This window comes from Engystomops pustulosus, chromosome 10, assembly GCF_040894005.1.
Source record: "Engystomops pustulosus chromosome 10, aEngPut4.maternal, whole genome shotgun sequence".
Lineage (NCBI taxonomy): Eukaryota > Metazoa > Chordata > Amphibia > Anura > Leptodactylidae > Engystomops > Engystomops pustulosus.
In genome coordinates, this window is record NC_092420.1 from 78638954 (window position 1) to 78915024 (window position 276071).

At 44.3% G+C, this 276071-nt stretch overlaps 1 protein-coding gene across 4 annotated transcripts; it reads right to left on the minus strand.

Annotated features, from left to right (window-relative positions):
* Positions 1 to 538: 538 nt before the first annotated feature.
* On the minus strand, positions 539 to 189433 carry PAPPA2 (pappalysin 2). Of its 4 annotated transcripts, none has more exons than XM_072126779.1 (23): positions 189291 to 189433; positions 147564 to 149218; positions 120453 to 121503; positions 108854 to 108999; positions 102713 to 103006; positions 85643 to 85835; positions 84721 to 84842; positions 80194 to 80683; positions 77172 to 77300; positions 75698 to 75789; positions 75423 to 75607; positions 65837 to 65926; positions 62490 to 62625; positions 52883 to 53066; positions 52199 to 52337; positions 50943 to 51117; positions 46625 to 46838; positions 33743 to 33905; positions 12580 to 12712; positions 11817 to 11926; positions 10633 to 10704; positions 3066 to 3164; positions 539 to 1154 (listed from the first exon to the last, which is right to left on the minus strand). In XM_072126779.1, exons 2-23 carry the CDS (start codon positions 148261 to 148263, stop codon positions 1008 to 1010), a joined length of 5064 nt encoding a protein of 1687 aa, XP_071982880.1. In that variant the 5' UTR covers positions 148264 to 149218; positions 189291 to 189433; the 3' UTR covers positions 539 to 1007. The 4 variants fall into 4 exon arrangements, with proteins under 4 accessions (XP_071982880.1, XP_071982882.1, XP_071982879.1 ...); XM_072126781.1 differs by lacking the exon at positions 189291 to 189433 and adding an exon at positions 159530 to 159681; XM_072126778.1 differs by lacking the exon at positions 189291 to 189433 and adding an exon at positions 159505 to 159680.
* Positions 189434 to 276071: the final 86638 nt, after the last annotated feature.

Here is a 276071-nt window from a genome sequence, read left to right on the forward strand (position 1 = left end):
TTATTACCATATTGTATTTATGTTGTAACATGTTATATTCAATAAGCAAAGGAAAGTCCAGCTCACCTTCCCCAGGTTCTCCCGATGCACAGAAGCAGCACCTCCAGCTGTATGAAATCTTTCAAAAAGGCATCCAGCACTCGCAGGAGAAATTTTTCCAGTTCTTTATTTTTTAAAAGCACATCTTATCATGGTGCAAACCTTACAGCCACAATGGAAACAGGTACAATGACCTATGCATTATTGTACCTGTTTCCATTGTGGCTGTAACGTTTGCACCATGTTAAGATGTCTTTTTATTAATTTCTCCTGCAAGAGCTGGATGCATTTTTGAAGGATGTTATATTCACAAGAATATTATATTATCTAAATAACTTCTTAGCCAAATTCAATCAAACGCAAGGATGGGCACACCTACAGATGGATTGGTTGTTGTATAGAATCACGGAACTCTTGGTTCATATGTCAACACATACAAGGGTCAGATAATAATGAGGAATTCATTTCCAAGAAACATCAGAAATATGTTAATACCCCTCTATTTATTCATATATTATCATCTTATAAAATATCTTGGACTGCAGAGATAATGAGGATTGCTAATCCAATACAAATCCAATATACACAACATACGGTGGCCATGCAAATGATCGGACAAAACACGGAGACGGGTACGGTATGATATCTGCCTTGGATTACTACGTCTTAGTCTATACTGGATGGGCAGATGATGGAATGAATAAAAGTGCTCTGGAATATCAGTCTACATTTGGTAAATAACAGTTGGAGGTAAGGATTACATAAAGTTTCTGTGCGTATGTCTCAACCGTGATGCGAAAAAACACACGTTTGACAGTTCTGTTAACACTTCCATATTCTCCCTGGGTCATCTGGATTCATGATCTTCTTGGAAAGTTTCAGCAGCGAAGACTCCCAGTGTTGATAGGAATCATTGATGAAGATGACAAATCTGATGACCATGAGATTCTTCTTTTCGTAGAGGTCTATCAAGTTGGTGGCAAATGCATTATTTCCCCAACTTCCGGTGGAGGGAGTCCAGGCCATGTAGATCTTTGAGATCTGTTCTCCTCAGCTTCTGGGTCACGACATGTACACTCGTCCTTCTCACATTCCCCAAAAGTAATAACTTGACCCTGCATCATGAAACAGAAGGAGGATAGGTTGGCAGAGGTCTATAAACAATGTGGTAAAAGTATAATTTAAAAACTTGATTCTTGTTTTTATAGCAGCTGATATCTATGGGGTACAAAGAGCTGGAGGTATGCCAAAAATGTAACCAGAAGGGGTTATCCATGTAGAGCATCCCACTTCACCATGGCCACTGTTCCCTCTAACATGTTTGGTAGAGAAGCTCAGGTAAGGATGAGTAGGATTCTAGTAATAGCCCACTCCTTAATCACTAAAGCACATCATGGAGAAAACTGTGCAGCTTTACAGATGCACAATCCTCTCTATCTCCTATTTGCTGTTATCTTTATGAGTAGTGCAAGAAGGAAATAGGATGCTGATCAGAGCTTAGTTTTCTGTTCAGGTTGGACCTGGATGATGCAGGGTCCTAGAAATCTGAGTAACTAGTGGATTTGATGTTTGAATGATCACAGCCTTCCACTACTTTTTGGTAGTTTATACCACGGTGATCATAAATCACCAGAGATCACTACATTAACATTTTTTGTGCCCCACATCTCAAATCATTCTGTAATAATATTCTCCTTTGCCCTAGACCACCTGGTATATTTATCATCACTCATCACTGTCCTAGAGCACCAGTGTGAGGAAAATTTAAATGCACCATTCTGTTCTGGATGCTGTGTTATACTATTAACCCCTTTTTCTGCCCTAGACAATCAGAGATACATATATAAAGCCCATTCACTGACCTGGATCACCAGAGATGCACACACCAACCAATTATGTTCCTGATGTTATAATATTAGCCCCTTTACTGCCCTAGACTATCAGAAGTACAGAAACAAACCCCATTCCCTGAGCCGGACCACCAGGGATGCAAACAATATCCCATTGTGTTCTGGATGCTGTGTTAGTCTAGGGCAGTAAAGGGGCTAATAGTATAACATAGCATCCAGAACACAATGGGGGTCATTTACTAAGGCCCCGATTCGCGTTTTCCCGAGGTGTTACCCGAATATTTCCGATTTGCGCCGATTTTCCCTGAATTGCCCCGGGATTTTGCCGCACGCGATCGGATTTTGCCGCATCGGCGCTAGCATGCATGCGACGGAAATCGGGGGGCGTGGCCGAACGAAAACCCGACGGATTCGGAAAAACCTCCGCATTTAAAACAAAAAATGTGTTGCGAAAATTACACTTACTTTCACCAGGTATAGGCCGGTGAATTTCAGGGCACCTGGTGGACGGCGGAGGAACTACCTTAGTGAATCCCGTCCGGACCCGAATCCACCGCAGAGAATGCGCCGCTGGATCGCGAATGGACCGGGTAAGTAAATCTGCCCCAATGGGATATTGTTTGCATCCCTGGTGGTCCGGGTCAGTGAATGGAGTTTATATCTGTACCTCTGATAGTTTAGGGCAGTAAAGGGGCTAATAGTATATCAGAGGTACAGATATAAACTCCATTCACTGACCCGGACCACCAGGGATGCACACAATAACCCATTCTGTTCTGGATGCTATGTAATACTATTAGCACTTTTGGATCAGTTGCTGGTATATTATAAAAACAGCTACACTCAGAATTCCCTTTTGGCTGCTGAGATTCTTGTATTATACTGTGAAAACTCATTTAGCTGTAAAAAAAAATGTGCGCAGATAACTCACTCATTCCCTCTTTAACAAAATAATGGCCCAACCTAAAACTTGTTGACTTCCCTCTATACAAGTGTTTCTACATAATCAGGAAAGCAAAATGCAGCAACCCGAATTCTAACTAGGTCTAACAAGAGACGCCGATTTCCATCTTCTACCTGCTGAATGCCGACTGCGGCACAATGATGCGACTGTGTGCGTCCAGAAAGGCGACATTGTGGAATGTATATGAGCCGCCAGCCGAATTGTTTCCTTACCTTGTGCGAGGACAAAGTAGAGACGCAGCAGTCCCCTCCGTCATACTGACAATACGCTCGGTTATTAATTGTGTCACACCAGCCATCTGCCTGAAAAGGCTACACAGGAACACAGAGTCAGTCACCACAATACACCAAGGAAATCAATAGAAAGTACGTAACCTTTACAGCTCTGACTCGAAGGGTAACACAGAACAATATTTTTTTTTTCCCATTGCTGGCGGGAAAATTGTTGAGATGAAATGCTTTGTCTGCCGGATACATTCTTGATGTGTGGGTGGGTAATGGAGAAACGGTGTTAGCGGACTAGGAGCATCGGCATCTGTTATGTCGCCTTCCATACGAGAGCTTAGGATGGCCATTTACATAGCGTCCACACAATAGGCAAATCCAAATTGCTTGTCAAAGGGAAGGTAACATTGTGGATGTGGAGGGACCCAATGCTCTGCGCGCCGCAATCTGTTTTTATAGAGATAACGGGAGACTTTGCAGCGGAAAACATCGGTCTAAGCAACAAGTAGAATATATATTGTATTCCAGAGACGGAACCATGGTCTTTTGTTCCAAAATGAGACAGTACTTCACCAGAGAAACCTCAACTTGTACTGACTTTTTTAATCGCCAACTACCGGGATCAGAAGTTTTTTTTATTAACCCAAGGTGGTACAAAGATAATTACCATACACTCACCGGCCACTTTATTACTATTATGTTATCACCTGTCCAACTGCTCGTTAACACTTAATTTCTAATCAGCCAATCACATGGCGGCAACTCAGTGCATTTAGGCATGTAGACATGGTCAAGACAATCTCCTGCAGTTCAAACAGAGCATCAGTATGGGGAAGAAAGGTGATTTGAGTGCCTTTGAACGTGGCATGGTTGTTGGTGCCAGAAGGGCTGGTCTGAGTATTTCAGAAACTGCTGATCTACTTGGATTTTCACGCACAACCATCTCTAGGGTTTACAGAGAATGGTCCGAAAAAGAAAAAACATCCAGTGAGCGGCAGTTCTGTGGGAGGAAATGCCTTGTTGATGCCAGAGGTCAGAGGAGAATGGGCAGACTGGTTCGAGCTGATAGAAAGGCAACAGTGACTCAAATCGCCACCCGTTACAACCAAGGTAGGCAGAAGAGCATCTCTGAATGCACAGTACGTCGAACTTTGAGGCAGATGGTCTACAGCAGCAGAAGACCACACCGGGTGCCACTCCTTTCAGCTAAGAACAGGAAACTGAGGCTACAATTTGCACAAGCTCATCGAAATTGGACAGTAGAAGATTGGAAAAACGTTGCCTGGTCTGATGAGTCTCGATTTCTGCTGGGACATTCGGATGGTAGGGTCAGAATTTGGCGTCAACAACATGAAAGCATGGATCCATCCTGCCTTGTATCAACGGTTCAGGCTGGTGGTGGTGGTGTCATGGTGTGGGGAATATTTTCTTGGCACTCTTTGGGCCCCTTGGTACCAATTGAGCATCGTTGCAACGCCACAGCCTACCTGAGTATTGTTGCTGACCATGTCCATCCCTTTATGACCACAATGTACCCAACATCTGATGGCTACTTTCAGCAGGATAATGCGCCATGTCATAAAGCTGGAATCATCTCAGACTGGTTTCTTGAACATGACAATGAGGTCACTGGACTCAAATGGCCTCCACAGTCACCAGATCTCAATCCAATAGAGCATCTTTGGGATGTGGTGGAACGGGAGATTCGCATCATGGATGTGCAGCCGACAAATCTGCGGCAACTGTGTGATGCCATCATGTCAATATGGACCAAAATCTCTGAGGAGCTTCCAGCACCTTGTTGAATCTATGCCACGAAGAATTGAGGCAGTTCTGAAGGCAAAAGGGGGTCCAATCCTTTACTAGCATGGTGTACCTAATAAAGTGGCCGGTGAGTGTATATACTCAAGTATAAGCCTAGTATTTCAGCACAAAAAATGTGCTGAAACCCCAAACTTGGCTTATACTCAAGTAAAAAATATATAGGTTTTACCAGGTTTTGTGGTAAAATTAGGGGCCTCGGCTTATACTTTTTATACATTTGTGCTCAGGTACAGCTGGTGTCAACTCACCAGGCTGTGAGCTCTGTGAAGGAGCAGGAGGGAGAAGCTGTACAGGGACACAAAGGTGGGGGCTGAGAGCTGTGGAGTGAGTAGCGCAGACAAGTCACATGTTGTATTTTGAAATGCATCTAAAGCAGGGGTCCCAAAACTACGACCCACATGTGGCCCGTGGACCGTTTCTATCCATCGAGCGCCAGCACCGAGCCCCGGGATAGGGATTTATTGTTTGGGCCCCCGGGCTGGCGCTCTAATACCGTCAATGATTAGGCCGTGGCCTTCGGCAGTTGGGCAGGGGCTTCTGTCCATCCAGACAGGAAGCTCCTGCCCATCACTGTATAGTGCTCGATACGGTCAGAAACGGGAGCTCGAGCACTATTATTGCAGGTGGAGCGATGTGGTTGGAAGACAACCCCGGCGCACATCGCTCTTTGAACCCTTCCTGTCCGGCAGTAGCCAGAAGAAAGAAGACGCGAGAGCCAGAGGTGAGTAGAGGGTTTTTTAAAAAATTTTTAAAACAGCAGTAAAAAGATTGTGGTGGCCGGGGGCCCAATATATGAAATAATTATGGGGCCATTATAGAAAATAATTAATGGTGGGGGGCAGTATAGGGAATAATTAATTATGAGGGGCAGCATATGAAATAATTAGTTATGAGGGGCAGCATAGGAAATAATTATGTCATTAAGCAGCTAAAGGGACTCTAATGGAGATAAAATCTGATGATAAACTACTAGCATTCACAGCTAGAGAATGAAATGTCCTTTCTAGAATTCCCTCTTGTATGTGAATTCTCAGCTATTTACCTGTAAAAACATAGCTGAAAATGTGAGCTGTAGATAAAGAACTACCTGTATCTATGGTTCTGTAGATCACACAATCACAAGTCTGATGCAATCTGAAATATGAGATTCTTATCTTTGATATAACACCAGAAGATTATAGGTTTTACAGAACCAAAGATGAGGGGGATAAGATAGCTGAACCCGGACCCTAACTTCTGATTAAAGTTCAGGTAGGGGGATCCAAACCCATGCAGTTCGACATGAATTTGAACTTTGAAGTCGGGTCCGCTCAACACTAGTCTTGGGCTACATTGCAGCATAGCCTATGGAAAGTAAACGGACAGCATTGAAACTCTTAGACTTCAATTCAGCAAATTATAATATATTTGAGAACCTCACTCGTCTAATTTCCCGATATTTCAGCCAAAATGCTTGAAAACTCTACGTATACCGTCATAAAATAATAAAACCAATAAAAACCTCATAAACTATTAACACGGCCGTGCAATCCGGTTGTTTATTGAACAGCCAATACAGTAAATATCTATAAGCGTAAACATTCGGAAAAATAGCGCTCAACCCACAAAAGACTCCGGTATTAAAGATTTTAAAGTAGTAGCGACTGCTCTGAATAAAAAAATACATTAATGAAGGAAATATCTCACATTGGTATGCAGCGCGCACAAGATCATTTGCGATGGAACAAGTCGATTCCGCTTCGGGCTACAGATGTAGAAAAATATGGTTGTACCAGTGAGAACACTAGTGGTTTCCAAACAAAAATACTTTTATCACCACTTCCACAATTAAACTTGTTTACTGAGATTAGTGGGGTAATAAATGGAAAATTACAGCTGGCGCCGCACTGGCACATACATTAATATTCCAAATCAACATCTAAAAGTTTAAGTAGTTTGGAAAAAGTTTAGATCTACATGTTGTGTGAATACAACTATACTGGGAATGAGGGTTTCTTACTATAATAATAATTCCTTTATTTATATAGCGCACACAGATTACACAGCGCTGTACAGAATGTGCCAAATCAGTCCCTGTCCCCAATGGGGCTCACAATCTAATCAACCGACCAGTATGTTTTTGGAGTGTGGGAGGAAACCAGAGGACCTGGAGGAAACCCATGCAAACACAGAAAGAAGATACAAACTCTTTGCAGATGTTGACCTGGATGGGACTTGAACCCAGGACCCCAGCACGGCAAGGCTGTAGTGCTAACCACTGAGCCACCTTGCTGCCTAATACTAAACATAAGATGCATTATAAGGAGAGATCCTAGTGTATGTGGAAGTAATGTGTTTATGTATGTGTTTTATGAGCAAAAGCAATCGCTTCAGGGATATGTGTCTGCAGGATATGTTTCTGCATCAGTGTAGCTCCAGCAAGGTATGTTTGGTTCATAATGCATAAAACCAAATGGTAGGTTTCCTTTAACACGGTAAGTAAAAGAACCTAAAGGGTCATCAATATTATACTTACCCTTAAAAAGTTTTATGTCCGTCACTAGACGCTGCAGGTCACGTGACCCTAGGGCAGCAGGACTCGGGACTTCCTGCGATTGCATGGCTCCCTCTATCTGCCAGAAGTCAGTGGGACGTCATAGGAAGTCCTGAATCCGGTTTCCTAGAGGTCTCGTGATCCACAGCCCCTGGTGGCGACAGGAAACTTTACCAAAGTAAGTATATTATGGGTGACCCTCTTAGTGTCTTAATAAGTGACCAATCACTTTATGGTTTGTGTTGTAGATCCTACCAGCTACTCGCTGACCATCTCCTGTCCTGTATGTGCTTCATGTAAATGACTTTGCCATCCGTGGCTGATCCGTCCCCATTAATAACAATACGACCTAGATTGGTGTCTGCAACTTACGTCCCACATGACAACCCCGGCCGGACATGATGACTGCCTGACATTTAAAGGGAAGCTAAGTTACAGATGAACCAGACATAAAATTCCATAATTATGATTTGGGGTATTTTAATACGTCCCTTACTCTTGCCTAAAATTCAATATAAAAACATTATATATGGCCCAAGTCAAAATCAAAATGATCCCCCCAATCAAAATCTCACCTAATGTTCTCTATCGGCCAGGAATTTATTATTCTCCGAAAATGTTGCGAGATTTTTTTTTACTTAAAAGAGATGGTCGTGTTTAATTTCCTTTTCAAAGATCATTCGATCTCTTTGCAGGAGTAAATCACTCTCGGCGGAGCAGATTCGCCCGGCACTAATGAGAGATATCACACCCTGATTTGGAAATAAATTGCCACTGAAGTCATTGACACTTAGTAAATCCCAGAACATGTGCTTATAAACCCGTCACTTGGGCTGACATATGGCTCCGCACTTTCCGAGCTGTATTATTGCCAGAAAGTCTCATCTCCGTCAGCACAGAGGATTTTTGGAGTTCAGCAGCTTCAAGAGCACAAAAATAAAAGACTTTCTGGTGGAGCTCATGTCCTGCCCCCCCCCCCCCCCCCGAATTAACTAAACATAAATCCTACAAGAAAATATTAAAAATAAATTTTAATTTAAATGAAGCTCAAGGGGCGCGCGTGTCGGCTTAGAGGGGATTGTTCAAGAGAAAAGCGCAGAAGTTTAGGGAAAAGGAACAGTAAACAGCCTGTGGTGCAGAGGATTGTTGTTGGATCAGAGGCAGGTGATTCCATTGGATTTTTTTGTGGACGTGTCTCGCAAGGGAAGACATTTTCTTGTAGGCCTTGAAATGAGAATTGAGATTTTTTAAAGTGCCGTCTCCTCCTCTTATTTAGTTAAAGAGGTCATCCATTTTCGGCAAATAACTTATATTGTTTGTGACATTAAAACGTTATAAAAGCAATTTTCATCTCAATTCCTTGCTGCTTTCTAGAACTCTGCTTATTCAACAGGAAGTTTCATTGTTTACTTCCTGTGTATGAACACCGGTCCCTGGTCATGTGATGTCATACAACTGCATGGCCCCGTTATTTGCCTGGTAATTTGAGGTCACACAGATGCACAAATCGTTATATGCCTGGTCATGTGATGTCACACAGGTGCACAGCTTGTTGTATCCCTGGTCATGTGATGTCACACAAGTGCACAGCTTGTTATATGCTTGGTCGGGTGATGTCACACATGTGCACGACTCGTTATATGCCTGGTCATGTGATATCACACAGGTGCAAGACTCGTTATATGCCTGGTCATGTTATGTCACACAGGTGCAAGACCTGTTATATGCCTGCCTTTAAAACATTTCCCTTTTGTGTTTCATATTTTGAAATTCATTAGTTTTAGGAGCTAGATAAGGTAGACCGGTAGACACATTCAGGTTCAAGTTTGCTTTTGGGTACCTGAAGGCTCAAACCCACCGTTAACAACTTCAAACATTGCTGGTACCAATAGCAGGTTTTACCCTTTAAATGCCGCTGCGACATCATAAGGGAGTGATGATCCATGGGAAAAGGCTTTGCTATTGGTATTTGAAGGGCTAAACCCACATGCGGTGCCAGCAGCGATCGTGGATGTTATCAGCGGGGTTGGGCTCAAACGCTGAACCCAAACTTCTGGCTGTTGAACATGGATTTGTGCATTCTATTGTTGGTTCTATTGTGGGTTTGGGTCCACTCATCCGTAATCATGGATGCTCAAAATTCCGAAAAATGCCCCATTTTGTTGCCGTTTTGCCCCCAGTAATTTTAGCCTGTTTTATTTCTTTAATTTTCTAATCATTTTAAAAAAATTTTAAAAATATGGCCTCTGTAAGTTATGTGTGTACAAGCCTATGCAAGCCAAGGGGGCAGTAACTTTTACTTCTCTCTAGTAGGGTGTCTCTGTACTGTATAAATACAAAAGGTTAGCATCCCCTTATCTAGTATCAGCCCATCCACATATATACTTCCGGATGCCCTACCTTCTGATCACTGCACCCCAATTTGATCGGGGGTGTAGTAACAATGAAATGTGTTTCATTTAGCATTTTTGCCTCTTAAACACTCATGGTCGTCCAGAAACATGGAACAGTCAGCAAAGGAGAACCGTCTCACCTGGATAAGATCGGAGAATAGTACCCCAGGTATAGGCAAATAACAGTACTACTGAGAACACTGCTTTAAGGAAAGTGTCAGCAGGGGGGGTCAGTGTGTCCACAGGGGGGGTCAGTGTGTCCGCAGGGGGTTGGTGGGGGTCAGTGTGCCCACAGGGGGATGGGGGGGTTCAGTGTGTCCGCAGGGGGAGGGGGAAGGGGGGTTAGTGTGTACACAGGGGGAGGGGGAAGGGGGTCAGCAGGGGGGGTCAATGTGTCAGCAGTGAGGGGTCAGTGTCTCCTCAACAGGGGGCTCAGTGTGTCAGCAGGGGGGTCAGTGTGTCCACAGGGGGAGGGGGGGTCTGTTTGCCCACAGGGGTATAGGGGGGGGGGTTGAGTGTGTCCGCAGGGGGAGGGGGAGATGAAGGGGTCAGTGTGTCCGCAGGGGGGGGTTGGGGGGGTCAGTGTACCCGCAGGGGGAGATGGGGAGGTCAGTGTGTGCGCAGGGGGAGGGGGCAGTGTGGCCACTGGAGGGCGGCCCACGAAGGGGACCACTAAGTATCTGTCACCTAGGGGCCCATTAAAGCTGGAGCCGGCCCTGTATAAACGTCAATATAAATTTGAAAATATAGCTTTAAAAATGTAACAATTCATCAGTTAAGCGTGACCTACAAACACCAGACTCACCTCACAGGAGGGGATGCAGTGCAAAGTAGAAGGGTCTGGATACCAGTGAAGAGTTCCTGTGCACATAATATCCTATTGGAAATAACAAATAATTAAAGGAAGTCTTGTCATTGGGAGGTTTTGGAAGCCACAGTTTGGAAGCCACTCTTCCAGGCGAACATGCAATAGAGGACCGAGTTTGATAAGGACTGCCCTATAGAGGGTGATATTTAATCAATGATTTCAAAGGATCTCCCACACTTTAGAGGGTTATTTAGTAGCTGTAGTATCCCTGATCGCTTTTGCGTCACATAGAAGTTTTGGGGTGGGGGGTGACAGCCAATGGGTGGCCTCCTCGGACCATAAAACATCACTTGTGATATAGGAAGTGGTAGTCCTAGATGGCCACTATTTGGTTGGAGCAGGTCCTGTGATTCTGAAGGCCAGAAGTACTGGATCTACCCAGGAAAAAGGAGCCACAGTAGTGTAAGTATACCTTTTTTTTCTCTTCCCTCAGGGTTTTACAGAATTTAAATTTTAATACTAGTCTTTAAAGAGGTTTTCCCATGAAGACAAAATTCTTAAATATACTCAGGATAACAAAATATCACATTCTCTAATTCAATGTTATTAACAAAAATACAGCATTTCACAGATATAATTGCAACTTGTCTATCAGTCCTGTGGTTTACATTTTGGTTGTCCTTGGATATGACCATAAACTGCTGACTATGGTCAGGCAAATTCCTCTGGCATGAACAGTTTCTCTTATATGTCAGGAGGAGGGGCCTGTTCAGCAGCAGCTCTACAGACAAGATAACCTCTGGATCTGAGCCAAGGGGGACATAGGAGTGAGGTAGGTGAAGTAGAAGAGCTGGGTGTGTCATTGTGTGTTACATCCTCATGACTCTGATCTGTCTCATCTCTCTTTTTATAGATGTCAGATACTAGTAAAATGTTCAAAAGCTAAATAAAAGTGTAGCTAAACCCTGTACCCTGATAATCTAAGCACATTGTCAGTGACAGCACCTCATAGCACAGAGGAATCATTAAGTGTCTGCTCAGCTAGTGCCCATTCACACTGTTTAATCTTACACTGACAATCACTGAGTGATAGGACCAAAAACAGAATTAAAGTAAAGTAAGGGGTTAAAAACATCACAGCTTTTTGTAGATGGCCATCTAACCAGGCCACCATATCATACCTGCACCTTGGTGGGATTCATCCAGTGCTCTACCAAATCTGCCGTCATGTTCTTGGGTAGAATTACCGGGTCATTGGGTGGAGAGTTACAATAGGCCGTACAGTTAGCCCCTGCAAGAGAATGATTACCAAAAAAACATCACCATCTAAATCACAAATTCATCTTCACGGTAATGTTGCCACTATTTTTTTAAATTATTAAAAAAAAACTTTAAATTTAAATTTTAAATTTACTGGAGTCAACTGAATTAGTTTCAGTAAAATGTTCAGAAGCTAAATGAAAATGTAGCTAAACCCTGTATCATGATAATCTAAGCACATTGTCAGTGACAGCATCTCATAGCACAGAGGAATCATGAAGTGTCTGCTCAGCTAGTGCCCGTTCACACTGTTTAATCTTACGCTGACCATCACTGAGTGATAGGACCAAAATCAGAATTGTAAAGTAAGGGGTTAAAAAGTATCTTTATAATATTTTTTCAAATATTTTATTCAAATATAATTGAAAAATCAAACTGATAATAAAAAGGACAAAGAAGAAGCAAACAGTGATTCATGTTTGCAAAGGCGTGTTATTCTTTGATTTAGGCTCTGGCAGCAGAAGCCCCTCTGACGCACATGTACCATGTTACAAGTAAGATGTAAGAGCGTGATATTAAACATGAGTCAGCTTTTTAAAAATAATATTTGAACACAAGCCTTGTTATGATGAGCTGTGAACCCCCCCCCCCCTCTTGTGAAAGGACCTCGAACCATCTCCTTACCGATTGCATGTCCATGGTCACACATATAGTGGATACCATTAACTTCTGAAGGTGGAGGACACGTCCCTGTTAGATCTCTGCACAGGCTAAGTTTTTCAGTCCAGGTACCATCTTTGCTGCATACTGTAGACACCTACGGAATATGGAAACAGATTGAGTTTTAATTTTTTTTTCTTTCAAGAAAAATAGAATTCAAAACTACGTTTACAATGTTATAGGTTCACGGAACATCAAAAATGGTACATCTCGCACCTCGATCAGAAACCCTTACATGACAGGGTTAAAGAGAAATTTCACAACCTTAACCAACACAATCTCTTTGCATCGATAAATAGACCTAACTACAGTGATTCCATCACAACTGGTTTTGGATCCAATGGGGCAGATTTACTTACCCAATCCTGTCGCGATTCCAGATGCACGTTCTCCGACGAGGATTCAGGGCTTGCCGGGATTCACTAAGGTCGTGCGCCTGATATCCACAAGGTGTCACTGCTGCGCCGAGGTCCGCCGGAGTTCACCATCCTCTTACTGGTGCATGTAAGTGCATGTGAAGCGTCACTTTTTTTAGCGCTATTTTTCCGAATCTGTCGGGTTTTCCGACAAGCACGACCCCCGTTTTTCGTCACATGCAAACCGGTGCCGATGCGACACAATCCGATTGCGTGAACCAAAAACCAGGGGCAATTCAGCACAAAACGGTAAAATTTGGAAAACCCAGCGGAAAAACGCGATTCAGACCCTTAGTAAATGTGCCCCATTATGCGATAGGTTACCAATATGGTAATAAGCTAACTTGCTGTCAAGTTGATATTCCTGGGCTACAGCAGACAGCCTGGGATGATGAGGTAGGTAAGAGAAAAAAAACCTTAAATGGTTTGCTTTGGTTCCTCTCATGCACCTCATTAGCTGGTTGTAAAGCTGTCCAAGGGACTGGATTTCTCTGCCAGTGATTTTGGTAACTTATGCAGGCTTGTTTTTACTGTCTGATCTGAATTTGAGTTGGTTTCCTGACCATCCCTTGCCTCCTCGATCGGTACCAATTTTCCCTCTGGCTTTGTCTACCCTCTCCCTTTACTTCACTATCGTTCAGTGTAGAAATCGTTGTCCAGTTAGAGACTATCACATAGGACGGTCGTCGAGTAGTTAGGAACAGCTCGGGAGGTGGAGAGTTTCTTACGTGACCTTCCGCTTTCTTTCCTCACTATGTACGAGGTTCTGTACTGATCTGCTATCTGTCCTTTGGCTCATACCTCAACATTATTCAGTGTACAAAATGTCACCCATTTAGGGGAAATCTTCCAGGGTGTTCATAAAGTAAGCAGCTGGGGAGGTGGGGAGTTAGTACTTGTCAGGTCACTTAAAAATATGATAATTTGCTAAGATGCTGGGAACCAAGAAATAACGTAAGACCTATAAATAAATGTTCAGATACAATGATGCATTTTATACTATCCATTCAATAAGTTCAATTTTTTTTTTTAATTAAATCTCAGGGAGGGACCGTTACCATTACCAAGACATATTCAAAGAAGAGTCATCCAGGATTGTCCGCATAATATTTAAAATGAAAATGCTAACAAAAAACCTAGGAGACTGAGACACAGACTGGTGCAAACACCCTCCATCTTTCCCCAGGAATCACCACACACTGCTGGCAGGTAGACAGGTAATGTGAAAGACAAATTTTGTACAGTACTGAAATGATTTAAAATGCTGATAAAGGCATTTTTAAAATCAGCACTGCATAGGCTATTGGAACCTGTCACCAGCTAAAGATGACATTCCTGGTGACAGGTTCTCTTTAAAGGAAATCTGCCATTTGTTTTAATACATTGTGAACCGCACATACCTTGAGAATGCTGTAGCTACACTGAAGCAGAAACATATCTTATTTAATCCCTGAACTAAGTGTTTTTTCTCGGAAAGACAATTCTAAAATTCAGGACCTTGGGAAAGCTGGGTGCTGCTGACTGCCGTACATAAACACATTAAACGGAACTTCCTGAACAGTCCAGATAGGGCTAATAAACCTGAGCTGGATGACTCATACACAGCAGCTGGGGGATGGTGCAGCGATTGATTACTTCTGCCTGTCAGGGACAACACAGTGATGACATATTCTCAGATTACGCTGAGCAGGACAAGGCTGGAGCAGTGCATAATTAGGGTAAGAGGAGAAGCGCCGGGCCAGCTACAGGAGCATAAGAGCCTTATTATCCTAATATCATAATTGTTTTTTCAGCTAAACCACTCAGTTCAGGGATTAAACAAGATATGTTTCTGCATCAGCATTCTCAAGGTATGTTTGGTTCAAAATGCATGAAATCAAATGGTAAATTTCCTTTAACTGGTCACAATACTCATATATCTGGGCACTGCAGCCACCATTTATGTAGAAACTCTACATATATCATTTTTTGGGAACTATATTCACTATTTTTGCTGGCAATTTATTTGTTTAACAGTACTATATCTAAGAGTATTTTTCACTCAATATTAATATTTCAAGATAAAATTAGCTAAGAAATAGCAGTAAACCACCTTGCCGCAAGGTTGTCCATTGAGTACCATGAAGCCGAAAGCCAGAATCTGCACTGTACACACATCAGTATCGTTTCATATATCTCTCCACTTCCTTTTTGTTGACAGGATGATAAAACAGCACTAAATTATCCCACAGTTCAGATATGTCAAGCCGTGGTGACACTTGAGTGCTAAAACTGTTATATTAAAATCATATCCTTTTGAACACCTCCCCCCCGCTGTTATTAAGTGGTCCATGTCAGAGCGGCGCCATCACAAGATGTGACAGTCAGACGGTGGAGAGATGCTGATCTCCGCGCCTCGCCGCGTACGCCCGTCTCCTGCTGACCTTCATCCCTCCACCAATATGTCGCCTCATATACCGCCGTTTCCTATCGATAATATGTATTTATAATTCGCATCGTAAGATTAAAACCGCCGCGACAAAGGTTTTTAATGGCTCATCGACTGAAGTGCGATCTGAAGCTATTACACTTCCTGACGCCACCTACTGCTTTCCTGTCACGAGAAGATCAGAAGCAATCTTCAGATAAATTAGCTCCCAATTAGCAGGTCGTCCTCATTTAGGAAGTGTATCATTGTTGTTCCCGACAAAATTGTACTTGAATTGGATTTTTTTTTCTTCGTCTTGAATATGAATAACTTTATTTTCATTTGTGTGCAAAAATATGGGTCTGAATCCTGCACCAGGCTATGGTAGGGGTAGAGGTAGGTTGTCTGTGGTTCCCATTAAGGAGTTGCTAATGGGAAAGGGAATTTTACTAAATTTGTCATGTCTATTGACTAAGCAGTCAAATATAACAAAGGCGTCTTTCTTAGACCCCATGCACATAACAACATGGTGGCCGATGATACAGCTCCATAATTTGGGGCCAGATCATGGCTCTCAAAGAGGTCTATGACACATTGGGGCAGATTTACTTACCCGGCCCATTCGCGATCCAGCAGCGCGTTCTCTGTGCTGGATTCGGGTCCGGCCGGGATTTATTAAGGTAGTTCCTCTGCTGCGCTGAAGAGCATCGGAACGCACTGGAATACACCGAGCCGGGCTGAGTGAAGGTAAGTGCAATTTAAACGACACATTTTTTTTTTTTTAAATGCGGCGGTTTTTCCGAAACCGTCGGGTTATCGTTCGGCCACGCCCCCCGATTTCCGTTGCGTGCATGCCGGCGCCGATGCGCCACAATCCGATCGCGTGCGCCAAAATCCCGGGGCAATTTAGGGGAAATCGGCGCAAATTGGAAATTTTTGGGTAACACGTCGGGAAAACGTGAATGGAGCCCTTAGTAAATGACCCCCATTGAGCACACATTGGGGCTCATTTACTAAGGGCCCCACGGACCGCACTTTTGTCGGACATCCCAATGATTTCCATTTTGCGCCGCTGGAACAGGGATTTAAAAGGGGTTATGGGCGCACGTGATCGGATTTTGGCGCAAACGCGGCGGCTTTCATGCTAATTGGGGGCGGGCCGTCGGATGATCTGACAGATTCGGAAAAAACGTGGGATTTCACCTAACAATTGTGTCGCAAGCCATGCACTTACACACACCTAGAAGAAGAAGGTGAACTCCGTCGGATTGGGGAAGCGACACCTGCAGGATATCGGGCGCACGATCTTCATGAATTGCGGCAGAGTTCATCGGACAGTCCGGATTGGGGATCGCGCAGGGACCGGGTAAGTAAATGTGCCCCATTGTCTCACCACACAGTGACCAAGCTGGTCAAAATTTCTAAGGAGAGGGGAGGGGTGAGAAAAACTCACCTCTCACCTCCTCTCACCTGCACCCGGCCACATGCTCTCCAGGGTTACGGCACACGTATTTGTGAAAGGGGCTTGATGCTATTTCACACTGTCTTTCTCATTTGTGATTCTGTGATTTTCATCTTACTGAACTATTTTTCTTTATGAGTGTTTTTACATTTCAGTTTTTTTTTTTCACTGGTCCCTTGTCAGAAGTACGGGAGTGATAAAGGAGCCAGATCAGGATACCTATGCTTCTTTTATTCCCATCCAGACCACTGGGGGTTATAAAATTCCTGGAACACCCTTTTAAAGGGAACCTGTCATCAGAATTTGGCCTGATAAACCACTAGCAGTATGTTGTCAAGCAGCTGAGCAGCTTCTAGATGATGTTTCTTTCATGGCCCGATGTGGTGGTATCATCCAGAAAATCAACGTTGAAGTGAGATGTAAATCTGTTTTATGAAGTCAAGGAAGCGGAAAGTTTAACAATGAAGTCAAGCTCTCCATGCCTAAGAACGCCCCCTAAGCTGTAATTGATGATCCTGCATCAAGTGACATCACTGATGAGACCTCCTGAAGTCCAGTGCATGGTGTCAATCACATAAGAGGATGTGTTTAGAGGCATGGAGAGCTTGACTTCAGTGCTAAACTCTCCGCCTCCCTGACTTTATACATTTAACTTACATCTCACTTTAAAGTTGATTTTCTGGATGATGCCACCAGACTGGACCATGATCTGGAAGCTGTTCAACTGAATTGACAACATTCTGGGAGTAGTTTATTAGGCCAATTTCTGATGACAGGTTCCCTTTAAATGATTATGGCACCTTAAACCCCACATTATAGATGCAAAATTCCCAAAGTCAGGGGTTGCTTTGAGGGTATTAATCAGCTGTGGGTCTTACAAAAAGCAGCTGAGCAAAGCTGTTAGTGAGAGAACTAAGTCCAGCAACGGTATTTAGTATAATCCACGGCACAGCTGCCAGATATCAATCTAGCACAATGACCCATACATGGAGACAAACTCGTCCTGGCAGCCTGAAAGTTTTATTAAAAAACACTTCCACAACAGGAAGCCATTTCACTTCCTGCACATAGTGATGTGTAGAGTCCACATGACTCATCCATGATCTGTCACCCATCAATATACTATGGATTTAACTCCGAAGAGCTGGGATAATCTAATCGCTTCCCCACCTCACATTGGAGATGTAGATACATGGAATAAGAAGCTGTTTTGGTGCATCCCTGTTGGATTCCAAACACGTCTCCAGGAATCAATACTCCGCCAGAGGGAAACACGGACTGAGAGATGGAATCGGATCACTTGTGTCCTGTGTTTAATTGGGCCCATAATAATTTCTTGTATTGGCGCTGTCTGTTTGTGCGGAGACAATGATGATTTTTGTGTAGGGTTCAGTTAACATTCTGCAGATACGTTCCCTCACTGCACAGAAGAACATCTTTGCATCATAGACCTTCATTTATTTGTTAAGCCTCTATAACATTGCGCCCCAGGATGCACTGTATTTAAAATGGAAATCTATACCATATTATCAAAGCTGGAAGCCGCCTTAAAGGGGTTGTCCATTTTAAGCACATTGCAGCATATAATTGATATTGTTTGTCCAATTAAACGTTCTGAAATTTTTCCAATACAATTTCTGAATCAATTCTTCACATTTCCCAAGATCTCTGCTTGTTGTCTACAACAGGAAGCTTCATCGTTTCCTTCCTGTAGATAAAAAGGTGGCTCAGTGGTTAGCATTACAGACTTGCAGTGCTGGGGACCTGGGTTCAAGTTCCATCCAGGTCAACATCTGCAAAGAGTTTGTATGGGGTTCCTCTGGTTTCCTCCCAAACTCCAAAACATACTGGTAGGTTGATTAGCCCCATTGGGGACAGGGAGTGATTTGGCAAGCTCTGTGCAGCGCTGCGTAATCTGTGTGCGCTATATAAATAAAGGATTATTATTATTATTATTATAAACACTGATCCTTGGTCTTGTAATCAAGCTCATTATAACACGCAATGTAATCAAAGCTGTGTGATCTTAACGAGCCGTGCACCTGTGTGACATCACATGACCAGGGAACAGTTTTATAGCCACAGGAAGTAAACATAGAAGCTTCCAATAGAAAGTCAGCAAGCAGAGATCTAGAAAAATGCGAGGAACTGATACAGAAAGTAAATTGGAAAATGTAATAACTTTTCCTTACACAAACAATATTAATTTGCTGTAATGTGCTTAAAGTGGACAACCCCTTTAATGGAAATAGACAGAAGCCTTTAGAGAAGGGGATACATTTCTAATTCTCAGGGTCGACGCAGGTCACCATGTTAACACTTCCTTAAAGGGACGCTTCAGTTAGGATTGTGGTCTTTTTGCATTTTTGGTATTAAAACTAGTGCTACTTTCTTGAGAAAAGATTTTAATTTTGTATCATTTTTTTATTCTGTATTGTGTGTATTATGAATGGCAGTCATCTTGCCGAAGCTCCTCTTAAAGTGTATTTAAGCTGTCTATGCTTCTCTGGAGGAATCAGTAGTGCCTTGTGCTCACATGAGGAGTAACACTGTTTCTGGTCATTATGTGACTGGTATTCTGCATTTTCCAGCCGCTCTAATCCAATGTGTGGAGGAGACCTAGCTGCTGTGACGCACTTCTCCCCTCCCCCATTGAGTTTCTATGAAATCTATAAGCGTCTGTCCATTTTGCTAGCAAGTTAAAATTCCCAAAACTTTCACAGTGCAAAGTAGATTAAAAGGGAGGAGGATTGTGCAGCTTCACACATGCATTTTAACAGCATTTGCAAGTGAAAGGATGTTAAAAAAAATTACAAGATACAAATGACCAGTGACGAGTGGACCCAAACAATTTTAACATCCCCAGAAACCAAAAAAGTTTGTATTTAGCAGTCGGACTAACCCACTGCTGTTAAAGGAAATCTACCATTTGTTTTCATGCATTATGAACCAAACTTCTTTGAGAATGCTGTAGCTACACTGATGCAGAAACATATCTTGTTTAATCCCTGCACAGAAAAATATAATTGCTGAAAAAGCAATTATAAAATTATGACAATGAGGCTCTGTCATTCTTGTGGCTGTCTCGGCTCTTCTCCTCTTACCCTAATTATGCACTGCTCCAGAGAACGTTATTCACTGTGTTGTCCCTCATAAGCAGAAGAAATCAATCGCTGCAGCATCCCCCAGCTGCTGTGTATAAGGCATTCAGCTCAGGTTGATTAGTCCTATCTGGACAGTTCAGGCAGAATTTTGTCCTGAATTTTATAATTGTTTCTTGAGCAAAACCACTCAGTTCAGGGATTCAACAAGATATGCTTCTGCATCAGTGTAACTACATCATTCTCAAGGTATGTTTGGTTTACAATGCAATACAACAAATTGTAGATTTCCTTTAACACCCTCAATCAGACCAATCAGCTCATCCCTACAGATGACATTAGGCACAGATACGATTGTACCAAACTCTGAGAGTGCAGTCTGGGTAAGTTAAATGAAATCTGCCCGCATGACTGTTAACCCAACACCTCAATGACTTGATAATTTTATTAAGACTTTATACTCAGACGCCTTATAATAACTCAGAATTATAACTAGCTTATAAGTTAATATAAGAAACATAAATCTAATTATGTTAGAGTAATACCCAGGATTTCACCTAATGTAGAGAGCACTCAGAAAATTGTCAAGTTTGGCTACACAATTGTAAAAACTTAATTACTTTAAGAGTAGAAGGAGACAGGGAAATAAAGTAAGAAGAAGGAGATAACATAGAAAGAGAGAAGAAAAGGCCGAGCAAGAACAGGATGTTGTTAAAATCCAGATTAATAATTAATGCTTATTGTTAGGATGATTTATATAATATTATACCTTATATACTCGAGTATAAGCCTAGTTTTTCAGCACAAAAATATGTGCTGAAAAACCCAAACTCGGCTTATACTCGAGTAAACAAAATATAGGTTTTACCAGGTTTTTGTGGTAAAATTAGGGGCCTCGGCTTATACTTGGGTCGGCTTATACTCGAGTATATACGGTATATGTTATATACGTGTGTTAAAAAAAAAATTATTAAGGGGAATTTTTTTAGCTCAATCATTATTCTTAGGATCGGTCATCAATATCAGAAAGGAGGGGGGTACCAAACTAAAGAGCGGCCTTAAGGGGAACCTGTCATCCAGAACAGGCACAATAAACTGTATTCAACCCCTGGCACTGTGCCTTTGTTGAAAAGTACAGTGTAGGTGGCCCGGCTTAAATCTGCCTCCTCCCACCATTAAAATAGTTCCCAAAACTTTTTCTGCCTGTGTCTATGTTGGCTTCTTCTACCGTTGCTGGACCCAACCCATTGCGGGGTGCATGAAATGGTGACAAGATCCGCAGTTTCCCACACAGTGCTCACTGCTAAATTCACCATGGAGTGAGAGGGGCATCATTTTGGTAAGGACAGGAAGTGGAGAGCGAGAGGATTTCCTGTCTGCTCTGGCTGAGATTTGAAGAAACACTGAGCTTTCAATCAAAAGAAGGAGGCGTGTGTCACGGGTGGACCCGCGACCCACATCGCGGGTCGCGGGCTCACCCGTGCCTCTCGCTCCCCGCAGGCGGCACGCCAGCGCATCTCACCTCTCCCCGCTCCCGAGTCCCGGCCTCGCTCCGTGCGCGGTCCCGTGCCTCTGGGCGCGCGCGACACTTCTAGGAAATTTAAAGGGCCAGTGCGCCATTAATTGGCGCTGGCCAAATTGTCCAATTCTATTTAAGCCTGCCTCTTCCTGCAAGCCCTGCCGGATCTTTGTGCCTTGCGCCCTAGAGAAAGCTGTTTTGATGCCTTGTGCTGTTCTTGAGATTTCCTGTTGTGACCCCTGCTCCGTTTCTGACTACGCTCCTGTGCCGCCTGTCCTGACCTGTTGCTACGACTCTGACTACGAACCTGTGCTGCCCGTCCTGACCTCCTGCCTGACCCCGACTACGAGATTGCCTGCCGATTCTGTACCACGACCTTGGCTGCCACTGCGGACAAGTCACGCCTGCGGAACGACCTGGTGGTACCACGCCGCAGCAAGTCCAACCCGCTTTGCGGCGGGCTCTGGTGAAAACCGGGTGCCACTTAGACTCCGGTCCCAGGTAGTGGCTTGTGCCATCGTCCGCAGTGGTTCAGAGGATCCACAACCTCTAAGCCTGACAGTAAGATCCGGCCATGGATCCCGCCGAGGTTCCGTCTCCTAGCAAGCCTGACCTCGCTACTATTGTGATTCACCAATCCCGGCAGATTGCTGCGCAGCGTGACCAGCTGGAGCAGGTCACTGCCATGTTGCAGCAACTATTGGCCAACCAACAACCGCAACAGGTCCCGGAAGCTGCTCAAGCGATTTCTTCAGCTCCGACTCCTCTCCCTGCTGTTGAACCCAGGATGCGCTTGTCCATGCCCAGCAAATATGATGGTGATCCTAAGATGTGCAGAAGTTTTTTAACTCAGTGTTCCCTGCATATTGAACTTATGCCGACCCAGTTTTTTTCGGAACGATCAAAGGTGGCGTTTTTAATCAGCCTACTCTCAGGGAAAGCCCTGGCCTGGGCCACACCCCTGTGGGACAGAAGCGACCCGGTTACAGCTTCTCTCTCAGCCTTTGTGTCCGAATTTAGGGCCGTGTTTGAGGAACCAGCTCGGGCCTCCTCCGCTGAGTCTGCCTTATTGAACTTGCGCCAGGGGAATTCCTCCGTGGGAGAGTATGCGGTCCAGTTCCGTACTTTGGCGTCAGAACTTGCCTGGAATGACGCCGCCTTGTCGGCCGCTTTCAAGAAGGGTCTCGCCTCTCATGTGAAGGACGCTCTGGCCGCTCGTGATCTTCCGTCTACTCTGTGTGGTCTCATCTCCTTGGCCACTCGGATAGACGTGCGATTTAGAGAGCGTGCGGAAGAATCTCGCTTCGAGCAACCTCAAGTCCGTCCTCGACGCCTTCCCCGCCTGGCCCCGGTCTTCCAAAGACCACTCCAGCCTAAGGACTTACCATCCGCAGAGGAGCCTATGGAGGTGGACAGAGCTAGACTCTCCTCCCAGGAACGCATCAGAAGGCGCCAGGGTAACCTTTGTCTTTATTGTGCTAGTCCGGAACACTTCATCGGGTCCTGTCCTATCCGTCCTCAGCGTCCGGGAAACGCCAGCACCTAGGGTTCTTGGGAGAAGCGTCCCTAGGTGTCTGCCAAGCTTCTCCACGTCTGTTGATTCCGGTGCTTCTCAGCGTTGGCGCCAGTCCCCAGATCCAAGTCTCTGCATTCCTGGACTCCGGCTCTGCAGGGAATTTCGTGGATGCCGCTCTGATCTCCCGGCATCACATCCCAGTGGTTCGCCTTGAGAAGCCGTTGGTCATCTCATCCGTAAGTGGCCAGATCCTCTCTGACCCGGTCTTGTACCGCACCAAGCCTCTGACCTTGCAAGTCGGAGTGTTACACAAGGAGAGACTGTCCTTTTACGTGCTACCTCGCTCCACGTCCTCTATCCTGTTGGGTCTTCCGTGGCTGCAGCTCCATGCTCCTGTTCTCAATTGGATGACAGGGGAGATTCTTCATTGGGGTCCTGAGTGCCGGTCCCGCTGTATGGGAGCTTCCCTGCCTGTACCTGTATTGGCCTCCTCCCTGTCTAAGAAGCCTTTGGAGGGTTTACCCGCGTGCTACCAGGACTTCTCTGACGTCTTCTCTAAAAAGCAGGCTGAGACCTTGCCACCGCATCGACCCTACGATTGCTCTATTGAGTTATTGCCGGGCACTTCTCCTCCCAGAGGTCGAGTGTATCCACTCTCCGTTCCTGAAACCACAGCCATGTCAGAGTATATCCAGGAGAACTTGCAAAGAGGTTTCATACGGAAGTCCTCCTCTCCTGCGGGTGCAGGATTCTTCTTTGTCTCTAAGAAGGACGGCTCCCTGCGTCCTTGTATTGATTATCGTGGACTTAATAAGATCACGGTTAAAAACCGCTACCCTCTGCCACTGATCACTGAACTGTTTGATCGCCTGCGCGGTTCGAAGATTTTCTCTAAGTTGGATCTTCGCGGGGCCTACAACCTTATTCGTATCCGCAAGGGCGACGAATGGAAGACAGCATTTAACACCCGAGATGGTCACTTCGAATACCTTGTGATGCCTTTTGGATTATGCAATGCTCCAGCTGTCTTCCAGGAGTTTGTCAATGACATCTTCAGGGACCTTCTGTATACGTGTGTAGTGGTCTACCTGGATGATATCTTGGTGTTCTCCCCAGATCTCAAGACTCATCAATCTCACGTACAGCAAGTCCTAGGCCGCCTTCGAGCCAATTGTCTCTACGCTAAGCCCGAGAAATGTCTCTTCCATCAACGGAGTCTACCTTTTCTTGGTTACATCATCTCCGACAGGGGTCTCCAGATGGATCCTACCAAGCTGTCTGCCGTTCTTCAGTGGCCTCGTCCAGAGGGTCTTCGCGCCATTCAGAGATTCCTGGGCTTCGCAAACTACTACCGTCAGTTCATTCCTCATTTCTCTACCCTTGTTGCCCCCATCGTGGCACTAACCAGGAAGGGCGCTAATCCACGCCTTTGGCCTCCAGCGGCTGAAGAGGCCTTTGCAAGGTTAAAGTCCGCCTTTGCTAAAGCTCCGATCCTCTCTAGACCGGATACTGAGAAGCCTTTTATTTTGGAGGTGGACGCATCTTCTGTCGGTGCAGGGGCTGTGCTTACCCAGAAAGGACCCAGGGGGCGAACTCTTACGTGCGGTTTCTTTTCTAAAACCTTTTCTCCTGCAGAGAAGAACTACTCAATTGGTGACAAGGAACTTTTGGCAATCAAACTTGCCTTGGAAGAATGGCGATATCTTTTGGAGGGTGCTCGCTATCCAGTCTGTATTTATACGGATCATAAGAACCTTTCGTACCTCCAGACTGCCCAACGTCTTAATCCCAGACAAGCCCGTTGGTCACTATTCTTCTCCCGCTTCAATTTGATGATTCACTTCCGGCCAGCAGAGAAGAATATCAAGGCAGATGCCCTTTCCCGTGCCTCAGATGTTGTTGGAGAAGAGCCGGTTCCTCAGTATATCATCTCTCCGGAACAGTTGGTTGCAGCCGCTCCTGTGGATCTTCGGCAGCTTCCCCCTGGCAAGACGTATGTCCGACCTGCTCTGCGGAAGAGGATTTTGTTTTGGGGACATTCTTCCCGCCTGGCTGGGCACCCTGGGGTGCAACGCTCCGTGGCCCTCATCTCCCGCTACTACTGGTGGCCTGACTTGGTCAAAGATGTTCGGGACTTTGTGGGATCCTGCACCTCCTGTGCTCGAAATAAGCCTTCTCGTCTAAAACCGGCTGGTCTCTTGCTTCCGTTGCCGATACCCAGTCGCCCGTGGTCTCACGTGGCTATGGACTTTGTCACGGATCTTCCATCTTCTTCGGGCAATACTGTCATCTGGGTGGTAACAGATCGGTTTTCGAAGATGTCTCATTTCGTTCCTCTTCCAGGTCTACCGTCTTCTCCACGTCTTGCCAGTCTCTTCTTCCAACATATATTCCGGCTACATGGGCTTCCTCTGCACATTGTCTCTGATCGCGGAGTTCAATTTGTCTCCCGTTTCTGGCGCTCACTCTGTGGCCAATTGCAGGTGAAGTTGGACTTTTCTTCAGCCTACCACCCTCAGTCCAATGGTCAAGTGGAGAGAGTTAACCAGAGTCTGGGCTGCTATCTGCGTCATTTTGTCTCTGCCCGTCAGGACGACTGGTCCACTTTGTTGCCCTGGGCAGAGTTCTCCTACAACTCTCTGGATTCTGAGTCTGCTGGTGCTGCTCCATTCTTTGTTGTCTATGGAAGAATTCCACGCCCTCCACTCCCTCTCTCAGTTCCCTCGGATGTTCCCGCGGTGGAAGAATTGGTGCAGGACCTCAGCTCCGTATGGAGACAGACTCGTCTATCTCTACTTCGGGCATCTGCTCGCACTAAAATCCAGGCCGACAAGAAACGCAGATCTCCGCCCGTCTTCTCTCCTGGAGACAAGGTCTGGTTATCTTCCAAATACATCCGGCTGAAGATACCTGGTTACAAGCTCGGTCCTCGTTTCTTGGGTCCTTTCGAGGTCCTGACCCGTATCAATCCTGTATCCTACAAGTTGCGCCTTCCTCCCACCATGCGCATCCCGAACTCCTTCCATGTCTCCCTGCTCAAGCCTGTCATCCTGAACCGCTTCTCCCGGCAAGTACCTCCTCCCTCCCCTGTGGCTGACTCCACCGACACCTATGAGGTAAAAGACATTCTCGATATGAAGACTGTAAGGGGGAAGCGGTTCTTCTTAGTCGACTGGAAGGGGTTCGGTCCAGAAGAAAGGTCTTGGGAGCCGGAGGACAACATTCTGGACCGTGATCTTCTGCAGAGATTTCTTCAACCCAAGAAGAGAGGGAGGCCGAAGGGGGGGGGTACTGTCACGGGTGGACCCGCGACCCACATCGCGGGTCGCGGGCTCACCCGTGCCTCTCGCTCCCCGCAGGCGGCACGCCAGCGCATCTCACCTCTCCCCGCTCCCGAGTCCCGGCCTCGCTCCGTGCGCGCGCGGTCCCGTGCCTCTGGGCGCGCGCGCGACACTTCTAGGAAATTTAAAGGGCCAGTGCGCCATTAATTGGCGCTGGCCAAATTGTCCAATTCTATTTAAGCCTGCCTCTTCCTGCAAGCCCTGCCGGATCTTTGTGCCTTGCGCCCTAGAGAAAGCTGTTTTGATGCCTTGTGCTGTTCTTGAGATTTCCTGTTGTGACCCCTGCTCCGTTTCTGACTACGCTCCTGTGCCGCCTGTCCTGACCTGTTGCTACGACTCTGACTACGAACCTGTGCTGCCCGTCCTGACCTCCTGCCTGACCCCGACTACGAGATTGCCTGCCGATTCTGTACCACGACCTTGGCTGCCACTGCGGACAAGTCACGCCTGCGGAACGACCTGGTGGTACCACGCCGCAGCAAGTCCAACCCGCTTTGCGGCGGGCTCTGGTGAAAACCGGGTGCCACTTAGACTCCGGTCCCAGGTAGTGGCTTGTGCCATCGTCCGCAGTGGTTCAGAGGATCCACAACCTCTAAGCCTGACAGCGTGATTTATAGGTAGGAGGAAGCATGACTCTTCTCTTGAGAAGTTGACTCTTCTATACAAATTTGTATACCAAATGGCAGTGATTAAGGTACAGTGCCACAATGACACATGATTTTAGGTGATATGGGGAGGAATTTTAACCCTTTACTAGCAGGTATTACTGGTGTGAGGGGTAAAATTGGGTGATACATGTGATGAACATTTTTTTTTTTTTTACGAAAGCTAGTAACACAAAGGATACTGTATCATTGTGTCACTAGAGAGTTTGTAGATTTGGTAAGAATCTAGAGGAAGTTATAAACAACTTCCAGAACAACTGGAGTAGTGTTGCTTTGTACCGAAAGAGATGTGGAAAATGAACAAATCTTTTGAAACATTAATAAAAGCTTCTGTGATGTGACTCTCATATCTAACCCAAAATAAATTCTGAAAGCTAGCTCACACAACAGTTTGTGACATATACTTTTCTACATGGAAATTAGCGTTGAAGATTACCTGTAAGATGAAATCCACTTTCAAGCGCTACAGAAGCCCATTTCGCAGCTTCAGGCCTCCACCCAAAACCAGGTCTGGCCAAACACACGTAACAGGTGCAAGTCTTTCCAGCGACTCTACAGAGGTAAGGTGTAATGGGAAGAGTTGCACCTGTTCTGTGTGTTTTACCACACCTAGATGTGGCTCATAATAACTGATGGAAATTAGTAAAGACCTAATGGGGATGTGAGCTGCCCCTAACATACCCAAAGGGTGTGCACATTTGATTTGAATCACTTTTTCTTCATTACTGGAAGTGTAAGCAGCCGTGTTAACATTTTCACAGCTGCCTAAACTTCCACAGATGAAGAAAAATGGATTCAAACCAGCCAAAGGCATGGTAAATATGCAAAAATGCACAGGTTTTGGACAGACCAGGAACGCACCATGTGACCGCACCCTAAATGTCTCATAGAATCCATCCCAATTTTGCATGGAACATATAGAATGTTCCTTTTTTTCGGGTACTTTGCACAAAGGAAAAATACCTGGTGGCCCACCATAGAGGAATACTGTTGTGATCCTCGGAGATAGATCTGACTTGCATCTGGGCCAAGAGAAGAGCTTTAGAAGATCATCGCCAAAAAAAGACAGACAGAGACAAAGGGAACAAAAAGAGCAAACCCTAATGCAGACTGCAAAAGATAATGTTAAATTGTTGAATGTGGGGACTTTCACCTGTTTTCCCAAGAATTTGGGCATTGATTATGAATGGTGTCTGGTGTCCTTCATATTGCTCTTCATGTTCCAGGGAAGAGATGAAACTGTATAGACCAAGGACCTCAGAAAAGAAAAGGGGGAGGGGAGGTATTGGGAAAAAGAAAAAGTTGTGAGTGTAATAAAAATTAACTTTTATTTTTATATTAAAATCTAGAGTCTGAACTCTTATTCATTATTTATAACCTAACAAGCGACGCAAAGATTCTCATTGCTACGCTGTTGCCCCATCCACAATTTGTACAGAATGACTCCTAGGGATGCAGATACAGGTGGGAATCCCCTTATGTTTGCTTAGTTCCCTCCTGTAGAATGACTGAGTCCCACTTAAATTAAATAGTGGGAATCTAGGACAGTGTTATATAACTCTCTCTTGATATATAATGATTAGGAACTTTTATTGTAACCCAGCGTGACACCGCTGTGTGCGTGTGTCAGCTGTCAGTGACACCGCTCGGTGCGTGTGTCAACTGTCAGTTGTGACGGGATCGCAGTGGTGCGAAACACTGCGTCTCCCCTCTTTAAATAACTGCGCCGCTTGTCTAGTTTGCAGTGACACGCGTGCACAGGAGCAGGGCTAATAGTAAGTCCTAATATATATTGAAACAGCGATCTCACTGTTCGTGAGTGTCGCTACTGCATCTGTCCCTTAATAGATCTTTCCCTAGGTTGTGGCTGCGGGCATAGATAGTGTCCCGACACGTGTTTCGCCGGGTCTCCCCGGCTTCTTCTAGGGGCGGGGGCGGCCGGGTTCGGGCGCCTTTTGCAGTAGCCCTGAAAGAGCGCCTACGACAGAGACAGTATTCGGGACGCTCTATAAAGAGGGCCTATAATGTTGCATTACATACTGATAGATCATCTTTACTACAGGTTAAAACTAAGGTGACAGACACTCAAATCAGGTTCATCACCACCCTGCACGATAGATGGGATGCTATGAACAACATTATGAACCGCCACTTGGGGATCCTTGCATTAGATCCGGATTTGGCCGAAATTGTAGGCAACAAAATATCATGTGGATATAAGAAGGGTTCCTCGATAGGTAACATACTGGTGCGGAGTCATTTCTGTAAGGGGAAGAAGGATGGATGCCAGAAATACGCAGGTTTCTATCCCTGCGGTTTATGCACAGCATGCCAAGTGCTGGTGAGAAAGACGACATTTGAAGATAAGGATGGTCACAGACAGAAAATCCAAGAACATATCACTTGTTCCTCTTCAGGAGTGGTATATGCTCTCGAATGTCCTTGTGGCCTATTGTACGTGGGGAAAACCATTCGAGAAATGAGAACTAGGGTGAGAGAACATCTATATTCAATAAAGAATTTTGATAGGATGCAGAGGGAAGCTTTAAAACAGAACAAACCATTCCAGCCAACCCCTATTGCAGAACATTTTAAAAAATGTCACAACTGCAATCCGAAAGGATTGAAAGGTTGGGCGATTACCCGGATTACCTTGGGAATCAGAGGTGGAGACCTAGACAACATGCTTCTCCAAAAAGAGAGCTTATGGATATATAGAATGGGAAGCCTCAAGCCCAGAGGGCTGAATGAGAGCTTTGGATTTGGGTGCTTTCTTTAGAGGTCACCATTATGAACCTCCACTGCGACCCTCACTTCTCTCACAACCCCCTCGTCCAAAACTGTCACCCTGGGGGACCCATATTGGAGTTTGCGCTATCAGCAAATCTAACTGGGATCTCCCATTGTGTGTAAAAATGACATTAACTAGGCAATATAGGAACCTACTTCTATTTCTGAATTAATATTTGTATGGAACAAAACTTGTCCTATTCAAGCATCTATTATGATTCCCTAATATTACCATACGTTTATTTATTTATTCTCTAATTGCTGACTCTTTCACAAAGAATAATATTGATGACTAAACATCATACTTTAAGTAAAGACATTGTGACTACATCAACAAACATATGGATTTGTGGCAACAAACTGGCCATTTCTGCTATTCCCAATAATGTAGGATAAAATTCTCCTCATTATACATTACTGTAGAAACACTAACTTAGTTTTCCTTGCAAGCATATTTAAAATACATTCCTACTATGTTACAATAGCAGAAAGACACTTTCGATACAATGTTGCATCCCACTAGATCGATAGTGGCTGTGCATTGGCTAATTAAGCTGTCACTCCTGGATTTGGAAACAAAAGGCGCCCGAACCCGGCCGCCCCCGCCCCTAGAAGAAGCCGGGGAGACCCGGCGAAACACGTGTCGGGACACTATCTATGCCCGCAGCCACAACCTAGGGAAAGATCTATTAAGGGACAGATGCAGTAGCGACACTCACGAACAGTGAGATCGCTGTTTCAATATATATTAGGACTTACTATTAGCCCTGCTCCTGTGCACGCGTGTCACTGCAAACTAGACAAGCGGCGCAGTTATTTAAAGAGGGGAGACGCAGTGTTTCGCACCACTGCGATCCCGTCACAACTGACAGTTGACACACGCACCGAGCGGTGTCACTGACAGCTGACACACGCACACAGCGGTGTCACGCTGGGTTACAATAAAAGTTCCTAATCATTATATATCAAGAGAGAGTTATATAACACTGTCCTAGATTCCCACTATTTAATTTAAGTGGGACTCAGTCATTCTACAGGAGGGAACTAAGCAAACATAAGGGGATTCCCACCTGTATCTGCATCCCTAGGAGTCATTCTGTACAAATTGTGGATGGGGCAACAGCGTAGCAATGAGAATCTTTGCGTCGCTTGTTAGGTTATAAATAATGAATAAGAGTTCAGACTCTAGATTTTAATATAAAAATAAAAGTTAATTTTTATTACACTCACAACTTTTTCTTTTTCCCAATACCTCCCCTCCCCCTTTTCTTTTCTGAGATCATATTATTAGGTGGTGCACACCGTGAGTGCTTGATTATTTGAACACACCTGTGTATTCATAGACCAAGGACCCCAATGTGGAAGATGAAGGCATCCGGAACGCGAGGCAGACAGAACTCACCATTATTAGGGGTGACATTTTGGCGACACGTTTCAGCTTAGAACTCTATTGTCTGATGCTTGAGTTCCAAGCCGAAATGTGTCACCGATATGCCAATAAAGTGAACCAGGTAACCCCTTCATCATGGTGGTCACTGTGTATTACCTGCCTTGCGGGCCGGATACCTCCATCTAACACATTGGAGTCCTTGGGGGTCCATAGAGGAATATGTTCCACATTGAAATAATATGCTCAATCTCCATGTGAACAAGTCCTAAAAGTGATTACTTATGGCTAAAGCTTTGTATAGAAACATTGGAGAAATAGGGAAGGAAAGCAGCGATGCAACGCATTTAGTAGAAGTTGCATCAGTGCACATACTATAGCGGCGATTCCATGAAGGTCATTGGAAGGTGGAGCGCGACTTAACTGAAAGGATAAAGCGAAGAAGATCTGAAGTCAAAGCGCTTTTGCAAGTCGATGGTAAAAAAAACAAAAAACAAAGGTCCATCTGCTGAATGTTGTGATAGACTTCCCTTTGTGGGTGCGCACCTCTCGTAATCCAATTTAAAAGATTTAAATGACTGATCGCTTTAAAACAGACAAGGGACACAAAGTTCAATTAAAAATCTCGTTCAGCACATTGTGAACTAAGCACTTCTAGCAAAGGTGTGAAAAACAAATTTATTCCAGCACTCTCATCACTGTCACAGATAATCAACTTAATTAGGTGTTAATTATGTTTCACTGTTAAAATGAAATGTGACTATATCCGCACACAATCAAAATTAGTTCTATTACCCCCGCCACCAAAATATCCCTCTTGCATTTTCGCCACCGCTATTTTAAAATCATGCTGCACGCGGAAGACTCCATCAAAGTATCCTTCTCCGAATAAGAAAAAAAAAAAGTCATATTTTGTGCTGGATGAGCAATTTGGGAAAAGAACACGTTTTGTATTATTCTATTTTCCGCACCTGCAGAATTGCAAAACCCAGGGGCCATACAACTCATCCCTATTTAACGTAAACTGTTCGGGAGAGAGAGATGGGAATATTAAGTTAGCTGCGTGGCTGGGGTTATGGGTTCAATGTATTAGAGCTAAGCTGTTTTCTCAGCAAAAGGATAATATTATAGATGAGTTGTACTACACACTCCTGGCACTGAGCTTCAAGGTGAAGGATGACCCCTACAAATCCCATAAACCTTACAAGAGTCATGGAGCTATGGAGGAGTGAAGGTTGACAATTTATGGACCTGCTTTGTTTGTCGGCCGTGAGTCGGGTCAAATGGCAAACTCGGTAACACTACAATTGTATCACATATATGTGCGTGTGAAAAATTAAGCAGTGTTTATGGAGAACCTGACACATGTCTGTTTTACTAAAAGTTTTATGCTGTAAGAAGAGAACGGAATGAAATTGTTTACACTGGAAGTTCTGTTGGCAGTGCTGGATTAAAGGGACCCCTTCTCTATTACTAAAAGTTAGTTGGATTCATCAGAATCTGATAATTTTGGGGCATCTTTTCCCAAAACAGTGTCAGCTCCAGGTTTCAGTAGGGCTTTGGACGGCAGAACCTCAGTGGGTCCCTTTGCAGTGAACTCAAGTGGTGGCATTAAAAGTTCATAAACTAAAACATTCTGAACAATTACAGTACTTTATAAAACTTTATTTCACATTACCTTGCTCCCTGACAGCAGAATATGGAGAGTCACATGGGTGGAAGGGGACATCTGCAGCAGCCAGTTTCTCAGGTTCCTCGTGCATACATCCTCTACTCCACGCCGTACCCTTCCCTCCTCTGCCTGCTCAATGTATTTGACAGGAAGTGAGGAGGTAGCAGTATGAGTGTGAAGGGGAGAGGAGACAGACACAGGAACACCCACTGCTGTAGCTGCACAACCCCCTCCTTCCGGGACATGCTACACGCTGCTGGCAGGAATCCAGGTAATGTGAAATAAAATTTTATAAAGTACAGAAATGATTCAGACTGCTGACAAAGGTGTTTTAAAAATCAGCATAGGCTATTGGAACCTATCACCATCTACAAAATGACATTCCCGGTGACAGGTTCACTTTAAGCGCTAATATAACTTTACAATATTTTGTTACTTTAGGTGTAAATCCAAAACAATGAAATTAACAAGTATTCAAAACTTTCTCAAAAAACACAATTGTATAACCATTTTTGGCATAATATGTGTATTCGTGCTTGAACATGAATTTCTAGCACTTTATGGTGAGAATATTTGTATGCCAATGAGCTACTATGTGGGTGTAACTATGTTCAGCTTAAATCAGTGGCACGGAGGCTGCGAATATAATCACCACGTATTAGCATATGAAACTTGGAAACGATAGAAGCTTATTAAAACCAGTGCCATGCTAAATGAATTATTAGTTATCATATGCAAATCATTAATTTTTGCAAAAATGTTAATAGACTACAAGAGGCACATTTGCATTACTGGCACAGGAAGGATGTTCAGTCATATATTGTGATAAAATGGTAATAGAAAAGTCATACTGTGTAAGATCTGCAGTACAATGTACACTTGCTGTCCACCTCCACACCACGGGTACAGTTATACATTCCCCGGAGGATGAGGGGCAATGGTTCACACGTTATAGGAATACATCGGCCGGTAGCCCAGTGTCCTGTCTGTAGGCAGTGTATTTTCAGGAACTTCCTATAAAAACATACAGATATAAGTCATGTTAGGCATATGTAATGCATTATACACAACAGTAACTCAAATCGACATAAAAAAATCGGCCATTTTGAATTTTGACATGGCTATTCTTATTACCCCTGATAGTCTGTATCTAAAGTTGACCACACACGTTCAATAACTGCCCTTGATAGCTGTTCATTTTGACTCCCCAATATATAAAGCCCAGTTCAGTGATGAATGTCATGAAAGCTGTTATCAAATATGTCTGGCAATGGATTATCTCTTGTGAGAAGGATGATTGCCCTGACATCATCTTTGGAGAGAAGAGTTGGGACACCTCCAGACACACAAGAAGTCTGCTGGGCCTCCTTATGGTGTATGGCCTGCCTAAGTTAGGAACTTCTCCCCGGTTATTGAGTTATATTTAGAGATGAGCCAGCTCGATTCAACCTATTTGGGAAATTGTGAGGTCGTCGAAGCCCTATCTGACCAGTATGGTCTGGTGTCTTTCCCCGGTCACAGCAGAATTTCTGTGAACACCAGTAGGTTGACTTGGCCTAACGGGATCGGGTCCTTTCACTTCTAGACTGTCAGATGCTGTCTGGTTCTCTTTGGTTCCCCCAGGTCAAGTCAGGGTTCAAGAAGGGCGGTAACCAGGGCAAAGCGCCAGCCCATGCCCAAAAGGGATCCACAATCTTCTGGTTCCAGGACTTCATCAGCCGTAATCACCAGGAAATTCAGAATCATAATTTATTTCTTTTTCCACGAAATTGTGATTCAATCAAATAACAGTGTCATATATAGACTAAACAAACTTTCATTCAGTTGTCTAAATAACATTACAACAATATGGGTCTTCAATAATTCACACAAAAGTAACCAAAGAACTTCTTAATACAAAATATTATAGTAATCTAATATTGCTATAAACTTAAAACTATTACTTATATTTAAAAGGAACCTGTCACCAGGAGACCCATTTTTAGCACTCCCCCAGTCCCTACAGAGAATAGTACATACACTGCCAAAGTGTTTTTGTATTAAAAATTGGTTTTACAGAAAAAAATATATGTTATATTGTACCTTTCATTAGTATCTGCGGTGTGACTAGGCAGTTGCCAAATGGGAGGGGCTGGAAAGGAGCAGTTCCCCCCCACCCTTGGGATTCAGCTTCTCCATGTGACCTTTTCAAATATATGAAAACACCCATCACTTGGCTTAGCGACGCCCCCCGGCTCCCCTGAGGGGAGTTATTCATATATTTGAAAAGATCACATGTTTCCCAAGGGTGGGGGTGGGGGGAACTGCTCCTTTCCAGCCCCTCCCAATTGGCAACTGCCTAGTCACACAGCAGATGCTAATGAAAGGCACAATATAACATATCTTTTTTTATATACAAAAACACTTGGGCAGTGTATGTACTATGCTCTGTGGGGACTGGGGGAGTGGTAAAAATGGGTCTCCTGGTGACAGGTTCCCTTTAAACCCTTCCCGACTGCCACATCGCAATATACGTTATATTTGCACATGCAACATGTACACTTCGTGAAGTGCTGCATCTACCATGAGGCAGGCTGAGATCTCTGCCTCGGGCGGCAGCAGGTTCCATCTCAGAGGGGGCGGCACTAGAGCAGTTTTTGCTCAATTCTCATGATCTTTTATGCTCATGGGGAGGTATACGGCTTCCTGTCCCTCCCTGCACATGTGCAGCCATATTCTCTATGCTGCTTTCGGTCTTAACCCCTGCCCCCTGTCCATGTATGACTGCATATGCATAAATGTGCAATATGTCATTTACTGTAATATTATGAATACAGTATATGTGTATTTTTTTTTGCATATATATATATATATATATATATATATAAATATATGTGTGTGTGTGTGTCATATGTGTCATGTTTACGTATATGTGTGTGTAATATTCTCCCTATTTATGTGAATGTGTCTGTAAAATATGTCATATGTTCATATGTATGTGACATCTGCATGTAAGTGATATGTGTTTGTTATCTGTGTAACTTTTTCCCATTGGTCCACATTTAATAAAGTGTCTGCACCAGTTTTCTGTCTGACTTTGCACTGAAAAGAACATGCAAACTTCTTGCTCATGTATTTCTAAAGTGTCTGCGCCAGTTTTGTGTCGTGGCTGCAATGTGTCCGACAAGACCTAAAATTGCGCTTTTACTGCTTAGTTGGACCTTGCACCAGATTGTTTGTGTTGTTTGTTATTTTCATACTCCCATAGGAAAAAAATTATTAACCCAGACCAACCCCTTTTAATATATAGAAATGTGGAACATGTCTCTAAACACACCTCAACTTTGTACACCACAATTATTTTCTTACCACCTCCACCAACCCAACTCTGCACTGTTGAATAGGTCAGAACAGTTTGATTTTTTTCCTTTTGTTTTCATTATTATTCATTTCGGCACCCAACATGCTATGACAATATCCCTATTGTCACTTGGTCCTGGCCAGGTGCCAATAGAGTCCAAAGTAATAGAATTGATGGTTCAAAAATGGACTACCAAAAATTCTATGGAGTTGAGATTTGCCCAATACATTAAAAGCACATGTTGGTGCTTCTTATGCCATGCCTAATTTTGGTAAAGCAAACCAATCTTATGCCATGCCAATTCTCTTGTAAGATGGCCCTTACATAGCAAACATAGCATGTTGAAAATGTTCATACTTTTGTGTGGGGGCTTATGGTTAAAGAAAGTTCTCAAATTTTAATCCCCTACTGATGTTTACACAATAATGCAGTTTTTCTCAGTTTTATTGCTGTTTTAGCTCTTATAACTCAGTAATATACAGTGTGGGCAGGGACTCTCTAATCAGACACTTCATGATTCCTCTAGTGCTGTGAGATGCTATGTACTGACAATGTGCTTAGATTATCAGGTTTATCTACAATTTTAGTTAGTTTTTGTAGTATGTGACGCATATAAAAAGAGAGATGAGACAGATCAGAAATGAGAGATCCATGAGATGGATATAGCACACAGTGACACGCAATCAGCTCTGCTACATCTCAGCTATAACAAACAGAGAATGCCTCCCTTTCCTGGATCTTTTCTTATCTTTAGCTTGTAGAGCAAACTCCACACAATGTTTGCCGACAGGAAGTTCCCATGTCTGATTTGGTCTTGTAATGCAGGGGGAGGGACAGGATTTAGAGAGCAGACAGGAGAAGCTATTCATACGAATAATCAAACCATAGTCAAAAGATTTACGGTCTGATCCCAGGGCAACCAATGTTGTATATATCAGGATACAACAGGTTAGAATTATATCTGTGAAATGCTGTATTTTTGTTAATAACATTGAGTTAGCGAATATGTTATTGTGTTGTCCTGAGTATATTTAATCTTGTCTTTGTGGAAATAACCCTTTAGGAACTCCTTAGACTTTGCTTCTTCATTTATCCCTATTGTAAATTTATTTTCAACCCACTGGGTTCCCATCATCTCCAGTTTTTTTTCCAGAAGTTACCAGCATAGGATGGCAATTGAGAAAGAAGAGACGTGCAAAGTGATTTTTTAACAATTCAAAAAATTTACACGGGTGCAGTTTAAACGTCTACTAAAGGACCATCATTATGAGTCATGTTCATCAAGTCCCTTGGGTTTCTGTAATTGCAATGGTCAAGACATCATTAGAGATGAGCGAACACTAAAATGCTCGGGTACTCGTTATTCGAGACGAACTTTTCCCGATGCTCGAGTGCTCGTCTCGAATAACGAACCCCATTGAAGTCAATGGGAGACTCGAGCATTTTTCAAGGGGACCAAGGCTCTGCACAGGGAAGCTTGGCCAAACACCTGGGAACCTCAGAAAAGGATGGAAACACCACGGAAATGGACAGGAAACAGCAGGGGCAGCATGCATGGATGCCTCTGAGGCTGCCTAATCGCACCATTATGCCAAAATTATGGGCAACAGCATGGCCATGACAGAGTGACAGAATGAAGCTAGATAGCATCTAAAACATCCAATAATTGACCCTGACACTATAGGGGACGGCATGCAGAGGCAGCGGCAGCAGGCTAGAGAGTGGCATGGCGACATACCCTAATTGGACTCAGGCTTCAAACCAATGGGTGTCAGAGAGGAACCAAAGGAGGTGAGCAAGAAGCGCTCAAATAATATCGGTACATGATAAAAGTTTGCCAGTATATTTTGTGGATTACACAGCAGGGTGGCGACAAAGTTAACATGGAAGCCATGAAAACAACCCAAAATTCTGCCTGACACAGCTCGTTTGATAAGGGGACCATGTATGCTTACAGTTCATGCCAGTCGCTGCACTGGCTGCCAGTCTCCTTTCGAATACAGTTTAAAATAATAATAACCCTCATCCATAAAGCTCTGTATAATGCTGCACCCCCCTACCTCTCCTCTCTTATCTCAGTCTATCGCCCAACCCGTGCTCTTAGATCCGCAAGTGATCTGAGATTAACCTCTACCCTAGTGCGGACCTCCCACTCGCGTCTCCAAGACTTCTCTAGAGCTGCACCAATTCTATGGAATGCTCTGCCCCGGACTATCAGACTAATACCTAACCTCCAAAGTTTCAAACGTGCTCTTAAAACCCATTTCTTTAGGCAAGCCTATAACACTCATTAACTGCATGAAGTTTTAACTCTTCTACTAACCCGTCCTGTGTCGTCCTCCCATCTGTTATCCAGCAACCAACAGGCACCAGACTTCTCTGCAGTCCCATTCACCCTGGACCTGGTATATAAGATGACGGCTGAGTGGTTCAAGCGACAGCAATTCCATTTATTATATTTTTTTCTATTCCCTAAGAAGAATGGCTTGACCATTAAATATTCTTTTACCTCGTGTTACCCCATCATCTTCATAAACCGTAAGCTCTGGCGAGCAGGGACCTCACTCCTGTTGTTCCATACAAATGTTGTGCTCTGTTACATTACATTTGTATTTGTTTCCTATGATTTGTAAAGCGCTACAGAATATGATGACGCTATATAAATAAAGATTATTATTATTATTATTATGGAGGCAGTGAACTAGTAGTAGATTAAAGGTGCTGCAACTATGTTAGTTGGATCTTGGGATGGAGCTGGCGCTCTGCAGCCAGGCGAGCTTTCGCCAATCCAAGCCCCTGTCTCTAGGCTACTCCCCAAACAGCACTTCTAAGAACCTTTTGTATAAGATCAAGTGTAGTAGTGTTCTTATAAGTTTAGGATATGGCGGGTGAGGGGAATGTAAACAGATGCGCAAGAAGCGCTGAAATAATATCCCTAAATGGTAAAAGTTTGCAAGTATATTTTGTGGATTACACAGCAGGGTGGCGACAAAGTTAACAACTTTGATGTGGAATGCCCTGTAATAGCTCTTGGGCGGTGTGCCTTTTATCGCCTAGGCTCAGCAGTTTCAGCACCGCCTGCTGTCGCTTAGCGACGGCACTGCTGCTGTGCCTAGAGCTACCGACTGATGGCGCCATGCCCACGGATGGTAATTCGGAGGAGGAGGAGGTGGAGGAGGGGTGGGAGGAGGTATAGTAGGCCTTTGAGACCTGGACCGAGGTAGGCCCCGCAATTCTCTGCGTCGGCAGTATATGACCAGCCCCAGGGTCAGACTCGGTCCCAGCCTGCACCAAGTTAAGTGTAGTAGCGTTCTTATAAGTTTGGGATATGGCGGGTGAGGGGAATGTAAACAGATGCGCAAGAAGCGCATGATGCGCATGGAGCTGGCGCTCCGCTGCCAGGCGAGCTTTCGCCAATCCAAGCCCCTGTCTCTAGGCTACTCCCCAAACAGCACTTCTAAGAACCTTTTGTATAAGATCAAGTGTAGTAGCGTTCTTATAAGTTTAGGATATGCCGGGTGAGGGGAATGTAAACAGATGCGCAAGAAGCGCTGAAATAATATCCCTAAATGGTAAAAGTTTGCCAGTATATTTTGTGGATAACACAGCAGGGTGGCGACAAAGTTAACAACTTTGATGTGGAATCCATGAAAACAACCCAAATTTCTGCCTGACACACCTCGTTTGATAAAGGGACGATGTATGGAGGCAGCTATATGGACGACTTTTGGAGGTAGCAATGGAGACAACGTGTGGAGGCTGCTATGGAGACAATTTAATTTGGATAGTGCCTGTATGTGGCAGTCCCAAACATTTTTCAAACCAGAGGAGCAGGTAGGTGGCCCTCCAGTAAAATGGAATAGATTGAGTGCCTGTATGTGGCAGTCCCAAAAATTTTTCAAACCAGAGGAGCAGGTAGGTGGCCCTCCAGTAAAATGGAATAGATTGAGTGCCTGTATGTGGCAGTCCCAAAAATTTTTTAAAACAGAGGACCGGGTAGGTGGCCCTCCAGAAAAATGGAATAGATTGAGTGCCTGTATGTGGCAGTCCCAAAAATTTTTCAAACCAGAGGAGCAGGTAGGTGGCCCTCCAGTAAAATGGAATAGATTGAGTGCCTGTATGTGGCAGTCCCAAAAATGTTTCAAACCAGAGGAGCAGGTAGGTGGCCCTGCAGTAAAATGGAATAGATTGAGTGCCTGTATGTGGCAGTCCCAAAAATTTTTCAAACCAGAGGAGCAGGTAGGTGGCCCTCCAGTAAAATGGAATAGATTGAGTGCCTGTATGTGGCAGTCCCAAAAATGTTTCAAACCAGAGGAGCAGGTAGGTGGCCCTGCAGTAAAATGGAATAGATTGAGTGCCTGTATGTGGCAGTCCCAAAAATGTTTCAAACCAGAGGAGCAGGTAGGTGGCCCTCCAGTAAAATGGAATAGATTGAGTGCCTGTATGTGGCACTCACAAAAATTGTTTCAAACAGAGGACCGGGTAGGTGGCCCTCCAGAAAAATTAAATGCATGAAGTACTATAGCAAGAGCCAGTGGGCCCTGTCAAAAAATAGCCATTTTCCTCTGCTTTACTGTACAAAGAGGAGGAGAAGGAGGAAAATGAGGAGGAGGAGGAGTGGATCAATTATTCAGGTTGAGCTTCCTTCACCTGGTGGAGATTGGAAATTCTGAGAAATCCAGCCTTTATTCATTTTAATAAGCGTCAGCCTGTCAGCGCTGTCAGTCGACAGGCGTGTACGCTTATCGGTGATGATGCCACCAGCTGCACTGAAAACCCGCTCGGACAAGACGCTAGCGGCAGGGCAGGCAAGAACCTCCAAGGCGTACAGCGCCAGTTCGTGCCACATGTCCAGCTTTGAAACCCAGTAGTTGTAGGGAGCTGTGTGATCATTTAGGACGATGGTATGGTCAGCTACGTACTCCCTCACCATCTTTCTGTAAAGATCAGCCCTACTCTGCCGAGACTGGGGACAGGTGACAGTGTCTTGCTGGGGTGACATAAAGCTGGCAAAAGCCTTGTAAAGCGTACCCTTGCCAGTGCTGGACAAGCTGCCTGCTCGCCTACTCTCCCTCGCTACTTGTCCCGCAGAACTACGCACTCTGCCGCTAGCGCTGTCAGAAGGGAAATACTGTTTCAGCTTGTGCACCAGGGCCTGCTGGTATTCATGCATTCTCACACTCCTTTCCTCTGCAGGGATGAGAGTGGGAAGATTTTGCTTGTACCGTGGGTCCAGGAGAGTGAACACCCAGTAATCGGTGCTGGAATAAATTCTTTGAACGCGAGGGTCACGGGATAGGCAGCCTAGCATGAAATCTGCCATATGCGCCAGAGTACCAACGCGTAAGAATTCACTCCCCTCACTGGCCTGACTGTCCATTTCCTCCTCCTCCAACTCCTCCAACTCCTCTTCTTCTGCCCATACACGCTGAACAGTGAAGGACTCAACAATGGTCCCCTCTTGTGTCTCGCCAACATTCTCCTCCTCTTCCTCCTCATCCTCCTCCACCTCCACCTCCTCCGATATGCGCTGAGAAACAGACCTGAGGGTGCTTTGGCTATCAACAAGGGAATATTCTTCCCCTGTCTCTTGTGACGAGCGCAAAGCTTCCGACTTCATGCTGACCAGAGAGTTTTTCAACAGGCCAAGCAGCGGGATGGTGAGGCTGATGATGGCGGCATCGCCACTGACCATCTGTGTTGACTCCTCAAAGTTACTCAGCACCTGACAGATATCAGACATCCACGTCCACTCCTCATTGTAGACTTGAGGAAGCTGACTGACCTGACTACCAGTTCTGGTGGAAGTTGACATCTGGCAGTCTACAATCGCTCTGCGCTGCTGGTAAACTCTGGATAACATGGTCAGTGTTGAATTCCACCTCGTGGGCACGTCGCACAACAGTCGGTGAGCGGGCAGTTGGAGGCGGCGCTGCGCTGCCCTGAGAGTGGCAGCATCTGGGCTGGACTTCCTGAAATGCGCACAGATGCGGCGCACCTTCGTGAGCAAATCAGACAGATTGGGGTATGTCTTGAGGAAACGCTGAACTATCAGATTTAACACATGGGCCAGGCATGGCACATGTGTCAGTCTGCCGAGTTGCAGAGCCGCCACCAGGTTACGGCCGTTGTCACACACAACCATTCCCGGCTTGAGGTTCAGCGGTGCCAGCCACAGATCAGTCTGCGCCGTGATGCCCTGTAATAGCTCTTGGGCGGTGTGCCTTTTGTCGCCTAGGCTCAGCAGTTTGAGCACCGCCTGCTGTCGCTTAGCGACGGCACTGCTGCTGTGCCTAGAGCTACCGACTGATGGCGCCGTGCCCACGGATGGTAGTTCGGAGGAGGAGGTGGAGGAGGGGTGGGAGGAGGAGGAGGCATAGTAGGCCTGAAACACCTGGACCGAGGTAGGCCCCGCAATCCTCGGCGTCGGCAGTATATGAGCAGCCCCAGGGTCAGACTCGGTCCCAGCCTCCACCAAGTTAACCCAATGTGCCGTCAGCGATATATAGTGGCCCTGCCCGGCAGCACTCGTCCACGTGTCCGTGGTCAGGTGGACCTTGTCAGAAACGGCGTTGGTCAGGGCACGGATGATGTTGTCTGACACGTGCTGGTGCAGGGCTGGGACGGCACATCGGGAAAAGTAGTGGCGGCTGGGGACCGAATACCGAGGGGCGGCCGCCGCCATGAGGTTGCGAAAGGCCTCGGTCTCTACTAGCCTATAGGGCAGCATCTCCAGGCTAAGCAATCTGGAGATGTGCACATTAAGGGCTTGGGCGTGCGGGTGGGTTGCACTATATTTGCGTTTCCGCTCCAGCGTCTGGGGTATGGAGAGCTGAACGCTGGTGGATGCTGTGGAGGATCGTGGAGGCGACGATGGGGTTTTTGTGGCAGGGTCCTGGGCAGGGGGCTGACTAGCAGCTGACACAGGGGAAGGAGCAGTGGTGTGCACGGCCGGAGGTGAACGGGCTTGTTGCCACTGAGTGGGGTGTTTAGCATTCATATGCCTGCGCATACTGGTGGTAGTTAAGCTAGTAGTGGTGGAACCCCTGCTGAGCCTGGTTTGGCAAATGTTGCACACCACAGTCCGTCGGTCATCCGGTGTTTCCTTAAAGAACCTCCAGACTTCTGAAGATCTAGCCCTCGCCGCAAGAGCCCTCGCCACGGGAGCTTCACTAGTTGACACATTTGGCGCTGATGCACCAGCTCTGGCCCTGCCTCTCCGTCTGGCCCCACCACTGCCTCCTTCAACCTGTTCTGGTCGAGGACTCTCCTCCGTCTCAGAAGCACTGTGTTCACCCGGCCTCTCAACCCAGCTTGGGTCTGTCACCTCATCATCCTCCGATCCCTCAGTCTGCTCCCCCCTCGGACTTCCTGCCCTGACAACAACTTCCCCACTGTCTGACAACCGTGTCTCCTCATCGTCGGACACCTCTTTACACACTTCCACTACGTCAAGAAGGTCATCATCACCCACAGACTGTGACTGGTGGAAAACCTGGGCATCGGAAAATTGCTCAGCAGCAACCGGACAAGTGGTTTGTGACTGTGGGAAGGGTCCAGAAAACAGTTCCTCAGAGTATGCCGGTTCAAATGCCAAATTTTCCTGGGAGGGGGCAGACTGGGGGGGAGGAGGCTGAGGTGCAGGAGCTGGAGGAGTGGCGATTTCGGTGACATGGGTGGACTGCGTGGAAGACTGACTGGTGGTGGACAAATTGCTCGAAGCATTGTCAGCAATCCACGACATCACCTGTTCGCACTGTTCTAGCCTCAACAGTGCTCTACCACGAGTCCCAGTAACTTCAGACATGAACCTAGGGAGTGTAGCTCTGCGGCGTTCCCCTGCTCCCTCATCAGCAGGTGGTGTCTCACCCCGCCCAGGACCACGGCCTCTGACCCCTGCAGTAGTTGGACGCCCACGTCCCCGCCCTCGTCCTCTACCCCTAGCCCTCGGGTTAAACATTTTTAAAATGAGAGTTATAACTTTTTTTTTTTTTTAACTTTTTTTGGGGTTTTTTTGTGTTTTTTGTTTTTTTTTGTGTTTTTTGTTTTTTTTGTGTTTTTTGTTTTTTTTTGAGTTTTTAAAACCAAACAATGCTATCCTATTGCTATGGCTATTTTCTAGCCAAGTATCAAAGCACACTACTATGCCAGATGAGATGACACTGAGTTAGTGCCTAATTGAAATCCAACCCCTACTAAATTTTCCCACTTCGGTCTTTGCTATGGATATGTGCGTCACTAAGCGCAGAACACAGCGGTCGCAAGTCTCACTACAAATTGCTCAGAATTGGCTAGTACATGCACTGCAGAAAGTACAGCCACCAGCAGATCAACCAGAAATCAAATATATAGAACGCTACTGTAGGCGTAAGTAAGCTCTTTGTATTCTCCTATGGCTATTTTCTAGCCAAGTATCAAAGCACACTACTATGCCAGATGAGATGACACTGAGTTAGTGCCTAATTGAAATCCAACCCCTACTAAATTTTCCCACTTCGGTCTTTGCTATGGATATGTGCGTCACTAAGCGCAGAACACAGCGGTCGCAAGTCTCACTACAAATTGCTCAGAATTGGCTAGTACATGCACTGCAGAAAGTACAGCCACCAGCAGATCAACCAGAAATCAAATATATAGAACGCTACTGTAGGCGTAAGTAAGCTCTTTGTATTCTCCTATGGCTATTTTCTAGCCAAGTATCAAAGCACACTACTATGCCAGATGAGATGACACTGAGTTAGTGCCTAATTGAAATCCAACCCCTACTAAATTTTCCCACTTCGGTCTTTGCTATGGATATGTGCGTCACTAAGCGCAGAACACAGCGGTCGCAAGTCTCACTACAAATTGCTCAGAATTGGCTAGTACATGCACTGCAGAAAGTACAGCCACCAGCAGATCAACCAGAAATCAAATATATAGAACGCTACTGTAGGCGTAAGTAAGCTCTTTGTATTCTCCTATGGCTATTTTCTAGCCAAGTATCAAAGCACACTACTATGCCAGATGAGATGACACTGAGTTAGTGCCTAATTGAAATCCAACCCCTACTAAATTTTCCCACTTCGGTCTTTGCTATGGATATGTGCGTCACTAAGCGCAGAACACAGCGGTCGCAAGTCTCACTACAAATTGCTCACAATTGGCTAGTACATGCACTGCAGAAAGTACAGCCACCAGCAGATCAACCAGAAATCAAATATATAGAACGCTACTGTAGGCGTAAGTAAGCTCTTTGTATTCTCCTATGGCTATTTTCTAGCCAAGTATCAAAGCACACTACTATGCCAGATGAGATGACACTGAGTTAGTGCCTAATTGAAATCCAACCCCTACAAAATTTTCCCACTTCGGTCTTTGCTATGGATATGTGTGCCACTAAGAGCTAAACACAACGGTAGCAAGTCCCCCTGCTAATTCCTCACAAAATGGTACTAGATGCAAATTAAAATAAAAAAAGTAGAACGTTATTGTAGCCCTAAGAAGGGCTGTTGGGTTCTTTGAGAATCACTCCTGCCTAACAGTAAGCTAATAGAACACCCTAACGCTTTCCCTGACCAGCAGCAGCTCTCTCCCTAGCGGCATCCAGACACAGAATGATCCGAGCAGCGCGGGCAGCGGCTAGTCTATCCCAGGGTCACCTGATCTGGCCAGCCAACCACTGCTATCGACGTGTAAGGGTACCACGTCATGCTGGGTGGAGTGCAGAGTCTCCTGGCTTGTGATTGGCTCTGTTTCTGGCCGCCAAAAAGCAAAACGGCGGGAGCTGCCATTTTCTCGAGCGGGCGAAGTATTCGTCCGAGCAACGAGCAGTTTCGAGTACCCTAATGCTCGACCGAGCATCAAGCTCGGACGAGCATGTTCGCTCATCTCTAGACATCATCATTTCCAGTCCGACTAGGACCAGCACCAAAGTCCAAGCAAACACTTCTGGAATGGAAAGAACTTTAGGAACTTTTGGCTGTTTGTGTTTTGCTGCATATTTTTTTTTTTAAATACCAGAAAATCCCTTTAAGTGCAATACTTCAACTGTTTCTAGAAAGTTATTAATTTGGCATAAATGACAATACATATGACACATAGATCTGAAGACTTGAGGTGTGGGTGGAGTGATGAATTCTTGACGTTAGTATATTGTGGGAATGGGTAAACCGGATTTAGAAATTATCATCTTGTACGTGTTAATGTGTCCTCAGTCATAAGTTCTAACAGCTGGTGGTAGAGAAGAAGAGAAGAAGCCGGGAACTGTTACTTATGTGAGAAGTCTAGACGTGATAGCGGAAGGTGAGAAGCGTTTAGCATAAGAATATGTTTCCATATTTTGTTACATTTCCTAATACTGGAGATCTTGGATCACATATAAAAATGATAGCAAACACATTTCATCACAAACCTCCTAGGTCGCCTCTCTGAAACTTCCGCTACATGGTAGCCCAGCTTACATCTGTATCTGCATGCTGACCCTACATCGTGGTTATTTAGGTGGCAGCGTGGCGTCAGTAGTCGGGCATTGGCTATGGCCGGTGGAGAGTCACATTCAATCTTGCAATAGCCTTCGGGAAGAGACCAATGTCCATCACGAGTGCAAGTCACCCACTGGCTAAGACCTGCAAAGCACAAAAGTTTTAGAAAAAAAAAAAAATTTAAGCTACTAATAATATTTTTAAGTATAAAAAAGTATGTACAGGCGGTCCCCTACTTAAGAACACTCGACTTACATACGACCCCTAGTTACAAACGGACCTCTGGATATTGGTAATTTATTGTACTTTAGTCCTCGGTACAATAATCAGCTGTAACAGTTATCACAGGTGTCTGTAATGAAGCTTTAGTGTTAATACTGATTCTTATGACAACCCAACATTTTTAAAATCCAATTGTCACAGAGACCAAAAAAGTTCTGGCTGGGATTACAATGATAAAATATACAGTTCCGACTTACATACAAATTCACCTTAAGAACAAACCTACAGACCCTATCTTGTATGTAACCTGGGGACTGCCTGTATTATATAGAATTTTTCATATGATCAGTCATTTTGATCAGTGGTTCTATAGTGGACTCATCCCATATTCAGTAAATGTTCAGTCAGGGGTCAATTTAGCCAAAATGCAACCCATGCCATTATCTTGAAATTTGGAGATCAGGGAACGTTAATTCTGCTGGATCAGTTTTTAAGAAAACAACTAGTTATAAGATTTGAGAAAGAGCTGTAGCTGGCCTTCATCCATTCATTGTGGTTTAAACTGTATTGGCCTCCACAGGACGACAATATAATTTTTTAAGAAAACTGTCGGGTGTATTTAAGACACTAAACCAAACATAGGTCAACTTTATTGGTGTCCTGTGGGGGTCAATATAGTTTCATGTCCAAAATTGCCCAATATGAGCTCTGTCTGTACGTGCAATAGAAAAAAGTTCATATTTATCTAGATAAGGACCTGTGGGTGGTTTATTGTCCCAAGGTTCCCATTAAAGTGTGATGGAGCAGGAACCAGCTCTGCTATTGTGGGACTCCATAACTTTGCATTGGGCCCACAAAATACTAAATTGACCCCTGCAACCTTGAGTTATCTCATTATTTATTCCAAGTATTTTACCTCTGTGCCCATCTTTACACACACAAATTCAGTAGATTAGCAACTCATAAAAGATTGCTGAACAGAAATATGATCTGACTATACAGGGTTTGTTGTCTGTAACCATGGATACACATCGTTTAGCAAAGTTGCTGTGGGAAGTGAGCAATAGAAAGTTTTTATTCAGTGCTATCATAGATTGCTTCATTTTTCTTTTAAGGTGTACAGGCAGTCCCCGGGTACAGGATAGGTTCCATTGGTTTGTTCTTAAGTTGAATTTGTATGTAAGTCGATTGTAGATCCAGACAAAAAAATTTTTTTACCCCAGTGACAATTGGAGTTTTTTTGCAGGAATGGGACCAAGGATTATCAATAAAGCTTCATTACAGACACCTTACAGCTGATCATTGCAGTCTGGGACTATAGTAACATCCAGAGAGCTTCACCAGAGGTCAGAGGAGGCAGAGGGGTCCGTCTGTAACTAGGGGTCATCTGTAAGTCGGGTGTCCTTAAGTAGGGGACCGCCTGTATTGGTAAAATAAAAATAAAATCTATAGTAAAGGGGGTGGGGGGATAGTGCTGTATTCCCTATGGAAGGTGTGTAGCAAGTCATGGACACCTCATGTAAATGAGGGAGAAGTGCCAATGTCTATTCCTAAATCATCCTACATCGTTCTAGAGGAGGCAGGTGAGTAATTGCATTTTATATGTGAGTTATATTAAAATAAGCAAATCATTTAGTGATCCTGGAGGCTACGGGAAATTATTCTTAAAGATAATGTCACTTGTGTAATGGTGATCTTTGTGATCATTACAAGGCAAGAACTTCAGGGCTGGAAATGCTTGTTTTGAAAGTCGTAAAATAAATTGCCATTGTTTTGCAGAAATGTCACTGATTAAATGCAGCGCGCTGTCATAACATACAGTACATGCCGCATGCCATTACTGTCACCGCCGATATTTCTCAAAAAGCAATCAAATGCTTGTGCACACTAATAGCAAAAGTACCATCTACAGGCCAGGAACAGCGCTGCAACCAGCCTGGCCGCTACCGGGACATGTATAGATAACACACGTAGCATACAGAGGTACAATACATCATTGTTACCTGGAGACTGGGGTGAACATATTAGAAATGATTACAGATGAGCGGACCTGATGGTCGGGTTCAGCGTTCAGGTTCGGCCGTGTGACCTGGATACATTGCCGGATTGGAGTCAAAACAGCCAATCTGGCAAATTGACCCCCCTAGCAACTAGCCAAAGCTTTGATTGACCAGGGGGTGTCAGCCGCCCCTCGCTTGGATACTTTGCCAGATTGGTTGCTTGGCCACCAATCTGGCAAAATGTCCAGGTCACCCGGCCTAACCCAAATACTGAACTTAACCATTGGGGTTCACATATCTCCAAAAATGACATCTGGCCTGAATCATTGCCCACTACAGTTTGTTAGGGACTGGCAGGCATTTGAACAATTACATGTGCTTGTTTTACTATAAATCTGTTGGATCAAGTGGGCCTGCTCCTTCTGTTGATCAAACTGGGCCTGCTCCTTTTGATCCAGTCCTGCTTTGTTTCTGTGTGGATTTTGATATTTTAGCATCACAATTTTGTAAAGGACAAAAAGCTCCATGGTCTTGTATTTTGCAAGATGTGCAGTAACAGGGAACGGGAACAAGGAACCAGGAAGCTTTCTCTTAGGCTAATCAGTGCAAGGATCCGACGGGGAGTGATGGAAGCCGTCGATCTTTAAGGATAACCCGGAAGTGTTAGCACTAATCAGTGGTGCGCTGGCGTTTAAATTTTCAAGTGCTGCATGCGCTTCCTAGGGCACGGCCAAGCCAGGACTGGAGCAGGAGCATGGAGAGGTGAGGGGCACAGCGCCGTGGAGAGGGGCACTGGTGTGCCCGTGATGTGGGGGCACCTGTGACACACACTTGCCTCATCACTCACTTAAAGGGCTTTTCCCACCAATCAAGGTAAGCCATATCCACACAGCCTCACTTGCTGATCGGTGGGGGTTCCAGTGATTAGACTCCCACAGATCATGAGAACGGGGGGTCCAAGGTACCTCTGACGGACCCCTTGTCACTCCCCGAGATGAATGGAGCAGATGGCCGAGCTTGGCAATCTCTGTCAGCTCCATAGAGATGAATGGAGCAGAACAGTCATGTGCAGCCATCTGTTGCATTCATCTCCAGAAGCGTCACCCGGTCTCATCACTGAGACCCCCACCAATCAGCAAGTTAGGCCCTATCCTTAGGCCCTATCCTAGACTACCATGAGGAATCGAACATTAGAGGTAGATCTGATGGTAGATTCCTCCTGCCACCTCTGCCCTAATCTGTAATTTAATAATCCTGGAACCTAATCTAACTGGTTAAAAACTTTACATTAGTAATATGTAAATTAACTGCAGAGACTACTGGGGCATGGATTAGCCTTAGCTCCCAAATTAGATTAGGTTCCAGGATTATTATATTACAGATTAGGGCAGAGGCAGGCAGGAGAAATCTACAGTTAAGTTGCAGAGGCTACTAGGGCGTGGAGTAGCCTTAGCTCCCAGTGTCCGCCCATGCTAGTACACGCCCCAGTAGCCTCTGCAGTTAATTTACATATCTAAATAAAGTTTTTAACCAGTTAGATTAGGTTCCAGGATTATTAAATTACAGATTAGTGCAGAGACAGACAGGAGGAATCTACCATCAGATCTACTTCTGATGGCAAGTTCCTCATGGTAGGTTTCCTTTAAACCCCTTTAGGTGTAAATACATCTGTAGGTTGAGCTAGTGTCCAGACATGGTGCAGGTAATGTAATAAATTATATGCTATTTGCTCAGACATTTTCTAAATTAAACATGAATCTATACAAGGTTAGCGCAGTCACTACAATCTGGAGGAAAATTTAGGTCAGAGCAAACATATCATTAGATCCATCACTTCATTCACCACCTGAACTGCACAGTTTCAGTTGTATCACTGAATGTGCGACAGTCATGAGAATAAAATGAAAAATCTAATTTCAGAGAAAAAAATCCTGGCTGCTTATGCACACATCATCACTACGATAATTATCGGAACAACCCGCTGTTTCAGAATAAAATTCATGGCATCTCTAGGTGCTGTGTATACCTTGGAATTTGGCAGGAGGCAGGCACGTGAAGAAGCAGCGGTGTCCTAGACCTGTTCCATCTGGGCAGAAGAAGTTGGCATGGAAAACCAGTGATGGAGGAGGAGGTCCACAATCCAAAAACTCACATGTTACATTAAGGTTCCAGGTCCCAGATGAGCATTTTAAAGAAGAATCCTGATGTAAAGATTTCAAGAAGACATCATAAATGACGCTTTCTAGTAAAATCTATACATTTTAATAAATAGGGGTCTTCTAGTATTCCAAAAATAACACTCATGGGGAAGCTTTTGAGTTAAAAGGGAACCTTTTTGAGGTGAATCCCAGTTCCAACTTCTTCTATATAGGGGCAAATTTATCAGGACCGTCAGTGGCGCAGAGGCTCTGAGATAATCGCAAATGCTCGCTTATTGATAGCACTTGGGATTATTTGCCCCAATCCGCCACCTTCACGCCAGTGGGACTGAAGGGGCATGAAGGGGGGGGCACGGGCGGCCGAGAGGAGGGCGCGGCCGGCCGGGAGTGGGCCGGTGCGGTGCGTTATTGTCACCAAGCCTGAGCACTTGCTGCCGCTGGCGACTTTGAAAAGTCGCCAGCTGCATTTTTTTCTACGCCAGGCCCTGCCCGGCAAAGGATAAACGCTTTGCAGCCTCCCGCCCCGATATATCAAGAGGCGGAAGCCTCTTGATGTATCCCGCTGCGAATATGCAGCGGTGGGGCTATCATACGCTGGCGCACGAGTGCCAGCGTATGTAATGTCACCACTTTGGGGCATATTTATCAAACTCTACATATACATGACTGCTGGCACAATCATTGGCCTCAGTAGCCACAAAGACAATGGGGGTCATTTACTAAGGGCCCGAATCGCTTTTTTTTCGGCGGGTTTCCCGAATTTTTCCGATTTGCGCCAGACTGCCCCGGGTTTTTGGCACCCACGATCGGATTGTGGCGCTTTGGTGCAGGCATGCATGCAACGGAAATTGGGGGCGTGGCCATTGGAAAACCCGACGGAATTGGAAAAATCGCGATATTTAAAAAAAAAAAGTGTCGCTTGACACGCATTTACCTGCACCAAGAAATAGAAGGCGAACTCCAGCGGACCTCGGCGCAGCAGCGACCTAAGTGAATCCCGGCAGACCCGAATCAGTTTCGTAGAACCCGCCGCGGGATCGCGACTGGCTGGGTAAGTAAATCTGCCCCAATGTCTCCTACTCTTACAACTAGGTCTGACATAGTCACCCTACAAAGGTCTTACCTGTAAGATTTTATGTCCCAGCTTGCTGACCGTGTGGAGAACATAACCCTTGTCACATGTCACCGAACACAGGGTCTCACTAGCCAGGTCTGTAGAACATTGGGTAGTCCCATGTAGCACATGCAAAGGTGGACATGAGCTGTGGGTCAAAGGGACACAATTATAATATTTTTAACCAAAAAATATTCTATACTTGAAAGCCAAAAATCTATTATAAGGAGTTTCCATATTTAATCAAATGCCACAATCCGATTTGCAAAATCCTTGTGGTTAATAATAATCAACACAGAGATTCTCCTTAGATTGAATCCTGTGCCTTCAGCTCTGTGTTCAGCACCATGGACAACATGTAAAGTTCCCAATTAGTGTTGCAACTTTCTGTGCCAACTTTTGAACCACAAGAAACATTGCAAATCTGATTGTGGTTGGTCTTCGTTGATGCTACATGACCACCTTTCCATTCCATTGGGAAAAACTTGCCATTGATTCAAGATGGCAGCCATGATAGGGACATAGCGTAAAAGATAGACACCCTCACTAATTACTTCCTGAGGTATCAGATATGTAACTTTCCCATTTGTGTCAGAAATAAAATGGTGTTTTGATTCAACCTGTACATCTATTATTTCAGGGACTCTTCCAAGAAGCCACAACCCTAGTGTGAACGTAGCACTGGATTAATACCTGCAATTCTTTCCTTTGGGGAGTGGTTGGTGAGGGGCGTCACTGGCCAAGGACCTCAAGGCAACTCCGTAGACCCCAATGAGAGGTGAGGAGAACTTCAAGGTGAGGGCCATCACTCTGTACAATGGGTTCTTGGGACACTTCAAAACCGTTGGATTATTCTCACAAGAAAGTTGGTGCGTTCCTAGGAAATTACAGATATTGAGTTTAGATGGTTGTTTTATACAATATACAGATTTCAAAGTGATGGCATATACGTGCTGGGGTTTATATCTGAATGGATGAAGTTGTGATCCATTCCACTGAGATTAGTGCTGTCATCAATGGGAGAAATATAAAAAGCTTTAAAAACAGGATACATTGAATTGATACATTGAAGCATTTGCTTTACAAATTATTATTTTTGATGTAGAAAGCAATTTTTACGGCCGACTAATGTCATTTCCCTTTACAGGTGACCTCTGAATCTAAAGGGTCACTTTATAACGGCAGATATGGGGCCTCCACGCAGAGCGCGCTCCTTTGTTCTGATGATGCTATATACTTACCTGCAGAGCATTCACTCCCATTCTCCACCTTTGGGAAGTACTTTGCAAATGCTCTTAGTGATTATTTTCAGTACATACCATCCGCCGAAAATAATAGAGATTTCACTGCAAATTGCAGTCACTTAGAAAACATCTTTGGACAAGTGACATTAGTACTTTCTCCTCATTTGATCCTCAATTTAACTCTTTAACCCCTTAAGGACGCAGGGTTTTTTCGCTCATTTCTCGCTCTCCACCTTCAAAAATCCATAACTTTTTCATTTTTACGTGTACAGACCTGTGTGAGGGCATATTTTGTGCGTAACAAATTTTACTTTCCCGTAATGTTATTTATTTTAACATGCCGTGTACTGCGAAGCTGAAAAAAAATTCCAAATGTGGAAAAATTGAAAAAAAAAGTCACGTCACGTTCTTGTGGGCTCAGTTTTTACGACTTTCACTCTTCGCTCCAAATAACACGCCTACTTTATTCTTTGGTTCGGCGCCATCACAGTGATACCAAATTTATATAGGTTTTATTGTGTTTTAATACATTTTCAAAAATTAAACGAATGTGTACAAAAAAGAAAAAAAAATGTTGCCATCTTCTGAAGCTAATAACTTTTTCATACTTTGGCGCACGGAGCTGTGTGAGGTGTCATTTTTTGCAAAATGAGCCGACGTTTTCATTGCTACTATTTTGAGGTCTGTGCGACATTTTGATCATCTTTTATTTCATTTTTTATGTGATGTTATGTACAGGCGGTCCCCTACTTAAAGGAAACCTACCACTTGAAGTGGCAGGTTTCAGAAGAAAACACCGAGCACCAGATCAGGGTGAGCTGGTGCCAGAGCTTATTTTTGTTAGTGTTTTAAACCGCGGTATCGCGGTTTAAAACACTTTTTAAACTGTATAGCCGGCGCAGGGAGGTACATGCTCGGCGCTTACCGTGCGCGCGGCTACATAGGAAGTGAAGGAGAGCCGCGCGAATGGTAAGCGCCGAGCGCGTACCTCCCTGCGCCGGCTATACAGTTTCAAAAGTGTTTTAAACCGCGATACCGCGGTTTAAAACACTAACAAAAATAAGCACCGGCACCAGCTCAGCCTGAGCTGGTGCTCGGTGTTTTCTTCTGAAACCTGCCACTTCAAGTGGTAGGTTTCCTTTAAGAACACTCGACTTACATACGACCGATAGTTACAAACGGACCTCTGGATATTGGCAATTTATTGTACTTTAGTCCCAGCCTAAATCAGCTGAAACAGTTATCAAAGGTGTCTGTAATGAAGCTTTAGTGCTAATACTGATTCTTATGACAACCCAACATTTTTAAAATCCAATTGTCACAGAGACCAAAAAAGTTCTGGCTGGGATTACAATGATAAAATATACAGTTCCGACTTACATACAAACTCAACTTAAGAACAAACCTACAGACCCTATCTTGTATGTAACCCGGGGACTGCCTGTATATGCATTTCGGACATTTGGGCGCCATTTCCCGCCTCGGAGGTCACCGCCGGCCGTAACCGTTTTTATATTTTGATAGATCGGGCATTTTGGGATGCGGCGATACCTAATGTGTTTTTAGTGTTTATTATGTTTTATATCAGTTCTAGGGAAAGGGGGGTGATTTGAATTTTTAATATTTTATACATTTTTTTTATTTTTTAAACTTTTTTTTTTTTTTTTTCTTCACTAATTCTTAGACCATCTTGGGTACATTAACCCTAGATAGTCAGATCGCTCCTACCATATACTGCAATACTTCTGTATTGCAATATATGGCAATTTTGCAGCTCATTCATTACAATGAGCCACTGGCTCATTGTAACGAATCTGCAGAAGCCAGATAGTCTCGTGTCAAACAAAGACCCGAGGCTACCATGGCAACCCATGCGCCACCGTCTTTTAAATGCTGCTGGCGACTTTGCCGGCGGCAATGAAAGGGTTAATAGCCGCGATCGGTGCAAACCCTTGTTCTTCATACAGTCCCTGTACCTCTGCGCCGTAGAGCTACGGCGCAGAGCGTTAAGGGGTTAAAGGAAACCTACCATTGAATTTGATGTATTATGAAACAAACATACCTTGAGAATGCTGTAGCTACACTGATGCAGAAACATATCTTGGTTAATCCCTGAGTTGAGTGGTTTTGCTGAAAAAACTATTATAACATTCAGGACCTTGGGAAAGCTGGGTTAGTCTGGCTGCCTAGATAAACACATTACACATGGAGCTTGTCATTACACACAGAGCTTAGTCAAGACATGACTAATCAACCTGAGCTGGATGACTATTACACAGCAGGTGGGGGCTGGTGCAGCAATTGATTATTCAGCCGCAATCCAGGGATTACATCATCCTGTGAAGCAGTGAATAACTAATGTGCTAGGAGAAGCACTGAGCCAGCCATTGAAGAGACAGCTTCATATCATAATTTTATAATTGTTTTATCAGCAACACCACTCAGCTCAGGGATTAACCAAGATAAAATCCTGCATCAGTGTAGCTACAGCATTCTCAAGGTTTGTTTGCTTCATAATGCATCAAATCAAACGGTAGGTTTCCTTTAAGCACTAAACTTATTTAGCAGTTAAAGGAAATCTACCATCACCCATGGCCTGAGGGCGAACTCTAACCCCTCAGTGATCTGGCTGTAAGGACTGTTACACTGTGAAGGCCGACTCTAAATCAACCTTTATAAGACAGATCCTAGACTCTAAATTTGGATGTCTTTTGCTTAACCTCTGGAGTTAGGGGGTAGAGCCTTGGCCCATCGGAGGATTCTCCACTACTTTTGTGGGCCAGTCTAGTAATAAGAGGAGGTCTTAACGACTACTGAGACCTGGGTTCTTATTAGCACTCCATTCAATCTCTAGGGAACTGCAACTGTCAGGCAAACACTAAGACCCACATTTACTAAAACCAGCGCAGTCTTTACTACATGCAGTTTGCCTGTGTGGTGTGCAGGGGGCGCCAGATTTATAAAAACTGGAGCCAGGTCTTCTTGAATCTGGTGCCTAATGCACAAGTCTGACAGGATGCACCAACTTCTATTTTGTTGCACCTTTAACATGGGCTGCGTGACTCACTTCTGTCGAACTTTGCATGATAAATGCGGCCCACAGTCTGGCCGAGCAGTGGAACACAGAAATTTGTGAAGTTTAGTGAAGCTGCGCCACAAAAGGGTCGCGTGCGACACAACTGTGGCACAGGCACTTCTTATATACCTGTGCAAGCGGTTTGCACCTAAAAGAATGTGCAAAGAGCGACTGAAGTGCGACTGCCAAAGTGTGACTGGCGGAAGGACCTTAGTAAATGTGCCCCAATTACTTTTAATCCAGGGCAATATCCAAGAAACATGGAGAAGATGTCTGTGCAAGGTTGCCGCTCTGAGGGGAGAGGCTCTACTTGCCTCATGCTAAGCAAAACTCTCCAACTTTGGTTGCTGTTTTTTGTGTGAAAGAATCATTTGAAAGATAAACAGATGCCAGATATAGGGACGTCGCTGTACATAGATTACAATAATAATTCCTATCTATGAAATGACACATTTCGGCTTCTTCAAGAATTCGCCAAAAGGCTCGCTTCTGCCCTTAGTAATAGTGCAATTACTTAAAAAAACATTTTGCATTTTCAAAAATAATCCTGTGAGGTTCAGGTCAGGATTCTGTATTTCTTGTTCTGTATTTTGGTAAATCACCTGCACAATAAAGTTATGTCATTTGCTCAGTGAATACTGATGGGGAATGATTTATTGTGTAATCTCGTGATATTGATTTCATTTCCGTAATGTAAGACAGTGTGACATCAAGAGGCAGAAATGATAAATAATTACCTACACAGAACAGGGAGCGAGGACTGCGTATGACAGGTAGGAGAATAACACAACTGACAGATCGGAGAATATCTGAGCTCATTCTCTGATCACCTAGAAAAACCATTAAAGGGCTCTGGATGCAATGACCTGTGTAAGCTCCTCTCTATAAGTGATCCCTATGTGAAGCACTATGCTGTGGTCACTTTTGGAGACATATATCAAGCCCTGACTCCAGATTTCGGTCTTTAATAAGGTACAATTTGCAATATTTTAACTCAAGGGCAACATTTTGGATGTTTGCACCATTCACATTATCAACTGCAACATTTTTGCAAAACATACACATATTGGGGCACATTTACTAAGGGTCCGCAGACTGCATTTTCGCTGGGTTTCCCGACTTTTTCCGTTTTGCAACGCATTTAACTCTCTTTTTTGGCGCACAGAATTTTAGCGCATTCATGCGACACAAATGACATTCATGCGACACAAATTGGGGGAGCGTGGCATTGGACAACCTGACGGATTCGGACTAAGCGCGGGATTTAACATTCAAAATTGTGTTGCAAGCCATGCAATTACATGCACCGAGAAGAAGAAGGTGAACTCCGGCGGACCTCAGCGGGGAAGCGACACATGCAGGAAATTGTATGCACGATCTTAGTGAATCGTGGCAGCTCAAAATCCTCGTCGGACGACGCACCTCAGGGATCGCAACAGGCCGGGTAAGTAAATGTGCCCCATAGATGCATTGGAGCTTGACACCAGTTAAAATGGTAAACAAATCAGGACAGATTGAAAGGGGCATAAAATCTAGTAAAAATTTTATAATTTTGGGGCATCTGAAGTCAAGCTCTCTACATATCAGAAGACCAACTGTGCTGTAGTTGATGTCTTTTCATCCAAGGACATGACTATCTGACTCTCCTGAAGTCTACTGCATGATGTCAATCAGAGGGATTTTTCTGAAGCAGGGAGAGCTTGACTTCAGTGCTACACTCTCTGCCTTTTGAGACTTAATACAACTAATTTAGATATCATTTGAAAGTTGATTTTCTGGATGAAGCTACCATGCTGGGACATAAAAGAAAGGTGTTATGGTGTAATGGTCTGGAAGGTGTTAAGTTGCTTGACAACATACTGGTACTGGTTTACTGGCTTAATTGCTGCTGGCAGCTTCACTTTGAAGCTAATTTGTCTTTTTTATGCTCTCCTATACAAAAATGACATGATTAGGACAAGTAATTGGGCTTCTAGTGCTCAAATATACACTGGTCTCATAGTCTGAGTCTGCATTCATAATGTAGTAAATTATCAAATGGATGTTACCCTTTCAGGGAGTGTCCCTGCACAGTCTGACGCTCATTGCTGCACGTATTAAATTGGGTAGGGCCATGCCCTTTGGAAAAAGAAATTAACACCAACTTTTACATTTTGAACAATGAAATCAAGGTAGGGTTCTTAGAATGCCGCCTGCTCTGTGATTGACATCACATGCATAGGACTTCAGGATATGTGGTCAGTGATGTCTCTGGATGCAGGACCATCAATTACAGTGAAGGGGATTTCTGAGGAAGTGAGAGCTTGACTTCAGTGTTAAAATCTCCGCCTCCTTAACTTTATACAACCAGTTTACATCTCATTTCAAAGTAAATTTTCTGGATGATGCCACCACACTGGGTCATCAAAAAACATGATCTGGAAGGTGTTCAAGCTGCTTGGCACAATACAGGTAGTGGTTTAGTAGGTCACTTTCTGCTGACAGGTTCCCTTTAAATAATCCCTAGAATACATCTGTAATAATCTGAAGAATTCAGATTATCTTCACAAATTCTACAAAATTCTTCCAACTGAAATGTCTATTATATACAGGCGGTCCCCTACTTAAGGACACCCGACTTACAGACAACCCATAGTTACAGACAGACCCCTCTGACCTCTGATGAAGCTCTCTGGATGCTTTACTATAGTCGCAGACTGCAATGATCAGCTGTGAGGTGTTTGTAATGAAGCTTTATTGGTAATCCTTGGTCCCATTACAGCAAAAAATGTTTAAACTCCAAATGTCACTGGGGCCAAAAAATTTTTTGTCTGTATCTACAATTATAAAATATACAGTTTCGACTTACATACAAATTCAACTTAAGAACAAACCTCCAGACCCTATCTTGTATGTAACCCGGGGACTGCCTGTAATCATCTTTAGAATACACTGAGAAGAGGCTTTTGCCAGGAGAAGAGTGTGAATTATTTATTCCAGCAAGGAGAATGCTTTGTGCTAGAACATACCAAGAGACTCGCTATCCCTTGTAAGGTCAAGAATTTCACTGCACTTGGACATTTCCATCTGAAAGCCAATAGACTGATCATTTCAGAAAGGAATGAGAAGATGAGGTTATTGTCCTATTTTGTGTTAACATTTAGGGCAACTGTGATCCTATATGTTATTCTGGGAATCAGGTTATCCTGTTATTACCAAGAACAGAACTGGAATAGACAATGAATGGCAGTGCCGGGCAGACACAACAGAGCAGCAATTTCCAACAGTCCCTTACTATGGAATGGGGTGGTGGGACGCGTGCTTCAACAAGTGCTCATCAATAAGTGAGAATGAGGCCCTTTTTCTTGGGTTTGGCACCCAGTGGATAGAAGATAACCATATAGTTTGGTACCACCCCTCAGATTTGACCTTCCAATCAGAAACAAAGTTGTATACAATAGAGCAGGAATAGTCTAACGTTGGTCCCTGTCTTGCTCCAGTTGCCTCCAAAGGTTTGATCACTTGTGGTACTTCCTAAAACGTATATACAAGTCCTATGTCAATATATGAGACCAAAGAAGCCCTGCATATTCATGAGTTACTTGCATTGCTCTGCCTCCAAGTTCCTGATTGACAAGTCTCAGTGTACTGGTATGTGGAAAATTGAGTTAGAGCTGTGTTATTTCATTGGCCACTTCATGTCATGTGACCATCTAAGGTCCTGTTACATTTGCACAGTCTATCCCATATATGCATCTGATAACATGAAGTAGCAGCCTCTATGGAAAATGAGGACAAGTAGAAGTGCTGTAATCATGCCATGATACTGCCATGTGATCAGATATATGCATGGTGTACAGTTTGGTAATGCTAGGAGGCTAAAGGACCTGTGATGATGTACCACTGCTCACATGACATGCTGAGAAAAAGTATGGGACATGGGGAGTAGATGGGAGGGACCTCTGATGCCAGGTAATATAAGATAACGTTGGTTCATGGGGATGTGGCGGAAACAATTTTTAGATAAAAGAAGGGTTTCATTTAGTTAATAGGGCTCTATGGGAACCTGTCACTAGCTGTATCTGTGAAAATGTAGTGACAGGTTCCCATTAAGGTGAAAGTTAGCGTGGTAATATTTGCATTCAGCATTCTTAATTGTTCCCGTGCACTCTGCCTGGCCATGGAAAGGGACCCATATTTATAGATAAATATCCCTTTTTCAATAAGATATATTTTTATAAATTTTTCATTTTTAGGAACACATATGCATTCGTAACATAGTATATAGATATTTTCTGGAGCAGTGACAGATCCCCACTATTCCATTAATCCTAGACCATATACTGTACATCCATTCTGTTGGATTTTCCGGTCACCGCTGGAATCTGTGTAATATTTTACACTTTTCTGTATCCACGGGGCTCATACATATAATCCGCAGAGCATTCGCTTCTCAATCCTTATGGATACACCAGTTTAATAGGCTGATAACATTAGAAACTTTGCCCAAGTGTTCGCCATGTGACTGTAAACAAATTGCTAGACCCGAAGCCCTTTCCAAGGAACAGATGTCTCCCCCATGTTAGCGATTCGCTGACAATGACACAATGCTTTGTTATTGCCTTTATATCTATAAACACCTTCACGAGTTGTTAAGTAATAAGTAACGTGACACTAATGGAGCCAAAATAACTCGGGCAGATGGCGTGACTTAATCATTAAAAATACCGCAGAGATCATATGATAACACCTATGACATGCGGGATGTGCGGAGCCGGGGAAGTTGCTACGCAACAATATCTTACTTCTGATTACTAAGCCTGAGGTTATGTGTTACCGCGAAATTTATTCATCCAGATTTGGGACAGTTTTTTGTATTTGCCATGGGGAAATGCGCATTCATTACAATATATTTATCTTTTAATGGCTGCAGATTTATGAAATGCTGAAGCTGCTTATGGCGTCTGCTGTAAGTTTTAGGCTGGTTTGTAATTTTTTGGGGGGTCCCACTGTAATGTGTAAAAGATGTGACCTGGAATCATATCAACTAATGCAAGTTAACCATATTTTAATGTAGTTTTCATAATTAATCCCTTACCCACAGGATATGAAGTGACCAACTACCTTACTGGAAATCTCCCATCAGAAATCAACATCATGATAAACCAGGGTCACTTACTTTTATATCCAGAGACGGTGACTGTACTAATCTTCTTATACTTGTTATCCATGACCTCCTTCCTTCTAAAATCAACTCTTAAATTTATGCTAATGTGCTTGAAGGGCTCCTGGGGGTGTTACCAGAACCCCTCTGTACAGCAGCTTCACAGGTTGTTACACTGTCTCTCATTTCCCCTCTGCTCTGTCAGCACTACTACCTACTGTGCATAATGTAATCTCACTGCAGCAGAGGAAGAGTGAAGTGCTCCTTGCACACTGCCGCACCCCCAGGAGCCCTTCTGGCTTAAAATTGATTTAAAAAGGAATGAGTCCATGGTGTAGGACAGCAGCTGGAAAGGTAATAGATGGCGTATATATTCCTATATACCTGTGGTAAAGGGTTAATGCACTGACCAGAGACTGCAGAAATCAAAGGTGCACCTTATAGTCCATTGTGCCTTGTATATGAACTGTACTTACAGACAACAGCTGCCTTGAACTGTGCATAGTTCTGCCACCTACTGGTCATTCATCCTTATAATCAGGTGCGCCTTATAATCCGGTGCGCCTTTAAGTCCAAAAAATGCGGAACCTACTTTTTTACTAACAGTGTGGTTCACATAGAGTTTCTTACCACCCAGAAACAAAGGATATAGGGCCATGGAAACTGGGCCACTTACTCTGAGGTAGAATAGGCAACATCTATGATTCGCCCTTGATCTGGTCCTCATACTAGCTTTGCTGAATATCAGTGAATTTTCAGTAATGTGATTTCTCATATACCTTCTACTACATAGCACCTCTGTCGAAAATAATCCTTCCTTCTATCCACTTTACTTACCAAGCGAATGGTTCTGTCCTGTCACATCTGTCAGATGAGCAGTGACTGTGGCCTTCAGGGCGCTGCGAGGAAGACTTCCATCAGAGGACAGGTAAACGAGGACTGAATCTGCAAGACGGGGGTTATCAAAGCTGACCTAAACCGAGATGGATTAATAGTGAGAAGGTAAGAGTTAAGTCACGTAAAATCACCTACTCATATAATAGGTGGACAATGCTGAATCTGTCATACAATTGAAAGATTGTGACTGTATAGGTATAAAATGAACAGTTTCGTTACTACATGTAATCTCCAATGTCCGGTTGGGTCCATCATTATTTAGTAATTTAATTATTTTTAATACAATGGGGGTAATTTACTAAGGGCCCGATTCGCGTTTTCCCGACGTGTTACCCGAATAATTCCGATTTGCGACGATTTTCCCTGAATTGCCCCGGGATTTTGGCGCACGCGATCGGATTGTGGCGCATCGCGCTGGCATGCACGTGACGGAAATCGGGGGGCGTGGTCGAACGCAAACCCGACGGAATTGGAAAAACCGCCGCATTTTTAAAAAAAAATTGGTCGCACGCGCCATACTTACATGCACCAGGAAGAGATCAGTGAACTCCGACACAACTCGGCGGACCTCAGCGCAGCAGCGACACCTGGTGGACATCAGGCGCAGGACCTTCATGAATCGCCAGAAGACCCGAACGCTCGTCGGAGAAGCCGCCGCTGGAACGCGAATGGACCGGGTAAGTAAATGGGCCCCAATGTATCCATCCACACTGGTTGGTTTGCCTGGGGAAGAAATAACTCTGAAGTCCCACTGATCACAAGAACAAGTATTCTTTGTCCCCCATGTAAACATCCATATGATCATCCATATTTGCTGTCCATGTTGATTATTTCTACGGTACTTACAGCATTTTTAATAAAAGTAAACTTAACTAGCCCCTCTATTCCAGTTTCGGGGGTAATCCCTACAACTCACGCTCATATGTTGCCTTTCTGGGGCAGGTTACAGTCAGTAATGTCTGTTTGAGTTAAGAACCCCATTAAGATGAACGCTTATTTGTCATGGGGTTAGCTTATAGGGTTTGGACACTTATAGCAATCGCAAACAGGTTAAAGGACATCGACCACCAGGATGAAAGATTGTGAACCAAGCACACTGACATACTGGTGTGCGCCCCCTCTGGTAGGATCTGCTCTTCTTTAACCTTCCTATGCCCTTGTTTTTAAGAAAAAAAAAGGCTTTAAAAAGCATGCAAGTAAGCCTGAGGGGCTCCAGGCTTCATTAACACTTATGGAGTCTAGAGCCCCACACGCTCATCTGCATAGTTTTAAAGGCCTTTTTTGTAATAAACCAGGTCATAAGAAGCTTAAAGAAGAACAGATCCTGCCAGAGGGGGCAAACACCAGTATGTCAGTGTGCTTGGTTTATAATCCTTCATCCTGGTGGTAGTTGTACTTTAAGTACCAAAACGTAATAGGGTCACCCATATTATACTTAACCTGCAAGGAGCCCCGATAAAAGTAATGACAGTAATAAATGCATGGCCCCCTCAATGTGTCTGAAGCCAGCAGGACACGTGAAGTGACAGGAAGTCCTGAGTCCTGCTGCCCAGGGGTCATGTGACCTGTTGCATCTGGCAACAAACAGCAAACTCTAACAGGCTAAGTAAAGTATGGTTATAGTCAGCACTGCCTGTGATGTCCTGTGTCCTGTAGGCTTCTGATGTATAAAGGGGGCCGTAGAGTCATCATCACCACTCCCATAGCAATGGTTGGTGAGGCATACATTTAACAGGACTGCAATAACCCTCAACCTGCATGCAGCCCTCATCATTCTGGTTCAGCCGTCTGTCACTCAAGCCACAGCTGATACTAACTCACAAGTTCAGATGATACCACCCAACTCTCCAGAGGAACACACACCCAGCACCAAGAATTGAATTCCCTCCGTGTCTCACCACACCGTGACTGAGCCACCCAGCTTTTTATGGAGAGGAGTGAGGAATGGTGCTCCCTCCTCCACCCAGCCATGTGCCCTCCTGGTTTGCGGCCTGGGGGATATCACGGCCGTCTGATTGTGGCCTTACCCTGTTAAAGTTTGGTATAGGTGGCAGAGGATATCACTGGCTCGGGACTTATCTCAGGCTGCTTCTCCTGTAAGCAACTTGTGTAGGAAAATTGTGGGATCTGATGACAATTTTACACAATATTTTGTAGTCTCTAATCCTTTTTTTACTTGTTGTTATTAGCAAAGCCACCCACAAAAAAAGAGCACAGTCATTCGGGAATTTTCTGCCATTGGTATAAATTTTGTTTAAAAGAAACCTAGCACCGCGGATCTACCAATTATGGTAGATCCGGTGGTAAGGCCATCTATTGTATGTAAGGATAGCCCTTTATCGCTTATCGACCTTCATAGCGCTTATCCTTTACTCCACTATATCTTTATCTTTAATCAGGGAATATGCTAATTTTCGAAAGAGGCCACAGGGGCATGGAGTAGCCAGAGCTGAGGCTACATGGCGCGACTACTCCACGCCCCAGTAGCCTCTTTGATCCTCCTACCAGATAGCTTCAGTAGCTCAGGCTTCGGAGCCGAGATTGTGCAGCCGCCGGCCTGCGTTCTGCGCATGCGCAGAACTCCGATTTGGCTGACGAATGCGTGCAGCTCCTCATAGCTGCGCACTGAAGCTACCTGGTAGGAGGATCAAAGAGGCTAATGGGGCGTGGAGTAACCCCGCCTTGTAGCCTCAGCTCCGGCTACTCCACGCCCCAGTAGCCTCTTTAGAGAATTAGCATATTTCCTGATTAAAGATAATAAAAGATATAGGGGCAGATTTACTTACCTGGTCCTGTCGCGATCCCTGAGGTGCGTTCTCCGCCGAAGATGAAGTCCGGCGCGATTCACGTAGCTTGTCCATCCAAGTTCCTGCATCCGTCTTCATCCCGGTGCTTCTAAGTGCATGTCTTGTGACACAATAGGAAATGTTAAATCCTGCGCGTAGTCCGAATGCAATGGGTTGTCCGACAGCCCGCCACCCATATTTTTGTTGCGTGCAAGCCGGCGCCGTTGCACCACAATCCGATCACGTGCGCCAAAATCCCCTGTTAAATGCGGCGCAATTGTCGGGAAACCAGTCCAAAATGAGCTCCATAGTGGAGTAAAGGATTAGCCCTAAAAAGTGCTTTTCTTACATATATAATAGGTAGATCCGTGGTGGAAGGTTTCCTTTAATGATGTATTACCAACATTTTTTTTTAAATCTATACAGCTTTACCCGTATGAACACCAAGGGCCCTTTTAAAGTTTTCCTAATTTTCAATACAGTTTAGAAGAGCAAAATTACCTTTAACCATACAGTTTCTTCAGGAAAGGCATTGCAGGGAATCCATGAAAGCATCCTATTTCCAGGTACCGCACTGAACAGCAGGCAACTCTACAAACAAAATACAAGACATGTCTAGAAAAATAATCTTCCTTTTTTCCACCTCAATTGCCAATAGTTTAGATTTTTTTTTCCAGGGACACTTCAATACTGTACAAAAGCATCCAAGCACATAATGAGCTGTAATATCCAGCGATGGATCATGGTGTGCTAAACTATCCATCAAAACATGTTTACCAACCCGATGGTATTTTGCATTTTAAATTATCCTGTTGAATAAATCTTCATTTACAAAACCCAAATAATTTGAGAAATAGAACAGCCGCCAGTTTATCTATTGGATAATTACATTTCGCAACATTTGTAGCACAAAAACTGGGAATGTTGATGAAAACTGCCAAAAGTTTGAAACAAATATATTGTAAGGTTCTACAGAGAACGGGTCAGAGGAGATTACACAGAGCAGAGGGCTTCTGTGTACAAAACAGATGCAGGAACCTTCCAGTCCAAAAGTTAATTTGTCAAGAACATGGAGTTCCCCGTCAAAGTCCATTGTCGAATACAATACTTCATCGATGGGATAACATCACCGGAAGGCCGTGGCTACGAGCCTTGGGAAATCCAAGACTTTCAAGTAACATAGCCAGAAGTTCACATAAAACAGATGATGGACAATATTAAATTATAAAATTGACCCCCCCACTATTAAAGTGCTTGATTTTGTTTTCAAGACGGAGAGTTGGGCAGAAGGCTCAGGTGTCTCTGGTGTGGTCAATGGTTGAGAATTTTCATATTCCTCTCTGAGCTGATTTTTCTCTTCTCGGGTTAAGGAGCTTCTACTCCTGGGCGGTCTGCTATGCCCAGAGGCCCACCTACTTTCTGTTTTTTATGCCCTTCTTAGTGGAAAATAAAAAATATCATCACTGATTACCTGCATTAATATTATGTGTGGTCCTCTTGACTTAAGGTTCCCAGTGCAGTTGATTTATTCTTCTAATACAGGCAGTCCCGGGATTACGTACAAGATAGGTTCTGCAGGTTTGTTCTTAAGTCGAATTTGTATGTATATTTTATCATTGTAACACAGCCAAATTTTTTTGGGTCTCCGTGACAATCGAATTTTAAAACTTTTGGATTGTCATAAGAACCAGGATTAACAATAAATCTTAATTACAGACACCTGTGACAGTTCTTACAGCTGATTATTGTAGCTAAGGCTAAAGTAAAGTAAATTAGCAACATCTAGAGGTCCGTTTGTAACTAGGGGTCGTCTGTAAGTTGGGTGTTCTTAAGTAGAGGGCCGTCTGTTTTGTTAGGATGCAAAATGTTATCTTGTGCAATCTGATATATATATAAGAGAGGGAATGATAACTAACTTCAGTACATAACATGTATCCAGATTCACCTAAATCAAAATTCAATACGCAGCGGAAGGGAAGAATATTTTGTAATTAACATTTATTTTTTAAATTAATTGATATAAGTAAAACAAACATTGTGCCCACACTGACAACCCAACACAATTATGTTGTATTGTCAGTTTGGGAACAATGTTTATTTTATTTACTTTCATTAAAAGTTAAGTTTTAGAAGTTTTAATTACAAAATAATTATGCTATTAAGTTTTGTAAAAGAGTCGTATTATGTGTAAATTCCAGATATGTATGTTTTTATCTTTTTGTATATTGAAGGAAAAAAATAAAATGGTTTATAAAAAAGGAAAAAAAAAAATTATAAGGGGGGCTCTGCTGTGAACATATCATTGATTATGGGGTTCTGTTGCTGTGGGCATATTATAAAATATTAAAGGGTGCATGTTCCACCCTAGTTTTATACTCTAGTTAACAAGTTTTCCCAGTTTTTTTGTGGTAAAATTAGATGCCTCGGGCTCATACTGCAGTATATATGGAATATTAAAATCCGTAAAGAATATGTAAATCATATTTTAATGCAGGATAAGAAAAACTATGCCTCCAGTGCCATCTTAAATAAACCAGCTTCCTCTTCATCAATGTTTGACTTTCAAGAAGCCTAGTGGCGGGAAATGGAAAAATAGCTAAACCGAACAGACTCCCAACTAGTGCAGTTGTTCAATTATTGGTTGTTATATTATTACACCTTGTTAGTACAGTAAAGGGAACTGGTTTGGCTAGGTGACAGGACATCGATATGGGTCAGGAAGCTATTCATTTTTCTAGTATTTTCTATGTTGAATGCAGCTAATCAATACCAGAGCTCACAGTCAGATGATATTGTATTGAGTAGCTATTGGAACTGAGTATAATTACTGCATTTATATAAATCCTAATTTATATTGTGCATTTTTTACTTCTGAGTTACAATCAGTCTAGAATAATGCAGAAACCAAGCGTATATAAATGTAATTACAATAATTAGAGAAAAATGCTTAATACAAAGATCAAAAACTTCATTCTCCACAGGGGTCCCTGGAAGTCTTTGCTAATGACCTTGGAAGTCATAGTCATCGGGGGCATAAGAAATGTTGAAAACTGTGGATCGCCTTACAAGAACTCAATCAATGTGCTGTGAAGTCACATTAAAATGTATCGCAGAGAAGTGCTGCAAACATGGAGAAACTTGTGACCAAAACTAAGAGCTGCCACATATACAAGACGTGGGTGATAAGCATTTGTTATGCTTTATCTGCTATCTTTTTATTTGTTACTTTTGCCTAAGTTTAGAAATTACTTACCATTTCTGAACAAACAAACATGTCAGGGGGTGTAGAGTTCTACGTAATTTACCTTTTATGAGCATTGATAAAAAGGAGAGAAATATGTTCTCCTGCAACATCCCCCACTGGGGCCTAACCTTTTCTTGAGGCCTGGAGGCAGCCAAGGCCCAGAATACCGGAGTGGCTAGCTATTACGGCCTTGGGCATGCTGTGGTCTTGGTGCTTGGTATGGGGACCGGAGGGCTGACCTACAGCTTGGTGGTATTTGCAAGAAATATGGTTTCTCCCTGGGGTGACCCCTGAGGTGTCTGCAGGATGAATCCCTGGGTGATGGATGGGGAAGCCCATGGTGGTAAGCAGCCTAGATCCAGGGATTAGACAGAGGCAGCGTTGTGCAAATCAACTTACAGTGCAAATCAACAGCAGGCAATGGCCAAACGATTAACAGCAGATTCTCAAGCTGGAAGAGTCATGGAAAGCTAGTCCACAGGAAGGTTACACGCAGCCTAGTGTTAGGTACAGATGGCTGGGCTAGTACAGATGGAGTCCAGGGGGTGGATCTCGGCTCTGGGCTTAAGTCTCCTGACTTTCCCTGGGTGCTAATGGCTTGTCTGGGGGCGATGGCATGAGACACCTATAGTTCCTTGAATTAGGACTGTGGCTGTGGCAGACAGACCATAAGGTCTGGTTCTGTCTGTAGACTCTATGCTCTGACCAAGACATAAGACCATGTGCTTCCACCCAGCAGGGGTTCATATGCTTCCTTGGTCAGATGGTGGCACACCTCCAATCAGCTTCAGGCTCGTTTTACAAAAACCTAATTGGACAGTAACATCTCACAGTGTTAAATCTTGCCTATCCAGGTAGTGGCTACAGCTGCAATCATTCAGTTCTCCTAGAGGTAGCTTCTGGCTGAGTTGTGCATGGTCACCAGATAGATCATGACCAGGGGAGGGCGCTATACACAACTTCCACCTTGCCTATGCATTGGCAGGGGTATTTCACACACATGTCAATGTTTGCTAAGTGCCAGGCTGAGATTTTATTTCATACTTTTTCAGACCCCCTTATATGTGGTTTGCCTCTTGCTAGGCTCAGACTTTTCTCAACAATAATATTTGTGTAATGTGAGGTCTGGGAGGTGAGTATACTGGTTCCTTAGATATATCTCGCTTTTATCTTTGACCCTTTGCTGACAGACAATGATGGATTAGACTGTGTGATTCCCCCTCTCTTATCACAGAAAACGTGAACACTTTCAATACTCTCTGGTCATCCATATCCTTCACCTTCTCCCTCTTGCCATCTGGTTGACCACTTATAGCAAACATTAACAGGGTAAATAAAAGACCCTAATAAGGTCACCCATGTTATACTTTCCCTGGTAAAATTGCCCATTCACTTCCAGGAGATATAAGTCACCTGACCTGAGCAGTGGGACTCAGGACTTCCCGACTTTTCCTGTGTCCTACTTGCATCTGGTGGATGGAGTTGGTTGTGCAGTAACTACTGACAAGGACACCCACACAACCCTTCCCACACTGATATGTGTGTTAGGACGAAGGGGGCTTTCAGAAAGTAATTGTTGCTTGGCCTCTTCCATCTGCTGGAAGCCAGAAGACACAGGACACAATTCTGCTGCCCGAGAGGAAGGGGTGGAGGGAGGAGTATAGTATGGGTGACCCTATAAGGGTATTTTACTATCCATGTTAAAGGGGATGCCCACTATACCTTTTTTTTTTTTTATGTGTGTGTAAGTGTGGGGGGGGGGGGAGAATAAAAAGTTAGAGATTACATGACCCTCCAACTGCGGCCATTTTATGGACAGGAATATTTGGCTGATGAGGTAAAAGACAGGAGGCTTCACTTTACATATCAAGAAAGAACTTCTAATGGATGCCTATTGGTAAATGATCAAATATTCTCTCCCCCACACTTACACACACATACAAAATACATGAGCTAAAGTGTCCAACCCCTTTAAGCACCTTCCCCTAATTTTGAGATCTATGGTAAGGGCAGAGAGTTGCATTGGGAGTGCACTCTCTCCACCTATTTGCAGGTACTCAAATTCTGTCCTCAGGCTTTGAGATGCCCCCAGGCACTGGGATCTGGGTGAACCATTGCCTCTACATGTAGTATATCCAAGTCCTCTTTATAAAATGTTACAAACATTACTTAATATAGAAAGAAAAATCAATTATTTTCTCCGTCCTTGAAAAGTACAACAAAATTTTATACGGCCGCTAAGTACAGTAAATTGTGAGCATACGCACAGCAGGAACGTAGACCACTCAAACTAATAAAGAACAAACCCGCACGTCGAGATTTTCAGAATCAGCATCCAACCCAGTGCGACTCATTTATTTCACTTTAGGATTTCATGATCAGTGATATTACTGCCGTGTTCACCCACGGCTGTCGAAAATTTCTGCTGGAGGTCAATATATTGTATGCGGCAAATATGGTTCTATTAAATCAATTGTGTCACAAAATACAGACTATGAAGCCGGTTTGGCGGACACATGAGAGCGTTGGCGGTTACCAGCTGGGCACCAATGTCTTAGCTGTAATTTGATGAAAGACGTTATAGATCGCAGTCGTAACATCACCGTGGGTAACCTACACAAATGAACCAGAATGTTGAGACGCGCTCAGTTCCAATACCTCGAGTTTTGTGACAAGATGAAAGATTTTACATCTGTGACAGCTTGAAAATATTTAGCATGGAAGCTGAGGAAGTCTATAGATAAATATTGTAATAAAATAAATCCTACGCGCTGGTGTGATGATTTTATGTCCTAATTCTTGTATCGCGTGTACAGCGGGAATAAGACAATAGCTTCTCTTCATCCATTGCTTGTTTTGTCTTAGGTTTAACTTTGAAATTCTTTTCATCCAATTATAGGTCTATTCATAAAAGTTATCTGCGAGACTGGCGTAGAAGCTCCGAAATAATCGAAATGCCTTCAGAACTGCCGGGCATAGCTATTACTATCCCCTTTATTGTACCCTTGGAGGGGCATGAAGGCAGGGGCAGAGTGGGTCGGCGTGGGCGTTTCTTCTCCACACCAAGACCAAGCGAAAATTCACATGGTTTTTGCGCAAAACGACACCAGCTAAGAGCTACCGGTGCAGCCCTCCGCCAGATACATCAGGAGTTCTCCTCATGTATTCGGCAGTGCCAGAGGGGTGGGGCTTCCATCATAAACCGAGGCTCCCCAATGATTTTATTTAGATCCCCCCTTCCTATTCCCATTACTGTATTGAGAATTTTTAAATAAAGACCTCACACTCACTTGGATGGCTTATTAGTATAGACTCATTCTGAATACCAAAATTTTCAAGGTATTCATACTAGTAAAGTTTTATGAATACATTGTTACCTTCAGGATCGGCTACAGGTCTCAGAAAGCCCCTAGCCAAAATAGCCTCAGTGGGCACCTTTGCAGTGAAATCACATAGTGGCATTAAAAATGAAAAAATGAATGCAGTCTCCTATTTTTTTTAAATATTCCCTTGTTTATCATACCAAACAGCCCCCTCACAGTCATTTTTGTATACAGCCCCTTCATGGTTATTTTATATACAGCCACCCTCATTAGATACAACCCCCATGGATTCCTTATGTACAGCTCTATGTGGGCCCCCTCAGCAGCTCTTGACCCTGACACTTCCCCAGTGCTAGCGCCGGCCCTGGTTACATTCACTTCTAAATTATAACACCAGCTGCCAAAAGGGGTAGCTCAGTACATAGTAATGTATACTGTTGTTAGTGAACTGTATATGGGCTGTCTATATAGAGGGTACTCAACTGCATTTCAATAAGGTCCATAATCACATTTGCTGCTAGACAAATAAAAAATTGGATTGGATGGGGTCTCTAGTACTGACCCGCCAAGTACTGTCATATGATGCCACCATAAAGCACCAAATTGTAACTATCGTGTTACACTCAGTGGCCTATTCATTAATGTCATCTGTGGCTATTCGGGCTTGAGCACAATCCTTTGCCTGTACAGTTCAGCAAAAGATGCACTTTTGCGATATTGTATTTAGTTTGCATTGTTTCCTTTGCTAGTCTGAACACTGCAATATTTTACTCCTGTCTTAATTTGATTTCCACCATGGTGGTCTGTCTCCTGTTGACTTTGTTCTGGGCTGCAGACGGTTAAGTTAGCTGTGAGAGTTCTCCTCCACTCACATTCCTTTCCTGCTAGTCTGTTTTATTTGGATGTTAGGGGACTGGTCCAATAGGATAGGCAAAATGCCAAGTAGTTAGGGACAGCTGGGTGGGTTTAGGGCTCACTGTCCATGTCTGTCGGTTCCTTTTCCATCCAGCAATACACCAAGTAATACACCAAGTAATATATGGGTTTAAATGTACTGTATGAGAAATGTTATGTGCAATTCCAGTTCTCATGTACATGGATTAAAGTATGTATAAAACAAATATTTCAAAGTGCCACCAAGTACACCCACCGTTTCCTAAAAAGTATCTACGTGTATCCCATCCCTATCAATTGTAGTGTAGCATACACACTGCTATACAAATAATTCCTCTGTACCACATGATAGAGTTGCTTCTATCAACTTATAAAAAATAGCTCTGGGTGTTGTAACATTCTCTAGAACAGAATCAGGACTAGAGATGAGCGAACATGCTCGTCCGAGCTTGATGCTCGTTCGAGCATTAAGGTACTCGAGACAGCTCGTTGCTCGGACGAGTATTTCCCCTGCTCGAGATCGAGCATTTAATTAAAAAAACACAGTGAAGAACAATGAAGAATAGAATAAAAACAGTGAACACAGTGAACACAGGATCATTTAAGTGAAAAACACAGTGCAGAACACAGTGAAGAATAGATTACAGATGTTCGGCACATCTGCTTACTTGTCGGGAGATACGCGCGGAACGGCGCGAACAAAATAGCATGTGAAGAACAATATATATGTGTGAAGAAGACATTGCAGAACACGGTGAGCAGGACGGAGACACAAGGGAGCAGCACAGAGACACCGGGGAGCAGCACAGAGACATCGGGCAGCGGCACGGAGACATCGGGGAGCGGCACGGAGACATCGGGGCACGGAGACATCGGGGCACGGAGACATATGGGCACGGAGACATATGGGCACGGAGACATCGGGGCACGGAGACATCGGGGCACGGAGACATCGGGGCACGGAGACATATGGGCACGGAGACATATGGGCACGGAGACATCGGGGCACGGAGACATCGGGGCACGGAGACATCGGGGCACGGAGACATCGGGGCATGGAGACATATGGGCACGGAGACATCGGGGCACGGAGACATCGGGGCACGGAGACATCGGGGCACGGAGACATCGGGGCACGGAGACATATGGGCACGGAGACATCGGGGCACGGAGACATATGGGCACGGAGACATCGGGGCACGGAGACATATGGGCACGGAGACATCGGGGCACGGAGACATATGGGCACGGAGACATCGGGGCACGGAGACATATGGGCACGGAGACATCGGGGCACGGAGACATCGGGGCACGGAGACATAGGGGCACGGAGACATATGGGCACGGAGACATCGGGGCACGGAGACATATGGGCACGGAGACATCGGGGCACGGAGACATATGGGCACGGAGACATATGGGCACGGAGACATCGGGGCACGGAGACATATGGGCACGGAGACATATGGGCACGGAGACATATGGGCACGGAGACATAGGGGCACGGAGACATCGGGGCACGGAGACATCGGGGAGACTTCAGTGGAAGAAGAGCAGCGGATCCCGGGACAGCGTATCTCCCGACAAGTAAGCAGATTTGCAGAACATCTGCAATCTATTCTTCACTGTGTTTTTCACTTAAATGATCATGTGGTCACTGTTTTTATTCTATTCTTCACTGTTCTTCACATCTGTTAACTTGTCGGGAGATAATATACGCGCGGAACAGTGAAGAATAGATTGCAGATGTTTGCATACATCTGCTAACTTATCAGAAGACATTCTTTTTCAATTAATTAACACATTTTATTCCTGAACCATGGTCCCTTTGAAAAATGCTCGAGTCTCCCATTGACTTCAATGGGGCTCGTTATTCGAGACGAGCACTCTAGCATCTGGAAAAGTTCGTCTCGAATAACGAGCACTCGAGCATTTTAGTGCTCGCTCATCTCTAATCAGGACGTATATGGTGGCCGTACAAACAACAGCTAGCATACTGCGCCCGTAGAAGAAGCTGCAGTGCTCCCTATGGAGGTTGGAGGGATGAGGAGCGCTCCCGTTCCTTAGCCAGCCATTTCCTATAGGGGTACTGTACCGGATATAGCATACGTTTGGTTGTGTAAGGCCATAAGGAAAGAGAAATGGAAGAACGCCCTACGTGATTGTGTGTTCCCCTCTACGTCTTTGCCTCAGTTAGGACTAAAGCACAATTTCCACGGCTTGGCATTATGAAGCATGTGAATCACAGTTTGGTATCTCAATGCATTTTGTCTGAAGCATTCCATAATCCATGACAATTTTCGAGGAAAAACCACTGCGTCCCTTTTTACCAGTAATGGATGGCCTGAAGTAGTCAGGGCTCATGTACACGAAAGCTGCTTTAGGCCATGGGCTAGCTGCTGTATCAATGGCTGGCACACATTCCCATAAATTTCCACGATCCTGTGTATGAGTCCTTTGAGTAGGCTTTGAATGCACTTGTTCGTTTGCAGGTAGCCTAATGGAGCTGTATAACCAAAATCAGCCATGAGAATGTAGCTCAAAGTTATTCTGGGGCAATTTCAGATGGATTTGGTGTATGGGAACCATAGATCGCTAAATTATTAGTCTAAGCAATGTTTATTACCTTTTGGGTGGGTTCTCCAATAACTGCCGAAACTGGACAATTCTTCAAGTCTTCATGTGAAGCAATAGCATGACTAGCCCACTGTTCAATGTATCCTTGGGATGTGACCTCATCAAAATAAGAGGACATTTCCGGGCTGTCATTGAGAAAATCTTCATCGGGTATAAAACATAGACTTGGATTTCCTGTAAAAAAAAAAAAAATAACACGTAATGGACCACGGCTAGAGATGTCCTACAGAATTTTCTTCTCCAAGTGCAATACACAGCACTCACCTCTGCAAATATAATTGTCTTCTAGTTGACATTTTTGAGAACAGCCATCACCATTTTGCAGCGCCCCATCATCACATTCTTCTCCGAGCTCCCTGAAATCATGACACCATCAAAACAGAAACGATGCGGCCCTTGTTATAGGTCCCATGAATTACAGTTCCTATATCCCCGTAACGTAAATTATTCATCAACTATATGTTTATTGAATTATTTATAGGCATAAAAATCACTGCAAACCACCACTAAGGCAAATATAGCGATGAAATCAGGCTCCAAATCCTATTCTATTATGTTACATTTTAATACTGCTCAATAGTCTGAAAGGCTCCAAATGTTTGGCTGCTCTTCAACACCAAGAGGTAAATGTTTTGCAGGAGGATTAGACAAATATGGATAGGTGTGAAGACCTGCTGCAATGAATCTGCTAAAAACCTTTTTATTAATTGCTTGCTTAAAATACTGGTGCAGATAGAATATAAAGCCATGCAAAACCACTCAGTATATTTCATATCCTGAAATGTACATGATAAATGGACCCTGGTGGCTGCAGCTACAATCTTTTTGTTATTCTAGAAGGAAGAAGAACTTTTCTCAATGAAATTTTCTAATTTATATTTGGATTCAGAGTTCGTTTGCAGATGGACATCCGTAGGAGATAAATTGTACAAAGGTTTTGCCCTTGGGTACAGCCACCCGAATTGTACAAAGGTTTTGCCCTCGGGTTCGGCCACCCGAATTGGCTGCCAATTTGCCGAATGAACGTCCCTAGCTACTAGCCATGGCTATGGCTTGCTAGTTGGAGTTCGCTTGGGAAAATGGTGTAGCGACCATGCAGGGGCATTTAGAGGGTAACACTCGGGATCGGTGCTATTGGAACCCAAACCACAAAAGTACTGCCAGGTTCCCTTAGAACAGACTCCAAACCCGGACCTAAATCGGTCTGCCCATCCCTAGCTATATGTTTACCACAGAAAATATATTGGCTTCTAAGTCTACCATGTTGAGATGTTTACAGGTGAAAACTCACTTTGGATTTTGCAGTGATTTCATAGAACAAATATATGGTCTAAGGCCATGAAGCTTCATGGCCAAATTCTATTAAAACCATTGCCCACATCATTTATTTATAATACTGATCTCTTCATAAGTGACAAAGGGACCACATGGTCTATATCCGTTGGCTCGACCCCCAAGTGTGAATACAACCACTGCCTATGAATAGAGACCATGTGATTTCTTTGTCACTTATCAGTAGTACAAATTAATAAAGTGTGCAATGGTTCTAATACATTTTCCATTATGGCCCAGGAGCTTCACCTTGGCCTTAATATGATTTTTTTCTATGAAATCACAGCAAGATCCAATTTTTGCCTGTGAACATACCACCCCGGTAGACCAAATTTGTGTTTTTGTCCAATGGTTCCTTTTACCCCTGACAAGTCAGAATAACATTTATGGTTATATAACTACTTACTGATTTACATCTCCATCTCCACAAAATGGAGCCCCGTGTATGTGAGTCAGCGCAGGGGAAGGTTCTCCTATTGAGGTCCCACCAACCACATGGACCTGGTATTGATATCTATGTCCTAATTTTACTTCCCTGTAGAGGGGACACAACATAGGTTAACATAAGAACTGTGGAAGAAATGAATATTCTCAAAATGACTTTAATCCAACCAAAACTCAACCAAAAAGTGTCTAAAGGCTGGTTGGTTTCTGTTCTTATCGCATTTGATGGACTCCTGTACACATGTTTTAGAAGCTTCCAATGTGATTTACTATATTATACAGTGGCATACATCATTCATAGAATAAAATATACAGAAGGAAATGATTCTGCGGAGCCCCAACACTAGTGGTAAGTGCTTGACACCAAAATCCCCTTCAAATGAGGTTGCCTTCTGCTAGACCTTTGGGACTCATCAAAGTTTGGCCTCAACAGTGGATCCTTATGTGCTCTTGATTCGATGCGATCCTGGTCAGTAGAGTTTTTGTCAAGTATTCTCTGCCAAACAATCAGACTAAAGGCTGTTTCAGTAGTTACATTCACAGACTACAGACTGCCATAACCATAAGCCTACGTTTTGCTACATTCAACTAAATCTGGCCTTATTACAGTTAGATTTTTGGAAGTCTTGTTCATCATACTTGTTACTTCTGTAACAATACCATATGTTAAAGGAAGAACTAACTAATCAATCACTGCCATTATGAATTCTTTTTCATAGATCGACTGAATATCTGTCATCATGAACTAATTTTAACTCCCTTCAAAAGAAAATCCAATCTCTGTGGAACAAATTTTTGACACATTTCTGGAATTTGCCAATTTCTAAATCAATTGCGCGATATATAAAGCCAATGGTTGACGGTAAATAGTCTTTCTTTTCTAATCTCAAATCAACGCGGACTGTTTCATAATCCCAGATGTAAATTGACAGGTTCCAATATTAGCATCACATTAATGATTTCAATTCATACCACTCCTCAACGTGTCCCTCAAGGTTCACCTCAAGTGAACTTTAACTCAAAGCTCAGTTAAATGTCTACCCACCAAGGTATCATGAACTGAACTGTCACAAGGTATGGGGTCGAGCACACGTTTTAGCCTTCGGTTTCAGCCACATTATTTAGGAAAATGCAATTACTAGATCAAAGTGAAATTAATCATGGGATTTACTTTAAAAAATATCCCACCCACATTCAGTATGGTTCATTAGCTTCAAGGATAATGACTTATTATCTTCATCACAGATCCCCACCCACTGTGTCCTACACTATTCCTCACACGCAGAGGCATTAGTCATTCACATCAGTCTAATAATGGGCTGGCATTTGTCTCTGTCACATGTCCTACATCTCGCACGGCGTCTGATATGGTAACACTCTGTGGTGAGAAGGTCTGCGGTCAGACCCCTAATATCTCCATCCTTCATACCTGTTCACATATGGATGTGCAGGAGATTAAGTAGCTAAATCTGTATCAAAACAGGACATTGACCTTTTATTGCACATGCACAAAGTATTAGCTAAGCTCAGACATCGTTAAGAAAGGTTATTACACTTATAAATATACATGTTTATTCAATATATACAGTACAGACCAAAAGTTTGGACACACCCTCTCATTCAATGAATTTTCTGTATTTTCACGACTACAAAAATTGTAGATTCACACTGAAGGCATCAAAACTATGAATTAACACATGTGGAATTATACACTTAACAAAAACATGTGAAACAACTGAAAAAATGTCTCATATTCTAGGTTCTTCAAAGTAGCTACCTTTTGCTGTGATTACTGCCTTGCACGCTCTTGGCTTTCTCTTGATGAGATACAAGAGGTAGTCACCTGAAAAGGTTTTCATATCACAGATGCTCTGTCAGGTTTCATAAGTGGGATTTCTTGCCTTATAAATGGGGCTGGGACCATCAGTTGTGCTGTGCAGAAGTCAGGTGGATACACAGCTGATGGTCCTACTGAATAGACTTGTAGTACTTGTATTTTGGCTAGAAAAAAGCAGCTAGGTAAAGAAAAAAAACGAGTGGCCACCATTACTTTAAGAAATGAGGGTCAGTCAGTCAAAAAAAATTGGGAAAACTTTGAAAGTGTCTCCAAGATCAGTTGCTAAAACCATCAACATCTCTAGTTGTATCCCTTCTAAGAGTAACTCATTTCAGATGATTTTTGATAGTGTGTATTGTGAACATTTTTCTAATATAATTCATCAAGATATTCTGCTTTGTTTGTAAAGAAACCGACTGCTAAGTGCTTCTTAGTAACAATGTTACTTCTCCGCTGCTATGGGAAATCTGTCTACAGGATGAAAGACTGGTCTCTCTCTCCTCTCCTGTTTGTTACACAGCTGTGGTGTTAACCCTTTCTGCTCTCTCAATGGCTGCAGTATGCTATGAGCATTATTTTCATTAAGATGAGTTCTGTTTAACCAAACACAGGAAGAATTGGATATAAGCACATGCAGCCTCCATAGACACACACTGTACACACACTTTTACAGTTACAATTCGCTACTTGATGGAGTAGCTTTATTTTTTTTTTACAAACTAAGCAGAATTTGTTAATAAAGTATATTAAGAAATTGTGCAGCACATCCCCACACACACAATATAAAAAAAATTTTTTTTTCTTTCATGTCTGCAAAAATAGAAGCTAATACTACATCCTTGTGCATATTCTAACTATCTATTAATATGAAAAGAAGATCAACAAAGATGAAGACCAACGTAGACCAACGAAGAGAGACTGAAACGTGTCCTTCAGTGGTCTCACAGCAGCAGCCACATTGGCTGAGATATGGATAGTACTCCTGATTTTGCTACATTTGTTACATGAACCCAAAATATACTCCAAGGAAATAAGACCGCACTCAACATCCACTTGTTTGCTTACCATGAAGTTCATGAGCTATTCCTCCTTACGAATGTAAACAACACATCTTTAAGAAGCAGCCATTACTGTTGGTTCTACTCACGTGTCCGTGAAAGTGCGCTGTGATTGGGGCTTTGTAGCTTGGGAATCTCGTTGGAAAGGAGGGTTCCTGACTATTTTGTATTTCACAGGTCTGCAGGATGAGCAAAGTGGATCATGAGGCATGGACACAAGGAGGGCGGCATCTATCTCCATGCTTGGGTCAAACGTATATACACAGACTCTTGCAACTTTTTGATCAGTGGACAGTCTAATGGTCAATGGAGTATCACAAAAGGCTTCCATACTTCCCAGGTGTAGAGATTCATTATGTTCTGTTATCAGCTCAATATCTGAGATTGGGTTAGGTACATTAGGGGACAGGTACGTTATCCATATGGTAAGGGCCAGAGGTCGAACAGGTTTTAAGAAATGAAGCTCCAGCATACATCCATGAGGCTCAGTACAGGGGACAGACATATTGTGAAACAAATGAATTTCGGGACTCCATGCCTGTAAGCTTGGCTGGCAAGGCTGGTCCACATCTGGAGGGCCTGGATAAAAATACAGAACTCTGTGAACATAGGCCCCCACTTTATACATAGTAAACTTTAATTTATACATATAGTTTGAACAATGGTTATGATAGCAGAGCTAAATTTATATTGGGAACTTGACATTTGAAACTATTAAAAAAAAACAATAGTTCCAGAAACTTTGTGATATGTTTAATAAAAAAAATTCTGCTGTGCCCTATTATTTTCTATCCTCCCTTCCTTGAATTGGGCAGTTCACTCTAAGGGCTGTTCTGGAGTCTAGTACTGAGCAAATAGATAAGGAAAGGAAGCTAAAGCTTAACTACTTACAGACATAATAGAATAATTCATTTGATAAATCTGCTCTGAAAAGAGAAAAGTCCATCAAGTCTGTAAGGAGTTAAGTAATATGAACGTTCAACAACTTCTCCTATCAAGCATCCGTCTGTGTAAATATATAGAGGGGAGGCTGATTTAGACACAATGCTGAGTGCAGTTAGAAAAGGAGAAAATATAGGACACAAAAATTGTTACAAAGTTTTTACGAACTGTAACTATTCTAATAGTCACCACTTCTATCAATTTCTGAAAGAAAAAATTATTGTTTCAAATTTTTGGTTGGACTTTCATTATGGCTTCTCCGACAATTTTATAGCAAATAAACCTCATGAATTTCCTTGTCCGCGCCAGTTTCTCACATTCTCCGACCTGCACGCCTCTATGGGCAAGTCGGAGCGAAGACAGGGAAGAGAGCAGGGCAGGCAGAGGGCAGGCCAGGGCATGAATGACGGGCTGTCATATTTACTATAGTCTCCACCAGAAAATTGGCAGACGCTATAGCAAAAATTTCCTCCAGTTCTGATCTAGTCTTCAGGTCGAAACTGGCAGAGTTTGCGCCAATATTCCCTAGAGGCCACAGTTTGCTCGTGAACAGGGACGCATGAACATCTGCAGAAAGAATTTCAAGCCGGCTGTTCTAAACGCCCGTCTTAATGAATTTACCCTAATGTACAGGCAGTCCCCGGGTTACGTACAAGATAGGTTCTGTAGGTTTGCTCTTAAGTTGAGTTTGTATGCAAGTCGGAACTGGATATTTCATAATTGTAACCTCAGCCAAATTTTTTTTGGTCTCTGTGACAATTGGATTTTAAAAATGTTGGATTGTCATAAGAATCAGGATTAACAATAAATCTTCATTACAGACACCTGTGATAACTGTTATAGCTGATTATTGTAGCCTGGGACTAAAGTACAGTAAATTACCAATTACCAGAGGGCCATTTGTAACTAGGGGTCGTCTATAAGTTGGGTGTTCTTAAGTAGGGGACCGCCTGTATTTCCCAATGGCTTTGCAATGTATTTAAAAATAGCTTGAATTTCGATTGTTTTGAAGCTACAACATGAATTATATGGAGTAAATACTTTAGTAGATGTAGAAATACCTTTTGAGTTTATTGATTTTTTTTTCTTTTTAAATTTGAAACGGTGGTGATTTGAATTTTTTTTTTTTTTTTTTTAATTTTTGCGGCCCTCAAAGAATTTTTTTTTTTTACCATAGAGTGTTTGATTGTTCATTAGAAATACTGTAATATTACTGCCTCTTCTCCGCTTATTAGCATTGTCACCGCCAGCCAGTCTATTTCTTTGCTCAGCCGCACTGTTGGATAAGAGGTCAGCTGCATTCCCTTTTGTGAACTTTTTCTCACTAATAATCCTGTAAATGAGCTACAATAAGGGATCGCCAGAGAAACAAAACAACATGAAATGCCAAAACAATTACACATATGACATTTCATAAAAGTTTTATTGGAAAGCGAGTACATTGGTCTGCATTCCGCCCAATGAGTCAGATTTCCTAGAAATCTAGCCTCGTGAATTAACCTCAATATTATTTGCTTAGCACTTGTAATTATTTTCGATTGGAGTACTGGATACTGTAAACTTTTAGCCCCCAGTTACAATTGCATTGACATTAATAACATCTGTATCTGGAGGCTAAAAGTTTACAGGATCCAGTACTCCAATAGAAAATAATTACAATAAGATGCAGGGAATAAGATGCAAGGAAGATACCACGAAACCCGTTTGGGACAACCAACCAAAATTTCATTAAAAGTGTTTCTAGAATGGTGTAGTCTTTTCAAAGGAGATGGACATAATGGGGCATATTTACTTACCCGGTCCTGTCGCGATCCAGCGGCACGTTCTCCGGCGAGGATTCGGAGCTTGCCGGGATTCACTATGGTCGTACACCCAATAATCACTAGGTGTCACTGCTGCGCCGAGGTCCGCCGGAGTTCACCATCCTCTTCCTGGTGCATGTAAGTGTGTGTCAAGCAACACTTTTTTTTTTTTAAATAGCGTGATTTTTCCGAATCCGTCGGGTTTTCCGATGGCCACACCCCCAATCGCGTGCACCAAAATCCCGGGGCAATTCGGCGCAAATCTGAAATATTTGGGGCCTCCGACGGAAAAGCGCGATTCAACCCACTTTCGTTGGGTTTCCCAAGCTTTTCCGTTTTGGGACGAATTCCGCCGGGATTTTGGTGCACGCGATCGGATTTTGGCACAGCTTTCACGCAACAGAAATGAGGGGTCTGGCCTTCGGACAACCCGACGGATTCGGAAAAAACGCAGAATTTAAAAAACAAAATGTGTCGCAAGATCAAGCACTTACATGCACCGGCGCAGCAGCGACACATACTGGATATCAGGCGCACGACCTTAGTGAATCCCGGCAGAACCCATATCCACGTTGGATTACGACAGGACCGGGTAAGTAAATGGTCCCCAATATGGCGGTACTAAAAATGTGTAATTGTAATAGGCATATGGACTGGATAAGAGTATGGTCTCCTCAAAGAGGTGGCCTGTTGGTGAGATTTTAATTAATGTTATTAATGAATTAAATATGAATAATATTAAAGGGGTTTTCTACTTTCAGCAAACAATTGATATTTTTTATGTAATAATATAAATACAATAATTGTCATTCTATAGGAAGCTTCATTGTTTGCTTTCTGTGGATAAAAACTGGTCCTTAGTCATGTGATGTCACACAGGTGCAGGACTCATTATATTGCACAGCTCTGATTACTGTAATGACGTGTGCACCTGTGTGACATTGCATGATCATGAACCGGTGTTTATCAACACGAAGTAAACAATGAAGCTTCCTATAATATGAAAGCAAGCAGAGATCTAGAAAACAGTCAGGCTTTGATATGGAAAGTTTATTAGAAAACTGTATAACTGTTCATAACCCAAACTACATCAATTATTTGCTGAAAATGGACAACCCCTTTAATGAATTATTAAAGGCTTTAGTACAACTTGTGCTAAACACTCAGAAAAATACCTTAGTGCAAAAACCTTCAGAGCAAACCTTTTAAAATAAGGTCCATTCAAGATCCAAGATGTTCATCTACAACTGAGCCTTTTTTTTAATCTGACCAAGAAAATTCTTATTAAAACTGGTTTTGTAGGTTCAATCCTTCTCTATGAGGGCAATAAACAAGAACATCTGATGGCCCAGTAAAATGAAGTGGACCTATACTTTTGCACCATTGTCTCCATTCCACTATATGATTGATTAACAGTAGGGACCAGCGGACCCGACCTTCCCATTTGGCAAATTGATGCCCCCAGTAACTAGCCATGGCTATAATTGGCCTGTGGTCTCTCGCAAATTAAGGTCAAAAGCAACTAGCCATGGCTATTACACGGCCACCAATCCGGAAATATGTCCAGGTCATGCAGCCGATCCCCGAACAGAAACGTTGGATTGGCTCATCACTAGTTAACAGTTATCATCAACTTCTTCCCTTGTCCCTCCCCCAAAGGACATACATTTGGAGAGCCTATGTCTAGGATCCATTAACCAAGATGGACTTTTAGTGAGAGGCTGCAATCATTGCTAATGTAGGAAGCATCCGTCGGTAATGGGTCAAAATGACTTGTGGTTGAGGAACATTCAACAACAGAGGACTCTGTAATGACATTATTTAAGCAGTGGGAATCTACTATAGTATAATGTATATGTGCAAAATCCATACCCACTGCCTCGTCAGGAGTCCAGTATCCAGAATTGTCGCAGGCACGAGGTGAGGAGGCCTGATGTGCGTATTGTAGGATAGATCCATCAGCTGAACAAGACTCACAAAAAGATCTGGAATCCCTATAATAAAAAAAACTTCTCTGTCAAACAAAATAGACATAACGGGGCACATTTACTAAGGGTCCGTACATCGCATTTTTGTCGGGTTTCGAAAATGTTTCAGTTTTTCACTGAATTGGCCTGGGTTTTTGGCGCACACGATTGGAGTGTGGCTTGCATGCGACACAAATTGGGGGCTGTGGACGTCGGACAACCCGACTGATTTGGGCAAACCGCAGAATTTAAAAAGCAAACTTTGTCGCAAGATCAGCACTCACATGCAACTCTGGAGGACCTCAGTGGGGGAAGCGACACATGCAGGAAATTGGACGCACAATCTTAGTGAATCGCGGCGGCTCCCAATCCTCGTCGGACAACTCACAGCGGGGATCGCGACTTAACAAGTAAGTTAATATGCCCCAATAGGCTTATTGAGTAAGCAGTAGATTTGTAGAGCTCTAACATTAGTTCAGAAGGATGTATGTCCATAAATCAAAGGTGACTTTCCTAGCACAAAGAGCGTACATAAAATGATGGAAGTTCGTGTGGCTTCTAGGGGACTTTTGGGAAGAAAAGACATACTGGTAGTTTGTCTAAAGTGAGGAACAGTGTATTGACACCAGTACAAGGATAGTGGTATCAGCCAAAGCTATGTGGTTATGGGGTTGGGTATTGGCCCAGTTCATTGCAAATGACAAAGCACGGACTTATGATGTGGTTGGGTATCGGCCCTGTCCATTGCACAAGACAAAGAATTGACTTATGACATAGTTGGTTATCGGTCTAGTCTTTTGCATTGGTGTTGGCGAATTAACAATTACCTTTCATATAGTTCTCCACTAATCGGGGGCATCCACTGAATGGTGAGAAAGTCTGGACCTTGTTTTATTACTATTGGGGCCAAAGGAACAATGGAAGGCTTGTGCGATCTAGTCCACCCTTGATATTTGAGATCAAGGTAACAGTGCATCCGAGCTACTTGGTTTGGAGTAAAGCTATTGGCGCATTCATCATCTGTTATTGAAAATGAAAGAGATAATGAGGTTAAAACACAATTTAGTTAGATCTATTATACATACAGTGTATATAGTCCGTGGAACATTAGCCATTCAAAAAGATTTCTCCAGCCGTTTACTGTCATTCAACATGAAGTCATACAACTTTTTTTGGTCATGCTACACATCTGTAACTTTTTCTTATACTATACATTACATTATTTACCCATAAACTAATGAATGTGGGGTTCTTAACTTTTTAACTATCCAATTTTAAGGACATAAGACAATTGTCTCCTATACCCTATCCAGAGCTCCATCCGGCGTTCCAGAACTCTGCGTCATGTATGGCCAGTCTCGAAACTCCCAGTCAGTATGGGGCAGGGCAGGGCAAATTGCAATTCTCTATTCTGCTGGTCACTAGGAGTCTTTTCTGATAAAACCAACTTAGAGGGAACCTGTCAGCAGAAATTGACCCAATAAACCACTACCAGTATGTTGTCAAGCAACTGAATACCTTCTAGATCAGGTTTCTTTCATGGTCCATTGTGGTGCCATCATCCAGAAAATCAACTTTAAAGTGAATCTAAATTGGTTGTATAAAGTCAAGGAGGCGGAGATTTTAATACTGAAGTCAAGCTCTCTCCTCCTCAGAATGCCACCTACATTGGTCATGCACCCAGAGAAATCACTAACCTTATCACCAGAAGTCCTGCACATTATGGGGAGGAGGCATTCTGAGGTAGGGAGAGTTTGACTTCCATGTTAAACTCTCTGCCTACTTGACTTTATACAACCAGTTTGTATAAGTTGATTTTGCTTTGACGTTGGAACCAAGCTTGGCCATGAAAGAAACATGACCTGGAAGGTGCAATGCTAGACAACATACTCATAATCGTTTATCAGACCAATTTCTGATGACAGGTTTCCTATAAGTGAATTCACTCTTGGATTAAAATTAGAATACTTTGGGTGAGCCGATCACATTTCTATGCACGTCGTTGGTTCATGACATCACCATGAAGACATCCTTGTGTAAGCAAGAACACATATAGGGAAGACTCCTGGATCTTGGCTCAAGAAGTTGAATTGGCATGAAGAACATTTCACAAAGTTTCAGAACTTAGCCGTGATCAATCCTATTGTTTAGTCCCAGACAAACCCTTTAAGGATAGAGGAACTCGAGCATGTGAAAAACACAAAGACTTGGCATAATAACTAGGTCAGTCTACGATGAAATATTTGCGTGGTCTGTTCATTCGCACCCACCATGCAGGTAGATGATAAGAATTATGATGTGACATGGAGGAACAGTTGGTGGTCTACACACCATATGTGGAACCCAAGGCGATTCATGCGCTACTCTCCAAAATCCATATTTCAAGGCATCATTTTTACGACTCTCCCACCATGAACATAATGTTAACATATTTCATCTATAAGACCTTCATCATATCCCAACAGCTCTGATTTAATACGTCTATACTAAATACAATTCTGAGACACAGCAGGGGCACCGTTCTGTCCCAAAAAAATAAGACTAAGGGGCAGAGAATCTAGGGTGGCAGAAAGCCCGGATTCGGCAATATCTAAATAACACAGCATGGCAAATTAAAATAGCTCAGTGAGGTAATGAAACTATTATTGCTTGTTGTGTATCACTAATGGGAATGTGTAATGAAAGTCACGTTATTGCATAATAATCTAGAAAAATGTCATATAGTTCAATGATATAATATAGAAGAGCGTCAGCTCTATTCTTATTAACCAGTGTATTCATTTGAGATGTTGGCGCCTATGGATTTAGTTTAGAGGAAACTGTCCCCGAGTTCCGTACAAAATAGGTTCTTTAGGTTTGTTCTTAAGTTGAATTAGTATGTAAGTCGGAACTGTATATTTTATAATTGTAGAACCAGACAAATTTTTTTTAGTCTCTCTGACAATTGGATTTTAAATCTGTTAACATAAGAACCAGGATTGCAGACACCTAATAACTGTTACAGCTGATCATTGCAGCCTGGGGCTAACGTACAGAAAATTACCATCATCCAGAGGTCATCTGTAAGTCGTGTGTTCGTAAGTCGGGGGGCTTATCTCCTCATGCCACATTCATGTGCCATCACAAATGTCATGCAATGTGCCCAGCCATGAAATCTTCCTTTTGGTCCCTTCCTAGTTATGCCTCTGCATCTATTTATGGAGTTACTCTTAAAGGCCTCATGTAGATGAACCTATGTGCAAAGAAGAGCACAAATAGGTCATGTTTGCAGCCTGTGGACATCGGTGAGGGGAGTGCCATTGTTTAAAAAGTTGCAAATTACATATCAATAAGGAAAAATTGCTAAGATAGCAAAAAGGGTAGGCACACAAAGCCAGACAAAATACATGTGCCCCGATCTGCTCCTGCTCTATGATATGCTGCCTGCAGATAAGACACAGGGGGCTCATTTACTAAGGGTCCGCGGAGCGCATTTTCATTGGGTTTCCCGGCGATTTCCGAGTTGCGCCACATTTAACAGGGGATTTTGGTGCACGCGATCAGATTTTCGCACAACGGCGCCGGCTTGCACGCGACACAAATTGGGGGGCAGGCCGTCGGACAACCCAACGGATTCGGACTACATGCAGGATTTAACATTTCAAATTGTGTTGCAAGACATGCACTTACAAGCACCGGGAAGAAGAAGGCGAACTCCGGCGGGCCTCGGCGGGAAGCGACGGTTGCAGGAACTTGGGCGCACAAGCTATGTGAATCGCGCAGGACTTCATCTTCACCGGACCGCCCGAATCGGGGATCGCAACAGGACCGGGTACGTAAATTTGCCCCAATGTACTATCTATTCAGTTCCTCTCACTCTATAACATGCTACCTGCAGATAGGACACTATATAGAATCTGCTCAACTCCTCCTGCTCTGTAACATGCTGCCTGCAGATAGGTCACTATTAGAGATGAGCGAACATGCTCGTCCGAGCTTGATGCTCGGTCGAGCATTAGCGTACTCGAAACTGCTCGTTGCTCGGACGAATACTTCGCCCGCTCGAGAAAATGGCAGCTCCCGCCGTTTTGCTTTTTGGCGGCCAGAAACAGAGCCAATCACAAGCCAGGAGACTCTGCACTCCACCCAGCATGACGTGGTACCCTTACACGTCGATAGCAGTGGTTGGCTGGCCAGATCAGGTGACCCTGGGATAGACTAGCCGCTGCCCGCGCTGCTCGGATCATTCTGTGTCTGGATGCCGCTAGGGAGAGAGCTGCTGCTGGTCAGGGAAAGCGTTAGGCTGTTCTATTAGAATACTGTTAGGCAGGAGTGATTCTCCAAGAACCCAACAGCCCTTCTTAGGGCTACAATAACGTTATACTTTTTTTTTTTTATTTGCAGCTAGTACCATATTGTGAGGAATTTGCAGGGGGACTTGCTACCGTTGTGTTTAGCTCTTAGTGACACACATATCCACCTTAAACACCAAAGTGGGAAAATTTATTAGGGGTTTGATTTCAATTAGGCACAGTCTGCCATTTACTTTTTATTTTACGTTTATTTTTTTAATAACTCAGTGTCATCTCATCTTGCATAGTAGTGTGCTTTCATACTTGGCTAGAAAATAGCCATAGGAGAATCCAAACGGCTTACTTACGCCTACAGTAGCGTTATATATATTTGATTTCTGGTTGATCTGCTGGTGGCTGTACTTGCTGCAGTGCATCTACTAGCAAATTGTGAGCAATTTGTAGTGAGACTTGCGACCGCTGTGTTTTGCGCTTAGTGACGCACATATCCATTGCAAAGACCGAAGTGGGAAAATTTATTAGGGGTTGGATTTCAATTAGGCACAGTCTGCCATTTCCTTTTTTATTTTACGTTTATTTTTTTAATAACTCAGTGTCATCTCATCTTGCATAGTAGTGTGCTTTCATACTTGGCTAGAAAATAGCCATAGGAGAATCCAAACGGCTTACTTACGCCTACAGTAGCGTTATATATATTTGATTTCTGGTTGATCTGCTGGTGGCTGTACTTGCTGCAGTGCATCTACTAGCAAATTGTGAGCAATTTGTAGTGAGACTTGCGACCGCTGTGTTTTGCGCTTAGTGACGCACATATCCATTGCAAAGACCGAAGTGGGAAAATTTATTAGGGGTTGGATTTCAATTAGGCACAGTCTGCCATTTCCTTTTTTATTTTACCTTTATTTTGTTTAATAACTCAGCGTCATCTCATCTGGCATAGTAGTGTGTTTTCATACTTGGCTAGAAAATAGCCATAGCAATAGGATAGCATCGTTTGGTTTTAAAAACTAAAAAACACAAAAAAAAACAAAAAAACACAAAAAAAAGTTAAAAAAAAATTAAAGTTATAACTCTCATTTTCAAAATGTTTAACCCGAGGGCTAGGGGTAGAGGACGAGGGCGGGGACGTGGGCGTCCAACTACTGCAGGGGTCAGAGGCCGTGGTCCTGGGCGGGGTGAGACACCACCTGCTTATGAGGGAGCAGGGGAACGCCGCAGAGCTACACTCCCTAGGTTCATGTCTGAAGTTACTGGGACTCGTGGTAGAGCACTGTTGAGGCCAGAACAGTGCGAACAGGTGATGTCGTGGATTGCCGACAATGCTTCGAGCAATTTGTCCACCAGTCAGTCTTCCACGCAGTCCACCCATGTCACCGAAATCGGCACTCCTCCAGCTCCTGCACCTCAGCCTCCTCCCCCCCAGTCTGCCCCCTCCAAGGAAAATTTGGCATTTGAACCGGCATACTCTGAGGAACTGTTTTCTGGACCCTTCCCACAGTCACAAACCACTTGTCCGGTTGCTGCTGAGCAATTTTCCGGTGCCCAGGTTTTCCACCAGTCGCAGTCTGTGGGTGATGATGACCTTCTTGACGTAGTGGAAGAAGTGTCTAAAGAGGTGTCCGACGATGAGGAGACACGGTTGTCAGACAGTGGGGAAGTTGTTGTCAGGGCAGGAAGTCCGAGGGGGAGCAGACTGAGGGATCGGAGGATGATTAGGTGACAGACCCAAGCTGGGTTGATAGGCCGGGTGAACACAGTGCTTCTGAGACAGAGGAGAATCCTCGACCAGAACAGGTTGGAAGAGGCAGTGGTGGGGCCAGATGGAGAGGCAGGGCCAGAGCTGGTGCATCAGCGCCAAATGTGTCAACTAGTGAAGCTCCCGTGGCAAGGGCTCCTGCGGCGAGGGCTAGATTTTCAGAAGTCTGGAGGTTCTTTAAGGAAACACCGGATGACCGACGGACTGTGGTGTGCAACATTTGCCAAACCAGGATCAGCAGGGGTTCCACCACTACTAGCTTAACTACCACCAGTATGCGCAGGCATATGAATGCTAAACACCCCACTCAGTGGCAACAAGCCTGTTCACCTCCGGCCGTGCACACCACTGCTCCTTCCCCTGTGTTAGCTGATAGTCAGCCCCCTGCCCAGGACCCTGCCACAAAAACCCCATCGTCGCCTCCACGATCCTCCACAGCATCCACCAGCGTTCAGCTCTCCATACCCCAGACGCTGGAGCGGAAACGCAAATATAGTGCAACCCACCCGCACGCCCAAGCCCTTAATGTCCACATCTCCAGATTGCTTAGCCTGGAGATGCTGCCCTATAGGCTAGTAGAGACCGAGGCCTTTCGCAACCTCATGGCGGCGGCCGCCCCTCGGTATTCGGTCCCCAGCCGCCACTACTTTTCCCGATGTGCCGTCCCAGCCCTGCACCAGCACGTGTCAGACAACATCATCCGTGCCCTGACCAACGCCGTTTCTGACAAGGTCCACCTGACCACGGACACGTGGACGAGTGCTGCCGGGCAGGGCCACTATATATCGCTGACGGCACATTGGGTTAACTTGGTGGAGGCTGGGACCGAGTATGACCCTGCGGCTGGTCATATACTGCCGACGCCGAGGATTGCGGGGCCTACCTCGGTCCAGGTGTTTCAGGCCTACTATGCCTCCTCCTCCTCACACCCCTCCTCCACCTCCTCCTCCTCCGAATTACCATCCGTGGGCATGGCGCCATCAGTCGGTAGCTCTAGGCACAGCAGCAGTGCCGTCGCTAAGCGACAGCAGGCGGTGCTCAAACTGCTGAGCCTAGGCGATAAAAGGCACACCGCCCAAGAGCTATTACAGGGCATCATGGCGCAGACTGATCTGTGGCTGGCACCGCTGAACCTGAAGCCAGGCATGGTTGTGTGTGACAACGGCCGTAACCTGGTGGCGGCTCTGCAACTCGGCAGACTGACACATGTGCCATGCCTGGCCCATGTGTTAAATCTGATAGTTCAGCGTTTCCTCAAGACATACCCCAATCTGTCTGATTTGCTCACGAAGGTGCGCCGCATCTGTGCGCATTTCAGGAAGTCCAGCACAGATGCTGCCACTCTCAGGGCAGCGCAGCGCCGCCTCCAACTGCCCGCTCACCGACTGTTGTGCGACGTGCCCACGAGGTGGAATTCAACACTGACCATGTTATCCAGAGTTTACCAGCAGCGCCGAGCGATTGTAGACTGCCAGATGTCAACTTCCACCAGAACTGGTAGTCAGGTCAGTCAGCTTCCTCAAGTCTACAATGAGGAGTGGACGTGGATGTCTGATATCTGTCAGGTGCTGAGTAACTTTGAGGAGTCAACACAGATGGTCAGTGGCGATGCCGCCATCATCAGCCTCACCATCCCGCTGCTTGGCCTGTTGAAAAACTCTCTGATCAGCATGAAGTCGGAAGCTTTGCGCTCGTCACAAGAGACGGGGGAAGAAGATTCCCTTGTTGATAGCCAAAGCACCCTTAGGTCTGTTTCTCAGCGCATATCGGAGGAGGTGGAGGTGGAGGAGGATGAGGAGGAAGAGGAGGAGAATGTTGGCGAGACACAAGAGGGGACCATTGTTGAGTCCTTCACTGTTCAGCGTGTATGGGCAGAAGAAGAGGAGTTGGAGGAGTTGGAGGAGGAGGAAATGGACAGTCAGGCCAGTGAGGGGAGTGAATTCTTACGCGTTGGTACTCTGGTGCATATGGCAGATTTCATGCTAGGCTGCCTATCCCGTGACCCTCGCGTTCAAAGAATTTATTCCAGCACCGATTACTGGGTGTTCACTCTCCTGGACCCACGGTACAAGCAAAATCTTTCCACTCTCATCCCTGGAGAGGAAAGGAGTGTGAGAATGCATGAATACCAGCAGGCCCTGGTTCACAAGCTGAAACAGTATTTCCCTTCTGACAGCGCTAGCGGCAGAGTGCGTAGTTCTTAGGGACAAGTAGCGAGGGAGAGTAGGCGAGCAGGCAGCTTGTCCAGCACTGGCAAGGGTACGCTTTACAAGGCTTTTGCCAGCTTTATGTCACCCCAGCAAGACACTGTCACCTGTCCCCAGTCTCGGCAGAGTAGGGCTGATCTTTACAGAAAGATGGTGAGGGAGTACGTAGCTGACCATACCATCGTCCTAAATGATCACACAGCTCCCTACAACTACTGGGTTTCAAAGCTGGACATGTGGCACGAACTGGCGCTGTACGCCTTGGAGGTTCTTGCCTGCCCTGCCGCTAGCGTCTTGTCCAAGCGGGTTTTCAGTGCAGCTGGTGGCATCATCACCGATAAGCGTACACGCCTGTCGACTGACAGCGCTCACAGGCTGACGCTTATTAAGATGAATAAAGCCTGGATTTCTCATAATTTCCAATCTCCACCAGGTGAAGGAAGCTCAACCTGAATAATTGATCCACTCCTCCTCCTCCTCATTTTCCTCCTTCTCCTCCTCTTTGTACAGTAAAGCAGAGGAAACTGGCTATTTTTTGACAGGGCCCACTGGCTCTAGCTATAGTACTTTATGCATTTAATTTTTCTGGAGGGCCACCTACCCGGTCCTCTGTTTTAAACAATTTTTTGGACTGCCACATACAGGCACTCAATCTATTCCATTTTACTGGAGGGCCACCTACCTGCTCCTCTGGTTTGAAAAGTTTTTTGGACTGCCACATACAGGCACTCAATCTATTCAATTTTTCTGGAGGGCCACCTACCCGCTCCTCTGGTTTGAAAACTTTTTTGGACTGCCACATACAGGCACTCAATCTATTTCATTTTTCTGGAGGGCCACCTACCTGCTCCTCTGGTTTGAAAACTTTTTTGGACTGCCACATACAGGTACTATCCAAATTAAATTGTCTCCATAGCAGCCTCCACACGTTGTCTCCATTGCTACCTCCAAAAGTCGTCCATATAGCTGCCTCCATACATCGTCCCCTTATCAAACGAGGTGTGTCAGGCACAAATTTGGGTTGTTTTCATGGATTCCACATCAAAGTTGTTAACTTTGTCGCCACCCTGCTGTGTAATCCACAAAATATACTGGCAAACTTTTATCATGTACCGATATTATTTGAGCGCTTCTTGCTCACCTCCTTTGGTTCCTCTCTGCCACCCATTGGTTTGAAGCCTGAGTCCATTTAGGGTATGTCGCCATGCCACTCTCTAGCCTGCCGCTGCTGCCGCTGCCTTTGCATGCCGTCCCCTATAGTGTCAGGGTCAATTATTGGATGTTTTACATGCTATCTAGCTTCATTCTGTCACTCTGTCATGGCCATGCTGTTGCCCATAGTTTTGGCATAATGGTGCGATTAAGCAGCCTCAGAGGCATCCATGCATACTGCCGTTTCCTGTCCATTTCCGTGGTGTTTCCATCCTTTTCTGAGGTTCCCAGGTGTTTGGTCAAGCTTCCCTGTGCAGAGCCTTGGTCCCCTTGAAAAATGCTCGAGTCTCCCATTGACTTCAATGGGGCCCGAGCATTTTAGTGCTCGCTCATCTCTAGTCACTATGTACAAACTGCTCCGCTCCTCCTGCTTGGATTCTATATACAAGATGTTTAGTTTCTCTATTACATTCAACCAGCAAATAGGACACGCATGCTCATCTCCTTCTGATCTATAACATTCTACTTGTACTGGTTATTATATTGACATGTCCCCTTTAATTTATTTTCTATGCCACTAGAAGCAATCTATCATTATTAACATGCTGCCTGCAGATAGGACACTATGTGCAATCTCCTCAGTTCCTTTTGATCTTTAACAGGCATATAAGGACACTAAGTATTCTCTGTTCAGCTTCTTCTGCTTTATAAAAAATTTCCTACATATAGGGAACTTTGTACAATCTACTCAGCTCCTCCTGCTCTATAACATGCTGCATGCAGATAGGACACTGTAAAATTTGCTCATTTCCTCCTGCTCTATACCATGCTGCATGCAGATAGGACACTACTTTCAATCTGTGCCGCTCCTCCTGCTCTATAATATGCTGCCTGCAGACAGAACTACATACAATCTGCTCAGCATCTCCTCCTCTATAACCTGTTGCCGGCAGATAGGACACTATGTACAACCTTTTCAGCTCCTCCTGCTCTATAATACACTGTCTGCTGATGTGACACTATTAGAGATGAGCGAACACTAAAATGCTCGGGTACTCGTTATTCGAGACGAACTTTTCCCGATGCTCGAGTGCTCGTCTCGAATAACGAACCCCATTGAAGTCAATGGGAGACTCGAGCATTTTTCAAGGGGACCAAGGCTCTGCACAGGGAAGCTTGGCCAAACACCTGGGAACCTCAGAAAAGGATGGAAACACCACGGAAATGGACAGGAAACAGCAGGGGCAGCATGCATGGATGCCTCTGAGGCTGCTTAAACGCACCATTATGCCAAAATTATGGGCAACAGCATGGCCATGACAGAGTGACAGAATGAAGCTAGATAGTATCTAAAACATGCAATAATTGACCCTGACACTATAGGGGACGGCATGCAGAGGCAGCGGCAGCAGGCTAGAGAGTGTCATGGCGACATACCCTAAATGGACTCAGGCTTCAAACCAATGGGTGGCAGAGAGGAACCAAAGGAGGTGAGCAAGAAGTGCTCAAATAATATCGGTACATGATAAAAGTTTGCCAGTATATTTTGTGGATTACACAGCAGGGTGGCGACAAAGTTAACATGGAAGCCATGAAAACAACCCAAAATTCTGCCTGACACAGCTCGTTTGATAAGGGGACCATGTATGGAGGCAGTGAACTAGTAGTAGATTAAAGGTGCTGCAGTTAAAACTATGTTAGTTGGATCTTGGCATGGAGCTGGCGCTCCGCTGCCAGACGAGCTTTCGCCAATCCAAGCCCCTGTCTCTAGGCTACTCCCCAAACAGCACTTTTGTATAAGATCAAGTGTAGTAGCGTTCTTATAAGTTTAGGATATGCCGGGTGAGGGGAATGTAAACAGATGCGCAAGAAGCGCATGATGCGCATGGAGCTGGCGCTCCGCTGCCAGGCGAGCTTTCGCAAATCCAAGCCCCTGTCTCTAGGCTACTCCCCAAACAGCACTTTTGTATAAGATCAAGTGTAGTAGCGTTCTTATAAGTTTAGGATATGGCGGGTGAGGGGAATGTAAACAGATGCGCAAGAAGCGCTGAAATAATATCCCTAAATGGTAAAAGTTTGCAAGTATATTTTGTGGATTACACAGCAGGGTGGCGACAAAGTTAACAACTTTGATGTGGAATGCCCTGTAATAGCTCTTGGGCGGTGTGCCTTTTATCGCCTAGGCTCAGCAGTTTCAGCACCGCCTGCTGTCGCTTAGCGACGGCACTGCTGCTGTGCCTAGAGCTACCGACTGATGGCGCCATGCCCACGGATGGTAATTCGGAGGAGGAGGAGGTGGAGGAGGGGTGGGAGGAGGTATAGTAGGCCTTTGAGACCTGGACCGAGGTAGGCCCCGCAATTCTCTGCGTCGGCAGTATATGACCAGCCCCAGGGTCAGACTCGGTCCCAGCCTGCACCAAGTTAAGTGTAGTAGCGTTCTTATAAGTTTGGGATATGGCGGGTTAGGGGAATGTAAACAGATGCGCAAGAAGCGCATGATGCGCATGGAGCTGGCGTTCCGCTGCCAGGCGAGCTTTCGCCAATCCAAGCCCCTGTCTCTAGGCTACTCCCCAAACAGCACTTCTAAGAACCTTTTGTATAAGATCAAGTGTAGTAGCGTTCTTATAAGTTTAGGATATGCCGGGTGAGGGGAATGTAAACAGATGCGCAAGAAGCGCTGAAATAATATCCCTAAATGGTAAAAGTTTGCCAGTATATTTTGTGGATAACACAGCAGGGTGGCGACAAAGTTAACAACTTTGATGTGGAATCCATGAAAACAACCCAAATTTCTGCCTGACACACCTCGTTTGATAAAGGGACGATGTATGGAGGCAGCTATATGGACGACTTTTGGAGGTAGCAATGGAGACAACGTGTGGAGGCTGCTATGGAGACAATTTAATTTGGATAGTGCCTGTATGTGGCAGTCCCAAACATTTTTCAAACCAGAGGAGCAGGTAGGTGGCCCTCCAGTAAAATGGAATAGATTGAGTGCCTGTATGTGGCAGTCCCAAAAATTCTTCAAACCAGAGGAGCAGGTAGGTGGCCCTCCAGTAAAATGGAATAGATTGAGTGCCTGTATGTGGCAGTCCCAAAAATTCTTCAAACCAGAGGAGCAGGTAGGTGGCCCTCCAGTAAAATGGAATAGATTGAGTGCCTGTATGTGGCAGTCCCAAAAATTGTTCAAACCAGAGGAGCAGGTAGGTGGCCCTCCAGTAAAATGGAATAGATTGAGTGCCTGTATGTGGCAGTCCCAAAAATTGTTCAAACCAGAGGAGCAGGTAGGTGGCCCTCCAGTAAAATGGAATAGATTGAGTGCCTGTATGTGGCAGTCCCAAAAATTGTTCAAACCAGAGGAGCAGGTAGGTGGCCCTCCAGTAAAATGGAATAGATTGAGTGCCTGTATGTGGCAGTCCCAAAAATTGTTCAAACCAGAGGACCGGGTAGGTGGCCCTCCAGAAAAATGGAATAGATTGAGTGCCTGTATGTGGCACTCACAAAAATTGTTTCAAACAGAGGACCGGGTAGGTGGCCCTCCAGAAAAATTAAATGCATGAAGTATAGCAAGAGCCAGTGGGCCCTGTCAAAAAATAGCCATTTTCCTCTGCTTTACTGTACAAAGAGGAGGAGAAGGAGGAAAATGAGGAGGAGGAGGAGGAGTGGATCAATTATTCAGGTTGAGCTTCCTTCACCTGGTGGAGATTGGAAATTCTGAGAAATCCAGCCTTTATTCATTTTAATAAGCGTCAGCCTGTCAGCGCTGTCAGTCGACAGGCGTGTACGCTTATCGGTGATGATGCCACCAGCTGCACTGAAAACCCGCTCGGACAAGACGCTAGCGGCAGGGCAGGCAAGAACCTCCAAGGCGTACAGCGCCAGTTCGTGCCACATGTCCAGCTTTGAAACCCAGTAGTTGTAGGGAGCTGTGTGATCATTTAGGACGATGGTATGGTCAGCTACGTACTCCCTCACCATCTTTCTGTAAAGATCAGCCCTACTCTGCCGAGACTGGGGACAGGTGACAGTGTCTTGCTGGGGTGACATAAAGCTGGCAAAAGCCTTGTAAAGCGTACCCTTGCCAGTGCTGGACAAGCTGCCTGCTCGCCTACTCTCCCTCGCTACTTGTCCCGCAGAACTACGCACTCTGCCGCTAGCGCTGTCAGAAGGGAAATACTGTTTCAGCTTGTGCACCAGGGCCTGCTGGTATTCATGCATTCTCACACTCCTTTCCTCTGCAGGGATGAGAGTGGCAAGATTTTGCTTGTACCGTGGGTCCAGGAGAGTGAACACCCAGTAATCGGTGCTGGAATAAATTCTTTGAACGCGAGGGTCACGGGATAGGCAGCCTAGCATGAAATCTGCCATATGCGCCAGAGTACCAACGCGTAAGAATTCACTCCCCTCACTGGCCTGACTGTCCATTTCCTCCTCCTCCAACTCCTCCAACTCCTCTTCTTCTGCCCATACACGCTGAACAGTGAAGGACTCAACAATGGTCCCCTCTTGTGTCTCGCCAACATTCTCCTCCTCTTCCTCCTCATCCTCCTCCACCTCCACCTCCTCCGATATGCGCTGAGAAACAGACCTCAGGGTGCTTTGGCTATCAACAAGGGAATATTCTTCCCCCGTCTCTTGTGACGAGCGCAAAGCTTCCGACTTCATGCTGACCAGAGAGTTTTTCAACAGGCCAAGCAGCGGGATGGTGAGGCTGATGATGGCGGCATCGCCACTGACCATCTGTGTTGACTCCTCAAAGTTACTCAGCACCTGACAGATATCAGACATCCACGTCCACTCCTCATTGTAGACTTGAGGAAGCTGACTGACCTGACTACCAGTTCTGGTGGAAGTTGACATCTGGCAGTCTACAATCGCTCTGCGCTGCTGGTAAACTCTGGATAACATGGTCAGTGTTGAATTCCACCTCGTGGGCACGTCGCACAACAGTCGGTGAGCGGGCAGTTGGAGGCGGCGCTGCGCTGCCCTGAGAGTGGCAGCATCTGGGCTGGACTTCCTGAAATGCGCACAGATGCGGCGCACCTTCGTGAGCAAATCAGACAGATTGGGGTATGTCTTGAGGAAACGCTGCACTATCAGATTTAACACATGGGCCAGGCATGGCACATGTGTCAGTCTGCCGAGTTGCAGAGCCGCCACCAGGTTACGGCCGTTGTCACACACAACCATTCCCGGCTTGAGGTTCAGCGGTGCCAGCCACAGATCAGTCTGCGCCGTGATGCCCTGTAATAGCTCTTGGGCGGTGTGCCTTTTGTCGCCTAGGCTCAGCAGTTTGAGCACCGCCTGCTGTCGCTTAGCGACGGCACTGCTGCTGTGCCTAGAGCTACCGACTGATGGCGCCGTGCCCACGGATGGTAGTTCGGAGGAGGAGGTGGAGGAGGGGTGGGAGGAGGAGGAGGCATAGTAGGCCTGAAACACCTGGACCGAGGTAGGCCCCGCAATCCTCGGCGTCGGCAGTATATGAGCAGCCCCAGGGTCAGTCTCGGTCCCAGCCTCCACCAAGTTAACCCAATGTGCCGTCAGCGATATATAGTGGCCCTGCCCGGCAGCACTCGTCCACGTGTCCGTGGTCAGGTGGACCTTGTCAGAAACGGCGTTGGTCAGGGCACGGATGATGTTGTCTGACACGTGCTGGTGCAGGGCTGGGACGGCACATCGGGAAAAGTAGTGGCGGCTGGGGACCGAATACCGAGGGGCGGCCGCCGCCATGAGGTTGCGAAAGGCCTCGGTCTCTACTAGCCTATAGGGCAGCATCTCCAGGCTAAGCAATCTGGAGATGTGCACATTAAGGGCTTGGGCGTGCGGGTGGGTTGCACTATATTTGCGTTTCCGCTCCAGCGTCTGGGGTATGGAGAGCTGAACGCTGGTGGATGCTGTGGAGGATCGTGGAGGCGACGATGGGGTTTTTGTGCCAGGGTCCTGGGCAGGGGGCTGACTAGCAGCTGACACAGGGGAAGGAGCAGTGGTGTGCACGGCCGGAGGTGAACGGGCTTGTTGCCACTGAGTGGGGTGCTTAGCATTCATATGCCTGCGCATACTGGTGGTAGTTAAGCTAGTAGTGGTGGAACCCCTGCTGAGCCTGGTTTGGCAAATGTTGCACACCACAGTCCGTCGGTCATCCGGTGTTTCCTTAAAGAACCTCCACACTTCTGAAGATCTAGCCCTCGCCGCAAGAGCCCTCACCACGGGAGCTTCACTAGTTGACAGTGGCGCTGATGCACCAGCTCTGGCCCTGCCTCTCCGTCTGGCCCCACCACTGCCTCTTCCAACCTGTTCAGGTCGAGGACTCTCCTCCGTCTCAGAAGCACTGTGTTCACCCGGCCTCTCAACCCAGCTTGGGTCTGTCACCTCATCATCCTCCGATCCCTCAGTCTGCTCCCCCCTCGGACTTCCTGCCCTGACAACAACTTCCCCACTGTCTGACAACCGTGTCTCCTCATCGTCGGACACCTCTTTACACACTTCCACTACGTCAAGAAGGTCATCATCACCCACAGACTGTGACTGGTGGAAAACCTGGGCATCGGAAAATTGCTCAGCAGCAACCGGACAAGTGGTTTGTGACTGTGGGAAGGGTCCAGAAAACAGTTCCTCAGAGTATGCCGGTTCAAATGGCAAATTTTCCTGGGAGGGGGCAGACTGGGGGGGAGGAGGCTGAGGTGCAGGAGCTGGAGGAGTGGGGATTTCGGTGACATGGGTGGACTGCGTGGAAGACTGACTGGTGGTGGACAAATTGCTCGAAGCATTGTCAGCAATCCACGACATCACCTGTTCGCACTGTTCTGGCCTCAACAGTGCTCTACCACGAGTCCCAGTAACTTCAGACATGAACCTAGGGAGTGTAGCTCTGCGGCGTTCCCCTGCTCCCTCATCAGCAGGTGGTGTCTCACCCCGCCCAGGACCACGGCCTCTGACCCCTGCAGTAGTTGGACGCCCACGTCCCCGCCCTCGTCCTCTACCCCTAGCCCTGGGGTTAAACATTTTTAAAATGAGAGTTATAACTTTTTTTTTTTTTTTACTTTTTTTTTTTTTTTTTTTGTGTTTTTTTGTGTTTTTTGTTTTTTTTTGTGTTTTTTGTTTTTTTTTGAGTTTTTAGAACCAAACAATCCTATCCTATTGCTATGGCTATTTTCTAGCCAAGTATCAAAGGAAGCACACTACTATGCCAGATGAGATGACACTGAGTTATTGCCTAATAGAAATCCAACCCCTACTGAATTTTGCCACTTCAGCCTTTGCTATGGATATGTGCGCCACTAAGCGCAGAACACAGCGGTCGCAAGTCTCACTACAAATTGCTCAGAATTGGCAAGTACATGCACTGCAGAAACTACAGCCACCAGCAGATCAACCAGAAATCAAATATATAGAACGCTACTGTAGGCTTCAAGAAGCTATTTGTATTCTCCTATGGCTATTTTCTAGCCAAGTATCAAAGGAAGCACACTACTATGCCAGATGAGATGACACTGAGTTATTGCCTAATAGAAATCCAACCCCTACTGAATTTTCCCACTTCAGCCTTTGCTATGGATATGTGCGCCACTAAGCGCAGAACACAGCGGTCGCAAGTCTCACTACAAATTGCTCAGAATTGGCAAGTACATGCACTGCAGAAACTAAAGCCACCAGCAGATCAACCAGAAATCAAATATATAGAACGCTACTGTAGGCTTCAAGAAGCTGTTTGTATTCTCCTATGGCTATTTTCTAGCCAAGTATCAAAGGAAGCACACTACTATGCCAGATGAGATGACACTGAGTTATTGCCTAATAGAAATCCAACCCCTACTGAATTTTCCCACTTCGGTCTTTGCTATGGATATGTGTGCCACTAAGAGCTAAACACAACGGTAGCAAGTCCCCCTGCTAATTCCTCACAAAATGGTAAAAGATGCAAATTAAAATAAAAAAAGTAGAACGTTATTGTAGCCCTAAGAAGGGCTGTTGGGTTCTTTGAGAATCACTCCTGCCTAACAGTAAGCTAATAGAACACCCTAACGCTTTCCCTGACCAGCAGCAGCTCTCTCCCTAGCGGCATCCAGAGACAGAATGATCCGAGCAGCGCGGGCAGCGGCTAGTCTATCCCAGGGTCACCTGATCTGGCCAGCCAACCACTGCTATCGACGTGTAAGGGTACCACGTCATGCTGGGTGGAGTGCAGAGTCTCCTGGCTTGTGGTTGGCTCTGTTTCTGGCCGCCAAAAAGCAAAACGGCGGGAGCTGCCATTTTCTCGAGCGGGCAAAGTATTCGTCCGAGCAACGAGCAGTTTCGAGTACCCTAATGCTCGACCGAGCATCAAGCTCGGACGAGCATGTTCGCTCATCTCTAGACACTATGTATAATTTGCTTATCTCCTACTCTATAATGTTTACTACTTGGGGCCAGATTTATCCACCTAAACTCAGACCATTATATGTAAAGAATTCACTATTGAATTAAACATAAGACAATTGTCAGCCTTCTCACCCGTGTAGCTCATAAAGTTGTTATAGGGAGTTCCAGTGTATAACATTGGTCCACAGGTATCATTTGTCGGGTCGGGATCTCGGCAAAGCTTATTTTTTGGTGTGGGTGCGGTATCTGCACAGAGGTCTCCAGTTTCCATAGAAGGTTCTGTTTCACTGCAAGGATCATCACAAGATTCCCGCTCACTGACTCCTTTGAACACGTGATAGAGTCCCAGGGCGTGGCCCACCTCGTGGATCATTGTGTTGGTGTGGCCTGGCATTCCGTAATAAGATGGGTTCAAGACTATTCCACCTGCAAAGAATGACATCAAATATTGCATAAAACTTTCATACATTAAAGTTACTAATATATAGGTGAACAAGTCTAATAACTAATGATAATTCTTTATTTATATAGTGCACACAGATTACACAGTGCTCCACAGAGCTTTCCAAATCAGTCCCTGTCCCCAACGGGGCTCACAATTTAATCAACATACTTGTATGTTTTGGAGTGTGGGAGGAAACCAGAGGACCCGGAGGAAACCCACGCACTAACCCTGGGACATAAACCCAGGACCACAGCACTGCAAGGCAGTAATGCGAACAACTAAGCCAATGTGCTGCCTAAATTTTTAATGGATGTGCTAATGAGCCTGAAGGGCTCTAGGGGGTGTATCCAGTGCCCCTCAGTGCTGTAGCTTCACAGGTCTCCCCTCTCCCTGCACTATCTACCTCTGTTATATGAAGAGGTAGGAGGGAGAGAGTACCTGGTTGGGTGAGACGTGTTCTGCTCCTTGAAATAGCTTATGAATCTGCAGCACAGAGGGGCTCTGGTAAAGCCTTTGAGAGCCCTTTAGACTCATTAGCATAATTTTTAAAAGAGGCCATGGATAACAAATATAAGAAGATTAGTAAGTGTCATGATGGATTTTGTTGGTAATTTCCTTTAAATTAATGGGAGCTGATCCACTATAACCTGACCACTACACAAGCCATGGAGCTGTCTGCCTTCTGTTTCATTATTTGTATATCTGTGAGGGGGCTGATTGTTTTACCCCAATCAATGTGATATTAATCTCTTATTTTGCCATTATATTATCAATATATTTAGCATCTTAAAAGAAATATATCCTTTTATCCTTTTGGAAAATGGTCGGAAATTTTTTACTGCATGGGGCAGAGAGGGCGCCATTCTATAACTCCCCTCAGACAGCAGTGAGTTTAGGTTCACCCCTGCATGTGTAATATACCAGAGGTAGGTAGCGGAGGTGGAGGGGAGACATGCTCTGCTCATGGTAACAGCCTGTGAAGCTACAGCACTGAGGGGCACTGGATACACCACCCAGAGCCCTTCTGACACATTGGGGCACATTTACTTACCCGGTCCTGTCGCCACCCAGTGGCGCGTTCTCAGACGAGGATTCGGGTCTTCCGGCGATTCACTATGGTAGTGTGCCCGATGTCCACCAGGTGTCGCTGCTGCGCTGAAGTCCTCCAGAGTTCATCATTCTATGCTGGGTGCAGGTAAGTGCGTGTCAAGCGACACTTTTTTTTAAAAAAAATACGGCAGTTTTTCCGAATCCATTGGCTATGCCCCCCGATTTTCGTCCCGTGCATGCCGGCGCTGATGTGCCACAATCCGATCGCGTGCGCCAAAAACCCGCGGCAATTCAGGGGAAAATGGCGCAAATCTGTAATATTCGGGAAACCCTCGAAAAATAGCGATTCGGGCCCTTAGTAAATGACCCTCATTATCATAATTGTAAAAGTTGATTTCAGCAGGGACGAGGCCATGGATATCAAACATAAGCAGATTACCACAGTCACGGTGCCTGGATCTATGACTGTCCCTGGTTTAACATGATGGATTTTGATATAAGATTTCCTTTCAGTGGTCGATTTGTGACTCTGATCTTCTCAAAAAATTGTGTTTGGGCTCAAAAAGTTTTTTTTCTAAAGACTAAAATAACAAAATGGGCCTTATTGATAAATTATAAAAAAAAGGAAAAAATGATCAAAGTTCTACCAGAAAATCAGTATTCTACTTCTTCCCTTGACAGGGTGGACACAAATTGGCGAGCCGGCAAGATCTGACCATTCTCCTAATAAATCTAGATGGGGACACTACATATGATATTGAAGCTTCATGTGCTGTAAACCTGCAGCATCCTGATGGTCATTTAGTGCAATACAAAGCGACTTTTAACCACAATGAAATGCTTAATGTCTCGAGCATCCATCCCTCTTGATGTAATTAAATTGGCTCTACATTGTCCACTGATCTGGTCATATTCCAGTAACTTCCCTTCCAGCTGTAATTACAGAAGAGTCAGTGTTTTTTTTTTTTTTTTTAGAAGTGTGAAATTAAATAGCGCGTCTATAATTTAAATAGGGACATTTCCAAAAGAAGACTGAATAATACAAAGAAATAAATCAGCCGGCACTTAGAAAACCATTACTTATTATAGGATGAAATTTACCCATTACTTAAAGAAACAGCGTTTTGTTTGGCCTGTTATCTCGCCTGCCAAGAAGTTTCTGTTACTTTTTACTTAAAATGAGAGGGAACAAAGTTGCATAAAGTGATCGCTATGTAATTAATATGTCTGGCACTTAAAAGAAGGAGCCCAGGCTAAATTAGCATCTGATGAAAGGCTTGGGAAAGCAGACCAGACCGGCGACTGATATATACACCAAGATGGAGCCGGCAAAACCAGGAGTTACAGCAAACAAATATATAGAAGAGGTAACTATAGACAATGGATGCTCTATTGGCGTGAGAGCTATGATTAAATTGTCATTCTACTTAAAGGACATCTACCACCAGGATGAAGGATTGTAAACCTAGCACACTGACATACTGGTGTGTGCCCCCTCTGGCAGGATCTGCTCTTCTTTAAGCTTCCTATGCTAGGTATATAAACCAAGATGGAGCCGGCAAAACCTGGAGTTACAGCAAACAAATATATAGAAGAGGTAACTATAGACAATGGATGCTCTATTGGTGTGAGAGCTATGATTAAATTGCCATTCTACTTAATGGACATCTACCACCAGGATGAAAGATGGTAAATCAAGCACACTGACATACTGATCTGGCAGGATTTGCTCTTCTTTAAGCTTCCTATACCCTGGTTTTTAAGAAAAAGGGTTTTTAAAATGATGCAAATGAGCCTCAGGGGCTCCAGGCTCCTTAATTGTTAATGGAGCCTGGAGCCTCTCAGGCTCATTAGCATAATTTTAATAGCCTTTTTTTTCTTAAAAACCAGGACAGAAGATATTCTGCCAGAAGGGGTGCACACCAGTATGTCAGTGTGCTTGGTTTACAATCCTTGATGTCCTTTAATATTAAAAACCATAACTGCATCAGCTCAACCGTGCGTTGGATTAGTGAACCCAACAGGAAACAGTCCATGTCTCCTTTTACAATTGTAGAAAAAAATAAAAAAAATTAGGCAACCCGAATACCCTGAGAACTTACAATGCAGCATATACCTGAAATAGCCTAGAATACAATATTAAAGGGGTTGTCCAGTCACAACGTGTTAGCCCCAATCGGCTAACTTGCCGATCTGTAGGGGTGTCATGGATGACAAGAACGGAGGTCCATTGCAGCCCGATTATACTCCATATAAATAGAGCATCCAGTCACGCACAAGCCCTGCTGCTCTATTCATCTCTACCATGCTGAGCTCGGCAATCTCCATCAGTTCCATAGGCAGGGAATGGAGCGGCAGTGCGTCCAGCCACTTAATTTGGAGTACAACAGGGGTACAATGGCTCTCATGATTCTTGAGGACCCCTTACTGAGTTAGCCCCTGTGCGTACAGGCAAACTTGTTGTCACTGGACAACCCCTTTAAGAGGCAAATATTGTATGTAGTTGATCTACCAAGGGCCATTTACAAGTAGTACACCAAAAATGTTTGACAGGGTCCTTAGTTACACATTACAATCCAATAGTTACTATATAGTAACCAAAAGATGGAACCCATTGGTCAATTAAAAATGAACTTTTATTAACGTGTCTTTAAAACGAAAACTTAGTCCAACTTTTTTTGTTAGAAAACTTTTTTGTATTAAAGACACGTACAAAGAAGTTACATTTTAATTGACCAATGGGTTCTTTTTGTCACTATATAGTAACTATTGGATTTGTAAGATATTAAAGAAGTCACAACTGATTTTTTCTTTCCAAGCTGCATGGAGGTGCTAGCCTTGCACCCCAGAAACCAAAGCAGGGTCATAACAACCCATTGATCCATTTCCATTATAATAGTTTATGACAATACATGTGGGTTTTGTTGATTAGAGTTTGGTGGGTTTGATTCTTAGGTAGACTACAGGCCCAAAAAAGGACTAAACCTGCTGTTTCAGATCAAACGGACAACAATTTTATGTGTATGGAGGATTTCCAACTTTCCTATCACAATCATTAGCAGATGAAGTGTAGCATGTTTGTGTATGGGGTAGTCAGGACAAATCAAAGTTGGTGTAATGAGTATAACGCCAATATTTTATGTAGGTGCTTGGACTTTACCACATTAAAAGGGTTTTCCCACGAAAGAAAATTCTCATATCTTAATCCCCTAGTGATCCCCTAAAAAAATAATTTTAACCCCTTACTTTACAATTTTACTCAGTGTTTTGCTGTTTTTTGCTCCTATCACTCCCTAGGCTGGTCAGTGCAAAACCCCAGAGTGTGGGTGGAGACTCTCTAAGCAGACACATTATGATCCCTCTAGCTCTATGGCGTGACAATATGGTTACATTATAAGGGTACTGGTGTATATACACTTTCATCTGGCCTCTGACATTGTACTAACTGTGGGGAATTGCTCTGGTAGATGCTTTGTAGCAGTGCAGGAAGCAGGGACACACGCAGAGTTAAAGTCCAAAAATCAAGTGTTTATTCACACTTCCTTGCCAAAACACAAATTCAGCCTTGGCTTAGGCACATACAAAATAAACCCTGCCTGGCTGGGCACTGCCTAATACAACAATTACAGCACCTAACTATACATGTACCCAGCTGCCAGGCACACGCTCTCGGCCAGCAGAATATCAGGAGGCACTCAGTTACCTTTGCTGTGTGAACACGGTCCAGCTTTCAGCTCTCCAGGTGGTGCCTCTCCTCCTGCTTCTGGCCAGCAGTCTAAATTAGGTTCTAACGAGGTCTGTGACCCGCACCTGTGGGCTATACAATAGCCCAGGAGCGAAGCCCGGATGGAGTAGGAGTCCCACTACCAGCCTACCCCTACATAATAAGCAGGCCCAGTATGGACATCACAAAGGTGTCTATGCTAGCTAGGCCAACACAGACAAAACAGACTTCTCCTGCTTACCACATGTCTATATTAACCCTTGGGTTACTGCAGACAAATCCAGGGCTTTTACCATGTGCTTTTTATCTGCCTGTAGGACAGATAGCGGTTCTCCCAAATGACACCTCTCATTTTCTCACATAACACACTAACATATAGAGAGATAGATGAGACAGATGAGAGATGCATGAGATGCCTATTACACAAAGGCATGACAGACAGAGGGTGACAGACTTTTTCACTGTCAGAACTGCTACATTTCTGTTCTCACAGATATGTGACTGCCTCCCACTTCTCCCAGATCATGTATTTGCCTGGAGTTTGTAGCTTCTCTTTCCTCACCATGTGGTGCTGGCGGGAAGTGAATCAGTTAGTGTCAGTGTGAGCTCCGTGCTGTACTGCTGGGGAGGCATGGTTACAGGCACAGAGCAGAAGGAGACAGAAGTCTCAGCAGCACAGAGTCACACAGGAATCCAAGATGGCGGCCACCCGGCCCTAAGTCAGAAGTTACAGGGTCGTGTCTGGGGGCAACTGAAATTGTGTACAGCAGAACTGATAGAGACAGGTTGGACTTATAACTGTGAAATGCTGTATTTTTGTTAGTAACAGTGAATTAGAGAATGTGTTATTTTGTTATCCTGAGTACATATAAGAAACTTGTCTTCATGGGAATAGCCCTTTACCCTAATGGACGTCAAAAATCCAGCAGAAAACAACTCAATTCTGGACGAGTCAGTAGAGCATATGTTTTATGGACTGATCCTCAAATAATGTATGAAAATGACCGATAATGTTTATTGTGTGAGACAGTCTAGATTTTTTGCCACCACCTACCTTGAACACCGAGAGCGTCCTTGTCCCATGGCCAAGTTGCAGCTCCAGCTAACTCCTCCCCTGCAGAACCAGCAAAGAAAATATTCAGGAACAAAGTGCTGTTCAACTGCAAGGCATCTCTCAGCTCCTTTACACTCATATATGCCCTATTAGGATGCAAAAGAGAAGATGAAGCAAATTATCATTAACCATAAACTTGTCTCTAAAGAACAGTTTTTATTTAGTCGGCAATTAAGAAACTTGTTTATTAGGATCACGGGATGTAGTGACAATCTCTCAAATGAAATCAAGCCGTTCCCGATAACAACGACAGCCAGCAGAACAGTCAATATGGTGTCATTTTTCTATAATAAATATGCTAAAAAGGAGCATTGGAGCTAAAGAAATGCAGTGAAGTGATGTGGAAGCAATGTAATGAGGACGTATACTGCCGGCCTGGGAATCCGAGGCCGAGTGTTTGGAATGATATCTATTCACCATTGAGTACACATTCAAAAAACACTTGCTTAATCAAAATATCCATTTACATCCCAAATGTTAGAACCCCCCCCAAAGGGAGAGAACTTTATCCTTATATAGGGAATTAAGCCATTTCCAGTTTTCTGAATGTATGGATCCCCCTTTGGAGTTTATTAATGAATTGTATTAATAGATATTTTTTAATATAAGAAGACACATTTTTTTCTTCCCAGCACATCAACTAAGGGGCAGCTATCAGATATAGGGGCACATTTACTTACCCGGTCCTGTCGCGATACCCGATCCGGAGGGTCCGACGAAGGCGGCGTCCGGCGCGATTCATGTAGCTTGTGCGCCCGAGATCCTGCATGTGTCGCTTCCCCGCTGAGGTCCGATCACCTTCTTCTTCCCGGTGTATGTGGGTGCATGTCTTGTGAATTTGAATTTTAAATCCCGCGCTTAGTCCGAATCCGTCAGGTTGTCCGACGGCCACGCGCCCTGATTTGCGTCGCATGAAAGTCGGCACCAAAATCCGATCATGTGCGCCAACACCCCTGTTAAATGTAGTGCAACACGGAAATTGTCGGGAAACCCAACGAAAACGCGACCCTGAGTATATGAGCCCCATAGGGTTCAAAATGTGTAAACTCTAAATGTACGTTTACCATTCTACTCTATAGATTGAAATACATGGAAATTCTTAAAGGAAATATACCTTCAAAAACAAGCATAATAAACAGTGGCATAACAAGACTCCAGGGCTCAATGTGAACTTAGGATCGGGGCCCCATAAACCCTTGCTGTCGCCCCCAATCCCTCATATTTTACTTTAGAATACACATTTATAATATACAGTATCTGCTCCATAGATATATGCACACATATACTATATATGCAATACATATATATAAACACAGCACCATATACAAGTATATGCTCTACACACATAAATATACAAAACAAATACACAAATGAACACCAGACATACACAGATCATATATAGGTGCAAACTCAAGGCCGATATAGACATAAGTTACTGTATAAATCAGTCGTAGCCCTGGCCTTCTACCTCTCTGCAGACCTGGTCCATCCTGGTCATCTCCTCACAGATGACAATTCTTCTCTGTCATGACAGAATACACTACCAGATGTCTTCAGCTATGTGGGTCACATCTCCACAATGAGCCTCTAAAAATACTACAGTCACTTATAGTATAATGTCCCCCAAAATAAAACTATGTCCTAATTTATACAGGGAACCCACTAATTTCAAAAAGGCAAGGATATCCCTTCATTTATGTGCAGTACCACCACCCCATCACTAATTTAAATACAGCGCTGGCATAAGCAAACGGGCTAACAATCCGGATTGTGTCAGTACTGATCATAGGTGTTAGCCTGGGATGTTTGCTGCAAAGTGCAGCAAACACACAGACAGTATGACGTGTGCTGAGCCTGAAAGACCTATTCCAAATCACAATGCTCCTTTTATAGCTACTACCCTCTGCTTGTCCCCTCCATCTTATCTCACGATTGATGGCCTCTTTCTTAGTAAATTCCCACATTCTGGCCCTCCAATGTTTCATGCTTCCATTCTTCATAAGCAACTCTTTTTGGTTATTGCTCATTTTTTAAATATGTGTCCTATTTTTACCCCTATGTGCCCTATTTTACGTCCAGTTTTTCCTCCATTCTTATCACATCTCCTCTTTTAACCACTTTCTTATGAAGTGCCCTTTTTACCCCTCATATCTTGCCCTTATTCTTATTATGTGCCTCTTTTCTTGACCCTTATTTTATTATGTGCCCTTTTCTTTTTGACCTCCACAGTTTGTCTTGCTTCTATCATCCACCATCAAGAGTAGCCGTGTAGTTACCAAAGTAAAAAAAAAGATACTCACTTCAACTTCCCCTCTGTTATCCTCCCGCAGGTGGTGAACCGTATCAGTGCCGGCAACCGGATCGTATCATTGCATCCATTTTGTGCGCTGCTTTAAAAAGTGGTATAGCAGAAAGTGTATCACCTCCTTCTCAGTCTCAGATTTTAACTGCATCAGAGGATACACTACCAATACAGTTGAAACTGCAATAGTGTCACAGCTGCGGGCCCAACAGCCGGATAACAATATAGAGCAGGCAGCATAGTGGTGGACTGACACGAGGGACCGTGCCACACATGTCCCACAGTTCAATATATTGTTGTGCACATTAGGGAGTTATTCTTTAACTGCGACCGCCACAGACGTGTACACGTTCTCCATGAGGCAGGTAATAGTCGCACCCTCTGATACCAAGATTGTTACACCCCTGTGACAAACCAGGGACACTTACTCATAGATCCAGACACTGTGATTATCTTCTTATAATTGTTACCCATTGCCTCCTTCCTTTCAAAAATCAACTTTTAAAACTATGCTAATTGTGGTGAGTGTTACTAGAGCCCCTCCATGCTGCAACCTCACACTCCCCTTGTTACCCCAGCACTTCTCTCCTCCCACTGCCTGATGGGAGGAAGTCTGTGTATGCGCAGCAAGGAGGGGCTTTGGTAACACCCACAGGAGCCTTTCAGGCTCATGAGCATAATTGTTAAAGGTGCATTTAGAAATAAGGATTCCATGGATAAGGATTCCAATATAAGGAGATCACCACAGTCACGACGTCTGGATCTATGAGTAAGTGTTCTGATTGATCATGATGGATTTTGGTGGTAGATTTCCTTTTTTAAATACATGGCTTTACCTAGTCTGATGTAATTGATACCTGAAGAACCTTTTACTCTCTGGAGCTAAATGCATAGTTCTGCTGGCTGGAAAGTAAATAAGGTAAACGATTTTCTAAAATATGCCACCATAAGTATAAAAAAAAAACTGAAAAAAAACTACTAAATAAAAAATTGCCTTTACTTTTATGCTTTTTCCCCTAAATAACTATATGTATGTATATTTATCCCTGTATACATTGCAGAGGAACCAGCAAAATATTGAACATAATGGCAAGAGAACAAACCTTGTGTTCTCCGGATGGGATCCATGAACAGTGTGTGTTCTCAAGCAGAATAACACCTTTCAGTTCATGCTTCTTTCATGGTCCAGTGTGGTGGTTTCAATCAGTAAATTTACTTGAAAGTGAAATGTAAATTGGTTTTATAAAATGAAGAAGGGAGAGAGTTTAGCGCTGAAGTCAAGCTCTCCTCAACTGAAAATTCTCCCTTTGCTGTAATCACAACAAGGGAGTGTTCTGAGGCAGAGGGAGCTTGGCCCATATTTACTATGTTGGCTATGACCAGTTGACATCAATGCTGGCGCACCCTACACTCCTCGGGAAGAGGACACCAATATTTTTGGGTGCAACTCTAACATAGAGCACAATTCTGTTGATTCCCAGTAACAAATATGGTGCACGGTCCGACTCTGACCCGGAACGCACCTCTAGTTGTAGAATTTTGTGATGCGGTGGACACAGAGCAGCCGCAACACGAAATTGGCACTGACACTTCTAAAAATATGTGTCACATATACATACAGTGCAAATTCAGACAGAAAACTGGTGCAAAAACTTTAATAAACGTGGGCTTATGACTTTAGACAACCAATTTACATCTCAATTTAAAGTTGATTTTCTGGATGATGCCCCCATAACTGGGTCGTTACAGAAACATAATGTGGATGGCGTTAATCTGCTTGAAAACATACCAGTAACGGTTTATTAGGTCACTTTTGACTGACAGGTTCCCTTTAAGGAGCATATAAATTTAATGTAGAAGACCAACAAAGAATATAGAGAAAGAGCTACTATACAGGCAGTCCCCAGGTTACGTACAAGATAGGTTCTGTAGGTTTGTTCTTAAGTTGAATTTGTATGTAAGTCGGAACTGTATATTTTATAATAGTAGCTCCAGAAAGAATTTTTTGGGTCTCTGTGACCCAAATTGGATTTTAAAAATGTTGGATTGAAGTAAAACCTGGGGGGGAGGACTGGGGCTGAATAGGCAGTAGATACTCAGACCCCAAGTCTCAAGGCAGGGGGAGGGGGAAAAAAGGAGACAGGAGCGCTCTCCTCGTGAGATATAGTAAAAACTTTTGCAACTGATCAGTACAACGATAAATGGGTGCTCACCTTGAAGCACAAGGTAATGTGCATATAGAGTGAAACGGGAGGTTTCCGGCGCCAATGTTCTTTCTACCTCTATCTGTCCAGGAGGAGACGGATAGGTAGTTTCATGCAATCGGATTTTGGCTCTGAGCTCCAGCAATGGAGCGGGATGAAGTAGCGCTTGTAACGGAAGCTCCCGACACACGGTCTTAAAAATCCATTAGTTTATTGCTACGCGTTTCGGTCCGGTACCCGGACCCTCGTCAGGCAAAAATGTTGGATTGTCATAAGAGCCAGGATTAACCATAAATCTTAATTACAGACACCTGTGATAACTGGTACAGTTGTTTATTCTGGCCTAAGTCTAAAGTACAGTAAGTTACCAACATCCAGAGGTCCGTTTGTAACTAGGGGTTGTCTGTAAGTCGAGTGTTCTTAAGTAGGGGACCGCCTGTACTTCTTATTAATTTTAGATCAACCAATTTTGTGCTCCTTCAACAACATAACTGAGCTGGTACTAAAGTTTTCTTATATGATTGCAAATCCTGTACAGATTGTAAATCCTGGATAACAAAAGTATATTGTGCTTGAAAGAATGCCAACCTATACCATCATGTACTGAAAAGTCAGTCCTTTAAATTTCTGAGACATGGTTTCAAATGCCCTGTAATGGATACTCTACTTGGAGCCTTATTAGGAACCTTCCAAAAAACTTTGAAGCTGATATTTAAAGGAAATCTACCACCAGGATGAAGGTTTGTAAACCAAGCACACTGACATACTGATGTGTTCTCCCTCTGGAAGGATCTGCTTTTCATTTATCTTCACATTCCCTTGTTTTTATTAAAAAAAGCCTTTAAAAATTATGCAAATTAGCCTGTGGGGCTCCAAACTCCATAGCTATTAATATAGCCTGGAGCCCTTCAAGTTCATTTGCATAATTTAAAGCCTTTTTTTGTTAAAATTAAGGGAATAAGAAGCTAAACAAAGAGCGGATCCTGACAGAGTGAGCACACACCTGCATGTAGGTGCACTTGGTTTACAAACCTTCATCCTGGTAGTAGATTCCCTTTAAAGGGGTCCATTTACAATCTCCTTCAACTCTAACTCTTTGCTTTTTTGATACAAAACATGTTTCTGTTGGTTCTGTAAATTCATTTTGAAGACCTTTAATGAAGCACATTCCTACCATTTTATTACACAATATTTAGATTTGTATCCATATTTTTGGTACAAAATAATAACATATTACACATAACAATGGCTTTTTGCCTAATGTTGGGTTTGGGGCATCTTGTTTCTTAAAGCCTAGAATTTTTCATTGTTTGGTTGTATCTAGAGGACTATGCCAGGTGAGCTGGCTCCAGGAGGTCTGCTGTGGATTTGTGGGTCAGATGTACTGTAGTGGTATTAGAATTTGGTCAGATTTTCATTACTTTTTATGTTACAAAATTCTTTTAGATGCTGGTTTTTGCTCCTTCCAGGGAATTGTAAGAAAGAGCCCCGGGCCCCAACCCAAACCCTAATCCTACCACAACCCTGTGGACCAAAGAGCAGACTTCACGGAGCCACCTTTGCCAGCCTGGCTAACGGAGCACCAGATGCATATTTGTGACGTTCCCAGGATTTTGGACAGGAATTAGAAGACATAGATGGGATTTCAAATGGCATTTTCAAACAAAAGAAAGATTTCAGATTACCATAGATGTTCTTTAAATCAATTCAGCTCTGAGTACTTTAGTTACATGGATTCCGCTTCTGCTCTATCGCTAGAATATTATTAATTCATGTCTGTAGGAAAGAGTCTTCTTTTTAATTATATCCATAAAATATTGGAACTTCTTTTTCGGCAGATTGTAGAAATGTGAAAGAGGAAGATCTGAGTTTAACTGTTCAGTGACTGCTAGTAGGAATACAGTATTTCTGTATCCAGGGTTGCACCAGCCATAAGGCAAGTTGAACCTCTTGCCTCAGGCAGCACCGCCTGCAGAAAAATGGGGACGGCATGAGCGGCGCAGACATCTGCTACAAAGAAGGACCTGTTTCTTAAAAGTAATGTCTCTTCGCACCCTATGTCAACATTGGTTTGTTAGATATTGCATGGAGAACCCACCTACTTAAAAAAAAAACCTGATACATTACTCATGGATGGGTCACCCTGGGTACAGTTCTATAGCTTGCCTCAGGCAGCAGATAGTTTAGGTTTGCCTCTACCTGTATCCATCAACTATAGTATGATCTCCACTTTAAGGACAGACTGGCCCACAAAAGTTGCTCAGGGTAAAACTTTGGAACACTGTTCCCATTTTGAGGACCACATCCTTCTTCTGTAAAAGCATCTGGTGCTCCATGTCTTTGTACTTTTGAATGCATAATATATAGGGAAATATCCTATTATCCCAAAACATCCTAAGAATTTTTTAGATACTTAGACAATTGGACTTAAGTAGTTATGTGTGGACACGTTCAGATTCGGGGAAACATTGAAGAAGGCTATCCAAACCCAGACCCAATAACGCTTAATAACACACGGTAGGGTGTTAACGTTTCAAAAATTGCCTAGGGCCATTTAAATGCTGGAGGTGCAGTCCACTCATCACTATTTAGCACCTGCGTTTGGTGCTGGCGCTGATTGGCTATGTTAAGCCATTAAGCGCACCTCCATTTTCCCAAGTATTGTCTTTCCCAGTGACGTCAACATGGATCGATGAGCCTTGGGAAAATGCCAGTGTACATGTGGCTTTGCCAGCAGCATTTAAAGGGTTGGCTAGTTTGGGTACGCTCATCGCTAGATTTAAAGGTGTTGGACACTTTACCTTATGTATTTTGTAATGTGTGTGTGGGGGCAGGATACTAGGTAATTTACCAATATATAACTACTAAAAGTTCTGCTCCGATTTCATGATATGTAAAGTGAAGCCTCCTGTCTTTTACCTCATCAGCCAGAGATTCCTGACTATAAAATAGTCGCAGATGGAGGGTCATGTGATCTCTATCTGTCCATAAACAATCACCCTGCCAGGATCTGAATCTTATATTCATAATACTATCATATCCCAAAGGGCAATTTCTCATGGACAGAGATTCCATGATCCTCCATCTGCGGCCATGTTATGGTCAGGAATGTCTGGCTGATGAGATAAAAAACAGGAGGCTTCACTTTACATATCAAGAAAGCAGCGCAGAACTATTAATAGATGTATATTGGTGAATTATCTAATATCCTGCCCCCCACACATTATAAAAGACATGAGTTAAATTATCCAACCCCTTTAAGGTCAACACTTCGGCCAAGTTTCCAATAAGGTTTCCACAATGAGAGCTCTAAAGATTTGTCTTGAAGATGGAGATATTAATTTATTAATATGATGTCCATTGATAGCCACACTGATGTTCTACCAATATTTGTAATTTTATAGACAGCCTCATTAATATCCAGTAGTTCTGAGATTTTCCACAGTGTATAGTTTCCTTCTAGGAATCTGAATATAAGAAATCGAGGATTTGCCATCTATACTACACTAACCCCTAGCCAGAGGGCTCATTGTTATTCAAAACTTGTGAATTTTCAGCAATTGGCTAGAAAACTATTGCTGACTTGATTAATTTATTTCTTGGTTCAGCTGAATTAATAAATGCCTTAAATTTAATAAATGGGAAAATCAGTGAAATAGCATCCGGCAAAGGGGAAAAAAACCATAACCGTCAGCATATTTGTCATATAGTGTATATTCATTTCATGCAAGATTGAGATTCTCTTAAAATATGTTTAAATTAGCAATTCAAATTGTTTGTTTATATCTTTTTTTTAATGTGTATATGTTTATCTTTATTTGTATGTCAGCGAACAATGAACGGGACGTGGTACTAATGCAGCATATCAAGAAGACGTGCAGGGATTCTTGAATGTCGAATGACCCCCTTACTAGGATCTTTCCAAATCCTAGTAAGTTCTACTGGTGCATTGTGGTTCACATGGAAGATTTCTTAGGCTAGATTCACCTCTTCACTGGTGGTTACTTTATGAACCTTTATTGTTAAATTTATTGAAAATGTAATTGGTGTCCACTCTGCCTCCGGTCTTAGGACTTCATTATTTAAATATTCTTCGTTAGAGATGAGTAGACCCACAGCGGCTTATTTACTAAGGGCCCCATGGCCGCATTTTTGTTGGGTTTCCGACTTTTCAGGGATTGTGTCGCACCCGATCAGATTTTGGCGCATCGGTGCCGGCTTTCAGGCAACAGAAATGGGGGGGTGGCCCGTCGGATGATCCGACGGATTCAGACTAGGCGCGGGATTTAACATTTAAATTTGTGTCGCATCCAATGCACTTACATGCACCGGGATGAAGATGGTGAACTCCAGCGGACCTGATCGGAGAAGCGACACAAGCAGGAAATCTTCTTGAATCACGGCAGATGTGCATTCTGGCAGACATTCCGGATCGGGGACCGCGCAGGACCGGGTAAGTAAATGTGCCCCATAGTTTCAGTTTGGGTTTCTAGTTCAGGTACGGCTGCATAACCTGGACGTATTGACAGATTGGTGGCCGAACAGCTAGTCTGTCAAACTGACACCCTTTGCTACTAGACATGGCTATGATTGGTGGCCAGGGGGACAATTATGACCATGGCTAGTAGCAAGAGGCATCAATTTTCAGGATATGCCGGAACTCAAACTCTGAACTCAAACTAAAATTATGGGTCCACTTATCTCTATTCTTCATCTTATAATGGTGGAAAAAAACAGAACCCTCACTAGGGTACTGAACATACATAACACTATACCTATTACAACAGGCTATATCTTACAACATACTACACTCAGAAACACCTTCCCTTAAGAACCTTCAGTGGAGATGCCTCTTAGTATTAAATACAGGATAGATTGGGACTCCAACCCCAAACTGTTAGGGTTGCATCTGTTTTCTGTATTTGTTTGGTCTACCCAAAGTTTTCAAGAATGACGTACACTGCAATAAATGCTAGATAACAGAGGAGAAGTTTCCTCTGCGACTGTCCATCTGTATGCGTTGAGCAGTGAAGATTGTGAAGCAGAATAAGATTGGGTGAGGCTTCTGATAGAAGAGGAGGGGTCATGCATAGTGCTTGACCAGATAGAGGACCCTGTGCGTGCACAACCCCAAACTTGCCTGTTACGCACCTGCAGAAGACGTCTAGAGTAAGGTAAGGGAATGCTGACTGTGTGTACAAGTCTATACACAAGTGATCACAAGTAGTCATAGAAAAGTAACCATTATGACTATGATAGAGAAGATATCTGGGAATTGGTTGACCAACCAGTGTGTGCCTTGGCTAAGGTCATGGAATAGTCACAGGTCACGGAGCAGCTGGGGTTTTTTTGTGTCCTTGGGTGCTCCCAATGTGGGACATAGAAGTCTAATGAAGAAGCTACTGAATGTATTGGCTGATGAGACAAATAACCAACCATCACCTACTGTAAGATATACTCCATATAATCAAGGATAATTGTTGGAAAATACTAAAATGCATCCTCAATTTATATATGCATAAGAGGAATCAAAGCATCACATGGAATTCCATCACCTTATTGCCTTTCATTGAAACAAATCTGCTCCTTATCAGACCTTCAGTTCTTTTAGAAACACATAACTTAAAGGGGTTGGCTATTTTAGATCAAGATTTTCGCAGAATATTAGGTAATCTACTAATATATATCTATTACAAGTTATGCTCTGCTTTCTTGATATGTAAAGTGAAGCCTTGTGTCTTACCTCATAAGCCAGGTATTGCTGTCTGAAAAATGGCCACAGATGGAGGGTCATGTGATCTCCAACTGTCCATGTACAATTGCCCTGCCAGGACCCTATGATAGTATTCATGAATATAAGTTCAAGGTCCCGGCAGGGTGATTGCTCATGGACAGTTATAGATCACATGACCCTCCATCTGCAACCATTTTATGGTCAGGAATGTTCGACTGATGAGGTAAAAGACAGGAGGCTTCACTTTACATATAAAAAAGTGGAGCAAAACTATTAACAGATGTATATGGGTAAATTACCTGATATCCTGCCCCCCACACACACTTACACACACATTACTAAATACATTAGGAAAAGTAGCCAACACCTTTAACCCGATTACATGTAAAACTCTGCTCACATTACTACTATGGCTTTCATTGATAACAAAGCTGTGTACAGTGTGATTGATCTGTTTCCAAATGGATCCCAATGAATCGGGATTGATTCCTCCTTTGACCACCACATTTCCATGGGGGTTTTCACCTTTTTTATAGCATTAAATTGGGGTTCTCAACTCATATTCCTTAAATTATTGTTATCTGAATTAGGTGAGCTGTTTTCTTGACTCCGAATAGAAATGAAAGCACATACAATGGGGGTCATTTACTAAGGGCGACGTGTTACCCGACGTGTTACCCGAATATTTCTGATTTGCGCCAATTTCCCCTGAATTGCCCCGGGATTCTGGCGCACGCGATCGGATTGTGGCGCATCGGCGCTGGCATGCACGCGATGGAAATCGGGGGGCGTGGCCGAACAAAAACCCGGAAAAACTGCCGCATTTTAAAAAAAAAAATCTGTCGCGGAGCTTGCACTTACCTTCACTCAGCCCGGCTCGGTGAACTCTAGCGCGTTCCGATGCTTTTCAGCCCAGCAGCGGAGGAACTACCTTAATAAATCCCGGCAAGACCCGAATCCAGCGCAGAGAACGCGCCGCTCGATCGCGAATGGACCGGGTAAGTAAATCTGCCCCAATATCTCTCCAATGCATAGGAGGTTGGGGGAACCCATGCTGGTGTGGACTATAGAGGTGGAATTATCTATTCTATGCATATTCTGTGGATATGCCATAAATATCGTAGTGGTCAATACATCTATTAGTACAAATAGTGTTACATATAAGTAAAGGTGTAACAGTGAGGTCTTTTTTACTTCAATGTCTTTATCTTAACTTGGCGAAAAATTCGGAACATTTCAGGAAAGTCTGTGAACATGATGAACCTACCGATCAAGTAACAGCTGGTAATTATTCCTTACCTTCCCCTTGCATCAGGATCAAAGCATGTCTTTGTACTATTTCCGGATTCTTTGCTTGGGCAACAGTCTCCATCATCATAGTAATCCCTTGCTGTGTTGCATTCAAGGTGGCACACCCCATCACCCTTCTTACTGGAGCTACAAGGCCTGAAGAAACCACAATCTCCACCGTCATAGCCAGTAAGGGGGTGCTTACATTCAGGGTCACACTGCTCATTGCCAACTCTGCCTGGTTCACATCCAGGCAACACTACTCGATTCCGTAAGCTGGAATTATGCATCTCTACTACATTAAGTTGCCAATGGATGCCATGAGGACTGTAAGCATTGGACAAGGCCTCATGCTGTCTTTGAATCTGTTCAGTGCTTACCAATGGTCTGGATCCATCATCTTCACACACATTAACCACCCGGTAATGGACCACTTTTTCCCATTTTACGCCCGTCCTGCTATACCCTTTAGTCACTTCAGGCAAATCACAAAGTGTTCTACCACAAGGAGGCAGGGAAATAGTGGAGATGACTTCCTTTTCAGGCAGAAGCCCTGGTATGTGATCTGGATAAACTCCATCTTTATATGGGATCCAAATATGACTGGACAGTATTGAGTGACTTTGTATTAGTGGTAAAGTTTGAGACGTTCTTCTCGACACTTCTGATCTTAACTGATGTTGAGTTCTAACCTCTGACCACAGGCGTAAGGAGAAAAGATGACCTCGATAGTAGTTACCGCTTTCCGAGTTGTCTCCTCCAAGCATAAGGGATCTACATAAAGAAATGAATGGACTATGGAGGGGACCCAGTTGACCCTTGGCCGTAGAAACCTGAGCTCCATCAATGTAGAGCAAAATATGTTGTCCATCATAAACGGCAGCAAGATGAGTCCAGATACCAGGCTTGTAGCGATGTGGAGACATCAAGACCGTGGCACTGTGAGAGCGATCAGTTCGGATTGAGAAGTAAAAACGTGCGTCTCTCTTTGCATCAGCTGGGCGAATCCCGATAGACCAGCCACGATCACTGGCCACATGTGAGCAGTTATCAAACATGCCTGGTAGAGGAAAGAAAAGGTAGAAATGGTAAGGAACGAGCTAAATGCATGTATTTGTTCTGTTTATTAAAACTTATTCTGAAATATATATCCTTTCTAGAATGCGTTTTTTTTGTACTAGTTATTCTACATGATAGAGGAGCAGTAATCTTGAATGTACTGTTTCCCTGCCCTGTTAACAGCATTGGGTAATATGCTTTGCTGCACTCACATGACCCTTGGAGCCTAAAGTTATTGGGAGCCATGGGCATGGGAGGAGCAAAAGGTAAGCTTTGACCACCAAGGCAATGGAGTGATCCTGTGTTATCTACATATCCTGATCTTCAAATATTATATAAGAAACAAGTGTTAGTCTCAGTAGTGGATTATAATATAGGCGGTTTGGGTGGTAGCCCGGACCCAAGCCTCCTAGGGGGTCATTGGCTATGCAAACTACACACCAAATTTTATATTCTGATGGACCTTCACCCACAAAATCCTTGCACATCTGTTCTTGCTCTTAATATACATATATCCATAAGACATTTCAGGACCTTTCATGGTCCTCCAAATGTCCTGACACCCCAGATTGAAAGCAGGCTGAAAAGACGCATCCTCCATTCTCCAAGAAGTTGATTCTGGTACCATATGTAGGAGGTGATTCTGGACTTATAGGGGCTTTAATATTCATACAGCCCAGAGCCCATGGTAGTCGTATTCTATGGCTGTTAGTCTATATATAGATGATCAAAGGCTGCCCTCAAACAACTAAGGAACACAAATGAAAAAACAAGTTTGTACTTCACAATAAATCCACATAAAACAGTTTACCCCAACCCCTAAATAGACATCCATGGATAATGTGATATTAATAGCATTGATAAATTGATGATGTATAAAAACAGAAAAAATAAAAATATACAGACAGTCCCGGGTTATGTACAAGATAGGTTCCATAGGTTTGTTCTTAAGTTGAATTTGTATGTAAGTCGAAACTGTATATTTTATAATTGTAGATCCAGACAAAAATTTTTTTGCCCCAGTGACATTTGGAGTTTCAAAATTTTTTGCTGTAATGGGACTAAGGATTATCAATAAAGCTTCATTACAGACACCTTACAGCTGATCATTGCAGTCTGGGACTATAGTAACATCCAGAGACTTCACCAGAGGTCACAGGGGGCAGAGGGGTCCGTCTTTTACTAGGGTCGTCTGTAAGTCAGGTGTCCTCAAGAAGGGGACCGCCTGTATTACCAATCTAGGGTTTTTTGCATTGGAAACCTGAGTATCCAGTTGATAAAAAGAGCAAAACATATAATTTTCTTTTTTTCTTATTGGTGTTATTATTCACTGTAATGACTGAGAAGTGATCTCTACAGAACAGGAAGCTTAGTGGTCAGTCAGTGCTAGTGGGTTTTCTGCGTTCCCAAATAAATTTTAAGCTATATACAGGCAGTCCCCGGGTTACATACAAGATAGGGTCTGTATGTTTGTTCTTAAGTAGAATTTGTATGTAAGTCGGAACTGTATATTTTATCATTGTAATTCCACCCAGAACTTTTTTGGTCTCTGTGACAATTGGATTTTAAAAATTTTGGGTTGTCATAAGAATCAATATTAACACTAAATCTTCATTACAGACACCTGTGATAACTGTTAAAGCTGATTATTGTAGCCTAGGACTAAAGTACAATAAATTACCAATATCCAGAGGTCCGTTTGTAACTAGGGGTCGTATGTAAGTCGAGTGTTCTTAAGTAGGGGACTGCCTGTATACGTAAATGTACTTGAATGAAATAATTGGTCATTTTAGTGGGTACATTCCCTTTAAATACATTACTGGTGAAAATCAGAGTCAGTCCTAGACAGCAGAGTAATAAAGTCAATTTGATTTTTAGTCCCAGCAAAAAAAAAAATAAAGATCTCTTTACTGTGAATTGTAATTATCATGTAGTTTCAGGTAGTCTCCAGGATTCATAGTATCATTAGTTTCTCAAGGACCTAATCAACACATTGTAAAAAGTGCATTTCCAGATTAACAGGGGGAAAAAAAGTGCTTTTTCAATCAGCTGATTTTGATAAACATTTTCCTAGCAAGTCAAAACAGCACGACAATTGACTTCCTAAAAGCGATTTTTCTATTCTACACCTCTCCTTTATAATTAAGGCAGAGGCGCAAGTTTACACGACCGTAGGATAAGCAGACAAGTGAAATTCACAAATTAAGTGAGAAACAAAACTAAACTGCAAGATAAAAAAGTGATGTTCTACCAACATAGGTAACGTCCTTTATTATCTATCTGCTGGTAGAGGAGGATGTGTTAGAACTTTATATAGGTGCTGACTGCAGGAGAAGTCTACAGCATATTTTATATGGTTATTATTCCTGCCACATCTCCATCATATAGATAGATTCCTGGTTACATAGATGGAGGCATATGAAACGCATAGATAGATAGACAGACACATAGATAGAAAGATAGATAGACAGACACATAGATAGATAGATAGATAGATAGGAGATAGATAGATAGATAGATAGATAGACAGACACATAGATAGATAGATAGATAGATAGATAGATAGATAGATAGATAGACACATAGATAGATAGATAGATAGATAGATAGATAGATAGATATGAGATAGATAGATAGATAGATAGATAGACAGACAGACAGACAGACAGATAGATAGATAGATAGATAGATAGATAGATAGATAGATAGAGATAGATAGATAGATAGATAGATAGATAGATAGATAGATAGATATAGATAGATAGATAGATAGATAGATAGATAGATAGATAGATACTGTAGATAGATATGAGATAGATAGATGAAAAAAGTGTGGGAAAAAGTGGTTATGCACCTGAAATCCTCAAATGTATCAATATTTTGCAGCATTCTCGTTATGTAGCTGCAATGCTGCTGTTGGTAACAGACAATGGGGCAGATTTACTTACCCGGTCCATTCGCGATCCAGTGGCGGGTTCTCCGACGCTGATTTGGGTTTTCCAGGTAGTGGAAGTGCACCCGATGTCCACCAGGTGTCACTGCTGCGCTAAAGTCCGTCGGAGTTCACTGAAGTTCACGATCCTATTCCTGGTGCAGGTAAGTGCGTGTCGAACGACACATTTTTTAAAAAAATACGGCGGTTTTTCCGAATCCGTCGGGTTTTCCAGCGACCACGCCCCCGATTTCTGTCGCGTTCCGGCGCCGATGCCCCATAATCCCATCGTACGCGCCAAAAACCCAGGGCAATTCGCCGCAAATCGGAAAAATTTGGGTAACCCGACGAAAATGAGCGATTTGGGCCCTTAGTAAATGACCCCCAATAAGTTGGAAAAGGAAAGGATAGATGCAGACAGTGAGCCCTAAGCTAGACCAACCCAGTTGTCTCTACTTATTTGCTTATCCTACCCTAGACAGTAGGTTCCTACTGGTCGACGTTCCCTTCCTTCATCTAAGTTAAAACACAAAGACAAAAAACAGGATAAACAAACACAGAATGGTCCAATAAATACAGGTTAAACCAAGAGGACAATGCAGTACAGAATCAAGAGACAAACAGATAGTCAGAAGATAAGCACGGGTCAAAAGATCAAAGAAAATAGAAGTCCAGAAAACGCTAGCAAGCTCCAAAGAAGTCTTATAGAAAACACTGGGAAGTGAGCAGTGGAGGAAGGATCTGTCCATCATAGCTAGATTAACCGTCTGCAGCTTACAACAAAGTCAACAGGCGACATACATGTTTGGTGGAAATCAATTAAGAAAGCCAGGATTCAAATAAGGCACAAGGTGGGGGATTGAATATAAACTAAGTATAAACTCACAGTCAGCAGGGTATCTTCTGACATACGTTATGGGCAAAGGATGGCACTAATATCTGAACAAGCACAGACGTTACAGCAAACTAAGTCAATAATAAAAGGTGCAAAGTTCCATTTGATACTCTTAAACTCTTAACAGCTGTTTACAATAACTTTAATGAAAATATACAAATCTAACCAATTATGCTATGTACTAAGCACCAACTGTTTGTGACATAGACCTTCCAAAAGTATAACAAGGTTTTTGAGATCAGGGAAAATATTTAGCTGTGGTCAGTGATGGACAGGAAGCCAGAAATGTATCTACTGGAGAGCAAGCTAAGTCATATATTGGGATTGTGTTTGTTTTTTTATTGAGCACATGATATACACTCACCGGCCACTTTATTAGGTACACCTGTCCAACTGCTCGTTAACACTTAATTTCTAATCAGCCAATCACATGGCGGCAACTCAGTGCATTTAGACATGTAGACATGGTCAAGACAATCTCCTCCAGTTCAAACCGAGCATCAGTATGGGGAAGAAAGGTGATTTGATGCCTTTGAACGTGGCATGGTTGTTGGTGCCAGAAGGGCTGGTCTGAGTATTTCAGAAACTGCTGATCTACTGGGATTTTCACGCACAACCATCTCTAGGGTTTACAGAGAATGGTCCGAAAAAGAAAAAAATATCCAGTGAGTGGCAGTTCTGTGGGCGGAAATGCCTTGTTGATGCCAGAGGTCAGAGGAGAATGGGCAGACTGGTTCGAGCTGATAGAAAGGCAACAGTGACTCAAATCACCACCCGTTACAACCAAGGTAGGCAGAAGAGCATCTCTGAACGCACAGTACGTCGATCTTTGAGGCAGATGGGCTACAGCAGCAGAAGACCACACCGGGTGCCACTCCTTTCAGCTAAGAACAGGAAACTGAGGCTACAATTTGCACAAGCTCATCGAAATTGGACAGTAGAAGATTGGAAAAACGTTGCCTGGTCTGATGAGTCTCGATTTCTGCTGCGACATTCGGATGGTAGGGTCAGAATTTGGCGTCAACAACATGAAGGCATGGATCCATCCTGCCTTGTATCAACGGTTCAGGCTGGTGGTGGTGGTGTCATGGTGTGGGAAATATTTTCTTGGCACTCTTTGGGCCCCTTGGTACCAATTGAGCATCGTTGCAATGCCACAGCCTACCTGAGTATTGCTGCTGACCATGTCCATCCCTTTATGACCACAATGTACCCAACATCTGATGGCTACTTTCAGCAGGATAATGCGCCATGTCATAAAGCTGGAATCATCTCAGACTGGTTTCTTGAACATGACAATGAGTTCACTGTACTCAAATGGCCTCCACAGTCACCAGATCTCAATCCAATAGAACATCTTTGGGATGTGGTGGAACGGGAGATTCGCATCATGGATGTGCAGCCGACAAATCTGCGGCAACTGTGTGATGCCATCATGTCAATATGGACCAAAATCTCTGAGGAGCTTCCAGCACCTTGTTGTATCTATGCCACGAAGAATTGAGGCAGTTCTGAAGGCAAAAGGGGGTCCAACCCGTTACTAGCATGGTGTACCTAATAAAGTGGCCAGTGAGTGTATGTCACTTATTTATTGTATTCTACACTCTGATATAATTATAGGAAGACTAAATATTTAAAGGTGTTTTTTTTCAGGTTCACAAAATAACTAATTCCCCATAAAATTACCCCATCTGTTACCTTAACAGAATGGAGTGGGGCTTGTTTTTTGTAGAACAAATTGCAGTTTTCGTCAACACCATTTTTTGCAGATGAGCTGTCACTTTTATAGCTGTTTATTCCACTTTATTGTAAACAAACTAAATAAAAAATGCATCATGGGGTACAATAAAATATCATTATCAGCACCCAAAATTGTTCATTATATTTCCAATATTCTATACACTGGGTCGTACTCTTACCCCACCGGTTTGCATACGAATATATTTTTAAATAACTGCAGTGAAAGAAAGTCCACATTAAATTGTTGTCCTAGAATCCAGGATTAAAACATCAATGTGAATGTGTCTTCTATGGGTTATAGAACTTTCTGCTCTAAGTCCTTTATAATTATAGGAGGCTATTTGCATTTTTTGCCGATATTCATGGAAATCTGCAATGTTCTCTTCTAATCTTTAAAGACATGAACAGCTAAGACGCTATCACTGCAGAGAAATTATTATAACTAATAAAGCTAATTCCAGGATGATACATTTTGTAGCTGAGTAAAGGAACATCACCTTTGACTAACGAATTGTAACTTTTTACAAACGTAAGGGTTTTCCAGGAATCTAGGAACCCCTAGGACAGTGGTGCGAACCTATGACTCAGGCCATTGCCCAAAGACTGAGTTCACCAAACAGGACAAATCCACCGAATCTTCCTCCAGTCCCAGGCATCTTAAGAGATGCTATTTTTAAGCCACACTTAATTGACTGTTTGGAATTGCTGAAAAAGGGAGAAGGTTTTGACAGAAGTACATTATCTTTGGAGGTCATCCTGCTGGACCCACCATTCTTCCTGTACAGAGAGACTGTGGAGAGAAGCTACAATGATAGTCTGAATTTGCCCTCCTACTTTCAACTGTATTGGTGGCCGATAAAATTGACAGATGTGGAAGAACAGGTAGCAATAAGTTACTGCTTAAAATGCCGTGTTGGCACCTCGCGATAAATACGTGGATTTTGGTTGTAGTTTGGGCACTAGTTTGTAGTTGGACTGTTCACGGTTTTCTGGACATGTATTTAACAGGGCATTGCGTTGGAATTGTGTCGCATGTGATCGGATTGTGGCTTTCATGCGACAGAAATTGAGGGGGCGTGCCGTTGGATGATCCAACTGATTTGGACTGAGCGCGGTGATTTAAGTTTCAAATTGTGTCGCAAGACAATGCACTTACATGCACTAGGAAGAAGAAGGTGAACTCTGGCGGACCTGAGCAGGGAGTGCATTATCGCCAGACAATACACTTTTGTGAACTCCGCAGGACCGGGTTAGTATATTTGCCCCTCTGTCTCTAAAAAGTTTGCCATCACTGCCCTAGGAGATGGGGGGGGGGGAAACAATGATACCCCACTCTGCATTCCAGTTCCAACTCTTTTCCGCTACTTCTGGTGTTTGGTTTGCTCCTTGGCAAAAGTTCCGAGGGTTGATTAAATCAACAATGGCCAATGAGTGGACTACACAATGTCCCTCCTGTTTAGGTAACTGTCTTTGTTGTCACCTGGTCCCAAGTGGCACCAAAGTAGCCATAACAGGCGAGTCGTTTAGTATAAGATTCATCATCAAAATCAGATGGGTGAGGCTCTAATGCTTGGAGCCCATAACCATTTGCTGATTCTGGCAAACAGATCCTTAAGTCCATCTTCATTCTCTATGTTATGGTCTCCATTGACAACTACAGCTGAAAAGAGAGTTCGACTTCTGTTTCCGTTATCTGTGTGCTATGGGATCCGAGACATTGGCCCCAACTGAACTGATATTGATGACCATTCCTATGGAAACGTCATCAATACCTTGAAGGAGGAAACCTCTTAAGTATATCAAAGGGTGTGATAAATTATGGATTTTGATGCACCCTATCCCCCAGTTAAATTTTGAAAGGAAATCCCCTCTGCCTTGTAAGATAACTTAATTAATCAGGTAAATGCTTCCTGTGCTCTGTTCCATGGATAGAAATGTAAATGAATGCAGACTCCTTCATATATGTGTTTGCCATGCCCCTTAAAATGGCTTCTTAAGATTATGGCAAAATGGTATTTCAAAGCACCATAGATTTCAGAGTCATGACGCCAAAAAAAAAAGATATTAGGCAATTGGCTAAATATTTCATAGTGGTATGGCTGAATTTGTAACTTTGTATCTTCTTCTTAGCATCGATGGAATATGATATGACATAATTAGGAAATTAGTTCCCAACATCCCATCTTAATCCAGGTGTAGCCACAGCCGTCTCACATGACAAAGGCGGTGAATTAGGTGATTATTCAAAAAGAGCATACCAGCATTCAATGACTGTCAGTTACAAGGAGATGCAACAAGTTTGGTAAGCTGTCCAGGATTTCATCGGTTCTCCTCCAGTTATATCTTTGCCAATTGAATTGGTAAGAGATCTGTTTTTCTTTTTTTATCCCTTTTTGTTATTTTGCTTTAATGTATGTCTTTTTATTTCACCATTTTTGTAACCTATAAGCATTGTGCCTTTTGCATATGAAATTGTCCTTTAATAAGTTTTTCCTTATGCCTTATACGTTCCCATAGCTCTGGCAAAGTGAGTTACGGCTAAGCCGTATTACCCTGTGAGCATCTGTGTGCTAGCAGTGTCTATAAGCAGCATGTGATCTGTAGGCACCTAGAAGAGTGTGTATCTGGGTGTATGTGTGCGGTCCTGGTGTAGGCATCTTATAAGCCTTAATTACGTGTGGTGACAGCTGTGATAAGTGTTACTGTATCGGGGAGTCACTCCTGACTCCTGCTGCAGTTACAGACACCCAAGGATGAGTTGCTTTAAAATAGCGCTGAATACTGCATATGCTGGGCTTTTTGGGACTGTAGGAGGAGGTCCTGTCTGGCAAACTCTGTGCTGAGGTGATGACCTGGGTGCACAAAAAGAGTGGGCAGCATGGCCTCATTAGGCCCCGTTTATGTGAATACAGGTGGATGCATTAAAAATTCAGTAACTACAACAGTCCCCTGTTCCCTAAAATATTCCCTAGTTTATCATCCCAAACAGCCCCTTCGTGGTTATTTTATATAAAGCCCCCATCACCCCCTATGGATTCATTAGATATAGCCCCCCTCTCCCCCATGGATTCCTTATGTACAGCCTTTAGTTGCCCCCCCCCCTCCCTAGCAGCTCTGGGCCCCGGCACTTGCCCAGGTATGCCCAGTGCTGGCGCTGGCCCTGGTGCCATAGGTTTGCTACCTCAGACCTAGGGGGTTTGTATCCACCTTGCAAGGGGTAACTTAAACATAGAAATAAGATAGAAGTTTATACAAATGTGCAATAAAGGTCATATGAAATCTTTAACGGAACTAGAGTCCCCCTAATACAGCCTGTATGTGGCCTCTACATCTGTGATACATTCAGTATTACATAGGCGCAGCTCCAGAACAATGGGCCACATGTATCACTTTTGCAGTTGCGCCTAAATTCTGGCGCACTGTTGCGCCATAATTATCACAAGCTACAACCATCTGTGATAAATTAATCTCCTGCCTCTTATTAATCACTTTACTTTAACACAGTTTAGGCGCAATTTTGGCGCAGTTTCGGCGCAATGTTAGATTTGGGCACTTGCAATTGATCCTGCTACAAGCTCCTCTCTGCTTCTCCCACATCCCAGAATGAAGAAAACACTCAGAGCAGAACCCAGGTGTGTGACACCCTGCACCCAGTGACCTCCTCAGCAGGGGCTTCTCCTGGAGGAGATCCCCCAGTGCTGGTCTTCTGCTTCACCCCTGTAATTCTGCAGTGTCCCCCTTAGACAACAGTGTGATCATCCTGCTAGACGGGGGGACACTTGTCTGTACTATCTGTACAATTCTGCAAAACTTCTCTCCTGTCCTGCTTTGAGCTCAGGATTTTGCAGAATGTTTTGTAAATAGAAGGTGATGAACTGTAAATAGAGTCTGCAGCTCCTGCCTGCAGTGTATGTAATGTCTTTACTAGTGTCTGCAGTGTCTGTATTATCTGTACTAGTGTCTGCAATGTCTGGCTGAGCTCTGCTGCTGGGGATGAGCTGCTCTGCACAGGGGCTCAGTGTTACTTCTCAGTTAACGCCCCTTCGGGCTGGAGTGTTTTTGCGCCTGTTTTTGCGCCTGAATGAAAAGTCGCGAGTGATGAATATCATTAGGTACAAGAAAACATCTGGATTGGAAGGATAAATGAGGGAAACATGGTACTTTTTGCTGCATGGCTAGTTTTAATCGCAAAAATGGTGCGCCAGTATGAAAAGGCACAAAATCACCAGAAAAAACTAATGATACATGTGGCCCAATATCTCTGTAATGTGTTGCTTAAAGGGAACCTGTCACCAGGGACCTAATTTTCACTAAATACAGGTTGCAGAAGCCCTTCACACCATCAGTGCAAATATACCGTATATACTCGTGTATAAGCCGAGATTTTCAGCACAAAAAATGTGCTGAAAAACCTCGCCTCGGCTTATACACGAGTCAGTGATAAAAATAAATACATTAATACTCACCCTCCGGTGTCCCCGATGTTCCTCGCGGCTCCCGGCGGCTCCCGATCCCTGTCGCGGCTCCCGGCGGCTTCTTCACTCTTCACTGGCCGGGAGATCGCGCTGGCCGTCGCACACTGTGATGCGCCGCTGTCGCCGCGGATGACGTCATCAGCGGCGACAGCGCGGCATCACAGTGTGCGACGGCCAGCGCGATCTCCCGGCCAGAGAAGAGTGAAGAAGCCGCCGGGAGCCGCGATGGGGATCGGGAGCCGCGACGAACATTGGGACAACGGAGGGTGAGTATTAAGTTTATTTCTTTATCTGTATAGGGGCTGCTGTTTACTACTGGGGGCTGTGCTGTATACTACTGGGGGCTGTGCTGTATACTACTGGGGGCTGTGCTGTATACTGCTGGGGGCTGTGCTGTATACTGCTGGGGGCTGTGCTGTATACTACTGGGGGCTGTGCTGTATACTACTGGGGGCAGGCTGTATACTACTGGGGGCAGGCTGTATACTACTGGGGGCAGGCTGTATACTACTGGGGGCTGTGCTGTATACTGCTGGGGGCTGTGCTGTATACTTCTGGGAGCTGTGCTGTATACTACTGGGGGTAGTGCTGTATACTACTGGGGGCTGTGCTGTATACTACTGGGGGCTGTGTTGTATACTACTGGGGGCTGTGCTGTATACTACTGGGGGCAGGCTGTATACTACTGGGGGCTGTGCTGTATACTGCTGGGGGCTGTGCTGTATACTACTGGGGGCTGTGCTGTATACTACTGGGGGCAGGCTGTATACTACTGGGGGCAGGCTGTATACTACTGGGGGCAAGCTGTATACTACTGGGGGCAAGCTGTATACTACATGGGGGCAAGCTGTATACTACTGGGGGCTGGCTGAATACTACATGGGGGCTGCTGTATACTACTGGGGGCAAGCTGTATACTACTGGGGGCAAGCTGTATACTACTGGGGGCTGGCTGTATACTACATGGGGGCTGGTTGGCTGTATACTACATGGGGGCTGGCTGTATATTACACCCTCGGCTTATACTCGAGTCAATAGGTTTTCCCAGTTTTCGGTGGTAAAATTAGGGGTCTCGGCTTATACTCGGGTCGGCTTATACTCGAGTATATACAGTACCTTTCTGCCTTTTCTAAGCATTTGCATTACAATATAATTGTGTGTTATAACTTGCCTTGCTCCCTGACAAAATCCTGGGGTAGCCACAGGGGCTGGACTTTGGTTTGGATGCATTTCAAAAAACAACATGTGACTTGTCTGTTACTCACTCCTCAGAGCTTGGCCCCCACCTTTGTGCTCCTGTCTAGCTCCACCTCCTGCTCCTTCTCAGAGGTCACAGCCTGGTCAGCCTGACATCAGTGGGGGAGGGACAAGCTGTACAGGAGCACAAACATGGAGACAGCCTGCAGCTCAAACAGGTTACATGTTGTTTCTTGAAATGCATGCAAACCAAAGTCCAGCCCCTGTGACTACCCCAGGATTTTGTCAGGTTGCAAGAGTAAGTTATAGCACAATTATATTGTAATGCAAATGCTTAGAAAAGGCAGAGAGGCAGATTTGCACTGCAGGTGTCATGGGCTTTTACAATCTGTCTTTAGTGAAAATGAGGTCCCTGGTGACAGGTTCCCTTTAATCCTCACAGATCTATCATGTCAATGGTGATAACTTCCAGTTAGAGGATCTACAGTAATCTATAGTCTGCACCTGCTCCGGCCACGTACAGTACAGTCCAATTCTATCCCAGTGTTTTCCAGTAAGCATTACCTCTATCCAGATGTGACATGCATCACCTCAGATTGGGATTTTCATTATTCGGAGACAAACACTAAATTTACTTTGAAAAGCATTTTTTTTTCGTGGTTATCCAGACCCCTCCAACTATCGCCACTATACAAATTACAGACCTGATTGAAAATCCTGGGTCCAGATACCTATTCTATATAAGTCACATTTCCTTTAAAAGTGATGTGCAATAGCAGAAAGACAGAAAACACTAAATAAAATGACTCTATACAAAAAAAAAGAATACTAATACTGCCCCCTGGAGGTCTCCCTTTAAATAGCAGCATCACCTATTGATGAGCCTGGAACAGGTTAGACAATGACAAATATTACTGCCTGTACAATGAAAGTCACAATATGTCAGAATCTTCAAGAGATTCCCCCAAATGTCCATTTCGGCAGCGCAGGAAGCCCACAGGAGCCCGGCTGGCAGTAGCCGTAATGTGATGTCTTAACAAGCCAGGGACCGGTGTCAATTTTCATGCATAATTAGAACTGGCGAAAAGGTCACAGCAAAGCAATAGATATCAGTGTCCCAGAATGGTGGCCGTGCTTCATTACTGCCTGTATGAGCTTCCCTTTCATTAACAGAAAAGGAAAAAAAAATCTAATTTGTGGAAATATTAATTTCTCAGACCCAAATTTTTAAAGCAATAATTCCCTCTAGTGGTTACAGATGGGTATTGCTCTAGAAGTAAGGGTTAACCAGTGCACAGCTGCTAAATAAAGTTCAGTGGATGGAGGCTGGGAAGGAGGTTATAGATTTCAGGGGGTTTCTGTAAATTATCTGTAAAATATTAGTTTTCATTTAATTTAGATAAAGGGAACCGGTCATAATATTAATAATCCAGATATAGATCACAAGCAGATGAGAAAGTTATAGAGCAAGAAAAAACAGAGAAAAGAGTATTAAGTGTCCAATATGGGCAGGCAGCATGTTATAGAGCAGGAGGAGCTAAACAGATTGTACATAGTATACTGTCAGCAAGCAGCATGTTATAGAGCAGGTAAAGCTGAGCAGATTGTACATAATGGGGCACATTTACTTACCTGGTCCAGTCGCAATCCAGCGGCAGGTTCTCCGGCGCTGATTCGGGTCCGGCCGGGATTCACTAAGGTAGTGCGCCCGATGTCCACTAGGTGTCGCTGCTGCGCTGAAGTCCGCTGGAGTTCACGGAAGTTCGCCGTCCTATCTTGGGTGCAGGTAAGCTTGCGTCAAGTGACAATTTTTTAAAAAAAAATACAGCGGTTTTTCCGAATCCGTCGGGTTTTCCGACGGCCACGCCCCCTGATTTCCGTCGCATGCATGCCGGCGCCGATGTGCCACAATCCGATCGCGTGCGCCAAAAACCCGGGGCAATTCAGGGAAAAACGCAAAACGGTAATATTCGGGAAACCCAAGCAAAAACGTGATTCGGGCCCTTAGTAAATAACCCCCAATATCCTATTGGTAGTCAACATGTTATAGAGCAGGGGAAGTTAAGCGGATTGTATATAGTGTCCTATCTGCAGGATGTATGTTATAGAGCAAGAGGAGCTGAGCAGATTCTACATATTATCCTATTAGTAGGCAGCATATTATAGAGAAGGAGAAGCTGAGCATATTAATCATATTTTCCTATCTGCAGGCAGTATGTTATAGAGAAGGCAGAGCTGGGCAGATTGTATATAGTATCCTATGGGAAGGCAGCATGTCATATAGCAGGAGGAGCTGATCAAATTATGCTTAGTATCCTATTTGTGAGCAGCATGCTGTAGAGCAGGATGAGCTGTGTTGATTGTACATAGTGTCCTATCTGTAAGGAGTGTGTTATAGAGAAGGAGGAGCTTACCATTTGTACATGATGTCCTATCTGCAGGTAGCATGTTATATAGCAGGTGACCACAGCCATTCACTGACCACAGAGAAAGTCATTCTTGCTATTTATTGTGTGTCACTGTGGGCATAGTACATGCTGAACAGCAGTTTTGTAGCCAGGAGCCAAAGAGACTCTACCCCAAGTTTCCTAAAACTAAGGAACTTACTAAATGACAATTGCAGGTCGACATATATCTTTATTCCTGGAGTCTGCCAGGAAGCTAAAACCACCATACTTTTTACCCACGTGTGACTGTAACAGTCAAGTTAAGTGCCTTTCATTGCAAACTGCAAGCATGTGCCTTATGTGCCTGTGTGCACATCACTGTCATGTTATGTTGAATGGGTTCTCATGTTAGGATCAAGAACCACACTTATCTGGTCCACCAGATAAAATTATTATCTATCAACCCCAAGGAAATGGATACTTGTAGCCTCCAAACTTGGTTGTATTCTACCTGACACCTGGAGTCCAGTATTTTGTTAGAGCCTGGGCCCACCGGAGGATCAGAGGATTCTCCGGTGGGCCAGTCCGACAATGTTCACACTTTATTCAGTCCTGCTCCATGTGTATTATCAGGACATATGGAGTAATGGGGACGGGATCTATTACTCATATAGTCAAGAAGTGACTGTAATATCAGTAGGAAATCCCTTTAAGTGTCCTCAAGTGTAAGGCTATGAAGGCCTGTGTCTGTAAATAATGTGCTGTCTAGAGGGATCTATTACCGTTACATTCTAGGAAACTAAATTCTAAGTCAAACAATAGAACTAAGTAAAAGTACTTTTCTACAGTTAATTCCCTACAATTTACTGCTACCTGAGACAAGTACCTCCGTCCTCATTATTATAGGATCCCCACCGCTGTCAACATTCTCCGTTTCCATGTTCATCTGTCCTAGAATACTGCGAAGTCGGCCAACTTTTTCATGTAGTTTTGGCAAAAACCACAAAATCAACACACGTGCAATGTTACTAGACAAATATTGTGCTTCTGCTCCAAAAGTTTCTGTTGTAAAGTAAAATTAGAATTTTGTGTAAAAGGCAAAGATCAGTTCAGTTTAAAACGAGTTCATTGCCAACCTACAGCAAGTGTCATTTCGGAGAACTGATGCTACAGATTGGTTCACCAACCTTTAGGTTCCATTTGACGTTAGAAGCCATAAGTAAAGTTGAAGAACCAATGTTTATGTATAGAAAACCTACAGTACCTGGTAAGTTTTTGTCTCTTGGCTCACCTATTTGTACAGATTTGATTAGACAGAATGGGGCAGATTTACTGCGATCCCGCTTTTCATTGTCCGACGTGGATTCGGGTCTGCCACGATTCACTAAGCTTGTGCATCCGTCGCTTCTGCGCCGAGGTCCGCCGGAGTTCACCTGCTTCTTCCCGGTGCTTGGAAGTGGGCGTCTTGTGACACAATTCTAAATGTTAAATCCTGTGCGTTGTCTGAATCTGTCTGGTTGTCCGACGCCCCCCCCCCCATTTCTGTCGCACGCAAATCCGATCGCGTGTGCCCAAATCCCGGGTCAATTCAGCGCAAAACGGAAATCGTCGGGGAACCCGACGAAAATGCATCCGACAGTCCCTTAGTAAATGAGCCCCAATATATTTGGTTCCCTTCGAAAAATTTTGACTTTGAAACAAGACTAGTTGGGTCAAGTTAAAAGTTTCTCAGTTTGTGATATTAATTACTTATTCATAGAATTGGTTGGAGGCCAACAATTTGGACCCCCTTCATTTCAGTAGCAACTGAGCTTCAGTTCCTGGAGGTGGCCACTACGTTGGAAGTCCTGAGTGATAGACTATAGACTAGACAATCTCATTGAGTAACCCAGTGATGGCAAACCTTTTAGAGACTGATTGTCCAGACTACAACCAAAGTCCACTCATTTATCACAAAGTACCAATATAAGCAGTCATTTTTTTATTTATTGAACTTTCAATCATACCTGCCTCCTGAGGACACCAATAAAATTGAAAGCCACTATCTGTGTAGCTTCTCTCCAGGGTCCCGCTGTACAGGAAGAGTTGTGGGGCCAGTATGAGGACCTTCAAAGATAATCCTGTCCTCTCCACACCTTCTCGCTATTGCTCCAGTCCCAAGCTGTCAAGAGATTATAGGTGCCAGGGATCTAAAGTTATGGCTCCACGACGTATATCATACCTGCTTGGCCACTAAGGTTCCACCCTGTGAGGGCATATGAAATACTTCCTTGGCGATTATAGGGTTGAAATAGCACTGAGATTAGTGAATCCTGACTTGTGTGGAACTGCAGTTCTTTTGAGTCCTGTCTGGTGAACTCTGTGCTGAGTTTGAGTGCCCACAGAGAGCACTGTGCCATAGTTTTGCCACCACTAACCTAACCTATAGGTACTCAAAAAACTGGAATGAACAACCCTTAAGGGGGTTCAGGTGAATCATGAAGTTTCTTTAATTCTGTTTTGTGATGATATATCTAAAATAAACTCATCTGACTACTGGTTTTGGCATTGGGGAACTGGTGCTGGCTCCTCCACCGACCATTCAGTTGTTAGTTGTCAAGTCATTTGGAGACAGTTACTCCAAGAAGAAATCATTAACCTCCCTGAAAACATCTACACCAATGGCACATATAGTGGTCATCGCTGAGGTTGCTTGACATGGCCTTCACCAACCGACAGAAAATGTCTCATGAACTTTGTTGGTGAGACATCACACTGAATTTGCCCTGACGAGTGGAACTACTTTAATTATGAAGCTAATGGCTTTCCACCTAGAATGGTTCACAGTGGCGTTCCCATTAAGATTCATTGCAAGATGTCTACCCAACACATTAGGCATATAAGATAAATCACCCTCGGGACAGATGTAGCTTGTGTCTTAGAAAGACTGTGGCATCGACAACAATGTTAATGATGACACTGACCACTAGACCCAGTTCACATGACATTCACACGTTGCATTTGAATTGTGTTCATAAATACAATTCAAGCACAACAAGGAGGAGCTTGGCCCGAACACAGATGCATTTACAGCAAAAAAAAAATTTCAATCGGAAATGAGTACTGTATTATACAATATAAAACTCATCGCTTCTCCATGCTGTGCTTGAATTTACAATAACAGATGCAAAGACCTAACGGAGACATGACTTGGGCCTAAGATGTATTGATATCTTAACAGTATAATTGTCACCTTCCCACCAGGCTCATACTGAAAGCTGAAGGAAACGGATACAAACATGGATCCCATCATTTTTATATGGAATTTGTTTTTGGCATCCAGTGTTTCGGATATAAAACCTCTGCCTACAGGTATTTTGATCCGCCTACACTCTGCCTATGGGGCACCGGTTGAGTACATTTGGTAGACCAAAGTCATCTGTTCTATCTGACTCTGGGATAAAACTGCCGGCCATACACAACTGATATATGTGAAGTATCCTACTACAGAAATAGTAAAGAATCAAAATATCAAATAGTAAAACTAAAAATTTCATCCACCAGGAACATTAGGTATTAATGTCAGAGTATACAAACGCATCAGAACTGGATCTATAAGCATATTTATATTTTGTAAACTTTTATTCTTTTGGATGGAAAAAGTACTAGATGCCTTTTATGAACTTTAAAGTTCAAACACAGACCATATGTCATCTTTAAGTAGTGGGAAGTCTACAGTACATACAGCGGAGTAGAACAAACCTGATATATGGGCCAGAAGACAGAAGGAGTCATCTCTATTATAACCTGAACCATTGGAATATATCATATCAGCTTCTCATGAACTACAGTTCCTTCTAGAGCCTCAGACCTCTTTATACAATCAGATATATTTCTGGCCTTTAAAGGGGATTTGTCCCCATGTTTATGCTGTCCTACTCAGTGTCGGACTGGGGTCCACCAGAGAAAATCAACCTGGGGGCCCACTCTTTATTATCCCCCAGGAAATATACTCTAGCAGTCTTCAAATTGTGTTGTTTTCTGATGGACCTCTGGGGTTCAGTATTGGGTTGAGCCAGGGCCCACCGGAGGATCCTCTGGTACTCTGGTGGGCCAGTCTGACACTGGTTCTACTTATCTAAGTAACTACTGATCTATAAAATCAAGCTTGATAAACTCATAGATGCAGTTACTGGGACTGTAGTGTAATTGTAAAATAATCTTAAAATTGTTATTCATGGCCTTCTTCCTTGTAAAATCAACAAAATTATGCTAATGAGTCTGAATGCCTCACATGGCTGATTTGACATAACAGCTTTCTCCCTTTCACTGTGCATAGGGAGGAGGCTTTCAATCAGTTTCAGGCAGAAATGGAGTTTGGTTTTGGCCGGTAACCGGACCTGAATACAAGCAATCGGAGCAGGCACTGTAGGTGTTAACCCCTTAGAGGCCTCTAGCAATGATGCCGGTAGCACTTAAATCTCGGTGTTGCGCGCAACTATGCGCCTTTGGTAGATAAATGCATTTTAATGTCTCCAGCACCTGTGCAATGGCACCGGCTTAACACCTGTGATCATTGCCAGCACCCATTGCAGGTGTTACTAGCAGGGCTGAGCCTAAACGCTGAACCTGGATTTTGAGAAAATTGGGGTTTGGGTCAGATTTCATTGAAAATCTCCAAATAAAACTTGTTATAAAACTTTCAGAATTAGGAGTTTGGATGCAGAGATCCCCCACAATTACTAAAACGAAGCATTAAAATGGACATATGAAATATTTATGAAACACCTTTCCCCAATTATGAATAGGAATTTACATAATTAAAGATAATTACTTTCTACTACAGGGTAAAGACTTTTGCCTCTTGGTTTATTCTATCACGTTTTCCACACCATATGAACTCAATGATAAAATTATAGCTTATAGTTTCTTGTTTTATTTATTTATGCAAATTTTGCTGAAAAGCCACTAAAGGGATTTTTTAGTTATGCTGGAAAACCCCTGGGCAAAGAAAAATTCGGTCCATACGTCCATTCGGCATTCACTTAGCACATCCCTATACAGGTTACGTACAAGATAGGGTCTGTAGATTTGTTCTTAAGTTGAATTTGTATGTAAGTCGGAACTGTATATATTATAATTGTAACCCCAGCCAGATCTGTTTTGGTCTTTGTGACAATTGGATTTTAAAAATGTTGGGTTGTCATAAGAACCAGGATTAAAAATAAAGCTTATTTGCAGACACCTTTTATAACTGCTACAGCTGATCATTGTAGCCTAAGGCTAAAGTATAGTAAATCACCAAAATCCAGAGGTCCGTTTGTAACTAGGGGTCGTCTGTAAGTCGGGCGTTCTTAACTAGGTGACCGCCGGTAGTTGTTTTGTTTACACCTCTGGCTAGGCTGGAAGTGTCAGCGGTCACGTGTCCACTGCAGCAAATCACTGACCTTGTGAGACCATTGAGGCTGCCGATTGGCTGAAGAAATCACATGATTAACAACACTACCCTCCCAGTTGGAGGGGTAAACTATAATAGGTATCTAGCTTTTAGTTTTCTTACTTCATCAGCTTTAGTTGCTCAGAGATTCACAAGTATATATACCGGTATATTTGCGCTTCACAGCTAACAAAGTAGAAAGAATATGGACGCTTGTGGACACAAAATATCTTGTCTAAAAGCTCTATAATTCGGAAATAATGTGTAATTGATAGTATATGTGTTTTTGCTATCTCCATAGATTTAGTTCTGGGATAGCGGGAATCGGGATAAAATGTTTCCTTATAGCTCAATGAGTTAGTGACAAACTGCAGCCACATGGTGACACGGAAAGTGGAGATACCGCTAACTGGGGACGGCTCGCCTGCTATTAGCGTGTTATGTGCTATTGAGCAGAAAAGCCTTTGATATATTTAGAGCTGCACTGAGACTGTTTGTGCCGACTAGAGATATGTGGATGGCCAGAGGCTTCCTGAGATGAGAAAAAGCCAAACAAAAAAATCTGCCGTTCACACACTGCAAAAATGTGTAATAATGTGTACATGGCGTTCTATGGTGAAATGTATATGGAGATGTTTTTTAGCCTCAGTAGATCATGACGGACAAGTTTACTTCTGATTCTGGACTTTAAAGGCCTTCTCGACTTTTATCAGTCACTGTGTGGGTGGAGTAATTAGGACACTCACTGCCAATCACTGTGTGTGGGTGGAGTAATTAGGACACTCATTGCTAATCAGTGTGTGTGGGTCGAGTAATTCGGACACTTACTGCTAATCACTGTGTGTGGGGTAATTAGGACACTCACTGCCAATCACTGTGTGTGGAAGGGGTAATCAGGACACTCACTGCCAATCACTGTGTGTGGGCGGGGTAATCAGGACACTCACTGCCAATCACTGTGTGTGGGCGGGGTAATCAGGACACTCACTGCCAATCACTGTGTGTGGGCGGGGTAATTAGGACACTCACTGCCAATCACTGTGTGTGGAAGGGGTAATCAGGACACTCACTGCCAATCACTGTGTGTGGGCGGGGTAATCAGGACACTCACTGCCAATCACTGTGTGTGGGCGGGGTAATTAGGACACACACTGCCAATCACTGTGTGTGGGTGGAGTAATTAGGACACTTACTGCTAATCACTGTGTGTGGGGTAATTTTGACACTCACTGCCAATCACTGTGTGTGGGAGGGGTAATCAGGACACTTACTGCCAATCACTGTGTGTGGGCGGGGTAATCAGGACACTCACTGCCAATCACTGTGTGTGGGCGGGGTAATTAGGACACTCACTGCCAATCACTGTGTGTGGGTGGAGTAATCATGACACTCATTGCCAATCACTGTGTGTGGAATAATTAGGATACTCACTGACAGTCGCTGTATGTGGGTGGAGTAATCAGGACACTCATTTCCATTCAATGTGTGTGGGTGGGTAATTAAGACACTCACTGCCAATCACTGTGTGTGGGTGGGGTAATTAGGACACTCACTGCCAATCACAGTGTGTGGGTGGGATAATTAGGACACTCACTGCCAACTACTGTGTGTGGGCAGGGTAATCAGGACTCACTGTTATTTAATATGTATAGGTAGGGTTATCAGATCTCTCACTGTCAATCACTGTGAGTGGGGGGTGTAGTTAACATCTCACTGTCAATCACTATGTCAATCATTCACTTTTTACTCAATATATCATATAAACCTAAATATCCCCTGGATTCTCGTGAATATGGTTGATATATTTTAAAGTCTTCTAAAATCCCTAATGTTATGTGGCTCTCTTAAACTGGACATTCTTCACTATTTTCTGAATATACAAAAATATTTGACATACTTTAAGGCTACACTCACACGACATATGGCCGCACGTGCGACATCATATCGCTCCTTACACGGGAAAAAGAACATGTCCAATCTTTCCCCGTGTTATGGCCCGCACATCGTTCATTTCTATGGATAGGGGAGCGGTCACCCATCATCCTCTCCATTGTGCTGGATGTAGACAAGATCAAGCACTTACATGGACCACTAAAAAGATGGTAAACTCTGTCGGACCTGAGCGGGGAAGCGACACATGCAGGATATCGGGCGCACGATCTTAGTGAATCACGGAATCACAGTGCATTATAGTTGGACAATGCACTTTATATGAACTCCGGTGACCGGGTAACTAAATGAGCCCCAGTGTTTCTACATACAGTAGATCTATTTGAATGGAATTGCACAGAACATATCGACTCAGTCTTAGGTAACAGAATTTTTTTTTTACACAGAAATAGATAGGAAAACATTGGGATACAACCTGATAGGACTAAATCAAAATGTCTGAAAGTGAAAACAAACAGCAGAAGTTACTATTTCGCCATCTGATCAAGTCGCCCCAATCGCCGCAGACAATAAGCACCTGCCTTGGGGCCACGGGATGTGGTTTATAATGTTTGCATTATCTACAGCTTAACTACAGTGTGCGTTTATTGCAACCCACAACCTGTAACTCAGCAGCCCGAGCCTGGAATTGCCAGGACTGTGTCTATAATCACCCTAATAACAATGGAATAGTCTGACTTTGTTTTTAACATTTTTTCGCAACTATGCGGAATGTTCTGTGTTACGAAAAACACAAGTATCAGTTAGCGCGATGTGGTCCTTGTTTTATGGTTTGGAATTTGCAGAAAGTGCATACAAATAAAGATCCTGGTTCCAAATCTCAGATTGTAATCATAACCGAGTAAATATAGTATTTACATCTTACTGCCAGCGCTAATCGGCTATTCTGTAGCTAAAACAGTAAGAAGTTACTTGAGGCGAGCGCCACATTGCACATCAAGTGGTTCCAAAATTTTCCTGTAAGAACAACACTATCTAAAAATACTTGGTTAGAGAAAACCGGTCTATACATGGCAAATTTGGTGGGTCTAGTCAATTATCTTCAGTATATGGGGGGCATCTGAACTCCGACAGATAATTTTAAGGATCAGGCATTAGGAATGCCCAACCCCTTGTTCCTAAAGGAGAAAACTAAAGGTTTCTGGGCATTATGTGATTTGTAATCTTTATGGTCTAAGAGCTTTTCTCTCTGCAGCCTCTATGAATGTGCAGATGAATGGAGATCTAGCTGCAGAAACTCACTGCTCAGCCCCCCACTCTGCATAGAGTTTGTGTCCCCATTGTTAACGCAAGTAATCGGTGCAGGCACTACTCACAGGTGTATTTTTTTAAATCGCGGGGCACAACCAAATTTTTGGGGTGGCTCAATGCCCCAGGATGACTCCATCAAGAGTAACGACCCATCGTAAGATGGAGGCGCCCTGCACTGTTGGTACTAAACTGTGCCACATTGATCTAGATACTCTTGGTGGCGTTGTGGGACCATTTAAAGAGACAACACCCGTGATCAGTGCCAGCACCAGTCGCAGGTGTTTACTGGCGAGGCTTCAGGTCTGAAAACAGGACCCAAAGCCAAACACCATTTTTAAATTTGGATTCGGACGAACCTAAGGGGAATTGGGTCGACACATCACTATTGGCCACACAAGGAGAAAATACACAGCAATTTTTTTTTCTGCCAAGGATTGTGTACCATGGCCTTACAGTCTAGGGGAAGCGCTATGTTCTATTGCTCTGCAACAAAGTACATCAGCCTATGAATTAAATTTCTCAGAAACATTTGCAGTTTGATCAATAGCTGCTGAATTATTCATTGTGAAGCCGTGGATATGTCCTTGTTTTAATCAGCAGAAGTCCTAAAAAATAAATTATAAGTCCACATGATGCATAGAATAGGTAAAAGAGCTAATTGGAATTAAAATGATGTACCCAGGAACTCATTTGTGTGATCTCAGATGAGACTGATGATAGCAATGGCTGCCTCACCTTTTAACACTCCTCATCTGAAAATCAAGAATCCGTTCCTTCCCCATTTAACTTGTATTTTACCAATCAACAATATCCGTAATGGGGAGAAGCAGGCCAATTTACATGAATCATTCCTCACCGCTTAACTATGCTGGGAGGGTGGTCACACAGTGATACAAGGACAAAATCAGTATTCACTACAAATTCAGAATCAGCAAAAAAAAAATATGTATGTAAAAAAAAATATTTTATATAAATTTTTTGAAAAATGAAACATTAGAAAATTAGAAATGGTAAATTATTTAAAAATACTTAAGGCTTATTTTGTCTAAAAAAAACTAATTTTCAAATACCTGAATACCATTTGGAGAAGAACCTGTACCCCAAAGAGGCACCAGAGTGGATTTCCTGCTACATTACACTGACAAGCCTTTTCTTTCAATGACCAATGTAATACTTATCTTCCCCTGCGGAGGCACTGCAGGGAATTGTATCACAAATTGCAAGATATAAGTGTAAGTTTGGTAAGTGATGGGGGGCATTTTGTTGCCTGCATATAGTCAAGGGATAAATCCTACAAATAGGAATAGAATATAATTAAAGGGATCCTGTCACCAGGAATGTCCATTTTTAGCAGGTGATAGGTTCCAATAGCCTATGCTATGCTGATTTTAAAATGCCTTTGTCAGGATTCTGAATACTGTCACTACTTTATAAAACTTTATTTCACGTTACCTTGAACCCTGCCAGCAGTGTCTGGTGAGTGCTAGGAGAAGGCGTTAGTTATACCTCCGATGCCGGCTCAAAATCAGCAATCCAGGAAACGTGTGCACAGTAGTCTCACCGGAGATGCAGGCATGTAGAAACATAGAAAAGGAATCCTCCGACAATTCGTCTCTTGCAAATAATCAATATTTTATTGGAGCCATAAAATCCACAAGTAAGTCACATAACAGACTAGCAGAAGGGGGGGGGGGTGCAACTGCAGCGCCTTGTGTGCCTGTACCTCGGTTGCCTCTCTCCTACACTCATCCAGAGGATGGTGTGGAGTTAAAGAAGAATGCATGAGGAGACTGAGACACAGGCACACAGGCTGCTGCAGCTTTCCTCTTTTCCCCTAGGACTTCTTATCTCAAGAAGTCAGGTAATGTGAAATAAATTTTATAAAGTCCTGAAACGATTCAGAATGTTGACAAAGGCATTTTTAAAATCAACATAACATAGGCTACCGAAACCTGTCACCTGCTAAAAATTACATTCCTGCTGGCAGGTTCACTTTAACACTTCATTATTACTGCACATAGACTACTATAACAACAGTGGTTGGAATGTGCTTTTCTTCCACCATTTACCATATAAAGAAGTGTTTCCTTCTCATAAAATTGCATGCTGTCATTAACAAAATACATACGTGTCACAAAAAACAAACCCTGATGTGGCTAAGATTAAAAGTTGACACAAAAAGTCACCAAATGAATAAAAATTGTTCTTTAATTGGAGGGAATCCTCATCAGGAAGGTCATTTTTACATCTAAATAATTTCAGTGCTTTTTACTGTCATCATGTAAAAATGAAAGTCCTCATGACAGGTTCCCTTTAAAAACTTTTGGCACTTTCTTAGAGAAACAATGCAACAGATGGGCATACAGTATGTGGCGTTGTTTCTTTAAGGCAGTTAAGAAGGAATCAATAATAATGAAAAGGTCACCTTGTGATTATAGAATGGGATTTTCAATGTATACTTGTTGTTTAGCCCCTCCCTCTGAAAGGCGGAGGCGGAGCAAGCATTCAGCGCCATCAGTGATTTGCTGATGCCGATATTAAGAGCATTAATTGGACTGTGTCAGAAGATTTTACCCAATTAAACTACTATCCCCTTCATGCAGGGTATGAAAGAATTCTATATTTTAAGTAAAATTTTGCCTGTTTACCTACAAAAAAAAAACTCCTCCAAAGTCATATGCAAATGAGCTGAGAAGAGTCATATTTGCCGGAAAGGAGTCATGTTGAGAGGTTGCAGGGTGAGAGTCATTTCAGATGCCCCTATCTTTGGTTCTGTAGCTCGTATTGTATGTTTTACAGATGCAGGTAAAATTCCAATTCTTACTTTTTTTAAACTGCAAGTTCTGTAGCTCAAAAAACCTGATAACATCTGGAAGATGAGATTATGATCTTTCATCAGTTCAAAGACAGGGGAGGCAGGGAATCAGGGAAGTCCTGTGTCATATGTGTAGTGCACTTCTACCTTGCAGCGCTGGGGTCCTAGGTTCTAGTCCTACCCAGGTCAATATCTGCAAAGAGTTTGTATGTTCTCTCCGTGTTTGCGTGGGTTCCCTCCAGGTACTCCGGTTTCCTCCCACACTCGAAAACATACTGGTAGGTTGTTTAGATTGTGAGCCCCATGGGGACAGGGACCAATTTGACAATCTCTGTGCAGCGCTGCGTAATCTGTAGGCGCTATATAAATAAAGAATTATTATTATTATTATTATTATTATTATTAGTGCAAACTGGAGGAAGCGCATCTAGCGTGAAACGGCCGTCGCATGTTTTGTAAGTATTTTGGGTCCCCAGTAAGTCTTTCCATATGTTTTGGATAAAGAAAATGATTTTGGAACCTGCTGCTGACCTGTTATGACACCAAAAGTTCTATGTTTCTATGTACTAAAAAAAACAAAACCTCTGAAATGATCCTTCTCCTGCAGCCCCTAAACTTGACTTTAGAGATTTTTTTGTTATAGGTAAACAGGTGAGATTTCACATAAAAGAATAAAAATTCTAGAAAGCATATTTTAACAGGTTCTCTTTAACTGGCCCAAGGTATATGTTTGGCAGAGGCCGGCGACGGATGCTACATAGTAGCATCTGTCCCACTTATGCTATTATGGCCTCCGTTAAACATCTGTATTTGACTCATACTTACTAGACAGAGGTCTCTGTCTGACAGTATTTGTCTATGGACAAGTTCAGCATGTCCGTTGAACGTGTCCACAAAAACATATATCAATGTAGCCTACTGGTATAGGATAATTCTTATTACACAAAGTTGACCAAAGTATCTGTGAATACAAGTGAACATTGATACAAGGATAACATCTTACTTGCTATGACTGCGGGACCATTTTGCCCTCCTTCTGGCTTCACCCATAGTTCTACAGTGAAAGTTTCTCGAGGTATTTGCTGCTTGACTTCTGGATTCAACACCAAACGGCTGTGAGCTCCAGAAAAGTAAATTGAGCCTTCAACAGAACTGTTCTTTTGTAATGAAAAGGGTACAGAGTAAGTCGATAATATACTTTGCATATGATTTATCTCTGTATCTCTGGGGTATCTTCTGTTTCTTAGCAGTGGACCAAAATGTTCCTGAACTGTTTTAGTGCCTTTCCTCGGGGATTGTCGCCTGGACTTTTCAGAAGGATGTCTATTTTTGTTAGTTTGGATCAAGTTCCAGTCATTGGGAGTGTCTGATGTGTCACTTATTGTATCTCTGTCCTTATTTTGGTTTTGCATTTTTAAGTTACAGTCCTCTGATCCATCCTTGGATAGGCAATCCACGCCCTTGTCTACCGTCCCAAACCAATACTCTCGTTTGGGGTATACCTCCCGGGGATGGAGTTGGAGATTGACCAAAGTTCTCCTTTCTTGGCCAAGTCTACAAGAGTCTTTTACAGATATCAACCTCAATCTTTCAGCCCTGAAAACCAGTTCTTGCTTGTATTGAAGAATGGGATCTTCTCTAAGGGGTTTTCCCCAACAAGTCAAGAAGAAGAAGGTCAAAAAAGGTATCTCCAAGCATCGCATCTTGGTCCTCACCACCCGAACACCCCCAATACTATGGAGGAACACTCAATGACCACAAATGTTTCGATACTTAGGAATAGATATATAGTTTTAGATGATGTCTACTTGGTTTATTAGGTTGTGGTGCATATGAACGTCTTCCATGCTACGGGATCACTCTTTGATTTTTCGGTTCTACTTGAAGTCCATTCCTTGGTTTCATTATAAATTTGGTGACCGAGCAATGTTCATGTTACTTGTTCTGTTTCCTCTCTACATTTTCCAGCTCGCTCCAGTAGCTAGTAGTTTTGCGTAGTGCAGGAGCTGCGGGACGAAGACGTGTGCCTGATGTAGATGTGGTGTTACAACCCCCAGTGGATTCCTAACATATGTCTCTTGAATGGACACATATGTAGCATATGTTTAACACATGCTCCGCACATCCATATTTCTCCACTTTTCAAACTTCACATGCAAAATTTCTCTTCCCCCTACTTCCCATCCATGACCCTTTCTTCAGTGTGTGTGGCAAAAAGAGCAGCAATTGCTTAGGGGGCCTATAGATGAACAACAGCCGGAGCAACACAAGCAGCCACGATAGTAGGTAAGGAGTGGTATCATACAATAAATACTAATAGGAAATGAACATACAACCCTTACCTTATAGAACATAACATGGACAAACGTAACACACATGCATAGCCAATAGCCTTAGAGCATTGAGTGTTCCGAAAAGAGAAATCAAAAGATGAGAGTCACTTAGATGGAGGTTAACTTAATGCCAAAATACAGGTAAATTTTGCATATGAATGTTTGGCGGTGGCTTTGTCTTAACGCCTAGTGCTATAAAATGGACATAGATGAAGTAGTGCACCAGTAGTGTTGGACATAGGGTTGGGGGGGGTCCTGCTGACTCTTCACCGATTGCTTCTTCTCCGATTTCAATATTCTCATGAGTCTGTGATGCCTCAATTCCCTATAGGAAATGAAAAAAGAGAAAACCGAGTGAGGAACTTGAATGAATGCATTACAGGTTGTGATGGAAACTAATGATCACTCCCACCATCTGTAGCACCAATGTTTATATGACTGCAGCAAGGAGGATCTAGGGACCTAAATGTTGGCCATCTCTCTGTACAAATCCAATAACTTATTGTGACAAGCCATCAAAAGGCTGTGACTCATATTTTAACCACAAGGTGGCCACATACAGAATGGATACATTTTGAAAACATTTTATGAAATTGAATTTTTTTAGCGACTCTGATTATCCCATGTCACTCTTCCTGAAGTTTGAAGGGAGGGATGTATTTTTGTTTTTTCATTTGTTTTGGTCTATTATTATATGTCTCGTCTGAGGTCCTCATTATTATTACTGATCAGATCTGGGATCTGTATTATTCATCGTCTGATCTTGGGTCTGCAGTATCATTAAAGGAAATCTACCAAATCTGTCAACTTATGATAAACCAGGGGCACTTACTCATAGATCCAGGCACAGTGACTGTGGGAATCTTCTTATATTTATTATTTATGGCCTCTTTCCTGCTAACTTATAAAGTTATGCTAAAGAGGGGAGGTGTTACCAGAGCCCCTCTATGCAGTTCCTACACAGACTGTCCCCACTGCTCCCTCAGCACTTTCCTCTCCCTCTGCCTGATGTAATCTCACTGATAATGAAGGTTCAGCACAGGGACCCCTGTTTTTTGGACACCTACCGATCTGCTTTTGATCCCCTAATCTGGAGATATAATAGTGGATAATGTCCAAACTTTCTGTAAATGTTTTTTAAGAAGGATTATAATGGATCTAAGAGATCCACGACATCGTCTGTAAAAGATATATATGATACTAGTGTTCCCCTGTGGTTAATAGCGCTCCACACCATAATAGTATATTGTGGAGCCAATGCTGGGTGCAGCATTTCAATGCCTGCAGGGATATTCCCTGCTCGATAGGCGCCCCCCGGAACTAAGACCCCAGGGCTGTCCATAGTAGATGCCTGTAAGGTCCTGTCAGGTAATGAGTCAGTCTATGATAATACCCTGCAATACATCAGTACTACAGGGTATTATAATGAGCAAGTAATAGAAGCATTGGATATTCATGTCCCATAGTGGGACAAGTGAAAAAGTTTTTAAAAAAGTTTTAAACTAAAACTAAAGTAATAAATTAATTAAAAAAGACCCCAAAGCCCTATTACATATAAAAAGATATCAGAACAAAAATGATACAGTTTCTAAGTAAAACATGTCCTGCAAAAAACAAGCTCTCAACCAGCTATATAGGCCATATGCCAGTGATGGCGAACATTTTAGCGGCCGAGTGCCCAAACTGCAACCCAAAACACCCCTTATTTATCGCGAGGTGCCAACCACAAATGAAAGCAGTAACTTATTGCTTCCTGTTCAACAACTTTCAATCATATTGGCCTCCTGAGGACAGCAGCAAAGTAGAAAGATAGAAACTTTTCATCATTTTAGCTTCTTTCCAGTGTCCCTCTTTACAGAGAAAATCGTGGGGGCAGCAGGAGGTCCTCCAAAGATAATTTGGCCCTGTCCTTCTCTCTCTTCCTACATTCCCAAGTAATAAGTATCAAAATATGACTGAAAGCCGCATCTTTTAAGTTGCTTGGAACTGCAGGAGGATTCTTTGAGTCCTGTCTGGTGAATTTCATGCTGGGGCACAGAAAGGACTCTGAGTGCCTTCTCTGGCACCCGTGCCATAGATTTGCCACCACTGCCGTATGCCATATATGCCAGTTCAAAAATGGCGACACAGTAATAAGTAAAACATAAGCAAATTATAGAAATTTTAAATTCTCACGTTTGCGCATGCGCAGCAAGTCCCCGCGAGGGCCAAGAGCATGAAGCCGGCAGCGCTTACGCACTGGATGCCACCATCGCCTGCATCTACTGCATAGGGCAAGAACTGGAGCCTGGGGGAGTGGTGGTCTGTGAAGAAAGAGGAGTGCCTGGACGGCCCCCTAATGAATAAGACGGACCCCTGGTCCGTCAATCGGACCTCTTAGTATGTTATATGTCATATGCTTAAGGGACGATTAGTGATGTTTGATTAAAGCCAGGGATATGAAATGGGCAGCTTTAGAAAGGGGCTGGGGAGTAGATTTAGTAGGTAGGTTTGGATAGGTGATTTTCGATAAAGCTAGAAATGTAGCAGTGAGATAACTGGGAGAGGGCTAGGGAGATTCTTCACTGAGTTTTTGCATCTAGATTGTTTTATTGACCTGACAGGGTCTCCTTAAAGGGAACCTGTCACCGTTGTTTGCAAAAATTAAGTCGTGGGCAGGTTCATGAGTTTGTGAGCCCTTATAGCATAGGGACACCCTTTTTTTCTCCTAAAAAAAATCTCTGCTCAGAAAAGGAAAAAATGAACATTGATTCTCGGTCGGATATCCAGGCAGACAATCTAGCCAGTAGAAGCGTATACATATGTGTGAGTCTGGCGGCTTGTTCTCACCTCTGTAGAAAATCCATACTTACTTTCCCTACGTCATTCGGCTGTACAAGCCCTTTAAGACATTTCCCCAGTGATGCTAGGAGCGTGTGACTATTATTATTAGGTCAGTAATAGGTTTCGTTATAGGATGTTCCATCTGTGGTTACAATTACTAAAGCAAAGATTGTGGTCAATGTGGTTAGAGGGTAAAAAAATATTCGGCAGCCTCTCGATTCTTCTTATTTGTTCTTCTACTTCTGTAAAAGTCGTTCTGCTTTTACTATACTCAGGCAAAGCAAGTCCTTAAAGGGAACCTGTCAGGGTGATTTGGGACAATAAACCATTCGCAGATTTGAATTTTAGCCATTTAGTTAAAAAAAAAATAAATGTAATACTCACCTCCTCCCTCGCTCCCTTGGCACCTTCACATTGAGACAAGTGAAGGCGGAGCATTACACCGCAGATTCTCTGCGCAAGCGCCATGAGTACGGCGCATGCGCAGAGAAGCGATATACTGTCCTGGTTTCACTTTGCACATCACAAGGAGAGACTGCGCCCCAGGAGCTCCTGATGTGAGTCCGATGTACCTCATCAGGGTCACGTCCAGTTAAGCATAAATGTTTTTATTTGTTTTACTCAATTTGGGTTGATAAGGACCTTCAGCTGGTTTAGGGTACCAAATCTACCTGACAGGTTTTCTTTAAGAAGAGCAATCCTCTATCTGTCACATAGTCAGTATGTTAGGGCCCATGCATGCAGTCTCATAATAAACCCTTACATGTAGCTCTATACTATGGAGTCTATACACTACTATGATCTCATTTCTCTGTGTTTCCCCAGTAATATCCAGAGTACTACAGAAATTGTACATCTACAGTACATCTACATTGTACATCCTATATATCAGCAGGCAGCATGTTATAGAGCAGGAGGGCAGATTGTACATAGTGTCCTATCTGCAGGCAGCATGTTATAGAGCAGGAGGAGTTGAGCAGTTTGTACATAGTGTCCTATCTGCAGGCAGCATGTTATAGAGCAGGAGGAGCTGAGCAGATTGTACATAGTGTCCTATCTGTAGGAAGCATGTTACAGAGCAGGAGGAACTGAGCAGATTGTACATAGCATCCTATCTGCAGGCAGCATGTTATACAGCAGGAAGAGCTGAGCCAGTTGTACATACCGTCCTATCTGCAGGCAGCATGTTATGGAGCAGGAGGGGCTGAGCAAATTGTACATTGGGGCAGATTTACTTACCCGGTCCATTCGCGATCCAGCGGCGCGTTCTCTGAACAGGATTCGGGTCCGGACGGTATTTATGAAGGTAGTTCCTCCGCCGTCCACCAGGTGGCGCTGCTGCGCTGAAAATCATCTGAAAGCGCCGGAATACACCGAGCTTGACCAGGTGAAGGTAAGCGCTTCCCAAGCGACACATTTTCGGTTTTTAAATGCGGCGGTTTTTCCGAATACGTCGGGTTTTTGTTCGGCCACGCCCCCCGATTTCCGTCTCGTGCTTGCCAGCGCCGATGCGCCACAATCCGTTTGCGTGCGTCAAAATCCCGGGGCAATTCAGGTACAATCGGCGCAAATCGGAAATATTCAGGTAACACGTCGGGAAAACGCGAATCGGGCCCTTAGTAAATGACCCCCATAGTGTTCTATCTGCAGGCAGCATGTTATAGAGCAGACAGAGCTGAGCAGATTGTACATCTTGGGGCACATTTACTAAGGGCATGCACCAGTTTTCCGTCTGACTTTGCACGATTTTTCATGTGCAAACTGCTTGCACAGCTATTTAAGAAGTATCTGCACCACATTTGTGTCGCACATGCCCTATGTTAAAGGTGTACCAAAAAAAGTGTTGCAGATGGCGCCAGATTCATGAAGAACATGCACCAGAAATGTCCTGTTCTTAGTAAATGTGCCACACAATCTTCTATCTGCAGGTAGCACATTATAGAGCAGGAGGAGCTGAGCAGATTGTACATAGAGTTTTGTCTGCAGGTAGCATATCATAGAGAAGGAGGAGCTGAGCAAATTGTGCATAGTGTCCTATCTGCAGGCAGCATACCATAGAGGAAAAGAAGTGAGCTGATGCTACATAGTGTCCTAGCTGCAGGCAGTATCTAACAGAGCAGGAATAGCGGAGCAGATTGTAGCTAATACTGTCTGCAGGCAGCATGTTATAGAGCAGGAGGAGCTGAGTGCATTGTACATAGTGTCCTATCTGCAGGCAGCATGTTATAGAGCAGGAGGTGCTAAGCATAGTGTACATAGCTATATTGTGCATAGTGTCCTATTTTCAGTAATATTTTACAGGTTTGAAATTATCTTTAGTTTGGTGGTTTAAATATTTAATTATGTTAAATATTTAACCTCATACCTGTATAAACTCACATTTTTCTATTCAAAGGAGTCCAGTGGGAGGTCTCACATAATTATTAATATTGTTATCTACTGTATACTTCCTGTATGTTCTTCCTGCGATTTACAACCCTGTTTTCAGATAATACACTATGCACAATATGCACAGCTCCTCTTCTACTATAACATTTTGTCTGCAGATAGGACACTATGTACAATCTGCTCAGCTCCTCTTGCTGTATTACATGCTGCCTCCTGATAAATCTCACAGCACAACACTACCTGTAAATAGGAAACTATTTACAATCTGCTTAGTTCCTCATGCTCTATAACACACTACCTGAAGATAGGACACTATGCACAATCTGCTCAGCTCATCCTGCTCTAAACATGCTGCCTGCAAATAGGACACTATGTACAGTCTGCTTGGTTCCCCCTGCTCTATAGCATGCTAACTACAGATAGGGCATACTGCACAATCTGCTGGCCTCCTCCTGCTCTATCAGACACTGCCTGCAGATAGGACAGTGTACAATATGCTCAAATCCTCCTGCTCTATAACATGCTGCCTACGGATGGGATACCATGTACAGGTTGCTCAACTCCTCCTGCTTTTCAACATGAAATTCAACATGCCTTCAATTCCCAAAAATCATCCTTAGATCACAAGAGATAATCAGTGGAGCTAAATGGGCAGAGTGGTCACTGTCCATTTTAGTTAACAGGGGGTACAAAAATCTATATTTATCAGATGGTAACAAAATACCATTCATTTTATTTTAAGTCCAGCTATAGCATGACAGGGGGCAGCTTGAAGTTACCCTTATCTAAGTTATCTACCACTAAGATAAGGGTAGAGTGAAGAGCAGTGTGCTGGTGCCCTCTGTACATTAGGCCACATATATCAGGGCTTGTAAGTCTGAAATCTAGTGTATGATCCCTGAAAAGTGCACAATTTCTGGCACATGGGCGCCAAGTGGGCGTGGATGGGTGTGATGAGGAGCGGCCAGTGGCAGAGTGGCCTGGTTTGGGCGCTCATTTAGGCGCAGGCTGGTGCGCAATTCTACGTCAGGTCAGATCTGGTGTAGAAATTCCCCACCGATGCAGCACATTGCAGATATACAGGCGGATTTATCAGGAGGCCGGATACCGGGGGGCAGCGGCATCATCATGCGCTGGCACACTGAGATCAAAAATATAATAGTGTTAGAAAGGTGCACTGCCTAAATGTGTGGTGGTTCACCACTCAAATTGAGGAGTATGCAGGGGTTGTCATTTATCAATCATGGGTCAGGGTCCCTGTTTTTGGCTAAGAACTTTTTCCACATTCATGAAGATGAAATAGACCAGCTTTTTGTGCACCAAACTAACCAGACTAACTAACCAAACTAACTAACCAAAAAAAGTGTTGGGAACTAGAAAAAATTTTGATTTAAAAGTTGTGCCCAAATTGTGTGCCCAAAAAAATAAGTGTGAGTGCCGGATAAGGGCAACATCACTTCAACATCAAGGCAAAAAAAAGCACTGACAAAAACAGTTGGAAATGCCCTCCGTGATGTCTAAAAACATGACTTACTACACCTGTGTGTGAAAAGCAGCAGGACAACCAGCTATACACAAGAGTTACACAGACTCTACAGTAGAACATTTGGTAGGAAATCATTATGGAAATCATTAGAAAGCTAGTTAATATTGCATTTAGGAAGCAAACTCTACGGACAATAAAACAAGTGAATGCAAAAGTGGCCAAACCATTAAGAAAAGCAAACAAACCAATATACTGCATATATACAAACAATACAATACATACAATACTAATTACTATACCATCACTCGGCACATGAGAACGCTCCTAGAAACACTCTCTTAAGAAACCCTCAGTTTTTGTTTGTATTCATCTAACTCACTTGTTACTTATGTAATTGCTTTGTTGTTTGCTTCACACTTTACTGAATGATTTCACAGCTCCTCCATTCATGAATTTATAGCATTGTTCTTATGTCCTTCACAGCAACTTCATATGAACTTGAGCATCTTCATCAGTGGTCCCAACCAGTTGTGGGACTATAACCCCCAGCATACACTCACAGCCAGGAGCCACAGGTTATAGACCTTGGCAGCAGTAGGTGTTCCTAGATAAATACATCCTATAACACATCTATGCCAAAAACATGTAATATACATAGAGGGGTGGATATTAATGACTCCTATAGCTTTACATCTGCTTTATCTTGCGACACTACCTGATTATCCTTGTGGTGACCAGACCATCCATGGTCAGCTGCTGTGGAGGTCTTCTCTAAGTTGATAACCAATAGATAACAATTAATGATTATCTCATGCAAAATGTGTACTGTATACTCTGGTCTTGTCAAAGAGGTGGTCATTTAAAGAGCTATTTTATGTTTTCTACATAATTATGTATTGTTATTCCATCCTACCGAATGGAACAAGTGCTGTTCGGGTTGTGACTTCCATCAGCATATACTGTCTTCTAATATTGACTCACAAGTAAAGAAAGTCAGAGAGTTAAGCTAAAGTAACTTTCCTATGATTAATAAGTCAACCAAGTCCATTCCCTACTTTCTCTATGTCCATATCTCTCAATTTGCAGCTAAACCTATTAAACATAATGGGGCAGATTTACTTACCCGGTCCCGTTGCGATCCCGTGCTGCGTTGTCCAACATGGATTCAGGTCCGGCGCAATTCACTAAGACCATGTGTCCGAGTTCCTTCCTGTGTTGGTGCTGCGCTGAGGTCCGCCGGGGTTCACCTTCTTCTTCCTGGTGCATGTGAATGCTGATCTTGCAACACAAAACCTTATTTTATTTCCGCGGTTTGTCCGAATCCGTTCAAGCCGGCGCCTATGCGCCACAATCCTATTGCGTGCGCCAAAATCCCGGGGCAATTCGGCCAAAATGGAAATATTTGGGGAAACCCGATGAAAGTGTGCCGTTCGGACCCTTAGTAAATTAGCCCCAATGTTGAAATAACAGTAGAACTATATACAACTCTATTGTATACTATGTCCCGTCTTTGAGTATACCATCAACATAAATCTGCCTCATCTTCCATCACTACAATGTTGACTTCAGAGTAAACTCAAGAAACATCTCTGGTCATTTCACAACGGTTGTTAAAGTAAAGCAGAACATCTTCCCTTATAGACCTATATGATGTGTCCTGTCTAATCCCTTAAATCACCATGAAAAATTCTTCTAAAGGTTCTACATGAAGACTCTTATACAATGAAACCTCTTTGAGATGACCACCAAATATTGCATAGGAAAATGGTCTTCTCACAGAACATGGTCAGAATACTTAATAAATTGCAATATTATAAGCTGTTGGTCTTCTTAAGGAGATGGTCTCCTGTACAGATAGTTTGAGCATAGTAGAAAACACCATTCTCAATATTACCACAGGAGTCTTATACTACTATGTTAGATATTTATGAACAGCTTTATGTGGCACAGTGGTTCCCATTCATAACATCCTACTATTCATGAAGATGTCTCTTAAGTAAAGTCTTAAACACATCCAGAGTAATGTCTACCAATTCACTACAACAGGTGTCCACTACAACACCTGTCCATCCACCTATCCTACAGGTCCCTTACATCACCCTATCACTACACTGCCTTCTAAGTAAAGCTAGCTCAGATAGTCTACATCTAATATTTAATAGGTCTCCCCCTAGGTTGTGACTTATTCCCGCTTCTCCTCATATCCATTCAGTGGGATCCTAAGTCTGAGATACCAGTAGGATCCTAAATCTGAGACACCAGTAGGATCTTAAGTCTGAGATACCAGTAGGATCTTAAGTCTGAGATAACAGTAGGATCCTAAATCTGAGACACCAGTAGGATCCTAAGTCTGAGATACCAGTTGGATCCTAAGTCTGAGATACCAGTAGGATCCTAAATCTGAGATAAAAGTATGATCCTAAGTCTGAGATACCAGTAGGATCCTAAGTCTGAGATACCAGTAGGATCCTCAGTCTGAGATGACAGTAGGATCCTAAATCTGAGATAACACAAGGATCCTAAGTCTGAGATAAAAGTATGATCCTAAGTCTGAGACACTTCCACATCCTCCTCTTCTCTAGATCCATCATCCACAACTCTAAGCCATGACTAATTACCCTCGGATGAAATCATAGCATATCTGTCCCAATGGAATCTCCTCTACATACCCATCACAAAGAGACTGCGGACGCTCCTTCCAGTTGATTGATAAACTCTAAACTCTTTCCCAGTTTGCTGAACACCAGTGATCTCAGCACAGACAGAATACAGATGAATAAGCAATACTTGGTTCCCTTCATCTGGAAAATGACTCAACCGTCAGTGCATCTCATTTTGTTGGGCTGGTATTAGTTACAGCATCATATGGCACACAAGTTATGAGGGACCTACCTGGGACTCTTTCTAGGTAGCGTCTTGCAAGCTCTCTTGTTATGGTCTCTTGTCTGGTCTATGCCCACATCCCTCTGTCCTTTTATCTCAGTTTTCCTCTTATGTTCCCCTCTGCCCCCTCCCGGAGCCCCTCTTTCTGTTCCCCTTCCTCCTATTCATAGTCAGGATCTCCTATTTTTCCCCCCCTTTTTTCTGGACTCCTCCCCCCTCGCTATGAATCCCCCTCTCTCTGGAGCAGGTTCCTATTCAGGTGGGCTTTTCATATCAGGATGAGCTAATCCTCTCCTTCTCTCTCTCTCTCTCTAGCCTTAAATCACTCTGCTTTTACTACATTCACTCACGACTTGTTTTGATGATGGCAATTTTTTTTTCCAATTTTTTTTATTTTTGCAACCCCAGAGAACATGTCTGTTTTCACACCTGCCTGTTCCTGCGATGAACAAGCCACAGTTACCAAAGTACAAAAATAAAATCTCTATGCCCCCTCTACAGACCCCCACACTCTGATTTACGTTTTGCACATACTGTACTACTTTATTCATTCTGCCGGGGAGAGAGAGAAAAGAGAAAAAAAAGGGGGAACGAGAGAGAGAGAGAAAAAAAAAGGATACTGGAAAAGACAGACACATGGAGGTGTTGCTAAAACAAACAGAGCGGAGAAGAAGAAAAAGTATGGAAATAAAAGGAGGTGGTCACACAGTGGTCACTTCATGTTTGGGGAATTTAGAATAAAACCGGTGACAATTTACAAAATCTTGCCCATTCCGTCTGGATATGGAAGTTTAGAAGTCTAGGAGGCAGAGCTGACACTCTAATCTGTCAGTAATAGGATACACACAGGATACACACTTGTTCTTATTTCTGCCCATTAAGCACTGGCAGGGCGAGGAGAGTAATAAGCGGTAGGGGGGGGAGCGCAGGGAAGTAGAAGGTAGGACAGAGGCGCAGGGTCAGCAGTTCACAGAAACAGGGGTGCGTGGGAGGACATCACCTCATTCATAGAAGCAGCAGCATGCTCTTACCTAGGCTTGTAAGTGCTTCTATTACCTAGATTGGCAGAGGGTTATCCTCCTGCGAAGCTTCTCCTGCTGTTGTTACTAATCCATTCATAACAAGTTTGATCATTTCCACATCAAGATCACGGGCTGTTTAGTCTCTTGTCTCTTCCACTCTCTCTCTCTCTATTCCTCTCTCGCTCACTCTCCACCCCTTTCTCTCTTTCATTCCCAAGCTCACCACTCTCCACTTCCAAATTTTGGCAGCTTAAAGTGAACAACAAAAAAATGTTCAAACATTTCAGTGTTTTCCTCATCTCGCAATTCCGTTTTGACATCCCCTATTCTGCTCCTCCGACCTCGCATCTTTTCTCTTCCCTTCCTCCGTCCACCCTTTCCTCTCCTCGCTCTGCCCATCGTTCTCTCCTTCATCGCCATTTAATGGGTCGTTATTCATCCGAGCTATCGACGGCGCATTCATTTATGAAATATTGGTGTCCGGTGCAGCGCAATCTCATAGATTTTTTTTATTGTTGCTTCTCGTAGACTTCGCTTAGTAAGTTCTAGTCATTGAAGATTTGGATTGGATTAAAAAATAAAAGTGGGAATGAACAATTAGCCGGATTTATTTCACCTCTGTTTGGATTAGCAGGACGCTGGCGAGACAGTGGACTCAACAAATATTTGTTTAAATTGCGTTTTGATGGGAGGATTTCCAGGTACTTACATCACCGGTGATGGAGGCCAAGATGTTGTGGTGATGTTACTTTCTTGGTGTGGAGCGCTCATTCCTAGACAGACTAAAATTTGTCACAGACTGTGATGTCATTAGAAAGTCGCGTGGAACGGTAGTGTTGTCATTAGACTATGGGCCGCCACCTCTCCGGATAGGTATGTTTTAAGAAAAGCATATACAGGCAGTCCCCGGGTTACATACAAGATAGGGTCTGTAGGTTTGTTCTTAAGTTGAATTTGTATGTAAGTCAGAACAGTATATTTTATCATTGTAATCCCAGCCAGAACTTTTTTGGTCTCTGTGACAATTGGAATTTAAAAATGTTGGAATGTCAAAAGAACCAGGATTAACACTAAAGCTTCATTACAGACACCTCTGATAACTGTTATAGCTGATCATTGTAGGCTAGGACTAAAGCACAATAAATTATCAATATCCAGAGGTCCGTTTGTAACTAGGGGTCGTATGTAAGTCGAGTGTTCTTAAGTAGGGGACCGCCTGTATTTCCCAATAAATTAAAAATATGTAAAAAATTTTCTTGCAACTTTTGATTGTATTATTCCTCCTGAATACAGTGACAACTGGGCGTTACCATTCTCATCATCAAAGAGGTGTGTCCATACATAGCCTGATACAGTCAGCATTGATTTGACAGTTTTAAACTGTGCAGCGACACAGCTTCAACTCAAAGGGGCTCCTTTACTTACCCGGTCTTGCGAAATTTCACGAAAGTGCATTGTCCTACGATCATGCACTGTACAGCAATTCACTAAGATCGTGCGCCCGATATCCTGCATGTGTCGCTTCCCCGCTCAGGTTCGACTGAGTTCACATTCTTCTTCCTGGTGCATGTAAGTGCATTGTCTTGCGACAGAATTTGAATCTTAAATCCCGTGCTCAGTCCGAATCAGTCGGATCGTCCGACGGCACGGCCCCTGATTCCTGTCGCATGGAAGCCAGCGCAGCTGGGCCACAATTCGATCACATGCGACACAATCCCAGTGCAAACCCCTGTTAAATACCTGTAGGGATGACTACTGCAGGTAACCCCCATATTGCTATCCCTGGTAACAGTTTAGTCATAGTTTATTCCAGAGGTCAAACTAAGCAGAAAAGGTTCAGGAATGGATAAACTATCACAAAGCAAAAGCGTTTTCACAAGGAACAAAACTTTATCGCTCAGACATCTTCTTTAGGAAAAGGTGTCTTAACTAAGCTTAAAGGCATTGTCCACTTTTCAGCAAATTATTAATATGGTATGGGTATGAAAAATTGTACAATTTTACTTTCTGTAAAAATTCCTTACAGTTTTCTAGATCTCTGCTTGCTGTCCTTCTATAGAAAGCTTGTATGTTCCAGGGGATAAAAAAGTGTCCATGGTCATGTGAGGTCACACAGGTGCACGAGCTATTAGTATCACACGGTTCTGATCACTCTCTGTGATAATAATGAGTTGTGCACCTGTGTAACATCATATGACCATGGACAGATCTCTTTCTGCTGGAAGTAAATAAAGAAGATTCCTATAGAATGACAGCAAGCAGAGATCTAGAAAACCACGAGGAATTGATACACAAAGTGTATTGAAAATTGTATAACTTTTCTTACACACACCATAACAATTCAACATCAATTTCAGCAAATAATTGATATTGTTAGTGGAAGGAAAAGTTATACAATTTTCCAATATACTTTCTGTATCAATTCCTGATGGTTTTCTAGATCTCTGCTTGCTGTCTTGCTATAGAAAGCTTTTATGTCTACTCCATCTTGTTAGAAATCTCTCCTTGGTCTTGTGATGGACAGGCAGGTGCACGAGTCATAATTATCACAGAGATTAATCAGAGACGTGTGATAATAACGGCTCGTGCATCTGCCTGTCCATCACAAGACCAAGGACATATTTCAATCCACTAGAAGTAAACATAGAAGCTTTCTATAGCAGGACAGCAAGCAGAGATCTAGAGAACCACGAGGAATGTATGTTGGAAAACTGTATAACTTTTCGTCATACAAAGCATATCAATTATATGATGAAAGTGAACAACCCCTTTAACTCCTTACAGACAGTCCATGAATAGTCTAATAGTATGGAAGGAGGCAATCATTAGCCTCCTTATCTGTCTAAAGTGGGCAGACCTCAGAAGGTTTTCAGATACACTCACTGCAGGAGTAAGCAGCAGTAATATTAAAGAGCATTAATTACTATTATCTCCTGTTGCATTCATTTTTTAAAGTGAAAAAATGAGCTTGAAATCAGCCATAAATCCTCCTATTCCATGGATGACCCATTATACACTATCCCACCCCTATGTAAGTGTGCACCATCTCTATTCAGAATTAACAAGGTCATGAAGACTCAGCAACTTTAAAAAAAAACTTCAGCAAGTCTAAGTGTGGAATATACTCAAAAGCTGCATGTCTACTCATTTTACTTATGTTATAGTCCTGACTTATGGATGTGATTTCTCTATTATGAGAAAGATGATAAAAGAGCCCTATGTTATTCCATGGATATGTTAGACACACCCTTTATTTTATGTCCAGATAAAATTGGGTTAAAAGTGGAGTGGGGGACTGGCTGGACTGAGGTTCCCTATTATATGCTTAATAGGGAACCGTTCAGGAGCCAAAAGAGCCGGCTCTTCTTAGTGAGTGAAGTCTAATGATCCAGCTCACTAAGAAGAGCTGGACTTCTCATCACTACCTTACATCCCCATAAAACAGAGTTTTAAACTTCCCTGGTATCTAGGGATCTATAGAGCAAGTTGAGGGGCGTGGTCTAATGTCATGTGATCAGGGTGACATCAACACAGGTCCTTTAGCCTGTTAACATTAGCATACTGTACCCCATGCACATATCTGACCAGATAAAAAACCTCAGCATGCCTGCATGGCCTTCTACTCCTCTCCATGCTGGCTGCTGTGATCATGTGATATGATACGCTGTTATGAGATATACGCTTGGTGTACAGATGGCTAGTGTTAGAAGGCTAAAGGACCCACATGACATCACTGCTGCATGCAGAGAAAGCATGGGGAGGAGCTGCTGGATTCAGCCTGAGGAGACCATGCCCATCTGGAATCACTAGAAACATCCTTGGATACCAGGTAAAATTATAAAGTTGAATATTTGGGAATCTGAGGGGAACCATTTTTACCTAAAAGAAGGGTCTCAGCTAGGTATTAGGGCTTTATAGGAACCTGCCACTAGCTGTATTTGTAAAAAATGTGCTGACAGGTTCCCTTTAAGAGGTGGCCAGGGAGCACATACCTGCCCCTCAGTGAAAAGCAGTGGCCCGGGAACAGGTTGCAGAGCCGGCTGATAGATACAACTACAGGCTGCAGCGAGTAAAAATGCTACTGTTCTGCAACCGCAACATCTACCTTACTCAAGGGGACACCACCCATGAGGTGAGTTTAGCCTCTTGCCTCAAGATGGGGGGCAGCATCAAGGAAGCAGTCAACTTCTACAAAGCAGAACTGGACACTTAAAAATAGTGTTTCTTCACACCAGATGTCACCATGTACGTGAGACACTGGGGCTCATCTACTAAGGGTCCGCAGTCCGCACTATCGCCGGAATACCCAGCGTTTTTCAATGTGCGCCGCATTTAGAAAGGGTTTTTTGGCACATGCGATCAGATTTTGGCACATCGGCACCGGCTTTCACGCAACACAAATCAGGGGGCGGTCCGACGGATTCAGACAACGCAGGATTTTATAAAGTAATTTGTGATGCAAGCCAAGCACTTACATGCACCGGGAGGAAGATGGTGAACTCCGGCGGACCTAAGCGACACATGCAGGATCTCGGGCGCACAATCTCCATGAATCGAGACAGATGTGGATTCCTGCGGACAACGCACCTCGGGGATCGCGCAGGGACCAGATAAGAAATGTGCCCCACTGTATGGAGAACCCACCTACTAAAAAATGGAGGGGCGCCATTCCATAGCTCACCTCAGGCAGCAGAAAGTTCAGGTTCTCTAGTGACCTTACCGCCTTTTACTTCTACATCAGAATACAAGATAGGGGTGCGCTTATGTACTGTTCTATCAATCCCAATTCTAGATGATGTGGAAAACTAGGGTCAACCAAGAACCCCGGATTTCTATAGATGATCATCATACATATGGTAAAACATTAGCCAGCACCACATGGCGACACATATTTTGGAATTCTGCGCTTCTGGACAGGTGCAGTACACTTGGCTTTTCGGTGCACATGAGGTCCATTTCTCACACCTTCCCCCATCCTCTAGTTCACAGTCTCCTCTGTATCCCGAATTCTGTATTGTATTGTTATCTTTCCTAAGTTCTTCAGGGTATGTTACATAATTCAGAAAACTTCTTATCTATTTATTCCAAGATCACATTCCAGCAGCCAGCAATAGATTGCCAATAGTACTGTTCATCTGATAACCCACCTGATTAAGGGGTCGTTCCAAGACCCAAAGTCCCAAATGTTGAAATGAGTTTATGTAACCCCTTTCTCACATCCCCCGTCTGTAGATATATATCTTAGCAAAAAAAGCACTTCCATCAGCAAATAGAAGTCCTTTGAGGGCACTTAGGCTAAGTTCACACCATGTTTGAGATTGACATTCTGGGAAACAAAACTGACATATCCATCTGAGGGGTCCATTGACTATCATTAACCAAACGATTGCCAAAAGAGTGTAATACTGAACGCCAACTTTATCGTAAAGTCAACTATGTTTTATAATATGACTATTAGAGAATAAAACATATTGGAATAGGCAGAATTTTTTACTTGACAGTGAAAGACAAATGTTTCCCACCACGTGGTGCATGTGCAGAATGGGCCCAGTTCATGGCAGTACCTGTATGGTGCGTGTATGGACAGGTCTCAGCATGTGATAGGTGCATCTGTGGCAATAATAGGAGTTGCTTGTGCACTAAGTAACAAGTGTGTTGGTCAATATGGGTGGCATGTGACGAGAATGGGTTCATCATGTCACTAGACAACTGTGGACAGAATATGGATACCACTGATACAACATGAATCTAACATGAGCATTGTAACACATGACGTGTGGATATGGGATGGACCCCCACTTTATTTTAAACAGTGTATGGAACACGGTGTATGGAAAAAATACACAACCACATAACGTAATGGGTGAAATGGCCACAGCTTTATTTGAATCACAGGAATAAAACAATCAGAGGAGGAGTCAGGTGACATGCTAGGGGTGGGATTCCCCAATACCCCAATCTAAAGCTGCCTGACATACAGCCCCCGGCCAGACATCAACAAAGGGGGGCGGCACGCTCTGGCTTGCCATTCTAGCAGAGCCAGTACACTTTAAGGGCACCAATGACCCTGGTGAAGATTATCCATTGTGTGCTTCACCACCGTGCCCGCCCCTGGCTGCTTTTACCATTACCAGAGCCTTGAGGCTGGCCACTTCCAAAGCTCAGGCTGTTGACCACCATGAGCTTTTACATCCTCTATAAGTTAAATTAGTCCACCAATAACTTGCCTGCACCTTCCACCTGACTCCTCCACCGCAAAATAAAAGCTGCGACAGATAACAAAATGCCATACTTTGACTCCCATTCTATTTTTTTTTAAATACATATTCTTTTATTTATTTGTTTTTAATTTTATATCTACATTTTTATTTAGATATTTCTTTCTTCTTCCATTTTAAAACCAGGAGCATAACATTGAGAATTTTTAATCTCCAGGCAGAAACTTTAAATATGTGCAACCTCCGACTCACAAAGAGTCATCCCACAGCGCTCAGGAGAGGAAAAACCCCCTGTGGAGGAAACCTCTAGGGAACCATGGCTGAAGAATTGCCCTTCCCCTGGGCTTAGGAGGATAACGCCAACTTCATCTCATCAACAGTCAATTAAGAAATTTACATGATACAAGATAAACAGTGTCAAAGTTCAAAAAACAAACAGACAATCCTTTTCATAGCATTCTACATGTAATTGGTAAATAACCAGTTGTAAATTAATGATAGTAAAGGGCGGGTGGGAGGGACATGTTTCTTTCTGTGCTTCTAGAGAGAGAAAGAGAAAGAGAGATACAGGACAGGGAGTGACATCTCCTCCTGAGCTCCTCCCCTCTTACATCACTACACTATCCCACCCACTCTGTTCTTACATCACTACACTATCCCACCCACTCTGTACTTTTAACAAGGACCATCATCTTACATCAATACTATCATCTAAATTCAGTCGTTATAGGTCCCCCCTTACCACCGTCATGTTCCTGCTTCGCCTATGGCTCCGCTGTTGTCATATGCTCTGTATGTGATTGTTATTCCGCAGGGGGAGGGGGGGGTCATTGTATTCCGCAGGGGGGGAGGCAGTGTGTCCGCAGGGAGGGAGGCAGTGTGTCCGCGGGGAGGGGGGGGGGGGGTATTCCGCAGGGGGGGTCAGTGTATTCCGCAGGGGGAGGGGGGTCGGTGTGTCTGCAGGGGGAGGAGGGGTCAGTGTATTCCACGGGTGGGGGGGTCAGTGTGTCCGCAGGGGGAGGGGGGACAGTGTGGCCACTGGAGGGTGGCCCAGTAAAACCTGGAGCCGGCCCTGCTTATTGTCACACTACTTGCAACCTTGGAATAGATTTATCTGGAAGCATAGCTGGTACAGGCCAAGGGGTTCCCATGCCAAAGGACTTTGTTGGGGGTCCTTCTCCTGATTTCAACCTAGGCTCTGTAGAACAAATTGAAATTATAGGCTGTTTTTCAACCCCCCACTCTTAGTTATATATGTATGGCGAAAGACCTGCGACAGACCTCCAAATACACAAAATATGTATACACGTGTCTACCTTTTATTATGGTTGTCTATATGTGCTTCAAGGAGATTATGGTCCTACTTCTCATATTCTACATATATGAGTACTACACAATGCTATTAATTCTATCCTACTATCCTCCGCATAGTATTGTTACTTTGGTTCTACATTTTTGGTCATAGCACCCTACTACTTCTCCGATCCTACTTATATGGAGACATAGCTAAGGTGCCACAAATAGGGAACAGACTGTCATGCACCATGCCAGTTACCGCCTAGATACAGTACCAGAACCAAGCATTAGGGAAATAGGGGAGTCCAATATGTTGGCTTTCAGTTCTGCTGTTTAGTGACCCCCTGTACAGGTTTCTCCACATTCACTAAGGGTCCTTAGCAGGGGCATAACTACAGTGGTAACATCCATAGCAGCTGCTCTGCTGCCCACAGTGTCCTGGCATCTGGGGTATTTTATGTGAATATGCTGTATGTGTGTAGTTGTGATGTGCATATGCTCTAGATGTATATACATATGTGATGTGTATATGTTGTATGTCTGTGTATATGTTGTGTATACACTTTATGCATTTTTTTTAATGGGTAGGTGGGGCCCCATTCATAAGTTCACTATTGGGCCCCACTTCTTCTAGTTACTGGTCCTTAGGCTATGCACCTGCTCTAATAGTCCGAACCAGAATGAGTTTCAATCCAGATTGTTTAACCCCTCCAGACCCCACCGGACTGTTTAACAATTTTGTGACCGAGGGATCTACATACCTTGTAAGGGAAGGGGGTTCCCTCCCTCATCCAATCGGCACCCCACAAATAAAAATGTTGGTGTGTAATGCTGGGGTGGTAAAAAATGCTAAAAATACTGGTTAGGCTAGCAAACTACCAGTCATGTGTTAACCCTAGGCAAAGCACTGTACTGCTCCTAGCATTATCACATGATAATAACATAGGTCTACTACTAATATTTTTTTTGTACTAATAGGCATAGAACATAAATTGGAGTCTTTTTATTCCATATCCATCAAAACAGACATCAATGTTAAGACAAAAAGGGAAATGCAGAGTTAAATATATGATGCAAATTTTACAGATCAAAGATGCAGCTAGAAGAAGTCGTCATGGTGGCCGGACCCGATGGAGAAGACTTGGACATATATAGTCAGAAGTGCTTTACATTTTATTGTATTGATATATCTAATAAGATCTGTAGAACCTTGTGTATGACAAGCAGAGTTGGCTCCAGGTTTCAGTGGGCCCCTGGGCGACAGAGCCTCAGTGGGCCCCTTTGCAGTGTACTCACATGGCTGAATTAAAATCAGAAACTAAAATAGCGTCCTGTTCCCTAAAATATTCCCTAACTTATCATACCAGACAGCCCCCTCATATTATTTTATATACAGTCCCCTCATGGTTATTTTATATACAACCCCTTCATGGTTATTTCATATACAACCCCCTCATGGTTATTTTGTATACAGCACCCTCATGGGTATTTTATATACAGCCCCCTCATGGGTATTTTATATAAAGCCTACCTCACTCCCTAAGGATTCATTTGATACAGCCCCCCTCAACCCCATAGATTCCTAACGTATAGCCTTATGTGGGCCCCCCAACAGCTCTGGGCCCAGCAATTGCCCAGGTATGCCCAGTGCTAGTGCCGGCCCCGATGACTGGTATCTACCACTATATGGGCACTGTATGGTGGTACTATTGGTGTACCTGGGATGGGGGCCCACTTGGGTATATTTTTCCTACCTCTATTTTACTTTCTAGAGAATATCCTGATGTATTCTCCTTCTCCAGTATGTTACTACTGTTAGCTACTGTTGGCTACTGTGGAGCCCGGTGACAGAATTGATTTATATTCCCCTTTTTACATGTTTTATCTGTCTATAAAGGATGTGTCCTTCAGATAAATAGAAGGTAAATGATGAATACGGGAGAGCATGTCTGCACCCAGGCCCTGTCATAGGCTCATATGTTAGACATATGGTGATAAATGTATATTATCCAGCTCATGTAAAGCCTCTCTTACATAAATGTGATTTCAGTGATGTGGCATCATATAACATAACTCCTCAAAGCTCATTTTGATAAATTTGTATACAAATAAAGACGGCTTCACAATGGTGAGTTTGGTCCGTGTACCATAGACCACGCCGGGTCCTGCTTCACGGACCGAGCACCTTATTAGTTTCTGTTTCCCTAATATGCATCAAAGTCAACACTGTAATCATTAGACTAGATTCACACCTCACTTTTGTATACGCTGAGCTCGTACATTGACATTCATTGACTGCCAGATGGAGGCATAGTTGCAGGTTTAGTTCCAAGTTTCAGTACGCCTCTGGTGGACAGAGCCTCAGTGGGCCCCTTTGCAGTGAACTCATGTGGTGGCATTAAAAATTCCTAAAATAAAAGTTTCCTGTACCCTAAAATATTCCCTAGTTTATCATACCCAACAGCCACCTCATGGTTATTTCATATAAGACCACCTGACACCCTATGGGTTCATTAGATACAGCCCCTCTCACCCCCTATGGATTCCTTATGTACAGCCTTATGTGGGCCACCCCCAGCAGCTCTGGGCCCCGGCAGTTGCCCAGGTATGCTCAGCACTGTCGCCAGCCCTGCATAGTTGTATACTATGTAAAAAGCCGAATGTAAAGACAGCTATATCTTTCCATCCTTCTACCTCCAGCTGAGCAACGCATTGGGGCACATTTCTAAGGGTCCGAATGCCGCATTTCCATCGGGTTTTGCGATTTTTTTCAGATTTGCCCTGAATTGCCCCGGGTTTTTGGAGCACGCGATCGGATTGTGGCGCATCGGTGCCAGCTTGCATACGTCGGACAACCCGACTGATTCGGACAAACCGTATAATTTAAAAAGCAAATTGTGTTGCAAGATCAAGCACTTACATGCACCGGGAAGAAGCAGGTGAACTCCGGCGGATGTCAGCGCGGGAAGCGACACATGCAGGAAATTGGACGCACGATCTTAGTGAATTGCGACAGACCCGAATCCTCTTCCGACATTACGGATCGGCGGCGTCAACGGGACGGGTAAGTAAATGTGCCCCATTATGTCAGTGGAGGCCATTAAACTCTATGCAGGCGTAGGCATCAGGCAGCATATCCCCCTGTATGGTGGGATGCATCTGTGATGACAGAGGGACATAATGGGGCAAATTTACTTACCCGGTCCTGTCATGACCCTCGATTCGATTCCTGCATCCGTCACTTCCCCGCCGAGGTCCACAGGAGTTCACCTTCTTCTTCCCGGTGCTTGTAAGTGTGTGTCTTGTGACATAATTCGAAATGTCCGAGTCTGTTTGGTTGTCCGACGGCTCAGCCCCCAATTTGTGTCGCGTGCAAGACGGCGTGATTGTGTGGGCCAAAATGGAAATCGTTAGGAAACCCGACAAAAATGCGCTTCGCGGACCATTAGTAAATGAGCCCCATTGGGGCAGATTTACTTGCCCGGTCCATTCGCGATCCAGCGCCGCGTTCTCTGCGGAGGATTCGGGTCTTCCGGCGATTCACTAAGGTAGTTCCCCCGATGTCCACTAGGTGCCGCTGCTGCGCTGAATGCCGTCGGAGTGCACTGAAGTTCACCAAGCCAGGCCAGGTACAGGTAAGCGACACTTTTTTTTTTTTAAATACGGCGGTTTGTCCGAATCCGAAGGGTTTTCCGACGGCCGCGACCCCCCCCCATTTCCGTCGCGTGCATGCCAGCGCCGATGCGACACAATCCGATCGCGTGCGCCAAAATCCCAGGGCAATTCAGGGAAAATTTGTGCAAAACAGTAAAATTCAAGTAACGCAACGTAAAAACGCGATTCGTGCACTTAGTAAATGACCCCAATTGTGTGAATCCTGCCTTATGCATTATATGTTATTATGGTGCTCAGAGTCCCATCCCCAGGTGTGGGTTCAGTCTGTGTAGAAGGAAACGGCACTGACCAAGCTCAACAAGTTTGCATCTCCATTAAGGAATCAGACACTTCACCTACAAGGTCATATGTAGTTTAAATATGACCCCGAAGCTAAAAGGTTCCCTTTAAGGCTTTGTTTATACCTTATACCAAGTGGGTGTCATACCGGGTGTTAAAGCCTCATACACACCACTGTAATGAAGGACTTGGCCTGTGACCAGGTTTTAACCCACTAAACTACCAGTCCTTCAGGTAGGGTATAAAATGTCCTTTGTAGAATTCCCTCTTTTATGTGAAACCTCCCCTGTTTATCTATATAAGAAATCCCCCCGAGTCAGGCAAATATGACTCTTCTCAACTCACATCACAGGAGATGAGTCAAGGTTAGTGGTTGCAGTAGTGTCTTTTCAGAGGCCTTTAGGCCCGTTCCACACTTGCGAGTGTGATGCGATGAACTCGCATCACACTCGCAACGCATGCTGCCGGGAACGCACGGCCCGAACGCTGCACACCGGGAGTGAACTCAGCATGTCAGTTCACTCCCGCGGTGCAGCGTTCGGGCCGTGCGTTCCTGGCAGCATGCGTTGCGAGTGTGATGCGAGTTCATCGCATCACACTCGCAAGTGTGGAACGGGCCTTATCTTTGGTTCCTATGTCCCTAGAAACATGCGGCTGGTGTCATATTAAAGAAAAGAATCTCATCTTTTAGGTCACATTCTGATTCTTTGAGTTACAGAACTGGTCATACAGGCAGTTAAATAAAAAAGTGTGAACTGGATCTTTATCTGCAGCTTACATTTTCAACTATTGTAGATGATCTGAATAACGGGATCCTTAACATTAATATGACACCAGTAGTTTGTTTTTAGGTTCTGTAGAACAGAAGATAGAGGCACTACTCCTGCAGCCATGAGCCAAACTTGACTCATCTTATGAAAAAAGAGGGAATTGTAAGAAGGACATTTCATACGCTACCTAAGGGAGGATTGCAAATCAAGCACACTTACATGCTGGTGTGTGCCCCCTCATTTATGCAAATGAGCATGAGGGGCTCTGGGCTCCAGAGATGATAATTGAGCCCAGAGCCCCTTGGCTTTTTTTAATGATTTTTTAATAAAAGCAAAAGCATAGGAAGCTAAAAGAATACTGGCAGAGGGGGCACACGCCAGTATGTCAATGTGCTTGATTTACTATCCTTCATCCTGGTGGAAGATCACAGCTGTATATAGCACATAATAAAATATACTGTTATATAGTGCCCAGGCCTCCACTCTACCATGTAACCAGCATCTTCCTAATTAGATGTCACAGAAGCCTCAGCCCCGGATTAGAACAGCAATTACTGAGAATTCCAAGATTACAATTGGATTTTCCAATTCATTGCATTCAAAACCTCCTTTAATTTGACCTTTCAGGTCAGTGTCACGACATACAGCATGTGACAGCACTACAATGCCCAGCAAGCAAAAGTATACCAAGTTGTGGAACTGATTAAAGGACTTCAAAATAAAGAATAACTTTAAAGGGAACCTACCACCCCGATTCTACCTATAAAGGTAGAAGGGGTGGTAGGTGGATGGATGGGACGTGAGGATAGCCCTTTTTTTGGGCTAATCCTCACGTCCCGGGTGTCTTTTACAAAACTTTATTACATGTATATGCAAATTTTTTTATGCGGCTACTGGGGCGTGGAGTAGCTGGACATGAGGCTACTAGTCGCGGCTACTCCACGCCCCAGTAGCCGCGTTACTCCTCCTACCAGGAAATCTTCGGCGCGCAGCTCCTGGTAGCTGCGCGCCCTCGTCCGAGTCCCCCGGCTACTGAGCATGCGCAGTAGTTCCGGCCCCGGAGCCGCGCAGCCGAAGGCCTGTGTTCTGCGCATGCACAGAACGCACGGGATCCGGACGAGGGCGCTCAGCTCCTGGTAGCTCGCCGAAGATTATGTGGTAGGCGGAGTAACGCGGCTACTGGGGCGTGGAGTAGCCGCGACTAGTAGCCTCATGTCCGGCTACTCCACGCCCCAAAAAAGGGCTATCCTCATCCATCCACCTACCACCCCTTCTACCTTTATAGTAGAATCGGGGTGGTAGGTGCCCTTTAACACCTTCTTAATATATTATGTGTTTCAATTCCAATTGTGTTTCAATTTATAATATCTTTGTGTTTTGTCAGTGAATGGAAAGACCCCATTATCCATTCAGTTGTATAGAGGTTTTAAAGGAAAACAACAGTTCAGCTCCCATACACATTACCTTTTGGATACATCACCAATATCAAGGGGGAGCATGGAAAACCTCTCTAAACAGAACGACCCTAAAGAAATGTTAACCTCTGGAAATGTAAACCATTCACTGACTGCAAGCAGTTTTGACAAATGTGGGACATGGGACCCATGCACTCATGATCAATGGGGGTCCCAATAATTGGACATTTCTATTCCATGATCCTCTTTGATAAGCTGCAATTAACCCCTTTAACACTGAAACTCCCCTACAAGCCTAATATTTGGCGGCTGGGGAAACCTGAGATCTGTATTGCTGAAATACATGGACTGTTGTCAAGTCCTGGAGAAGTAAGATTTCAGTGGAGATGTCAGTAAAATTGAGAAGCAATAACAAGATCCAACACCCAGAGCGAACCGCATATCCTTCTATTTTAAGGTAAATCCAATTTTACGTCTCCAAAGTCTGGGTCCAAGTCAATAGTCTAAGACATTGATCCTAGGAAGCATCAATCATCCAGGTGATAAAAACCTGCCTGGATTAGAGCCACCAGATGACAAGTGCCTGCTGACAAGACTTTCGGCAGGACTCGTTATCCTTTTACACTGATGTGTTCTTCTTCTTCAAAGCATTTCATTGTTTTATTGGATTGCCCTGTAGGCTCCGTTCACACCCAGCATTTTCATGGATATCATATCACATGTATAGTGTTAGTGGAAAGGAATGCAAATGAGTTCCCATATCCCAATAAGTCCTTATTCACATGACTTTATTATGGCTTCATTATTATCCATACAGTAGTAGGAAGCTTTATAGTACTTGATTATATATCATATCTCATCACAGAGCATCATTCTTAAAGGGAACTTATTGCCATGTTTTACCCCACTAAACTACTAGCCCCCTCCAGGTAGGGTATGAAATGCCCTTTCTAGAATTCCCTCTTTTATATGAAATTTACCTATAAAAAAAAAATCCTCCAAAGTCAGGCAAAAATGACTCTTCTCACGTCATTTTCACATGAGATGAGTCAAGTTTAACGGTTGCAGGGGGAGGGTCACTTTTATTGTTTATTGTTCTGTAGTACCTAGAAATATGCACTTTGTTTCATGTTAAAGATAAGGATTTAATCTTTCAGATCCCATCAGGTTTATGGCTTTTTTAGCTCAAGTTCCAGAGACTAAGGGGCACATTTTCTTACCCGTCCCGTTGCGTCCGCCGATCCGGAATGTCCAATGAGGAATCGGAGCTGCCGCGATTCACTAAGATCATGCGTCCAATTTCTTGCATGTGTCGCTTCCCCACTGAAGTCCGCCGGAGATCACCATCTTCTTCGCGGTGCATGTAAGTGCATGGCTTGCAACACAATTTTGAAAGTTAAATTCTGCGGTTTGTCCGAATCAGTCGGATTGTCAGACAGCCATGCCCCTGATTTGTGTCGCATGAAAGCCGGGGCCGATGCACGCCAATCCGCTCGCTTGCAACAAAAACCCCTGTGCAATTCAGGGCAAATCCGAAATATTCAGGAAACCCGATTGAAATGAGTCTGACGGACCCTTATTAAACGTGCCCCTAAGAGTTAAAAAAGTAGATGTCTCCCCCTTGCTTTCTTAACATTCTCCATCCCTTAGCTTGGTCACACAGTAGGTCGGGGAAATTGCTCCTGCACAGTGTAACAGCCTATGAAGCTACAGCACAGTCACTGTGCCTGGATCTATGAGTAAGTGGCCCTGGTTTATCATGCTTGATTTTGATGGTTGATTTCCTTTAACCCTGTAATGCTGCTCAAAATACAGGTATCTGTACTGTACATTATGGAGTTGATATCGGTTCAGCTCATCATCAGAGCCGAAAATATGGGTTGTCAGTTGTAATTTACAGCTGACACTCCCAAGCAGTACTCACGATTGAAGCTCACTCGGACTCCAGTGATGAGCTGAACCGGCATCAGAAAACACTAATTTTCAGCTGTAACTTACAGCGTTTTCGAAGTGAGCTCCAAACGTGGGTGTTAACCTGTTAAATCTAAATGCCTGCCAGGAGATTCCATTCTCGATGAGCAATCCCGCAGCATCTTCGGGGGTGCCGATCACTGCTATGATAGCCGCAGGTTCAAATCGAGGACCCTGGGGCTGTCCATAATAAATACTTGTATGATCCTACCACGAGAGGACCATGCAGGCACTGTCTGCCTATTGGATTATATAGGCAGTAATAATACACTGCAATAATACACTGCAATACATATATATAATACATCATTATGTACAATGAAGTGAATACCCTGCACTACCCCTTGAGGACAGTTCTCTCCTTAGCGTCCTTCTCCAGTCATGGATCAAGGTTGCACTCAGGTGGTGCTCAGCTAGTCAGTAGGATACACGGATAATATCACTATAGTAGAGAAAGCAAGAAGCGGCACTCACCGGGCTCGTGCAGAAGATTTATTCAAAGACACAGAGTTCAGACGTTGGACATGGTGCAGACCGCGGCAAGCGACGGGCCGTTTCGCGCCTGTGTGGCGCTTTCTCAAGCCTACAATCCGTTTTGTAGGCTTGAGAAAGCGCCACACAGGCGCGAAACGGCCCGTCGCTTGCCGCGGTCTGCACCATGTCCAACGTCTGAACTCTGTGTCTTTGAATAAATCTTCTGCACGAGCCCGGTGAGTGCCGCTTCTTGCTTTCTCTACTATAGTGATAATACATCATTATAATGCATAAGCAATCAGACGATCAGACGATTGCCTGCTCATGTCCCATAGACGGAAATATATAAAACAGTAAAAAGGGTAAATTATAAAAGGTAAATTAATACATCTAAAATAAAAGAAAAAAATGTCAAAAATCTATTACAGAACTAATGTTTTCTCTAATCCCCTCACAAAAAAAGTTACCGTATATACTCGTGTATAAGCCGAGTTTTTCAGCACAAAAAATGTGCTGAAAAACGTCCCCTCGGCTTATACACGAGTCACAAAATAAGTAAAAAATACTTTAAAAATAATAAACTCATATACTCACCCTCCGGTTGCCCCGATGTGCAGCGCTGCTCCCCCGATGTCCGCGCGGGTCCTCTTCTGGCTTCCGCGCCCGTCTTCTGTCTTCTGTAAATCGCGCTGGGCGCCGCCATTGCTCTCTCCCGGGCGCGAAGTACAGAAGACGGGCACGGAAGCCAGAAGAGGACCCGCGCGGACATCGGGGGCATGCTGGGCAGGCTGGGCAGTGCTGTATACTATTGGGGGCAGGCTGGGGTGGCTATATACTACTGGGGGCAGGTTGGGCTGGCTGTATACTACTGGGGGCAGGTTGGGCTGTGCTGTATACTACTGGGGGCAAGCTGGGCGGTGCTGTATACTACTGGGGGCAGGCTGGGCAGTGCTGTATACTACTGGGGGCAGGCTGGGCAGTGCTGTATACTACTGGGGGCAGGCTGGGCAGTGCTGTATACTACTGGGGGCAGGCTGTATACTACTGGGGGCAGGCTGGGGTGGCTGTATACTACTGGGGGGCAGACTGGATGGCTGTATACTACAGGGGGCAGGCTGGGATGGCTGTATACTACTGGGGGCAGGCTGGCTATATACTGGGGGGGTCTGTGACCAATCCATTTCCCACCCTCGGCTTATACTTGAGTCAATAGGTTTTCCCAATTTTTGGTGGTAAAATTAGGGGTCTCGGCTTATACTCAGGTCTGCTTATACTCGAGTATATACGGTAATTTATATGTATCCATAAGGCATAGACACCCCAATACAATATCACTGAATAATTAATTTCATCCCAGAAAATTAAGTACTATATAGCTCATAGATTTTTAAAGGTGGAGAGTGAAAAATAGAAATGAAAAAACAAATAAAGGCCAGGTCATTAAGGGCTTGCCAATGAAAGAGAATTCTCAAATTTCAATCCCCCTAGGGCAGTGGTGGCAAACCTATGGCACGGGTGCCAGAGGTGGCACTCAGAGCCCTTTCTGTGGGCACTCAGGCCATTGACCCAAAGACAGAGCTCACCAAACAGGACCAAATTCACCAAATCTTCCTGCAGACCCAGGCAATTTTAAGAGATGCTGCAATCAGCGCTATTTTAAAACAACACTTCATTGGCTGTTTGGAACTACGGTAAAAGTGAGAGTGTTGATAGAACTGCAGAATATTCTTACTGTACAGAGAGACCCTGGTGAGAAGCTTCAATGATAGTCTGAATGTTCCCTCCTTCTTTCAACTGTATTTGTGGCCCCAAGGGGCCGATATGATTGATAAATGTTGAAGAACAGGTAGCAATAAGTTACTTGACTAAGGGTGCGTTGTGCACCAGAAACGCGTAGGCTTATGTGACCTTATATGCACTTGCGGGGATTATGCTTGCTATCTTTTTAATGGACTTACCTTAAATAAAGATCTCTTCGATGGAAGACAAACATTTTTAATCAAGCACTGTTGCGGAGTCTCATGTTTTTCTTGGAGCAATAAGTTACTGCTTAAAATGCAATGTTGGCACTTTGCGGTAATTAAGTGGATTGTGGTTGTAGTTTGGGCACTCAGTCTCTAAAAGGTTCGCCATCACTGCCCTAGGGGACAATATGGATCATTTTTAACCCCTTACGTTACAATTTTACTCAGTTTTATTGCTGTTTTAGTTCCTATCACTCAATGATGGTCAGTGTAAGATTCCGTAGTCTGGGCGGGGACTCTCTAAGCAGACACATGAGATGCTGTGTGCTGACAATGTGCTTGATTATCAGGATGCAGGGTTTATCTACACCTTTATTTAGCTTCTGAACATTGTACTAGTATTTTACATAGAGAAAGAGAGATGAGACAGATCAGAGATAAGATAATGAGATCCATGAGAAGCATGTAACATTCTCAGCTCTCCTTCATCTCACCTACAAACGCACATTATTAGATCTTATGTGCCTCCCTCCCCCTTCCCTGGATAAAGACTTTATCTTCCTGTAGCTTGTAGCTTTACTCTCCTCACCATGTGTTGCTTGTCGGCAGGAAGTCAGTGTATGTTTGAGCTCGTCCTGGAATGCAAGGGTGGGGGTTGGAGGTAGAGGGCAGCTCAGAGCAGCGTCAGACAGGAGAACAAAATGTCCTCCGGACCCTAAAGTCAGAAGATTCAGGGTTGGGTCCAGGGGCAACCAGAAATGTGTACACCAGGACTGATAGGGAGAATACCCCTTCAAGTCACAAAATGGCTGCATTGCTAAGGGGTTAAATTGGATGAAATAAATCTTCTTATTTTAATTATAAGTGATAATATTTATGGATGATTCAATAAATAAAAAAGCGAATACACTAAGAAGTCCTTGAGTTCTTGAATCAAGAAAAAAATTTAACTTGAACATTTGGTGCCAAATAGAGACAATACCACACATAGAGAAGTAGGGAACGGCTATGAGATCACATTGCAAAAAATGTTTTAAATTTATCCACGGATTCCACAAATTCCAAGTTTGAAAATTGAGGAAGGAGCAGTTTCATGGTCACATTGACTGTTCCCTCTCCTTCTACTATACATTAGGGAAGGGGGAATGGGAGACTTCCAAGACTAAGTGATTGGAATTCTAGTAGAAGTAAGAATGTGGTAAATTGTTACAGTATAGGGAATTCAGGTATTTACTAAACAAAAATATCCAAGATGTTATCCCGCAGGGTATATACAGGTATAGACACTTTAACGGACATGCAGGAGACAGAGTCTTGGCCACACTCTACACCTTTGTGCAACAGAAAAGTATTCACTCCACTTTAGAGCTTAAAGGGCTATTCCCAACTGGTCAACCACATTTAATTTAATTCATTTGCCATATATAAACATTTCTTTAATTGAACATTATTAAAAAGAAGCGTAGGAACACAGGAAAGCGCCTGGGAACGCTAATGGGCTTTCTCTTCCACAGGAATGGCTTAGGGAAGCCTGGTATGGAAACCATAGGAGATCCTAGGAGGGAAGATCTGGCGGGGAGTGAAGGGAGGTGCCGGATTATAAGGGCATGCCGGATTAGCAGGAGCCAATCAGGAGGACGCTGGCCCTTTAAGTCTTAAAGAGCTGGCGCGCGCTCGCCCTAGCAGTGGGAGCATGCGGCCTAGCAGGAGTACAGCCAGGTGCGTGGAGAGGTGAGTCCAGGCCGTGGAACGGGACAGCACGGGTGTGATTGCGATCCGCGGCAAGGATCGCGGGTGCATCTGTGACAACACTTACCGTCTCTGTGCAGAACAGTAAAGCTCCCGGGGAGCACATCCTGGGACCCCCACCACTTTAACTTTTAAAGGGGCCCCCACCAATTTCGGACAGTTAGCAACTCAGCTCAGCTGACTCACTGACCCGTGGCCACCTGAATCACACACAAACATCTCGGTGGGGGAGATCGCCGATGCACTGAATCGACGGCAGCATGTAGTGATGGGACGCCATCCCATCACTACATTCTGTTGATGGCAGGCGTGTGTTCACAGAGGCCGGCGGCTGCCCGAAGAAAAAGAAAGAGGCTACAGCGTCGTGGGCTCACTGGAAGGGAAGGTGAGGTGAGTATATAGTTTATTATTTTGTGGCTATATACTACAGGGGGCTGGTGGCTACATACTACAGGGAGCCAGTGGCTATATACTACAGAGGGCTAGTGGCTATATACTACAGGGGGCTAGTGGCTATATACTACAGGGGGGTGTTGGCTATATACTACAGGGGGCTGGTGGCTATATACTACAGGGGGCTGGTGGCTATATACTACAGGGGGCTAGTGGCTATATACTACAGGGGGCTGGTGGCTATTTACTGCAGGGGACTGGTGTTTATATACTGGGGGGGACTAGCAGGCTATATACTACAGGGGCTTGTAGTGAAACCCAAGTAATCAGTAACCAACTCCCAGTGTCTTTCATTTAAACAATTGCAAAACTATTGTGTTGGTTACCGGTCGCATGCGTTTCACTTGTGACCGCACCCTTATCTGGTCTATCTGGAGAACCATTATTATTTCCCTTGAGCAACATTGACTTTATTGAAAAAACATTGTTGGAAGGGCCTCCACCAGTTTGCGCCCAGGGGCCCCCACCACGATTAATCCTGCCCTGCTGGCAGGAAGGGTCAAATTTGCCCAAAGACAGATTCCTTGGACCTGGGCTAATGCCACACTGTCCCACTACTCCTGGTGTAACAGGGGTAGCACCCAAATTCTTTGGGCGTTATAGCAACAGGAGACTAGTACTGGACTACTACTATAGATATTCCTTTTTTTTGCATTATTTTTTCTATTTGTGTCCACACTATGACGGGATGAGACTCTAAAAATAATATGGAGGTAGCAGTGGTATTATCTGTGATTGGGGTCATAACTCCCATTCTCCTCTCTGTATGACAACCTGTTTCTGAAACCCTTCCTTATCTTCCCATTTTGTGTTTTCTTCATCCATACCAGTCGGAGGCACCTTGGCTTCCCCTGCCTTACATCTCGCTCACATAACTCTTTCCTTCCTCTCCCTCTTCTCGGAGTCTTTTTTCGCACTTCTCACCCTGTGTTCCTTCCCGCCATCACCCCCCCCCCCCCCACCCTTCCCTATTTTTTTTATTTTTTTTCTCTCCTCTGAAGTACTATCTGTACTGATCGGAGCAAGTCATTTCTGCCAACAAGTGCTAGGGGCCCATAGCAGGGTACTGGCTGACATCTTCCACCAGCGCACGCTGGATGCAGACCACTGGGAATCATCTGGATAGGAGTGTAATACAGGAGGGGGGTCTGGGCAGTAGTGCGTATAGACATAAGTAAAATAAGCTTCCGCCTATGGACTAATGCAGCGGAGAGAGGCCTCGGTTCACTCGATGGCGGCTGTAATTGGCATCAATAGCGATTTGTGTGCTTTAACTGATTCAGTGCCAATGTGGCTGTCAGTTACGTTGTCCGGGTAGGAAATGCACAATTCGGCGGCTGAGAAGGAGCACAGGTTTGGCTGTGACAAAGCCCTGATATATTTCTGCCTTGTATTGGCCGGGATCACCTCTCATTGTGGTGAAGTGGAAGCAGCCAGTGTGTAATGAAGTACGGTGAATATACTTGGCTGGGGAACGGCGCAGAGATCGGCGCGCTGGACACTGAAGCTCTGGGGTCTGAGCGAAATTTGTCTTGGCCCGAAAAATCCCTGACTCATTCACCTGCAGGGTTCATGTATATGTGAACGAAATGTGAAAATATGTGAAACCTGAAGCTGATCTTATATAGTTTAATGTCGACTATTGTTCCCTGTTGTCAGCCAGTTATCACTGCTTAGGGATAGCTGAGAAAGACATCTGCCATGATAGGATGCAGGTCTCTGAAACATGAACATAGATAGGAAATTACTGATACTGTGGGAAATTTCAGCTTAATATGTAATTTTTTAAGAGAATAGATAACATAGATTTTAACAAAAAGATGTACTTATGTACATAACATCATCAATTCAGTGTAAAATTATCCATACACCATGTATTGGAACTCATGGGCACATGAAAGCGCTTCCAGCAAGGGCTAATACATAGGGGCTTATTTACTAAGGGTCCGTGGATCACATTTCAGTCGGACTGTTCATGGTTTACGGGATTTGCGCAGCTGGGACAGGTATTTAGCAGGGGATTGCGTCGCACACGATCAGATTTTGGTGCCGCGACGGTGGCTTTCATGCGACAGAAATGGGGGGGGGGTGCCATCGGACTATCCGACTGATTCGGACTGAGCGCAGGATTTATTATTCGAATTGTGTCACAAGACAATGCAATTACATGCACCAGGAAGAAGAAGGTGAACTCCAGCGGACCTGAGCGGGGAAGTGACACATGCAGGATATCGGGCGCACAATCTTTGTAAATCGTGGCACAGTGCATGATCGTCGGACAATGCACTTCGGGTGAACTCCGTCGGCCGGGTAAGTAAATGTGCCCCATAGTGTATGGATAAGGCTCCACTAAAATAATACCAATATCTACCTTCAAAATCCAACTTAAATCAGGTACTGCGGTAATCTTCTTATATTTGTTATCCATGACCTCCTTCCTTCTAAAATCAATGTTCAAAATGATGCTAATGATCCAGTAGCTCAGTAGAGCAGTAGTTTCACAGGCTGTTAGGCCCGTTCCACACTTGCGAGTCCTGGATCTTTGAGTAAGTGCCCCTGGTTTATCATGATGGATTTTGATGGTAGATTTCATTTAAGACAACCCTTCTAAGGTTGCAAAGAAGGTGGCTCTTCCCAAAATTATCCTTGACCCTCTATTTCTAATGAGCAGAAATTGGACAAATTGGGTCGAGAGGGATCAGAATCTTGTGTGTTGAGAGGGATCGGGAAGCAGAGACTAGTGGAGTACTTGTCCAACAAGGGCTGAAGGTGGTGGATGTTGATATTTTACTTTTTTTAACCCGTAATGTGTCGGTTCAGTTGACTATCCTATTAACGTAGCAAGTTGTATTGAGATAGTAAATGACTTCTTCTTTGCTAAGAAATGGGATGTAATGATGTTACTTTACACCGTAACTTAAGACTCCAGGACCAGATATTAATTGGAATTAATTAAGGAGCTCCTGTTCCAGATTTCTAATGAGGAGCATAAATAGTTAATTTAATTTAACTTTGAGGAAACTCTTTCGGCTATTATCATGAATGTCGTCAGTAGGGGGCTCCTTGTCCTCACAGCAGGAATCCAGAGCCCCAAATCTGGTGACATGATTACTAATTTCCATGCTTTTATATGCTTGGTCTGAAAATGTGGTGGGTTTATATGATAGTGGTGGGACTTAAAATTCAAACTATTGCAAGATTCTTTATAGGAAACTAAGTTAAAGGAGTTCTCCTGACTATAATGTATGGTTTATAGTAATAGTCTTCTCATATGGGAAAGCATATGGGAAACACCATAAGGGCCACCATAAGCGCCCCCTAAACCTCTTGGGCCCGGGTGCATTCGCAACCTCTGCACCCCTAAAGTTATGCCCCTGCACTTGTATCTTACCTCTTAACCTAAGAAAACTTAGACTAGACACTATAACAATTATCATTAGAGTTATCAATAGCCACTATGATAAATCTGGAAAATTTTAAGACTATCTAAAGTCTAAGGGGGAGATTTATAAGACGTTTCTGAGAGAACTGTTCTAGTTGCCCACCGCAACCAATCAAAGCTCAGCTTTAATTTTTCCACAGATGTTTATAAAATTAAAGCTGAGCTTTGGTTGGTTTTGATGGACAACTAGCACAGATTTACCTCAGAAACCTATTGATAAATCTCCCCCTTAGAGGGGGATTTATCATCAAGTTTCTGAGGTAAATCTGTCGTTTCTGAGAGGAGAACTGTTCTAGTCGCCTATGGCAACCAATCAGAGCCCAGCTTTCATTTTACCACAGCTGTTTATAAAATTATAGCTGATCTCTGATTGGTTTCCCTGGGCAACTATAACAGTTATGAGGGGGTGACACAAGAGCTTACAGTCTATGAGGATGAGGGCGTGACACAAGAGCTAACAGTCTATGAGGATGAGTGACACAAGAGCTTACAGTCTATGAGGATGAGGGGGTGACACAAGAGCTTACAGTCTATGAGGATAAGGGGGTGACAAAAGAGCTTACAGTCTATGAGGATGAGTGACACAAGAGCTTACAGTCTATGAGGATGAGGGGGTGACACAAGAGCTTACAGTCTATGACAGTGGTGGCGAACCTATGGCACGGGTGCCAGAGGTGGCACTCAGAGCCATTTCTGTGGGCACTCAGGTTGTCATCCCAGCTAGAGCTCACCAGACACGAACAAATCCAAATCCCAGGCAACTTAAGGCTGTTTGGAACTGCAGGAAAAGTGAGAAGGTGTGGACAGTATCTTTTTGAGGTCCCCCTGCTGGTCCCTTCACTCTTCCTCTACAGAGAGACCCTGGTGAGAAGCTACAATGAGAGTCTGAATGTGCCCTCCTTCTTTCAACTGTTTTGGTGGCCTCATGCGCTGATACGCAGTGTGTGGAAGAACAGGTAGCAATAAGTTACTGCTTAAAGGGAACCTACCACCCCGATTCTACCTATAAAGGTAGAAGGGGCGGTGGGTGGATGAATGGGACGTGAGGATAGCCCTTTTTTGGGCTAATCCTCACGTCCCGGGTGTCTTCTAGAAAACTTTATTGGAGGCATATGTAAATTTTTTTATGCGGCTACTGGGGCGTGGAGTAACCGGACATGAGGCTACTAGTCGCAGCTTAAAATGACTCCACTTGAAGAGTCAAACTCACATCAAGAACAAATCTATAGACTTATTACACAGTATAGATTGTACGTTATTATCATCTTTATGGAAGAGGTCAAGCAAGTGCTATGTCATTCCCGAAATCTCTGTGTTCGGCAATGTACTGCTGTATGTCAGTAATACATGTGGTATGCGTTACACCTAAAGGTTATTGATGTACCAAGAGCTGCTAATGTCATTCACACCTACGTATGGAAAGGTTTCTGGAGGTTCTCACCAAGGTTGTGATCATGAGGTCAGATGTTCTTCTAGACTTAGGAGAAGACCTATCCCAGTGGTTGACAACATAGAGAAACAGACTGCATTTACTATACGGCCGCAATGGTGGAATTTGATTGCTTACACTAGGATTGCAAAATAGTCTAAGTAGCACCCAAGATGTGAAGATGACTATAATACTGTGAGTCCAGGTCATGAGGCAGCGTTCAGCTCAGGAACCAAAATAGGACCTGTTTATAACACAGTGATAACACAGGGTCAACATCTGCAAATAGTTTGTATGTTCTCTCTGTGTTTGTGTGGGTTTCCTCTGGTTCCTCCAGTTTCCTCCCACACTCCAAAATATACTGGTAGGTGGATTACATTGTGAGCCCCATTGGGGACAGGGACTGATTTAGCAAACTGTGCAGCGCTGTGTAATCTGTGTGCTCTATATAAATAAATAATTATACATTATTATTAATTAGAAAGATAATATACACAGTGATAACACAATGCAGGGATAAAACATAGAGTAATGGGGATTATACACACAGTGAGGTCACAGTACAGGGATAATACACAGTGATGTCACAGTACAGGGATAATACACAGTGATGTCACAGTACAGAGATAATACACACAGTGATGTCACAGTACAGGATAATACACACAGTGGTGTCACAGTACAGAGATAATACACACAGTGATGTCACAGTACAGGATAATACACATAGTGATGTCACAGAACAGAGATATTACACACAGTGATGTCACAGTACAGAGATAATACACACAGCGATGTCACAGTACAGGGATAATACAAACAGTGATGTCACAGTACAGGGATAATACACACAGTGATGTCACAATACAGAGATAAAAACACAGTGATCTCACAGTACAGGGATAATACAAACAGTGATGTCACAGTACAGGGATAATACACACAGTGATGTCACAGTACAGGGATAATACACACAGTGATATCACAGTAGAGGGATAATACATAGTGATGTCACAGTACAGGGATGATACACACAGTGATGTCACAGTACAGGGATAATACATACAGTGATGTCACAGTACAGGGAAAATACACACAGTGATGTCACAGTACAGAGATAAAAACACAGTGATGTCATAGTACAGGGATAATACACACAGTGATGTCACAGTACAGGGATAATACACACAATGATGTCACAGTACAGGATAATACACACAGTGGTGTCACAGTACAGAGATAATACACACAGTGATGTCACAGTACAGGGATAATACACATAGTGATGTCACAGAACGGAGATAATACACACAGTGATGTCACAGTACAGGGGGAATACACACAGTGATGTCATAGTACAGGGATAATACACACAGTGATGTCACAGTACATGTATAATACACACAGGGATGCCACAGTCGAGTGATAATACACACAGGGATGTCACAGTACAGGGATAATACACACAGTCATGTCACAGTACAGGATAATACACACAGTGGTGTCACAGTACAGAGATAATACACACAGTGATGTCACAGTACAGGGATAATACACACAGTCATGTCACAGTACAGGGATAATACACACAGTCATGTCACAGTACAGGGATAATACACACAATTATGTCACAGTACAGGATAATACACACAGTGGTGTCACAGTACAGAGATAATACACACAGTGATGTCACAGTACAGGGATAATACACATAGTGATGTCACAGAACGGAGATAATACACACAGTGATGTCACAGTGCAGGGATAATACACACAATGATGTCACAGTACAGGATAATACACACAGTGGTGTCACAGTACAGAGATAATACACACAGTGAGGTCACAGTACAGGGATAATACACACAATGATGTCACAGTACAGGGACAATACACACAGTGATGTCACAGTACAGGGATAATACACATAGTGATGTCACAGAACGGAGATAATACACACAGTGATGTCACAGTACAGGGGGAATACACACAGTGATGTCATAGTACAGGGATAATACACACAGTGATGTCACAGTACATGTATAATACACACAGGGATGCCACAGTCGAGTGATAATACACACAGTGATGTCACAGTACAGGGATAATACACACAGTCATGTCACAGTACAGGGATAATACACTCAGTGATGTCACAGTACAGGGATAACACACACAGTGATGTCACAGTACAGGGATAACACACACAATGATGCCACAGTACAGGATAATACACACAGAGATGTCACAGTACAGGATAATACACACAGTGGTGTCACAGTACAGAGATAATACACACAGTGATGTCACAGTACAGGGATAATACACACAATGATGTCACAGTACAGGATAATACACACAGTGGTGTCACAGTACAGAGATAATACACACAGTGATGTCACAGTACAGGGATAATACACACATTGATGTCACAGTACAGGGATAATACACACAGTCATGTCACAGTACAGGGATAATACACACCGTGATGTCACAGTACAGGGATAATACACATAGTGATGTCACAGAACGGAGATAATATGCACAGTGATGTCACAGAACGGAGATAATACACACAGTGATGTCACAGTACAGGGGGAATACACACAGTGATGTCATAGTACAGGGATAATACACACAGTGATGTCACAGTACAGGGATAATACACACAATGATGTCACAGTACAGGATAATACACACAGTGGTGTCACAGTACAGAGATAATACACACAGTGATGTCACAGTACAGGGATAATACACACATTGATGTCACAGTACAGGGATAATACACACAGTCATGTCACAGTACAGGGATAATACACACAGTGATGTCACAGTACAGGGATAATACACACAGTGATGTCACAGTACAGGGATAATACACATAGTGATGTCACAGAACGGAGATAATACACACAGTGATGTCACAGTACAGGGGGAATACACACAGTGATGTCATAGTACAGGGATAATACACACAGTGATGTCACAGTACAGGGATAATACACACAGTGATGTCACAGTACAGGGATAATACACATAGTGATGTCATAGTACAGGAATAATACACACAGTGATGTCACAGTACATGTATAATACACACAGGGATGCCACAGTAGAGTGATAATACACACAGGGATGTCACAGTACAGGGATAATACACACAATTATGTCACAGTACAGGATAATACACACAGTGGTGTCACAGTACAGAGATAATACACACAGTGATGTCACAGTACAGGGATAATACACATAGTGATGTCACAGAACGGAGATAATACACACAGTGATGTCACAGTGCAGGGATAATACACACAATGATGTCACAGTACAGGATAATACACACAGTGGTGTCACAGTACAGAGATAATATGCACAGTGATGTCACAGAACGGAGATAATACACACAGTGATGTCACAGTACAGGGGGAATACACACAGTGATGTCATAGTACAGGGATAATACACACAGTGATGTCACAGTACAGGGATAATACACACAATGATGTCACAGTACAGGATAATACACACAGTGGTGTCACAGTACAGAGATAATACACACAGTGATGTCACAGTACAGGGATAATACACACATTGATGTCACAGTACAGGGATAATACACACAGTCATGTCACAGTACAGGGATAATACACACAGTGATGTCACAGTACAGGGATAATACACACAGTGATGTCACAGTACAGGGATAATACACATAGTGATGTCACAGAACGGAGATAATACACACAGTGATGTCACAGTACAGGGGGAATACACACAGTGATGTCATAGTACAGGGATAATACACACAGTGATGTCACAGTACAGGGATAATACACACAGTGATGTCACAGTACAGGGATAATACACATAGTGATGTCATAGTACAGGAATAATACACACAGTGATGTCACAGTACATGTATAATACACACAGGGATGCCACAGTAGAGTGATAATACACACAGGGATGTCACAGTACAGGGATAATACACACAGTGATGTTACAGAAAAAGCTTCATTAGGCTTTTTAAAGAAAATGATTCTTGGATCCCACCCGATCTGTACACCTCCTTTTGATATCACATGCAACACACATAATCCATAAGCTGTGACAAGATGTATGGTATTAATTAGAAGCAACAAATGTCAGCTCCCCAAAACCAGATCCAATGACTATGGGGTCACCAGAGAACCCTCTGACCATTCCAATCCTGGAGCCAAATTCAGTTCCCCATTGTTATCACTCTTCACCTGCGTGCAAATATATAGAAGGTGTGTATCTGAGTGTATGGACCACCATGACAAGGCCACAGGGGTGTGGGGATATGGGAATAGTGATGCTGGGGATTGGTGAGTAAAGGGGTGAAAGACACCTAGAAATTTTAATCTCAAAGAGAGAAGCTGGCAAGGGGCATCCCAAAATCCTCTCCCATAGACGCCAACACAACCGGTGCCAACCCATCTTAATCCTTCTTAGTAATTACAATTATATGAACATTCAAAAACCTAACCCTTTATATAAATTTTTGAGGGTCCCCAAAGAGTAACCTACTCCTCATAGAGAAGGTGGATATTACACAATTAACTATTTCCTTTCCACCATTGCACTCAGGACCTCTGTCTCCACATAATATAAGAATGTGAAGAATTCCTACCTCCGAGCTGCTTCTTCTAGAAAGTTCACTAGAGTTTTTTGTGTTCTCCGTAAACATCGTACTGGGATTTCGCCAGCTAGTAGGTACACTGGAAACTCCGATCCCCCTGTGAACTAGCAGTTGAACAAACAGGAGTTCCTAAGAATAACACACACTGTAGGCCATGAGACATTCCAAACTTATCTGAAACAGCCTCCGCTTTGCTACAAATCAAGCAAAACCCGCTCTGATCAATCTGCATGACACACATACTCCGCGCTATGTACCTTATACTATGAACAAATATTAAAGGACGCAGATAAATAACTCATCTTACGGCTTGACTAATGTCTTAAAGGGGTCATCCAGGTTTGGAAAAAAAATTTAAGGAAATCTACCATCAAAATGAAGCATGATAAGCGAGGGACACTCTGACAGTGGTTAATCCATGGCCTCCTTCCTTCTAAAATCAAGTTTTAAAATGATGCTAATGAGACAGAAAAGCTCTGATAGCAGATTCACAGGGTGTTGGACAACTGTGCAGGACAACTTCCCCCTCCCAGTGGGTGCTGCAAATTCCTCTGCTGCTGTGAGATTACATCAGACAGAGGGGAAGTGCTGAGAGAGCAAGGGGGAGAGTGAGACAGTGTAATAGCCTATGAAGCTACAGCATGGAGGAGCTCTGATTACACCCCAATTAGCATAAATGTAAAACATGATTTCAGTAGGATAAAGGTCACGGTTAACAAATATAAGAAAATTACCACAGTCACAGTTCCTGGATCTATGAGTAAGTGTCCCTGATTTATCATGATGGATTTTAATGGTAGATTTCCTTTAATGGGTTATTATGTCTGAGATGAGAAAATATTTATCCGAGCTTCAAGGAGGTGGCCAGGGTTATGAAAAAGTTATGTGGGGGTGTTCTATGATGTTGTTAAACATTAGAGATGAGCGAACATGCTCGTCCGAGCTTGATGCTCGTTCGAGCATTAGCGTACTCGAAACTGCTCGTTGCTCGGACGAATACTTCGCCCGCTCGAGAAAATGGCAGCTCCCGCCGTTTTGCTTTTTGGCGGCCAGAAACAGAGCCAATCACAAGCCAGGAGACTCTGCACTCCACCCAGCATGACGTGGTACCCTTACACGTCGATAGCAGTGGTTGGCTGGCCAGATCAGGTGACCCTGGGATAGACTAGCCGCTGCCCGCGCTGCTCGGATCATTCTGTGTCTGGATGCCGCTAGGGAGAGAGCTGCTGCTGGTCAGGGAAAGCGTTAGGGTGTTCTATTAGCTTACTGTTAGGCAGGAGTGATTCTCCAAGAACCCAACAGCCCTTCTTAGGGCTACAATAACGTTCTACTTTTTTTTTTTTTATTTGCATCTAGTACCATTTTGTGAGGAATTAGCAGGGGGACTTGCTACCGTTGTGTTTAGCTCTTAGTGGCACACATATCCACCTCAAACACCAAAGTGGGAAAATTTAGTAGGGGTTGGATTTCAATTAGGCACAGTCTGCCATTTTTCCTTTTTTATTTTACGTTTATTTTGTTTAATAACTCAGTGTCATCTCATCTGGCATAGTAGTGTGCTTTCATACTTGGCTAGAAAATAGCCATAGGAGAATCCAAACGGCTTACGCCTACAGTAGCGTTATATATATTTGATTTCTGGTTGATCTGCTGGTGGCTGTACTTGCTGCAGTGCATCTACTAGCCAATTGTGAGCAATTTGTAGTGAGACTTGCGACCGCTGTGTTTTGCGCTTAGTGACGCACATATCCATTGCAAAGACCGAAGTGGGAAAATTTAGTAGGGGTTGGATTTCAATTAGGCACAGTCTGCCATTTGTCCTTTTTTATTTTACGTTTATTTTGTTTAATAACTCAGTGTCATCTCATCTGGCATAGTAGTGTGCTTTCATACTTGGCTAGAAAATAGCCATAGCTATAGGATAGCATTGTTTGGTTTTAAAAACTCAAAAACACAAAAAAAAAAAAAAAAACACAAAAAATAGTTAAAAAAAAATTAAAGCTATAACTCTCATTTTAAAAATGTTTAACCCGAGGGCTAGGGGTAGAGGACGAGGGCGGGGACGTGGGCGTCCAACTACTGCAGGGGTCAGAGGCCGTGGTCCTGGCCGGGGTGAGACACCACCTGCTTATGAGGGAGCAGGGGAACGCCGCAGAGCTACACTCCCTAGGTTCATGTCTGAAGTTACTGGGACTCGTGGTAGAGCACTGTTGAGGCCAGAACAGTGCGAACAGGTGATGTCGTGGATTGCTGACAATGCTTCGAGCAATTTGTCCACCAGTCAGTCTTCCACGCAGTCCACCCATGTCACCGAAATCGCCACTCCTCCAGCTCCTGCACCTCAGCCTCCTCCCCCCCAGTCTGCCCCCTCCCAGGAAAATTTGGCATTTGAACCGGCATACTCTGAGGAACTGTTTTCTGGACCCTTCCCACAGTCACAAACCACTTGTCCGGTTGCTGCTGAGCAATTTTCCGATGCCCAGGTTTTCCACCAGTCTGTGGGTGATGATGACCTTCTTGACGTAGTGGAAGTGTGTAAAGAGGTGTCCGACGATGAGGAGACACGGTTGTCAGACAGTGGGGAAGTTGTTGTCAGGGCAGTAAGTCCGAGGGGGGAGCAGACTGAGGGATCGGAGGATGATGAGGTGACAGACCCAAGCTGGGTTGAGAGGCCGGGTGAACACAGTGCTTCTGAGACGGAGGAGAGTCCTCGACCAGAACAGGTTGGAAGAGGCAGTGGTGGGGCCAGACGGAGAGGCAGGGCCAGAGCTGGTGCATCAGCGCCAAATGTGTCAACTAGTGAAGCTCCCGTGGCGAGGGCTCTTGCGGCGAGGGCTAGATCTTCAGAAGTCTGGAGGTTCTTTAAGGAAACACCGGATGACCGACGGACTGTGGTGTGCAACATTTGCCAAACCAGGCTCAGCAGGGGTTCCACCACTACTAGCTTAACTACCACCAGTATGCGCAGGCATATGAATGCTAAACACCCCACTCAGTGGCAACAAGCCCGTTCACCTCCGGCCGTGCACACCACTGCTCCTTCCCCTGTGTCAGCTGATAGTCAGCCCCCTGCCCAGGACCCTGCCACAAAAACCCCATCGTCGCCTCCACGATCCTCCACAGCATCCACCAGCGTTCAGCTCTCCATACCCCAGACGCTGGAGCGGAAACGCAAATATAGTGCAACCCACCCGCACGCCCAAGCCCTTAATGTGCACATCTCCAGATTGCTTAGCCTGGAGATGCTGCCCTATAGGCTAGTAGAGACCGAGGCCTTTCGCAACCTCATGGCGGCGGCCGCCCCTCGGTATTCGGTCCCCAGCCGCCACTACTTTTCCCGATGTGCCGTCCCAGCCCTGCACCAGCACGTGTCAGACAACATCACCCGTGCCCTGACCAACGCCGTTTCTGACAAGGTCCACCTGACCACGGACACGTGGATGAGTGCTGCCGGGCAGGGCCACTATATATCGCTGACGGCACATTGGGTTAACTTGGTGGAGGCTGGGACCGAGTCTGACCCTGGGGCTGGTCATATACTGCCGACGCCGAGGATTGCGGGGCCTACCTCGGTCCAGGTGTTTCAGGCCTACTATGCCTCCTCCTCCTCCCACCCCTCCTCCACCTCCTCCTCCAAACTACCATCCGTGGGCACGGCGCCATCAGTCGGTAGCTCTAGGCACAGTAGCAGTGCCGTTGCTAAGCGACAGCAGGCGGTGCTCAAACTGCTGAGCCTAGGCGATAAAAGGCACACCGCCCAAGAGCTATTACAGGGCATCACGGCGCAGACTGATCTGTGGCTGGCACCGCTGAACCTGAAGCCAGGCATGGTTGTGTGTGACAACGGCCGTAACCTGGTGGCGGCTCTGCAACTCGGCAGACTGACACATGTGCCATGCCTGGCCCATGTGTTAAATCTGATAGTTCAGCGTTTCCTCAAGACATACCCCAATCTGTCAGATTTGCTCACGAAGGTGCGCCGCATCTGTGCGCATTTCAGGAAGTCCAGCACAGATGCTGCCACTCTCAGGGCAGCGCAGCGCCGCCTCCAACTGCCCGCTCACCGACTGTTGTGCGACGTGCCCACGAGGTGGAATTCAACACTGACCATGTTATCCAGAGTTTACCAGCAGCGCCGAGCCATTGTAGACTGCCAGATGTCAACTTCCACCAGAACTGGTAGTCAGGTCAGTCAGCTTCCTCAAGTCTACAATGAGGAGTGGACGTGGATGTCTGATATCTGTCAGGTGCTGAGTAACTTTGAGGAGTCAACACAGATGGTCAGTGGCGATGCCGCCATCATCAGCCTCACCATCCCGCTGCTTGGCCTGTTGAAAAACTCTCTGATCAGCATGAAGTCGGAAGCTTTGCGCTCGTCACAAGAGACGGGGGAAGAAGATTCCCTTGTTGTTAGCCAAAGCACCCTTAGGTCTGTTTCTCAGCGCATATCGGAGGAGGTGGAGGTGGAGGAGGATGAGGAGGAAGAGGAGGAGAATGTTGGCGAGACACAAGAGGGGACCATTGTTGAGTCCTTCACTGTTCAGCGTGTATGGGCAGAAGAAGAGGAGTTGGAGGAGTTGGAGGAGGAGGAAATGGACAGTCAGGCCAGTGAGGGGAGTAAATTCTTACGCGTTGGTACTCTGGCGCATATGGCAGATTTCATGCTAGGCTGCCTATCCCGTGACCCTCGCGTTCAAAGAATTTATTCCAGCACCGATTACTGGGTGTTCACTCTCCTGGACCCACGGTACAAGCAAAATCTTTCCACTCTCATCCCTGCAGAGGAAAGGAGTGTGAGAATGCATGAATACCAGCAGGCCCTGGTTCACAAGCTGAAACAGTATTTCCCTTCTGACAGCGCTAGCGGCAGAGTGCGTAGTTCTGCGGGACAAGTAGCGAGGGAGAGTAGGCGAGCAGGCAGCTTGTCCAGCACTGGCAAGGGTACGCTTTACAAGGCTTTTGCCAGCTTTATGTCACCCCAGCAAGACACTGTCACCTGTCCCCAGTCTCGTCAGAGTAGGGCTGATCTTTACAGAAAGATGGTGAGGGAGTACGTAGCTGACCATACCATCGTCCTAAATGATCACACAGCTCCCTACAACTACTGGGTTTCAAAGCTGGACATGTGGCACGAACTGGCGCTGTACGCCTTGGAGGTTCTTGCCTGCCCTGCCGCTAGCGTCTTGTCCGAGCGGGTTTTCAGTGCAGCTGGTGGCATCATCACCGATAAGCGTACACGCCTGTCGACTGACAGCGCTGACAGGCTGACGCTTATTAAGATGAATAAAGCCTGGATTTCTCATAATTTCCAATCTCCACCAGGTGAAGGAAGCTCAACCTGAATAATTGATCCACTCCTCCTCCTCCTCATTTTCCTCCTTCTCCTCCTCTTTGTACAGTAAAGCAGAGAAAACTGGCTATTTTTTGACAGGGCCCACTGGCTCTAGCTATAGTACTTTATGCATTTAATTTTTCTGGAGGGCCACCGACCCGGTCCTCTGTTTTAAACAATTTTTGGGAGTGCCACATACAGGCACTCAATCTATTCAATTTTTCTGGAGGGCCACCTACCTGCTCCTCTGGTTTGAAAACTTTTTGGGACTGCCACATACAGGCACTCAATCGATTCAATTTTTCTGGAGGGCCACCTACCTGCTCCTCTGGTTTGAAAACTTTTTGGGACTGCCACATACAGGCACTCAATCTATTCTATTTTTCTGGAGGGCCACCTACCTGCTCCTCTGGTTTGAAAACTTTTTGGGACTGCCACATACAGGCACTCAATCTATTCTATTTTTCTGGAGGGCCACCTACCTGCTCCTCTGGTTTGAAAAATTTTTGGGACTGCCACATACAGGCACTATCCAAATTAAATTGTCTCCATAGCAGCCTCCACACGTTGTCTCCATTGCTACCTCCAAAAGTCGTCCATATAGCTGCCTCCATACCTCGTCCCTTTATCAAACGAGGTGTGTCAGGCAGAAATTTGGGTTGTTTTCATGGATTCCACATCAAAGTTGTTAACTTTGTCGCCACCCAGCTGTGTTATCCACAAAATATACTAATAAACTTTTATCATTTACCAATATTATTTCAGCGCTTCTTGCGCATCTGTTTACATTCCCCTCACCCGCCATATCCCAAACTTATAAGAACGCTACTACACTTGATCTTATACAAAAGGTTCTTAGAAGTGCTGTTTGGGGAGTAGCCTAGAGACAGGGGCTTGGATTGGCGAAAGCTCGCCTGGCTGCGGAGCGCCAGCTCCATGCCAAGATCCAACTAACATAGTTTTAACTGCAGCACCTTTAATCTACTACTAGTTCACTGCCTCCATAATAATAATAATAATCTTTATTTATATAGCGCCATCATATTCCGTAGCGCTTTACAAATCATAGGAAACAAATACAAATGTAATGTAACAGAGCACAACATTTGTATGGAACAACAGGAGTGAGGTCCCTGCTCGCCAGAGCTTACGGTTTATGAAGATGATGGGGTAACAAGAGGTAAAAGATTATTTAATGGTCAAGCCATTCTTCTTAGGGAATAGAACAAAATATAATAAATGGAATTGCTGTCGCTTGAACCACTCAGCCGTCATCTTATATACCAGGTCCAGGGTGAATGGGACTGTAGAGAAGTCTGGTGCCTGTTGGTTGCTGGATAACAGATGGGAGGACGACACAGGACGGGTTAGTAGAAGAGTTAAAACTTCATGCAGTTAATGAGTGTTATAGGCTTGCCTAAAGAAATGGGTTTTAAGAGCACGTTTGAAACTTTGGAGGTTAGGTATTAGTCTGATAGTCCAGGGCAGAGCATTCCATAGAATTGGTGCAGCTCTAGAGAAGTCTTGGAGACGCGAGTGGGAGGTCCGCACTAGGGTAGAGGTTAATCTAAGATCACTGGCGGATCTAAGAGCACGGGTTGGGCGATAGACTGAGATAAGAGAGGAGAGGTAGGGGGGTGCAGCATTATACAGAGCTTTATGGATGAGGGTTATTATTTTAAACTATTCGAAAGGAGACTGGCAGCCAGTGCAGCTACTGGCATGAACTGTAAGCATACATGGTCTCCTTATCAAACGAGCTGTGTCAGGCAGAATTTTGGGTTGTTTTCATGGCTTCCACAACAAACTTGTTAACTTTGTCGCCACCCTGCTGTGTAATCCACAAAAAATACTGGCAAACTTTTATCATTTACCGATATTATTTCAGCGCTTCTTGCGCATCTGTTTACATTCCCCTCACCCGCCATATCCTAAACTTATAAGAACGCTACTACACTTGATCTTATACAAAAGGTTCTTAGAAGTGCTGTTTGGGGAGTAGCCTAGAGACAGGGGCTTGGATTGGCGAAAGCTCGCCTGGCAGCGGAGCGCCAGCTCCATGCCAAGATCCAACTAACATAGTTTTAACTGCAGCACCTTTAATCTACTACTAGTTCACTGCCTCCATACATGGTCCCCTTATCAAACGAGCTGTGTCAGGCAGAATTTTGGGTTGTTTTCATGGCTTCCATGTTAACTTTGTCGCCACCCTGCTGTGTAACCCACAAAATATACTGGCAAACTTTTATCATGTACCGATATTATTTGAGCGCTTCTTGCTCACCTCCTTTGGTTCCTCTCTGACACCCATTGGTTTGAAGCCTGAGTCCATTTAGGGTATGTCGCCATGACACTCTCTAGCCTGCCGCTGCTGCCGCTGCCTCTGCATGCCGTCCCCTATAGTGTCAGGGTCAATTATTGGATGTTTTAGATGCTATCTAGCTTAATTCTGTCACTCTGTCATGGCCATGCTGTTGCCCATAATTTTGGCATAATGGTGCGATTATGCAGCCTCAGAGGCATCCATGCATGCTGCCCCTGCTGTTTCCTGTCCATTTCCGTGGTGTTTCCATCCTTTTCTGAGGTTCCCAGGTGTTTGGCCAAGCTTCCCTGTGCAGAGCCTTGGTCCCCTTGAAAAATGCTCAAGTCTCCCATTGACTTCAATGGGGTTCGTTATTCGAGACGAGCACTCGAGCATCGGGAAAAGTTCGTCTCGAATAACGAGTACCCGAGCATTTTAGTGCTCGCTCATCTCTATTAAACATCCATAGAAGTAAATAGGAGTTGTGTCTGGAACTACTGTTAACCTCTATGTAAGTTACGGAAACAGAGTAGACACAATTCCTGATATTTTCAGCTCCCACTGTTCTACAACATGCTGCCTGTAGTTTGGACACTATACACAACCTACTCAGCTCTTCCTGCTCTACAACATGTGGCCTGAGGACAAGACACTGGGGCACATTTACTTACCCGGTCCAGTCGCAATCCAGCGGCGCATTCTCCGACGAGGATTCAGGTCTCCCGGGATTCACTAAGGTCCGTGCGTCCGGTGTCCACCAGGTGTTGCTGCTGTGCCGAGGTCCGCCGGAGTTCACCTTCTTCGTCCCGGTGCATGTAAGTGCTGATCTTGCAACACAAATTCTTTTTTAAAGGGGTTGTCCGAGTTTTGAAAAAAAACTATAGGTGGCCGGGAGCGGGCTGCTTAAAACAATAAAGATGTACTTACCTTCCGATGCCCTCCGGTATCCAGCGCTGCTGTCGCTCCGGTCCGGCCTCAAGCATTCAGCTTGAGTCCAGCGCTGCTCCGGCGGCCATGTTTGTTTACATGGCGCCCGGACCGGAGTGACAGCAGCGCTGGATCCCGGAGGGCACCGGAAGGTAAGTATATCTTTATTGTTTTAAGCAGGCCGTTCCCGGCCACCTACAGTTTTTTTTTTCAAAACCCGGTCAACCCCTTTAACTTCCGCTGTTTTTCCGAATCCGTCGGGTTGTTTGACGGCCAGGCCCCCCCCGATTTAAGTCGCATGAAAGCCAGCACGGATGCACCAAAATCCGGTCGCGTGCGCCAAAATCCCGAGGCAATTCGGCGCAAATTGGAAATCGTCGGGAAAGTGCGCGATTCGGACCCTTAGTAAATGAGCCCCACTATGTACAATCTAGGCAGCTCTTCCTGCTCTATAACATGCTGCCTGAGAACAGGACACAATGGGGCACATTTACTTACCCGGTCCAGTCGCGATCCCGTGGCGCGTTGTCCGATGCTGATTCAGGTCTGCCGGGATTCACTAAGGTCTGTGCGCCCGATATCCACCAGGTGTCACTACTGCGCTGAGATCCGCCGGAGTTCACCTTCTTCGTCCCGGTGCATGTGAGTGCTGATCTTTCGACACAACTTCTTTTTTAACTTCCGCTGTTTTTCCGAATCTGTCGGGTTGTAAGATGCGACACAATCCGATCGCGTGCGCCAAAATCCTGGGGCAATTCGACGCAAATCGGAAATATATTTGGGAAATCCAAAGAAAGTGCGCCGTTCGGACCCTTAGTAAATAAGCCCCAATGTAAAATTTACTCAGCTCCTCCTGCTCTGTAACATGCTGCCTGCAGATAGGACACTATGTACAATTTATGCAGCTCCTCCTGCTCTATAACATGCTGCCTGCGGATAGGACACTATGTACATTACTCTTCTTAATGACAAGCTCTGTGCAGCTCTGTGGAATCTGTTGGCGCTATATAAATAAAGGAATTATTATTAATGGAACAGTTTCCCTTTAAATAAATACACGTCACAGATCACATATGATGAGACTTGGGTAAAGCATTGCAAACACAGATTAGTTTCCTAGCTCACGCTTGTAAAACAACCTACTTAAATAATTGATACAATCGAATCCACGGTAATGACGTTTTACAATCCATACTAAACCCATGCGTTCCCTTCATTGAAAAGAAAAAAAAACAGAAAAACTTTTTGAAGATGAAAAAAAGTTTAAATACAAAGATGTCAATGGCTTCTGCCCTGGCATAGTAGACGCTCTCCTACTATTGATAGATGGGGTCTGTGACAGCACTTTGACAATGTACAGTATGTCCTCCCTTGTTCAAAGTGTCCCTTTGGAAATGCAAAGCAGGCGATCGATGGCGGCTTGTCATGACTAAAAGCTTCTCGGAGTGTAGCAAGGGGCTAATTACTAATCAATCTGTTTGAAGGGACGAAGAGAAGGAGGCGAACAGTAATGTGCAAAAGACAGGAACATGTCTGGAATCAGAAGTGTGAAGAATCTGTTATGTGTCCAGACCGCGGTGTGACATTCACAGCGACAATCATGACATCATCTGCAGAGAACTTTCACCCCATAAAACCTCTGCCCTATGGATGTGATATGTGCTACAGAGGTAATAAATTATTATATATATAAACTTCGGAGATTGGGTGGATCATTGTTGCTGTAAAGAGCCCTACAGTTATTGCCTATAGCATCATAGAAGTAACCACTAACAGTATTGGAGTTGTAAAAAATATGGAGTTCATTCCAAAAACAGCGCCACACCTGACCATGGTTTATGTTGGTATTGCATCTGGTCCGTATAGAGATTAATGGTACTTAGTTGCAATAGCATGCACTAGCCATGGTCAGGTGTGGCGCTGTTTTTGGAAGAAAGCAGCCATGTGTTTTGACCTCCCGACAACCCCTCTAATTATTTGTGCACACACCCTCTATTAATTTTGGCTGATTTCATTTTTAATTTTTAATGTATCTTTTGTAAGCATAGTCTTTCCTCACAATTTTGTGGGGGTACCATTAGATTTACCTGTTTCTTTGAGGTGATAGACTAGGTGCGAACATTACATAATGGGTGTCACTTTGGCATAGAGGTGGGATTATAGTGCAACATTAATGGTACTACCTGTTGCTCCCCCATTCTCTCCCCTCCGGCTTGTTCCTTACATTTTGTTTCATATGGCAGTCATTTGTGGATTATATTATAGGTCAGTGATGGCGAACCTTTTAGAGACCGAGTGCCCAAACTACAACCAAAACCCACTAACTTATCCTGAAGTGCCAATGTGCCATTTTAAGCAGTAACTTATTGCTACCTGTTCTTCCACTACTTTAGTTGTATCGGTCCCTTGAGGTCACCAATACAGTTGAAACAAAGTGGGCAAATTCAGACTCTCATTATAGCTTCTCTCCAGGGTCTCTCTGTTTAGAAAGAATGGTGGGTACAGCAGGAGGACCTCCATAGATAATGCACTTCTTTCAACACCTTCTCACTTTTCAAGCAGTTTTAAACAGTCAATGGATTTTATCCTGTTTGGTGAACTCTGTCCTGGGCTGATGGCCTGAGCGCCCACAGAAAAGGCTCTGAGTGCCACCTCTGGCACCAGTGCCATAGGTTCGCCATCACTGTTATAGGTGAAATGGTGGGAGCCTAGGGTAAAGTCCTTCCAGAAGGCCCATAAAGAAGGACCTTCATCCATGAAATCCATGGCAGTCTTAATCTGCCCCTGATGGCAGCAGAAGTGACTAGATGTATCTGGCTTCCTTTACAAAGGAGAGGGAGGCTCGCTGTTAAAAATAAAACAAAAACATTGGGGGATATTTATCACATATGATAGCCCCGCCGCTGCTCTTCCACAACCCGATACATCAAGAGGCTCCGGCCTCTTGATTTATCCGATGGGGTCCTGCCCTACCTGGCCTACAAATAAATGCAGTCGCCAAATTTTCACAGGCTGCAGTGAGTGCTCAGGTGTGGGTACAGCAACGCCCCACGCCGGCCCATTTCTGACTGGTCACACCTCCCTTCACACCCCATCATGCCTCACTGGCGTGAAGGTGGCAGATTGGGGTAAATTATCACAAGTGCTAGCAATAAGTTAGCATTTGCGCTCATTTCAGGGCTTCTAGGCCACTGACAAGGCGCAGAGGCCCTGATAAATATCCCCCATTAGATATATGTCAGTCACTCCTTATAATTTCAGTGGCAGCGCACAACTATCTACCGTGCATGGGGGCTGTAGCATCCATACAACCATTTTCTTCTGTCTGCAGAAGGTGGTTTAGAAGTTGTTGATTCTCTTCAATGTTTTGTGTCTGTGAACTGTGGCTAGGTTGCTTCTGTTTTGGGATGGATTGAACTTCACCCAGCTCCTCTGCTGCCCAGCTATTCAGCAAGGGTTACTACAGTGATAGACGGCCGATCCAGACAGCTGCTGGGGGTGGTATCTAAGAACTCATTTATATACCTGTCCAGTACCATGACACCTTTCTGGTTCTACTAGTCTCCTCATACTTTTCCCGATTTCTGCTTGTTATTGCCTTGCTATTTTGTATATCTGGCCTCTGCTACATTTTCTCTACCTCTCTCTAGTGATACAATTCTGGCTTTGCTGCCATCTTGGTTTTGATCCGGTTCTGTCAAACTCTACTTGTTTGTCTTTCTCTGTTATTTGTCCTTCTGTTTCCTTGTGTGAACACTGGCCTGTCTCTGACTTCAAGTTACATGTCCCTTCCACTATCCAGCAGCTGCCAGATAAAGTAAGTTTTCCTTATGAACGTGAAGTACCTCTCAAGGTCCGTTCCTGATGGGAGTGGGTTCACCCTAATCAGGGCGATTTATCTGCTGTAAGCAGGGCTATAGCCCGCAGGGACATCAAAGGGTGAGTTCCCCAACACTTACCCAGTCTGACAGCTTGTGCCAAGTCTGGTTGTGGTTGCGCTGTTTGTGGGACAAGTATCTGACAGGGGCAACCTGATAACAGTAGACATGACTACCATTTGGGATTGAGTGCAGAGTCTAAGAGTAACCTCAATATAATCCTACAATATCCTCAAGGAGGACAATCCCAAAGTCACAGTTCCCAGGTTTGTTATGGACCAGTTGCAGTGTAGCTAATACTAAAGTAGCCAGGATTGGTGCCAAAGGTCATAATGAAAAGAACTGTCAGAAAAACTTCAAACTAGTGGTCAGGACAGAAGCATAGTCAGGACAAAAGCCAAGCATCTGAGACAGGAGTAGACCCAAAGGAAACAGATGAAGAATTAGGGGCAAGATATTAGGAACCAAGGACAGGAACAGGACTAGAGATGAGCGAACATGCTCGTCCGAGCTTGATGCTCGGTCGAGCATTAGGGTACTCGAAACTGCTCGTTGCTCGGACGAATACTTCGCCCGCTCGAGAAAATGGCAGCTCCCGCCGTTTTGCTTTTTGGCGGCCAGAAACAGAGCCAATCACAAGCCAGGAGACTCTGCACTCCACCCAGCATGACGTGGTACCCTTACACGTCGATAGCAGTGGTTGGCTGGCCAGATCAGGTGACCCTGGGATAGACTAGCCGCTGGCCGCGCTGCTCGGATCATTCTGTCTCTGGATGCCGCTAGGGAGAGAGCTGCTGCTGGTCAGGGAAAGCGTTAGGGTGTTCTATTAGCTTACTGTTAGGCAGGAGTGATTCTCAAAGAACCCAACAGCCCTTCTTAGGGCTACAATAACGTTCTACTTTTTTTATTTTAATTTGCATCTTTTACCATTTTGTGAGGAATTAGCAGGGGGACTTGCTACCGTTGTGTTTAGCTCTTAGTGGCACACATATCCATAGCAAAGACCGAAGTGGCAAAATTCAGTAGGGGTTGGATTTCTATTAGGCAATAACTCAGTGTCATCTCATCTGGCATAGTAGTGTGCTTCCTTTGATACTTGGCTAGAAAATAGCCATAGGAGAATACAAACAGCTTCTTGAAGCCTACAGTAGCGTTCTATATATTTGATTTCTGGTTGATCTGCTGGTGGCTGTAGTTTCTGCAGTGCATGTACTTGCCAATTCTGAGCAATTTGTAGTGAGACTTGCGACCGCTGTGTTCTGCGCTTAGTGGCGCACATATCCATAGCAAAGGCCGAAGTGGCAAAATTCAGTAGGGGTTGGATTTCTATTAGGCAATAACTCAGTGTCATCTCATCTGGCATAGTAGTGTGCTTCCTTTGATACTTGGCTAGAAAATAGCCATAGGAGAATACAAACAGCTTCTTGAAGCCTACAGTAGCGTTCTATATATTTGATTTCTGGTTGATCTGCTGGTGGCTGTAGTTTCTGCAGTGCATGTACTTGCCAATTCTGAGCAATTTGTAGTGAGACTTGCGACCGCTGTGTTCTGCGCTTAGTGGCGCACATATCCATAGCAAAGGCCGAAGTGGCAAAATTCAGTAGGGGTTGGATTTCTATTAGGCAATAACTCGGTGTCATCTCATCTGGCATAGTAGTGTGCTTCCTTTGATACTTGGCTAGAAAATAGCCATAGGAGAATACAAACAGCTTCTTGAAGCCTACAGTAGCGTTCTATATATTTGATTTCTGGTTGATCTGCTGGTGGCTGTAGTTTCTGCAGTGCATGTACTTGCCAATTCTGAGCAATTTGTAGTGAGACTTGCGACCGCTGTGTTCTGCGCTTAGTGGCGCACATATCCATAGCAAAGGCCGAAGTGGCAAAATTCAGTAGGGGTTGGATTTCTATTAGGCAATAACTCAGTGTCATCTCATCTGGCATAGTAGTGTGCTTCCTTTGATACTTGGCTAGAAAATAGCCATAGGAGAATACAAACAGCTTCTTGAAGCCTACAGTAGCGTTCTATATATTTGATTTCTGGTTGATCTGCTGGTGGCTGTAGTTTCTGCAGTGCATGTACTTGCCAATTCTGAGCAATTTGTAGTGAGACTTGCGACCGCTGTGTTCTGCGCTTAGTGGCGCACATATCCATAGCAAAGGCCGAAGTGGCAAAATTCAGTAGGGGTTGGATTTCTATTAGGCAATAACTCGGTGTCATCTCATCTGGCATAGTAGTGTGCTTCCTTTGATACTTGGCTAGAAAATAGCCATAGGAGAATACAAACAGCTTCTTGAAGCCTACAGTAGCGTTCTATATATTTGATTTCTGGTTGATCTGCTGGTTGTAGTTTCTGCAGTGCATGTACTTGCCAATTCTGAGCAATTTGTAGTGAGACTTGCGACCGCTGTGTTCTGCGCTTAGTGGCGCACATATCCATAGCAAAGGCCGAAGTGGCAAAATTCAGTAGGGGTTGGATTTCTATTAGGCAATAACTCAGTGTCATCTCATCTGGCATAGTAGTGTGCTTCCTTTGATACTTGGCTAGAAAATAGCCATAGGAGAATACAAACAGCTTCTTGAAGCCTACAGTAGCGTTCTATATATTTGATTTCTGGTTGATCTGCTGGTGGCTGTAGTTTCTGCAGTGCATGTACTTGCCAATTCTGAGCAATTTGTAGTGAGACTTGCGACCGCTGTGTTCTGCGCTTAGTGGCGCACATATCCATAGCAAAGGCCGAAGTGGCAAAATTCAGTAGGGGTTGGATTTCTATTAGGCAATAACTCGGTGTCATCTCATCTGGCATAGTAGTGTGCTTCCTTTGATACTTGGCTAGAAAATAGCCATAGGAGAATACAAACAGCTTCTTGAAGCCTACAGTAGCGTTCTATATATTTGATTTCTGGTTGATCTGCTGGTGGCTGTAGTTTCTGCAGTGCATGTACTTGCCAATTCTGAGCAATTTGTAGTGAGACTTGCGACCGCTGTGTTCTGCGCTTAGTGGCGCACATATCCATAGCAAAGGCCGAAGTGGCAAAATTCAGTAGGGGTTGGATTTCTATTAGGCACTAACTCAGTGTCATCTCATCTGGCATAGTAGTGTGCTTCCTTTGATACTTGGCTTGAAAATAGCCATAGCAATAGGATAGGATTGTTTGGTTTTAAAAACTCAAAAAAAAACAAAAAACACAAAAAAAAAAAAAAACACAAAAAAACACAAAAAAAAACAAAAAGAAGTAAAAAAAAAAAAAAAGTTATAACTCTCATTTTAAAAATGTTTAACCCGAGGGCTAGGGGTAGAGGACGAGGGCGGGGACGTGGGCGTCCAACTACTGCAGGGGTCAGAGGCCGTGGTCCTGGGCGGGGTGAGACACCACCTGCTGATGAGGGAGCAGGGGAACGCCGCAGAGCTACACTCCCTAGGTTCATGTCTGAAGTTACTGGGACTCGTGGTAGAGCACTGTTGAGGCCAGAACAGTGCGAACAGGTGATGTCGTGGATTGCTGACAATGCTTCGAGCAATTTGTCCACCACCAGTCAGTCTTCCACGCAGTCCACCCATGTCACCGAAATCCCCACTCCTCCAGCTCCTGCACCTCAGCCTCCTCCCCCCCAGTCTGCCCCCTCCCAGGAAAATTTGCCATTTGAACCGGCATACTCTGAGGAACTGTTTTCTGGACCCTTCCCACAGTCACAAACCACTTGTCCGGTTGCTGCTGAGCAATTTTCCGATGCCCAGGTTTTCCACCAGTCACAGTCTGTGGGTGATGATGACCTTCTTGACGTAGTGGAAGTGTGTAAAGAGGTGTCCGACGATGAGGAGACACGGTTGTCAGACAGTGGGGAAGTTGTTGTCAGGGCAGGAAGTCCGAGGGGGGAGCAGACTGAGGGATCGGAGGATGATGAGGTGACAGACCCAAGCTGGGTTGAGAGGCCGGGTGAACACAGTGCTTCTGAGACGGAGGAGAGTCCTCGACCTGAACAGGTTGGAAGAGGCAGTGGTGGGGCCAGACGGAGAGGCAGGGCCAGAGCTGGTGCATCAGCGCCACTGTCAACTAGTGAAGCTCCCGTGGTGAGGGCTCTTGCGGCGAGGGCTAGATCTTCAGAAGTGTGGAGGTTCTTTAAGGAAACACCGGATGACCGACGGACTGTGGTGTGCAACATTTGCCAAACCAGGCTCAGCAGGGGTTCCACCACTACTAGCTTAACTACCACCAGTATGCGCAGGCATATGAATGCTAAGCACCCCACTCAGTGGCAACAAGCCCGTTCACCTCCGGCCGTGCACACCACTGCTCCTTCCCCTGTGTCAGCTGCTAGTCAGCCCCCTGCCCAGGACCCTGGCACAAAAACCCCATCGTCGCCTCCACGATCCTCCACAGCATCCACCAGCGTTCAGCTCTCCATACCCCAGACGCTGGAGCGGAAACGCAAATATAGTGCAACCCACCCGCACGCCCAAGCCCTTAATGTGCACATCTCCAGATTGCTTAGCCTGGAGATGCTGCCCTATAGGCTAGTAGAGACCGAGGCCTTTCGCAACCTCATGGCGGCGGCCGCCCCTCGGTATTCGGTCCCCAGCCGCCACTACTTTTCCCGATGTGCCGTCCCAGCCCTGCACCAGCACGTGTCAGACAACATCATCCGTGCCCTGACCAACGCCGTTTCTGACAAGGTCCACCTGACCACGGACACGTGGACGAGTGCTGCCGGGCAGGGCCACTATATATCGCTGACGGCACATTGGGTTAACTTGGTGGAGGCTGGGACCGAGTCTGACCCTGGGGCTGCTCATATACTGCCGACGCCGAGGATTGCGGGGCCTACCTCGGTCCAGGTGTTTCAGGCCTACTATGCCTCCTCCTCCTCCCACCCCTCCTCCACCTCCTCCTCCGAACTACCATCCGTGGGCACGGCGCCATCAGTCGGTAGCTCTAGGCACAGCAGCAGTGCCGTCGCTAAGCGACAGCAGGCGGTGCTCAAACTGCTGAGCCTAGGCGACAAAAGGCACACCGCCCAAGAGCTATTACAGGGCATCACGGCGCAGACTGATCTGTGGCTGGCACCGCTGAACCTCAAGCCGGGAATGGTTGTGTGTGACAACGGCCGTAACCTGGTGGCGGCTCTGCAACTCGGCAGACTGACACATGTGCCATGCCTGGCCCATGTGTTAAATCTGATAGTGCAGCGTTTCCTCAAGACATACCCCAATCTGTCTGATTTGCTCACGAAGGTGCGCCGCATCTGTGCGCATTTCAGGAAGTCCAGCCCAGATGCTGCCACTCTCAGGGCAGCGCAGCGCCGCCTCCAACTGCCCGCTCACCGACTGTTGTGCGACGTGCCCACGAGGTGGAATTCAACACTGACCATGTTATCCAGAGTTTACCAGCAGCGCAGAGCGATTGTAGACTGCCAGATGTCAACTTCCACCAGAACTGGTAGTCAGGTCAGTCAGCTTCCTCAAGTCTACAATGAGGAGTGGACGTGGATGTCTGATATCTGTCAGGTGCTGAGTAACTTTGAGGAGTCAACACAGATGGTCAGTGGCGATGCCGCCATCATCAGCCTCACCATCCCGCTGCTTGGCCTGTTGAAAAACTCTCTGGTCAGCATGAAGTCGGAAGCTTTGCGCTCGTCACAAGAGACGGGGGAAGAATATTCCCTTGTTGATAGCCAAAGCACCCTGAGGTCTGTTTCTCAGCGCATATCGGAGGAGGTGGAGGTGGAGGAGGATGAGGAGGAAGAGGAGGAGAATGTTGGCGAGACACAAGAGGGGACCATTGTTGAGTCCTTCACTGTTCAGCGTGTATGGGCAGAAGAAGAGGAGTTGGAGGAGTTGGAGGAGGAGGAAATGGACAGTCAGGCCAGTGAGGGGAGTGAATTCTTACGCGTTGGTACTCTGGCGCATATGGCAGATTTCATGCTAGGCTGCCTATCCCGTGACCCTCGCGTTCAAAGAATTTATTCCAGCACCGATTACTGGGTGTTCACTCTCCTGGACCCACGGTACAAGCAAAATCTTTCCACTCTCATCCCTGCAGAGGAAAGGAGTGTGAGAATGCATGAATACCAGCAGGCCCTGGTGCACAAGCTGAAACAGTATTTCCCTTCTGACAGCGCTAGCGGCAGAGTGCGTAGTTCTGCGGGACAAGTAGCGAGGGAGAGTAGGCGAGCAGGCAGCTTGTCCAGCACTGGCAAGGGTACGCTTTACAAGGCTTTTGCCAGCTTTATGTCACCCCAGCAAGACACTGTCACCTGTCCCCAGTCTCGGCAGAGTAGGGCTGATCTTTACAGAAAGATGGTGAGGGAGTACGTAGCTGACCATACCATCGTCCTAAATGATCACACAGCTCCCTACAACTACTGGGTTTCAAAGCTGGACATGTGGCACGAACTGGCGCTGTACGCCTTGGAGGTTCTTGCCTGCCCTGCCGCTAGCGTCTTGTCCGAGCGGGTTTTCAGTGCAGCTGGTGGCATCATCACCGATAAGCGTACACGCCTGTCGACTGACAGCGCTGACAGGCTGACGCTTATTAAAATGAATAAAGGCTGGATTTCTCAGAATTTCCAATCTCCACCAGGTGAAGGAAGCTCAACCTGAATAATTGATCCACTCCTCCTCCTCCTCCTCATTTTCCTCCTTCTCCTCCTCTTTGTACAGTAAAGCAGAGGAAAATGGCTATTTTTTGACAGGGCCCACTGGCTCTTGCTATAGTACTTCATGCATTTAATTTTTCTGGAGGGCCACCTACCCGGTCCTCTGTTTGAAACAATTTTTGTGAGTGCCACATACAGGCACTCAATCTATTCCATTTTTCTGGAGGGCCACCTACCCGGTCCTCTGTTTTAAAAAATTTTTGGGACTGCCACATACAGGCACTCAATCTATTCCATTTTACTGGAGGGCCACCTACCTGCTCCTCTGGTTTGAAACATTTTTGGGACTGCCACATACAGGCACTCAATCTATTCCATTTTACTGGAGGGCCACCTACCTGCTCCTCTGGTTTGAAACATTTTTGGGACTGCCACATACAGGCACTCAATCTATTCCATTTTACTGCAGGGCCACCTACCTGCTCCTCTGGTTTGAAACATTTTTGGGACTGCCACATACAGGCACTCAATCTATCCCATTTTACTGGAGGGCCACCTACCTGCTCCTCTGGTTTGAAACATTTTTGGGACTGCCACATACAGGCACTCAATCTATTCCATTTTACTGCAGGGCCACCTACCTGCTCCTCTGGTTTGAACAATTTTTGGGACTGCCACATACAGGCACTCAATCTATTCCATTTTACTGGAGGGCCACCTACCTGCTCCTCTGGTTTGAACAATTTTTGGGACTGCCACATACAGGCACTCAATCTATTCCATTTTACTGGAGGGCCACCTACCTGCTCCTCTGGTTTGAAGAATTTTTGGGACTGCCACATACAGGCACTCAATCTATCCCATTTTACTGGAGGGCCACCTACCTGCTCCTCTGGTTTGAAAAATGTTTGGGACTGCCACATACAGGCACTATCCAAATTAAATTGTCTCCATAGCAGCCTCCACAAGTTGTCTCCATTGCTACCTCCAAAAGTCGTCCATATAGCTGCCTCCATACATCGTCCCTTTATCAAACGAGGTGTGTCAGGCAGAAATTTGGGTTGTTTTCATGGATTCCACATCAAAGTTGTTAACTTTGTCGCCACCCTGCTGTGTTATCCACAAAATATACTGGCAAACTTTTACCATTTAGGGATATTATTTCAGCGCTTCTTGCGCATCTGTTTACATTCCCCTCACCCGGCATATCCTAAACTTATAAGAACGCTACTACACTTGATCTTATACAAAAGGTTCTTAGAAGTGCTGTTTGGGGAGTAGCCTAGAGACAGGGGCTTGGATTGGCGAAAGCTCGCCTGGCAGCGGAACGCCAGCTCCATGCGCATCATGCGCTTCTTGCGCATCTGTTTACATTCCCCTAACCCGCCATATCCCAAACTTATAAGAACGCTACTACACTTAACTTGGTGCAGGCTGGGACCGAGTCTGACCCTGGGGCTGGTCATATACTGCCGACGCAGAGAATTGCGGGGCCTACCTCGGTCCAGGTCTCAAAGGCCTACTATACCTCCTCCCACCCCTCCTCCACCTCCTCCTCCTCCGAATTACCATCCGTGGGCATGGCGCCATCAGTCGGTAGCTCTAGGCACAGCAGCAGTGCCGTCGCTAAGCAACAGCAGGCGGTGCTGAAACTGCTGAGCCTAGGCGATAAAAGGCACACCGCCCAAGAGCTATTACAGGGCATTCCACATCAAAGTTGTTAACTTTGTCGCCACCCTGCTGTGTAATCCACAAAATATACTTGCAAACTTTTACCATTTAGGGATATTATTTCAGCGCTTCTTGCGCATCTGTTTACATTCCCCTCACCCGCCATATCCTAAACTTATAAGAACGCTACTACACTTGATCTTATACAAAAGTGCTGTTTGGGGAGTAGCCTAGAGACAGGGGCTTGGATTTGCGAAAGCTCGCCTGGCAGCGGAGCGCCAGCTCCATGCGCATCATGCGCTTCTTGCGCATCTGTTTACATTCCCCTCACCCGGCATATCCTAAACTTATAAGAACGCTACTACACTTGATCTTATACAAAAGTGCTGTTTGGGGAGTAGCCTAGAGACAGGGGCTTGGATTGGCGAAAGCTCGCCTGGCAGCGGAGCGCCAGCTCCATGCGCATCATGCGCTTCTTGCGTATCTGTTTACATTCCCCTCACCCGGCATATCCTAAACTTATAAGAACGCTACTACACTTGATCTTATACAAAAGTGCTGTTTGGGGAGTAGCCTAGAGACAGGGGCTTGGATTGGCGAAAGCTCGTCTGGCAGCGGAGCGCCAGCTCCATGCCAAGATCCAACTAACATAGTTTTAACTGCAGCACCTTTAATCTACTACTAGTTCACTGCCTCCATACATGGTCCCCTTATCAAACGAGCTGTGTCAGGCAGAATTTTGGGTTGTTTTCATGGCTTCCATGTTAACTTTGTCGCCACCCTGCTGTGTAATCCACAAAATATACTGGCAAACTTTTATCATGTACCGATATTATTTGAGCACTTCTTGCTCACCTCCTTTGGTTCCTCTCTGCCACCCATTGGTTTGAAGCCTGAGTCCATTTAGGGTATGTCGCCATGCCACTCTCTAGCCTGCTGCCGCTGCCTCTGCATGCCGTCCCCTATAGTGTCAGGGTCAATTATTGCATGTTTTAGATGCTATCTAGCTTCATTCTGTCACTCTGTCATGGCCATGCTGTTGCCCATAATTTTGGCATAATGGTGCGTTTAAGCAGCCTCAGAGGCATCCATGCATGCTGCCCCTGCTGTTTCCTGTCCATTTCCGTGGTGTTTCCATCCTTTTCTGAGGTTCCCAGGTGTTTGGCCAAGCTTCCCTGTGCAGAGCCTTGGTCCCCTTGAAAAATGCTCGAGTCTCCCATTGACTTCAATGGGGTTCGTTATTCGAGACGAGCACTCGAGCATCGGGAAAAGTTCGTCTCGAATAACGAGTACCCGAGCATTTTAGTGTTCGCTCATCTCTAAACAGGACCAAACTTAGAATGAGGGTCCGTCAAGATCCAAACCAACATCCTTACGGCAAGCTCACTGCTCAGCTCGTGGCAAAAATTTATGCCAAGACTGGTAGGCTCACAAAAAGTCCCATGGATTCCTGACACAGCAGGGTGGAAGGGGTCCTCTAAACCAGTGGTTCTCACCCTGTTGTGACGCCTTTGGGTTCTCTGTGAACTTCTGGGAATTGCTGTAACTACTAGCCATGGCTATAATTGGCTAGTCATGGCTAGCTGCTGGGGGCGTTCATTTGCCCGATTGGCTGTTTTGGTCACCAATCTGGCAATGTGTCCAGAACACACGGCCGTACACATACATCAAGTCCGCTCAACTCTAATCAGGACCTTTTGCTATACCCTGACGTCTTATACCATATGATTGCAACGCAGGACTATAGGAAGGAAACCCAATATCGTCCTTGTGCTGTGCATGCTGCGGAACGTAGTAGAATAAAATAAGGAATGACTTTTGAAGTTTTATAGTCCACATTAAGGGATCCATTCTAATATATTATACATCTGCTATAGTAAAAAAAAATGCACATTTCTCCGAGCATCTGTTTTGATAAATCTCGCTGTGCATGTTATGTGGATGATCAGCGCAGTTCGATTAAAGGTCACAAGGAGGGAGTTCTGGCCCGGGCCATGAAAGACGAGACCGCTCACATATTTAGAGGGAAAAATATGGATCATAGATTAGGAACATTTGTTGATTTCATTCCCTTAATATCAGGTAAAAAATGGAACACAAATACAATTTCAGTCCAATAATAAAAACCAATTTGAAACAGACATAGACAGAAAAATTACTTCCACCCAATGCAGTTATCTGAGGAAACCACCGGGGGAATACAGAAATGATGCGCAGTATAACCGCGGGGGGTTTCTTAAAGTTTTATATATTGTTGAGCTCATGTGGGGTTGGAAGACAAGTTAGATGGAAATATAAACTATAGCTCTAATTCGGATTTAGGAAAAGGGTTCATCATTTTATGAGTGATTCTGCTTTACGCCATATACAGTGTATAGCTGCACAATAAGGATCACATCCCTGAGTGAGAATCAAAAATGTGTAGAATGTGTCCAAAATGTATATAAAAACTCCTAAAGTCTTCACAAAACATTTACCATCGAGTAACTAAGGTTCTGGATCCAGATCCTTCCGATTTCTTTTATTATACCCTCACATTCTACTTCTAATGGCACCAGATACCCCCAAAACACGTAGGAAGCAGCGTTTAAGTCCACGTGATTCAACGGATAACTCTCTGTCCACGTAAAGGAAATCTACCATCAAAATAAAGCATGATCTACCAGAGACATATACAGGCGGTCCCCTACTTAAGGACACCCGACTTACAGACAACCCATAGTTACAGACGGACCCCTCTGCCCACTCTGACCTCTGGTGAAGCTCTCTGGATGTTACTATAGACCCAGACTGCAGTGATCAGCTGTAAGGTGTCTGTAATGAAGCTTTATTGATAATTCTTGGTCCAATTACACCAAAAATTTTGAAAACTCCAATTGTCACTGGGGCAAAAGAAAAAAAATTGTCTAGAACTTCCATTATAAAATATACAGTTTCGACTTACATACAAATTCAACTTAAGAACAAACCTCCAGACCCTATCTTGTATGTAACCCGGGGACTGCCTGTACTCATAGATCCAGGCACCGTGACTGTGGTAATCTTCTTATACTTGTTAACCCATGGCCTCATTTCTTCTAAAGTCAACTGTTAAAATTATGCTAATGAGTCAGAAGGGCTCTACCTGAACCCCTGTGTGTTCTATCTTCACTGGCTATTAAACTTTCTCACCCTGTTGTCTTTGCACTGTTTTCTGCTACCGTGTATACAACAGGAAGAGAAAGAGGGAAGTACTAAGAGAGCACGGAGGGGCAGAGACGTAACTACAGCGGTAGCGACCACAGCAGCTGCTATGGGGCCCAGAATGTCAGGGGGCGCCGGTACCACGGTAATAGATGCTTATTGGGTCTGTATATACATTAAGTTTGTGTGTGCTGTGTATATACTGTATGTGTCTGTGTTTATGCTGGATGTCTGTATGGTATTGTATGTATGTATGTGTGTAGTAGAAATGGCAAATTGTAGGGGGAAAAAGACCTAATGCAAGTGTGTGATGTGTATATGCTGTATGTCTGTGTATATGATGCATGGGTGTATATTGTACTATATGTATGTGTGTGTATATGCTCTATGTATGTATAAACTGTGTGTGACTGTGACTAACTCACATGTACGAGTATGCAAATGTGTATATTTTTTAAGGGGAAGGGGGCCCCATTCAGCAGCCAGCTATGGGGCCCTGTCTCTCCTAGTTATACCCCTGGGGAGAAGGGTGAGACTGTGTAACAGTTTGTGAAGACAGAGCACGGAGGGGCTTTGGTACAGCCCTTCTATCTCATAAGCATAATTATAAAAGTTGCTCTTACAAGGAGGCCATGGATAACAAAAAAAAGAAGATCAGCACAGTCACGGTGCCTGGATCTATGAGTAAGTGTCTCTGGTTTATCATGCTGGATTTTGATGGTAGATTTCCTTTATCACCTGCCTAAAACTTTTGCACAGCATGGTAATTTTCCCAAACAAAAAACTCCCTAATGGTGCCTTAACTATTACTAGGATATTTTTGGTATAGGTGGTAAGCGCCAGCTATAATCTGATTTACGTGCTCGTAAAACACTGACATGTGAGGAGGTAACATGACTTTTTACTACTAAGTTAATGTGTGCTTTGTCTGCGCTGTGACGGAAACGCTATCAGTCGATCTCAGTCAAACCCTCACTATCGCCTCTTAGCTATTTTGAGCCTTGTGTGTTTGGACAGTTATTATTTGGCTGGATCGCGCCGACTGTTTCAGTTAATGATCTCTTAGTACTTAGTCCAGGCGTTGGACAAAATATAGCAAAACATGGCAGCTCCATACATCTGAAACCCCAGACTCCACCTCAGAAGCCATCAAGTCTCTTCGGGCTCCGAGTAATGCAGAACAAATCACAGACATAAAGGAGAGGGGCCAGGGAAAGCAACAAAGAACAGTCAATCTGTAGGAGGAGAGGGTGGGTGATGGGCAAAAACTAGACGGATATAAAAGGAGAACTGTAAAGACAAAGAGCAAAGGAAATCGGTCAACAATACAAGATACATTAATATTGTCGTCCTGGGGCCCCCTTACCGGGGTTCTTATTATTCTGGTGGGTCAGTCTGACCTTACTTATAAAGATTAACTATCACATTATTAAAACATTCATATATTTGCCAAAAAAATGCAAAAACTACTGACCCCCAGCTCAGTTAAAGGGGTGTTCCAACTACAATGGTAACAATGACGTAAAACAGCAACACCGATCCATCCTACAACCAGAACTTTTTGTCTCCCCCTGTTGGTCTCTGTTTCAGCTACCGAAACTGGTTCTGGCACGTTGTTTGACATTGCTAACCAGATCCATGCTCCTGTAATATAAACCTGTCCACAGATGGGTCTGTAGGACGATGGGACCTCAGTGAGGGCAACCCTTTCCCCCAGGCCTGATACGCATTGAGGTCTGATTTCATTTTCATGTCCGGTCCAGTTTCGTAAATTAAGTATTTAAAGGAACACTCTAGTTACAGCTGTTTCATTGAGCTATAACTTGTAGGGGGCCTGGAGGGAGGAGCAGGACTCTAGGTTCTATCAATACAATGAAAATGAGTCCTGCTCCTCCCTTTAGGACCTGCACCATGTAGTATTCAACTGGACTGGAGTGTTCCCTTAAAGGGACACTGTCACCAGATTTTATCCCATTATACCCCATACAGTGGGCGCATGAGAAGAAACAGGGCAGCTGCTGGCACTGCTTCAGAAAAGCGAGGAAAGGTGATTTTTTTTTTCATTTCCCAGGGTGGTGGGGAACAGTGTGCCTTATGGGTGGTGGCACAGTATGGCTTATAGGGGGGAGGGGGCAGTGAGCTTTATGGGGGAAAACTTGTAGCTATGGGTGGGACGTCAGTGTGGCTAAGGGGGACGACAGTGTGACTTATGGGGGGACAGTGTGGCTATGGGTGGGGAGGGACAGTGTGGCTACTGCGGGTGGGAGGGACAGTGTGCCTATGGGGAGGACAATGTGGCTACAGGGGGGACAGTGTGGCTTATGGGGGGACAGCAGTGTGGCTAATAGGGGGAGGCAGTGTGCCTACGGGAGACAACAGTGTGGCTATGGGGCGGACAGTGGGACCTATGGGGGGACAGTGTGGCTATGGGTGGGGAAAGACAGTGTGGCTACTAAGGAGGGGAGGGACAGTGTGCCTATGGGGGAGGACAGTGTGGCTACGGGGGGGACAGTGTGACCTATGGGGGGACAACGTGGCTATGGGTGGGGAAAGACAGTGTGGCTATTAAGGAGGGGAGGGACAGTGTGCCTAAGGGGGATGACAGTGTGGCTACGGGGCGGACAGTGTGACCTATGGGGGGACAGCGTGGCTATGGGTGGGGAAAGACAGTGTGGCTACTAAGGAGGGGAGGGACAGTGTGCCTATGGGGGATGACAGTGTGGCTACAGAGGGACAGTGTGGCTACTGGGGGGAGGCAGTGTGGCTCTGGAACATGAGTTTTCTGAAAAGAGGCCCACAAAGGCGTTGTCGCGTGGAGCCGGCCCTGGGTCTGAGATCTAAATGAAAAGGGTTGTCAAGGCTTTGCCAAAACTATACAATCAGCCTTTGGGGGGGCCAGTACAAACAAAAAAAAAGTATTTCTCAATTTCAGAATTTTGACGTTGTAATCTCTTTTGCGCAGGAGATTTGACCTCCACTCTTCTTCTTTGTTGGTTTGTTTTATGACTTTATGATACAGTATCATTCCCATTGTGAATATGTTGATGCTACAGATTATTATTGTTATTATTGCATTTAGCAATGTAGGAAATTGTTGGCATATCTTGTACTATTTCACAACGTAGGAATATTGGACGGGAAGATTGTTATGAAAGTTTTCTTCGCATTTTCACATCTATGGAAAGACAGATACAGATACGTTCGCATTTTGGTTAACTTGTGGCATTTCCCTTGAAAATATCAGAACATGAGAATAAAAAACGTATAGGAAATCTGCCATCAAAATCCATCATGATAAACCAGTGTACTTACTCAGTATACTTATCTATGGTCTCCTTCTTTTTAAAATCAACTTTGAATTCTATGCTAATGACTATTGGACTATTGGACTATTGAAAGGGGTGTTACCAGAGAACTTCCATCCTGCAGCTTCACAGGCCATTACACTGTCTCCACCTCAATCTCAGCATTTCCCCCTTTCCTCTGCCTGATCTAATCTTACAGTAGCAATAGGGGAAGTTTCAGAACAAAGCTATAGGGCAAGGGAAGTGTTCATGCAAAGTGTAACAGCCTGTGAAGCTAGAGCATGCAGGGGCCATTCTAGCTCATTTTAAGCATTGATTTTAAAAGGCAGGAAGCCATGGATAGCAATAAAAGAAGATTACCACAGTCTCGGTGATTTGATCTATAAGTAAGTGTCCCTGGTTTGGCATAATTTTGATGGTAGATTTCCTTTTCAAGCTAAAACTTTCAGTCCCATTCCCTCACAGGGTGACAACACAGTTCCGGGTTCCCTTTCCTGGTTTAGGTCACCAATGAAATGGAAACCTCTGGTTTCACAACTGCAACCGATCAATGACCTCAGCAATCACAGGAGCTGGAATGATGATGTCATCGATCCTGCTCTTTTGACCTCTTAGGCCGATAAATTCACATAATCACTAGGCACTTCCCATCCAGCTAAGAGTGAACAAAAGTCGTACCACATCTTTACCTGGATGCTGTCCTAAGAGGTTTCCCGGTGATCCCAGTTTAAAGGACTTCTTCCACCAGGATGAAGGATTGTAAACCAAGCACACTGACATACTGGTGTAAGCCCCCTCTGTCATGATCTAAAGAAAGAGAAAAATTACTCTGACCGGAGCTCCAACAAGCTCCGGTCAGAGTAATTTTTCTCTTTCTTTTGTTTTAATTGTGGGACTGTTTGTGGACCGGTCCTGAGCCGTTGTTAGCTCCTAGGAGCCAAGTGTGCAACACATTAAGATTGTTATATTCTGTCATGATCTGATCTTCTTTTAGAGTCTTAAGTCCTTGTTTTTACCAAAAAAGGGTATTAACAATTATGCAAATGAGCCTGTGGGGCTCCGGGCTCCATAAATGTCCATGGAGCCTGGAGCCCCTCAGGACAATTTGCATTTTTTTTTCCATAAAAACAGGGGCTTAAGAAGCTAAAAGAAGCGCAGATCATGACAGAAGGGACACCCACCAGTATGTCAGTGTGCTTGGTTTATGTCCTTCATCCTGGTGGTAGATTTCCTTTAATATCTGACACATATTTTGCCATCTTAACCCGAAGAGAACAAGTATAGAACACATAATAGATAAAACTATAGCCTCCTATTTCCCTGTGAGAATATATCATCTGGGCTATCAGAGGTCTTTCAAGCCGGCACCGAAAGGGTATAAAAAAAAGAACACTAACAATTCAGAAAAATAAAAAAAATTAAAAATTATAAGACCAGTAAAGAACACGGAATTGGTAGTAAACTGAGAGGTGTTTTCGTAGCCAGAATTTTTTTTTTTTTTGTTTTAACTTTCAGAGAACAATGATGCTTGGCAGGACTGGTGATTTTTGTTATGGCACCAAACCAGAGAAGGAGCTGAAGGCAGAAAGCAAACGTGAAATGAAATATGGCACAGATTTGGCAATATCCTGCAGGATAAACTCACGACAGGATAAATAGAGACTACAAGAGTGCGGGAGAAGGAAAACAAAGGTTTGGCACAAATGTTATAAGCAAGAATTCAAGGTTAACGTTCTCGAGAGAATGTGGGGGTGGGAGAGACGACCGAGCTTAACCTTTTCACGGCAGAACTTTGACATGAGACATAATAAGCTTCTCCTCGCTGTTATTAAGGCTCCTTAGTAAATCCGAACCAGTCCTCTCCTACTTCTTACTTTACTGCTGATGACAATGGGTGGACTTTTTAGCACCCTGGACAGCTACTGTTATTGCACCCACATTGGCTTTTATGTTTTTACCTGTGTTGTCATAGTGTTCATGTCAAAACATAAAAAATCCAAAACTTCTCTGTCCGGACCCAGTGTAACCTCAGAACACATCGGCTCCGTCCTCAACAAATATCCTTAGAATGTAAATTGAAAACCACAAAATTACTAGGATTTGTTTCTTTATGATATCCCTACAGGCCGAGCCAAGACTAGAAGAGTCCAAATATTAGGGTTATTTACTGAGCATTGTGTCTAACCCAACCTCATATAAAGTAGAAGATGCTTGGAACGAGCCTCCGGCATATGTGGTTAGAGGATCAACAGTAAGAAAATGTACACAGGTCTGGGATATACGTGTAGCAAATAATATAAGGGTGGACTGGATGCATCATGGCGTCTATTACTGACTTAATCTTAATACTAATTCCTTTACTTATATAGTGCACACAGATTATGCAGCTCTGAACAGAACTTGCTGGACCTGTCCCCATGGGGCTCACAATCTAATCAACCTAGGAGTATGGGAAGAAACTGGAGGACCCAGAGGAAAGCCACACAATCATGGAGAGAACACAAACTCTCTACAGATGTTGACCCTGGGACTTGAACCCAGGTCCCCAGTGCTACAAGGCTGTAGTGCTAACCACTGAGCCACCGTGCTGCCGCTTAATCTTGTATATTTCTGCATATTCTGAGGCAAAGCATAACTAGTAGAGATCTGCCGAAATTTTCGGAAGGTTAGATTTGGGTCCAAATCAATTCAGTCCGCACCTATGTTGTACTAGAAATTGGTATATTACCCCCTCTAGTCTTTTCATAAAAAGGTGCTCTCTCTCGTTAGAAATTTACTATAACGATAATAACAGAAACCGAATGGACAAGGTGCAAACGGACAATAATAGAAACCATTAAAGGTCCATTGATATTAAAGGGGTTCTCCAACATTAATAAAAACTTTACTGGCGGGCTTTGGGGGAAGGAAGGGGGGGCTGGTATCCCTTGCTGCCGTCCAATAGCTGCTGTTCCTAATTGCAACCACACCTTCTTCACCCAACTCCATAATTTTGATGTAATATAAAATTATATTACAGGCAGTCACCGGGTTACGTACAAGATAGGTTCCATAGCTTTGTTCTTAAGTTGAATCTGTATGTAAGCCGAAACTGTATATTTTATAATTGTAGATCCAGACAGATCCAGTGACACACAGTCAGCTATTTTGCGATATGTAGTATTTTCCTTTGAATCAGTGTTTACTCATATTCATTAGCTGTCAGGTCCCCCTTTCTTCCACTGCTGATTGACAGCCTTCTCCTCTTAGTGTGACAAGGGACAATGGGGCTTATTTACTAAGGGTCCGCAGACGCACTTTCGTCGGACTTCCCAACGTTTTCGGGTTATGCGTGGCAGTGACAGATATTTAACAGAGTATCGTGCCACACGTGCGGGATTTAACTTTCAAATTGTGTCGCAAGATCAAGCACTTACATGCTCCAGGAAGAAGAAGGTGAACTTCGGTGGACCTAAACAGGGAAGCGACAGGATATTGGGCACACGATCTCAGTGAATCGCGGCACAGTGCATTATCTTCGGACAATGCACTTTCGGGAACTCCGAGGGACCAGGTAAGTAAATGTGCCCCACAGTGTAAGGTTTAACAAATTCTTGATTAGCATTTTCAATAAATAGAGGGGAAAGAGTTACAAGATAAACCAAGTAGTTGTGACATCTGTGCCAAAGCCCTCCTCTGTCCGCTAAGTGCAACTTAGGTGCAACTCTTTAATATATCTGCCCAGTCCCACTACGCTGGTTCTACTAGCCTTGTTATACCTTCTCCTATAGCTGATAGTTATTGTTTTGCTATTCTATGTATCCGACCTCTGCCACGTTACTCAACCTTTCGATTTTGAGTGATCTGATTCTGTACATTTGATGCCATCTTGGTTCCGTCTGGCTTCGCGTGTCTGTCTGCATCTGTTGTTTGTCTCTCAGTGTGGTGTATCTTCCAGTGTGTCCCTACTTTTCCTGTCTCTGTTAAGTCTTATTGCCTTTGCGCATTACTTTGTCCTAGTGTAAACACTGGTCTATCTTATTACTTCACCATCCAGCAGCTGCCAGACAAAGTAAGTCTTCCATGTCACCTTGTAGGGTCTCTAAGGCAGATAGCAGGTTTGACCTAAGCAAGTTGGTCTTATTTGCTGTAGGCTGCATCATAGCCTGTAGAGACGTCTCAGGGTTAGTTTGCCACCACTTACCCAGTCTGATAGCTGGTGCCAAGTCTGGTTGTTGTTTGCTCTGTTTGTTGGACGGGCTCATTCCATATCTTTTTTAAGGATAGAAGGACAAATTTGCACAATTTGCACAAATAATACATACACAGGAATGTAACTTATTTTTTTTCTAACGGAATGCCTCTCATTTTTCTTTTATTACTGTAAAAGTTCAACTTCTGTAAAGTCTGAGGATGTCCATTGAGTCCTTTTAGTCTCTTGATCAACTCCCACTGTAGAAAGTGAAAACACAGTCTATATGACCTGATGCTCTCACTTTAAATAGTTGGAGATGGACTGAAGGCATGAACTACCCATACCTGTAAGTAAAACACATGGGCACCTTAATGCCGAGATAAACCCCTTATAAACCAACTTATGAATAAATCAGATCACAACTCTTGCTGGGTGTAAAAAGGTCACAGCTTTATTATCTCCACACAAACAATGCCAAAGGCTTAAGGCACTTGGTTTTTTATTGGTCTTCTCGTGCTCGGCCGCTGTATGCCAGCTGGACTCCCAGCTGGCAAGTCGGCCAGCCAAGCCTTCTCCATTACATCTTTCACTTTCCGCCAGCTGTGACTTCAGAAATAAACAAGAAAAACTACATAAATTAACATAAAACAACAAGAAACATAACACAGGGAGGGAGGGTGGGCCACTTCAGTGCCGACTCAGCCAAGAGGTAGGTGAGAAGGGAACAGGGGCTTATAAAACCCCACGTAAACTAGGCGGGGGAACGTGGTGAGGTAGCCAGAGGGGAGGGATGGTAGCCTCAAAACAAGCCCGCCCCCCATAACATTAAAGTGCCAACAGCCCAATATAAAGTTAATTACCCGGAAACTACCCCAGCCTCCAGTCCCAAGGCACCTTCCGTAACTAGTCAGGGGTACCCTCCAATCTTGGAGGTTGGAGGCGGTCCTGGAGGTTGTAGTTGGGCTGGAGGTTGAAGGTGGTTCTAAAGATGGGAGGCGGTCCTGGAGGTTAGAGGTGGTTCTGGAGGTTGGAGGCGGTCCTGGAGATTGGAGGTGGTCCTTGAGGTTGGAGGCGGTTGATTTTTCCCTGAAAGTGTTTTCTATCACCAGGACAAGTCAGAATCTTCTGCGTGATTTGATTGCTTTGACCTTTGTGACCACCAATGAAGTACAGGGGGTACTGCACAGTGCTCCTAACTACCACATATAGAAATAACTTCTCATTCTCTCAAAAGAACGCTGTATGTTAGGCCTCATGCACACAACCGTTATCGATCGATCAGGCCACAAAATTTGGCTCAAGATTTTTTTTACCTTGGTAGAGAAGCCTAAGTAATTTTGTTTTTTTACTTCACTAAGAGTTATAGGATTACCCCCTTTTCCCCCAGAATCCCCAGGTTCTATCTCTGGTGTATTCACTCTTGGCAATCTACCATCTAAACTACTATCCCCCGCTTGAAGGATATGAAATGGTAATTATTTCTGGTTCTGTAGTACTAGACAATGGCTCTTGGTACTATAAAACCTAAGATAGGGACATCTAAAGTGACTCCTCCCCCCCCCCTCCAGCCTCTCACTTCAGACAAAAAGTGACTCTTCTCAACTCATTTGCATGTGTCTTTAGAGGAGATTTTTTTTTTAGTTAAATGGATGTAATTTCAAATAAAATAGGGAATTATGTGAGACATTTCATACCCTACTGGAGGGGGCTAGTAGTTTAATGCGATAAAAGCTTGTGACAGGTTCCCTTTAAAAATTAGTTCTGAAAACTGCAGGAAGAAACACATAAACAATTGATGAAAACACAAGTTAAAAATCTCCACCAGAAAGATTGTATTCAGTAAATCCACAGATTTTATTCATACAATTTTTATCCAAAGTTCTAAGGAGATGACTAGAGATGAGCGAGTATACTCGTCCGAGTATACTGCTCGGTCGAGTATTAGCATACTCGGACCGGCTCGTTACTCGGACGAGTATCTCGCCGGCTCGAGTTCGAGCATTAAATTAATAAAAGACAGTGAAGAACAGTGTTTACACTGTTCTTCAACACATAACACATGTTTCCAGATGTTTTAATTGTAAGAATACATTAATAAAACACTATTCTTCACTTTACAGGTGTTCGCCCGTGTCTCCCGCTAAGTTCGGAGATGTGCGCCGAACATCAGCAATGTAAAGAATAGTGTTATTTGAATGTGTTCTGCAATCTGCACTTAAATGCTCGTGTTTTCACTGTTTTTATTCTATTCTTCACATTGCTGATGTTAGCGCGTATCTCCAAACTTAGCGGGAGACATGCGCGAACATCTGCAAAGTGAAGAATAGAATAAAAACAGTTAAAACCATTTAATTGCAGAACACATTGAAAGAACACTATTCTTCACATCCAGATGTTCGACGCACATCTCCGAACTTAGCGGGAGACACGCGCGAATACCTGTAAAGTGAAGAATAGTGTTTTTTTAATGTATTCTTACAATTAAAACATCTGGAAACATGTGGAGTGTGTTATTATTTACTGTTCTTTTAATGTGTTGTGTTAGTGAAAAAATGCTCGGGTCTCCCATTGACTTCAATGGGGCTCGTTATTCGGTACGAGCACTCGAGCATCGGGAAAAGTTCGTACCGAATAACGAGCACCCGAGCATTTTAGTGCTCGCTCATCTCTAGAGATGACTAGTGTAATGCGATTTGCCATGTGTGACTTTGGATGATTTTCTTGTTGCAATGACTTGTATATCTTTGTGTCCCAATCCTTCTCAGACATTTAGATCCACGTGCTGCGAATAATATAGTAATGGTGGTGGTGGGGGGGATATATTAGCAAGTGGCTCCACTTAGTATACAGTACAAGCATTGGACAGAGATTTACAGCCTACAAAAGACTATACACCACTTCAGAGAGGTCCACTGTCCATGGTGCTGAACAGCAGAGATCACAGCAGTGACCTATGTGTAAGACATTCAGGGGAATGAAATCTTACATCACTTACCCCGAACTATAGGCATTACTGGAAAAGGGAGAAACACTTTCTGGTTTGAAGTAGAAAGACCTCAAACAATAAAGATCTTGTTTTACCAGCAGTTATAGTCACCCTTCCATGTTACCCTTAATGGGCTAACTGTATCTTTCTTATCTGTCCCTTTAATTTAGCCTTGGGTCACCCATGCAAATTAAAGTAGAAAGTATGAAAATGTGAAAATGTTACCTTAAAGTAAATCGACCATCAAAATCAAGTATGATAAACCTGGGACACTTACTCATGACTAGTGCCCGATCTTATATTTGTATATAATGCATTAGTACAGGGATAGGTGGGAGTGCCAGGGAACCGAAACTTGTCGGACCCGAGGAACAGTGGCGCAAGACACTGGGAGCATCAGAAAAGGAAAGCAGAAATATTTTCTTTATTATACAGCGCAATTTTTTTATTGACTTGGACAACCCCTTTAAGTCATTACTATTAAGAGATTCCCATCTCGCGCCTGCCTATTGTTACAATGTTACTGTTAAGACTTATACAGGCAGTCCCCTACTTAAGAACACCTGACTTACATACAACCCCTAGTTACAAACGGACCTCCGGATTTTGGTAATTTGCTTTACTTTAGTCCCAGGCTACAATAAACAGCTGTAAGAGTTATCAGAGGCGTCTGCAATGAAGCTTTATTGTTAATCCTGGTTCTTATGACAATCCAACTTTTTAAAAATCTAATTGGCACAGAGACCAAAAAAATTTTGACTGGGGTTACAATAATAAAATATACAGTTCTGACTTACATACAAACTCAACTCAAGAACAAACCTGCAGAACCTATCTTGTACGTAACCCGGGGACTGCCTATACACTCAGGGGGGGTTGAACCTAAAGTTTCTGATGCCGAAGCTCGCAATAGAATAGCGCCCCCCACCCCCTGTGCCCAATTTGGTAGTAACATATCAGGTTATTTTTTAAGTGTGTTCTCTATGCAAGGTCTCAAATCAATGCTGATATCAGAGTGAAGAAACACTATTTGGAAGTATCAGGTCCCGCTTTGTAGCAGATGACTGTGCCCCTGATGATTCTCCCCATCTTGCAGTAGGTTGTGCTGCCTGGGGCAAGAGGCTCAACTCGCCTCATAGCTGGTCACCCCTGCTTGACATATTTAACAGGAATTAATAAGTTGTTTTATGTTTTTTTAGATTTTATCTTAATGAGAAATTCTTAAAAAGTAAAATCAAATAATACATTTCAGCACCCAGAGCCCTTCTGATTCTCTTTTGGTGAGGCACTCATTGCCGGATACTGTGTGAGATATATGGAGTTACTCTGCCAGAGTTCGGACAATGGTCATCATCAATTTTCATATGATCTTCAATATTAATCTTTATATTTAACTGGAAATCCCATTTAGTGAAAGAATGTATCAATAATTTAGCGGCTTCTTGAAAACATTTCCCCATAGAGTCGGCCAGTAATGAAAAGGACAATTATTACCAGGGTTTTTTTTTGGTATGTAATAAAGCGGAATATGACAAAAAAATAAAGACAAATCTTTGTTTCAACAATATCTCTCTGGTCTGGTGTGACAGGCGGGAACCTTTGATAAATGTTCTCCTTAATGTGAGTGATGTAATCGCTCCCCTAATTTGTCTTGTTCCCTCGCAGAACATAGAACCTTCAATACCATTAGCTCAAAGACGCATTAAACAGGGAGAAGAAAGGGCAGAGAGAAGAAATTCAAAGTGACATTTTCAATGTCACTTAAGAGCCAAAACCCATTCTGATAGTTTGACAAATGTCTTAAAAGCGGCGGCTTTTAATCAAATGTTTTAAGAGACTTAATGAACAAGTCGTTAAACTCTGTAAACTCTTTTCTCTACTGAAGGGACGTTCCAGAAAATTTACGTCATTGATGGAGGTTGTTCATAGATACTTTGATAAATATTAATAAATTACCATCAAGGAGGTTATCGGGCAGCACAGTGGTTCAGTGGTTAGCATTACAGCCTTGCAGTGCTGGGGTCCTGGGTTCAAGTCCCATCCAGGTCAACATCTGCAAAGAGTCTTCATAAGAATCGTTTTGGTCCAAGCCCTGGAAGAAGACTGAAGAGGCGAAACCTGGGTCGGGCAAAGTGTTTGGCGTCTCTGATTTTAAGGATTTGATATGCACGCTTTTTAAATATGCCTTTGTGAGTATATACAATAAATTGTTTGTAGCCTTTATCCTGGTGTTCTACACTATGGGGCACATTTACTAAGGGTCAGAATTGCGTTTTTTCCGTTGAGTTTTGCAAATTTTACAGTTTTGCGCCGAATTGCCCCGGGTTTTTTGCACACGCGATCAGATTGTGTCGCATCGGCGCCTGGGTGAGTGACCATCGGAAAACCCGACGGATTCTGAAAAATTGCGCTATTTAAAAAAAAAAGTGTCGCTTGACACGCACTTACATGCACCAGCGCAGCTCGATCGCGACAGGAACAGGTAAGTAAATGAGCCCCAATCTGTCCGCAAACAGTGAACCTCGGGCTCGAGAGTAAGACAGGGTGCACGCTTTGGTCCAGTAAGTGGAGACGAGGAGAAGGACGCTGAAGAAAATGGGTGGTGAGATTCCTAATTGCCCAATGTGAATAGGAGTCTATTGTGGAGTAGAGCACTGACACTTTCTTGTTTGCAACATCTGCAAAGAGTTTGTATTTTCTCTCCGTGTTTGCCTGGGTTTCCTCTGGGTGCTCCAGTTTCCTCCCACACTCCAAAACATACTGGTAGGTTGATTAGATTGTGAGTGTCATTGGTGACAGGGACTGATTTGGCAAACTCTGTGTAATCTGTGGCACTATATAAATAAAGGAATCATTATTATTATGTGACTAAAGTCCCCCTTGTGCCAGGGAATCACGAAAGAGTTAACGCGAATCCGTGCAGTTAGCAGTTTCCATTAAAGGTTTCCGGAACACTTAGGAGGAAGAAATATATTTATATAGAACCCTGAAGAATTAATTGATGGAGAAAGGAGCTTTTATAAAGCAGATTTAGCGTGTGCCTGACTCCACTCTCTGGGTAGGGGCCGTGTTCACATGGGGCAGCTTATATAAGTCTCTGGTTTGGATGAAACAATAAAACCAAACACTAAAACGTTCCCTCCACCTCTGGGGTCTGAAGAGCAGAGTGCTTTAAATCCCATTTGTCAAACCCTTTCTTGAAACATATTACATAATAGTTGGAGGTCAGCTCCATGGATGAGCTCAGTCTGAGCGCATACTACAGATTAGACCATAAAACCCCCATGGTTCCTCCGATGCCATTAATCTACACCAACTAATGTTTCTAAAAGCCAATGAATTGTAACCACAGAGGACTCGGTATGCATAGACGTCACTACAGCTACTATTTGGCAGGTCGAGGAGCCCACTTAGATGTGGGATAGTTGCATCATTTAGGGGACATGAGTGGTGATCTAAGACTATGTGGCCTCCTTAGAGCTAAGGATACTGATTCTAGATGTGCCATGAGTTATGTGCCACAAGAAGTTGTGTGAGATTACTGGATATAGACCCAGAGATGGAATTTAAAGTCAGCATGGAATTTCTACGATAATAATCTTTATTTAAATAGCGCCATCATATTCCGTAGCGCTTTACAAATCATAGGGGACATATACAAATATTACATTACATTACAGAGTACAAACAGTCATATGGAACAAAAGGATTGAAGGTCCTGTTAACAAGAGATTACAGAAGATGAGGGGGTGACACAAGAGCTTACAGTCTATGAGGATGAGGGGGTGACACCAGAGCTTACAGTCTATGAGGATGAGGGGGTGACACAAGAGCTTACAGTCTATGAGGATGAGGGGGTGACACAAGAGCTTACAGTCTCTGAGGATGAGGGGAAGACACAGGAGCTTACAGTCTATGAGGATGAGGGGGTGACACAAGAGCTTACAGTCTCTGAGGATGAGGGGAAGACACAGGAGCTTACAGTCTATGAGGATGAGGGGGTGACACAAGAGCTTACAGTCTATGAGGATGAGGGGGTGACAAAAGATCTTACAGTCTATGAGGATGAGGGAGTGACACAAGAGCTTACAGTCTCTGAGGATGAGGGGAAGACACAAGAGCTTACAGTCTATGAGGATGAGGGGGTGACACAAGAGCTTACAGTCTATGAGGATGAGGGGGTGACACAAGAGCTTACAGTCTCTGAGGATGAGGGGAAGACACAAGAGCTTACAGTCTATGAGGATGAGGGGGTGACAAAAGATCTTACAGTCTATGAGGATGAGGGAGTGACACAAGAGCTTACAGTCTATGAGGATGAGGGGGTGACACAAGAGCTTACAGTCTATGAGGATGAGGGGGTGACACAAGATCTTACAGTCTATGAGGATGAGGGGTTGACAAAAGATCTTACAGTCTATGAAGATGAGGGTGGAGACAAGAGCTTACAGTCTATGAGGATGAGGGGGTGACAAAAGATCTTACAGTCTATGAAGATGAGGGGGTGACACAAGAGCTTACAGTCTATGAGGGGGTGACACAAGAGCTTACAGTCTATGAAGATGAGGGGGGACACAAGAGCTTACAGTCTATGAAGATGAGGGGGGACACAAGAGCTTACAGTGTATGAGGATGAGGGGGTGACACAAGAGCTTACAGTCTATGAAGATGAGGGGTGACACAAGAGCTTACAGTCTATGAGGGGTGACACAAGAGCTTATAGTCTATGAGGGGTGACACAAGAGCTTACAGTCTATGAGGATGAGGGGGTGAAACAAGAGCTTACAGTCTATGAAGATGAGAGGGGTGACACAAGAGCTTACAGTCTATGAGGATGAGGGGGTGACACAAGAGCTTACAGTCTATGAGGATGAGGTGGTGACACAAGAGCTTACAGTCTATGAGGAGGGGGGAGACACAAGAGCTTACAGTCTATGAGGATGAGGGGGTGACACAGGAGCCTACAGTCTATGGGGATGAGTGAGCGTGACACAAGAACTTACAGTCTATGAGGATGAGTGAGGGGGTGAACCAAGAGCTTACAGTCTATGAGGATGAGGGGATGACACAAGAGCTTACAGTCTATGAGGAGGAGGAGACACAAGAGCTTACAGTCTATGAGGATGAGGGTGAAACAAGAGCTTACAGTCTATGAGGATGAGGGTGTGACAGAAGAGCTTACAGTCTATGAGGATGAGGGGTGACACAAGAGCTTACAGTCTGTGAGGATGAGGGGGTGACACAAGAGCTTACAGTCTATGAGGATGAGGGAGTGACACAAGAGGTTACAGTCTATGACAGTGATGGCGAACCTATGGCACGGGTGCCAGAGGTGGCACTCAGAGCCCCTTCTGTGGGCACTCAGGCCATCAGCCCAGGACAGAGTTCACCAAACAGGACCAAATCCATTAAATTTTCCCACAGTTTCAGGCAACTTATAAGATGCTGCTCTCAGCGCTATTTTACAGCGACATTTCATTGTATTGCAGGATATTATCATGAACAAGCAATCAGATGATTGCTTGTTCATTTCCCATGGTGGAAACTGTAAAAAAGGTTATTCAATAAAAAATAAAGTTAGAAATCAATAAAAATGCCCATAAGCCCCAAAACATATAAAGAGACATATAACGCTAAAAAAGTCTAAATCATAACACAAACCCCACATATATAGTATAACCGCGTCCGTAACAATCGTTAGAATAATTATTGAACCCGCACGATGAACGCCATTAAAAAAAACTGTTAGAAACCCTCCAAAAATTATGATTTTTCCCTATTCAATCCCACAACAAATTGCTATAAAAAGTGATCAAAAAAACATATGTACTCCAGAATGAAGCTGTTGCAAAGTACAACATCTCCCGCAAACAACAAGCCATCAACCAGCTCCGTAGTCAAAAAAGTAAAAATGTTATGCCACTTGGAAGATGGCAATGCAAAAATTATCGATTTTTTCCCCACATTAGGGTTTTATTTGACAAATTTAGTAAAATGTAAGAAAATATATTCATGTCTGGTATCCCCGTAATCGTATCGACCCATAGAGTAAAGATAACATGATTATTAGGCTATACAGTGAACACGGGGGGGGGGGGGGAATAAAATATCCAGTACAGCATTGATGCTTTTCTACTCCTGCCCTCGAAAAAAAGTTCCTAAATTTTCAACAATAGGTGATACCAACCCCAAAATGGTAACACTGGAAAAAGCATCTCGCCCCGCAAAAAAATGCCGTCACATGGCCCAAATAATAGTTAACAGAAATAGCTAACATTTTAAAGCCTACAGAAGGGGGCAATGAGGAAACTAAAATCCTGGCAGCTGCAGGGTGCTCCTTCCCTTCTGCGCCTCGCTGTGCCCCCATAACACAAGTAACGGTTACGTGTGGGGGGTCTCTGTAATCGGGAGAAATTGCAGAACAAATTGTATGGTGGGTTTTCTCTTTTTATCTTTTGGAAATGTGTAAATTTTAGGGCTAAATGAACGTATAACCGACAAAATTTGCCCATTCTAAATTTCACCTCCATTTTGATTCAATTACTATGAAGATCTCAAGGGGTAAACAATCTTCCTTAAAGCTGTTCCTGATAGTTTGAGGGGTGCAGATTTGAAAATGGGTTGATTATATAGGGGTTTTGATGTTAAATATGTAAAATTTCATTCTAAACTGTAATTATCCCAAAAATAGTCAATTTTGAAAATAAAAAAAAAATCGCTATTCGATTTGTAAGCCGCGTGACGTCAAAATAAATTGTCCAGACATTTCAAAAATGATGAAAATGTAAAGGAGACATTTGGGAAATGTTATTCAGCAACTTATTTAGGTGTTAAATCTATCTGCCTGAGAATGCAATGATTTCGAATTTCGAAAATGGCACATTTTTTTAAAAAATTCATCATTTTTTCTTTTTTTTTGTAAATAAACACAAAAATTATCAGCCAAAATTTACCACTAAAATGAAGTACAACATGTGGGGAAAAAACAGTCTCAGAATCGCTTTGATAAGTAACAGTGTTCAAAAGTTATAACCATATAAAATCAGAATACAAAAAATGGGGCTGAGCTTTAAATCGGCTGCGTCCTTAAGGGGTTAACCAGATACGTACATGCATGGACATGCATCCATCACACAGCACATAAAGAGCAGCAATGGCGTCATCAGCTAGGTCAAAAAGTCACGTCTTCCTTTCCTTCTACACACCCTGCCAGTTTTTATTCATCATTACAGGTGCACGAAGCCCTTTAAAAAAAACCCAGTCACAACATTGCTAATAGCTTATACGGAAGATAAGTGACCCTGGAAAAACATGGATATCTAGAACACTACACGAGATGCCAGGAACTGAATCCAAGTGACCCAGACGGTTCTATTAGTAACTGAACATTGTGTGCAAAGTCTGCATCTAAACATTAAAGTGTAGTATAGCGATGTGGTAAAAATAGACGTGTGATGTACTCACAGATAGCGCAAGATTTTTACTTTTTTTTATTATTTTTTTTACGAATGATTCGGGCAAACATATTTTCCCCATGATTTGTGTGCTGCCATCATGACAATCCGACATAAACACGCCGACATAAAAGGAAGAGCGAGAGTTAATGGAGCCTTTATTGCCGCCAGTTAAATGGACTACTTTATGATTCACTTGCATAGTGCAAAGTACAAGTATAGGTGTGATGTCATACGGATCCCATTCCTAACATAATTCCAGACTTGTATGAGGATTTATGGACTTGAATTTGCCCCAGGGAAAACAAAGCTGTGCACCTAGAAAACCTCAAGATAAATGGATAAAATCAGCAAGATCAAAAACATTGCAGAGTGGATAGCGGAAAATATGTTCCTCTGGCATTGCTTCTTCTGGCTTCTACATTAAACAGTCTGACAGGCTGCTACCTGCTGCTTTTACCCATAAAATCACCCTAATATTTTCTAGTGGCTGCTAGTAATTTTGGACACTTTTAATTTCTACGAGGCTGAGATTTAAAGGAAACTTTATCATTGTTCCTGTTGATAATGATTGTTTGTTTCTTGGTTGTGACAATTTTAAGATTCCTGTTTTGCTTAAAAGGGGTGTTCTCAATTGGATGTTAGTAAAAAAAATTACCTTATATACTCGAGTATAAGCCTAGTTTTTCAGTACAAAAAAATGTGCTGAAAACCCAAACTCGGCTTATACTCGAGTAAAAAATATATAGGTTTTACCAGGTTTTTGTGGTAAAATTCGTGCCTCGGCTTATACTTGGGTCGGCTTATACTCGAGTATATACGGTAACTGTGTGAAGATAAGTCTCCATAAATGTGGCCATGTTGTCCCTTAGAAACAAGATAGCTGTCCTTGGATAAGAATAAACTTATTTATTGTTAAAGGTTGCCCTTGGTTCTCTAAACCTCCTAATTGGTACTTTAAACCTTCCCTTTGGCATGCTACATCTTCCCTTTATAACTCCAAAATTTCCCTTTGGTACTCTAAACCTTCCCCTTGATGCTCTAAACCCACTCCACCCCCAAAAAATCCTTAATCTTCCCCCCTGGTACTCTAAACCTTCCCATTGGCACGCTTAGCTTCCATGTGTTATGGAATCCCTTCCCATGGTACTCTAAGTCTTCTTCTTGGTAATCTAATCCATCCCCTTGGTACTATAAATTGTTGCCTTGATACTCTAGCTCTCCCACAAGATAGTCTGAACCCCCCCTCCCCCTTGGCAGTTTACTACAATGTTCCTGATTCTGTTCGGCTTTGATTGTACAGAGTGTCAGATTTTTCATCTCCAGGGTCCCAAGTTAAGTTTTGTCTGGGGACCCCAGGAATGCCCATCTCTGTTCTAAATTGAAGCCTTGGGGTCGTTCATGTCAACCAATCAGAGCTCATTTTCCAAAACTGAGCTCTGATTCGTTGCCATGTTTGTAACTTTTTGTGAGTTGTAATAAATCTCCCCCATGGAGTGTATTGCTTCATAGCTAGAAGTATACTCTGCATTGTCAGAGTTCACATACAGGAAAACACATCCAAGGCCTGGCCATCAAAGTGTTACTTATACAGCTCTGAAAGGCATTGGCTAACATACCTGTAATTGATCACCTAAATACATAATTATTTGTAGGTTGAGATGTACAGAGAATAGATATTACATGTTTGACACATATGGAAGCTTTTTGCCATGTAAGACGTCAGGAGGAAATGCATTTGGACAAGATACAGGCAGTCATACAAGATGGGGTCTGTAGGTTTGTTCTTAAGTTGAATTTGTATGTAAGTCGGAACTGTATTTTTTATCATTGTAATCCCAGCCAGAACTTTTTTGGTCTCTGTGACAATTGGATTTTAAAAATGTTGGGTTGTCATAAGAATCAATATTAACACTAAAGCTTCATTACAGACACCTGTGATAACTGTTATAGCTGTTTATTTACAATAAATTACCAATATCCAGAGGTCCGTTTGTAACTAGGGGTTGTATGTAAGTCGAGTGTTCTTAAGTAGGGGACCGCCTGTATTTGGTTTCCTTCAAAGGTAAGGCTGAAAATAGGAAACTGGAAACTCCACCATTTTGCCCCAGATTTCTAGGGGTTCTGTCAAAATTTGAATCAGCACCTTTAAATCTCCCTTAACCTTCAATTATTGAAGTACATTTAGGGCAAACACGGGGATGTCACGATCTACCAAAAATTTGGCCAAGCAATGTTGCTGAAATATTTGAGAGATCATTTGTAGTGTTGACTTATCAGGATGACATGGGTCACATTAAAGCATATGAGAATCTCATTTCCCTTTGCTACTAGCTTTGACCACTTTGAAGTCAATTACTGACTCCCCTTCCTCAGCTCTAGTCACCAATATTCCTTTCTGTATTCTCCCATATAGGTTCCTCCATGAAAGCAAACTTCAAACTTTTTACCTTAATCTTAGAGATGAGCGCAAGTGTTTTGTAAGTTCAGGTCCAGAGTTTGAGTGCGTTCCAGGTGTGACCCAAACATGTTTACAGATCGGTGGCCCTGCAACCAATTCGGCAAATTGATACGTCTACCTACGAGCCATGGCTGTTATTGGCAAGAAAAGAACCCTTAAAGTGCAGGTCTGCTCAAATATACTACACCTTTTTCTGGGTCACTGAATAAATGTTCTTGGAGATCTATTTTTTCCCATAAAATAGGTGATGTACCACCAAATTTCTGGTGTCTTATATTCATGAGAGGGTTTTGCCACATTGGATGAGAAGAAGTCCCAGTGATTCCTAGTAAAATGACTAAAATGGCACAGTGGTTGTACATGCATTCTGCTTTCCATTTAGTATAGGTCATTATTATGTGATTATCAATTAGCTGCACATAATCAGAAAACATAATGGTATATGAGTGGAAGTCTAACTTTTTAACAATGGCTAGAAAGAGAAATGCCATGACTTACTACAACAACCAAAGGTGGGTCGGGATATTAGGCTTTGAGAGAAGTTCATCAGTAGCACATTAGAGCTGATATTCATGAGCAAAGATGGGACGGCAATCACCAAAAACATCTCTGCAAACTTTATGGCAGTAGGACACTGGGTGCCCTTGGTCAATGGAAAGTTTCATACACAAGTGCTTCTTCAAGCCTCAAAGAACCAATTGTGGGCACAACGGAGATGAATTGATGACCATTGAGTAAAAATGTAGCGTATTGTTGGTAAATGGCATATTTTCTATCATTTCTGTTCATAAGAACTTCTGTATCGTTAACAAAGCCTCCTAAGAGTAGTAGGAGGGTGGGTGGTCGGACTCCAACGTGTGACTTCCTTCCTGGCCTCATCTCCATATTATTCTGCTCCACATGATCTTACTAGTGATCAGTATGAAGAAATAGCTTCTCAGGTAATGTCTTCAAAGACCATGTATCTCATCCATCCCTGGTTACCACTCAAGCTTTCAATTTTTCCATTAACTCTCTCTCACTCTAGGTAACATATGTTCTTTTTCTCTAATTACAATCCTCCTCATGTATTCACTTCTTCCTCAGACAATACTTGTATGAACATATGCTATTTATTCACACGATGTAATAAAAGGCAGTGTTTTCCACTCATCTGGGCCATGTGTCCTTATATCATGCAGGTAGGCCTATGGGTACATAACCAAGTAGCCCATTAAATAATGTACTTATCATCCTGGACCTGATTTCACTTCTACAATATCTCATATTGACAGAAGGATAAAATAAAAGAGCACTATGTCCTTTCAATAACCAAAAAGCAGTCAAGAGAGAATGATTGCTGCCTGCAAAATCTTTCCATCTGTTCTTGACCTTACTACTTTACTACTTAACCTGACACATCATTCTGAGAAGCAACCTAATACTTCTATCTGCTATTCCCGAAGAGAAAGACGTACTTGAACAATGAATAATGTTAACACCAACCTTCCCTTCCAGGGTTACAAACTTTCTTCGAAATAGCTCTACTGCTTTCGTAGGCAATAGCTGGCAGTATATTTGGATTTTTTTTTAAAAGAAAAAAGTTCATGCCTCTTGATTGAATGCCAGATATTCTTCATTTGCTTCCCAATGTTGACGAATAGACCTGATTCCGATAAAATTAACAGCATCTCACCTCTGGTGTGAAGTATAGTTCAGGGTCATCCCTAATGATACTGAACCGCTTTCTCAACGGCGGATAAATTATGGCAAATTCTGCAAATCTGTCAACGCAGAGGCCGTAACTTTGTAACTAGCGGTGACATTACGGATCCTGTAACTTCAAAGGGTGACAAATCTTAAAAAATATGACAATATAAAGTATGTGTTCATTGACATATACACCGTCATACGCCTTTCTCCTTGCCTGTGGCGATCATTTTTCAACCACCTGACAAAATCCTACCGAGCTCGGAGAAATTGTAGCTTGTCTCGACGCCCAATCATCTACTTTGTGGCTTTATCTATTGAGATAGTTAGAGGAATATATCACTTTTTTGACTTTAGTCATCTTTTTTACTTATTTCCTAAGTCAGTGAACCTTCCCAATGCCAATAAGGTTTCAGAAAGCCCTTCATTTTGCAACATCTATAGCATCACAAACTGCAGCCAAGTTTATTTTTCCAGAATTGTAAAGCCAACGAGTTATCCCTTTGCCTGTCAATCACGTCCCGTATCCAGGCTGTTAACTGTTTTCACTTACTCTATAATCCTTAATGATAATCTAATTTATGTCACTGGGAAGATTCCCATACTTACTGGATTTTAAAGTGCTTGGAGCTATCCTGGATTTATGGAAATGATTTATAGATTAGAAGATTTCTGTTTGAAAATGGGGTTTAATCGCTGGAATTTAATAACTTAATTTTAACATTCGATGTTTGCTTAGTAAAAATTGAATTTTCTAAGAGTTGATGATGTAGGGGAGCAATTACAATAAAGACCGAGATATTTTTCAATGTGGTTGATATCAGTTCAAAGAATAATAGTAGAGAAAAAGTTTAAATAACTCACTTTTGGCCAAGTAAGTTTTGTGTTAACTAATAGCTTCTGTTGGATTTTCTACTTTAGGTGGCAATAGACTTTGGCTGGCGATTAAATAGACGTTACAATTACTTGAACCATGGTCTTAAAAACACATATGTGGAGAAATATTTTGCAATGATCAGAAAGATTTTGGCATTGCAAGAAATAGTTTGGATCAAAATTATGTTATTTCAGGAAAACCCTAGCCAGGCGTTGAATTTTACAGTTATGCCTACAACAACCCACTGGGTTATGTGGCTGTCATAGATAAAGGGTCCAGAGCTAGAAATCCCCCTTTATTTGCCAGAGAGTCCATAATAAAGTTGGCTTACCCACCAGCTATTTTTTTTTTTTTGTGTTAATTATAGCATTGGAAGCAGAGACGAACACTGGATCTGAAAGGGAACTGTAATGTACCAAACACTAGGTAACAAGAAACAGACAAGACAGTAGCCTTAATTCTGAACCCACTAATCTCGCCTTGCCTGCTTACTTATTACCACCCCATGCAGTGGCCAGAAACAGGTAGATAATACCTTCCTGCAAAAAATATGCAAAACACAGAGACAAAACAGTGCAAATAGATAAGAATAGTCACTAGAGCCAGGTCACAACAAAGAGAACACACGCAGTGCAAAATCACAAGACAGTAGAGTAGCCTGAACAAAAACTTCTGGTCAGGATACCAGGAAAATTATCAGAGCCATGTATGGAGCTAATTCTGAAGAAACTGTATAGTCAGCATCCTAGGAAGGGTTAGCAGATATTTTGTTATCTCTGAGCCCTGATGGACAGGGAGTAGTGTGAGAAGCTGTGAATCATAACGGGTTAGCTAACGATGTACCAGAATTAATGCTGCAAGAAGGAGATGGTACAAAAGTACAAATATCTCATGACGTTATGTATGCCATAGATTAACCCATGACCCCATAGAGGCCACTCTGCTGCTCTGTTACATTTTTGAATCAGAATGGCTAGCTACTGCTGTCATTCATCCCAGAGCATAGGGAGGGAGACGAGTAAGGTAAAATGTACAAATCTGTGTTCTATAGCAGTGTTCCCCAATTACCGGTCCACTGCCTAAGACCGGTCCTTGAAACACCCTTTTCCGGGCCGCGGCCAATCTCTGTAAAAGCAAAGAAAAAAAATACTCACCTTCCCCGTTCCCCTGCAGCTGTCTTCTTTCCTTTAGTTAATTTACACATTAATGCGCTGCTTGAGGGTGTCATCACATTGCGGGCCTGATTCGCGTTTTCCCGATGTGTTACCCGAATATTTCCGATTTGCGGCAATTTTTCTGAATTGCCCTGGGATTTTGGCGCACGCGATCGGATTTTGGTGCATCGGCGCCGGCATGCACGTGACGGAAATCGGGAGGCGACGGATTAGGAAAAACCGCCGCATTTTTTTAAAAAAAAGTGTCGCTGGACACGCGCTTACCTGCACCCATGCAATGGATCATGAACTCCGGCGGACCTCGGCGGACTTCAGCGCAGCAGCGACACCTGGTGGACATCGGAGGAACTGCCTTAGTGAATCGCCGGAAGACCCGAATCCACCGCAGAGAACGCGCCGCTGGATCGCGAATGGACCGGGTAAGTAAATCTGCCCCAATGTGTCTCCTCACAATAGAGACATGCACTTATGCATAACAGAACTGAAGGAAAAGAAGACTGCTGCAGAGGAACGAGGAAGGTGAGTATTGGATTTTTTTTTCACTGAATTCGGCTGGGAAAGGGGACTTTGGAAGGAGAGGGTGGGGTAGCTAAAAAAAAGGGGACATGGGAGAAGGGTAGGTTGACAATATAAGTGGGGGGCGCTTCTTCAGGAAATGGGACAATATAAGCTAGACGCATGGGTAGGCTGACAAAATAAGTGGGGGGCGCTTCTTCAGGAAATGGGACAATATAAGCTAGATGCATGGGGAGTTATGGTGGGGCGTGCAAAAATACATTTTTGGCTATGAAACTATGACACTAGACCGCATCCCCCCACCAAACTGGTCCCTGGAGAAAAAAATGTTTATAGCTGGTCCCTGGGAAAAAAAAAGTTGGGGACCACTGTTCTAGTGGACTTATATACCAATTGCAAAGCAATTTAGAGTTTAGACCAATCTAATTTGAACCAGCACTAAATATTTGGAAAAATTCAACAACTCTTCTACAAGTTGAATCTCTTGCCTAAGACAGCACCAACTGCAGCAAGATGGGCCAGCATTAGACCTGACACCTAAAAATAGTGTCTCTTCCAACCCAATGTCAGCAAGGGCGTAAGGTACTGCATGGAGAACTTACTTACAAAGAAAATTAACAGGTATATCACTTCTGAATGAGGCAGAGGGGGCGCCATTCTATAGCTCGCCTCAGGAAGCAGAGAGTTTAGGTTTATCTCTGATTATGCTAATAATAATACAAATGTGGCGATACCACTTAAAAGATTACTTTTAATTAGTCTCAGTAAAGATATAAACCAATAAAGTCATAACCTGACAAATAAATATATCAACTGGCCTCAGACTACAGGGTTTAGTTTACCAAACAAGGGTAATGGATCAAATATAATGTTATAGCCTCACACCTTCTAATAATTGTTCATGGTGACCCTAGCATAGCCTAGTAAGGTGTTTGTATAAACAGGTAGAGGGATAGAACACCAAGAATACCTAAAAGAGGACAGGTAAACAAACACACAAATAGACACGAGGGTATAGAGATGGATATATGGTATCATTCATTGGACACAAATCCTAGCAAGCCCTATAATATGAAATGTCTCCTATTGTGCCCTAAGAAGCTAAACTTGGAGTGGCAATCCGAAATGATGGTCCCCCAACTGGAAACTGTCCCAAAATGGGCACACTGTCCCTAAACATCTAAAAACCCAATTCTGGAGGATAGAGAAAGTGGAACAGAATGTCCAGAATTAATTAAAATTCAATATAGTGCATAGACCAAAAGGTGCATACCTGTGAAAACAGGCTCATCAGTTGAAATATATGACCTAAAAACGGCGCTGCTAGGCTAGTTAGATCAGAAATGCCGAATAGATGTGCAACATCCCCCACCGGGGCCTAGCCTTTGAGGTGAGGCCTGGTGACAGCCGGGGCCCGCGGTACCGGAGTGGCTGGCGGTTGCGGCCTAAGCACGCTTGTGTCACGGTGCTTGGTACGGGGGGAACCGGAGGGCTGTCCTACAGCCTGGCAGGTCTCCAGCAGGGTGGTGTTGGCAAGAAATGATGAGGGAGAGGCTGCTATAGCGGATCTCCCTGGGGCAACCCTTTGATGTCTAGAGTGTAAGTCTCTGTGTGGTAGACAGGGTGCCGGTGATGATGGTAGTTGTAGTAGCAGGGACCAGACGGAGGCAAAGGTTGAAGAAGACAACTTACAGTTCTTTATTGGAACCGCAGGAACTTCAGCAACATGCCGTGAACAAGGTGACGGAGTGCTGGAGAGGTACTTGGAGGGAGCCACAGGAGTAGAGCACCAGCCTGGATGCAGATGGCAGGCTGGGCGGTAGCTGTGTCCTAGTAGGATGCTTCAGCTTGTTCTCAGGGGCTTCAGGTATCACCCTTAAAGGTAGGATGATACCCCTTTCCTCACTACACTAACTCCTAGTTCCACTAAGGGTACAGACTCCTAAGAGCCTGTACTGGAGAGACTCCAGTCTCCCCCTGAGCTACAGCTCAGCTAACTACTAACTCCTCACATTCCTAAGTCCTCAGTCCAAAGACCTCTAGAACATTCTGGGCAAGGGGTTTTATCATCTCCCCTTGGTCAGGTGGTGGCTGCTCCTCCAATTACCTCTCAGGTTACAGAGACAGGATGCAATACATGTGATTGGTTACTAGACTCTTACATCACACAGAACAATTAACTTCTGCCTTGCCAGGCAGGATTAACCACTGCAATGTCCCCTGTGTTATGTGATGACATGCTGTGGGGCTCATTCGCAAGCACTCCTTCGCCATTGCATCGGCGAGGGTGTTGCATACCCCGGGGGCAATTGAAAGAGCCGCCCTCGGCTCGACTATAGATATTTTGGGGCACAGAGGGGGCTAGGGGCACTTCTGGGAAGTGCAGGCTATGTGAGGTGTAGGGACAAACCGCCCATGGTCCTGGAGACAGGCACCTGGGTTGGTGTCGGACTAAGACACATATATGTAGATGCGAAGTAAGACAGTTGGTTGCTAACGCCATTAAACCGAACTGTACAGTAGGAAAGGTGTGGTGTCATGTCCTGTAATCCACTCCTTGCACCAAGGCCTGTATATTTGTTGTATAAACACTTCTTCCCTGGCGACAAATATATAATGTGTATATCTGCATTGCATTAGCATATGCGACACGAGTACCTCCTGACGTCCTTACCCATAGTATGAGTGGCATCCAGGTGCTATCTTTGTAACACCCCCGGTCCCCGAAGGACCCGCAGTTTACGGACTACCCCCATGTGCAAACCTCGGTTTGGGGATTAAGGTAACAGTCAGTGTTTCACACAAAAGACGGTCCGACACAGCCACACTACAACCTGTAAAGCCTAAGAAAGGGTTAATGCAGACTACTGGCATATAGACAGTGTGCAAACATATTGTAAGCTCACATTGGCTTAGGAGCTCAATGGGTACACATCTTAAACGTTACAAACGTTACATAGGTAGTTAGGCTACTCAGGGTAGCAGGGTCAAATGTCTCTTTACCTGGAAAGGAAAGGGCATAAAAGTGCAAACATAATGTCCATACCTAAGAGGGAAGGCATTAAGTGCAAAATAGTAATAAATTACATGGCAACTTTTCCTCAAAATTGGCAACAGTCTCTCAGAAGGTCTCCAATAGGAAAGTCCATCTTCTGGGCACAGCCCTTGATGTGGGGAAAAGTGCACTAAGAAGCAAAGGGTCTCCTCTAGTGTAGAGGATCAGAGTCCTTTGAAGAAATCTCTTGACTGAGATAAATAAGGGTAAGAGTCTCAGGAAAGTCTCTGGCTCTATAGGGTAGGAGAAAGCAAATATACAATATGTACAATGGACAAAGTACCTGAAGAGGGCTTTCAGCCCATCAGGGGTTACTCGGCATCGCTGAGTTCAGCAAAGACAGGATCCGGCTCCAGCAGGGAATCCTGTACATCCTCAGCAGGAGTAGGTTCCGGCTGGGGACACCCGGTGGCAGTTGCGGGTACTGCAGGTGCAGCAACATCCTCCTGACTTTCAGGGGGAGGAGCGCTGTCGCCCGGGATGTCGGCTGTTCCAGCCGGGGGCTCAACTGAGCCAGGGACCACAGAGGGGTCCAGCAGTACATAAATAGGGGTCGGCGGCAGCGCCGTGGCTCCCTCGAGCTCCGGTTCTTCTGGGGCCAGGTCATCACCCCATTGGTAACCGGCAAGTGGGGAAGTAGGCCTCGTCGGAACCTCCGGACAAGGTTCGGTAGCCTGGATGTCTTCTCCCACAGAAGAACCACGGGACCTGGCAAGGCTCCCGGCAGGGGAGACAGGGGGGGTGGCACCCTGGATCATGCCCGGCCCATGGATGGCAATGGGACCCGTACTCACAATCACCGTGGACGGAGCGTTCACATGGGTCACCGCCTGGGGACTCGCAGCCGAGGAAGAAGAAGTGTCTGGAGATTCCGGCCACTCGTCGTCCTCGTACGGGAAGTAGCGGTCCTCATCAGAGTCGGGGATCCGGATCACACCAGCCGCCCATGGTCCTCGGGGGCCCTCCTGCAGGGAGAACTCAATACACTCCCCTGGCTTTAGGTTGTGCTGGTTCTCCGGCAATTCAGGCCTCTTAACAGACCGGCGGGGAATAAATACCTCCCGTCCGGTGTAGTCTTGGGTGGCGAAGCCGTAGCCGCGTTTCTTATCGAAGTACCGGACCATGCCGGTGGTGCGGTCCTTCTCCACCCAGGCTCCAGCCGCAGAGCGGCCGGCCATATACCGCTGGGCCTCCTTCTCCCGGCGTCGCTGCTCGGATACAGCGTCCCGGAGTCTCTGGCGGACAGCCTCACCTCGGCCTCGAGGCTTCGGAGGTGCCGGTGCTGGGGCTCGTGGCTCCGGTGCAGGCTCGGATCTCCTCGTGGGTCGGGCAGGGGCCGGAACAGGAGCCGGAGCAGCCGGAGGATCTGGAACCGTCTCAGCAGGGCTAGCAGGCCTCGTAGCAGGTGGTACAGCAGCAGTAGGCCCAGGCGCTGGCTCGACAGGAGTCGGGGCCTCCTCACGTGGCGCCTCCACGTGGGCCCGCGGTACCGGTATGGCAACCGGGAGAGGCATGAGGATCCGCCCAGGATGTAGCTGGTACTCCGTCACCGTTTGGACATACCTCCTGGTGATGAAGGCTCGGGTCAGTCCTCGATGCAACCGGTGCCCAGCAAAGGGCCTCCGGACCGGCTGCGCAGAGACCAGCACCATGGTCTCGAAGATCTCATAAAAGTCTGGACGCTCCACAGAAGGAAATGGCGGAGGACCCCACATGGTGTCGACCTCACAGTCCTAGATCCGCATGAGTTCTGGCGTTTCTCTGAGGCGGGGCAGGAAGTCCGCGTCGCGCCAGGGGGAGGAGTCCAAGTCCTTCCCGCCAAGAGCTGTGGCGGGCTCTAATTTTTTCTGCGCCACAGGAGGCGGGGTTCGCGCCCTTCGCGCGTGGGTGGAGCTTGGTGTGTCATCTGGGTTTCCCGCCAGTGAAGATTTTGGCGGGCTGGAATTACTTGCTGCGCCACAGATTCTCTGAGGTAAAATCTCGATGTAGCAGAGCTGGTACAGTTCGTGCAGGGATTAACCTCTTGTGTGCTGGAGCGGCGCTCGACAGCACGTGGCAGCAGTAACACAGTCCAATGCAGAAACACACAAAGTCTCTTGGGCCTATACCCGATTGGCAGCAGGGTTAGGCAATACAGTTTTTGTAATAAAGGATAGTCTTTAAGGCCGTAATAAGGCACAGAAGTAAATATCCTGTTCGTGACGCCACTTGCAACATCCCCCACCGGGGCCTAGCCTTTGAGGTGAGGCCTGGTGACAGCCGGGGCCCGCGGTACCGGAGTGGCTGGCGGTTGCGGCCTAAGCACGCTTGTGTCACGGTGCTTGGTACGGGGGGAACCGGAGGGCTGTCCTACAGCCTGGCAGGTCTCCAGCAGGGTGGTGTTGGCAAGAAATGATGAGGGAGAGGCTGCTATAGCGGATCTCCCTGGGGCAACCCTTTGGTGTCTAGAGTGTAAGTCTCTGTGTGGTAGACAGGGTGCCGGTGATGATGGTAGTTGTAGTAGCAGGGACCAGACGGAGGCAAAGGTTGAAGAAGACAACTTACAGTTCTTTATTGGAACCGCAGGAACTTCAGCAACATGCCGTGAACAAGGTGACGGAGTGCTGGAGAGGTACTTGGAGGGAGCCACAGGAGTAGAGCACCAGCCTGGATGCAGATGGCAGGCTGGGCGGTAGCTGTGTCCTAGTAGGATGCTTCAGCTTGTTCTCAGGGGCTTCAGGTATCACCCTTAAAGGTAGGATGATACCCCTTTCCTCACTACACTAACTCCTAGTTCCACTCTTCAGAGGCAGGGGCTAAGCTCTTCCTGCTCTGGTCTGGTGTGCTAAGGGTACATACTCCTAAGAGCCTGTACTGGAGAGACTCCAGTCTCCCCCTGAGCTACAGCTCAGCTAACTACTAACTCCTCACATTCCTAAGTCCTCAGTCCAAAGACCTCTAGAACATTCTGGGCAAGGGGTTTTATCATCTCCCCTTGGTCAGGTGGTGGCTGCTCCTCCAATTACCTCTCAGCTTACAGAGACAGGATGCAATACATGTGATTGGTTACTAGACTCTTACATCACACAGAACAATTAACTTCTGCCTTGCCAGGCAGGATTAACCACTGCAATGTCCCCTGTGTTATGTGATGACATGCTGTGGGGCTCATTCGCAAGCACTCCTTCGCCATTGCATCGGCGAGGGTGTTGCAGATGCGTGCAGGTTTTCGTTTGAAAGAGTATGGAAGGTTCCTTACATGGATGAGAAGGAACATGGATAAGAAGGAACATGAAAATCTGGTCAGTGGCGCCCGATATCCAGCAGGTGTCGCTGCTGCGCCCAGGTCCGCCGGAGTTCACTTTCTTCTCCTCAGTGCATGTAAGTGCTGATCTTGCGACACAATTTTTTTAAAATACCGCAGTTTTTCTGAATCCGTCGGGTTTTTCGACGGCCACAGCCCCCCCCCCCCCCCTGATTTCCGTCACATGCAAGCCGGCGCCGATGCGACACAATCCGATTACCCTTTAGTAAATCAGCCCCAATATGTTCCACTTTCACTGTCCTCCAGAATTGGAGTCTTAGATGTTTATGGGCAGTGTTCCAGTTGGGATTGCCACTTGGAGCTGAGGTTCTCAGGGCACAATAGGGGACATTTCATATTATAGGGCTTAGGGTGCTGTCACACGTCACGTTTACTGCATGCGTTTAAAAACGCATTGCTACAGCTGAAGGGATATTTCCCTAATTAAACAGCTGTTAACGCTTGCGTTTACAAAACGCATGCGTTAACATCGTGGTTAAGGCATGCGTTAACAATGTGTTAACAACCGCATGCGTTAACCGCGATGTTAACGCATGCGTTAACAATGCGTTAATGCTTGCGTTTTATAAACGCAAGCGTTAACAGCTGTTTAATAAGGGAAATACCCCTTCAGCTGTAGCAATGCGTTTTTAAACGCATGCAGTAAACGTGACGTGTGACAGCACCCTTACTAGGATTATTTTCCAATGAATAATACAATATATACATATCTATACCCTTCTGTCTTTTGTGTGTTTGTAGGTATTCTTTATGTTCTATCATTCTACCTTTTTATACTAACACTTTACTAGGATATCCTGCTGTCCTCTGAAGACTTACAGGGTCACCATGAACAGTAATTAACAGGTATGAGGCTATAACATTATATTTGCTCCATTATCCTTGTTTGGTAAACTAAACCCTGTAGTCTGAGGCCAGTTGATATATTTATTTGTCGGGTTGTGTCTTTATTGGTTTATATCTTCACAAAGGTGATCCCTTTATTTTATTCAGACGAATTAAAACTTATGTTAGTATGTTAGTTATAAATCCCTAGTGGAGTCACCAGGAATCCACTTTACCTGGAGTTTTCTGGTACTATGTTCACCCCTGATTATGGTTGGAGAATGCACAATGCATTAGGCAAACCATTGGGTCCTTATTTCAAGGTGGACATATTATACCCCCAATTTAAACAGATCCTCTTATTTTTGGTGGTCATTTTTAATAGTAATAATGTTATATTCTAAGTTGGAGATTAGATCAATGACTATTTTCCCGTCCCAAATAACAATGCTTCCTGAGTTTGCAAATTCATGTTTCACAATAGGATAATATTTTGTAATATTTGTTGTTTCATTTTGCAAATGCATTTAATTGTAGAGAGCTTGGAAGTACTTTGGAATAGAAGTATTCACAGGACCACAATATTTATTGGGATTGGCTTGAGGCGCTGGCAGCAGTGAGGTGTACCTGGCCGGAGACAGAATCGCATTGTAGGACCCGATCCACTTACACTCAATCCTGAGGTATTGTATCCAGCCAAGAAAGCCTTGTTGTTATGGAGTTCCAGAACAATCATGATAAATATATTATATAGTATGATACCACTGGCAAATAAAAGCTGTATGCTTTATTAACATGTCACCGGCTGTAGACACCCGGTCCAACAACATCATAAAAACTGCATGAAGAATTGTGTGATAACGGACTACTGTGTTCAGTAATTCAAAAATGTATAATCTGATTCCTTTAATGGCATAAACATGTTTTCCAACCATTGAGACCCTTATGGATTACAAACAAAGGGGGGCCTAGGTGTTAACAGCCAAAGGAGTCTGAAAGGAGTATTGATGTGATTAAGATGCTCAATTTCCCTGTTAATATGTCCTACCGGAGTGTAGGGAAAGCTTTTATTCACCCTTCACACACCCACACCCCCCCATTACTAGCAGACTAGCCTTCTTCCTATTATAATCCAATGCTCAATATGGTTGGCTTTCTGTTGGTTGGCAAATTTTCTAAAGAGGCTACTGGGGCGTGGAGTAGCAGAAGCTGAGGCTAGACAGTGCGGCTACTCTACGCCCCAATAGGCTCTTGCGTTCCACCTACCAATGCATCTTCAGCGCACAGCTACCTGGAGATGCGTGCACTCATCTGCAACGCCAGGTTCTGCGCATACGCAGACAGCAGACTGCCAGCTGCACAGTCTCGGCTCCGAAGACGTAGCTACTGCTCATGCACACAACCTGGCTTCACAGACGAGTGCGCGCAGCTCCTAGTAGCGGCTCACTGAAGATGCATTGGTAGGCAGAACTCAAGAAGCTACTGGGGCGTGAAGTAACCGTGGTGTGTAGCCTCAACTTTGGCTACTTCACGCCCTAGTAGCTTCTTTAGAAAATTTTCATATTAAGGGAATTAAAATGTATAAAAGTTCTGGGCCACAAACGAATTAGCCCTAAAAAGGGCTATACTACTCTACATTAGAGGAACCTGCCACCGGATCCACCTTAATAGGTAGATCCGTGGTGGTAGATTTCCTTTAAAAGGTCTACAGTGTGATATGATAAAATACAACTTTAGTAATCCCATGATTGAGTAAATTGTTTAGTAACAGCGGTCCTAGATAAGACACGGGGAAAATACGGAATCAGGTGACATATAACAATCTAACTGAGTGGGGGTAAAATGTGCTAGAGATTTTCCAAGCACTAAATCCTAGTTCAATTGATTTGGAGATAAAGGAGTTCTGGAATCTGGCAGTGCGACAGCATAACTGGCGGTATCGGTTGTTGATGTTACAGTGTTGCTGGAGAATCTGCGAGTACATGGGGGCAGTGTTTGTCCAGAGAGAGTGCATCTTTCTTCCTATACTGGGGCACATTTACTTACCGCTGGAGTTCACCGAAAGTGCATTGTCTGACGATAATGCACTGTGCCGCGATTCAATAAGATCATGTGCCCGATATCCTGCCTCTCAGGTCCGCCGGAGTTCACCTTCTTCCTCCTGGTGCATGTAAGTGCTTCGGCTTGCGACACAATTTAAAAGTTAAATCCCGTGCTCAGTCCGAATCAGTCGGATAAATCGACAGCACACCCGCCTAAAATGGGTCACATGGAAGCATGGATGCTTACCAACTTAAGCATAGACCAGCAGCATCAATAATAGTGCAAAGTCCAGGCATTGGATGTCCACCATACTAAGGATAGACGATCAGTATCGGTAATAGTGCAAAGTTCAGGTATTGGTCGTCCACCAACCTAAGCATAGGTCATCAGTTTCAGTCCAGGTGTTACATGTCCATCAACCTAAGGAAAGACCATCAGTATCAATAATAGTGCAAAGTCCAGGTGTTGGATGTCCACCAAACTAAGGATAGACCATCTTTATCAATAATAGTGCAAAGTCCAGGCGTTGGACATCCACCAAACTAAGGATAGACCATCAGTATCAATAACAGTGCAAAGTTCAGGTGTAGGATGTCCACCAAACTAAGGATAGACCATCTGTATCAATAACAGTGTAAAGTCCATGTGTTGGACATCCACCAAACCAATGATAGACCATCAGTATCAATAACAGTGCAAAGTTCAGGTGTAGGATGTCCACCAAACTAAGGATAGACCATCAGTATCAATAACAGTGTAAAGTCCAGGTGTTGGACATCCACCAAACTAATGATAGACCATTAGAGATGAGCGAGCACTAAAATGCTTGAGTGCTCGTTATTCGAGACGAACTTTTCCTGATGCTCGAGTGCTCGTCTCGAATAACGAGCCCCATTGAAGTAAATGGGAGACTCGAGCATTTTTCAAAGGGACCATGGTTCGGGAATAAAATGTGTTATTTAATTGAAAAAGAATGTCTTCTGATAAGTTAGCAGATGTATGCAAACATCTGCAATCTATTCTTCACTGTTCCGCGCGTATATTATCTCCCGACAAGTTAGCAGATGTGAAGAACAGTGAAGAATAGAATAAAAACATTGAACACAGGATCATTTAAGTGAAAAACGCAGTGAAAAACACAGTGAAAAATAGATTGCAGATGTTCGGCACATCTGCTTACTTGTTCTGCCCCTGCCCCGGTGTCTCCGTGCTGCTGCTCCCCGGTGTCTCCGTGCTGCTGCTCCCCAGTGTCTCCGTGCTGCTGCTCCCCCGATGTCTCTGTGCTGCTGTTCCCTCGATGTCTCCATGCTGCTGCTCCCCGGTGTCTCCGTGCTGCTGCTCACCAGTGTCTCCGTGCTGCTTCTCCCCGGTGTCTCTGTGCTACTCACCGTGTTCTTCAATGTGTTCTTCACACACATATATATTGTTCTTCACATGCTATTTTGTTCGCACCGTTCTGCGCGTATCTCCCGACAAGTAAGCAGATGTGCCGAACATCTGTAATCTATTCTTCACTGTGTTCTTCACTGTGTTTTTCACTTAAATAATCCTGTGTTCACTGTGTTCACTGTTTTTATTCTATTCTTCACTGTTCTTCACTGTGTTTTTTTAATTAAATGCTCGATCTCGAGCAGGGGAAATACTCGTCCGAGCAACGAGCCGTTTCGAGTACCTTAATACTCGAACGAGCATCAAGCTCGGACGAGTATACTCGCTCATCTATATAGACCATCAGTATCAATAACAGTGCAAAGTTCAGGTGTAGGATGTCCACCAACCTAAGGATAGACCATCAGTATCAATAATAGTGCAAGGTCCCGGTGTAGGACGTCCAACAAACTAATGTTAGACCACCAGTATCAATAATAGTGCAAAGCCCAGGTGTTGGACATCCACTAAACTAATGATAGACCATCAGTATCAACAACAGTGTAAAGTCCAGGTGTAGAACGTCCACCAAACTAAGAATAGACCATCAGTATCCATAATAGTGCAAAGTCCAGGTGTTGGACATCCACCGACCTAAAGATAGGTCATCAGTATCAATAATAGTGCAAAGTCCAGGTGTTGGAGGACCACCAACCTAAGGATAGACCATCAGTATCAATAACAATGCAAAGTCCAGGTGTTGGACATCCAAACTAAGCATAGATCATCAATATCAAAAACAGCCATGATGGAACCCCTGTAAGTCACTATTCTGCTCCCTTACCCATGTGAAAGTCCCCATTCCTAAGTATGAGCAATGCAGTGTGGCATAGTTGGATGCACATGTAGGTACTACTATGTAATCCTAACTATTTTTAACACACTGCTATGTAGTGAGCACAGTATTATGTGTTCGCTGGCCACAATTATACTGGCAGGTCTGTGCTGATTTTATTAACCATGTGGCTCTAATTTAAGGATAGTCCAACGTTAGTGCTATTAGGAACATTTCTGGGACGTCAACTTTTATTAACAATGGCACATTCTACTCCAATGAAAGTGGAGAAAACACAGAGAAATGGGCCTATTTTATTTATTTTATTTTTGAACAATTTTGGTGTAAACCTGTAAATACTGGAGATAATTTGGGAAGGAATTTTAAGCATGGTTAATGTTAGGTCAAGGTAGTAAGAGGTGAATGCACATACAGAAGATTTGTTACGATAGATCTGAATGGGGTTGTTTTGGTGATATGGATTTCAGAGGATTGGACCAGCGGCAGAACAAAACTGACATGTATGAATTCACTCTTAAAGTCTATAGGCTTGTTATGATATATGAGTCCCCCTTTGCTTCTATGGATCACCTTCCTTTTATTGGCTTTGCATGAGCATCAGAAATAGACCATGAAGCAATGTAGGAAGTGACCTCTGATGGTCTGATGTGCATCACATACATGTGGAGGAGAATGCACCTGGATACTTGGAGAAGAAGCCAATCCGAGTCAGTGGAGGTACTATGATGCTTTCATCAATATTCTTTTAGTAAGCCTAAAGTACTGGTATTTATAGTGATACAGTAGCAGATTTAAATATGGGTGGTTATGGAGGACGCTTTGGACCCACGATCACCCAAACCACCCACCAAATTTGATTTTGACCCCCAGCCATGAATTTTCCACACATGTGATCTGGCTCTCAACACATATGTATACAAGACCCCTTCCAAGACCTTTGAAGGTCCTCAGACTGAAAGCAGACAGAAGAGAACAATCCTGCTTTCTATAGTAGCTCAGTCCTGGTACCATAAAATTGGACTTTTTTAAAAACCCCTATGTGGATAAATACATTAATGGGGTTTTCCCATGAAACAAGTTTGACTAACTTGCTGATTGTGGGGGGTCTCAGTGATGAGACCCCCATGGATTGTGAGAACAGGGGGTCCGATGGGGTCCGGTGTATTCCCGTCAGACTCCTCGTCACTCGCCAAATGAGCTGAGCAGTCATTCGCACATGGCAAGGCTGCCCATTCATCTCTATGGAGTTGGCAGAGATTGACGAGCCCCGTACTCAGCCATCTCTGTCAGCTCCGTAGAGATGAAGGGGCAGCCCAGCCATGCGCGACCGGCTGCTCATCTCGGGGGAATGATGAGGGGTCCAACAGGGGTACATCATTGAGACCCCCACCGATCAGCAAGTTAGGCTCTATTCTGTGGATAAGACCTAACTTCTTTCGTGGGAGAACCCTTTTAACCTCCTTCCTAAACATTATTACAAAGCCTAGTAAAACCCTATATCTATATATTGATCAATAGACACAATAATAATAATAATAAAAGAATATATTTAACCGAATAATGCACCCTGTCAAACTACAAAAGAACAAAGAACTCAAGGTTCTTGGCCTCCAAATTCTCAATCCGATCAAGTACCTGGGGGATGTGCATGAAAAACAAATTATTATTTTGTTACCACACATCCTCTTCAAAGTATCAGCTAATGCCTAGATGCAATTGTGTGTAGGCTCTTCGGGAGCCTTGTGGAGGCCTATACAATTAATGATTCCGCTAATTGGTGTAATGCCAACTTCTATTCCGGTCCAGGGAGAGAGCATCTTACTAATCTTTGTTAAACAGGTTTTGCCTCAAAGATAATGGAGATCCATACAAGAGTTAAAATGGGGTCATGCATGGCGGATGAGGACAGAAATAAAAGTTAAAAAAAAAAATCAATGCTATCATGTGCAGAACGGCGGCGTGTAAATTAATAATATATATTCCTATAGAAAAGACAATCACCTACTGTAATCCGCCGTTTAATGAATACAATAAAATATTCCGTTCATCATCAAAGTAAAGTGACCAAGTGTGTTTCATTGATTTCTCCCTTATTTTACGAACAGTATTGAGTCGGTAGGTAGGAGTTATTATAATGGCAGTGGGTATATGAGGACAAAGAGTATAAAAGCCATGGATGAAGAGCGTCTAATAGCAGGAATCACAAAGATGTACAACATTGGCCAGTCAGGAAGGCATAAAACATTGGATGACGTAAGAGACACAAGCAGGATCCGGGCATCAAAGAGCAAAGCTGAAATAATGGAAACTCAGGGCATGTATGGACTACATCTGTGCAGAATTATTTGTATGGTATAAGGGATAAAAGAGGAAAAGTTTTAGCATAGCCAAGTTAAGGGGCCAAGCTCCAATACATACTGTGGGTGCAAAGAATAAAGAGTGACATTTTGGAGGCGCTACTATCAAATAATGATTTACCTATCCAGGGTCAGCTCCAGGTTTCAGTAGACCCCTGGGCAACAGAGCTTCAGAGGGCCCCTTTGCAGTAAACTCACATGGCAACGTTAAAAATTCAGAAACTAAAAAAACCTCCTGTTCTCTAAAATATTCCTCTGGTCCCTGGCACTTGTCCAAGTATGGGCAGTACCGACGCTGGCCCTGGACCCATCTTAGAGCTTCACATAGTATACTGGCACCCAACATTTATCCCCATTTATAAATTCCCCTTTCATTAGCTCCACCACAACTACCACAACAATCTAAATGGCTACTTTTCTTGTGCCCCCTTTCTGTTGGCCCAAACTCAAAATACCCCCCAACTTATACCTATTAAGTTGTACTTATGCCATCTACAATAGGGAAGTGCCTAAGTGTTATAGGTCTCTTGAATAGGGATTACTGAACCTAATGTTCAGATCCATGCCGAACATTGCGGGTTCAGTTCCTTGAACCCAACCAGGAACTCAGCCAGAAGTTTGGGTTTGGCTTTTGAGCTCAACCCTAATGTTAACACAATTGGTGCGGGGAAGCGACAATTCTAGAGAAAATGGATGCATGCATGCATCACTGTTATTTAAAGAGTTAACACTTGATATCCTGCCTGGCACTGATTACAGGTTTTACCAATGGGTGTTCACATTTAAGTTCAGATACCCAAACCAAGCTTTTGTTGAAAATGCATCAAACTTGGCGAACCCATAACTGAATGGGTGAACTTATCCCTCCCTACTCTTGACCATGTGGAAGGCGCATGTCCATTAAAGTTGTATTGACCCACCTGGGTCTGTTTTTACCACCACCTGGACAACTCTGAGAGGTAGTGGACTTATGACCTTGTTGTAACAAAGTCCAAATACCTGTAAAGAGGTCAAATGATGAAACCCGTCCTTTGGATATGCAACATCCCCCACCGGGGCCTAGCCTTTTCTTGGGGCCTGGAGACAGCGTGGGCCCGCAGTACCTGAGTGGCTGGCGGTTGCGGCCTAAGCACGCTAGTGTCACGGTGCTTGGTATGGGGAACCGGAGGGCTGTCCTACAGCCTGGCAGGTCTCCAGCAGGGTGGTGTTGGCAAGAAATGATGAGGGAGAGGCTGCTGTAGCGGATCTCCCTGGGGCAACCCTTTGGTGTCTAGAGTATGAGTCTCTGTGTGGTGGACAGGGTGCCCGTGATGGTGACAGCCGGAGTAGCAGGGACCAGACGGAGGCAGAGGTTGAACAGAAACACTTACAGTTCTTTATTGGAACCGACAGGAACTTCAGCAACGTGCCTTTAACAAGATGGTGGAGTGCTGGAGAGGTACTTGGAGGGAGCCACAGGAGGTAGATCGCCAGCCTGGATGCAGAGGGCAGGCTGGGAGGTAGCTGTGTCCTAATAGGAAGCTTCAGCTTGTTCTGGAGTGCTTCAGGTATCACCCTTGAAGGTAGGATGATACCCCTTTCCTCACTAACTCTAATCTATTAGCTCCACTCTTCAGAGGCAGGGGCTAGGCTCTTCCTGCTCTTATCTGGTATGCTGGCTGAATAGAGTCTGGACTGGGGTAACCCAGTCTGCTTCTCTTCTCATCTGAGCTAGGCTAAACTAGTCTCTAGCTGTTCTGATCTTGTGCCCTGCAGACCCAGAGGGTCTGACTGGAACTGGTCTCTTCTCCCTCCTGGGAGAGACTGCTCTCCTCTCTCTCCTGAGAGAGACTTCTCTAGAACATTCCTGGCCAGGGGTTTTATTATCTCCCCTTGGTCAGGTGGTGGCTGCTCCTCCAATCACATCTCAGCTTACAGAGGACAGGATATAATACAAGACATTGGATGATAGGTTTATACACATCTTGCATCATACACAAAGTTAACTTTTGCCTTGCCAGGCAGGATTAACCACTGCAATGTCCCCTGTGTGATGTGATGACATGCTATGGGGCTTATTCGCAAGCACTCCTTCACCATTGCATCGGCGAGGGTGTTGCATACCCCCGGGGCAATTGAAAGAGCCGCCCTCGGCTCGACTACAGATGGTTTGGGGGCGCAGAGGTGGATACGGGCACTTCTGGGAAGTGCAGGCTATGTGAGGTGTAGGGACAAACCGCCCATGGTCCTGGAGACAGGCACCTGGGTTGGTGTCGGACTAAGACAAAAACATGCAAGTGCTTGACAGTTGGTCGCTGACGCCATTAAACCGAACTGTACAGTAGGAAAGGTGTGGTGTCATATCCTGTAATCCACTCCTTGCACCAAGGCCTGTATATTTGTTATATCAACACTTCTTCCCTGGCGACAATTATATAGTGTGTATATCTGCATTGCATTAGCATATGCGACACGAGTACCTCCTGACTGACATCCTTACCCATAGTATGAGTGGCATCCAGGTGCTAGCTCTGTAACACCCCCGGTCCCCGAAGGACCCGCAGTTTACGGACTACCCCCATGTGCAAACCTCGGTTTGGGGATTAAGGTAGCGGTCAGTGTTTCACAGAAAGACGGTCCGACACAGCCACACTACAACCTTTAAAGCCTATGAAAGGGTTAATGCAGACTACTGACATATATTATGACAGTGTGCAAACAGTAGGTAAATGCACATTGGCTTAGGAGCCCAATGGGTACACATCTTGAACGTTACAAACGTTACAGGAGGTAGGCTACTCAGGGTAGCAGGATAAAATGTCTCTTTACCTGAAAAGGAAAAGGCATAAAAGTGCAAGCAGAATGTCCATACCTAAAAGGAAGGCATTAAGTGCAATATAAAAATAAGTCAGTAAAGTAGCAACTTTTCCCTGGAGTTGGCAAAAGTCTCACAGAAGGTCTTTAATAGCAAAGTCCATCTTCTGGGCACAGCCCTTGATGTGGGGAAAAGTGCAATAAAGATGCAAAGGGTCTCCTCTATGTGTAGAGGGACAGAGTCCTTTGGTAGGAATCTCTGCTGTGGCAGAGGAAGGGGTGCTATCATAGCACATAATAGTGGAAAATCTCTTCACTGAGATAAATAAGGGTAAGAGTCTCAGGACAGTTTCTGGCTCTATAGGGATAGCAGAAATAAATATACATATGTACAATAAGCACAGTACCTGAAGGCGGCTTTCAGCCCATCAGGGGTTAATCTTGCTGCTCAAGAGCAATGGCTGCAGGCATGAGAGCAGGAACTGCAGCATGGACATCATCAGCCTGGGTGAAGAAAGCAGTGTTGAGATCCGTCACCTGAAGACATCTGGTGGTAGACACTGGAACTGCTGACATGAAGCACCCAGAAGCTGGAGCTGGAACAGCAGGGAGGTCACCTACGGCGGCGGGCATCTCAGCAAAGGAAGGAAGCAGGCACTTCTCTGGCTGACCTTCTGTAGCTGGGGGCACTGTGGAGCGCATGATGATGACCGCAGGAGCTGTAACTTCTTCATTGCTGACAGTTGAAGGATTGTTGTTCCTGGACTGACCTGTAGCTCTTGGGGGCGCTGTTGCGCTGGCGGTGGTAACCTCTGTAGCTGGCAGGACGTTCTCACCGGACAGCCTGGGCCTCTTAGCAGGTGGTCCTGGATACTCCGCCGGACGGTCAGCAGCATTAGATAAGGGGTCAGGCCCCTTTAAGAGAGTCCCTTTTGTAGCCGGGCCTCCTATGGGGAGATGTTGGCCCTCTGCAGGGAGGCCGGACTGTGCCCCAGCCGGGGCTAAGGGAGATATAGTAACAGTCACTGTGATATAGGCCCTGGGGGCCATGGTACTCACATCCGCGGTGGTCCTCAGGAGGTCCGGAATCGGAGGAGGCAGCCGCTGTGGAGAATCCGCCATTGAAGACTGCGTACGGGAGACAGCAGTAAGTGGTGCAGCAAAGGAAGGTGCCCGAGGCTCGTGGGCAGGCCATGCGACACTTGGTTCTTCATTTCGGAGGCTGTGCGGCATGTCGGCAGGACAGGAGACAGCACGTGGAGAAATCCAAGATGGCCGATTAACCTCTCTGATGCTGGATGGCGGCTGCGCTGACTCTGAGGTACCTCGTGGGATCTCACTGGCGTTGCAGCGCGGGAGAGTTTCGCGCCAGAGGGCGGAGCTTGAGTCTTTCCCGCCAGGAGCCGTGGCGGGCTGAATTTTCTGTTGCGCCACAGCGCGCTGAGGCAGGATTTGCACCATACACGCAGGGGGCGGAGCTTAGCGATGCCTCTGGGTTTTCCCGCCAGTGAAGGTTTTGGCGGGCTGGAATTACTTGCTGCGCCACAGTCTCTGAGGTAAAATACTTCAGGCGCGGCAGCAGCGGATGTAGCAGAGCTGACAAAGTTCTTTGCAGGGGTCCTCTTGAGTGCTGGAGCGGAGCTCGACAGCACGTGGCAGCAGTAATACAGTTCAATGTGAAACACACAAAGTCACTTGGGCCTATACCCGAATGGCAGCAGGGTTAGGCAGTACAATAGTTTCTTAATAAAGTACAGTCTTTAGTGCCAGGATAAAGCACAGAAGTATATATCCTGTTCGTGACGCCACTTGCAACATCCCCCACCGGGGCCTAGCCTTTTCTTGGGGCCTGGAGACAGCGTGGGCCCGCAGTACCTGAGTGGCTGGCGGTTGCGGCCTAAGCACGCTAGTGTCACGGTGCTTGGTATGGGGAACCGGAGGGCTGTCCTACAGCCTGGCAGGTCTCCAGCAGGGTGGTGTTGGCAAGAAATGATGAGGGAGAGGCTGCTGTAGCGGATCTCCCTGGGGCAACCCTTTGGTGTCTAGAGTATGAGTCTCTGTGTGGTGGACAGGGTGCCCGTGATGGTGACAGCCGGAGTAGCAGGGACCAGACGGAGGCAGAGGTTGAACAGAAACACTTACAGTTCTTTATTGGAACCGACAGGAACTTCAGCAACGTGCCTTTAACAAGATGGTGGAGTGCTGGAGAGGTACTTGGAGGGAGCCACAGGAGGTAGATCGCCAGCCTGGATGCAGAGGGCAGGCTGGGAGGTAGCTGTGTCCTAATAGGAAGCTTCAGCTTGTCCTGGAGTGCTTCAGGTATCACCCTTGAAGGTAGGATGATACCCCTTTCCTCACTAACTCTAATCTATTAGCTCCACTCTTCAGAGGCAGGGGCTAGGCTCTTCCTGCTCTTATCTGGTATGCTGGCTGAATAGAGTCTGGACTGGGGTAACCCAGTCTGCTTCTCTTCTCATCTGAGCTAGGCTAAACTAGTCTCTAGCTGTTCTGATCTTGTGCCCTGCAGACCCAGAGGGTCTGACTGGAACTGGTCTCTTCTCCCTCCTGGGAGAGACTGCTCTCCTCTCTCTCCTGAGAGAGACTTCTCTAGAACATTCCTGGCCAGGGGTTTTATTATCTCCCCTTGGTCAGGTGGTGGCTGCTCCTCCAATCACATCTCAGCTTACAGAGGACAGGATATAATACAAGACATTGGATGATAGGTTTATACACATCTTGCATCATACACAAAGTTAACTTTTGCCTTGCCAGGCAGGATTAACCACTGCAATGTCCCCTGTGTGATGTGATGACATGCTATGGGGCTTATTCGCAAGCACTCCTTCGCCATTGCATCGGCGAGGGTGTTGCAGATATTACCCTTGAAAGTAGCTCAAAGCCAAACTGCTTAGGTGACACAGTGGCCCCACGACCAGCTCCCGGTTACACTCAGCAGCTTCTGGAAAAGTTAGCATCCTTCTGTATATAGACGAGCGTCTACTATTTACTCTACTTAGACCTGACTTGCTATGGTTACATAGCTGATAATAATGTACTGTTTTCCTGGGTGTATATGTGTGTTTGCAGCTTGGCAGGAAGGTCGGATGTAACATATCACTACCTCATAATGATTTACGTAGCTTGTAAGTGAGTTGTAGCCTGCACAGCTTTGCCATTAAAGGACACAGCTCTGATGGTCTATGCCTCTGCCTGGCTTTCTGTGGGTAGCTTGGCAGAGTCAAGCGAAGATATGAAGTATTTTGCTGCTGGTCTCCAATGTACACCTTTAGGGACCTGTTTCTAAGACAACTGGTGAGTAAAAAGCTTGGAATGCTGAAGTTTGAGAGGCCTAAAGGAAATCCCGCATACTTCCTAACTGAACTCACATTCGCTTCGCTATATATGTATTTTTGTAAAGTTTCTTTTCCTACTTTGAGAAAAATCTGAACGCCCTGCAGTCTGTTAAGAACGTGAACTTTGAGAAGCAGAAATCTAAAATAGTTTTCCTTCAAGAGAAGAAAGACAAATTACTAAGTTCCCTAAATTACAGATTTAAAAAGCTAAAGGGGTCCTCCAAGAGTGATACTTAATGGCCTATAATTACTGGGAAGTAAGGGTTTAAAGGCAACCTGTCATCAGGAAGGTCATTTTTAAATCATGAGAGATTCCAATATCCTCTGGTATGTTGATTTTAAAAAATGCCTTTGTTGTGCATCTGAATAATTCTACCGCTTTTTAATAGTTTTTTAACATTACCTGGCTCCCTGCCAGCAGCGGGTGGTGAGTCCCGGTGGGGCAGTTCAAATGAGAATTGCTTGTGGCAGTGAGCTAATGTAAGCGACGGGAGGGAGCACGGAAAATGTAGAAAATGACTTCCCCCTAAGGACTCACTGCATGCTGCTGACAGGGAGCCAGGTAATATTAAAGGAATAATTAAAAAAGGACTGGAATTTTTCAGATGCACAACAAAGGCATATTTGAAATCAACATGCCAGAGGCTATTGGAACCTGTCATCATGTACAAATGACTTTACTGATGACAGTTTCCTTTTTACATCCACACATAGCATAGCACCTGGCTACACGACTTCTCCTCAAAAACTAGAATGGTAGCTTATATTCAATTGGACAGCGCTATCATTGAATACATGGACCCCCAATGATCTCCAATCAATGACCTGACCTTAGTATAGGCCAGTAAGTTGCCTTCTTGGAGGACCGCAAGAGGATTGCTATCTGTAACTGTTGAGGGGCCTCAGTTTGACTTTTTGCCTTAAAGGGTTTGTGCCAAATTTGATCAACAGAACAAGTGATAGCAATCTGATTGGTGGGGGTTCAACTGCTGGGAATCCACTGATCATTAGAATGGGGTTCCTTTTCTCACTAATTGATGGAGCAACAAGTTGATGATGCATCTGACTGTTCCATTTGACGCTAAGGAATCAGAAATTGTTGAACACAACACTGCCATTCACTGTTTCTGGAAGTGCCAGAGATATCTGATCAACAATTTCCAGTACTCCTAACATAGTGAATGGAGCGGCAGGACAAATACTATAAGATAAATAAGATAGCGGAATCTCTTTTAGAAAGCTGAATCTCCCTTAGTTTTTGTGAGCAGTGCATGGGAGACAGCATAGCACCTGGTCCACATGGACCACATATTTCCTGGACAGGACACTACCTGTGAACTGGATTGAAAGCTTTATACTCATCTATGATGCAGTGATTTCATTGTGAGGAACTCAATAGACCGGATGGCTTTTAGATGACAATGGGGCAGTTTTACTTACCCGGCCCATTCGCGATCCAGCGGCGCGTTCTCTGCGGTGGATTCGGGTCTTCCGGCGATTCACTAAGGCAGTTCTTCTGATGTCCACCAGGTGTCGCTGCTGTGCTGAAGTCTGCCGAGGCCCGCAGGAGTTCATGATCCTATACTTGGTGAAGGTAAGCGCGTGTCCTGTGACACTTTTTTTGTTTTTAAATTCGGCGGTTTCTCCGAATCCGTCGGGTTTTCGTACGGCCATGCCCCCCAATTTCCGTTGCGTGCATGCCGGCGCCGATGCGCCACAATCCGATCGCGTGAGCCAAGAACCCGGGGCAATACAGGGAAAATCGGCGCAAATCGGAAATATTCGGGTAACACGTCAGGAAATCGCGAATCGGGTCCTTAGGAAATGACCCCCAATGGGTTTTGGAGTAAAGCTCAAGCTCAAAGCAAATCCAGAAATAAACAAACAAAACAAAGGGATTTTCAGAAATAGTAGTAGATGCCAATATTTTGCTATCATTGTCCGGTTTTGTCTATACATGCTTCTACTTCACTGTTTCCAGCTTAGCTCATTCTAATGGTGTGGGGGTCACGTGTAGGATAGGTCATCAATAGTCAATGCTGGAGAACACGCACAACATTATTGCCCACCAAGTATAGTTTGGTATTTCCTTATGGCCCAGTTGTAAAATTTGTTGAGAAATAGTATGAGAAACATGACAAAAAGTTCAATGTATTGTCTTAACCTCCCAGATCTCAGTTTAATGGATTAACTTCGGGATGTGCTAGAAGAGGGATTCACATCCCAATCAACAGATGAGATGTTCTTGGTGCCAGGTACTACAGAACTCCTCCAGAGATTATGTGGGCTCCATTACTAAAGTCATAAAATGGTGCAAAGTTGGTTTATGTTATAGCTTATTGGTGTACATAATGGCATATACAGAATAGATGTGATAAATATCAGACTAGTGAGGGCCCCATCTCTAGGATCCTTACCTTGACTTCTCTACATAAGTCATTGTGGATAGTCCCCACAATAAAACCTTCATCATTGTCACCCATTGCCCATTCTTTCTACTTCTAAAAACCACTTTATACAGCAAATCAAATTTAAAATCAGGGCACATGGGAGTCCTAAAAACAGACTAAAATAAATCCTGAGCATTTGTAAGAGGAATGTTTCGGATGGTTCCAGCAGGACCACTTCCAATTCCTTGAGTGATGATGCTGGAGGGAATCTACTTCTCTGTCATGTTTCTAGCGTTGGCCACAAGACCACACTTCGGGGACTGTGCATGCCATGGGAGATGTTAAACCTCTTTTTGAACTTAAATGTCAATAAATCTGTTTAGATATGGGTCTGGTCATCTTGAAAATACGTTCTCTAGGCAGAATAGCGAGTGTACCTGGTCATGACACTGTCTAAGGAATGCTTTGGTACAATCTAGGAAGGGCCAAATTATAATGTGTCTAGGCTGGTTTCACACATCCCATCAAAGAAGTACAACATACAGCATGAAGGGGGGACAACATGCGGCCTAAAATGTTATTCTGTGCTTAACTCCACCATTGGCCCACCAACTGGCAGGAAACATCCTAATAGCCTGCAAATTAGGATGTCTTCTGCTGGAGCCCTGGTATTCAATATTGTGTTAAAGCTTGGGCCCACTGGAAGAACCTCTGGTAGGCTAGTCCGAAAATAAAGTTGGTGTTGTTGGGTTGGGGGGGATGTTGTTGCCGGTACTGTTATGTAGTGTAACATATGGCTAACACATATGCTATTCTAAAAGGAGTTTTCGCGGCCTTAATGGGGGTCTGACATTTGGAGCACACATTGATCAGCTGATTCTGAAGCATCTAGCACAGGAATAAACATATACAAAAAAGACAGAAGTCCAGCTCTCTTCTCTGTGTAGCAGGTGAGGTGTGCTACTGCAGATCCTATTCACTTGAATATGAGTTATACTGCCATTCCCAGTTGTCACGGGTGCCCCCGCGACCCATGTTCCAGATCGCGGACACACCTGTACCCCTCGCTGTGCGAATACCTCCGCCACCCACATCCCGGGTCGCAGGCATACCTGCCCCCCCCCCCCCCCCGGCCCCCAGCACTTCTCCGTGCCTTATCTGTCCACGTTCCCACCCTGGCAGCCCGCCATGCACGTCCCCGCTTCCTAGGGCACGCGTTGGCACTCAAGGATTTAAACGGCTAATTGGTGCTGCACATTTCCAGTAAACTTTTAAAAGCCAGCCACTCCCAGCATTCCCCACCGGATATTTGTGCCTAGTGCCACTGAGAAAGCTTTTCCACAGCTTTTTGCTGTTTTTCCAAATTCCCATTGTGACCCCAGTTCCGTTATTAACTCCGATCCTGTGCTGCTTGTCTCAACCTTCTGCCTGTCCCCGACCACAAGTTTGTCTGACGACCCTGTACTTCACCTTAGCCGCCACCGTGGACAAACCTGTGGAAAGACCTGGCGGTACTACACTGCAATAAGTCCAACCTGCTTTGTGGCGGACTCTGGTGAAAACCGGGTATCACTTAGACTCCGGTCCCAGGTGTCGGCTTATGTCATCGTCCGCTGTGGTACAGAGGATCCACTACCACTGATCCTGACACCAGGGAAGTCATGATCCTGAGTTGATTGAATTACTGAAATAAGGTAATCAGTGAAGGTCCCAAGAGTTGGACTACCACCGATTTGTTCAGGAAGAAGAACCCTCAAGCACCAGGAGAGCGCAGTGCCAATACCAAAAGTACTAAAGTGGGAATCCTAATTCCTGGGAATAAAAACCCTTTAATATTACTGAAAACTTCACAATCATCTTTTCTGATATGGAAATTATTAAATTATTTATGAGTCTCATATGTTGTTCCATAAAATATCTTGGAAATCTGTTGGAAATTGAGAAGAGAAGGTCTCTAAGTGATGGAAGTGGCTGGGTTTTTGTCTTTACTATAAACCAGCCTTGATACATCCTGGACCAGCAGCACACGTTCAACATTATATTGAGTTACAACATATGTATACAACATATACGGTATCTTCTGTCCATGGGTCATGCTTCCCAACCATCCTACAATTTAGTAGGATTGCCCTGTAAAATAAAATGCAAAATTACATAAAAAGTTACATTAATTGACATATTGTTGGCTTTCCTGGTTGAGTTGGAGGTGGGTAGAGATAAGTAGACCCTAACTTTAGGTTTGGCATCCTCTATTTGGCAGCTCCGTGTAAACCGCACATGTCGCTTGATGGCCAGCCAATCAGGCAGCTTTACACCCCAAGCAACTAGGCATGGCTGTGATTAGTCAGGTGGACACCTGATGGACACATCATAGCCATGCCTAGTTGCTAGGGGTGTAAAGCTGCCTTTAGCGTCTTATACCCTTATTTTTACAAAAAAAAGGTTTTTTAAATGATACAAATGAGCCTGAGGGGCTTCAGGCTCTACTAACATCTAAGGAGCTTGGAGCCCCTCAGGATCATTTGCATAATTGTTAAAGCCTTGTTTTTGTAAAAGCAACAGCATAAGAAGCTAAAAGAAGAGCAGATCCTGCCAGAGGGGGCACACCCCAGGAGGTCAGTGTGCTTGGTTTACAATCCTTCACCTTGGTGGTAGATTTCCTTTAAAACTGTCCACCAAGACAGCTTATGTTGAGAGTTATGTGTGGAGTAGGGGTTTCATAGCATGCGGTCATTGGAAGAAACTTCAAGGTTAATTCTTAGTTTCAAATTTTAAGAAAAAAAATCAATATCATCAATACATGTGATATCACCTAAAAATGTTAAATATACATAAATACATGTTAAGAGCTACTTTATCAATGGACAGATCCTATAAAGGACTAATATGTGTTATGTATATAAATTTTACCATATTTTCTAATTTTTTGCTATAACTTTTTTTTTTTTTTTAATATCAGGAAGAATTAACCTGATATGAGGTCTGGAAGCAATGCCTCAGGCTTTATCAATTCTCCTTCTCTGTCTGCCGTGATCTACAGGCAGCCCCCGGGTTACGTACAAGATAGGTTCCATAGGTTTGTTCATAAGTTGAATTTGTATGTAAGTCAACACAATATATTTTATAATTGTAGTTCCAGACAAAAAAATTTTTTGCCCCAGTGACAATCGGAGTTTAATATTTTTTTGCTGTAATTGGACCAAAGATTATTAAGAATGCTTCATTACAGACACTTTACAGCTGATCATTGCAGCCTGGGACTAAAGGAGAGCATCCAGAGACTTCACCAGAGGTCATAGGGGGCAGAGGGGTCTGTCTTTAACTAGGGGTCGTCTGTAAGTCGGGTGTCCTTAAGTAGGGGACCTCCTGTACTATTATCAAAAACAAGCTGACCTCTCTTCTGTAGTAAGAAATGTGCCCACACGCTGCCACGAGTCGTGCGCTGCACAGAATACAAATTGGTTGCTGCTCAGCGTGATTTTCCGCTATAATCCAATTGCTCAGACTTAGTTTCAGATAAACGAGTTAGTGGCGTTACTACCTGGAGAAGCTAGGAAATATTACTTATGTCAGCATCCGCACGTCCCGGCCGCTGCTCGCTGTGCTGTAATTAGTGCTTATACTAATCTGCTGCTCACCATGGGCTGTACTTAGCTCGCCCTCTGGTGACCAAAGACCTTCATGAAGTCGCTTCGTAGAAGAAGAAAGCAGATTTGCAGATGCACACCGTGTATTAGGCACAAGTTTGCAGCATTATTTACTACAAGATAATTATAGTTAGTGCTAAAATTAAATTTATGTGTAAAGCATTAATAGAATGAGTAATAAGGCAGACGTACTGTAAAGATGAACATATTTCCTTATATGTGTACGGACTTATGCACACTACAGTATGCTCGGGAAGGTAAAGAGCTGGGTTCAGTAGAGAGGAGGGGTGAAGAGCGCTTACCCCTTCTCTCTACTGCCCCCGGCTGCATGCCCGCCCCGGCATACTCTCTACATTGAAAGCTTCCCCCCATTGAAATGTTCTATATTTTTGCGGTGCAGCTGCCTGGCTTAGTCACGGTGCGGTGAGACAATGGGGCACATTTACTAAGGGTCCTGCGGCCGCAATTCCGTCGGGTTTTCCCGAATATTTCCGATTTGCGGTGTTTTGCACTGAATTGCCCCGGGTTTTGGCGCACGCGAACGGATTGTGGCACATCGGCACCGCAACTGAAATCGGGGGCCGTGGCCGTCAGATAACCTGATAGATTTGGACAAACCGCGCAATTTAAAAAAAGAATTGTGTCGCAAGATTAGCACTTACATGCACCAGGAAGAAGAAGTAGGTGGATAACGGCGCACAACCTTAGTGAATCCTGGCAGACCCGAATCCTCGTCTGACAACGCGCCGCGGGATCGAGACTGGACCTGGTAAGTAAATGTGCCCCAATATGCATAGTTCCCAATCGTCCGGGATTCTGCGGGACAGTCCCTGTTTTTGGGCGCTGTCCAGGGGGTTAGGAGAATGTCCCGGCTTGTCCCACCTCCTGGTCATTGCCCTAACTTACTAGAACTGCAGAGCAGGGACCAGGAAGCGGGATCAGCTCCTTCTGCATCCACACATCTCACTATGCTCTACAGAAGCAATGTATGGAGATAGCTCATCCGCTGGCTGTCCCTGTCCCCCTCATCCTTCATCTCAGAGCTCTGGGGAGCTTCCTACGTCTCCATTCATTGTTTGCCACAGCCGTGTTCAGAAGATGCCGCCTGGCAAGATGTGATGGCTCTGCTGCTTCTGAGCGAAGCATAGCTGCGGCAGAATACGAAGCTAGGCCACTGCTGAGTGTGAGGAGAGGTGAGTATCTGCTTATTCATTCTTTTTACATAAGACAAGAAATGGTGGAATAAAAAGGCTGGGGTGTAAAGGAAAGGTCCCCTAAATGGGGACATAAGGTGGCAGGTTCCACTAAAGGGAAGAGCGATGAGGTGGGGGGTATGGAAAAGGAGGCTACAGAAAGAGATAGATAAATCTGGGAAGGGGATACAAAAGCTAAGCCAGAATGGTGGTCCTGATTCGAATCAGACATCATGACATTGATAATTTGGGAATGGTGGGTTCTGGGGAGAAAATTCTGACAATGGCAGAATCAGTAGAGGGACCCTTTTTCTTTTTTAAAGAAAATATACCTGATTCATACCTTATAAAGCACTGACAGAATCTTCTTTGTACCCTGCTGCAGGATCTCAGGTTTAGAAAATATGCTAATGAGCCTCAAGTGCTATGGCAACTTATTTTCCCAGAAGCGTCAATGGCTATAAGTCTCCCTGTGCCTACAAGGTGGCCTTAAAGGGCAATTCCCACAAAGAAAAGATTCTTAAATATACAAAACAAAATAACACATTCTCTAATTCACTGATAAAAAATTCTGCATTTCACAGATATAATTCCAACCTGTCTCTATCAGTCCTGGTGTATAGAATTTGGTTGCCCCTGAATCCAACCGGGCATGGTTGGGCATGGCAGATTCTTCTCATGAATAGCATCTCCTGTCTGCTGGATGCAGCATGATCTCTAGCCCTTCCCCTGCATCAGAAGAGGAGCTCAGACACTCACAGACACTTCCTGCCAGCAAGCAGCAGTGTGCACATACTTATTCTACAACCTATAGATAAGATAAGGTCTATATCCAGAGGAGGGAGGCAATCTGTATTTGTTATGCCCAGATGTAGCAGAGCTGAAGTGTGTCATTGTGTGTTGATGGATCTCATCATCTCGCTTTTTCTGGGTGTCAGATACTAGTAGAATGTTCAGAAGCTAAATAAAAGTGTAGATAAACCTATACACTGATAATCTAATCACATTGTCAGCACACAGCATCTCACAGCACAGAGGAATCATAAAGTGTTTGCATAGATAGAACCCCACCCACACTCTGGATTCTTACACTGACCATCACTGAGGGATAGGTGATAAAAAATAAAAAAAAAATAAAAGGAAAATTGTAAAGTAAGGGGTTAAAATGATCTTTATTGTGTAAACATAACTAGGGGATTCAAATTCTTTCTTTCATGGGCAAACCCCTTTAATTGGCAGACTTCGTAAGGAGAACTCTCACTTCTTGGCCCTAGTCAAAAGTCTCTCACTCCAAACCAGTTCCCTACGCTGTACTGAAGAGATCCAACCGGGTCGAAACATCTCTGTCTACAGTTGGGAGTCTGTTCCTTCTGGAATAGATCTACTGGTTTGGTTTTAATCCCACATTGGGGCAGATTTACTTACCCGGTCCATTCACGAACCAGCGGTGCGTTCTCTGTGGAGGATTCGGGTCTTCCGGCGATCCACTAAGGTAGTGCGCCCGATGTCCACTAGGTGTCGCTGCTGCGCTGAAGTCCATTGGAGTTCACTGGACTTCACCAAGCTATCGTGGGTGCAGGTAAGCGCATGTCAAGCGACACTTTTTTAAAAAAAAATACGGCGGTTTTTCCGAATCCGTCGGGTTTTCTTACGGCCACGCCACCCGATTTCCGTCTCGCCCCCTTTGTTATTCATCACAATGCCTTGACTTTTTGCTGCTACACTGATGCACTTTATCTCATTTCTTATACTACCTTTTATTTGATATTGAGGTTATTTGTATTATCATGCATTATGTCAAGATTATTATAGGAATCATCTCTGGACTTGTGTATATTGTCTTACCTTTTTGAGTTGGCTGGTTCTCGTATACTGTGTACCTTAGTATTTATAGGTGGCTTTGGAGGGGAGTGTCACTGTAGCCCTGCTTAGTACTCTCAGGAGCACAGTGTTTAATGCAACACATTTGGTTGCATTTTTTAGATGTTTTTATCCCATTGTATGTTGTTTCTACTTAATAAAGATTTTTTGATTTGCATATTTGGGTCACTATTGCATCCCTTTGTTCTTGATCTTTTGACCTCGTTGCTCCCTGAGATGAGTGGAACAGCTGGCCACGCATGGTCGGACTGGCCCGTTCATCTGTATGGAGCTGACAGAGATTGATGAGCGAGGTGCTTGTGAGAAAACCCTTTTAAGGCTACATTCACACTAACCGCCGTGCTACGGTATGGCGGGCACACGGCAAGAGGAAGATGAAGAGCTCTGCTCATCCCGCCCCTATAGAGGGACATGGGGCACAGCGCCATATTCCGGAAAAAGATAGGACATGTCCTTTATTTCTCCCGTCTATGGAACAGTACTGCTCCCGTACGGCGCCGTTCACCCATTACCGTCTATGCGGGATGTATATAGGCCATATATACCTCAGCCGTATATACGCCCCCCTTACGGCTGTGTGATTGCAGCCTAAGACCAGAGTAAACTCTATAAATCAGTCTGCTATGTCTGTGATTGTACTGATCCAAAGAATCAAGAAGAGGTGTCATCTCGATTGTACATTGAAAGCCGTAAAAATAAAGCCCATCAGAATATGGCGCAACTGTGGGGGGGGTTTTGCCAGTTCTATCAAATTTGGAATTTTTCCAGTTTCCCAGTACATGGCACACAATATTAAAAGTTGCCACTAGAAAATACAAACCTTCATATAGTTTTGTTGATGAAAAAAATCAAAAAGATACAGAAGGGAGTGAAAACGGAAACAAAAAAGCACAAAAAACCTTGGTCTTGAAGAGGTTAAAGGGTTCACATAGTTGGAGTTGATGGGAGTGGTGAAAGGTCAAGGCAAAGTAAGGCTACATTTACAAACCTCAATGAAAAAGTTTTTCAGCAATGATCCACAAATCGGACGAATACTTCGCCAGCTCGAGAAAATGGCATCTCCCGCCGTTTTGCTTTTTGGCGGCCAGAAACAGAGCCAATCACAAGCCAGGAGACTCTGCACTCCACCCAGCATGACGTGGTACTCTTACACGTCGATAGCAGTGGTTGGCTGGCCTGATCAGGTGACCCTGGAATAGACTAGCCCCTGCCCGCGCTGCTCGGATCATTCTGTGTCTGGATGCCGCTAGGGAGAGAGCTGCTGCTGCAGGGATAGCGTTAGGGTGTTATATTAGCTTACTGTTAGGCAGGAGTGTGTCTACAAGAACCCAAAAGCCCTTGTTAGGGCTAGAATAGCGTTATATATATATTTTTTTGGTTTGCCTGTGGCTGGGCTTGCTGGCACTAGTAGTGCAGCTAGTACCATATTGTGACGAATTTGCAGGGAGACTTGCGAACATTATATTTAGCTCTTAGTGACACACATATCCATCTCAAACACCTAAGTGGGACAATTTATTAGGGGTTTGATTGAATTAGGCACAGTCTGACTATTTTTTATTTTTTTTGTTCAAAACTTAAAGTGCCTTAAAATCCAGTTGTGTGCTGTCAGTGTAGGTTAGAAACTAGGCATACAAGAACCCAACCAGCTTTCTTAGGGCTACAATAGCGTTATATATATATATATATATATATATATATATATATATATATATATATATATTTTTTTTTTTTTTTTTTTTTTTATTTGCTTGTGACTGGCCTTGCTGGCACTAATAGTGCAGCTAGTACCATATTGTGACGAATTTGCAGGGAGACTTGCGAACGTTCTGTTTAGCTCTTAGTGACACACATATCCATCTCAAACACCTAAGTGGGACAATTTATTAGTTTGATTGAATAAGGGACATGCTTTTTCTTTTTACTTTTCTTTTTTTTTTATAACTCAAAGTCATCAGGCACAGCACAAAATCCAGTTGTGTGCTGTCAGTGTAGGCTAGAAACTAGCCATAGCAATAGGATAGCATCGTTTTGTTAAAAAAACAAAAACACAAAAAAACAGAGCTACACTCCCTAGGTTCATGTCTCAAGTTACTGGGACTCGTGGTAGAGCACTGTTGAAGCCAGAACAGTGCGAACAGGTGATGTCGTGGATTGCGGGCAATGCTTCTAGCCATTTGTCCACCAGTCAGTCTTCCACGCAGTCCACCCATGTCACCGATATCAGCACTCCTCCAGCTCCTGCACCTCAGCCTCCTCCCCCCCAGTCTGCCCCCTCCCAGCAAAATTTGGCATTTGAACCGGCGTACTCTGAGGAACTGTTTTCTGGACCCTTCCCAGAGTCACAAACCACTTGTCCGGTTGCTGCTGAGCTCTTTTCCGATGCCCAGGTTTTCCACCGGTCGCAGTCTGTGGGTGATGATGACATTGTTGACGTAGTGGAAGAAGTGGGTATGGCGCAATCAGTCGGTAGCTCTAGGCACAGCAGCAGTGCCCTCGCTAAGCGACAGCAGGCGGTTCTCAAACTGCTCAGCCTAGGCGATAAAAGGCACACCGCCCAAGAGCTATTACAGGGCATCACGGCGCAGACTGATCTGTGACTGGCACCGCTGAACCTGAAGCCAGGCATGGTTGTGTGTTACAACGGCCGTAACCTGGTGGCGGCTCTACAACTTGGCAGACTGGCACATGTCCCATGCCTGGCCCATGTGTTAAATCTCATAGTTTAGCGGTTCCTCAAGACATACCCCAATCTGTCTGATTTGCTCACAAAGGTGCACCGCATCTGTGCGCATTTCAGGAAGTCCAGCACAGATGCTGCCACTCTCAGGGCAGCGCAGCGCCGCCTCCAACTGCCCGCTCACCGACTGTTGTGCGACGTGCCCACGAGGTGGAATTCAACATTAACCATGTTATCCAGAGTTTACCAGCAGCGCAGAGCGATTGTAGACTGCCAGATGTCAACTTCCACCAGAACTGGTAGTCAGGTCAGTCAGCTTCCTCAAGTCTACAATAAGGAGTGGACGTGGATGTCTGATATCTGTCAGGTGCTGAGTAACTTTGAGGAGTCAACACAGATGGTCAGTGGCGATGCGGCCATCATCAGCCTCACCATCCCGCTGCTTGGCCTGTTGAAAAACTCTCTGGTCAGCATGAAGTCAGAAGCTTTGCGCTCGTCACAAGAGACGGGGGAAGAAGATCCCCTTGTTGATAGCCAAAGCACCCTCAGGTCTGTTTCTCAGCGCATATCGGAGGAGGTGGAGGAGGATGAGGAGGAAGAGGAGGAGAATGTTGGCGAAACAGAAGAGTGGAGCATTGCTCAGTCCTACACTGTTCAGCGTGTATAGGCAGAAGAAGAGGAGTTGGAGGAGTTTGAGGAGGAGGAAATGGAGAGGCCAGTGAGGGGAGTGAATTCTTGCGCGTTGGGACTCTGGCGCATATGGCAGATTTCATGCTAGGCTGCCTATCCCGTGACCCTCGCGTTCAAAGAATTTATTCCAGCACCGATTACTGGGTATTCACTCTCCTGGACCCACGGTACAAGCAAAATCTTTCCACTGGAGAGGAAAGGAGTGTGAGAATGCATGAATACCAGCAGGCCCTGGCGCACAAGCTGAAACAGTATTTCCCTTCTGACAGCGCTAGCGGCAGAGGGCGTACTTCTGCGGGACAAGTAACGAGGGAGAGTAGGCGAGCAGGCAGCTTGTCCAACACTGGCAGGGGTACGCTTTACAAGGCCTTTGTCAGTTTTATGTCACCCCAGCAAGACACTGTCACCTGTCCCCAGTCTCGGCAGAGTAGGGCTGATCTTTACAGAAAGATGGTGAGGGAGTACGTAGCTGACCATACCATCGTCCTAAATGATCACACAGCTCCCTACAACTAATGGGTTTCAAAGCTGGACATGTGGCACAAACTGGCGCTGTACGCCTTGGAGGTTCTTGCCTGAGCGGGTTTTCAGTTCAGCTGGTGGCATCATCACCGATAAGCGTACACGCCTGTCGACTGACAGCGCTGACAGGCTGACGCTTATCAAGATGAATAAAGCCTGGATTTCTCAGGATTTCCATTCTCCACCAGGTGAAAGAAGCTCAACCTGAATAATGTATGCACTCCTCCTCCTCATTTTCCTCCTTCTCCTCCTCTTTGTACACTAAAGCAGAGGATACTGGCTATTTTTTGCCAGGGCCAACTGGCTCTAGGTATAGTACTCTATGTATTTAATTTTTCTGGAGGGCCACCTACCAGGTCCTCTAGTTTGAAAACTTTTTTGGACTGCCACATACAGGTACTCAATCTATTTAATTTTTCTGGAGGACCACCTACCTGCTCCTCTGGTTTGAAAACTTTTTTGGACTGCCACATACAGGCACTATCCAAATTTAATTGTCTCCATAGCAGCCTCCACACGTCATCTTTATAGCTGCCTCCACACGTTGTCTCCATTGCTACCTCCACACATCATCTCCATAGCTGCCTCCCAAAGTCGTCCATATAGCTGCCTCGATACATCATCCCCTTAGCAAACGAGCTGTGTCAGGCAGAATTTGGGGTTGTTTTCATGGCTTCCACATCAAACATGTTAACTTTGTCGCCACCCTGCTGTGTTATCCACAAAATATACTGGCAAACTTTTATCATTTACCGATATTATTTCAGCGCTTCTTGCGCATCTGTTTACATTCCCCTCACCCGCCATAACCAAAACTTATAAGAACAGTACTACACTTGATCTTATCCATAAGGTTCTTAGAAGTGCTGTTTGTAGCCCCCGCCTGCTTTGAAAATGATACTTTTTTCAAAGTAAACGCTTCTGGCCCCCAGGCCCATTTTGGGTGGGGAGGAGCCGAGAGACAGGGGCTTGGACAGGCGAAAGCTCGCCTGGCAGCGGACCGCCAGCTCCATCCCAAGATTAGGCAGCCTCAGAGGCATCCATGCATGCTGCCCCTGCTGTTTCCTGTCCATTTCGCCTCCACGATCCTCCACAGCGTCCACCAATGTCTCCATGCGCAACTTTCAACTCTCTATACCCCAGACGCTGGAGCACGAGAGGATATACAGCACATCATCCCCTTATCAAACGAGCTGTGTCAGGCAGAATTTTCAGGTGTTTCACCAGATACATAATGGAACTCGGCCCATCTGTCGCCGCCATGCTGGAGACCTGAAGTTTCAATCATAGAAGCAATATGGATGCCCCATACTGTCACTCTTAATGTGGAAGTCGTCTCCATGGCTGCCTCCACATGTCGTCCCCTTATCAAACGAGCTGTGTCTCATTTTTCGGGTGTTTCACCAGATACGTTATGGAACTTGGTCACTATGTCGCCACCATGCTGTGTTATCGACTAAATATACCGTCAACCTTTTGTTCACATAGGAAATCATTTCAGCGCTTCTTGCTCACCTCCTTTGGTTCCTCTCTGCCACCCATTGGTTTGAAGCCTGAGTCCATTTAGGGTATGTCGCCATGCCACTCTCTAGCCTGCTGCCGCTGCCTCTGCATGCCGTCCCCTATAGTGTCAGGGTCAATTATTGCATGTTTTAGATGCTATCTAGCCTCATTCGGTCACTCTGTCATTGCCATGCTGTTGCCCATAATTTTGGCATAATGGTGCGATTAGGCAGCCTCAGAGGCATCCATGCATGCTGCCCCTGCTGTTTCCTGTCCATTTCCGTGGTGTTTCCATCCTTTTCTGAGGTTCCCAGGTGTTTGGCCAAGCTTCCCTGTGCAGACCCTTGGTCCCCTTGTAAAATGCTCGAGTCTCCCATTGACTTCAATGGGGCTCGTTATTCGAGACGAGCACTCGAGCATCGGGAAAAGTTTGTCTCGAATAACGAGCACCCGAGCATTTTAGTGCTCGCTCATCTCTAGTAGTAACCTGTAATAAGAAACATAATAACCAATTGCTCTTCAGCTGCCCATCGTAGCAGCATATAACAGAGATGGAACAGAGAACAGGAGTAATGTTACAATATTCCACTATTAGCCTTAGGTTTGTTATGTCAGGATCACAGATTTATGGAGGCATCAGAAAGCTTCTCCCTTTAGAACTGTAATAAAAGGAGAAGGTTTTGTAGCGGTAAGTAAATACGTATTTATGTAGATTGCGCTGTGATCATTGTCAGGTTATTGTGTGATTCCCTTCTCCTCCCAGGTCTCACCGGTAACAATTTAAAAGCTTTACTATTACAATAAATCTTTTGCAGCATAAATGTGACTTTTGAAGTTGACGTCTTAGAACTGGAGGGACTTTAGTTTCAGTAGCTGCTTTGAAATTCCCAGGAGTTTTATATAAAATGTTCTTGATAAGCGGAGGGAAGACACATAAGAGAATGTCAGCCATATCTTATGGAGTCAGATCCAGCGTTTATCCTTGGCGTTCATCTTCAAAGAATTCTCCAGGGTTGATATATAACTGTGGCTTACATAATACCGCCATATAGTGACCAAGTAATGTATAAAATCCGAAATATAATCAGCAGCAAGGAAATCGGGGCTCTCACTGCCAATCACTGTGTGTGTGTGTGTGTGTGTGTGGGGGGGGGTAATCAGGACTCTAAGGGTGCGTTCACACGTTCAGTTTTTCATTTGCAGTTTTTGAAGCCAAAAGCAGGTTTGGATCATAATGGGTTGAGACAAATGATTAAAAGGTGCTGCTCCTCCTACTTTTACCCCATTCCAGGTTTGGACATCAAAAACTGAATCTGAAAAACTGAACGTGTGAATGCACCCTAACTGTCAATCACTGTGTGTGGTTGGAGTAATTAAGACTCTCACTGTTAATCACTGTGTGTGGGCAGAGTTATCAGGACTCTGACTGTCAATCACTGTGTGTGGGGTCGGAGTAATCAGGACTCTCACTGTCAATCACTGTCATCATCAGTGTGTGGGCAGGGTAATCGGGACCCTCACTATCAATCACTGTGCGTGGGCAGAGGTATCAGGACTCTCACTACCAATCACTGTGTGTGGGTGGGTTAATCAGGACTCTCGCTACCAATCACTGTGTGTGGGCAGGGTAAACAGGACTATCACTATCAATAAATGTGTGTGGGAGGGGTAAACAGGACTCTCACTATCTCTCTTAGGAGTCCGGTCAGTATTTAGTCAGAAATTCTGCTCTCAATCATATAGAGCTTCTCTCTATCATACCCAGCTCTAAGATAGGGTAGTAGAAACCACCTGTAATGTTATTGGACAGACCTACTTATTATTATATTATTAATGATTATATTTTATAATTGAACCTGTATGATGTTTTTGTGCCTTGTTTCAATTTATGGGCAGTCAGGATGAATAGTCACTACTCTGTACGCATGAAAATCATTATCTCTTATTCTTATAATAAGTAATTGTAGAGGCTCCGGAAAGTTCTCTGAATACCTGAGCCAGGAAAGCCTTGTTATCTTTCAGCTAATTTCAATTATTACACATAATACAGTATTCACCATCTCAATGAGCGGACGTCCGTAAATTGCTCCTACACGAAAGACTTCACTGTAGAATCAGGTTTCTCTATTACAGAAAGCAAAGATTCTCCTCCATATAAGAACATTTCCAAACAATGACATATTATATCATGGTCAATGCATGCTTTCACCATAGAATAGCATCACTTTGTTACAGGAAGTCGGGAGGGCAATGGGAAGTTTAAATTGCAAGGTAATGGGAAGAAATCTGGAATGGAACTGTGCATAATGGAACAAATTGGAAAGGTAGTAATTTCAATAATAACCTTAGATCAAGTGATTGTACCTGATATTTGGTATTATAGGAACCTCCATTCAATATGGTGCAGTCATCAACTACCCACATAAGTAGGATGTTTCCACTCCCATGCTTCACATTTGGGATGGTGTTCTTAGGATTGTACTCATCATTCTTCTTCCTCCAAACCTGAGCGAGTTGAGTTGAAACAAAAAAGTTCTATTTTGATCTCATCTGAACACATGACCTTCTCCCATGACTCCTCTGGATCATCCAGATGATCAGTGGGGAACTTCAAATGGCCTGGACATGTGGTGGCATGAGCGGGGGGGACCTTACAAGAAATGCATGATTTTAATCCATGATGACATAGTGTGTTACTGACGGTAATTTATGAGACTGGCTTCAGGTTAGGGTATTGACCAAGTCCTCCAGTGTAGTTCTGATTCCTCGGAATCATCTTTAACCCACTAGGTGATGGCACATGGCATAGTTTATGTCCCTGAACCACTAGGTATTCTCTTCATAAAAATTCTAGATATTTGTGTTATTTACTGGAGACTGTAAATTCTTATATGGAGGCACTGTTTTTATTGTTTCATTTGAAACACCCAGTGGGTGCGGCTTTGTCTGCGTTTGCAAACGCAGCCAAGACGGCACGTGTGCCACCACACTTAGAGAACAGGCAGTCCTGTGTGAAGTATGACACAGGAGTGATTGTCTGATTTACTGTTACTGTAATGTGGCAGTAACAGTACAAAAAATGCAGAGTGTGAATATCCCCTTACAGCTCTGAGAACTGATGTCATGATGGCACGTGGAAGGGATGGCGTGAGGTGAACCGATAGACTGTGCTGAAGCTTAACACTGCGGATTGGAAAGTGCAGCTGAAGTTGATTCTTGAATCCATCCTGATAAGAATCCGTACAGGAGGTGAAGCACAATCTTGGAGACTGGATATCTTTGGCTGCAGACGAAGGACCAGGGAATTAAGAGAGAAAAATAGAGGATATGATGTTAGATTAAATCACAAGCTGCAAAGAAGTGATGAAAATTAATCAAGACAGAAAAGGGTGATAAAGGCATCTATAATTCGACCAGATTAATATAGATAAGGGAGACGGGTCAAAAATGAGCTCTGCCTGGTGCCAAGAAAGTCATCTGTGTATGTGTGGAGTCCGGGAGGCAGGGGCAGGTCTGCATATTTAATCAATACCAGGTGCAATAAGTCACGGAGCCGATCCAATAATAAAGATAAGGAAGGCGCGTCAGCCGGAGAGGATTTGGAGGGCAGCGCATTGTAGGGAATTTAATTAATAAGCAACAAAGAGATGAATATTAATACTGAACCTCACATTAGCCACAACTTTGAAGAAACTGGAGCTTATTTACTAAGGGTCCGCGGACGCACTTTCGTCTGATTTTCCGACGTTTTCGAGGATTGCACGGCTGTGACGGGTATTTAACAGG

What these genes read in the sequence shown, in the direction of transcription:
- PAPPA2 (XM_072126779.1), bottom strand. Translation starts at nt 148,263, where the DNA reads ATGCGATGCTTGGAGATACCTTTTTTGACCTTCTTCTTCTTGACTTGT. An exon ending in GGACGCTCTCGGTGTTCAAG is followed by an intron (nt 103,007 to 108,853) that starts GTAGGTGGTGGC and finishes CATTCTTTGCAG; the next exon opens with GTGGAATAGTCTTGAACCCA. An exon ending in AGTGGAGAACTATATGAAAG is followed by an intron (nt 84,843 to 85,642) that starts GTAATTGTTAAT and finishes TTTTTATTATAG; the next exon opens with GGATTCCAGATCTTTTTGTG.